General features: G+C 43.3%; 1 protein-coding gene and 1 non-coding gene across 3 annotated transcripts; one reads left to right on the forward strand and one right to left on the reverse strand.

The window, feature by feature from the left end:
• Window positions 1-115,314: 115,314 nt before the first annotated feature.
• On the reverse strand, window positions 115,315-115,386 carry TRNAA-UGC (transfer RNA alanine (anticodon UGC)). The gene has a single exon. It is a non-coding gene; the product is annotated as a tRNA-Ala (tRNA).
• Window positions 115,387-115,739: 353 nt separating this feature from the next.
• Window positions 115,740-243,370, forward strand: SEC24B (SEC24 homolog B, COPII component). 2 transcript variants are annotated; one of them, XM_077476704.1, is made up of 24 exons: window positions 115,740-115,904; window positions 129,987-130,679; window positions 141,837-142,001; window positions 147,564-147,668; window positions 156,302-156,385; window positions 157,124-157,302; window positions 162,765-162,949; window positions 168,821-168,923; window positions 169,032-169,158; window positions 176,649-176,758; window positions 178,437-178,549; window positions 180,034-180,152; window positions 195,351-195,406; window positions 196,429-196,635; window positions 199,723-199,846; window positions 203,737-203,895; window positions 205,295-205,468; window positions 205,984-206,094; window positions 209,241-209,416; window positions 219,137-219,274; window positions 220,693-220,797; window positions 229,322-229,414; window positions 236,944-237,047; window positions 242,623-243,370. In XM_077476704.1, the coding sequence occupies exons 1-24, from the start codon at window positions 115,868-115,870 to the stop codon at window positions 242,735-242,737; spliced, it is 3,582 nt and encodes a 1,193-aa protein (XP_077332830.1). In that variant the 5' UTR covers window positions 115,740-115,867; the 3' UTR covers window positions 242,738-243,370. The 2 variants fall into 2 exon arrangements, with proteins under 2 accessions (XP_077332830.1, XP_077332831.1); XM_077476705.1 differs by lacking the exon at window positions 147,564-147,668.
• The last annotated feature ends 14,789 nt before the right edge of the window (window positions 243,371-258,159 follow it).

The following is a 258,159-nucleotide window of genomic DNA, read 5'->3' on the forward strand; positions in this document are numbered from 1 at the left end:
TGAGAGGGCTGGCCACATACCGGCGGAGGTGAGTCCATATCTCTAGGGGTTTCCATAAATGCTGCAAAGACATATAAGTAAGGCTGAGGGCATAAAACACACACACGCCCACCCCCTTCTCCCAGAAGGCCACCTACCTCCACAGCAGAAAACCTGGACAAGGGGAAGTCACGAAATAACCTGCAAGCATTCCCAAAGCCTGCAGGCTATTTTCTAAGTTTAAATAAAGCGCCTTAATGACGTCATCACCGCGTCCTGTGTACCGCTACAGCGCATGCGCGAATAGCGTCATCCCGCCGCCACCGCGCCCGCGCGAACCAAGCCTCGGTCCTGTGCCGTACGCGCGCATGCGCAGAACGAACGTACCGACGAAGACCCGGAAGTGAGCGCCGGTCTGGAACGCAGGCTAATCCGACCGTCATGCCTATACCCACATACACAGACATAGAAAACGAACGGAAAATGAAGGAGAAACGGCAAAAAACAAACACAAACTGCTGCCATGGAAAAGAGGAACAATCTTACCGCTCCCACACGATCGTCTCCAGGCCGAAGGTAAGCACCATACATACCGGACTTCTCAGGGCAAAATAGGTCACCTGCTATTTAGCTGGGCTATCCGACCAAATGCGCAGCCTGCCTGCCAGTGGCTAGGTTTCTGGCTTCCTCCAGCGCTTATATCCAATGCCCACTCCATACCCCGCTAGTAGCTAGGGCTTAGCGGAGTCATGCGACAATTCCATCCAGTCGCAATTCGGCCAAACCAACAATGGAACCGTGTGGGAGCAATCTTCAGGTAGAAAGACCATAACGTCTGGTCCTACGGAGGAGGACAAAAAAAGAACACGGCCATGGGCAGGGAGCAAAGATTTATGGGAGTGGTGTCCTATAGGGTAGTGGAGGCGGGACTTAACCCACACGTTGCTGCCATGGAGTCTGTCAGGAAATGTGGGTTTTAACTGTTAGAAATTTACTTGTGCGAGAAATTTTTTTTATCCTGCTCCTTCTAATTTTCTCATCACTGTGGTCACAAATAAATGTGAATCTTGTGTATAGCCAGTTTTAGATGCCCAAAGGTGCCCTGGGTCTTGAATTATATTCACTCGAAAATACCTAAAGGCGAATTTGTTTTAACTTATTTGTTTATTTTTTGCTTCTGCATTACGTTAAAAAGGGGTTTTAGCTTTGGAGAAACTTTAAAGTGCACCTGTTCCCAAAACTATGGGCATTAATTATTTACATATTTTTACTAAGCAGTAAGTGTATGAGCATTAAAACAAGCCAACTGTTACTATCTCTACTTTTTTTTGTTATGTAAGTTATTTATTCTCAAAGATCCTTAGCAAATTACAACAAAGACTCTAAAGCCGCGTACACACGTAGCCGTCTGTCCGACGTACTTAGAGCCGTCTATCCGACGTACTTAGTCTGGCGGACTTCCCGCCAGACTGTCCATCGGACTTTCTGAACGGGCTACTTGCCCACACACGGCACTTTTTCAGCGGACTAATACGGCGTACTAAGTCCGCCGTACTATCCGCCCTACTGAACGGACTCGCCCACGCACGCGGAGGAAAGTCAGCTAATTTCGAGCGCGTCTCCAGGTAGGCGGGGCCCGCGAAGGAGACGTCGCTGGCCCCGCCACCTGGTATGGACTTAAAGGGGAACCCCAATGCCGAAAAAAATCGGCGTGGGGGTCCCCCCAAAGTCCACAACAGACCCTTGTCCGAGCACGCTACCCGGCCGGCCAGGAAAGGAGGGGCGAGCGAGCGCCCCCCCCCTCCTGAGCCGTACCAGGCCGTGTGCCCTCAACATGGGGGGTGCCTTGGGGAAGGGGGGGCCACGCGGCCCCCCCACCCCAAAGCACCTTGTCCCCATGTTGATGAGGACAAGGGCCTCTTCCCGACAACCCTGGCCGTTGGTTGTCGGGGTCTGCGGGCGAGGGGCTTATCGGAATCCGGGAGCCCCCTTTAATAAGGGGGCACCCGGTTGATGAGGACAAGGGCCTCTTCCCGACAACCCTGGCCGTTGGTTGTCGGGGTCTGCGGGCGGGGGGCTTATTGGAATCCGGGAGCCCCCTTCAATAAGGGGGCCCCCGGATACCGGCCCCCCACCCTATGTGAATGAGTATGGGGCACAATGTACCCCTACCCATTCACCTGTAAAATAAAAGTACAAAAAAAAACACAACACACGAGATAAAATACTTTATTGCACAGCTCCGGGGGTCTTCCGTCTTCGGGGGTCTTCTCGCCGGATTCCTCCGCTATCTTCTTGTAGCTCTTTTGCTAGCGGAGGAGTCCGGCTGCCGCCGCCGCCTTCCGTTCTTCTTCTTCTTCTTCTTCTCCTTCTTCTCCAGGAGATGTTGACTCGACGATCTCTCCGGCCACAATGCCAGGGCCACTTATATAGGGACAAGGGGCGGTGTCACATGGCTTTATGTCACACGGGTTGGTGTCACATGGTGACCCCGCCCCATTACGATGTCATAGTCCCCATGTGACATCAACCCATGTGACCAACCCATGTGACATAAAGCCATGTGACACCGCACCTTGTCCCTATATAAGTGGCCGCGCAGCGCGGCCCTGGTATTGTGGCCGGAGAGAGCGTCGAGTCAACATCTCCTGGAGAAGAAGGAGAAGAAGAAGAACAACGGAAGGCGGCGGCGGCGGCAGCGACAGAAGACCGGGCCACCGCCTGTAAAAGAGCTATAAGAAGGCGCGGTGGCCCGGCAGAAGAACCGAAGAGGGGGACAAGACCCCCGAAGTCAGGAGAAGAGGCCGGCGGCAAGGAAGAAAGCCGGACTCCTCCGCTAGCAAAAGAGCTACAAGAAGATAGCGGAGGAGTCCGGCGAGAAGACCCCCGAAGACGGAAGACCCCCGGAGCTGTGCAATAAAGTATTTTATCTCGTGTGTTGTGGTTTTTTTTGTACTTTTATTTTACAGGTGAATGGGTAGGGGTACATTGTACCCCATACTCATTCACATAGGGTGGGGGGCCGGTATCCGGGGGCCCCCTTATTAAAGGGAGCTCCCGGATTCCGATAAGCCCCCCGCCCGCAGACCCCGACAACCAACGGCCAGGGTTGTCGGGAAGAGGTCCTTGTCCTCATCAACATGGGGACAAGGTGCTTTGGGGTGGGGGGGGCCGCGCGGCCCCCCCTTTCCCAAGGCACCCCCCCATGTTGAGGGCACGCGGCCTGGTACGGCTCAGGAGGCTTTCCTGGCCGGCCGGGTAGCGTGCTCGGACAAGGGTCTGTTGTGGACTTGGGGGGACCCCCACGCCGATTTTTTTCAGTGTTGGGGTTCCCCTTTAAGCCCATACCAGGCGGCGGGGCCAGCGACGTCTCCTTCGCGGGCCCCGCCTACCTGGATACCCGCTCGAAATGAGCGGACTTTTCTCCGGGCGGGAAAAGTCCGCTCATTTCAAAAGTATGGCGGACTGGCATACACACGGCCGGATTGTCCGCCGAAATGCGAGTACGACGGACAGAATTTCGAAAAAACAGAAATTCTTAGTACGCCGGACTGCACACTGAAAAAGTCCGCTGAAGCCCACACACGAGCGGACTGTCCGCTGAAATGTGTTTCGGCGGACTAAGTAGGCCATACAGTCCGCTCGTGTGTACGCGGCATTAGAAACACTTGCTGGTTGTTTACATTAGTAGGCTGATAATGCGCATCCCACTGCTCAGCAGCTGATCTTTCCGCTGATCCCCACTGAGCAGGTGGATGACAGGTCCGTGTCTACTCCACTATACACAGCCTCGCTGTTTTCTGTGGGGCGATGAAAACGGATGGCCTATCTATTTCCATCCAACTGTCATCCTATCCGCCAGATGGATGGGGAATGGATTCCCCATCTGTCTGTTTTTGGCAGACGGGATCGGATACTGGCGGGTGTCAAGTGACAGGTCCCAGAAGATCGCCTGTCCACTCTGGGAGCGCAGCGCGACTCGCTCATGCGCCGTGCGTGCCCGGCCGTGAAGCCAAAAGCTGTCACGGCCGGGTGCCCAGAGTGGCAATGGAGGTGCTGGCAGAGAGACGGGGGAGGGGAGCGACGCTCCGTTCGGTCGCATCTCTGGACCGTGGAACAGGTAAATGTCTGTTTACTAAAAGTCAGCAACTTCACTTTTTGTAGCTGCTGACTTTTAATAAACATCAAAAGCCTGTAACTCCGCTTTCAGCCAAAACTTTTTTTCAATTTATTTTGGATAGAGTAGGGAATACAGGCCTCTTCTCATTGTTGGTGCCATTGGGAAGATTCTTCTTTACTTCCAGTCATGTACTCGCAATAGTGACAAGAAATCTCTCCAAAGTAGAGGAAATCCTCTGATGTCACTATTTGTTTTCTGGTGGCACCTCAAGATTTTGGATTTTCCTTCATTTTTAGTTTCAGTGACAGCAGTTAGCAAGACAATTGGAGAAAGTGAAAATACCTATTGGGTACACAGACAGCAATAAATGTCTGACAGAGGTTCTGACCTCTTGCAAAAAAAAGCATTTTGGGCTTAGATGCACTTCAACTAATACATTTGTGGGTTGGTTTAAGTTTTATGAAAGTGGTAGTAAAGGCCCTCTCTTTACTTCTTCCTACAGGTAAGCTTACAACCAAGCTTAACTGTAGGTACAATGATTATCTCCTAAACATGCATCGTTTAGGATATATTCACGTCGGCAGTAGTCGATGATGTCACCCGCATATGCACAGTGATTCTCTGCATTCCAGAGCATACAGTATGCTGTGAAATACAGAACGCTATGCCGCAGCTGAACCTTCCGCACATATGCGCGGGAGTGGCGTCATTGCAGCTCCGGCCATTCAAACCGCCAGAGCCCATAAATTCAGATCGAAGACCGGGTGAAGATGGAAACGCCGGGGGAGCAGGCCGTGACAGCGCTGTGCTGGAGGGCTCCTTTTGCAGGCAAGTTTGCGCTGCATACTAGCACATTATGGCATAACGCTGCAAAGGGACAAAATGTTCCTTTTTTTTGATGGCGGTTTACTACTGCTTTAAGTGTTATGAATTAATTTTTAGGGTTTAGTTGAGTTTTACCATTTGGTTAACCACTTCAGCCCCGGAAGATCCCCCCCCCCATTATGACCAGGCCATTTTTTGCGCTACAGCACTGTGTCGCTTTAACTGACAATTGCATGGTTGTGCGACGTTGAACCCAAACAAAATTGATGTATTTTTTTCCCACAAATAAACAATAAATATTCCAAAAAAAAAAGTTTTCATCAGTTTAGGCCGATATGTATTTTTTTACATATTTTTGGTAAAAAAAAAATCGCAATAAGCGTATATTGATTGGTTTGCATAAAAGGGTCTACAAAATAGGGGATAGATATATGGAATTTTTATTTATTAATTTTTTTTTTTAAGAGTAATGATGGCGATTGGTTATTTTTTAGAAGGACTGCGACATTATGGTGGATTGGACACCTAACTGACATTTTTGAGACTTTTTTGGGAACCAGGGACATTATTACAGTAATCAGTACTAAAAATATGCACCGTTATTGTACTAATGACACTGGCAGGGAAGGGGTTAACATCAGGCACAGTGTTCCCTCACTGTGTGTTCTATCTGTATGGGGGACAGTGTGACTGGGGAAACACACACATCCATCTTCCTGCATAGCAGAAAGACAGGATCTGTGTAACCTCCCTGTCAGAATGGGGATTTGCCTTGTTTACACAGGCAGATTCTCATTCTGCCACTGTGGGGAAAAGATCAATGGTGGCCAGCGAACATCAAGTTCACCCCACCTGCTGATTGGCTCCCCCAAACGAGCCTAAAAAATCATTGCGGGATTGAGACACGTTACCACAGTATAACTTCGGCAGCTGGTCCTTAAGCGGTTAATGAGGAGCGGTTAATAAATATAGTCAGCCACAGATAGGCCAGCCAGTCAGAAGGTTTTATTTAGTTATGTGTTAGGATATAAAATGTGCTAAACACTTCTATCTCCAGAATATTGGCACTAAAGGATTCATTTGCAGTGGACACCATAAATACAAAAATAAATATCAATATAAATAAAAATAAATGTATTTTTCATGATTTTCAGATATTGAAAATGGTAAATCTTCCATTACTGTGCAATTTCCTCTCAAGCAAGATCTGTGGCTGGTCTAATACTTCTTACTGGTCATCCAGGAAAGAAAATAGAGCTTAACCACTTAAGGACTGCCGCATGTAAATATACGTCGGCAGAATGGCACGGACAGGCACAATCACGTACCTGTACGTGAATTCCGATCGGACCCCCTCCCGCTGGCTGCGGCGGTCCGTTTCTCTTCAGGAGTGATTCGGGATGAGGGGATGGCCGTTGGTTTCTGGCCATCCCCTCTCGATCGCTCCTGGCGAATGAGAAGCTTCCCCTGCCTGTGTAGTGTAAACACAGGCCGGAGGAAGTGATGTCACTCTCCTCGGGGCGGTCTTTTTGACCGGACGGCGAGGAGAGAAGACATAGTAAGTGCACCAATACTACACTGACATGTAGTTACACATAGGCACACTGTCACCCCCTGATCACCCCCCGCCCCCCCCCCCCCCCCAGTCACAGTGTCACTGATCGCAGTGATCATTTATTTACTGATCACTGCATTTAGTGTCAGTTGTGACTGTAAAAAGTGTCAGGGCAGTTAGTGTTAGGTCCAGGGTAGCCCCCTACCCCCCCAATAAAGGTTTTAACCCCCTGATTGCCCCTAGAGTTAACCCTTTCACCCCCTTTTGCCAGTGTCACTAAGCAATAGTTTTTCTGATCGCTGCATTAGTGTCACTGGTGCCACTAGGTAGCTAGTTATTTTTTAGGTTCACCACCAGGTTTTTATAGCATTAGGTACCCCCATATACTACCTAATTAAGGTTTTAACCCCCTGATTGCCCCAAGAGTTAACCCTTTCACCAGTGATCACCGTATAAGTGTCACTGGTGACGCTGGTTAGCCAGTTAGTTATTTAGTTATTTAGGTTCCCCGTCAGGTTTTTATATAGCGTCAGGGACCCCCATATACTACCTAATAAAGGTTTTAACCCCATGATTGCCCCTAGAGTTAACCCTTTCACCCCTTTTTCACAGTGTCACTAAGCGATCGTTTTTCTGATCGCTGCATTAGTGTAACTGGTGCTGCTAAGTAGCTAGTTTTTTTTAGGTTCACCGCCAGGTTTTTATAGCATTAGGTACCCCCATATACTACCCAATAAAGGTTTTAACCCCCTGATTGCCTCTAGAGTTAACCCTTTCACCAGCGATCACTGTATAAGTGTCACTGGTGACGCTGGTTAGTTATTTAGTTATTTAGGTTCCCCGTCAGGTTTTTATATAGCGTCAGGGACCCCCATATACTACCTGATAAAGGTTTTAAACCCCTGATTGCCCCCAGGTAACCCTTTCACCCCTTTTGCCAGTGTCACTAAGCGATCATTTTTCTGATCGCTGCATTAGTGTCACTGGTGCCGCTAGGTAGCTAGTTATTTTTTAGGTTCACCGCCAGGTTTTTATAGTGTTAGGTACCCCCATATACTACCTAATAAAGGTTTTAACCCCCTGATTGCCCCTAGTTAACCCTTTCACCAGTGATCATCATATAAGTGTTATGGGTGACTTTGGTTAGTTAGTTTGCTTTTTATAGCATCAGGGCACCCACCATTTATTATCCAATAAAGGTTTAACCCCCTGATTGCCCCTAGTTAACCCTTTCACTAGTGATCATCGTATAAGTGTTATGGATGACTCTGGTTAGTTAGTTTGCTTTTTATAGCATCAGGGTACCCACCATTTATTACCCAATAAAGGTTTAACCCCCTGATCACCCGGCGGGTGATATCAATTAGGTTTTAGGGTCAGATAGGGTCTGCGTCACCCCAGGCAGCGCTAGATTAGTGCCAGCACTGCTAACACCCACACGCAAAGCATACACCTCCCGTAGTGGCCCTTATCCTCATCAACATGGGGACAAGGTACTTTGGGGTGGGGGGGCGCACGGCCCCCCCTTCCCCAAGCCACCCCCCATGTTGAGGGCACACGGCCTGATACGGCTCAGGAGGGGAGGGCGCTCGCTCGTCCCCACCCCCTTTCCTGGCCGGCTGGGTAGTGTGCTCGGATAAGGGTCTGATATGGACCTGGGGGGGACCCCCATGCCGATTTTTCGGCGTAAGGATTCCCCTTTAAGTCCATACCAGGTGACAGGTCCAGCGACGCCTCCTTCGCTGGTCCCAGCTACCTGGAGATGCGCTCAAAATGAGCAAACTTTCCGCCGCGTGTGTGGGCGAGTCCGTTAATTGCAAAAGTACGGCGGATAGTCCGGTGGACTTAGTATGCCGCATTAGTCTGCCGCAAAAGTACCGCGTGTGGGCAGGTAGCTCGTTCGGAAAGTCTGGCGGAAAGTCTGCCAGACTAAGTCCGCCGGATAGTCTGCTACGTGTGTACGCGGCATTAGAAATCCTGAAGGCAGTGATTGGTTTTCGGGGTGCTGTACGTGGCTAAGCTCCCAAAAAGTCCCACACATGTGGTATCCCCGTACTCAGGAGAAGCAGCAGAATATATTTTGGGGTGCAATTCCACATATAACTATGGCATGTGTGAGCAATATATCATTTAGTGACAACTTTTTGTAAACTTTTTTTTTTTTTGTCATTATTCAATCACTTGGGACAAAAAAAAAAAATATTCAATGGGCTCAACATGCCCCTCAGCAATTTCCTTGGGGTGTCTACTTTCCAAAATGGGGTAATTTCGGGGGGTTTTGTACTGCCCTGCCATTTTAGCACTTCAAGAAATTAGATCAGTATAAAGCAGTCATAAATTAAAAGCTGTGTAAATTCCAGAAAATGTACTCTAGTTTGTAGACGCTATAACTTTTGCGCAAACCAATAAATATACACTTATTGATATTTTGACATTGACAAGACATGTGGCTGAATGCATTTTGGCCTAAATGTATGACTAAAATTGAGTTTATTCGATTTTTCTTATAACAAAAAGTAGAAAATATCTTTTTTTTTCAAAATTCTCAGTCTTTTTCCTTTTATATCGTAAAAAATAAAAATCGCAGAGGCAATCAAATACCATCAAAAGAAAGGAATTTGATCTGAGCATGCGTGGCACTTTGTCCGATCAGAATCCTCTACAAATGATCTGAAAAAGTCAGATCTGATCATGTTGTCGAAAAAATTTATAGCCCAGCTCTAAAACTTTGTTGGTCGGATATTCCGACTGAAACAGTCCGATGGAGCCCACACACGGTCGGATTATCTGACAACACGGTCCGATCTGACATTTTCCGTCGGAATGTCCGACCATGTGTACAAGGGCTAAGTTTGGTTTCTCTCTGGGGCTTCATTCCTCTGTTATCAGCATGAGTGTCAGAAACCATGAATCAGACCAAGACAGAAGTGCAGTTAAAACCACACTTGTTTAACTGCTTGCCGATTGCCGGCTGTCAAATGATGGCCAGGTGGCGTGGCTCTTGTGGTGGGAGGCCTCCCATCTAAACAGGGAATGCGCGTGATCGTGTATACGCATCCCTGTTCCTTCAGTGGCGGCGTGTCACGGAGACACCGCTCGCCACTTAGGGGGGTGAACAGCCATTGGGTATGGCTGTTTACCACGTGATCGGCCGTGATGAAGGGCGTGATGAAGTCACGGCCGATCACAGATGGTTACATCCCCACTGTGCACGGCGCTTGCGTGCGATCGTGAGCGCTGCGCGTGCACGTCGTGGCGACGTGTTTCCGGGAACACTGCTCGTCACTGACGCTGGTAAACAGCCATTGGCCGGCTGTTTACCCATGTGATCAACTGTGATCATTTCACGGCCCATCACTAAATGTCAACAAACCACGGTAACGAGATGTTACTGGGTTCTCCTCCTCACACACTGATCGTTACCACTTACAGTGTACACCAGTCACACTGATTGCCCCCCCAATAAAGAAGACCTGTCACCACCCATCATAGTACCTGTCACTCACAGTCCATCAGAGTACCTGTCACAGTCCATCCGAGTACCCGAGTACCTGTCACAGCCCATCAGAGTACGGAGTACCTGTCAGCCCATCAGAGAACCTGTCACAGCCCATCAGAGTCCCAGAGTACCTGTAATTCCACTGTCCTGGTGCTCTTGGACCTTCAAAAGTGTGATGGATAGGAATGAAATGAGATGTGTCATTTATGCTCCTAGAACACCTGAAGGTACTACTTCAATGTTCGGCCTCTCTATGTGACCAGGCTGTGTAAAAGTCCTACACATGTGGTATCGCCATACTCAGGAGTAGCAGAATGTGTTTTGGGGTGTAATTTTTGCTATATACATGCTGTGTTAGAAATATCTTATAAATTTACAACTTTGTGTAAAAAAAAATGGGTTTTCATTTTTTTCCACATTTTCCAAAAACTTCTGGAAAAAAATGAACTGTTCAAAAGACTCATTATGCCTCATAGATTATACATTGGGTTGTTTGCTTTCCAAAATGGGGTCATTTTGTGGGCAATTCCATTGTCCTGGTACTCCAGGGCATTCAAAAGTGTAATAGGTGGTTGTGAAATGAGATGTGTCATTTTTGCTCCTATAACGCCTGAAGGTGCCACTTCAATGTTGGTACTCTGTATGTGGCCAGGCTGTGTAAAAGTCTCACACATGTGGTATAGCCATACTCGGGAAGAGTAGCAGAATGTATTTTGGGGTGTAATTTGTTGTATGTATATGCTGTGTGTGAGAAATAACCTGATAATATGACAATTTTGTAAAAAATAAAATAAAAAAATAAAAGAAATCTTCATTTTGAAAAGAATTGTGGGAAAAAATGACAACTTAAAAAAACTCACCATGCTACTTACTTAATACCTTGGAATGTCTACTTTCTAAAAAGGGCTCATTCAGGGGGTATTTGTATTTTTCTGACTTGTTAGTGTCTCAAGAAATGAGATACACCTGATGTACTGAAGGCCTGATCAGATGTGATCAATTTTCAGTGATTGGCACCTTAGTTTGTAGACTCTATAACTTTCACAAAGACCAAATAATATACACTAATTTGGGTTATTTTTACCAAAGATATGTAGCAGTATAAATTTTGGGCAAAATTTATGAAGAAAAATTACTAATTAGCAAAATTTTATGACAGAAACAAAGAAAAGGGAATTTTTTTCACAAAATTTAAGATTTTTTTATTTATAGCACAAAAAATAAAAAACCCACTAGTGATTAAATACCACTAAAAGAAAGCTCCATTTGTGTGGAAAAAAGGACACAAGTTTCATATGGGCACAGTGTTGCATGACTGAGTAATTGTCATTCAAACTGTGAGAGCGCTGAAAGCTGAAAATTGGTCTGGTCAGGAAGAGGGTGTAAGTGCACTGTATTGAGGTGGTTAATAATAATAATAATGATAAAACGTAAACAGAGCAACGTAGTCAAATCATAGCCAGAGTTCGGTAACTGGAATGGATAGTCAGACAAGCCAGGATGTCAAGGAGCCAGAGATCAGCGTACTTCAGGACAGGCCAGGGAATCAGGAAACCAGATAATCGGCATAGTGGAACAGCAAGTAGGATCAGGAACCAGAATAGACGTCAGCCAAGTAAGTCTACAACAGGTACACAGGAGAGAGTCTCTGGATGTGTTAACCAAGGCAAAGGCAGAGAGGAACTGAACTGAACAGCTTAACAAACCAGCCCAGCCCTAAAAATAAATCACTTCTGATAAGTTTTCCCAACACATGAGATACATTTGTGATGGGGAGGGAGATAAGCACAGAGCTTGTCAATTCAGAATACAGCTCTGCATGTTCCTTCCTTCCTCTGCCTATGTGGAGGGGGTGTGTCCCTTTCTTCCAATCAGCTCTCACACGGTGTATAAGAGCTATAACTGCAGCTCTCCACCCCCTCCTCTATGCAAATCACAGATGTATAAGGATTTTATCACAATTGTGCTCTTTTGAAGGGGTGTAGAGAAGAGAAGACTGCACATAAACAAGTAAAACTTGTGTAGAAGGATTTGTGTAATCTCTGTGTATCACCTGAGGCTATTCACTTCACTAGGTATATCAGAGGGTTTACAACCATTTTAAAGTAAGTATAAAATTAAGGAAAAACCGCGCTCAACAACGGTGGGAAGTAGGAAAGGATAGCAATAGCAGTGGCTACGGCCAAATACTAATTATATCATTAGGTTGCTGCCACCCACAAAGAAAGAAACTCCAATAGGTGTTTCCTCCAAAAAATAGAACAATATGGTAACCGGGGTAATTGGCGCTACCTACAAATAAAACTCCTTATATGTATGTATATCAATATATGATCCCGAATATATCATGCATTCATCTTAAAGAATATATATATAATAAAAGGAGGTATAACCCCAAAAAACTGCTATTCTGCGATTTTTAATTTACAAGCTACTCAGATGTCCCAAAAAACAACAAAATTCCTACTGTAGATTAATTTCTGAGATTGACAGATAGTTCCAATAAACAAAGGAAAAGGAAAGAACCAAAAACCAAACGACAACAAACAAGAAAACAAAAGATTTGTATCTATATCGCTAAAAGGCAATATTCTCTAAAATCGCATTATCGCCAAAATAAGGTTAAGTGAGCAAATTCCCAGTAGGAGGCGTGTGTGAATGTGCTAGTGGAATTATAATCCCAAATATGCAAACTGTAAGTGCAAAACGCTAATATAGGTATATATAAAAGAATTTGTTGCCTAAAATCGCATTATCGCCAAGATATGCAAAAAAAAACAGTAGGAGGTGTATATAAATGTGCTTAATGAAATTAAAATTCAAAATAATACAACCTATAAATGCAAAATGCTAATATAAGCATATATATGAAAGACCAAAATGTTAATGGTACATAAAAATTGTATCAAAAAAGTGCAAGTGAAAAAACAAAAAACAAAAAACAAAAAAAAAAAATATAAAAACAAAAAAGCAAAAAAATATATACCGTATTTGCCGGCGTATAAGACGACCCGGCATATAAGACGACCCCCTAAAAACCTGCACAGTTAAAATGTTTTGCCCGTACTCACCGTTTAAGACGACCCCCGATTCCGAGGCTTCCGACGCTTCATATCCCTCTTCTTCTTCGTTCTTGCTGGAGCCATTTCCTTCTTCCTTCTGGTGCTGGAGCCAATCACGGCGAGCAATGTGCTTAATGAAATTAAAATTCAAAATAATACAACCTATAAATGCAAAATGCTAATATAAGCATATATATGAAAGACCAAAATGTTAATGGTACATAAAAATTGTATCAAAAAAGTGCAAGTGAAAAAACAAAAAACAAAAAAAAAAAACAAAAAACAAAAAATATAAAAACAAAAAAGCAAAAAAATATATATATAAAAAAGCAAAGAGTCAATTAACCCCCAAATTGGAAAAAACAATCCATAATAACCAAAAGTGCAAAAATAGTGTCCAAATTTCCAAAAAAATCTTCAATGGTGCAATTACAGAAAGTTCAAATGTGACTATAGTGCTTCTTGTGCAATCTCCAACGTGACTTCTGTGTTCCCCCTTGCACCATTGAAGTTTTTTTTGGAAATTTGGACACTATTTTTGCACTTTTGGTTATTATGGATTGTTTTTTCCAATTTGGGGGTTAATTGACTCTTTGCTTTTTTATATACCGTATTTGCCGGCGTATAAGACGACCTTTTACACTTAAAAAAACTGAGCAAAAAGGAGGGGTCATCTTATACGCCGGGTCCGCTGCTGGGATGCCTTCTGGCTGTCCGGTAATACTGTATGTAGCTTCGGCTACATACAGTATATACCACTGAACCAATCCCAGTGAGCGATGTATTCAAATGAATACAGAGCCTGCTCGGATTGGAGCAGCAATCTCTGCCAATCCGAGCAGGCTACACACAGTAGCCTGCTCCGATTGGCTTTGAGAGTGAGGCGCGGGCTGATGATGTAACAGCCTCCGCCAATCCCAGCAGGCTTTGTATTCATTAATAGAATACATTGCTCGCCGTGATTGGCTCCAGCACCAGAAGGAAGAAGGAAATGGCTCCAGCAAGAACGAAGAAGAAGAGGGATATGAAGCGTCGGAAGCCTCGGAATCGGGGGTCGTCTTAAACGGTGAGTACGGGCAAAACATTTTAACTGTGCAGGTTTTTAGGGGGTCGTCTTATATGCCGGGTCGTCTTATACGCCGGCAAATACGGTATATATTTTTTTGCTTTTTTGTTTTTATATTTTTTTTTTTTGTTTTTTGTTTTTTGTTTTTTCACTTGCACTTTTTTGATACAATTTTTATGTACCATTAACATTTTGGTCTTTCATATATATGCTTATATTAGCATTTTGCATTTATAGGTTGTATTATTTTGAATTTTAATTTCATTAAGCACATTTATATACACCTCCTACTGTTTTTTTTGCATATCTTGGCGATAATGCGATTTTAGGCAACAAATTCTTTTATATATACCTATATTAGCGTTTTGCACTTACAGTTTGCATATTTGGGATTATAATTCCACTAGCACATTCACACACGCCTCCTACTGGGAATTTGCTCACTTAACCTTATTTTGGCGATAATGCGATTTTAGAGAATATTGCCTTTTAGCGATATAGATACAAATCTTTTGTTTTCTTGTTTGTTGTCGTTTGGTTTTTGGTTCTTTCCTTTTCCTTTGTTTATTGGAACTATCTGTCAATCTCAGAAATTAATCTACAGTAGGAATTTTGTTGTTTTTTGGGACATCTGAGTAGCTTGTAAATTAAAAATCGCAGAATAGCAGTTTTTTGGGGTTATACCTCCTTTTATTATATATATATTCTTTAAGATGAATGCATGATATATTCGGGATCATATATTGATATACATACATATAAGGAGTTTTATTTGTAGGTAGCGCCAATTACCCCGGTTACCAACCATTTTAAAGTGTTTGAAAAAATGTGAAGGTGAAAACAGGACCCCCCCCCCACACACACACACACACACACACACACCACCCCTTGATGGCATTGATCAGAATTTTCATTATCAATTCACATTCATGTTAGCTGTTGATTCTGCTCTGATGGAAAGTGGAAACAAAATTGTATTTTTCTATGTACAGAAAACTACACTTTTGATTCATACTTGCTGAATATCAGTTGGTTCAGGGTGTATAAAACTAAAAAAACGTTCCTTTGTCAATATTGCCAGTTGCTTTATATGTTGCCTCATTTAAAGTGTATCTAAGCCAGAAAGCTTGTCAACTCCGATACACCTGTCTCCCTTGTCAGTCTCCTGTGGCAAAGCCCTGCCTGCACTTGGAAACTGGAGATGTTAAAATGGATTTAACTGATCTTATTGTAGAATGCAGCATCTAATGGACTTGATGCAAATGTTTTGTGGTTGGAATTTAAACCACAACACAGCGACGACAGCTGTGAAACTATATTGTTAATTGACGACAGAGGTGACTCATGTTACACAAAGGTTTTAGTGCCTTACTCGGTGCTTGCTTGACTTCATTATAATAAATATGGTATATCTGGGCATTTCATATGTCTGTACAGTCACAGATCTTTTGTTGGATATAATCAAAGAGAGAAAAAAAAATAGCTGGATAGCCGCACTCCAAAAAATTCACCTTTATTATATGAAAATAGATATCAAGGCACCACCTCCACCTATGATGCCTTGATATCTATTTTTTAGATAATAAAGGTGAATTTTTTTGAAGTGCAGCTATGCAGCTATTTATTTTCTCTATTACCTCTGTTGCAAACAGCCAACACCCTGCTTGTTTGTGGAGACAGCTGATTCTAGGAGAGGTAATTACCTTGGAGCAGTGACAATCAAAACAAGCAAAAAGGCTGTCAACACTTGGTTAGATCAATTTTTCTGCTTAATGCTACTTAATCGTACACAGGATGAATTAATTCGGGTGTAGCAAGGTCTTTTACCTCTTTTGGTCTAATGAGGACCTCCAAGGCCTAAGGTAACTGACATCCTTCAATATGTGATGGGTTGTGAGGCATAGTGGGTGCAAAGATGGTGAAAGTCATTGGGCACCAGGCACTTCTTGGATGTAAAAGAGGTTTTATTTCTTTTGACAATCCTTTTTATATATTTTTGGGGAGAAAGAGGGTTAGGGCTAGGACACCTGTAGATAGTTGCAAACTCAATTGGCAGAAGTGCAGGGAAAGGCCCCAGCAAGAAGCTACATCTGTACTTGCAGGGATGCTGTCTCCTATGGTAACAGTCCTTTAACAGTTCCTAACTCAAACGTAACAGTTTTTTCAGCTTAACTACATCTGTCCCTTGTATCTCAATACTGAGCTCCTGGTCTCTCACTAGACCCTCTGATTCACTGACTATGAACCCCTTGAGCTTCTCTGAGGTTTTGCGGTGGTCTCTCCTCAAGTGTCACCCCCGCTTCTCTGCTGGGTCTCTAGCTTAGCACTCCAGATACTTCTCTGGCTTCATCTCTGCTAACCAGCTCAGTCCCTGGCTTGACACACAAGGCTGCTCTGCAAGTGTCTCCCCGCTGTTTGGGCCCCTGACTTGATCACTGCCTGAAGTTTCCCGATTCTCCACCGTGCCCTTAAGGTGAGAATATGGTTCAGGTACTTGCTTCAGTTACACACTGTGGTCCCTGGTAAAGGTGATTGGTTCCTTTGTGGCGACAGCTTCCCTTCTACCTTCGACCACTGACAAGTCCTCTGGCCAGCAGAACCATCACTTCTGATTGGACTGCAAGCCGCAATCCCAACCCTGAGCTGCTCTCCTACTTCTGGATAGGCCCTCACACAGCCTAGCAGCCAGATACCCTGGGATAGGCCCAATCTCTGCCCTAGCAGCCTGGGGCAGACGACACACACGTCCACTCAGATGGCCATCCAGGTGGCACAGAGCATAGATCACCTGACCTCACCCGAATATATAGGATCTCCCAGCAGGCCATGGGATTCAAGAAAACCCCTGCCCATTGCCTGAGATACCCTTATACCCATAACCTGACCTTGGGTTGCCCTTCTCGTATCTAGTACCACCAAGTGCCTGGCCACCTAGTGGTAGAAGAGAAAATTACAACTGAGGGAGAAATCAATAGATCCCTATCAATCGACCAAGATAACTACTCTTGGCAAGCAAATTTGTGAAGAGCTCCCAGACTAAACTCCAGGGTGCTACACAAGTACATTGCGTTATGCTGCTGCCTTTAAAAGATTGGAAGCTGGGAAACAAAGCTGTAGGGACACCTCATATAAATCCTTCCACTCCTATCATACCTCCATTTTTTGCTAGTGTCCTATGAGAAGGGACAGCTCCTCTCCTCAGATAGAAGCAAAACCTTTTCTTTACGTCTTGTTAAGAATTTTTTTCTTCAAGCGTATATTTTCAGTTGCAGCAGGGGTTTATTTTACTGGATCGACTGATCTTCTGTATTGCCACAGAAGCCATACCCAGACCTCAGGGGAAGGAAGAAGGAGGGCCTGGCCTGAAATGTGTCCTTGAGCACTGAGCTCTGCTGAAGGTGCTCATCTAGACACCTGTGTGATATGTTGGTGAGCTGCTAAGAATTTTTCAAGTCCGCAGTGCACCCATCTGGTGGAACCCTGTCCCAAAAGACTCCTTAGGGAGTGATCCCACTGGGAGGCAAAGACTAGTGGATGTGGCATATTCCCTGAATAGCTATTCCTTTTGTGGCTCCGTGGGATACACAGGGTCACCAGAACCTCAGCTGCTGTGGGTTTGGTCTTTGGAAGCCTGATGGTTCTTTCCTGCTGATGTATGCATGGCTGACAGTAGGAAGGGGAAAGGTGCTATATTTAAATTTGATGCTCTAGCGGCTCTTTACTGCAATGTTTGGCCCTACTGCTCCTGTGCAAATCTTCTACTGAGCTTCCCACTCTCTGCGTTTGCCATTTTTGGTGCATGCATGAACCTCATTGCTTGTTCTCTGCCTGTGCCTAAACGATCCTCTGGGCATTCACCTGGGCTCCCTGCTGCCTTACAGTAACCTAATCACAGATGGTATTAGCTTTTCCTGCTCAAGCATCAGTTTGTGAGTACCCCATGTATTCAATTCCTCTCTTATATACCTAGAACGGTGGATCATAAGTGTAAAGGCAGCAGTCCTTGAGTCCTTGCCAGCTTATGATCCTCAAACAGTGCCAGGACCACTGTCCCCTTCAACACTCCTAAGAATGTTCCCTAACCCCTTCAGGGGTATCTCCCCCTCTATGTTCTCTAGGGAGGAATTCTCTGCTACTAAATGTCTAAGTTAATGGATAAATTTACAGTCATGTTAGCTAATTTAGAATGCAGGGGCTACAAGTGCACTTTCATGCCTTCACCTCCAGAGTCCATCTCTGATTTCCCCGTGGCTGCAGCTGCCTCTGCACAGTCAGCTGAAGGTGGAGAGTATTGTACCCTATCCTTATTTGATGTGTTTGTACAGGAGAGGTCTCAATCCACAGAAATAACTTCAAAATGTAATGATATATATGTTCTTATTAACATGTTCTGCACATGTCTAAACTTGGAGCTACCTGCATGACCTATATCACAAGTTACCACCTTGGATTCTCCAAAAAGTTCTCAGCCTGGTAAAGACTTTTCCAGTACATTGACTTTTGCAACCTGTTTTGTATAGAGATAATCCTGATATAGTCTTTGCACAACAACACCCTTTAAAGAGGGATTTTTTAAAAAGCGTGCTGTCTCTGTAGTAGATCTGGTCACTTCCTTTCCTAACAAGACTCTGATTGCTGTGTAGAGGATATCTTGGTGTTTAAAAACCCTGTGGATAAAGGACTAGAATCCCTTTCCTAGACCTTATTCTTTTCTCGCAGGCCCTGCCCTAAAACCATTCCCAACACTGCAATGTCTGTCTGATAGACCTTAGCTGTCTGGTCTAAGGATACTGTAAATCTCGGGATCCTGGATCTATCCTTCTGTTCTACAACAACTGGAATTTATGCCTTGGGCCCTACTCTACTATCTTGATGAACTATCGATATTTTACTCCAAATATTCAAAATAGGTCACCTTTCAGTTCAGACCCCCAAGACCAAGGCAAAGTCTGGGACTCAGTTCTGCGATATGTTCTGGACCCTCAAATCCTCCAAATATGCAAAAAAGTGTTCCTCACAATGAGGGGGTGACCCCAATTGTAAGAGATGGGAGACCCCTGATGATCTTGGTCCTGGTTCTAGGACATTTCAGATGTTTGAGTCCGAGACAAATTTTTTTACTTTCTGCTATAAAATATTTCATCCCAAAAAATGTAAAAAAACTAATTTATTTATCCGTTTAGGCCAAAAGTTATCACATCTACAAAATAGGGGATAGATTTATGGCAGCGATCAGTGATTGTTAGCAGGACTGTGACATTGCGTTCAACAGATCGGACACCTAACTGACATTTTTTACACTTTTTTGGGAACCAGTGACATTATTATAGTAATCAGTGCTAAAAATATGCACTGTGTTTTTACTCATGACACTAATCACAATGACAGGGAAGGGGTTAACATCAGGGGTGATCAAGGGGTTAAATGTGTTCCCTCACTGTGTGTTCTAACTGTATGGATGGAGGACTGTGTGACTGGGCAAACACACAGATCTGTCTTCCTGTTTATTAGAAAGACAGGATCTGAGTGATCTCCCCTGTCAGAATGGAGATCTGCCTTGATTACACAGGCAAATCCCCATTTTGTCACTGTGGGGAACGATCATGAGTGTCTGGCAGACATCGATCTGCCGGACTCACTCGTTGGCTCCCCTCCTGGCCAACCAGTGGGTGCCTTGTTTACATGGGCAGATCCTCATTTTGTCACTGTGGGGAATGATCATGAGTGTCCGGCAGACATCGATCCGCTGGACCCACTGGTTGGCTCCCCTGCTGGCCGATGGTAATGCACGCACCCACAAAATTGAGTTCACGTGCCGACGTACACCGACGCCGATTTGCAGGTACAAGCTAACCTGCTGCAGTATAATGACGACGGCTGGTTGGCAAGCGGTTAAGCTACAGACATGTATCTAATGCGATTAGCTAAGTGTTTAGGGTATAACAAATTGCAAAAAACATATTTCTTCTTTTACATATAGGTCAAGTTAATATATATATGCATTGCATGAATCTATCCATGGCCGCCTCTGACACCCCCCATTCAGGCACCTTCCCCCTTTTCGGGGGTGGGCACCTGAATTACAGAGGCTGGGGGTGTTTTTAAAGAACCTGATTAGAGCCATCACCTGATTGGCTGAAAAGACAGGTGTTGTGATTGGACGCCTATCAGGATGGGAGAAGACATCAAGGACATGGAGAAGAATGGAGGACACCACCCACCACCCATACCGGCTGCCCCACTGAGACAGGGTAAGTGCCAGGCAGACGGAGAGTGGGGGGGCCAGTGGCAGCATTTGATGGGCAGAGAGGGAGCATTTGATGGGCACAGTGGCAGCATTTGATGGGCACAGTGGGAGCATTTGATGGCACAGTGGGAGCATTTGATGGTCCAGTGGCAGCATTTGATGGCATAGTGGGAGTTCCCCTTTACATCACAAACCTGCACAGTTCTCCCCTACATCTAGGATGGAAAAGGACATGGGGGTCCTACTAGATGATAGGCTCAGCAATGGCGTGCAATGCCAAGCTGCTGCTAACAAAGCAAGCAGAATATTGACATTCATTAAAAATGGGATTAAATTAGATAAAACGATAATTCTACTGCTCTACAAGACTCTGATAAGGTGTTCTGCCGAGAAAGTTCCCCCCGGCGAATAAGGACCCCCCTGTACTGCGCAGGCCTCCAATTTTCCTATCCACAAACTCAATGTCTGCGTCGGGGAACTGCGTTTTCACAAATTCCAGCAGTTTCATCAGCGATGCCTTCCTAGCTGGTTTATTGCGATATAAGGGGTTTTTAACCTCCCACAAATTTTGCATATCCCTGTATTTGTCTATGAACTGGCCCAGGGTCTTTGAATTGTTTCATATTTGCTGCAAGACAAAACACAAGACAAAAACACTAATATCAGGCTAAACTTATCCCAATATAGGCCTCAATCTAAAAGCAGTATAGGCCACTGATGTACCAAAGTTAAGATGTTACCTTCGTTATAACGTTCGTCCTCCTTCCTCAGCACTACGAACGTACGTTCGACACACGCATGTTAACTTGATATACACTGCACATGCGTGAAACTCTGCCTGGGTCGTCCGCCCCTGACGTTCGTTATATAATATTCCCGCCCTGTCTCTTTCGTCGCAGTGGGAGAGGAAAATGGCGGAAACACAGCAGGTGGTTACTGCTAGTAGTAACGAGGAGGAGAAAAGCCAGGAGGCCGAAACGTCCCCATCCAGGAGGTTTAATGCCGCGTACACACGGTCGGAGAATCCGTCGGAATGCGTCTTATCGGACCGTGTCATCAGATAATCCAACTGTGTGTGGTATGCATCGGACTGATTCCGTCCGAATCTCCGTCGGACCCAATTTTCCAACATGTTGGAAATATTTCCCGACCAACTGGGCCGGTTGGACGTAATCCGATCATGTGTAGAGAATTTTGATTGGACCAAGTGCCACGCATGCTCAGATCAAATTCCTACATCAAAGCTATTGGCTACTAGCCTGAATCTAGTCCCATCGTAACGAAATTACGTCATCACGTTCTGAAAGATCGGATTTTTCGACAACTTAGTCCGACCGTGTGTATGCAACAGTTTCGGACACAATCCGTCAGACTAAATCTGACGGACAAAATCCGACGGATTTGGTTGTGGAAATCTCCGACCGTGTGTACAGGGGCTAAGGCCTCCAATATGTCCTTTGATGAGATGGTGGAGATGGTCGACATATTGAAGAGGGACGACTATGATGGGAAGTATGAACCGTACCTAAACTCCAATCTGAGAAAGGCCGAAATCATGACAAAAGTTGTGAAGAGTCTGCGACGGAATTTTGGGATACGACGATCCAAGGGGCAATTGAGGAAACGCTGGTGAGACCTCAAATTAAGGGAGCAGGATCAGTACAGAAGGATCAAGAAAGTTCTTCTGAAAAGTAAGTATTGTTGTGTGTCCCTATTATTATTATTAACTAGCATGCTTCTCCATGTGCTTTTCTTTACTGTTGTATAGTTTAAAATGGCTACTTTCATGTTCGTGGGCACAGTAATCGTTTGTAGGAAACATTGTTCGTTTGCCAACTAAATACAATGTTTTTGACAAACGAACAATGGGGTTAACTACATTTGGTCATGCTAATTTGTATTAAAAGAAGTTTAGGACATTGTCTGGATGTCTTTGAAACTAGAATGAATTGCAAACTTGATTAAGTGTAATGAAAGGAGAGGACACTCAGCAGCTGTTTACACATCTGGACTCAGGAGCACTAGTGTGGGACACCAGAGCACATTTTTTAGGGTGACCCACACAGGTGCTCCAGTCGATACTTGGGGTGTCCAAAAAAGTTAAGTATTTCAGCTTGGTTAAGGGAATTAATCAAGTCTTCAACTTGGAACTGTGCCCAAACAAACAATTGTACCCCACTTCCAAGCAATGTTTCACATTCATATATCTGTCCACAAATATCTCTGTGCTAAGTATACCTTTTGTTTCATTCTCATAGGGGAGAAAAGACTCAGTCCGTCTGAGGACACCAGCAACACCATACCTCAGGAAGAAGGGGAGCAGAGGATTATGGTACCTCAGGATGCAGAGGAAGGAGAGGTGGAAGAAGTGGTAGAAATTGCCACCACAACAGGTCAGTGTCTGACACCACACCACCACCACAGATGTATGCCTGCATATTTATAATACATGGTGTGTATTTTTATTTTAGGTGATGTGCAGGTTGTGGAAGAAAAATCGAATAATTTCACCAGTGACAGTGCACAATGGCTTATCCGGGACATAATCATATGTAGCCGTGACTTAGATTGATGTACTAGCGTGAATCTAAATCCCCCAAAAATTACACCTTTAGATAATTTTTTTTTGAAAAAATAAAAAAAGTTTTAATACAGTAAACAAAAGCCAAATTTGGAAGATGCACACAGTGTGTCAACATGTGCTATCTGCCATCAGGGGATTTCAATGTACGTGTTTTGTGGGTGCAACCCCAACTCTAATAGCTGAGAGGAAGTGGTTGCACCCCCAAAAGACGTCCATTGATCCCCCATGATGGAAGATAGCACATGTTGGCATTAGGTATGGGATCAGAAAGGAAATCCCCATTTTGACTCACAATTTGTGTGCATCTTCTAAATTTGGCTTTTACAGGGATGACTTCACCCCATCTGATGAAGGCAAGATCAAGACCTTTTTCACACTATAATGTCTGATATTTCCTTCATTTTTACAATGTTGAACTTTGTAAGTTTCAGAGTTGTGTATGTTATGTTTGGAAACATGCCTGTTTTTGTACTTTTTCAAAAATTTCAAGGTAAAACTTTTACAAAAAAAATCATTTTTTTTTTACCACCAAATGTTTTATAACGAACATATGAATGTGCACGGAGTAAAAGGCTTTCTACTCAACAATGTGCGGCTTCTTCTTTTAATGCTCAATAACACTTTTTGTATTAAGTTGGTGTTTACAGTGACAATGGGTGTTATTTAAATGTTAAAACCACTTCAAGTGCATTAGCAGAACCTAGGAGACCGATGAAAGAAACACAAGCAGTAAATCCAAATCAAGATTTTATTGTATACATTTTTTTTTTAGTTTGAAAATCCTTAAAAATTAGCTGGCATAGCAATGACCCCCCTACCTGTAAAATATTCCATATATTTTGCACGCACTTCACAGGCGCTTTGCAGGGGGGCAAGCCAGGATGGACAGCTTCCAGGGCCATCAGTGTTGGTTCACAAAGTCTGGCCTCAGGCTCAACTGAGGCTATATGATTTGGAGCATTTCTTTTTAAAAAGTTGTGCAGGATGCAGCAGCATAAAATAATGTGGTTCAGTTTGTACTCCGCCAGGTAGATTGCTGTTAGAAATAGGCGGAACCAGCTGGCTATTAAGGAATTCGACTCTTTGGGCTCTGGGGAGAGGGTCCTCTGGGGGAATGGGGGAATGGCCTCATCATGTGACCCAGACCAAATGCTTCATCAGCAATAAAAACAAACTGAAGTCCTTTGACGTTCTTTTCCGCAGGTGGCAAGCCCAAGCCACCAATCTGGAGATGTCTGTAGAACTCGGTCTAGGCCAAGACTCCACCATCCAACATCCAGCCATTCCTCCACATAGAGAAACTCGTATGTCGCCGACACCACTGCTATCAACACGATACTATGAAACCCCTTATAGTTAAAATAGTATGACCCCGAATGGGGTGGTGGGACAATGTGGACATGCTTCCCATCTATTGCCCCTCCGCAGTTGGGAAAGTTCCAATGATGGGAAAAGTGGGATGCCACAGTCTGCCATTCCTGTGACGTTGAAGGAAACTGTGGAGTCAAAACAAAAAAAAATTGTAATTTTGCACATAAACATTGCAAGCAGATTAGACACAAACATTCTTGGCCAACATCAGTATAACATTTATTTTAATAATATATTTTATTTTAATAATTTATTTAAAGACAAAAAAAAATAAGATCCACTTATCAGATTCCTCACCCCCTCTGATGGCTCATTGACAACATTTTAGGGGGGGGGGTTCTAAATGAGTTTGGGAGACAAAAAAAAGCCTGACACTCTTCCTGAATTTAAGGACAACAATAACATTTGTACACATTATAGGGGGTGTTTAGGGTAAAGCACTACAATGGAGCTGACAAAATACATTGTTAAGTGACTAGGCTATGTGTGTATGGGCCCAGGATAGCATGCTGGGGAGGTTAGTGAAGGAAAATATGCATGTAGGCCACAAAAGGAGCATTAAACGATTCCAGCATGCATGAGGACAAAGGGGACATTCACAGGATATTACAATCAGGGTAATTATGGAATGATGAAATAAATACAAAACATTAGCAAACATTAAATATATAGAATGTAATGTTAAAAGATAAAACTTACCCTAATATAGTCCTTCTGCAGGACCTGAATAATAGCAGAAGAGGTCTCTGGAATAATGATCCCCAGAGCTTGGGGGGAGATGCCTGTAGAGAACTTGAGGTCCTGTAGACTTCTCCCATCACCAAGCACTGCAAGGTGGCGACTAGCCTCTGCTTGGGAGTGATGGCTTGTGGCATGCAGTGATGGCTTGCTGCATGCAGCCTCTGCTTGGAAGTGATGGCTTGCCGCATACAACTAGCCTCTGCTTGGGAGTGATGGCTTGCCTCTGCTTGGGAGTGATGGCTTTCCACACAAACAGTGAAAAATGGGGTCCATCATCCGGAGAAAATTCCTGAAATCATCAGGGTTATTCTCCTGGATCTCCCGCAGCAAAGGCATATGAGAGAATTTGTCATGCTGGAGTAACCAATTCTTGGTCCGTGAACTCCTCCCCATCCTGTTCATGGACTGGGCTTGGGTCAAAGTAAGAACCCTAACACCAAGCCCCCCGCACAGCACAAACTCTACGACGAGTACATAACCACAACATGGCTTCAAAACTGTCGGCTGGTCAGAACAAACTAACCGAACACACTGAAGAACAGTAAGGCCTGTGAAGAGGGAGCTGAAAATCAGTAACGAGCAGACGAACTAACTACACACACTGAAAACCAGGTACAAACCCACAAGCACAAACTGAACAGCAGTAAAACTATCGGAATAAGCACGTGTCTGATAAGTGCGACTCGTCTCTCACCAAACTTCTACTAACATGAGATGAACACGAGATTAGCAGAAGTAGCCCAAAGGGTGGCACACTGTCTACTGAACTTCCGTTTTCTAGTCCTGTCATACGCGTTGTTTGTCACCACGTTCGGGACGGTCGGAATTTGGTGTGACCATGTGTATGCAAGACAGCTTGAGCGGAATCTTGTCGGAAAAAACCATCATGGCTTTTTCCGACCAAAATTCCCATTGTGTATACTCGGCATTAGTCGAAGTTTGATGAGTATTGATTTGTGCTTTTCCGTTCATTTCTGAATGGCCGTTCATCAACCAGACATGTTGCTCCATCGGAGGAGATAACATGTTATGTATTATTGGCCTTGGAGTTATTGCTTTGACATTCTTTTTTGGTTGAATAATAATGATTTGATTTGGTATATTTTCTATATTTTTGGATGCATTAAGTTCTATTGGCAGATAACATGTCTAATTTATTTTTATTTATTTTTTTAATGCACAAAAAAAAAATTGTGTAGTTGAACTAGGCTATGTGTTTTACTTCAAATTACAGTTTGGGAGTAGGCAGTTACATTTAAAAAAATACAATGTAAAATTGACAAGGGACCCCAACATAGTTGTATCTTTGTTCTTAAAAACTACAGGATAATGGTGTTGTGGTAACTTGCACAAATAAAAAAAAAAAAACATAATAATATTATTCTTGAAATCACTAGAAAAAAAAAGCCTTTGAAAATTTGTTTGCAAAAACTCCATCAGTATCACCAGCAAAGCAGCTTCATTATTATCGCATTAAAGAAGAAAAGAATTGGGCACTGCACTTGGAGATTTCATAATTTGCCATGTCACAGATGTTAATTCTCCATTACAAATGCTAGTTTACAAGATCAACCGCTCCTGCTTCCGAGCATGCGTGTTTGTACTTTGGACTTTTGTCCGACGGACTTGTGTACACATGAGCAGAAAGTCCGACAACACACATTTGTTAGCGGAAAATTTGAGAACATGCTAGCCAACATTTGTTGGTGGGAAGTCCAACAACAATTGTCCGATGGAGCATACACATGGTCGGATTTTCTGCCAACAACCTCACATCCAACATTTCCCATCAGAAAATCCGATCATGCATACGAGGCTTTAGATAATGTTGCCATAGGAGACAGCAAACCTGCACATGCAGAAGTGGGACCTTTCCCTGTACGGCTGTCTTCCTATTGAAGTTTCAGAGTCTGTCTATTGAAATTGCAACTACTAAAGGGGGTCCTGACCCTAATCCCCTTTCCCTTGCAAAATATAAAAAGGACTGTTAAAAGAAATAAAACCACAATGACTTTCACCATCTTTGTTCCCCCTATGCCTCATAACCCACTCCATATTGAAGGATGTCAGCGTTCTGTGGCCTCAAAGGCTCTCATTAGACTGGAAGAGGTTAGAGATTCTGCTACACTGGGAAATACTGAGACACACAGGAGCTGGGTACAGGGTGGAGGGACACTGGGAATACTGGATGTCATGGAGGCAATACTGGGAGACACTAGATTACACATGATAATATAAACGGGAATACAGGGGTTCCAGCTGCTAGCTTGTGAACGCACTGCTTGAACACTGAGCAGCCTACATGCTAGAAGGCTGCATTCCCTCTGCAATTGTCTGAAAGCTGGTGGTTGCACACAGGGGAAATGACCTGCGGCTGGAGTGTGGAACAGGCAAGTGTGACAATCCTTTTCTTGTAGTACGGTAAAGGACACTGGCTTGCTTGCTACAAAACTGACGCATGATGGGAGTGGGAAGGGTTATACTATGCTGTCCTTACAGCTTTGTCTACCCGTGTCCAGTCTTCTGAAAGCAGTAGCATAATCTAAATTTGCCAAAAGTAAAAAACCCTTTTTTTAGGTACAGAATATTTCCTGAATCATGGAAAACTACAATGGACCAGTGGCAGCTGGTGCGCAACATTTTTTGGGGGGCGCAAACAAGTTCTGAAAAAAAACCTCATCAATCGCAGCCACTGTGCCCATCAAACACAGTGACTATGGCCATCAAACACAGCCACTGTGCCCATAAAACGCCGCCATTGTTCCATATCAAATGCTCCCACTGTGCCATCAAATTCAACCACTGTGCCCATCTTATGCAGCCACTGTGCCCATCAAATGCAGCCTCACTGGGCCCATCAAATGCAGCCTAACTGTGCCCCATCAAATGCAGCCTCACTGTCCCATCAAATGCAGCCTCACTGTGTCCCATCAAATGCAGCCTCACTGTCCCATCAAATGCAGCCTGTGTCCCATCAAATGCAGCCTCGCTGTGTCCCATCAAATGCAGCCTCGCTGTGTCCCATCAAATGCAGCCTCGCTGTGTCCCATCAAATGCAGCCTCACTGTCGCATCAAATGCAGCCTCACTGTGCCATCAAATGCAGTCTGTGTTCCATGAAATGCAGCATGTGTCCCATCAAATGCTACCTCACTGTCCTATCAAATGCAGCCTCATTGTCCCATCAAATGCAGCCTCACTGTGTCCCATCAAATGCAGCTTCACTGTCCAATCAAGTGCAGCCTCACTGTCCCATCAAATGCAGCCTCTGTCCTATCAAATGCAGCCTGTGTCCCATCAAATGCAGCCTGTGTTCCATGAAATGCAGCATGTGTCCCATCCAATGCTACCTCACTGTCCTATCAAATGCAGCCTCATTGTCCCATCAAATGCAGCCTCACTGTGTCCCATCAAATGCAGCTTCACTGTCCAATCAAGTGCAGCCTCACTGTCCAATCAAGTGCAGCCTCTGTCCTAACAAATGCAGCCTGTGTCCCATCAAATGCAGCCTGTGTCCCATTAAATGCAACCTCACTTTCCTATCAAATGCAGCCTCACTGTCCTATCAAATGCAGCCTCATTGTCCCATCAAATGCAGCCTCATTGTCCCATCAAATGCAGCCTCACTGTCCCATCAAATGCAGCCTCACTGTTCCATCAAATGCAGCCTCACTGTGTCCATCAAACGCAGCCTCACTGTGTCCCATCAAATTCAGCCTCACTGTGTCCCATCAAATGCAGCCTCACTGTCCCATCAAGTGCAGCCTCACTGTCCTATGAAATGCAGCATGTGTCCCATCAAATGCAGCCTCACTGTCCCATCAAATGCAGCCTCACTGTCCCATCAAATGCAGCCTGCGTTCCATCAAATGCAGCCTCACTGTCCCATCAAATACAGCCTCACTGTCCCATCAAATGCAACCTTGCTGTCCCATCAAATGCAGCATATGTCCCATCAAAGGCAGCATGTGTCCCATCAAATGCAGCCTCAATGTCCTATCAAATGCATCCTGTGTCCCATCAAATGCAGCCTCACTGCCCTAATAAATGCAGCCTGTGTCCCATAAAATGCAGCCCCACTGTCCCATCAAATGCAACCTCACTGTCCCATCAAATGCAGCCACAATGTCCTATCAAATGCATCCTGTGTCCCATCAAATGCAGCCTCACTGCCCTAATAAATGCAGCCTGTGTCCCATAAAATTCAGCCTCACTGCCCTAATAAATGCAGCCTCACTGTCCCATCAAATACAGCCTCATTGTCCTATCATTGCAGCCTCACTGTGTCCCATAAAATGCAGCCTCACTGTCCAATCAAGTGCAGCCTCACTCTCCTATCAAATGCAGCCTCAGTCCTATCAAATGCAGCCTGTGTCGCATCAAATGCAGCCTGTGTCCCATCAAATGCAACTTCACCATCCTATCAAATCAGCCTATGTCCCATCAAATGCAGCATGTGTCCCATCAAATGCAGCTTCACTGTCCTATCAAATGCAGCCTGTGCACACTCGTAAGAGGGGCCTGGCCAAAGCTCAGTCCTCTAATCAGGAGACAGTTGTGTGCTAGGAGACAGGTATACTCCCTTTAGGAGAGGTGATCAACAGCACTCCATGTTGGAGGGTTTCCTTACACAGGACTGGGAGCGTTGGGACAGCTGAGCAAGTCTGGAGGACTAAGGCGACTAGGCGAGTCCAGAGGACTGCGGAAATCTGTACTTCTCAGAGGAGTGAGAGAGCGTGGGATGCCAGGAGATCCCATATTGAGAGGCCAGGGAGTGCAGCTGGTTGCTGTAACTAAAAGCCAGAAGAGCTGGGAGAGTTGTGTCTGAAGCAGTGGTGGCTTGTCCATATGGAACGCAGGGGCGTTGCCCCCCTAATCCATGCGCCCATCCCCTAATTTACATGCAAGGTGCCGGATGCATGGATGCAAATGGGATTTTATTTTTTATTTAGAAGCACATGTTTAGAGCCAGAGGCTCTAATTAGCTTAAAAAAAAGGGTGGGCTTGGGGAGCAAAGCACTACGCCGGAGCCCACCCAGTTTTGTGAAAATATAAAATTAATATTCGCTATTGTCTTTCTGATTCTCCTCCCAGCCAATCCGGCTCAGGATGAGACCCAATTGTTCGAGAGGAGAAGCGATCCTATTGGCCGCCAAGGAGGAGGAGGGAGGAGACGCAGGGGAAGCCGCACTGCCGTGAAGCAGAGTCCCGCCCCCCAGAGGAAGCCCATGACCTAGATGATGGGGGTAAGTGCAGGGGGGGTTGGTGGCAGCTCATGGATTGCTGCCCCCCCCCCCCCAATTTTTCTTTTGCCACCAGCTGCCACTGGTCTGAAGAATCCTGCTGCTGAAGAGAAACTCGGGTGGCTTGGCATTTTAATTGCCTGTTTGGATAGTGAAAACCCCCTGCATAGCCAACTATTTTTGTGTACTTTACTTTGGTTTTGTTTATTAAAAGTAGTCTGGAAAGCACTTTAAATACAATTCGGCGTGGACTCACTAAAACTCTTCTACCACTGAGCTGAACAACCCCCCAATATCACATTATAGATTGATTACATTTTACAGGCAATTATGGCAAGCGTTTTCAGTATAGTATATAACCAGCAAAGAGACAGTCATGCCATTACCTAATATTCAAAGTGGCGTAGTATTGCCCTGCAGTTTTTTCTAGGTGGTAACATACTGTATTTCCACGGTTATTAACTTTATAGTCCATTGTTGATGAAGAAAACCAAGAAACCTGTAAAATATGAATTCCCTAAAATGACTGTAAAAGCTGAAATTGTCTGCCGAGTCTGTTTCTAAATTAAGCCACAGTGTGATTAAGACGAAAGAGATTTATCAATGTGTTTAATTTGCACCTGTTCTGTAATTTCTTCATACAGAAAAAAGTGAGTAATGAGCTGCCGGCAAGTACAGAAGGGATAATGAAACTGCGATGCGAAAGAGTTTACAAAGATGTATGTGTGATCAGAGTCTCCAGCCACAGCACCAGAATAGCATGGCAGTGCTGAGGGATGGGAGTGAAGCCCCTACTATTCTGCCTGCAGACTTCAGGTACTGTATCCAACATCCACACAGACTCTGGATGGGCGCCAAGCAGCAAACCACAGAGAGCGCCATAAAAGATAAACTAACAAATGGCAAGCAAACACTCAACTGTGGTATTTCAGTCTAAACCAGATCGGCCGGGGCCAGACACCTTAAAAATATACATGCTTTTCTTCACACCTGTTTAAACATGAGCGTGTACATAATATACACCATTACTGGCTCTTCTATGTTTAATCCTTAGTTGCAGACATCGAAATTTATATTTTATTAAACTTATTATAGTAGAGTTTTGGGGCTGTCATCCAACCCTTACACTTCTACTGGGAAAGCTTGCATGGAAAGCTTCATAATGGCAGTCTTTGTGAAGATGGCCATGGATCCTAATATGAAACTTCAGAACGGTCTGACCTTTTTGTGGACCATGCCTTCAATCATATAGAGCAGGGGTCTCCAAACTCTCTAAACAAAGGGTCAGTTTAATGTCCTTCAGACTTTGTGGGTGCCGGACTGTGGCTAATGTGAGTAGAAAATGCCCTGGCATCAATGGGAGTAAAAATGCTTCATCATTGGCATTAGTGGGAGGAATAGTGCCCCGTTCTTGGTATCAGGGGAATAAATAGTGCCCCATCATTGGTGTCAGTGCAAGCAATAGTACCCTATTATTGATGTTAGTGGGAGCAATAGTGCCCCGTCATTGGTGTCAGCAGGAGGAATAGCGCCTTGTATTAGCGGGAGAAATAGCGGCTTGTATCAGTGGGAGGAATAATGCCAAATCATTGGCGTCAGCGGGAGGAATAGCGCCTTGTATCATTGGGAGGAATAGCGCCTTGTATCATTGGAAGGAATAGTGCCCCATCATTGGTGTCAGCGGGAGGAATAATGCCCCATCATTGGTGTCAGCAGGAGGAATAGTGCCCCATCATTGGTGCCAGCAGGAGGAATAGTGCCCCATCATTGGTGTCAACGGGAGCAATAATGCCCCATCATTGGTGTCAGCAGGAGGAATAGTGCCCCATCATTGGTGTCAGCGGAAGGAATAATGCCCCATCATTGGTGTCAGTGGGAGGAATAGTGCCCTGTCATTGATGTCAGCGGGAGGAATAATGCCCCATCATTGGTGTCAGTGGGAGGAATAGTGCCCAATCATTGGTGTCAGCAGGAGGAATAGCAGCTTGTATCAGTGGGAGGAATAGTGCCCCAAGGGCCAGAAAAAAGGCAAGCAAAGGGCTGCATCTGGCCCCCGGCCCATAGTTTGGGGACCACTGATATAGAGCAATGCAACAGGTTTAAAATAAAAATGGAAGGGATGGTATATCTTATTTAAAGTGACCCTGAACAATATCCTTAAGCCCCGTACACACGAGCGGACTTTTCAACATCCAAAGTCCGTCAGACCGAGTCCGTCAGACTATCCGATCGTGTGTGGGCTGCAACGGACTTTTGATTCGCCAAAGTCTGACGGACTTTAGAAATGAAGCATGCTTCAAATTTTCCCGAAGGAACTCCGCCGGACCCGGTCCCCTTCGAAAACTCCGCTCGTGTGTATGCTACTCCGACGGACTAAAACCGACGCTAGGGCAGCTATTGGCTACTGGCTATGAACTTCCTTATTCGAGTCAGGTCATACGTCATCACGTTCGAATCCGTCGGAGTTTAGTGTGATCGTGTGTGGCCAAGTCCGTTCGGCCGAAAAGTCTGTCAGAACTCCGTCGGAACTCCGGCGGAACTCCGGCGGAACTCCTTTGGAAGTCTGTCGGACATAAGTCCTCTCGTGTGTACGGGGCATTAGTCTTTAAAAATAATCCATATGCATGAACTACTAAATGGCCCTGTAATCTTTTTCATGAAATAGTTTCTTACTGTGTTTATTTGTCTCCTTGTAACTCGTCCATGAGGTCCCAAACCTCTCCTTTTCGCCTTCATGTCTGTTTGTTTGGAATGAGCAATCCATGTTAGTTTTGGTAATGTGTACTGCTCTATGCACACTGCATGTGTTGTCACACATGGAGGGGCCAAAATAATGAAAAAATGTACTTTGCATAAATATTGGGAAACCTACTTTGAATTTTGACTTATATCATGTTTGGGTGGAAGACTTTTCATTAACGCAAAGATTTATTTCATTCCTGCTGGTTTAGACTTGTTCTGTCAGGCATACAGACTACTATAGAGAGAAGTAAAAACACTGATGAGAATAAAGCGCTTTGAAACAAAAAAAACTGCTTCACAGCTGCTTGTAATCCTATTTTCTGTAATACCGAATCAGTATAGTCAAAGCCTCTGAAAACATGTCTTGAGATGTTCCATTGAATGGCTTGGTTACTTTAAATCTGGAGAAAAACAGAACGTCTGATTAATTATTTTTCTATTTTTTTCAGAGATAGATCATTCCATAATAATAATAATAATAATTTATTATTATATAAATTAGAATAAATTAAGCTCCGAATACAGGGTATGCTCTTGTTCCCTTATCCTTTGTCTGATCTAGTTAATAAGGTAAAGATTATTGTGCTTTCAGAATCATCACTTTTACTGATATAAACTGAAATAAGAATGGTTGTGAACAAATACTGCATTTTTACCATACATTGATCTTTATACTGGTTTTATGGATCTTTATACTGGTAAACCTGTCATTAGAAAACATAGAGGCTGCCATTGCTGACCAGCTAGTCTAATGGCTTTAATGCTGATCCCGTTTCTTCAATACTGTGTCAATGATCTGAAGCATACCTATCAGGACGTCTGAGATTCCTCCAACTGAGCGGCATTCTTCCAGGTCAGTGACTCTGAGCCCTTGTACACACGGTCAGAGATTCCGACGGAATGTGTCCTATCGGACCGTTTTGTCGGATAATCCAACTGTGTGTGGTCTCCATCGGACTGTTTCCTTCAGAGTATCTGACGGACCAAGTTTTCCAACTTATCCGTAAAATTTTCCGACAAAATGCTCCGATCGGACATACTCCAATCATGTGTAGCCTACTCCGACGGACAAAGTGCCACGCAGGCTCAGATCAAATTCCTAGACCAAAGCTATTGGCTACTAGCCTGAACGTTGTCCCGTCGTAACGAAATAACGTCATCACGTTATGTACAATTGGATTTTCCGACAACTTTGGTTGTCAGAATGTCCGACCGTGTGTACAAGGGCTAAAGCATACCAGTCAGGCAATATAATGACAACTCCTGTAGTTCTCCGATGACAGGCTTATGTTAATCTCGTTGCATCTTTTAAAAACAAAAAAAAATTGTCACTGTTTAATGTGCCCTTATTGTTGGGAAGAGCGTCTTCACTACTGTTTGTTGTCAAATGGACTAGAAACTTTTCGAGGAGAAGGAATCGTGAATGGACTGGCTGGAAAAGCATATCCAACCTTAGCTGCAACATAGTATCAGATACACAATTGATCGCACACAATCTTTGTTGCAAGTGTGCACATTCATTTAAACAATTACAATTAACTTTTCTTTGTCCAGACCTTTTTAGGTTAGTATTTTCCTACAGACCAGGACTGTTTGTAGGCAATTGCAGTATATACCAAAAATTAAGCTGCGCTAAAACTTATAAAGTGCCAAAAAAATATTGTGACATATTAAATTCTAGTATCAAATACTAAACAGTGTATATGACCATAAAAAACGCAAAGAAATAAATTCAGTCCATTGAAGTGACTCTTTAAAACACCCTTCAGATGTATAGCAGGTGCCCCCAGAGAGAGAGGTTCATCCATCACCAAATTCAGTAAGGCTTACCAGCTGACAAGATCTCTTTTTAGGGAGATCATACAAGCTTGAAAACAAAACAATCGCTCCTGGTCTCTCCAATAGGTTCTGGCGTCTCCAACTCCTATATCACCTTCTTAGAGCGTCTCACATTTCACCATAATTATTCGGTAAGAAAAAAGAGAAAGGCTCCCATAGCATAATTCCGTATAAAGTTTTAATCCGAACGTAATAAAAAAGTAACAAACTCACAAATTTCCAGCTGAGTATAAGCGTGTGTATAATCACGAGCCGGCCGGCTCTCTCCTGTTTACACTGCCCGCCCTTCCTGGTCAACGGGGAATGGCGGTGACATCAGCACGCCACTCACCCTACGTCGTTTCGTCAAAAATGACTTCTTCCTGGGGTTGCAGTATATAGGTGGCGCTCGACCACAACGGCATTACAGTTGGAGGGGAAGTCAAGAGAAACATGGTTCCTCTATGTTTTCCTGGGTCACTGGGGAAGCGATCTAATTGGATGTTACTGCCCCATGTGACTCTGGCAGCCATCTTTGGTCAGGCAGATCATAATTAAGGCCCTGGCTCCTAGGCTTGGCGCGCATTTCGCGTGTGGGTAGTGTAGGGACAGGTTACTCATCTGACAGGGACAGCGATTAGTGGTAGGGAGAGGTTCCAGAGTAGTAGGGAAAGGATATGCCGTCCTTCCTGGACACCTCCCCATTTGGGTACAGACCGGCTCTACTACCCATCGCTGTTGCATTCTGTGAGTGTTCCCGGTCAGGCACCTTCCCATCGGGCTTGTTGTTGACTGCTGAACTTTTATATTAATACAAGTTCTGTTATCTACAACTGGACTGCACCACGCTGGACCTCCCCACATGTTAGTATTGTATTGTCTTTGACAATACACAGTTTTGAATATCAAGGACGATAACATGAAGACACATTTACACAAACATTTTCTAATTTTTGATGGGCAGGACTAAGGGCCAATTCACACCAAAACACAGTGCGGGAAAGGTGTGTTCAATGTGCATTTCTTGGACTATGGGTGAGTGCGATGCCCTTGCAAAAGAATGCAGGTGCCAATAAATTCCTAATGGTACCCCAAGCGTATCTCTCAAACTCAGCGTGTTTGCAGACACAAAATTACAAGGTATTGCAGTAGCATGCAGTTTGTTGCAGTGCGTTCTGAAAATGTTATGCATGCACTATTTTTTCCACTTTCCAGTGCGTTTTGTGGCCCATTCAAATGAATAGGCTCCAAAACAAGACCACATGGGAATGTGTGGAAAAAGCACAGGAACCGGTCCTGAAAATCCTACACAGGTGGTGGAATCACCCATGGTTGATTGGTATGACTAAGGTATTAAGATTTAATGAGATATGCAATATAATAACACATAGGGGTCTGCTTATAAAAAAAAATTCAAATTAATGTTACACATTGGCTGTAATTTCTATAATAGATTATTTGAAGATATATTAGAAAATTATAGAGGCCAAAATGCAGTAAATTATTTCATAAAACTATACCTAGTTTTTCTACTAGATGAAACTGGCATTTGTAAGAGTTAAACTAAAATGCTGCATACACACGGTCGGAATTCCGGCCAGAAAAAGACCAATGAGAGCTTTTCATAGGAAAATGCGACCGTGTGTATGCTCCATCGGAATTTAGCTGTCCGAATTTCCGCCAGCCAAAAATTGATAGCATGTTCTCAATTTTCCCGACGGAAAAACTTTCTATCGGTAATTCCGATCGTGTGTATGCAATTCCGAGATGCCGAAAATCACGCATGCTCAGATTCAACTACGAGACAGAAGCGATTGGCTACTGACTATTGAACTTCCTTTTTGTAGTCACGTCGTACGTGTTGTACGTCACCGCGTTATAAATGACCGTGTGTAGGCAAGACAGCTTGAGCCAAATTCCGTCAGAATTCCGTCGGGAAAACCATCAGAGCTTTTTCCAACGAGAATTCCAATCGTGTGTACGCGGCATTATAGAAATTATGGCCAGAAGTTTTGCAGCCTGCTCAAGTGTGTGACATTTGTTTAAGGAATATTTTATAAATATATCTCAAGTATGTGTCTTTTCAAGTATCTATTTTTTTTAAATTATTGTATGCAATAAAATCATTAGCTAACTTTTACAAGCCGCATGCACAATCAACTGTGTTTAATTACTAATATTTAGTATATATCGATAAAGCCCATTTCTGAAGTCATAGTACTTACTAATCACATCTGGCATACTAGTCACCTGATGGCACACTCAACACAAAATCATTCAAAGAACCCTGTCTTTATTGACCCTGTGTATATTTCAATATTTACTTTGGAATCCATTCTATAGTTAATATTAGACGCAGCATGCTGCACAGTATGCTGTTAAAATAAAGCTCCATGATACTAGATCGATGTGTAAAATTGCTATAAAGCCTATTTTTACATTAAATCTTCAGTGAAATTAAGCAAAATATTTTTTCCTTAAAATGTTAACCACTTGAGTCCCAAGCTTTTTTTCTCTTTAAATCCCACTGAGTCTCAAAGCATTTTTTATTACCTTTTAGCATTTGTAGTCTACCCTAATGTATTATACCTGCTTTTTTTATAGGGATAGGGCTTTACGTTGGTAGAAAATATGGGTATATTTGTTTTTATTTCCTTGTTTTTTTAGGGAATTTAATAGTAAAATGTTAAAAAAAATTGTCTTTTTCCTTTAATTTTTTTCAATGCAATACTTACTGTAATATTACTTGTGTAATGTGCGCACCCCCAGATATTTACCTCAAAATAAAATCATAAAGCTGGCTTATTCAAATGATATCACACTGGTTCGGCTTTCATGACATTTGGGAGTATGGTGAAGCTCAATGTGAACGTATGCATTGTACTTTGGGAGAGCTTTATTTGTCCTTCAACACTACATTTGGAAGCACGTAGGAGGAAAAATACAGTTTGCATAACATTAACATAAGTCAGATTGATGGGGACACAAATTAGCACAACTGCCACTTTTTTACATGCTTGCTAAAAACTCGAATGACACTGCGTTCACAAATATGAGAATTTCTTGTAAGTGTTTTAGGAGAGAATATTTCAAGTTATTTTTAGGATATAATAAGATTTTTCACATACCAGAAAATCTTTTCTTGGAATACATCGCACAACACAGTTCAAGTATTCAGGTACATTGAATTATGGCCCTGCCTTCAGGAAATGGGCAAAATCTCCTTAAGGCAGCACCATAATTCTATGGAAAAACAAAGCTATAAGGACAGCCCATTATAACCTGTCCCACTCCCAGCATGCCTAGGTTTAATTTGAAAGCAATATTAGGAGTGCCTCATAAGAACAGATGGGAGTAACCTATGCCCCATAATGTACTCCAAAAAAGGATTTTACAGTCAAAAATCCTATTTTCTTATTTGTCCAAAACAGATAACATAATTCAGGCACATTGGGGTATCCAAAAGCAGTCCAAATGAGGGGTCCACAACACAGAAAATAAAGAGGGTTCTCAAAAGAGCCTACAGAGCCACCTTAAGAACCTTACAGTGGAAGCCAGCATCAGCTTAGGTCTAAATATCCTCCCGGTAAAATTTAACAAAGGTGTGACCAGCTGGCAACCTTGTAAATATGAGAAACAAATGCCTGATGCTGAAAAGCCAATGAAGTACTAACTGACCTAGCAAAGTGCACTTTGACCTTGAATGGGAGAACATAGCCCTTGAGTTCATAAACTTGAATGAGGAACTGTCCAATCCAGCTAGTGATAGTGGAATAAGAAGCAGGCTGTCCCCTACAGGGACCTTTAGAAATCACAAACAGAGAGCCGGACTGTTGAAAAGGAGAAAAATCTCCTTAAAGCTGGCAATATATGTTTGTTTGTTTTTTTGTTTTTTTTGATTAGCCAGTGGGCTGGTTAAAAAAAAAAAAAAACAAGAACAAAGAACAAACAGATTCCCACAGCCATACAAGCAATGTGAATGGAGGAATCCTCCTCAATGTGCTGACATGGGAAACTCCTCTGCTGTCAGAATAAACTGATTAGCATGGCAGCCGATTGTCTGCAAGCACTGATCAAACAAAATTACATCAACAGTTACATTGGAGAAGATCATTAGATCAACTCCTGTTGAGCAGGAACGGCCACATATGGATCAAAATTCAGTCAGTTCCTGCTGAACTGGCTCAATTTTGACCCATTTATAGCCAGCTTAAGATGATTATGAACAGGACAGAGAGATGGCAGGGTGGAAAAATGTCCTGGCTAAGATGAAAGGAAGAAACCCCCTTGGGAAGAAAAGAGACCTGGATCTCAAAACAAGCTTGTCAAGGTGTAGCACAAATAAGGGTTTCAGTACAGGTTAAGGCTGACAACTTTTCTAGTAAGGATAGACAGAGGGAAATTCCTAATAGATTTAAATGGTTGTCTTTGATTTGCTGACAGAACCAGGTGGAGTTCTCACAGAGTCACTGGGGAATGTACAGGAATTTGACAGTAGACTTCAATCCCAGAAGAACTTCCTGGGATGGAATTCCTTTGTCTTTTACAAAAGAAATACATTTTCCAAGTGCAGTCCAGTTCTCAGCTTTCAAGAGCATGGGGATGACCGAATCCAATGGGCCCCAATACTTCAGGACCTGGGGTTCAATAGCCAGGCTGTAAACGTCAGAAATGGAAAAACAGGATAGTAAACTGGAAGATCTGGGAAGGCCAAGGAATCTCTCAAGGCCCAAATACCATGTCCACCTGGATTAGTTAGTGCCATGAGAAACGCCAGAAAGCCCTTCAACTCAATCCTGCAGGAGTCATTTTGGAAGAATAGCATGGTAAAAGAATAGCATAGGACTAAACAGATCTGGTTGAGAACTAGCCACGGATCTTCTGTGGATGTAGGCTGCCTCAGACAGTCTAGTTAATGTTGAGATCAGAGCTCTGTAGGAGCCAAACCATGACTTCCAGGACACCTTGTTCTTTTTTATGCTGAAGATAGTTCTTCTGTTCAATAATTTTTATTAATATAAAGAAATGCAAAGTAATACAAAGTATGCAATTAGTACATCGGTATTTTCAAATACAACAGTAAAAAAAAAAAAAAAAAAAAAAGAAATACAAAGTTATAAGGGGAAAAGAACAGTATATAGATTGCAGTAGCAGTAATAATCCAAGACATAATGAATAAGTGGGGTAGCACCCTGCTCCAGGTACCCCAAATGGGAACACACTGTACACAGGATCAAGGTGCTAACCCTGACAGTAGGGAGGGAGTGGAAACCAAGGAGAATAAGATTAATACCATATTCTCTCCCTGTGTTAGCAGAATGAACTAGAGATTGATATCCTAACTCTAGAAAATGGCAATAACAAAGCCAGTATAAGGTTGGTAACATGAAACACCAACTAATAAAATAGAACCACTAAGGGCGAATAAATGGTATTAGTCAATAGTGAGCAAACCGTTAGGAGGTAGGCACAGAGATAAAAAAAAAAAAAAAGGGGGGGGGGGAGGGGGGAGAGGTAGGGGGGCAGGGGCAAAATGAGTCCCTCTTGGATTAATGAAAGTGATCAATGGAACAAGAGTTTAGCCGATTCGTACCAGTTTAGCCAAGCTTCCCATTTGTGTGTCAGTTGAAGGAGAGAACTTTCTGCTAAGGCATACATGCGTTCATACATGCCATGTATATGTGTTTCTCTGATGACATCTGAGTGTGAAAGTTGGTCAGTTGATTTCCAGTTACGTACAATGGTCAACCTAGCAGCTAGGCAGATATGTGTAACTATGCATTGAGAATTGTGGGGGTAGTTTTCGATCCCAATATTAAGTAGTGCCAGTTCTGGAGATGGAGGGGAGGCAATATGTGTAATTTCTGAGATAAGACGAAAGGTATCAATCCAAAATTGTTTCAGTTTAGGGCAGTCCCAGAGTACGTGATATAGAGTACCTGGGAGGCCACATAATCTCCAACAGTTAGGATCTGTGGATGGGTTAAATTTATGTATTTGCGATGGGGTGATGTACCACCGATTTAATATTTTATGAGAGAGATCCCACAAGTTAGCCGATTTAGTTGCCTTGAAGGTGGCGCTGATAGCATTGTGCCATTGTTGAGGAGAATACGTGGAATCTAAGTCTCTTTCCCAAAGTAGCATGGGAGGCAATTTTTCAAAAGTTAGTTTGCCATCTAAAAGGGCGTAAAAAAGGGAGATACCTTTGGTCGGTGAGGAGGTGTTAGATAGGTAACGCCAAGCCGCGATAGGTATGTTACGACGAAGGGATGGATTCCGTATGAGACAGTGTGATATTTGGACATATTTGAAGTAATCAGTATGAGGTAAGGAAAACTTGGTCTGTAAGGAGGTAAATGAATGTAGGTATTCATTGTCATATAGGTCTGAGACGTGGGAGATACCCTTGTGTTTCCAAGAGGAGATCTGTATGTCTTTAATCAGTATCCGTACCGTTTCTATTGGGAGAGGAATTTCGCAGGTGTGAGCAGTGGAGTGCACATGTTGAAAGAGGTATGTAAAGGCCGCCACGGATGCTTTGATCGTTGGGGATAGAGATTGGTCAGAGCGTTTAGGTTTGGGCGCAGATAATAGCCAATTGCGTAGATTTACGCCTGGTACTTGAGAGGCTTCCATAGTGCTCCATTGATTATTTGGATCAGGGGTGAACCAAGCTTTCAGTTGGGTTAAGAGTGCCGCATTATAATAGTGTCTCAAATCAACATATCCCAAGCCCCCTATGCGCCTATGTTTTATAAGAATACGTCTTGCCACTCTGGATTTTTTGTCTTGCCATACAAACTTACGAAGTATGGAGTGAATTTGTGTAAAGAATGAGGATGGAATGGGTATGGGCAATGCTCTAAATAGGTAGAGCAACTGCGGGAGTTTGAGCATTTTAAATGCAGCAAGTCTGCCTGAGGGTGATAATGTAACTTTAGAGATATTGGCTAAGTCTGCAGGAAGCTCGGCTAAGAAAGGAGCGAAGTTCGCTTTGTATAGAGCAGTGGTTGTCTTAGTGAGTGAAGTGCCCAGGTATGTGATGGAGTCTGAGGACCAAGCATATTGGTAGTGATTGCGCAGGTGTTGTTGTTGTAAAGGAGACATTGCAAGGGGTAATATATAAGATTTAGTTACATTGATCTTGTAGTAGGATACCCAGCTAAATGCATCAAGTAAGTTTTGTACCGAAGCCAGGGAAGAGGAAGGATTGGTCAATGTGAATATCACATCGTCAGCAAAGAGGCTAATCTTGTGTTCCCTGCTGCCCATAAACACACCCGAAATAGATGCGTGTGATCTTACTTTAGCCGCGAGGGGTTCAATTAACAAATCAAAGATTAGGGGTGAAAGGGGACAACCTTGACGTGTACCATTGGTAATATTAAAGTTAGTGGACAGCATGGAAGAGCAATAGACTTGCGCTGACGGGTTGGAATACAAGGCCATGATTGCCATCAAGATATGGCCCTGGAATCCAAATTTTTCCAAAGTCTGTTTCAAATATTGCCAGTGAACCCTGTCGAATGCCTTCTCCGCGTCCAAAGATAGGAGCAGAGAAGGCATTCGACGGGTCACCGTGTGATGAATAATATTGATCATTCGTCGGGTCGCATCAGACGTCTGGCGGCCTTTTAGGAATCCTGCTTGGTCGGGGTGTATCAATTGTGGCAGTAAATCCGATAATCTATAAGCTATTACTTTAGCATAGAGTTTTACATCGTGGTTAAGTAGGGAGATGGGGCGGAAGTTTTGTGTGGATGTGGGCTCCTTCCCTGGCTTCGGTATCGTTATAATTAGAGCTTTCAACATTTCTTGCGGGAGAGAGGCTGAGGAGGCAGCAGAATTAAACCATGGAGTAAGGTGTTTAGTAAGGATCGGATGAAATAGTTTGAAGTATTCCGCTACAAAGCCGTCAGGACCAGGTGCTTTATTATTGGGCAAGGATTGAATGGCTCGTGTAATTTCTGTCGTCGTGAATGGTGCGTTGAGATCCTCTAATTGAAGGCGAGTTAATCTGGGTAGGCTAGTTGAGTCCAGAAACGATTGAATTTGTTGGGGAGTAGGTTGGGGTTGGTGTGGGTCGTCTTTCAAATTATAAAGAGTACTGTAATAGGTGCTGAAGGCATCAGCAATGGCTTGAGGGTCAGTCAGTTTGGCCTTAGTAATCGGATGGTATATAAAAGGGATATGAGATTTAGAAGAGTACCCTTTGATCTGGCGGGCAAGTAGTTTACCCGGTTTATTGCTTTCAGCATAAAATCTCATTTTTAGTCGTTTTTGGTACTTGTCGTGAGTTTCTAACAGTAGGGCTCTGAGATCTAATCTTAGGGCAATCAGTTTTGATTTGAGCGTTTGTGTAGGATTTTGCCTAGTAAGGAGATCAGTGGATTGAATGTCTGCTAATAATGAGTTCATTCGCTGCCCCCTCTGTCTCTTATCCTTAGCTCCCAGCTGGATAAAGATTCCGCGCATATATGCTTTATGAGCTGACCATAAAACCTGTGGATCAGAAACTGAGTTAGCATTTTGTTCGAAGAAGGATATCAAGTTGTCCTGTAGCAGTTGCGCATGCAGTGGAGATTGCAGTAGTCTGGTATTTAGTCTCCATAAGTAGGTCGGAGCACGTTTAATGGAGTCTTCAATGGTTAGGCTGACAGGGGAATGATCGGACCAAGAGGTCATATGAATAGTAGAGTCAGAGACTTTCTGCAGCGTCCATGGGTCTGTGAGGAAGAGGTCGATACGCGAATACGAATTATGACAGGGAGAGAAAAATGTAAAGTCTTTTTCATCTGCATGAGTGCATCTCCAGACATCATAAAGCCTTAATTCATGCAGGAGGGAGTTTAGTTCCGGGCGGCGTCTCGCAGTGCGTGAAGATGAATCTAGTGCTGGGTCAGGGGTACAGTTGAAGTCTCCACACCATATGGTTGCTCCATGTTGTACTGCTGCAACTTTTTTGTGTAGCTTTCGAAGAAAGCGGAGTTGGTGGGTATTGGGGACATACACATTGACAATAGTGTAAGGGGCGTTGTTAATATGACATTTTAGAATGATATAACGACCTCCGGGGTCCAAAAGGCACTGGTCCTGGTGATATGTCAAAGCATTGTGAACAGCTATTAATACTCCTTTTTTTTTCTGGTCTGCGTTGGCTGTTATTATCGTATTAAAGTTTCTATTGGTACAGGAAGGAGGATTGGTGGCCAAGAAGTGCGTCTCCTGTGCACAGAGGATGTCGCATTTGGTTTGCTTAGCCAAAGCCCAGAGGGAGGCTCGTTTAGCCGGGTGATTGAGACCTTTAGCATTAATGGTAACTATGGTTATAGTCATGTTGCTTATGTGAGGGACAGCTGTAATGAATTGAGGTACCTTTGGTTATGTTGAGGAGTGGAGATAGAACAGTAGTCCACGCAATCTGAGATGATCTGGGTAGGAAGGTGTTTCCGGGGAGAGGGCGTCTTCGAATTGTTGTTCAGTGGACTATCAAGCGTGCAAAGACGGACCTCGGACGGATCTTTCAGTAGGAAATCCCGGACACCTGTAATAAAAAAAAGGGGGGGTAGGGAAAGAGATTTGAAGTAGGTCTGTGCCTGCAAGCGATAACTTGTCAAGTGCGGAGTGGTTCAAGTGAACAGTCAGGTGAGGATACCGAGGTGTCCCCAGGTATTGGTTATTGTGCCAAGCGATAAAAATAAAAAAAAAATAAAAAAAAGAAAAAAAAAACTGTAAAATATGGCGAAACTGGAGCCAAAAGAGACACACAAAAAAAAAAAAAAAAAAAAAAGAACCAAAACAATTCTCAGGGTGTAAGAACGACACAGCAGTGTCTAAAAAGACAACCCTGAATGGGGGTGTAAGTCTTAACACGACCGAGTGTGAGCAGGAGTCACATCTGCACGGCCAAAGAGAAAATTGTACCCCAGCCTTTCAAATAGGTAGGACATGCCTGTGACCTCTCGGGGGGAGAGGTTGGGTCAGCACGGTGCCAGTGTTGCTCTGGTCCATAGGCAGTATGTCATTGTTAGAAGGTACTATAGCCCAATCTTGTAGTAAGCGCAGACCTTGTGAAACTGAGGAGATCACATGTTTGGAGCCAGCATGGCTGATAGAGAGTTTGGCAGGAGCAATCCATTGATATTGTATCTGGTTATTGCGTAAGGTTTTGGTAATGTTATTCAGTTGCCTACGTCTGCTCAGGGTGTGCTGAGAAAGGTCTGCGAAAAATTGGAGGTGCTGATAGGGTTCAGGTAACGTTTGTAGAGCTCTGGCTTTTTGCATGAACTGCTCTTTAATATGAAAGAAGTGCACCCTGAGGATGACGTCTCTGGGAATGGAATCCGGTAGAAACGCAGGTTTTGGTAGTCTATGGATACGGTCTATGAGTAATTCCATATTTTTTGCTTCTGGGAGCACAGATTTAAGTAAGCCCTTTGCAAACGCAGGAAGATCAGCATTTTGCACTGATTCTGGCACTCCACGAATTTTAAAATTATTACGTCTGGCTCTGTCTTCTAAATTTGCCAATTTATCAGTCAGCCATATAGTTTCTTGGGCCTGGGCTTCTTGCGTATCAATTATGTCATTTATGGTGGCAGTCATAGCGTCCACATTAGTTTCCAAATGAGTGACCCTGTTATCCAGTACTGTCATTTTATTGCCAAAGCCATGCATGACAGAGAGCAGGTCAGATTGTAGGGAGCTGCGGAGAGACATTAACATGTCTTTGAGGGTTGTGTCCATGACAGCCTGTCCTACAGTGGGGAAGGAGGCTATGGCGTCAGGTTGAGGGCACTGTGAGGGGACTCCAGACAATGCTTCCCCTGTGATGTCTCCCTCCCGGATTCCCTCTGAGGCATCCAGCCTCATTTTGCTTTTTGCAGGGCTGTGAGTAGTTGGAGTCCCGGGAGGGGAGCGAGAGGAATCCCCCGCTGTAGAGGCACTTACCAGAGCAGCCTCCGTTGTTGCGTGACATTCGTTTCTGCGGGGAGGGCCTGCAGACATTGCCTGTGTATTCCTGTCAGCCGTCTCGGCGCCATCTTGGCCGCGCGGACGGCTGGTACATGAAGGCTGTGAGTTTACGGGGCAACCGGGTCTCCTTCCGCTTAAGCGACATGTCCCTGTGGTAGTCCGGGAGCCGAGGGCTCACTATAGGCGTCTGTTACCGGCTGGGGTACGCGGTGAGTAGCTGTTCGTCGCCGTGGATGAGGAGAGCTCAGAGCTCAAGCGGCCATCTTAGTCACGCGCCGGCCACGCCCCCCCTGAAGATAGTTCTTGATGGCATTGGCTGTATGTTTGGGGTCGTTGTGTTGATGCAGAATAAATTTGGGGTCAATCACACACCTCCCTTATGGTATGGTATGATAGATAAGAATCTACCTACAGAAATGCAGCCCCAAACTTGCAAAGAACCTCCACCAAAGAACCTCCACCATGCTTCACTGTTGCCTGCAGACACTCATTATTGTACCGGTCTCTATCCCTCCACAAAAAAAACTGCCTTTTGCTGCAGCCAAATAATTCAAATTTAAAAGGGGAAAACACTGCGCTATAGTTTGTGAAAAGATGGCCACAACAGCCAAAACAGCAGCTAACACTAAAAACAAACAAAGTTCAACAGATAAAATGATAAAAACAGTGTAGCGCTTCAATAATAATAAGTATAATCAACACAAATTATAAAAATAATAATAGCAAAACAAAAATCGCACAAAACCAAATGCCTGGAAATAAAAGTCCAACATAAGGCACTCATTCCACTATGTTGATGGCATAGGAGTGGCCAAACCGTCACATGGAAGGAAAATGGTGTACTGGACGAATATGTTCATGCAGGTAGACTTGATTGTAAACATCAGTGAATAGTAGATAAATACTTCTTACCGGAACAGTTGGACTCACACAGTCATATGACGGCTGAGTCTGGAAGGCTTGGGGTCACAGTCAAGGACCAAGGAGTGTGAGGAGAGAGGTCAGTTGAGCTGGTGGAGGAGCTCCAGGCGGTTGTAGGCTCAAAGATGGACCCTTTCAGATGGAACATCAAAGGTCGAAGTAATCAAGCTCAAACGCAGCCCGTTGGACCAATACATTCACCAAATAATTCAAATTGACTCATCAGTCCAGAGCATTTGCTCCCATTCTTCTGCACCCCAGTTCATATGTTTTTGTGCATAGTTGAGTCACTTAACCTAGATTTCATGTCCTACGCCTATTTCTGAAAGTATTCTTTTAGCTTAGAGTACTAAAAAACCATCAGGTGACTGATACATACCATCTGCTTTTTGCCTAGAATTCAGAAAGAGTGATTGCAACATAACCAATAACCTAAGCAAACAACTGCAATTTGAGAATTGAAGATGAATACAATATTTAAACCTTATGTGAAACATGTAACAGCACTTTGGGGGATTTTTGTAATTGCCGGACTTCCTATGAAACTAAATCAATGTTGGGGCCACAAGACAAATATTGTCCATTGAAATCAGGGAAATGACACCGCAGAGATCTCCAGCCATTAAAACAACAGTTAAACTCGTGTCATCCAGTCGAGAGGATTTGGATGGCGGCCACTGGCTAAATTTCTCCAGTGCAGGATCCTGTGTTTTCCACAAAGGAATGGTTTGATTTAATGGGTGACTGGTTGTAGAAAGGCTACTGTATAAAATGCCCTTCAACCACTTGTAAAAAAATGTCTTTCAGTGGATAAAGTATTTGGATCCAAAGTCCTTATTCGAAGCTCAGCTGACCTAAGGAGTCAGTTAAACAGAAGTCATATTAGTCAGAATTACATGATGGATGAAATCCGTTTTACTCAATTACAGAGTATTAGTTTACTTCCGCTGCAGACAAGAAGGAATTGCATTAATACAATCAGAATGTTAAAAGACAAGCCCCCAATAGATTCATAGACACACACACATTTTTACAGGAATGTATTTTATTTCTACTGGAGGAGAAAAACTCAGATTCTAAAATCCATACAAAATTTCTCAGAGTTCATCACGGAAATATTAATATTTAACCACCTCCTGCCCATTATATAGACAAATGACGGCAGGCGGGATCTTCTCTCGTTCTGGGACAAGGTCAAATGACCCCAATCTTGTTAAAGAGCCAAACAACGTAGTGGCCGATAATTGGCTCTCCTCGCCTCACACTGACAGCGTGCCATCAGCGGTATCTCCTCACAGGGGAGACTCTACAGATAATCAGGACACTAATCATTAGTGCCCTGATTATCACTTCAGCCCCAACAGTGCCCAGAAGTGATGCACATCTGTGCCCAGAAGTGATGCCAGTTTTTGCCTATTAGTGATGCCAATATGTGGCCAATAGTGATGCAAGTCAGTGCTGCCTTTGAGTGCCCATCGGTGCCTGCTCATCAGTGCTGCCCATTAGTGCCCATCAGTGCCATCTATTCATGCTGCCTATCTTTGCCCATAAGTGATGCTTATCAGTGCCCAACAGTGTCATCTATCAGTGCCCATCAGTGTCGCCTATCAGTGCTCATCAGTGGCACCTATCAGTGCCCATCAGTGTGGCATATTAGTTCCTCCTTATCAGTGCCATTTCATCAGTGCCCTTCAGTGCCATCTCATCAGTGCCCATCAGTGACGCCTCATCAGTGCCCATCAGTGCAGCCTACTCAGTGTACATCAGTGAAGGATAAAAATTACTTATTTACAACATTTTATTACATAAACTAAGAAAAAACTTTTGTTTCAAAATTTTCTGAATTTTTTGCTCTATTTGTGTGAAAAAAATTATAAAAAATTTAATTTGGGTACAGTGTTGCATGATCGCGTAACTGTGATTCAAAGTATGACAGCGCTGAAAGCTGAAAATTGGCCTGGGCAGAAAGGGGGTAAAACTGCCCAGTGAAGCAGTTAAAGATGAATTCCAGAAATGGTATATTTTTACATAATTACATTGGTCCAGCTTGGTCCACCAATGTAATTATGCATATACTATACCTGGCAAAGCGTTCTCTGATTGGACGAGGCAAAGAGTGTGACATCACCTCCCTGCTTCTCCACCTCATCCAATCAGAGAATGGTTTGCTTTTTTTTTTTTTTTAGCACATCCAAAGCATTCTCTAAATGGTGCCTGTGCCAAGCGGCCAACCTTCTGTGTTACCAGTGCATCCGGACAGCTGCTCGGCACGGGACCTGGGACAAATTAGAGACCACTGAAGTAACGGTGTCTACAGTGATTTTAAGCTTCCAGGGGCATCTGCCAAGTATAGTATATGCATAGTTACATTGGTCCAAGCTGGACCAATGTAACTATATATAAAGGTATACCATGTTTGGCATTCTTCTTTAAAAAAAAAATAAAAGTAGACTTTGGAGTTCTAACTTTATTCAGAGGCAGGCAACTAACATTTTACAAACTAGGGCAGTAATAGCAACTCCCATGTTTCTTTCACAAAAGGTTTACTGCAGTAGAGAATTTTAGGTTACTGACCTAGCTATGCAGCCTAGCAGCAGTATCTACAGTGGATATAAAAAGCCTACACACCCCTGTTAAAATGTCAGGTTTCTGTGATGTAAAAAAATGAGACAAAGATAAATAATTTCAGAACTTTTTCCACCTTTAATGTGACCTATAAACTGTACAACTCAATTGAAAAACAAACTGAAATATTTTAGGGGGGGTTGTGGTTGCATAATGTGGTTGCATAAGTGTACACACCCTCTTATAACTGGGGATGTCCAGTAGAATTAAGCAATCACATTCAAACTCATGTTAAATAGGAGTCGGTACACACCTACCATCGTTTAAAGTGCCTCTGATTAACCCCAAATAAAGTTCAGCTGTTCTAGTAGGTCTTTCCTGACATTTTCTTAGTCACATCCTACAGCAAAAGCCATGGTCCATAGAGAACTTCCAATGCATGAGAGGGATCTCATTGTTAAAAGTATCAATCAGGACAAAATAATTTCCAAGGCATTAGATATACCATGGAACACAGTGAAGACAGTGGAGAAAATATGGCACAACAATGACATTACCAAGAACTGGACGCCCCTGCAAAATTGATGAAAAGACAAGAAGAAAACTGATCATGGAGGCTGCCAAGAGGCCTATAGCAACATTAAAGGTGCTGCAGGAATATCTGGCAAGTAATGGCTGTGTGGTACACATGACAACAATCTCCCGTGTTAGTCATATGTCTAGGCTATGGGGTAGAGTGGAAAGATGGAAGCCTTTTCTTATGAAGAAAACCATCCAAGCTCCGCTAAATTTTGAAAAAACACATCTGAAGTCTAACAAGAGCATGTGGGAGAATCTGTTTGGCACAAAAATAACACTGCACGTCACCAAAAAAAATACCATACCCACAGTGAAGCATGGCGGTGGCAGCATCATGTGTTGGGGCTGTTTTTCTTATGCTGGACTAGGGGCATTAGTCAAGGTAGAGAGAATTATGAACAGTTAAAAATACCAGTCAATATTGGCAGAAAATCTTCAGGCTTCTGCTAGAAAGCTGAACATGAATAGGAACTTAATCTTTCAGCATGACAACAACCCAAAGCATACATTCAAATCAACAAAGGAATGGCTTCACCAGAAGAAGAATGAGAGTAGGGGGAGCATACTAGCGCCCCCTACATATGGGAATAGGGACAAGGGAATTTCAGTTAGATTTTTAACAGTAATTAATTGGTTACTTACCTGGTCACCTGATCAATCCTCCAGAATATTCTACAGTTACATCAGGTGACCCAACGAACCTATGAAAATAAACAGAAGGTTATAAAAGGAAAACGACCAACGAATTTCTTCAGAACGACGGTTGCAGCAGAAGAAAAAGGCACCCCTGCGCTGTTCTCTTACCTGCAATGGATTCTCTGCTGCGTCAGCTGATTGAGAGGGCCTCTGCTCCGGACGGCGATGCTTGGATGCGATTCTGCTTATCCTCAGGCCAGTCTCCAGCTTCTTCTCCAGCTTTGCCTCCTCCCTTTCGTGCCATAATTCAGGGCCTTTCTCCTGCTTCCTCCGCTCTCCCCTCCGTCGTTCCGCCGCCATCTGTTTCAATTGCGGAAGATACAGTGGCTCAGCTGTCCTCTCTTCCTTCACAGCCCCTTCCTCCTATGGCTCCTCCTCCTGTGCATCAGATAATTCTCCCCTCCGGAAACTCAGATGTTGGCTTGGTTCCTCTGCAAATGAGTGCCTCCTCCACGGCAGCGTCATCTGTTGCTAGGCAGACTTCGGAAGGCGATGCTGGAGCATGCGCAGTTGCCACTGGACGTCCACAGAGGAATAGACAGAGGCCGGTTCGCTGGATCGAATCCAGGTGCCAGCCTGTGAAGAAAAAAGCAAAGCTTAAGGGTAATAGTAATAGCTCTCAATTTCATTGTAATTCATCTATTAATAATGACTTTTCTATGCATTCTTTGAGAGTAAATGAGCAGGTTGCTGAAGGGATGGAAAATGTTATTTCGTCAGCTGTTCAGCTTACTAATAATTCATTCGCTGATAAGGGTGATTTATTGCCATCTGCTAATTTGATTGGTACTACACCTTTGCCGAATATTTCTGTGCATGATGTTCCATCTCCTTCATTTTGCAATGTATTGCATTCTGTTTCTTTACCCTTACCTGATACTTTATCTGCTGTTTCTCATTCCACTCCTTCTGTTACAGAATCGCATAACTTATTAGCAAATTCTGCATCGCTTGCTGATGTACAGCCAGGAAGTTCTGCACAAGTTTCGTCTTTGACGACTGCATCTTCTCAGACTGGTGTACAGCCTGGGGATAGAGGTGAGTCTGAACAATTACGTTCGTTGTTATCTTCGTTTAATTCCTTTACGGATTATTTCAAGCGTTGCATTAACAATTTATCGGTTAATTCTGACTCTCCATTGTCGCAAGCTTGGAAGGATGTTGCTCCACCTATTTCAAATGTTATGCGTTCTGAAGTTTTGCCTTCAGCGTTTTCTGCGCCGGCTGTTACTCAGTTATCGGTTCCTTCAATCCCTGAGAGTTGCTTTAAAGAAGCATTGGTTTGCGAGTTGTCACCTCTTGGTTTTCATTTGTCAGCAACTGTTAAAGAGAAAATCTGGAAAGGTGATTATGTTGATATTCTTTCCCTTCTCCCTTCTTTTAAAGAGAACCGTTTAGAAAAGAAAGAATCCGAAGATGACAGACGCAAATCGGCTCCTCGTTCTTTTAATAACTGGCTTCAAGCCTTTTGCATTTTTGCGAGCGTTATGGGTGAAAAACACCCTGAATTGTGTTGTGGAATGTTTCAACATGTTGAGATTATTCTTGAAGCTTTTAAAAATTTTTCTGGTCTTGCATGGTTCTATTATGATGAATCGTTCCGTCAAAAGTTGGCAATCCATAAAAATTTGAAATGGGGTTCCAAGGATGTTGGTTTGTGGCTCAATCTTTTGATTCCTAAGAAACAATTGCTTCCTTCTCCATCTTTGCAACCGGCTCCTTTCAGGAAAGGTCTCTGTTTCGGATTTAATGAAGGACAATGTAAATGGCCTAATTCTTGCCGTTACAAACACGAATGTGCCATATGTTCTGGTAATCACCCGTCTTTTCGTTGTTTTAAAAAATCGGCTAGTAATGTCCCATCTAATGTACGGGATAATTTTCGTACTGGCGGCAACTCCAGTGAAGCTAGTCGAAATGTTGCCATTTCTGCAAATTTGGCCAGATCGTCTGACAGCGGATCTCATAATTAATGGTTTTTCTCACGGTTTTCGATTGCCAATTTTTGACGGCTCAGGTTGCATCTGTCATGAAAATCTTCCTTCTGTCAAGCGTTTTCATGGGGTAGTTGCGGAAAAAATAAGTAAAGAAGTCCGCGAAGGCCGTGTGGCAGGGCCGTTTTCTTCCCCACCTTTTACGAATTTTAGAGTGTCCCCTCTTGGTTTAATACATAAAAAAGATAAGGGTAGTTTTCGTTTGATACATCATCTTTCGTACCCTCTGGGCGCTTCGTTGAATGATAGTATCGATCCTCTTGATAGTTCTGTTACGTATTCTTCATTTGACGATGCGGTTTCTAGGATTCGTCTGTTTGGTCAATCCGCTTTGCTAGCAAAGGCGGACATCAAGTCAGCTTTTCGTTTACTGCCTATTCATCGCTCTGCATACAGCTCCTTGGGTTTTTGCTTTGAGGGTGCGTTTTATTTCGATAAAAGTCTTCCAATGGGTTGTTCATTGTCTTGTAAATATTTTGAAGCTTTTGCTTCTTTCCTTGAATGGGCGGTTTCGTTTCAAGCTAATTCCACTAATATTATTCATTACTTGGACGATTTTTTATTTTTTGGTCCCGCTGATTCTTTGCATTGTTTTTATTTGTTTAGTGAATTCCGTGTTTTATGTGCACGTTTTGGTATTCCCCTGGCAATGGAAAAGACTGTCTGGCACACTACCTGTCTGGAATTTTTGGGGATTACTATTGATACTTCTTTGATGGAATGTCGCCTCCCTTCTGAAAAACTTGTTAAGTTGCGTCAGTTAGTTTCCTTGGTTGTATCTAAACGAAAGGTCACAGTGAAAACGTTGCAATCTCTGTTGGGAATGCTTGCCTTCGCCACTCGCATAATTCCTATGGGTCGTGTTTTTTCTAAAAGGCTCTACAAAGTCTTAGCGGATTATAAGTCGCCATTTCATTTTGTTCGTCTCTCCTCTGAGCTGATCTCGGATCTATTGGTCTGGGATCAATTTTTATCTACCTATAATGGTTGTTCAATTTGGCAAGCCCCGTTTTGTGACTCTTCAGCTATTTCGCTATATACTGATGCGGCTGGGTTGATTGGTTACGGCGCATTTTGGCAGGGTCACTGGTCTATGGCTTTTTGGCCTACTTCTTGGGTCGAGCAGGGTCTTACCAACAATATAGTTTTGCTTGAAATTTTTCCTATTTTGGTGGCCCTTGATCTTTGGGGCGATCGACTTAGGAATTGTCGCATTCTCTTTCACTCTGATAACAAGGGCGTTGAATATGCAGTAAATTGTTTGACATCTAAATCATTACCAGTGTTGGCAGTTTTGAGGAAGTTAGTTTTTTATTGTTTGAATTATAATTTATGGGTTAAGGTCAAGTATATTCCAGGTAATATTAATTTAATTGCTGATTCTTTGTCACGTTTTCAGCTCGATCGATTTCGCAGTTTGGTACCCGAAGCGGATCCAATTGGTTGTCCTTGCCCGGAAGCGTTGTGGTCAGTGGTTTGCCCTCCGTAGTTTCGTCCATTTCCAATTCTTTGGCACCTTCCACGCGGGCGCAATACAACGCCGCGTGGTCACTTTGGTGTTCCTTTTTAAATTCTAAAGTCATCGATGTGAATCAATTTTCTGAAGCCTTGGTTTTAGCCTTTGTTGAATTTATGATGCTTCATTCTTATTCATATTCTCATATCGTTAAAATATTGGCAGGCGTTTCCTTTTTTAATAAGATGAGAGGGTGGCCTCCTTGCACTCATTATTTTTCAGTCGTTCAGGCTCTTAAAGGATATCGCAAGTTGCACTTCCGTGTTGATGATAGAGTTCCTATTACTTCGCTCATTTTGAAACGTCTCTTGGTTGCGTCCTCTGTCATTTGTTTTTCGGATTATGAATCCATTCTTCTGCAAGTTTCCTTTTGCCTTTGTTTTTTCGGTGCATTTCGCATTTCCGAATTGTTGCCTAAATCTTCTTCTGCTTCAGGAGGTTTGTTGTTGTCCGATGTTTTTATGAAGGAGGATCACGTGAAAATTTTATTACGCTTCAGCAAAACTGACCAGTTGGGGAAGGGTCGCTGGATTGTAATTCATAAAATGAGCGATTCCCCTCTTTGCGTCTTTTCATTGTTGTCGAAATTTTTATTGTTACGTCCACTACACGGTAGCCTTCTTTTGGTACATGCTTCTGGCATCCCACTTACACAATACCAGTTCAGGGTTATTTTGAAAAAATGCCTGATATTTTTGGGATTGCAGCATTTGAAAATCACCACCCATTCCTTTCGCATCGGAGCGGCAACTGAAGCAGCTGCGCTGGGTTTTTCTTCCACTGCAATTAAAAGTTTGGGTGGTTGGCAGTCTAACTGTTTCAAATCTTATGTGAGACCTAATTTATGTTTTTCTGCTTTGTAGGGGCTCCTTGTGTGGTGTGGATAATCGGACACTCGTTCGTTTTCTGGGCTGAAACCAGGGCGTCATTGCGCTACTACGGCCTCAACCTAGGTCTTGATGATTCCTCCTATAAAGTACTTTGGTTTGGATGCAGAGGAATGTCGTGGTTTGAACTTCAGTCATCAATTCGTGCTCGGCTTTCTTCTCACCCTCACCCTTCTATTATTATTTTACATGTAGCTGGTAATGATTTAGGTTTTGTTAAAACTTTAGATCTGGTTGCGCAAATGAAAACAGATCTTACTCTTCTTCACGATATTCTGCCATCGACTGTTTTAGTTTTTTCTGAAATTATCCCTCGGTTAAAATGGTTGGTTGATCCAATGCATTTCTTTTTAGAAAAAATTCGTAGACGTGTAAATGTATTTCTTGAAAAATTTATGCCTTTGATAAATGGACTATCCTTCCGTCATGTCGATTTGGAGGGTGGTTTGCCTGGTTTATATCGCTCAGATCAGGTGCATTTATCTGATATTGGCAATGATATTTTAAATTTGGATTTTATTACTTGTATTGAATTGGCCGTGGCCCGGGTGGGGTGCCAGGCTCCCTGAGTTTAAGGAGCCTGGCGTGTGGTATAGTGTTTTGTTATTACTTTATGGGTTCGAGCTTTCAAAGCTGAACCTTTTTTGGTATTTTATAATCCAAAGATGATTATAAAGGTTATATCGTCAATGTGTGCATATTTTCAATGTTAAGTTGGCTAATATGTATATCGTCATGCCAATAAAATAAAGGGCCGCGGCCATTCATACCACAGATGTGAGTTATTAGCTTTATTTTATTTAAAGTCATTAAGAAATTAAATTTGTCCTCTAGTCCCATGAGAGTAGGGGGAGCATACTAGCGCCCCCTACATATGGGAATAGGGACAAGGGAATTTCAGTTAGATTTTTAACAGTAATTAATTGGTTACTTACCTGGTCACCTGATCAATCCTCCAGAATATTCTACAGTTACATCAGGTGACCCAACGAACCTATGAAAATAAACAGAAGGTTATAAAAGGAAAACGACCAACGAATTTCTTCAGAACGACGGTTGCAGCAGAAGAAAAAGGCGCCCGCCCTCCCCTCCCAATGTCGCGGTCCTCCCCTTCCCTCCCCCGTTTTTACTTGGTAGCCATCTTTTATTTTTCATTGTTGGTATAGTGTTTTGTTATTACTTTATGGGTTCGAGCTTTCAAAGCTGAACCTTTTTTGGTATTTTATAATCCAAAGATGATTATAAAGGTTATATCGTCAATGTGTGCATATTTTCAATGTTAAGTTGGCTAATATGTATATCGTCATGCCAATAAAATAAAGGGCCGCGGCCATTCATACCACAGATGTGAGTTATTAGCTTTATTTTATTTAAAGTCATTAAGAAATTAAATTTGTCCTCTAGTCCCATAACATTTTGGAATGGCCCAGCCAGAGCCCAGACCTGAATTAGATTGAAAATCTGTGGAGTGATCTGAAGAGGTCTGCGCACAGGAGATACCCTCGCAATCTGACAGATTTGCAGTGTTTTTGCAAAGAAGATTGGGCAAATATTGCCAAGTCAAGGTGTGCCATACCGGCAGACCATACCAAAAAAGACTGTAATAAAATCAAAAGGTGCTTCAATGAAGTATTAGTTTAAGGGTGTGCACACTTATGCAACCATATTATTTTATTTTTTTATTTTTACTTCCCTCCACCTAAAAGATTTCAGTTTGCTGTTCAACTGAGTTGTAAAGTTTATAGGTCACATTAAAGGTGGAACAAGTTCTGAAATGATTTATCCTTGTCTAATTTTTTTACATAACATAAACCTGACATTTTAACAGGGGTGTGTAGATGTTTTATATCCACCTAGATCATAAGAGTGGCTGAACAGATTAGGGCCTCATGCACACGTAAAAAAACGTAATTGCTTTAACCACTTCAAGACCGCCCACCACATAGATACTGTGGGCACCCGTGCACTGCCAGAGGGGCACGGGCACTATGTCTACCAACCAACGGGCAATTGCTCCGCAGAGAGTCAAAATGGGGATCTGCCTATGTAAACAAGACAGATCTTTGTTCTGACAGGGAGGTACACAGAGATCTTCTGTTCCTAGTAATCAGGAACAGTAATCTGTGTTCTTCCTGTCAGTCCATCCCCCACACAGTTAGAAAACACTTGCAGGGAACACATTTAACCCTTTGATCGCTCCCGATGTTAACCCCTTTCCATATCAGTGTCAATTATACAGTGATCAGTGTACCCGTGTTTCTTCCGGGTTTGCAGCCCCGGCGCTGTGAGTGGCCGGAGCTCCAACGCCGTCACTCCCACACAAGCACGTGGGAGCCCTCCGTTCCAGTGTTCTGTCGATATGTGCCCTCTGTTGAAAAGTGCCCGCGCATGTGCAGGACGAAGCCACACTTTCCCAATCAGCTGGAGTGACATGATCATGGCGCATGCGCACATCACAGGAGGCATTTTTCCATGGAAGAGGCAATTACACGGACACAATTAAAACCTATTCACAGAGCGGAGGGGGACACCGTAGTTGTTACATTATGCCTCGCTGTTGCAGGGCAGCTTGTGGCTGTGTTAAAGGGCAGGTTTTGTTTATGTTGCAGCCCGCCTTTAGACACAAGCAACAGGTGCTGATCAAAACATTGCAACACTGACAAAAGGCGACCTTGAGCAGACTGAAACCCCGCCCCGCACAATATGAGAACTACGGTGTCCCTCCACTCTGTAAATAGCTTTTAATAGTGTCCGTGACATTCTCTCTCTCTCGTCGAAAAATGACTCCTCTGATGTGTGCATGTGCCATGGTCACGTCACTCTAGCTGAATGCCAAATCAGCTGGAGTGCGGCTCCATCCTGCGATTGCAAGGACACTTTTTGACGGCGGGCACATATCAATAGAACACCGGCAAGTTCCAGCATGATACTCTCTACCTTTGCTGCGCATGTGCCGCTGACATCAGCGGCTGCATGCAAGGTGACTATCTCCTAAACCGTACAGGTTTAGGAGATATTCATTTTACCTACAGGTAAGTGTTTGTATAGGCTTACCTGTAGGTAAAAATGGCCAAGCGGACAATACAATCGCTTGAGGGTTGTCATAGTTTATGAAAATAAGTTTACAATTACTTGATGATAAAGAACCTTGCTGAGCTGCAGTCCAGGACCTCCCACCTAATTGGCAACAACAGCATACATCTATCCATTTGTTTGGAATAATGCTAATGATTTAAAGCATAATGGACACATACTGAAACAAATAATCCTCTCTACATTTTATATGCTGTCAGCTCATAGCAGACCAGCTATGGTTTATGGAACATAAGTTATTTTTTATAATATTCAGCTAGAGCACGACTTTATCAAAGCCAAAGGGAAGGATATTAACAATAACACAGGAAACGAGAGATTACAATTATTTATGGTTTAGTGAGCTTCCTCTGATTAGCACAACATCATGTTCTAGGAGAAATCGTTTTCCTGGCTTTTTGATTTTTTTTCTGTTTCCACTGTGTAGTAACAGAACAGCAATCCTTTGTTGAGAGGGACTTTCATAGCGATTATGAGTACGGTTGATAAATTCACTGGTACTGTGGGCTGACCCAAAACATTAGCCGTTCCCAAAATGTCTCCTTTAACCTCCTCGGCATCATCTCTTCAGTGCAGAGCAGAGCAGCAATCAGGAAACTATCAGCAACCTCAGCTTATCCATAATCTGTCAACTTTTTCAGTCCTTATTTTTTTTTTTTTCTAAGAACATTCCATGAGAAAGATAAGTTGACTGTTATTTAGCTGCTTACCGACCAGCGCACGACAATGTACATCGGCACAATGTCACGGCTGGGCAATTGAGCCACCTGTACATCCCCTTTAAGACGCGGCTTATTAGGCACGCTCCGGCGCGTGCTCCGTGAGGGTGCCCGCGGTTCCCGCGGACTCGATGAGTGCCGGGGGGCCTAGATCGTGACACGGAGCAGCAGAACGGGGGGATGCCTATGTAAATGAAGCATTTCCCTGTCCTGCCAAGCAACATCATGTTGCAGTGAGCCCATCCCCCCCACAGTTAAAATCACTAGGACACACTTAACCCCTTGATCATCCCCTAGAGTTTAATCCCTTCCCTGCCAGAGTCATTTACACAGTAATCAATGCATTTTTATAACACTGATCACTGTATAAATGTCACTGGTCCCAAAATAGTGTTAAAAGTGTCTGATGTATCCGCCACAATGTTGCAGTCATGATAAAAATTGCAGATCGCTGCTATTAGTAATAAAAAACAATTATTAATAAAAATGCCATAAATCTAGCCCCTATTTTGTAACTTTTGCTCAGACCAATCAATATACGCTTATTGCATTTTTTTTTTTGTTTTACCAAAAAGAATACAAATCGGCTTAAACTGAGAAAGGCATTTGTTTTTTTATATTTTTTTGGGGGACATTTATTATAGCAAAAAGTAAAAAATATTGCTTTTTTTTTCAAAATTGTTGCTCTTTTTTTTTTGTTTATAGCACAAAAAATAAAAACCGCAGAGGTGATCGAATACCACCAAAAGAAAGCTCTATTTGTGAGAAAAAAATGACATCAACTTTGTTTGGGTACCACGTCACACGACCGCGTAATTGTGACACAGTGCCGTATTGCAAAAAGTGCTCTGGTCAGGAAGGGGGTAAGTTCTTCCAGGGCTGAAGTGGTTAAAGAGACTGTAAGGGAAAAAAATTATAAGAAAAAAGTAAAAATAACAACCATGTTGTTGGGGGGTTGTTGAATCTTCCTTTAAATTTAGCAGCCAATCCAATTGAAGTCTATAAGGGGCAAAACCTGAAATGAAATTCTAGACATTTTGAAGGCTAATATGCAAGCTATTGTAAAAGAAAAAAAAAGCATAGGGAGCTGGGAACTCCCATACAAAACATTTAGCAAAGGAAACATAAATGTTTAAAAATTTTAGCACAGAAGGGATAAGGGTATCCTTAAGTTGACTTCAAGTGTGACTTCCTTTGAATTACATGCTTGAGAGATGCCTTTAATGCAGTACTGAAACCCAAAACCAAAATGGTATATTTTGTAACGTATAACCTTTTTATCATTGGGGATCCTCCAGAAATGTGAATTAGTATACCAATGTATTTGTTTCTGGGGGTGTGAGCGCATATGAGACTGTGGGTGTCTCCTGCTATTCACCTCTGGGTATATATATTTTGTGTTTTAGTCTGGAGCGCATTGCGATCACGTGATGCGTTCCAGCCGACAATTTCCGGTTGACGTGGTTTTCCGGGATTTACCTAAGCAGGCATGCTTGTGTAGGATGGTCACGTCTCTGACGATATCCTATTGAACGAAACGCGTCAGTCGGTCATAGGAGACACAAGCAGGCTAAGAGCTGTGGCAGTTCATTAACCTATATTCTAAAACGTTTGTTTTTATTCTCTTGATGTAAGTACAACCTGAATAAACAGTTTTAATATCCCATACGTACTTCACTATGTGCTGCAGCATTATTGTTTTATTGATGACATCATCCTCTTGAGAGCGAGTACACAAGTAAGCCTGGTTACTTGAATTCCTAGCTGATTTTTCCTATCCAGAGAGGTGATTGACGCAAGCCTTTCCAAAAACCTGCTAAAGCATTGAGCTTTTCATGAAGTGATTGGAGTGGGAGCTGTTGATCAGATCTTGGTTACATGCTTTTTAACATTCCCCTTCTGGGAGATTTGACTGTCACTGTGGTGTGGAGTGCTACTATTACACACTGAAGCTGGTGCTGGGATTTCATCCTTCCCTTTCCATTTAAAGGACTGTTTCATTTATTTAGCACTGCATGTGGACTTTTTATATATCGCAGCTTACCAATCATTAGATGTGGTGGCTACATTCCTTTTCTTTTTTAGGCTTTTTTCCTTCTATTTTCACATGGGGATCTGGATAGTAACAATCCTGTATTATTCAGACACCGCTCTGGATGAATAAGCACAGGGGGCAGATTTGGACAGCAGCATTGTCACTCTGGTGGAGGGTAGTGTTAGATGTACTAGCAGACTTATTGAAGCTGAAAGTGGTTCTAAAGGTTCAATTTTTTTAAACAAGCATGTTATACTTACCTGTTCTATGCAATGCTTTTGTACAGAACAGCCCCAATCCTCTTCTTTTTGGGTCCCCAGCCGGTGGTCCTGGCTCCTCCCCCCTGCCAGTGCCCCCATAGCAAGCCACTTGGGCACCTGAAAATGGACATTGTCCATTCACATATGGAGAGAAGTTTGGCCGCGCCCTCCTGCTCTCTTCTCATTGGTTCACTGGCTGTGATTGACAGCGGCAGGATCCAATGGCTGTGTGAGCCAATGAGCAGAAGGACCCAGGAGAGCCATCGCTCTCATGCACATCGCTGGATTAAGATGAGGCTCGAGTAAGTAAAAGGAGCGGCTGGGGAGTGGAACTGTACCCAAAAAGTTTTTTTTTTACCTTAATGCATAGAAGCATTAGGCAGAATACCGATTTAGGCTAAATGAAACATCGTTTTTAACTTTTACATTTAGCATGGCCTAAATACAGCAGCAGCAAACCAATGTGATTAATTTCAATTTGAAAAAGGCTTTCAGGTAGTTTTGACTATAACACCTGACTTTTTTTTAATCAAAGCTTTAAGTGACCAGTGGAAGTAGTAGAACAGCACAACTAAAATCTAAAAACAAATAAAAAAAAAAGCTAAAAAACCTAAAGCCCTTCAACTTTGTACAAATTGGCCAATGGCAAAATAGTGTAGTTGATCAGTACCACGATGTGTTGTCTTAAATGTTTATTAAAAATGTCAAAAACACCTCAAAACCACAGCCACACATTCACCAAAAATCCCTCCTATCAACACATCCCCAAATAATACTGTGAATCAAGCTGAGAGCCTTTCTTCCTTTTTATAGTACAAGTGGGCTGGCTGGGACCAAAAAAGCCCAGGAACTGAGCATACACATGAAGTGATATGAAAGCTTCTGATTACATTAAAATAATAAGCATGTTATACTTACCTGCTCTGTAAATTGGTTTTGCACAGAGTAGCCACAATCCTCCCCTTCTCCCCCTCCCCCGCCAGTGCTCCTGGCCCCTCCCTCCTGCTGGGTGCCTTCAGAGCAAGCAGCTTGCTATGAGCGCACTCAGGCAGGATCTCTCCTGAGCTGCTGCTCTTCATGTACATTCACACACAGAACTGTAGCTCGGCCCTGTCCTTTTCTCTTCTCATTGGCTGACTGGCTGTGATTGACAGCAGTGGGAGCCAATGGCTTCCATTACAGTCTCAGCCAATGTGGAGGGAGATTCCCTTTAGAGCTGAGGTTCTTGTGCACAGCACTGGAGGAAGATCGGGCTCACGTAAGTACTAGGGGGGCTATAGGGGCTGCTGCACACAGAAGTTTTTTTACCTTCATGCATAGAATGCATGAAGGTAAATAACTTGATAACTTGGAGCCTTTAGAACGACTTTAACTCTCCCCCCCCCCCCCCAGCCTGAGTCAGCCTCTAACTACCTGAGGCTCAGATTAAGCAGAGGCATAATTGGTAATCAAGCCAAAGGTCGGTAGCAAGTGGTTTCAGGCTCAGATCAAGCAGAAGCACAGTCAAGGCACAAGCCAAAGGTCGGTAACTAATGGTTGCAAGCTGAGATCAAGTGGAAGTGTAGTCTAGGAGCAAGCCAAAGTTCAGTAACGAATAGTAATAAAGATTCGGACGGCAGCAGGAGCATAAGGAGCATGATATTGGCTGGAGAAGAGCACAATAATCTGGCAAACAAGAAGGCATGGCTTAAATAGGAGGAGTTCATGAGAGGAACATGGAGTTTGTAGTTCACCAGAGACAGGATAGAAAGTAAGTTTGTACAAGAGATCAGGCAGTGAGCTTTCCAGCATGTGGCTCAGCAAGAAGAGCTACTGCAAGACACAGCAGAGGCCCTGGGTTACTACTCAGGTCCTGACAGAACAAAACAAATTAGGATGATGAAATGTTGTTTTTCTCCTTTAAGTTCGATTTTTGTGTAGTAAACATATACCTCCAAATACTCTTAAAGAAACCCTGTCACCATTTCTAAAAACTAAAACCAGCATTTTCTTGCAAAGCAAACAGCAAGTCAAGGCTCACATTTGTGCGGCTGCGCTTGATTTGTTTTTCAGGCACGTTTTGCAATGCATTTTGCATTTTTAAACCCTCGTTTTCTAAGTGTTTTTGCATGTAGTTTTCATGAATTTTGCATTTTATGGTTTTTGTTTCTCTCCTTAAACAGACTGTAAACATACTGTATAAAGCTGGTTGCTAAGTAGGGGGCTGGTAATCTGGGGTTCCCTGCTGAAAGCCGATAAAAAATAAAAATAAAAAAAGAATGTTGGTAAAAAAAAAAAATTAGGAAAAAAACAGTGTGGGGGTCCATACCAGGCCCTTTAGGTCTAGTATACATTCAGAGGGGACAACTACGCCCCCCCCCGCGCCTCAACCCAGCGGGCTGAGCAAAAAAACTGAAGCGCTCGGGTGGAGATTTTTATCAATTTAGGCCAATATGTATTCTATTCCATGATTTTGGTAAAAAAAAAATCCCAATAAGCATATATTGAATGTTTTTTTGCACAAAAGTTATAGTGGCTAAAAACTATGGGATATATTTCTGCAATTTTTTTTTTCACTTGTAATGGCAGCGATCAGCGACTTATAGTAGGACTGCGATATTGCGGCGGCCAAATTGGACACTCACTGACACTTCTGAATTTTTTTTGGGGGACCAGTGACACTCATACAGTGATCAGTGCTCAAAATTTACACTGTCACTTTACTGACACTGTCTGAGAAGGGATTAACATCAGCGGCAATCAAAGGGTTAACTGTGTACCTAGCTGGTGTTTTACTGTGGTGGGGGAGTTGTTTGTACTGGGGAAGGCATAGATCCATGTCCCTGCTTTGCAGGAAAACAGGATTCATGTCTCTCCTCCTGACAGAAAGGCAATTTGCCTTGTTTACATAGGCAGACCGCCGTTCTGCCTGTGTCCCGAGTAATCAGCCGGTGAACATCGGCTCTGTGGGACCCGCTGATCAGCTCCCGCTGTGCACAATCACAGCGACAGCCAGCCTCCGGTGGAACGTGCTCTCTCCTGATGCTCAGAAATGCAGAATTACATATATATATGTGATCCTGCACAGCAACTGGTAAACTGAGTGATCATGAGATCTGTGCATTTATTTTGTGAAGATCCCCACACATTTATGTCCTTCGATTCTGTGACATGTACAATATTTATGTTGTACCGTGCCTTGTAATTAGGTACTGCTGTGTCACACATTTCACAGAGCCTGCATTCTGCACTACAGAGGTGTTGAGAGGAGGTGTTTCAGAAGGCAGAGTCAGTACAGGAATCCATGCTTCAGGCAGCAACATGGGGTATGTAGTCTTTAGAAATTTACAGTAAACAGCAAAGAAGAAGCTGCAAAGCATGCTGGGAAGCCAGGAAGTTGTGGAAAGAGATGGACAGGACACAGGCAGCACTCACAACATGAAAGATTTCTTAAAGGGATTGTAAACCCTCATCGTTTTTCACCTTAATGTATTCTATGCATTAAGTTGAAGAACCTCATTTGCTGCCGCAGCGCCTCCAAGCCCCCCTTATCAGTGGCGGCCCGCCCATAGGGGGCGCCCGGGCGCCGCCCCCCCCCCCCCCCCTCCAGGCAGTCACAAAAAAAAATTGAAAAAAAAATTATTTTTTTTCAAATGGCCCTTTAAAAAAAAAAAATTGAAAAAAAGTCCTTAAGTGCACTGTGTACGAGCGCCAGACACAGTGCAGCGCTGGACACAGTGCACTATGTGAAGCGCCACGTCAACGCAATCACAAGATTGCAGACGCGGCGCTTCATTTGCGGGGTTTTAACCCGCCTTGTGGCGCAATGAAAAGTGCCGATCTGCATCCCCCCGGCGCCCATAGGTTTACTATGCTATGTGCTTTGAGTGACAGACTAGTTAGTCTGTCACTTCCGGTTTTCCCTGTGTCAGACCAGTGCGCCGAGCGGAGGAGCAGAGGAGCGGAGGAGTGAACTCCTGTACTTGCCGCTATGAAACTCAACAACAAGGTAGATGCTGGAAATCCACAGGAGGGGGGCAGAGCTCAATGATTCCACTGACAGCCAAACGAGGCACAGCAACACCAGTGGAGATATTAGAATCACTGACGATCACACAAGGCTGGTCTCCTTATTTCTACAGGATGGATGGAGGGGGAGGTTTCACACGGGCTGTGTGTTTACGAAGTGCTGATCGTCAGTGCTTCTATTATCTCCACTGGTGTTGCTGTGTCTCGTTTGGCTGTCAGTGGAATCATTGAGCTCTGCCCCCCTCCTGTGGATTTCCAGCATCTACCTTGTTGTTGAGTTTCATAGCGGCAAGTACAGGAGTTCACTCCTCCGCACACAGCCCATATGAAGCCTCCCCCCCCACCCATCCATCCCTCTGTCCCTGATTCATCTCACCCACCATCTCTCTGTCCCTGATCCCTGATCCATCCCACCCACCCACCATCCCTCTGTCCCTGATTCATCCCAACCACCATCTCTCTGTCCTTGATCCCTGATCCACCCCACCCACCCACCATCCCTCTGTCCCTGATTCCTCCCACCCACCAGCTCTCTGTCCCTGATGCCTGATCCATCCCACCCACCCACCATCCCTCTGTCCCTGATTCATCCCACCCACCAGCTCTCTGTCCCTGATCCCTGATCCATCCCACCCACCCACCATCCTTCTGTCCCTTATCCATCCCACCCACCATCTCTCTGTCCCTGATCCATCCCACCCACCCACCATCCTTCTGCCCCTGATCCATCCCACCTACCATCTCTCTGTCCCTGATCCATCCCACCTACCATCTCTCTGTCCCTGGTCCATCCCACCCACCATCTCTCTGTCCCTGATCCATCCCACCAACCATATCTCTGTCCCTGATCCATCCCACCATCCTTCTGTCCCTGATCCATCCCACCCATCCATCCCTCTGTCCCCGATCCATCCCACCCATCCATCCCTCTGTCCCTGATCCATCCCACCATCCTTCTGTCCCTGATCCATCCCACCTACCATCTCTCTGTCCCTGGTCCATCCCACCCACCATCTCTCTGTCCCTGATCCATCCCACCAACCATATCTCTGTCTCTGATCCATCCCACCCAACATCTCTCTGTCCCTGATCCATCCCACCATCCTTCTGTCCCTGATCCATCCCACCCATCCATCCCTCTGTCCCCGATCCATTCCACCCATCCATCCCTCTGTCCCTGATCCATCCCACCCACCCATCCCTCTGTCCCTGATCCATCCCACCATCCTTCTGTCCCTGATCCATCCACCCATCCCTCTGTCCCTGATCCATCCCATCCACCCATACCTCTGTCCATGATCCATCCCACCCACCATCCCCCTGTCCCTGATCCATCCCACCACCCCTCTGTCCCCGATCCATCCCTCTGTCCCTGATCCCATCCCACCCACCACTGATCCAACTCCCCACCCCACCTCCATCCCTCTGTCTCTGATCATCACCATCCCTCTGATCCCACCACCAAAGGCAAACATGTAAGATATTGCATTATTGCAGTAACTACATGTGATGACTGTATTTGTTTTATTTTATTAGGCTTTCTTGTACTTCATTGTCTGCGGTGACCTCTGCCTATTGCTGTTTCCCGAGCACCTTTTTTGTGTTTCCTGTTTTTTTTTCTCTGGTGAACGTGGAGTGTGGCTGGGCTGTCAGACATATTGATGTGTCATTAGAACCTGGTGTATAATGTAGAGCCTGGTATATGATGTACAGAGCCCTGTCTATAATGTAGAGCCTGGTATATGAAGTATAGAGCCCTGTGTATAATGTAGAGCCTTGTATATGATGTACTACAGGGGATGGAGTTGGTGGATTCTATAATGGGTGGGGCTTATGAGAAGTGGGATGGGTCAAAAGGGTGGGCGTGGTCTAGCGCCCCCCCATCTTAAAACTTCACCAGCCGCCACTGCCCCTTATACTTACCTGAGCCCACGTATTCCCACGTCGGGAAGGAGCACACCAGCTCCAGCCAGTGTCTCATGTTCTGATTGGATAGATTGATAGCAGCACAGTCACTGGCTCCCGCTGCTGTCAGTCAAATCCAATGACGCAGGGGCACAGGTATCCACGAAGGAGATTGCTTCTCTGACGGGGCACTCAAGTAGAAGAGGAGCCAGGAGGGCTGCGGAGGGACCCCCGGAAGAGGAGGATCAGGGCCACTCTGTGCAAAACCAACTGCACAGCGGAGGTAAGGATGACATGTTTGTTATTTTTTTTAAACCGGACCATTACAACCACTTTAAGTAAGCTTGTATTGGATCATCAAAAATATTTAGACAAGTATTGTTTTCCCCCTTTATTATAGATCTTTGGGTGTAGTAAACATACCCTTAAAGATTACCTCCCAACGTCCTGAGATAGAAAAGAGGGACACCCTTTGGCACAAATTGTAGAGGAAAAGGACATGTCCCCTGCCATGCTCCCAGTTACATAATCCATTAAGAATTAAAAAGCAAAAAATTATTGGCTAAACCCCAGAGGGTTTGCACAAGTCTGTACATCATAAGTAGAATCACGCCAGAGAATGGAAATGAAAGGATCTGTATTATTCCATTAATAAGAATCATAAAAAGACCAACTGACAATGTTGAATGTTGCCTGTTTTCAAAAGATATTACAAACTCCTTGTTATATGAAAATGTCGGACATTATATGACTGACATTTTGGGTGAAAGCCCAGTTAGTGGAATAACTAAAGACTAGAAGTTGATAGACACAAAGCTGATTCTCTATGGAATGGTGGGGCTCTAAAGTATATTCTTTAGTGGATCTTTTAAGCATTTGAATGCAAATAAAGTTACCTGTTTTTTTTTTATTAGAGGTATTGTTCATGGTAGGAGGTAGATGGGTCTTATTAGAAAATATGGAAAGCATTGCTTGAGCCAACAGGAGGTACTTTTTTTTTTTTTTGCTGATACCTTAAACTTTTTCTAAAGTGCAAGTATCGTAACTCATACAACCCGCTGGTGCCCATCTGTTACACATTTATAGCTTTATACTTATAAAATTAGCAATATAAATTAATAACTTAAATAATCAAAAAACAACTGGCAGAATTGTGTAGCCAACATGTACATGTAGTACATAAATCAATTAGATAAACGTTTTTCATGCCCCTTACACAAAATCCACATGACATGTCTCTCTCCTTTTTATGCAGTTCCAAGTGTAGCAGTACCCCTGTATGGGCTGCTGGTGATTGTGGTCCATCTCCCATCCTGCACAGCCAGGCACATGAATTTCCCGACACACAGAGTCGAGAATGTTTTGTTTCATTAAGGGAATAGAACTTGGATGGGGAAGGGGTGCATATGGGATGCCCACTTGATTGAAGATAGGAAATTTATGGACTGAATTATATACACCTCTGGTATGTACAACCTCTTCTCTTCACCTCCAGAACATACACTTGCTTGCAGACTACCACTCCCAGGACCAGCTAGCATGGTGGCTCAGCCAGGTCCAAAGAAAACGTCCTTTGCAGACAAAGAACCGCGGGCCCCTATGACATAGCAAAATGGTAGTAGTTCTTAGTGCTAGCTCTCCCACATGTGACTACTGCTCCCAGTACTACCCCTTCAGGCCCTGCCAGTCCTCCTGGCTGCAGCTTCCTCTTTCCACTGTCTATGCTACCACAGTCCTCCTGATTGGCTCTGCACCCATCCCAGACTAATCCATCATAGTCCTCTCAGGCATGCCTCCCAGTCCTCCTGACTGTGTGTCACTCACCAGCCCTCTTGGCTGTTCCTTGTCCTCCTGGTAACTTTCCCAGTAGTGTTCTCTTTGCTCCCAGTACCTCCTGGCCAGGACACCTTCGTAGTTTTAGGTAGGCCCGGCCCAAGGTCATTCCCGTCCCCAGACTGGGGAGCTCTCTCAAAGGCCATGACAGCCTAACATTCCACCTCCAGCTTCCATCTGAGCACAACTCCTCCCCAGCTGGGCTGACCCTGAGTATATGAGGAGGCATGCCCCTGCCAAACCAAGTTGGAGATTGGTCAGGGCTCTCAGAATATTTCAGACAACTTCACCTCTGCTCCCCTCCCATTCTTCTAAATGGTACCAGAACATTCAATAAATAGGGAGGAAGTCTCATTGATGCTGCCTGTGAGTCACCCAGCTCTCCCTGGATTTCTGCCCAACCCAGGACAAAAACAGACAGGCAAATTTACCTGTACTAGAAAAATAAAAACTATTTACACTTCTAGCACTAGAGGGTGCTACACAAAAATGAAATGGGGGGGGGGGGGAGAGTAATTTCTCTGCATCACACTAGACAGCCTTAAAGAGGTGTTCTGCCTGAGGGAAAAAATACTGTAGCTGCTGACTTTTAATATATGGAAAAAAGGTAATATTCTGGTGCAAGATCAGTAGCTGAGTAAGCATACAAGAAGTTCCATAATAATGACAGTTAATGTAGTATATACATAAAGTATATGCATAGACAGTCCAATAATTACTGTATTTATTGGCGTATAACACTCACTTTTTCACCATGAAAATCGGGTGCAAAAATCGTGTGCGTGTTATACACCAATACTTACATTTTAGTTGTCTCAGAGGGGACAGGGAGGGGGGAGGGACGAGCGCCATCAGATTACATACTTACTTGGTGTCCTCTGTAATAGGAAGTCCCATCTCCTGGGCCACCATTGGACCACTGTTCTGTCAATCATTAGAGATTCTCACTGTATGTAATCTGTTGACATTCGTCCCCCTCCCCTCTAGGCTGCAGATGGGCATCGATCAGGCTGCACTGAAGGCAATGGTGAGGCTGCTGCATTGATGACAATGGTGAGGCTGCTGCATTGATGTGGACTAATGAGGCTGCATTGATGGCACTTGTAAGGCTGCAGATGGGCATTGAGCAGGCTGCATCAATGGCAATGGAGAGGCTGCAGAAGGGGACACTGACACTTATTTTGCTTCAAAAGTTCCTTGTATAAAAAAAAAAAAATTCCTGAAACTTCCCTCTTAAAATGAATGTGCGTGTTATACTCCTGTGCGTGTTATATGCCGATAAATACGGTAATTTTCATGTAGAGAAGTTGATGAGGGTGGATAAAAAACAGCAGGTATCATGAGATTAAGCCAGCTCTGTGTGAGAAACAAGAAGGTGGGAGAGAAGGAAGTGCCAGCTCAAAGCAGAGGTTTAACCACTAGAGATCCGCGCTATAGCTGAATGACGGCTACAGCGCGGACATGCTTTGCTGGGACTACGTCTATTGACGTTGTCCCGTGCACGAGCGGCCTGCGTGCCCCCTGAGGGGCGCGCGCGGCGAGCTCTGTGATCAGTGAGTCTATGAGGCTCCTTACCACGTGATCAGCTGTCAGCCAATGACAGCTGATCATGTGACACAACAGAGCTGGTAATCGGCTATTTTTCCTCCTCGCGCTGACAGCGTGAGGAGAAAAAGAAAAAGCCGATCACCAGCGGCCGTGAGAGGGACTTCAGTCCCGATCACGGCCAGCTCATCAGTGCCCACCTGCCCCCTGCAAGTGCCACCTAAGTATTAAAAAAGTGCCCCCCATCAGTGCCACCCATCAGTGCCCAAAGTGCCACCCATCAGTGCTCACAGTGCCACCCATCAGTACCCACAGTGCCACCTATCAGTGCCCACAGTGCCATCTATCAGTGCCCACAATCTGCCTCAACAACAATGCTGCACCCCAGTGCCACATATCCGTGCCCATCAGTGTCATCTACCAGTGCCCATCAGTGCCCATCAGTGCCGCCCAGCAGTGCCACCTATCAGAGCCACCTATCAGTGCCCATCAGTCCCATCTATCAGTGGTACCTATCAGTGCCCCTTAGTGCCACCCATCCGTGCCACCCATCAATGCCACCCATCAGTGCCATCTTATCTGTGCCCATCTTTGCCCATCAGTGCCGCCTTATCTGTGACCATCAGTACTGCCTTATCTGTGCCTATCGGTGCCACCTTATCTGTGCCTATTAGTGCCGCCTTAACTGTGCCTATCAGTGCCCACCAGTGCAGCCTATCAGTGCCCACCAGTGCCGCCTCATCAGCGCATTTCAATGAAGAAGAAAAATGACCTGTTTGCAAAATTTTATAACAAACTATGAAACATGATTTTTTTTTTTTTTGCATAAAATAAAACTCCCAGCTGTAATTAAATACCACCAAAAGAAAGCTCTATTTGTGGGAAAAAAATGATAAAAATTTCATTTGGGTACAGTGTTGTATGGCCGCACAATTGTCATTCAAAGTGCATCAGCGCTGAAAGCTGAAAATTGGTCTGGGCAGGAGGGGGGTTTAAGTGCCCAGTAAGCAAGTGGTTAACAATCCATTTATTAGTAGGTTAAAATGCACTTACACAATGCAAGTGAGTTTCCAGCTCAGTAGGTGGAAGGAGGGGAATCTGTGCTAGTCAGTCCATCGGCATAGCACCATCCGTGGAGATTTATCATCCGATTGCAGGCTTTATAGGCATCCTGTGACCACCAGGACATAAAACCAGCGTGGAAGACAGGCGGAAATTACATCACCGGATGAACGGGAACAGAGAGACAATAAAGGCTGTATTTTCGGCTTCACGGCCGGTTCCCTACTATGCATGCTCAAAGCATGCTCAAAGCATGCTGCGCTTTATAATTGGCCCGGCAGTGGAGGAAGGCTGAGCTTCCAAGGGAAGGTGTCGCAGCACCATATCCCAGAAGTGGGGAGCGGGGACTTGTCAAAAACAGGTCCCTGTTCCCTCCTCCTCCCTGAAAGGTGCCAAATGTGCCACCAGAGGAGGGGAGGAAGCAAATAAGCAGAGGTTCCACTTTTGGGTGGAAATCTGCTTTAAGCCTACTACGCACTATAAGGCCTCATGCACACGGGTCGTTAGAAAAACAAGTTGCAAAGCTACTTCTGAGGCCAAGAAACAGCATAGTTAAAAATGTGATTCTAGCAGCATTTTGCATTGGTGTCAATGCGCTTTTTTTTTTTTCTTAAAAGACATCCCTCTGCTATTGTCCACTCCCAAATTACCCCCAATGCCAAATAAAATAAATAGAATATGTTAGATAGCATGTGTTGTTGCCATTTTGGTTGGAGAGACAGAGAGGAGAGAGCATTTGAGAGTAGCTGTGAGTTTGTTGGATTTTTGTAGTATTCGATTATGGATCCCATCATTCAGAAGATAGATGAGGCAATCCTGCTAATTGTCTTGCGGAGGCTGCATTAGGGGTTAGGATTAGAGGTTAGATTTAGGGGTTAGATGTTAGGGGTTACATTTAGAGGTTAGGTTTTGGGGTTGGGGTTAGAGGTGGGGTTAAGGGTTAGGGTTTATGGTTAGGGTTAAGGGTTAGGGGTAGGACTTGTTATTTGTATGCTGTTTTTTATATTCAAATTGTAAAATGTTTATGTTATTATAGGTTCCTTGCCACAGGACAAAGCTTTGTGTCCTTGCATTATTACTTCCATCTCAACGATGCCCAAGGTAACAAGTGAAACATGTATGGCAATATGGGAGGAGTTAAAGGAAGTGGTAATGCCGGAGCCTACAGAAGTGTCAGGGCTGGGCTCAGCCTTCCTTCTCAGAGCAGGCCGCTCAGCTGTCGTTTAATTGCCAGCTCTAATCTTTCCACGGTGACTCACTTGGTGATGATATCCTGCTCGTCAGTCCTGCTGGCTACTTAAGCTGTTCAGTCCAGATCCTCACTGCCTTCTCCTGGTTTAACATATCAGAGACTCTATACTGTGTACCTGTGAAAGACTTGCTTGGCTGATATCATGTCTGGTTCCAGATCCTGCTTGCTGTTCCACTACCCTGATTCTCCGGTTTCCTGATTTCCTGGCTTGTCTGACTATCCATTCAGGTTACCAAACTCTGGCTAGGTTTTGACTACGTTTGGTCTGCTTACCTTTTACTATAATTAAACTAGTGTGATTTTTACTGCACGTCTGACGCAATCTGACTCATGGTTTCTGACAAGATATCTGGGAAGCAGTTGTCGATGAGTTTTGGGAGAAAACTCAGTTCCCCAATTGTATAGGTCTCCCTGATGGCAAACACATCAGGGTAAAGAAGCCTCCACACTCAGGATCTTCGTATTACAATTATAAAAAAATATTTCCCGGTGGTCCTCCTGGAATTGGCTGATGCCCATTTGAGATTCCTTGTTTGGATGTTGGAGCATATGGCAGCCAAGGTGACACCCACATATTTCGTGAGTTGGCATTCGGACGTCTTCTACATGAAGAAGGGCTCAACATTCCCCCCAGCAGGCCTCTGCCTTGCACTGATTAACCCAGCTTGCCATTGGTTTTGGTAGCAGATGAGGCCTTTGGGCTGGCCGAAAATCTCTTGAGGCCATACAATAGTCTCAGCCATCAACAAAAAATTTACAATTATCAGCTCAGCCATGTACGCCGTGTTGTGGAATGTGCTTTTGGTGTGCACATGGCTAAATGGAGAGTTTTGCTGTCCTGAATGCAGCTTGATGTGGAGAATGCCATCAAAGTGGTCCTGGCATACTGCGTTCTTCACAACTTTCTGCGGGACAATGAGAGAAGCAATGCAAAACCGGAGCCCAGTAACCAAAGTCAGCGAGTAAAATTTATGGACTTGTGGTCGTCACGTGTCATGACCATCCGGAATCATTTTTCAGAATTTTTGGTATCACCTGATGGAGAGGTGTCATGGCAAAATAAATGTGTGCAAAAAAAATTTGACATTTCATTAATGAGCTCTGCTTTCTGTCTTGTAAAATATGTATTTTTCTTTGAATAAAGCACTTCAAATTCATGTTACTTCTTTGATGTCTATTTCTATGTTATTGTTCCATGAGTCTTTTTCACTCTGCGTGAGGCAAGCGTATGCTAGCCCTGTTTGGGCTTTGCATACGTTCTCCCCAGGCAGAGTGCAAATGAGTGCTGTTGGGCATTATATAAAACCAAATAAAAATACATTTTTTTTTTTAACACATTTATTTAGTATTGTCAAAAAAATTAATAGGGTAAATTATAACTGGTGATAGCATCCTGCTTGGTCACCATGGGGATGTGGGAATTGGGGACGGGGGAAAGATGATTCAGGGTGTGAGTGTGTAGCTTGGGGCTGGCGTTCATGCTCAAAGTCATGGTGGTAAGAGGGTGCAAGGAATGAGGGAGGTGTGGGATCCGGGTGAAAATGCCATTGAGCATGATGCTGAGAAGGTGGTAATTCAACGTATGGGGGGGTGGGCTGGCATTGAGGAGGTGGAGTGGGTGCTAGAGCTGCTGAGGTCCTGGGGCCATAGGGTTATCCTGAGAAGCATTATATGGATCAATTGGTGGGGGCCCACAACTTAATTTAGCATGTCGGTATTGCATTGCAATACCATACATTCAATCCATACAATGGTTCTCTTGGTCTCCCCAGTGTCCTCCAGCATGTGATATACTGTAAGGTACAGCAAAACCAGGCCCGTGGGTTGCTGGAATCCAAGAATGCATCCACACTGTGCCTCTCCTGCAGCACTTCCTGCAGCAACACCAGCACCCTATCCTCTGTGTCAATACTGAAGCCGCCCCAGCCACGTACACCGCCACGACCGCACACCTCGCCATGTTCTTGGCTGCCCATAGCAAAGTGATATACAGACAGACAGACATAATGGACTGACACTTAACTGATATATGGACTCATCCATCACACTTTCCACACTAATTTCATGGAGGAATATGAGGCCAATGCTGTCCGTGGCACTGGTGGATCTGTCCTCGAGTGGCTCCTCCACAGCCTCCTCCCTGTGCACCCTTGGTTCTGCAACGTTAGATGTTGTCCTGCAGAGAACAAAATTTGTATACAGCATTAAGCTGCATTAAGGTGCATTTAGAGGTGTCAGGCCTTTTTACAGCTCTAACTCCGGTAATCAGAATGTGCTGGTCGTGGGTTTTTTTTGGAGCCTAAAAATGCCTATGCACGGAGAGCCGTTTTAAGCTGTAAAATAAGCCTAACGCTCCTAAAAGGGGCTGTAAAAACGCCCCGTGTGCATAAGGCCTGTGTTAGGGCTAAACAAAAAAAACTGAAGTGCTCGAGAGGAGATCCTATACTAACAATCCGATGTTAGTACAGCGATCTCCCCCAAACTGAGCTGTTGTGTTCTGACAGGGGAACATCATGTCGCAGTCATGATAAAAATCGCAGATCGCCGTCATTACTAAAAAAAAAAAAAAAAATTTATAATAAACATGCCATAAATCTATCCCCTATTTTGTAGATGCTGCAAACCAAACAATATACGCTTGTTGAGATTTTTTTTACCAAAAATATGTAGAAGAATACATATCAGCCTAAACTGAGAGAGCAATTTTTTTTTATATATATATATTTTTGGGGGATATTTATTATAGCAAAAGTAAAAAATATTGCTAATATAAAAAAAAAAAATTTTTTCCAAATTGTCACTCTTTTTTTGTTTATAGTACAAAAAATAAAAACCGCAGAGTTGATCAAATACCACCAAAAGAAAGCTCTCTTTGTGGGAAAAAAAGGACATCAATTTTTTGTTTGGGTGCAACGTTGCATGACTGCGCAATTGTCAGTTAAAGCGATGCAGTGCTGTACCACAAAAAAAGTGTTCTGGTCAGGACGGGGGTAAATCCTTCCGGGGGTGAAGTGGTTAAAGTGTCAATGAGCCACACAGAAAACAATTGCTTTCTATGTTTCCTTGTGGTGTCACGGTAGAATGTGTGAGTTCAGTCTCAATCCAATTTGATGATTTTTTTATTCTAAATTCCTCTACTATGAGATTTAGTAAAATAAATATTGTCCTCCTCCATTGTTCTTATATTCATACTCTATGAATTTTTTTTTCCCTTTTTTTTTCAACATTATTTATTGTTTTCATGGTTTGTCTATCCATCTTACTGATCTCCTCCAACTTTCAGATATTTTCTGTCTACATGTTCTCCCTCCAATGTCAGCTGCAAATCATTGCTCTAGACCAGCCTCTTTCAACCAGAGTGCCCAGGTACTCTGGGGTGGCTTGAGGTGTCTTCAAGTGGTTGTAAACCCTTACAACACACTTTGACCTACAGGTAAGCCTAGATTAAGGCTTACCTGTAGGTCCAAGAAAAATCTCCTAAACTTATACGGTTTAGGAGATATTTGCCCGAAAACAGGCACCGCTGTCTGCGGCGCATGCGTCGTAGACAGCGGCGCGCAGGCGCACTGAGCGCGGCATTTTCAGCGACGGAGCTGCCACGCTTCGCCGAATGACAGCGGCGGAGCTGCGAGACCCCACCAAGAAGATGGATGCACCGGACTACAGGGGACAGCGGTGACTTCGCTGGCTCCTGTGTCAGGTAAGTGACACATAATGGGCTACTATGTGATGCATAGTAGTCCATTACGCTTTGCCTTTGCAGGGAATGAAAGAGGAAGTAAACTCATCAGGGTTTACTTCCTCTTTCAAGGGTGCCTTAGCAAAATGCCTAAAGATTGCCCAAAAATTGTATACAAGCCAGCGTGTGGATGAACGCTTTCTTTTAGTTACACTAAGTCACAGGTTGTCATTGTGCGTCCTAATGACCAATGGCATCATCAGTTGATAAGGAGGATGTCAGTCGCCTGCATAGCATTCTTGTTTGATCCTCTCTTGCCCCTCTCCATCATTATCTGAGTGATGGAGAAACATATTTGCAAAAGTCTATTTGCTTTGGAAGAATAAATCACCTCTAACGTTGGGTGTCCTATTTGGACTTGTGGATGTTGCTGCATTAGGTAAAACTACTAGAATAGTTTTTTACATTTTAGGATGGGGTGCCTCAAGACTGTCCATCATTTTTAAAGGGTGCATTTGATATACAAGGACAGAGGAAGTCTGTTCCAAATCAAGGACAGTCCCTAAAAAATTATGGATAGTTGGGAGCTATGTTAAAAGTTTTGCACAGTACTGTATGTAAAACATAAATTCATTTTGCATATACAGTGGGTATCCATAAATTTTTTTTTTTTATAAAAACAAATGTAAGCTAGTCTGCCAACTTGCAGTATTACACTGCCACCATGTGGTAAAATCAATAAATACACTAGGCACACATTTGCAAAGTCAAAGGGATTGCGCCAGTATTATTATTACTTGTAAGGCTGCATTCACACCTGAGTGTTTTTATTTGTGCAATTTTTGTGTGGCTTCTGTGAGATTTATGCACTTTTTTATATGCGATTTGCTTGTATTTATATGTCTTTTTGGAGCTTTGGCATTTTTTATTAGCCAATTAAGAAAACTATTATCTGTTGCATCATTTGTTGCTAGGTAGCTTTATTTTTTTATACTATTATTATTATTATTATTCATTTATTTATTTATTTATTCGTTAGGGTAAGGGGTTAGAGTTAAGGTTAGGGTTAGAATTAAGAGTTGGGAGTGGGATTATTAATAATAATAATAATAATAATAATAATACATTAATTAATAAATGTAAAATAAATATACAAATAAAAATCATAAATAAATTCAATAAATTAATATTAAGGGATAATGATTAAATAATTAATCCCTAACCCTTAAAGAAAAAGAATAATAAGAATAAATAACTAAACACAAAATGTATAAATTATGATTATTAATAGTATTATTATTATTATTATTATTATTATTATTATTATTATTAATAATAATAATTTTTTGTTTGAGTTTGGTGATTGTTATTATTATTATTCATAATAATAATAATAACGTATTTAATATTTTTTTAAGGTTAGAGGTTAATTATTTTTTATGTAATATTACATATTCTTAATTTATTTTATTTATGATGATTTTCAGTTTGGGTATTTATTTTACATTTATTTATTCATATATTAATACTATTTTATTTTTAATTATTTTTTTTCGTTTAAGCAAAAAATCATGCAAAAACGCGCAACAAAACGCACAAAAACACACAAATGGCATTCTGAATGGCAACCCATGCATGTAAAATTGCAGTGCTTGTGTGCTAATCGCAGGGAGATTGCATGGTCAAAAAAAAACATGTGATTTCCCTGCGGCTGCATTTTTTGCAAAGGTGCACGCACCTTTTTTTGTGGAAACTCAGGAATGGCAGCCTATTTATTTGAATGGGTTGCCATGCCCAGGCAAATGCGGCCCGCAAAAATGCATAGGTGAGAACCTAGAGTATAGTCAAAATTTTAATTTCTTTAACCACTTGGGATCCGCGCTATTGCAAAATGACGGCAATAGCGCGGACCCACATTTTCGGGACTACGTCTATTGACGTAGTCCCGGTTACGAGCGGCCTGCGCGCCCCCTGAGGGGCGCGCGCGGCGCGCTCTGTGATCGGCGAGTCCGTGAGACTCGCCTGATCACCGATCCGTGTAAGGGGTCGATCCCGACCCCTTATCACGTGATCAGCTGTCAGCCAATGACAGCTGATCATGTGATAAAACGGAGCCGGTAATCGGCTAGTATTCCTCCTCGCGCTGACAGCGCGAGGAGAAAAAAAAAAGCCGATCGCCGGCGGCCGTGTTCGGGACATCAGTCCCGATCACGGCCAGCAATTTAAAAGGACACCTGCCCCCTGCCAGTGCCCACCTGCCACCCGCAGTGCCATCCTGAAATAAAGTAAGTGCCCCCCTGTCAGTGCCACCCAGCAGTGCCCATAGTGCCCACAGTGCCACCCAGCAGTGCCCACAGTGCCACCCAGCAGTGCCCACAGTGCCACCCACAGTGCCACCCAGCAGTGCCACCCACAGTGCCACCCAAAATCTGCCTCAGGTGCTGCACCCCAGTGCCGCCCATCAGTGCCCAGCAGTGCCGCCCATCAGTGCCCAGCAGTGCCGCCCATCAGTGCCCAGCAGTGCCACCTATCAGAGCCACCTATCAGTGCCACCTATCAGTGCCCATCAGTCCCATCTATCTGTGGTACCTATCAGTGCCCATCCGTGCCACCCATCCGTGCCACTTATCCGTGCCACCCATCCGTGCCATCTTATCTGTGCCCATCTTTGCCCATCAGTGCCGCCTTATCTGTGCCCATCGGTGCCGCCTTATCTGTGCCTATTAGTGCCGCCTTAACTATGCCTATCAGTGCCCACCAGTGCAGCCTATCAGTGCCCACCAATGCAGCCCATCAGTGCCCACCAATGCAGCCCATCAGTGCCCACCAATGCAGCCTATCAGTGCCGCCTAATCAGCGCACTTCAATGAAGGAGAAAAATGACCCGTTTGCAAAATTTTATAACAAACTATTAAAACATGATTTTTTTTTTTTTTTTTTTTTGCATCTTTTTTTGTTTGTTTAGCAAAAAATAAAACTCCGAGCTGTAACTAAATACCACCAAAAGAAAGCTCTATTTGTGGGAAAAAAATGATAAAAAATTCATTTGGGTACAGTGTTGTATGGCCGCGCAATTGTCACTCAAAGTGCATCAGCGCTGAAAGCTGAAAATTGGTCTGGGACTGAGGGGGGTTTAAGTGCCCAGTAAGCAAGTGGCTAAATAACATGCCTGGGGATGCTATTAACCACCTGTCTCCCAAGGTATGTTTAAATCAAGCTTGCAACTGCTGCTGCAGCTGGGAGATTGATACCAAATTTAAGAGCTGGCAAAGGGCTTTCCAAAAAAAGAAAATGGCTCACTTTTATCTGGCTCTCCAAGGGGCGTCCCCAACCCCCCCCCCCCCCCCCCCCCCGGTGGCACTTGTGGCTCCAGCAGTGGTTCCTGGGTTCTCCCATTCCACTTGTAGGCAGGTTGTAATGCATGTAGCTAGTTCCTGTAGCCGGGGTGACAATTAAGAGGAGCACAGTTGTTATGGATAACCAAGTGATGGTACAAGCTACAACAACCAGCTGTTAGGCATGGTACCTGGAAAGGTGACAGGTCCTGCGGTAGCGATGGGTCGGTGTTCTGGCTCCCTCCCTAGTAGTCCATCTCCCATGGCAACCAGGCTAGGATTACAGGAATTTATGACCTGGTCACAAGGTACGGGAAGGAAAGAATTAAGTAAGAGCACACATGTGCTTGGTGGGACCCCATTCTGTTACTGGGAGTGAGGTAGCAGAGGTATGTTGGACTGGTGGAGTGGGCACAGGCTGAGCATCCCTCCTAATATGGGACAAGTTGCTTTTCAGAGGAAATCTGCACTTTATTACTGCACACAGTGAGGGCTTATATCTAAGTCCCCACCCACACACTGCTTCCCTGCTAAATGCAGGAGGAGCTCAGTGAACATCCATTATTCTCTGATCCTGGAAGCAACAGGTATTATGTCACTTTTGGGGTCACAGCTGTCATTGCCCGGCTAGTGTAGCTGAGGATGTAACTATTCAAACATGATCTGTGTTTGCATAGTTGCATTGGAGGGCAGGGGAGGACCTTCCACCTGCCTGTGCTATCATCACATACAGGGCTTGTTGGCCCCTTGTGATAGCAAAAAAAAAATAATAATTTAAGAATTGTATGTAGCGATGACACTTTGGACAAAGTGTCTGTCATGTGTAAATTTCGTTTTTGCCTCAGAACAGCAATGGGGTTCTGAGGGTTAATTGTGTAGGTTAACTTTGACATCAGTTTGGCTGGGCTGTGTTAGAGTTCTGCCTGGTCATGTGTACAGTTAAGTGCACATGACAGGCTCAGAACCAGGCCTGGTTGGACGTTTTGGGTATCAGCTTTCCCAGAACCAATCAGTGGGTGTGCCGGGCCCCGCTGAGGAGTCTGGGGAAGGGTACTTAAGATGTTGAAGTCACGTGTTCCAAGTTCGTTTCGTAAAGCCTTAGCGGTCTGTTCCTGATTCTGGACTAGGGTAGCCCCGTGAGGGGTCCCGCGAGGGGTCCCGGTTATGGGAGCGTTCGGCGCTCCGCAACATGCTTCAGTTGGCTAGCCCCAATAGACCTGCCTGGTCTGGGGTGGGGATCCGTCTGTTCCCGAGTCTCGGAACTGGCTGGTCCGAGGCGCAGTAACTGAGGGAGAATTCAAGGCGTCCGGGTGTGCTCTTGGCTTGGAGGGGCACTGCAGCTTGTGTAAGTGGCCGGGGGAGGACTCGTTGGAGGAGGGCCAACAAGCTGGCATCCTGAGAAGTGCCTGGTTGCTGAGTTGTGAAGGACACTGACGAATTCACGTTTTTTCCAGTACTGTCAAGGAGACAGAAAACGTTCCAGGTACTGAGGAAAAAGGTTCCTGTTCACTTCTGTTACCAGTTACTCAAGGTCAGAGATTTCACAAGTTCTGGATCAAAGTGCTGACTTCCATAATCTCTGGCTAGAGGTTTGTTCAGCCTTGAAATGCCCAGCTGCAAGTGGCTACTCTCTGGGTGATATTAGAGACTTTCTGATATTAGCAGTTCAAGGTGCCTAAGTTTCTTCACCCTTGCCCTCTGTTCCCTTACGAAACTGTGTTGTTGGATGTTACCCCTGCAAATAAAAAACCTTTTCTAAAGGACTTTCATGGTGTCAGCATCCAAAGTTGTTGAGTACTAACTCTGGGAACCCCTAGATGTGGAAGAACCAGCCAAGCGGATGTAACCGCTAAGCCCAAAAGTTAAGGCCGCCCTGCCAAGAGTTATGGCCGCTACATGTATAAAATAAATAAAATAAAATAAATTAAAATAAATTTTAAAAAATGAAATCACCCCTATGTGAGCGCAATAATTTTAGGGCTGTAGTACATGGTTAACGCTAAACTGATGACCTGTAAAGGCACTTAAAGAATCGCCTATGGAGAATTTGGGGTACCTTTTATAGTTTACCAAACAATTGGGTATTATATTGTGATTGTAGTATCTCTGTACAATGAAAATGACTCACTTCAGCAAAGATGGCATTTAAAACGAAAAAAATGCTGTTTAAATTGTCGACAAATTACAGTTTTGACTCCTTTTGGTCCTGTCCACACCTGGGCATACTGGAATCACAAGCAGAATTCCATGATTCCAGAATTGTGGCAAAACACAGGACACATTTGGGATCCCATTATTTCTTAATGGCACCCCAAAAGCAGTGCCACAATTGTCGAGCAACAAAATGCATGAAAATCGCAGCAAACATCACAATGTCAATCTCCTGGCTCTGTGCCAAGATTTGGTACATGAGCTTCTTTAGAGCATTTTTGGAGCAGTGGGAGGCCCATTCAAATGAATGGTGCCATTTCAAAAACGTGCCACAAAAAAAGTGCGTTGCAGCTGCTGTCGTTACGCTATGCTAAGGTGTGAGTGGAGCTTTACTTCTGTTTGTAAGCAAACAGCCAGGGATTCCCTTTGCGTATACCAGACCCTTATACTACACAAGGGTTTGATATAGATGTTAATGGGGGACCCCACAAAAAAAACAAAAATGTGGGGTCCTCCCAAATCCCTTCAGGTCTGGTATTAGTTTTAAGGAGTAACCTCACATAAAAATATTTGAAAAAGTGTGGGGATGCCCCCAAAAAATCCATACAACACCTTTCTGAATGTCTTGCTCTCCTAAACCACACTAGGATGTACATCCATCATCAATCAAATTGTCTAGTGAAGCAGATCCCCCAGGTCCTCCTGCTAACAGTTAACAAAGGGGCAGGATCTCTCAGGTGACTTCATTGACCAGTATTGGCCATGCCCATATTTGGTCAATGTCATTCCATGAAGAAAGTGATGAAGACTGATGCATAGATGTGGAAATCCTTCATTGATGTTCAGAAAGTTGTGGTCGGTTTGGCCTCAAAAAAGAAAGCATCAGGGGAGGTTGAATTGAATTTACCACCCCCTGATGAAACAAAAAGTTACAGCTGTGGGGAGCCTGGACATTTTAGAGCACAATGCCCAAGAAACAGATCTCTACCAGATTATGTAGCAGAAATCCTAGAGGTGTTATGGAAGATGCTGTCTGCTAAACTGGAAGGAAAATCTCTAGCTCCATTCCTGGAGCAAAGAGAAAACGACAGAGGCCTAGAACACCACCCAATTTTCCACCTAATATCTCTGAGATACAGTCCCACTCATTTCTTATAAGCTTGGGAAGAAAGTTGTGCACATTTACCTTCTAAAACTCAGTCAAGACTCTGACAAAGGTGTCATTGGAATGAGAGGGGAGTTTGAATACAGACCGCTGGCTTTGGAGACCTAGCCTCTTTGAAAAAGATCAATGATAGACTAGTAGGGTCTTTTCCCATTGGGGTTGATTTATTAAAGGCAAATAGACTGTGCACCTTACAAAGTACAGTTGCTCCAGTGGTTAGTAAATGAGCGGAAGCTCTGCTGACTTTCAACATCCAATCATGTGCAAGCAAAAATGCTGTTTTTTTTGTTTACCTTCCACCTGAATGGGTATTCTTTGCAAAGTGAAGCTTTACCTCATTTACTAAGCTCTGGAGCAACTGATCTTGCTGAGTGCAATTGCATTTTGCAAGGTGCACAGTCTGCTTGCCTTTAGTAAATCAACCCCATTGTGTCAGTCTAAGCGGAAGGCATCTACATGAAGGCCCTTCTTGATTCAGGGGCACAAGTGACTCTGTATTGTATCAAGACTTTTATGATAAATATTTAAAGCACCTACCCCTGCAGAAGTTAGAAAATCTGGAAATATGGGGCACTGGAGCTGAGAAGTTCCCATATGACGGGTATCTGTCTGTCAAGTTGACATTTGACCCTTCTGAATTCCTGTGGGTGTTTGCATTACTACTGGTTCTCCAGTGAAGTTGAAGGCAAGTATGCCATCTCGCCAACTGGTTTGGTGGGGGGATTGAAAGTGTTTGTTACCCCAACACTTCATATTTCTGATATGTGGCTGCTGTACCATATACTTGTATGAGAAAGTCTCCTGTTCTCATTGTATTGCTTCCTTTATGTGAAATCACAGGTGTTCCTGCTAGTCCCCCTGCTTTCCTTATAAAAACTGACCACACTAAGCAGCAGAGCACACTGTGGTCAGTTCTCTACCTATGCTGGGAACTCAGTGTACTCTCCTCTAATGATCAGACTTGTCCTGACATGCCTCCACTACACAGACATTCACCAGGAAGCTCATTGTGCTGTTGCTTCTCCCCCCAGCTCTTATGCAGCTGAGAACAGAGAGAATGTAATCACTTATAAAAAAAAGGGAAAAGGGTATTTAGAATTTTTTTATACATATATCTTTACAAAAATGTTTTGCCTTTCATTTCTATTTTAAACTGAATGGGTTGTTTTACAAGGTGATCGTTTACAATCACTTTAAAGATAAGAGAAATTTTACCTGAAGAGCATTCTGATTATGAACTAATGGTAGGAGGATGCTCAAGCTGAACTCCTGAGATGGCATGAAATGTCTCCAATAATAATTTTAATGTGGGGTGCACAAAGAGTGCCCAGTATTGTATTCTCCTTGAAGACAAGCTGCTTAGGGAAAAATATGGATGGATTCCACTGGGTGATTTGAAAGACCTTCAAGAGCAGTTGGTAGAGCTGAAGAGGACAGACTCGAGAAGAGATCAAGTAGTCTATGTAGTCTGACCCTGAAAGCTCTGGAGAGTGGTTGCCTGGAACCTTTGTTACTAAACTCTCTTTAAAAAGCATGTCTGGTTCACAAGGAGTGGGATCATCTACAATTAGGTAACAGAGTGGTCTACCAATGGGGCCCCTCAAATGATCCTGAAGACAAGTGGCAAGTGTTTTTACCAGAGAAGTAAAGAAAGATTGTGTTAGCCACCTTGCATGATGACCATGGTCACTTAGGGCTGGAGAGGACTTTAAAGTTAGTGAGAAACAAGTTCCATTGGCCAAAGTTTAAAGTTACTGTCACTTTTTGGAACCCACCTAAAGTGAACAGGGAAATAACATTGTGGTAACAGGCCATTTCACTCTTTACACCCAAGTGTTTCTAACAAAAGACCAAAAAACATTCACAGTGGTCAAGGTCTTGGTGGACAACTTCTTTGTTCACTATTGGTTACCCCGACAAATCCACTCCAATTAGGGAAGAGACAATGAGAGCCCACTCATCAAGCAGTTGCTAATATTGACGGGCATTCAGAAATCCACAATGACCCCCTATCACCCACAAGGAGATCTGCAGCCTGAGATGTTTGGGAGAGAAGCCTGACTGTCTGTTGACTTAGCTTTCAGTACCTCTCTGGATCAGACAGCTGTTATTAGCCAACAGAGGGTATGTGGATTGCCTCTGACAGAAGATAGCTTATGAGAATGCCCAAGCTGCATCAGGCATTTGAGGTCAACGAAATAAGAGGAACTATGACCTGAAAGTAATGCCGCGTACACAAGATCGGAATTCCGGACAGAAAAAGACAGATGAGAGCTTTTCATCGGAAAATGCTACCGTGTGTATGCTCCATCGGAATTTAGCTGTCCGAATTTCCGCCAGCCAAAAATTGATAGCATGTTCTTAATTTTCCCGACAGGAAAAACTTTCTCTCGGCAATTCCGATCGTGTGTATGCAATTCCGACACGCCAAAAATCAGGCATGCTCAGATTCACCTACGAGACAGAAGCTATTGGCTACTGGCAATTGAACTTCCTTTTTCTAGTTACGTCGTACGTGTTGTATGTCACTGCGTTATAAATGATCGGAATTTGATGTGACCGTGTGTAGGCAAGACAGCTTGAGCCGACTTCCATCGGAATTCCGTCGGGAAAACCATCAGAGCTTTTTACAACGAGAATTCTGATCATGTGTACGCGGCATTAGAGTGCAGGATTTACAGCTCTGTGATCGGGTGCTTCTAAGAAGTTTGGGTGTGCCTGGAAAGCACAAGCTAGCTGGCTGACCGGTGGAAATCCCAACCCAATTGTGCTACCTGTGAGAGAAGCTGTTTGGATACCTCAGCAGACTGACCCATCTTTTATTGAGTATCTTCTTCAAGGCAGAGACCAGTAACCAGATCACAGCCTTTTCCACCAGACAAAAGAGGAGGAGGAAGAAAGTGAAGAGAAAGATGTCTGCACAGACTGGTTGTGACCATCTGAGCCAATGGATGACACTCCATATACATCTACTGTTGAGACTTATTAAGGGACCCTCAGGCCTGAAGCCCCTGAATTTGTACCTCAGATTCAAGAGGTAGAAAATCTTCCATTCTACCAGTCAATGAGGAAGTAGAGACCCCTTGACCAGCCCTTGAATCCAAAAAAAGAGTTTCCTGAAGAAGGTCAGTTGGACCTCAAGGAGCAGAGAACCCAGCAAGTGGTAAGCTCTTGAAAGAGTCTGACATATGACTACCTAGGACAAAGTTCAGAAGAGACTGTGTTCGTAGCCCAAAGGTCCCTATAGATGCTTGTACATTTCACTATGGCTTTGGTGGATAATGACCCTTGCCAACCTCCTGACAAACCTTGATGGGAACTTCACTTAGCTGAAATGTTTGATAGAAAATTAATTATAAGATACTGATGTATATTTTCAAATAGGCCTGTTTAGTGGGATTTTAGGGCACTGTATAGTTGTATAACAAGCTCATGTCATGTATATTTGTTGCGTCTTATGTTGCATCTTTGGGCGCTAAAGACTGTTGGTGGGGGGAGTGTGTAGCCCTAATCCAAGGCACTCCCTGGACTACCACTGCATGAATCAGCTGTCGCTGACAGTCAGTGCCACACATCCTGCTGAAGCTCACATATAGCCAGTACTGATGCTGGTTTTTCTCTCCTGGACTACCAATGAGGGGATAGAGAAAACACAGGACACTTGTGAGGCTGTGCTGCTAGGCTCTGAGCAGCCAGAGGAAATCTCCATCCACCACCTGGGAAAACAAAGGAAGCAGTAATGTTGTTGCTGTGCAGCCTGGAAAAGGACAGAGTCTGCTGGGAGGAGCCAAGACTTGAGGGGACATGGGGAGACTAAGTATTTTCTGCACATTGGCTCTGGGACTATAGATCCCAGATTTACCAGAGCTCCACAGAAGAATAAAAGGAAGGCTTTCCTAGGCTCGAAGCAGTCATTAGGGGGACATTAGAGACACACACAGTGCAGCAGACTGCTGATGGAATAATTTTGCCACAGTGTCAGAGACACAGGAAGGCTGAGCCCCCAACATATCCTTGTCTGTGGTGGGATGCCAATGATAAACCTGGTATCACCCTCTGATCGCAGAAAGGAGGTCACTGCATCTGGGGTCCCTGAGCTCCGAACAGAGAGCAGGATGAGAACTCATTATCCAAGAGGTGAGTAAGAGGCCACTGGCCATATGTTGCACTCTTTTTAAAGTAAAAGTATTCCTCACTGGGGGCTAATTTCAGGCACATGGTCCAGAGATCAAAGGGGATTAAATCTGAGCGCTTCAATTACAGATTTTAGCCCCAATACACTGGCCAGTAGGGGAGAGTTTGTCAAAGATTGTCAGACCAATGCCCTTGCCTTGCATCACCCATTAAACAGGACCTACCATAGTATAGGGATAAGGAGTCAATCACTGGTCCACATTTTTATTACAAAGTGTATATGCTATTTTGTAACTGTTTCACATACTTGTTCAACTGTTTATGTCCATTATTCATTCTTTGGTGTCTGAATTATTGTGCATTGTTGTAATAAATATCCACCCTTCAATCGGAGAGTGTGGTGCTGCTTGGAGACTCATGGGAACAGAAGATTCAAGAAAGCAGTTACTCCTTTGGGGGTAAGCACAGCATATATGTGATGTTTGGCTCAGACTGAATGAGCTAAAAATTTGGCATTTGAACCACACCTTAGGCTAATCACTAATAGTCAGCTTGATTGATATTCTAGGTGGGGACTTATCCTGTAATTGCAGGTGAATACTCATGATTTATTTACTTATTAAAGGTATTTATATAGTGACATCAATTTACGCAGTACTTTACATATATTATACATATACATCAGTCCTTGCCCTCAAGGAGCTTGCAATCTATAAATACACATACTAGGGCCAATTTAGACAGGAGCCAATTAAAGAGGGATTCCACCAAAAAAAAAAAATATTAAAAGCCAGCAGCTATAAATACTACAGCTGCTGACTTTTAATAAATGGACACTCACCTGTCCCGGGTTCCAGCGATGCCGGCAGCCGAGGCCGAGCGATCCCTCGGCCCTCGGCTGCTGCCGCCACCATTCTAGGTGAGGGAATCAGGAAGTGAAGCGAATCGGCTTCACTTCCCGGTTCCCTACTGCGCATGCGCGAGTTGTGCCGCGCAATAGGAAATCTCCGCGCTGTCACTGGGACCCGTGTGTGTCCCAGCAGACAGCGCGGCAGGGCAGGAAATGGCGTAGACTCCCACGGGAGTCTATGCCCGGAAGTGGGTGTAAATACCTGTCTTTGACAGGTATCTCCACCCCCCCTCCCCCCTGAAAGGTGTCAATTGTGACACCGGAGGGGGAGAGGGATCCGATCAGCGGAGGTTCCACTTTAGGGTGGAATCCCGCTTTAACCTACCAAACTTACCAACAGTGTGAGAGGCAGGGGCGGATCCAGAGTCTAGTCTCGGTAGGGGCACTGCTATAAAATATGTTTTTTTGGGGTCAAATTTATATGGGAAATAGCTAGTATTGGCTCTTCAATCAGCACCATGGCTGTTATGGTGTCAGGATGATTGAAGCGCATAATTTCTATTATTACATTGTAATATAAAATTAAATGGTTCAACTCACCATAATGCAGAATCAGTGGGAGCTCTAAGGGTGTCATTTGCCATGTCGCCTGCCACCAAATGCGGATTTTCACTTGCCACGTCACTTGTCACCAAATGCAGATTGTTACTTGCCACATCACCTGCCACCCATTGCAGATTGTCACTTGCCACGTTACCTGCCACACATTGTGGATTGTCACTTGCCACATCATCGGCCACACATTGCAGATTGCCACTTGCCACGTCACCTGCCACACATTGTGGACTGCCACTTGCCACGTAGCCTGCCACACATTGCGGATTGTCACTTGCCACGTCACTTGTCACCAAATGCGGATTGTTACTTGCCACATCACCTGCCACACATTGCGGATTGCCACTTGCCACGTAGCCTGCCACACATTGCGGATTGTCACTTGCCACGTCACCTGCCACACATTGCGGATTGTCACTTGCCACGTCACCTGCCACACATTGCGGATTGCCACTTGCCACATCACCTGCCACACATTGCGGATTGCCACTTGCCATGTAGCCTGCCACACATTGCGGATTGTCGCTTGCCACGTCACCTGCCACACATTGCGGATTGCCACTTGCCAGGTCACCTGCCACACATTGCGGATTGCCACTTGCCACGTCACCTGCCACACATTGCGGATTGCCACTTGCTACGTAGCCTGCCACACATTGCGAATTGTCACTTGCCACGTCACCTGCCACACATTGCGGATTGTTACTTGACATGTCACCTGCCACACATTGCTGATTGTCACTTGCCACGTCACCTGCCACACATTGCGTATTGTCACTTGCCACATTGCCTGCCACATATTGTGGATTGCCGATTGCCACTTGCCACGTCACCTGCCACACATTGCTAATTGTCACTTACCACGTAGCCTGCCACACATTGCGGATTGTTACTTGCCACATCACTGCCACACATTGTGGATTGTGACTTGCCATGTCACCTGCCACACATTGCGGATTGCCACTTGTCACGTAGCCTGCCACACATTGCGGATTGCTACTTGCCACGTAGTCTGCCACACATTGCGGATTGCCACTTGCCACGTAGCCTGCCACACACTGCGGATTGTCACCTACTGTGTCACTTTTCTGCTAAGTTGGTCTTTTGTTGTGTCCCAGAGTGAAGATAAGCAGCAGAGAGATGATGTAATCTCTCTGCTGCACACAGCTTCCCGCACAGAGGGCGGAACTGGAGGGGTGCAGGGCAGTGACAGATGATGTCATCTCCCTTCTCCCCTGCCCGCTGACTTCCTGATTGGCCAGCAGCCCTCCTAAGCCGCCCAGCTGCCCCCCCTCACCCGTCCACTCACCAGCACTCAGCGCAGTCACCCGTGGAACCAGCCACACTGGCACCCGCGGAAGCGGGCGAGGAACCAGCCGCGCTGGCAGTGGCACCCGCGGAACCGGCCGCTGAACCGGCCATGCTGGCACCCGTCGAACCCGGCCGCGCTGGCACCCGCGGAACCGGCTGCACTGTCATCCGCTGGCCGTATTCTCGGAGGGGGCAATTGCCCTGTTGCCCCCCCCCCCCTGGATCCGCCCCTGGTGAGAGGAGTGTGGGAGGAAACCGAAGTACCTGGATGAATCCCATGCATGCACAAGGAGAACATGCAAACTCCATGCAGGTAGTGCCGTGGTTGAGATTCTAACGATGACACAAGTTTTCGTGATGCCTATACCTCCTAGTTCTGAAACAAAGAAAGCTGTATCAAGGAAGAGATGACCATGTGCCAATAGCAGATATGCATTATTGCTGATCTGTGACACAGATTAGGTCTTATTAATAGGAGGGAAAGGCCAATAGTATTTTAACCACTTAAGCCCCGGACCAATTTGCAGCGAAAGGACCAGGCCTCTTTTTGCGATTCGGCACTGCGTCGCTTTAACTGACAATTGTGTGGTCGTGCAAAGTGGCTCCCAAACAAAACTGGCGTCAAATAGAGCTTTCTTTTAGTGGTATTTGATCACCTCTGCGTTTTTTATTTTTTGCGCTATAAACAAAAATAGAGCGACAATTTTGAAAAAAAATGCAATATTTTTTACTTTTTGCTATAATAAATATCCCCCAAAAATATATAAAAAAACATTTTTTTTCCTCAGTTTAGGCCGATAGGTATTCTTCTACAGTACATATTTTTGGTAAGAAAAATCACAAAATAGGGGATAGTTTTATAGCATTTTTATTAATATATATATTTTTTTTACTAGTAATGGCGGCGACAGCGAATTTTATTGTGACTGCAACATTATGGCGGACACATCGGACATTTTTGACACATTTTTGGGACCATTGTCATTTATACAGCAATCAGTGCTATTTAAATGCACTGATTCCTGTGTAAATGACACTGGCAGTGAAGAAGTTAATTGCTAGGGGGCAGTGTAGGTGTTATGTATGACGTTATGTTTTTTTTTTTATTGTACGGGGTGTGGCCTGGCATGTGACATCACTGATTGTCCTTCCCTATAAAAGGGAACAGACGATCGGTGACAGGCACACTAGGAAGCACGGGGAGAGGATTGTTTACACAGACGTCTCCTCGTTCTTCAGCTCTGTGACCCGATCGCGGGACACCAGCGGCGATCGGGTCCGCTGCTTCCGCGGCCACGGTCATGGAGATCAGGACCGGGTCGGGAGCGCACCACCAGCGGCACGCTCCTGACCCACGGCTGGGCACTTAAAGAATCACGTACCGGTATGTGATTGTGCCCAGCCGTGCCATTCTGCGGACGTATATCGGCGTGAGGCGGTCCTTAAGCAGTTAAAGAAGATTTTTAAAAAGGGCAAAAACCTGAGCTTTGATAGTGCTAAGGGCCAAATGCATTTGCTGATCCAGCCATTTTCCCATCAACCTCTATTTTTTTCCTTATCCATTGTAATTGTTGGGGCAGGGCGCGTTCACCCGCTGTGTATCGGCGTCACACATTATGCTACCGGATGTGTGGCATCCCTTTGTGGGCCCTGTACCATTCATCACGTCACCTGGGGGTGCTGGTGGGGATGCCGGCACTGGGCGGTGATTCCTCCTGACGCCGGCAATTCCCCTCCCCCTCATGGTGCTCGTGCGTGTGACATTGGAGGTGTCCTGATGGCGGCGTATGGGTATTTGTGGGTGGCGGCAGCAGGTGGAGCTGGAACAATCTGGGCTTATACACACACACTGACACTGTAATCCTTGAATCTCGGGTTTTTTCTAAACAGGTATTTCCACACTAGCCGTTTTTTCTTTCTTATGTAATTTTGTCACTTGGGAGTTTGTTCGGGGGTCTGTTACACTGGCCATCCTTCCTCCGCCCCCCCCCCCCCCCCCCGCCAATTTATTCACTCCCACCTTCACATAAATTTTCTTTTTGCTGTATTTTCTCCTCCTTTACGTATTTTTTCACATTACGTTTTTCACATTACACTATATACCTTCCTACCCCCAGCTTTCACTATTGGTTTTGTTTCATTCATTAGACATACACTCTTTGTTGGCTGTTCATGTCCTCACTTGAGAAGCGCCATTTTTGTCCCAGTGTCCGCCTGTGTATGCACCCCTTGTGCCCTGCAGCTGCTGGATGGGCCTCCTCAGCTCCCGTACCACCCTTTGGGGGGGCTGGTGGCCTCCGACGCCACGCCTATGGCTGTATGTAAGTAATTATTAGGTGGCCTTTTCATCCCCCTTTTACTTTATTTGTTATAAACATTAATTGAATATCACCCTGTATTTTCAGACCAATCACGAGCTTGCTCCCGATGAGTGATATTAAGCTGTGAAATGCGTAGAGCTACCAGTTGCCGTGCATTTTGGTATCCCAACCTTTAACAGCATTCATTTCTTCAACAGTGTACTCTATATGCATTTGTTTTATTCATTGTAAGAATCATGAAGTCATAGATTCATGTAGCTGTAATTTATTAAATGTCTATTCCATCACCACCATCGGTGGCCTTTTATATATACTATTGAGGTATGCATTTACAATCCTTTGATTATCAGTTACCATGAGTGTAAAGAAATATTGATGCTAATAATATGTATGTCTGCGTACCGCATTCAATGTATGTAATCATGTTTTGATAGATAAATAACATTTTCCCATTAGCTATTTTTGCCTTGTTTTCTTAACCCCGTGCTTCATATAAAGTCCTGTTCTTGTTTTTAATTTATGCTCTATTTTTTTAAGTTTGATTACACTTTTTACATATTTATTTGTTATCTTTTCATTTATGTGTTTTTCCTCATAAGGTTATCCCTGCCCTGTTTAATCTTAAGGCTGTAAATCATATGCTTACAAGTGATCTTATTCCCCTGAATTAAAGGCAGGACAGCCTTTTTCTGCTGCCACAGATGAGTATACCAATGGACTTATATTGCTATGACTTTGAATCAGTAAAGACAGTTCACAGAGGATACAGCAGTGTCAAATTTTCCAGCAGCAGAAAAGTTTAATTAGAGATAATATGCAGGTGTCTGCCTATCTTCTTTATTCTATGGGGATAGGGGAGAGATTAATGTGAGTGCTGTCATGTGAGGTGGTTTAGGTGCACACTGTTCTTGCATTTCATTTTCAAAAAAAAGAAAAGGGTCTTAGACGGACTGTCAGCAATAACTGCCTGATGAGCTCTAATAAACCCAAGCTTAAAGTTATGAGCAAGAAAAAAAAAGAGAAACAATCCACTTAATGTTAACCCTGTATGTCATGTGCTGACAATTGAGGAGTGAGAGTAGCTATCAATCAAGATTTGAGGGTATACACATACAGTAAGAAAGATGAGATAGAGAAAATAGATATGGCGCTATACCTTTTTGAACTCACTGAATATAAGTGTCATAGAAATGTACAGATTTTCAAGCTCCAGATGACGTCTGAATGACGAAACGCGTAGGGCGTGGCCAGATGCGTACACCTCCAGTGCAAACGGCGTGCTAGCCGAGCGGAAGTTCCGAACGCTTTTTATAATATGTGTTTTATCGTACTAAATGTGAGTACTTTTAGGTTGTTACAAATAAACTGAGTTGCAAACATACTATACCATGGAAAGTCCTCTTTTTTACCATATGTAATACGAGGTACAACATCCCCACGGAGGAACGAGGGATCTCCCCAGCATTTCAGCAAAGACAGCCCAAGAAGCGACACAGTGGCTTATACTGTGGAGGCTGATCCACCCCGGACGGGGTCGTATTTCTGGTGAGAGCAAAATTCATAAATACGAACGGATAAGCGAAGTTACTCCCTCCACTCCTCTTCTATACATAGAAAACCTTTTTTCACTATCTAATTTTCATTTTTTTCAATTTTTACCCCATTAGACTTTCATATCTGATTTGTCGCTGCAAGATTTTTTTCATATTATAGATTTTTTTCATATTATATATTTTTTTCAAATTTTTTTCACATTATGGACTAAATCTCTATTATTACCTGTATTTTGTCCCAATTTTCTGATCTCTACTTGGGAATTTTTTGAAACCTAACACAGTGTGTATATATTTGTTGCACTTTTCATTTTTCACTTGTGTTCACAATTGTACAATTTGATTTTTGGTTTTTGTTTTATGGTCACATTTTTTTTGAATTTTTTGAATTTGTAAACCAAAGCACTTGGTTACGCCATCACCACAGTCACAGGCACTTTGAGTATTTTTTAGAATTTCACTGTTGATTATAGATTGAGTTTAGCACACATAGCATCAATCATTCATCCATTTATTTTCAGTCATCTAATTGATTTATTATATTGTGTAATTCACATTTATATTTATATATTTTTTATTCCTATTCTTATTCTCACCTTATTTTTATATTAATTTATCAACCAGCACGCTGGAAAATTTATATTCACTTTTGTATTCACAATTTAATATTGACTGATTCTTAGCACTATACTATTTATATTATTTATTGGGTTTATTATTTTAGTATATCTTGGTTCATTCAGGATTTTAAGAGTTTAAAATTATTAGCCAGCAAGCTGGAAAATCTGTACATTTCTATGACACTTATATTCAGTGAGTTCAAAAAGGTATAGCGCCATATCTATTTTCTCTATCTCATCTTTCTTACTGTTCCATCCACTAGGACGGAAACAAAATAGAGGCTGCTCTTACCTACATTACATTATATTATATATACTCTCTGTTTAACAAATCCCATAGCGCGCCCTATCCTTTTATTTTTATACACATACAGTATCTCAAAAAATTGAATACACCCCTCACATTTTTGTAAATATTTTATTATATCTTTTAATGTGGCAACACTAAAGGAATGCCATTTTGCTACACTATAAAGTAGTGAGTGCACAGCTTGTATAACAGTGTAAATTTGCTGTCCCCTCAAAATAACTCAACACACAGCCATTAATGTCTAAACCGCTGGCAACAAAAGTGAGTACACCCCTAAGTGAAAATGTCCAAATTTGGGCCCAAGGTGTCAATGTTTTGTGTGGCCACCGTTATTTTCCAGCACTGACTTAACCCTCTTGGGCATACAGTTCACCAGAGCTTCACAGGTTGCCACTGGAGTTAGAGTTCAGATGGTATCAAGCATGTGTGGTGGCAACCAGGTGAGAAGTACAAAGACAAGTGTGTCTTGACTACAGTCAAGCATGGTGGTGGGAGTGTCATGGTCTGGAGCTACATGAGTGCCGCCAGCACTGGGGAGCTACAGTTAATTGAGGGAACCATGAATGGCAACATGTACTGTGACATTCTAAAACAGAGCATGATCCCCTCTCTTCAGAGACTGGGCCGAAGGGCAGAATTCCAACATGATAACAACCCCAACACACACCTCCAAGAGGATCACTGCCTTGCTAAAGAAACTGAGGGTAAAGGTGATGGACTGGCCAAGCATGTCTCTAGACCTAAACCCTATTGAGCATATGTGGGGCATTCTCAAATGGAAAGTGCAGGAGAGCAAGGTCTCTAACATCCACCAGCTCAGTGATGTCGTCATGGAGGAGTGGAAGAGGACTCCAGTGGCAACCTCTGAAGCTCTGATGAACTCCATGCCCAAAAGGGTTAAGGCAGTGCTGTAAAATATGTCATGTAACAGGAAAAGGCTTGGCACAATCCATAGCAGCTGAACTCTATAACTCATAACTGTAAGGCAACATAACAAAGATACATTGTCTACCACATGAAATGCTCCTGCACCTGTACGTTAGATCATAATACAGAACATCCTCCTTTTTGTAGTGAAAATGCTGATTTATGGGTGTCTTCTTGAAGCTCTGGTGACCAAAGCTAGTAAAACACTCAAACAGTGGCCTGGCAATCAGACTAGGACACATCCACTATTGGAATATCAGCAAATGCATTCTGGCATACATGGGTAATATGGCTTGTTCATGGAGCATCCCACACCAAAAAGTACTGTGTATTTTTGCTTTGGACTAGGCAGAGAAGGTTCCAATATCTAAATCATATATTTCCAGGCTATGCAGTCACAACAAACCCTAGGTAGCACTTGGAACAACAAACCCCAGTTTAAAGTGTTTTGATTTCACATCCTTAGGTCTCTTTCTAGAATTCTTCCTAGGGAAGAAGCCTTTGTACAGGCTTCCTGGCTGTGGCTCTTTGCACATACCTGTGATTCCTGCTGCATGTACCCACTGTTCATTCATAAATGCTCATCATGTGAATGTAGTATGGACCTTAGCAGGGCTGCTGATAGAAACCATGGGGCCCCGTACAGCCTACCTGATGGGGCCCCCTTCTGCCCCAACCTCAACCCCACCTATCCATCCAGCGAAAGGGCTAATATAGGTGGGAAGGGGTTAATGATGCCAAGAGGTGCTCATGTCTTACTTTGTAAACTTACAATCTTTTTTTATTTATGTGCATTATATTAAAATATGCAGCAAAGTCAGTATAACTGGCAGAAGATGCGGGGGGTAGGTCAGTAGAACAACGGACAGAGTCCCCCATTTCACATCAGAGCCCCCTCCATCACAGCAGAGTCCCCTCCATCACAGCAGAGCCCCCTCCATCACAGCCCCCTCCATCACAGCAGAGTCCTCTCCATCACAGCAGAGTCCTCTCCAGCAGAGCCCCCTCCATCACATCAGAGTCCACTCCATCACAGCCCCCTCCATCACATCAGAGCCCCCTCCATCACAGCAGAGCCCCCTCCATCACAGCAGAGCCTCCTCCATCACAGCAGAGCCCCCTCCATCACAGCAGAGCCCCCTCCATCACAGCAGAGTCTCCTCCAGCAGAGCCCCCTCCAGCAGAGTCCCCTCCAGCAGAGTCCCCTCCATCACAGCAGAGCCCCCTCCATCACAGCAGAGTCCCCCCCATCACAGCAGAGTCCCCTCCAGCAGAGCCCCCTCCATCACATCAGAGTCCACTCCATCACAGCCCCCTCCATCACATCAGAGCCCCCTCCATCACCGCAGAGCCCCCTCCATCACAGCAGAGTCTCCTCCAGCAGAGCCCCCTCCAGCAGAGTCCCCTCCATCACAGCAGAGTCCCCTCCATCACAGCAGAGTCCCTTATATCACATCAGAGCCCCCTCCATCACAGCAGAGCCCCCTCCATCACAGCAGAGTCTCCTCCAGCAGAGCCCCCTCCAGCAGAGTCCCCTCCATCACAGCAGAGTCCCTTATATCACATCAGAGCCCCCTCCATCACAGCAGAGCCCCCTCCATCACAGCAGAGCACCTCTCAACATCAGTCCCCATTTCAGGTTGGTGGGGGAGGGGGCCTCTCAGGAGGTGTTAGGATCGTTTACATTACAAAACATTTCTGACTGTTCGTGTTGTGTCTGTGCTGGCAGGTCAGATGCAGTGTCAGTGGGCCTGTTTTAATCTGTGCCCACATGAGAGAACTCTCCTGCATAGCAGTGTGTCTCTTACCTAAGAAGCTCCTGTCCCGGGCTGCTAATCCTTAGACTTCTCTCCTCCAACCAATGAGAGCAGCGGAGGGGTGTGGTCTTGGGTCTGTGGAGAAGGCAATCTAGAAGCTCTGGACTGGATTACAGAGCTCAGCTGAGGTCCTGGGAGACACAGATTCCTGGATTCTGTGTCCAGGATTTTGTAATGGAAAGATCCAGTGTGTAGTGTACAATGAGTGCAGGGAGCCACTTGTAAATTAGAAAGCGTTTTTTGTGTTTTCTCCACTGAACTGTCTTTGAAGCTGCACAGGCCCCCCCTGCTGGCCGGGCCTGGTACAACAGGGCTGGCTGTACTGGCTTATCAGCGGCCCTGGACCTTAGATTTATATAAAGAGCACATTTTAGCAGTTCAGGATTATCTTTATTCTCCCTGGCAATGCTCTACTGTGCGTGCTTCGCCATCACCTCCTATCTGTAATCAGATAACACAAGAACCCCTGTTATATGTCACATACAGAAAGCCTGATGTAAAAAACGCTGGAACATTCTCATTTCATCAACTAGATAAAACAAAGTTGAAGGGTTAGATCACCTTTACTAAAAATCTGCCTATGCTGATATGAGTATTCTGTAGGTCAAAACAAACAGCTTTTTCTAAAGTTGAAAAATGCCCTTGTTAGAGATGTAGGGCATTTAGGTACCTCATAAAGCCTGACTGGAAAACTCCCAGGATGTTGCTAAGTGAGGCCCAGCTCTTATGCCCTGTACACACGGACAGACATTCTGACCACAAAACCAATCAAATTTTTTGCAACGGATTTTGGCCGAAACTTGTCTTGCATACACATGATCGCACAAAGTTGTCAGAAAATCCGATCGTTCTGAACGAGGTGACGTCAAACACTTATGTCGGGACTATAAAGGGGCTAGTAGCTAATATCTTTCATCTCTTTGTTTATTCTGAACATACGTGGCACTTTGTCTGTCAGAATTGTCTACACACAATCAGAATTTATGCGATCGGATTTTGTTGTCGAAAAATTTTAGATTCTGCTCTCAAACTTTGTGCGTCGGAAAATCCAACAGGAAAAAGTCAGATGGAGCCCCCACACACGGTCAGATTTTCTGACAACATGATCCGATCGCAGATTTCCCGTCAGAAAATCCGACCGTGTGTATAGGGCATTTCTGTTCACCTTCTCTATTAAATGAGGGAGCTCACAAACGCTATGCTGAGAGCTGCTCCAAAAGTGGAGAAAAAACACATGTGAGGGGGTTTGAATCAGAGAAAGAACTCACTCCTGTGATGGTGAAGGTAAACAGTAACAGCTGGGCCTCTCAGTAACAGCCTTAGCAACGTCAGGCTTCATAAGGTATGTAATTAGTCTACACCAGGGGTATTGAATTAAAATTCATGGAGGTCCGATTAGTAAAATTTTCTTCCAGCCGAGGTCCGAATCACAGTTTTGTGTGATGACTCAGATTCTTTACATCACAGCCCAGGTGTGCAGACACGACAGTACATTCATTTGAATAGGCTGCTGTGCCTGCATTTTCTGCTGGGAAAAAGTCCTGGCACCTTTGTAAAAATGCAGCCGCATGGAAACTGCATGGTGCGTTTGTACCATGCAATTTCCATGTTTGGGAAATTGCGCCTTGTATTTCAGTGCATTTAAGATGCTTAATGGTACCCCTACAGGTTTTCTGTGCAGCACCTCATTTTGTGCAGCTGCTTGTCCCCCTTCACATCTTCCCCACACAGCCCTTCCCCCTTCACATATCACCCCCAGACAGTATTGCCCCCTTCACATTAAACCCCCAGACAGTATTGCCCCCTTCGCATATCACCCCACACAGCATTGCCCCCTTCACAATTCACCCCCTACAGTATTGCCCCCCTTCACATATTCCCTAACACAGCACTGCCCCTTCACATATCACCCCACATAGCATTGCCCCCTTCACATATCACCCCACACAGTATTGCTCCCCTTCATATATCACCCCACACATTATTGCCCCCCTTCACATATCATCCCACACAGTATTGCCCCTTCACATATCATCCCACACAGCATTGCCCCCTTCATATATCACCCCACACAGTATTGCCCCCTTCACATATCACCCCACACAGTATTGCCCCATCACATATCACCCCACACAGTATTGCCCCTCTTCCTCGGCTCCCCATCCTTCACAGTTCCATGTATTTTCCTCCCTTGACTCTTTTACCTTTCACAGAGCGGAGAGCAGGAGGCAGGACCATCCTAAACTGAAGGCACAGCAGCACTGGGCCCTGATTAGGGATGAACTCAGGCGTGTTCGCATCGATCACGTGCTGAGCCTGCCAGGAATTCGGCACAGCGCTGCGCTAATCACAGGCAGTAAGACATTGACTGATCTCTGCAGCCGCACATCGGGGCAATGTCTCACTGCCTGTGATTAGCACAGCGCTGCGCCGACTTCCTGGCGGGCTCAGCACATGGTCCATGCGAACACGCCTGAGCTCATCCTTAGCAATGATGATCAGTGAAGCCTATCAGTGCCACCTATCAGTGCCGCATATCAATGCCCATCAGGGCCGCCTCATCAGTGCCAATCAGTGCAGCCTATCAGTGCCCATCAGTACTGCCTTATCAGTACACATCAGTGAAGGAGAAAAAAAAAATTTTTACAAAATTGTATAACAGAAACAAAGAAAAGCATTTTTTTTTATTCAAAACATTTGGCTTTTTTCTTTTGTTTAGCAAAAAATATTTTTTTGCAAGGTCCCAGGCCTCCTCTAGTCTAATGAGAACCATTACAGCCAAGAACTTCTGACATCCTTCCATACAGAGTGGATTGTGAGGCATAGTGGGTATAATGCAAGTTAGATTCATGGGCGCAAGACACTTCTTGAATGCAAAGAGATTTTATTTCTCTTAAACAGAACTTTGGAAGAGAGGATTAGGGCCAGGACACCCTTAGGTAGTTACAATGTTAATTGGCAGACTCAAAGACTTCTACAGGTAGACAGCCATGCAGAGGCATCCAGCCAGACACCACATCTGCATGTGTAGGAATGCTGTCTCCTATGGCAACAGTCTTTAATAGTTTCTAACACAAGGTGTAACAGTTCCTTCACTTTCACTACAATCACTTCTTGTAGTTCTTCAACCCACTGAGCTCTCAATCTCTCTCACTAGACTAGATAATTCACTGCCACTGAATCCCTTGAGCTTTTCCAATCTTCACTGTAGTATCTTCCTCAAGTGTCACCCCCGCTTCTCTGCTGGGTCCCTAACTTGGCACTCCAGATACTCATCAAGCTTCACCCCACTGGCCTGCTCAGTCCCTGGTTTGACACACCAACCTGCTCTTCAAGCATCACCTCCACTCGCTGGCTGGGTCCCTGGCTTGACACCTGCTGAAGTTTCCCAATTCTTCACCGTCCCTGGTTGGTGAGAATTCTGCTCCGGTACTTGCATCAGCTACTGTGGTCCCTGGTAATAAGGTGGATGGTCCCTTACTGGCGACAGCTTCCCCCCCTATCTCCGACCACAACAGGTTCTCCAGCCGGCAGAACCATCACTTCTGGTTGGACCGAAAGCTATAATCTCAATCCTGTGCTGCTCCCTTGCTTCTGGATAGGCCCTTAGACAGCCTAGCAGCCAGATGTACCCGGGATAGGCCCAAACTCTGGCCTAGCAGCCTGGGCAGTACAACACACACAGATCACTGATCACCTGACTCCTCTCAAATATATAGGCTCTCCCAGCAGGCCAAGGGATTTAGGAAAACCCCTGCTCATTGGCTGAGATACCCCATATACTCATAATCTAACCTTGCATTCCCCTTGTCCTATCTAATGCCACCTAGTGGCAAAATAAAGAAGTGCAGCAATTACAGACTTAGAGCAAAATCAATTGATCCCTAACACTGGGCCAAGGTAGCTATACCTGGCAGGTAAATTTTGGAGCAACCCTGCCAAAACACCAGGGTGCTACATAAAAAACAAGGGGTGAATTAAAAACCACCAAAAGAAAGCTCTATTTGTCTAAAAAAAAACGATACATTTCCATATGGATACAGTGTTGCATGACCACGCAATTGTCATTCAAAATGCAACAGCATTGAAAGCTGAAACTTGGACTGGGCAGGAAGGGGGTGCCTGGTTTTGAAAGTTAAAGTGGAACTAAGGCTACTTTAACACTGGGGCAGGGCGGCATTAGCGGTAAAGCACCGCTAGTTTTAGCGGCCCTATTGGACCACTAACGGGGTGCTTTTAATCCCTGCTAGCGGCCGAATAAAGGGTTAAAAGTGCCGCTGCCGAAGGGCTTTGCAGGCGCTTCGGCAGCGCTGCCCATTGATTTCAATAGCAGGGGCGGTTTAGGATCGCTGTATACACCGCTCCTGCACTGCTCCAAAGATGCTGCTTGCAGGGCTTTTTTTCCTGTCCTGCAAGCGCACCGCCCCAGTGTTTATGCACTCGGGCTTTTGCAATGGGTGGCTTGAGAGGCGCTTTTCAGGAGCTTTACAGGCGATATTTTTAGTGCAAAAACGCCTGAAAAGCATCCCAGTGTGAAAGGGGTCTAAACCCTCCTATACAGATGCATCTTATAAACTCACCTCTAGCTGAACTCTGAACTTGCACTTAGTGATGGACGAACTTCCGACGGGACGTTTCGCGAAAGCGAAATGCGAACGGACCCAAACGTTCGCGAAACCGAACGTTCGCCGCGGGCCCCATTGACTTCAATGGGAGGCGAACTTTGCAAACCTTCATGTCGAATTTGCGGCCACGTGGTAATTATTAGGGGGTAAAACGTAGTCCCACCATCTGGACAATGACATAATACATGTATGAGGTGAATTTGGGATCGATAACTACAAGCATTTTTATTTTATTTGGGAAATTGTTCTAACAATTCAGGACTATGGAGCTAATGAAGGCAATGGAGGAGAGGGAAGGTCAGGGACCAGGGTAGGCAAAGAAGAGGGTGCAGGAGATGATCACCAGCAGCGTGACATACCGGAATGACACATGCACCGTGATAGAGGCATCTGACAGCAGCACCGTAATACAGAGCACTGACAGCAGCACCGTGACATACAGCGCTGACAGCAGCACCGTGACATACAGCGCTGACAGCAGCACCGTGACATACAGCGCTGACAGCAGCACCGTGACATACAGCGCTGACAGCAGCACCGTGACATACAGCGCTGACAGCAGCACCGTGACATACAGCGCTGACAGCAGCACCGTGACATACAGCACTGACAGCAGCACCGTAAGCAGCCCCAGGAGGAAGTCAGCACAGCACAGGGATGGTGTGATCCCCTCATAATAAGAACCCCCAGGAGGAAGTCAGCACAGCACAGGGATAGTGTGATCCCTTCATAATAAGAACCCCCAGGAGGAAGTCAGCACAGCACAGGGATATCATAAGCAGCCCCAGTAGAAATATGACACCGCTCAACCTCTTCAAAGAGGAGGGTAGGGGCATATAGTACGGTGTGCTTTTTTGGGTCAAGGAAGTGAGCAGACTGTACGTCAGTCCCTATACCGCTGAAGGACTGCTGCAGTATAGGGCAGCGGTCAGCAGTGGTGCACGTCAACCCTATCTATTGTGGACCTATAGCGGTCCTTACAGAACAGCAGACTGTACCGCACTCAAGCCTATGTACCGTAGCACCCTATACCAAGTTACCAGTCCTTATAAGAACTTTTGTGGACCAAGCAGGTTGTGTATTAGTGTTTAGCAGACTGTACGTCAGTCCCTATACCGCTGAAGGACTGCTGCAGTATAGGGCAGCGGTCAGCAGTGGTGCACGTCAACCCTATCTATTGTGGACCGATAGCGGTCCTTACAGAACAGCAGACTGTACCGCACTCAAGCCTATGTACCGTAGCACCCTATACCAAGTTACCAGTCCTTATAAGAACTTTTGTGGACCAAGCAGGTTGTGTATTAGTGTTTAGCAGACTGTACGTCAGTCCCTATACCGCTGAAGGACTGCTGCAGTATAGGGCAGCGGTCAGCAGTGGTGCACGTCAACCCTATCTATTGTGGACCTATAGCGGTCCTTACAGAACAGCAGACTGTACCGCACTCAAGCCTATGTACCGTAGCACCCTATACCAAGTTACCAGTCCTTATAAGAACTTTTGTGGACCAAGCAGGTTGTGTATTAGTGTTTAGCAGACTGTACGTCAGTCCCTATACCGCTGAAGGACTGCTGCAGTATAGGGCAGCGGTCAGCAGTGGTGCACGTCAACCCTATCTATTGTGGACCTATAGCGGTCCTTACAGAACAGCAGACTGTACCGCACTCAAGCCTATGTACCGTAGCACCCTATACCAAGTTACCAGTCCTTATAAGAACTTTTGTGGACCAAGCAGGTTGTGTATTAGTGTTTAGCAGACTGTACGTCAGTCCCTATACCGCTGAAGGACTGCTGCAGTATAGGGCAGCGGTCAGCAGTGGTGCACGTCAACCCTATCTATTGTGGACCGATAGCGGTCCTTACAGAACAGCAGACTGTACCGCACTCAAGCCTATGTACCGTAGCACCCTATACCAAGTTACCAGTCCTTATAAGAACTTTTGTGGAACAAGCAGGTTGTGTGTTAGTGATTAGCAGACTGTACGTCAGTCCCTATACCGCTGAAGGACTGCTGCAGTATAGGGCAGCGGTCAGCAGTGGTGCACGTCAACCCTATCTATTGTGGACCGATAGCGGTCCTTACAGAACAGCAGACTGTACCGCACTCAAGCCTATGTACCGTAGCACCCTATACCAAGTTACCAGTCCTTATAAGAACTTTTGTGGAACAAGTGAGTTGTGAATGTTTAGCAGACTGCAGCAGAAGGGCAGCAGTCAAGTATAATATCCTTTCTATATTTGGAAGAAAGAATATTATACATGTACAAGCCTATTACTGTACCACTGATACCAGTCCTGAAAAGAACCTTTGTGGAACTAATAATAACAGCAAGTCTTTAAAATTACCCTCACTGCCTGACAACACTGCTTCCTTCCTGTCCCTATACAAATTGGCAAAAAAAGAGAACGATTAGTGGTTACTGGAACAGCTCTTTTGTGGACCTTGATAGTAACAGCTAATGATGATGATGATGATGATGATGATGAAAGACTAATCTGGCTGTCCCTGTAGCATACACCGTCCTTTCCCTTTCTCTAAACTAACAAAAGACACTCAGGCTGCTGCAAGAATCAGCAGCACAGCAAACCTATCAACACCTAACACCTATACCAGTCCTGAAAAGAACTTTTGTGTACCAAATAGCTAGTGGTTTATCTCTCCCTACTCCACACAGGAACCTGTCCCTATCGTAACAGAAGAAAGAATGTAAAATGGCCACCGGATCGGGTGTATTTATAGGTTAGGGGGAATGTCCAAGTGTCCATGTGCTGTCATGTCTCAATTGGCTGTCCTGTATCACATGATAAACGTGTCACCAAAGGTTAAAGTTCTTGTATACATTAAACACGTAAGTCCGCCGCGGCGAACGACGGAAAAAGGCGTTCGAACGTGCGGACCGCGAATGTCGGAAATTCGCCGCGAAACGACCGCCGGGCGAAACGTTCGTCCATCACTACTTGCACTCTTTTTTTACTCCAATGTGCTGGGGGCCTAGGTTATTCCCACCCTACAAGCTGCCTTTTTGTTAATACAAGCTGTGGTGCAGGAATGACTTGGCCCACAGCTCATTATAGTAAAAAAAACAATGTGAGTCTGGAGCAAGGTCAAACTTATCTCTACTCCTATTCTATACAGCCAAGGAAGCTGCCATCTTAGCTTCTGTTTGATCTGTGGTGGGCATGGTGCTGTATGTATGATCAGTTATGACACCAGCCATTTGATGGCTTGACAGTTCAGTTGAGAAACTGTTGACAGTTATAACTCCCAGCATGTCTATAATGTGACAGTTTGGGGAAATAGGTAAATGGATGGGTTTAGTTCTATTTTAATATTCAAACTACTTTGCTTCAAATTTCAGCAGTTAAAAAAAATGATTGTACTTCAGTCATTCACAAAAATACAATTGATATCTCCAAACTCTGCTGAAAAAAAATCACTATGGGCTTCAGTTATATTGATAAAAAATAGTAAAGACCAGGGGCTGGCCCATCCATTAAAGGCGCAGGGGCACCACCTCCCCTATCCATCGCCGCCACCCCCCAGCCAGGGCTCGAGTGCTGCGGGAACGCATGGGAACGGCGTTCCCGTACTATTTCCACAGCGGGAACGCCGTTCCCATTAGCTGTCTGAGGGCTGAGGCTATGCAGCGCGTAGTCCGCACCGCTCCTCAGCCGCCGAGTGACTGGTTGCTAGGCAGGAGCCGCTCCGCATCTAGCAACCGGTCACATGACTTCGGCCGTGCACGTGGGCACGCACTGGTATGAGTCAGTGTGACACACGCTGCGCGCCTGCTTGGTTCCGGAGTTCCGGACTGTCCCCCCCGCTCCCCTCTACCCAATGCCTCCTGGGGCCACAGCCGCTGCACGTTTCCAGTTTACTTCTCCGGCTCCCCCGAGAACAGAAGGGAAGAGAATACCAGGAGGTCAGTCACTAGTGTGTAAGTTGCATTCTGCAATACCCTGCCAATACTCATCAATACTCTGCAATACCCTGCCAATACTCATCAATACTCTGCAATACCCTATCAGTATCAATACTCTGCAATACCCTGCCAATACTCTGCAATACCCTATTAATACTCTGCAATACCCTGCCAATACTCTGCAATACCCTATCAATACTCTGCAATACCCTATCAGTATCAATACTCTGCAATACCCTGCCAATACTCTGCACTACCCTATCAATACTCTGCACTACCCTATCAATACTCTGCAATACCCCGCCAATACTCTGCAATACCCCGCCAATACTCTGCAATACATACCCTGCCAATACTCTGCAATACCCTGCCAATACTCTGCAGTACCCTATCAATACTCTGCAATACTCTGTCAATACTCTTCAATACCCTGCCAATACTCTGCAATACCCTGCCAATACATACCCTGCCAATACTCTGCAATACCCTGCCAATACTCTTCAATACTCTGCCAATACTCTTCAATACTCTGCCAATACTCTGCAATACCCTGCCAATGCTCTGCAATATCCTGCCAATACTCTACAATACTCTGCCAATACTCTGCCAATACTCTGCAATACTCTGCAATACATACCCTGCCAATACTCTACAATACTCTGCCAATACTCTGCAATACATACCCTGCCAATACTCTGCAATACCCTGCCAATACTCTGCAATACCCTATCAATACTCTGCAATACTGTGCCAATACTCTGCAATACCCTGCCAATACTCTGCAATACCCTATCAATACTCTGCAATACCCTGCCAATATTCTGCAATACCCTATCAATACTCTGCAATACCCTATCAATACTCTGAAATACCCTGCCAATACTCTGCAATACATACCCTGCCATACCCTGCCAATACTCTGCAATACCCTGCCAATACTCTGCAATACCCTATCAATACTCTGCAATACTGTGCCAATACTCTGCAATACTCTGCCAATACTCTGCAATACCCTGCCAATACTCTGCAATACCCTGCCAATACTCTGCAATACTCTGCAATACTCTGCCAATACTCTGCCAATACATACTCTGCAATACCCTGCCAATACTCTACAATACTCTGCCAATACTCTGCCAATACTCTGCAATGCTCTGCAATACATACCCTGCCAATACTCTGCAATACCCTGCCAATACTCTGCAATATCCTATCAATACTCTGCAATACTGTGCCAATACTCTGCAATACCCTGCCAATACTCTGCAATACCCTATCAATACTCTGCAATACCCTATCAATACTCTGCAATACCCTGCCAATACTCTGCAATACATACCCTGCCAATACTCTGCAATACATACCCTGCCATACCCTGCCAATACTCTGCCATACCCTGCCAATACTCTGCAATACCCTGCCAATACTCTGCAATACCCTATCAATACTCTGCAATACCCTGCCAATACTCTGCAATACATACCCTGCCATACCCTGCCAATACTCTGCAATACCCTGCCAATACTCTGCAATACCCTATCAATACTCTGCAATACTGTGCCAATACTGTGCAATACTCTGCCAATACTCTGCAATACCCTGCCAATACCCTGCCAATACTCTGCCAATACTCTGCAATACCCTGCCATACTCTGCCAATACTCTGCCAATACTCTGCCAATATATACTCTGCAATACTCTACAATACTCTGCCAATACTCTGCCAATACTCTGCAATACTCTGCAATACATACCCTGCCAATACTCTGCAATACCCTATCAATACTCTGCAATACTCTGCCAATACTCTGCAATACCCTACCAATACTCTGCAATACCCTGCCAATACCCTGCCAATATTCTGCAATACCCTGCCAATACTCTGCAATACCCTGCCAATACTCTGCAAAACATACCCTGCCAATACTCTGCAATACATACCCCGCCAATACTCTGCAATACCCCACCAATACTCTGCAATACATACCCTGCCAATACTCTGCAATACCCTGCCAATACTCTGCAATATATACCCTGCCAATACTCTGCAATACTTACTCTGCCAATACTCTGCAATACCCTGCCAATACTCTGCAATACATACCCTGCCAATACTCTGCAATACATACCCTGCCGATACTTACTCTGCAATACTTACCCTGCCAATACTCTGCAATACCCTGCCATGGGTAATGGTGGGTAGCTAATGCTGTATAGGCCCCCACCATAATATTACGGTCATTTCTCTTCCTTTGGATGGTAACCTACACGTATGTATTATATATATATTTTTTTTTTTGAACCAAGCCACCCATTTTTGGGACATACATGCAGTCAGACAGCCATCATCAATGCATGTGGCCATTTGTCAAACAAAGGGGGGGATTTATCACAGGATTTAATGTTTTTAATGTTTGTATTTTTTATTAGTTATTTTTACATATGAGTTTCACCATTATGTTATGATGGAACTCCAATTTTATTCTAACAAACTGGTCGTTGACCGTCTTTGTCCTTCTTCATCCTTTCTATTATGTGGTAACCAATCCGAAGGGACTGGTCATTTGTGGGTTAAACCGATTATGTACGGACGTTTTGGTCTGCACCTATGGCAGGGCTCCCTACCTCACCCATAGGCTATTTAAAGCTTTAGCACGAGGGTGTGGGCGTACCCCTGATGACGTCAATTTGTGACGAAACGATCGTCGGGTAGATACGTCTACACCTCGTGCTATTTTTATCTGCTCGATTTTATTTATTTTTATATTTTTGCTAGCATTTTTCTTCGTTCAATTTTATGCGACTCGATCGAGTCATTTGTAGCTTCCAACGTCTATCTGGTTGAAAAATAAAGTTCACGTGTTTTAGACTTTATCACACGATTGGGCGTTTTTTTTCCTTTTTCATCCATTCGGTGACACGCCAACTTGAAATTTTCGAACTGACCGGAACGGACGACGTTCAAGGAACATCCGAAGGTGTGGGTCAGTTTTCACCTTCCCGCCCCCAAAGGTGATTCGAATCATCCATTTATACGAGGAGTGTCGGAGGAACGATCTTGTCCGATCCTAATCGTTTGGGAGTTCGTATCTGCGCACACTAATGGTTGCTCTGGTAAGCCTTTACTACTTACTTAAGTTGTACAGCGAAAGAATTTACGTGGTCAAGCACCTACACCAGTGATACCTGGGACCAACTTTAACGTTTTATTCACTTACGTTTCACTTAATGAACTTTTATCTTCACATATATGGGGCCTTGTAAATCACTTCACTCATCCAAGGCATGGGACTTGTTTTGATTTGTTTTTCATTCTTGTTGTTTATTTTTTCACTTAATTATAAGTTTGTGCCTCATAGCAATAAGCTGTAGTTTAAACAACTATTTGCTTTTTTAAAAAAAAATTTGATCTTTTTGGTTTAATAACCAATTTTAATTTATTGCTTCTTTGTTCATTGCACAGTATGCACATTTATATTTTTTACCATTGATGTTTTATTTTTTGGAAACACTATCTTTGAAGTTTTTTCCTGATCTATTGCTTCATTGTATTCAGTCACGTGTTACATCTATACACATCAAGCGCTGCACTGTTTTTCACAATACCCTGCCAATACTCTGCAATACATACCCTGCCGATACTTACTCTGCAATACTTACCCTGCCAATACTTACTCTGACAAGACTCTGCAATACTTACCCTGCAATACCCAGCAATGCCCTGCCAATAATCTGCAATACCCAGCAATAATCTGCCATACCCTGCCAATACTCTGCAATACCCTGCCAATACTCTGCAATACATACCCTGCCAATAGTCTGCAATACTTACTCTGACAATACTCTGCAATACCCTGCCAATACTCTGCAATACCCCACAAATACTCTGCAATACATACCCTGCCAATACTCTGCAATACCCTGCCAATACTCTGCAATACATACCCTGCCGATACTTACTCTGCAATACTTACCCTGCCAATACTCTGCAATACCCTGCCAATACTCTGCAATACATACCCTGCCGATACTTACTCTGCAATACTTACCCTGCCAATACTTACCCTGACAAGACTCTGCAATACTTACCCTGCAATACCCAGCAATGCCCTGCCAATAATCTGCAATACCCAGCAATAATCTGCCATACCCTGCCATTACTCTGCAATACCCTGCCAATACTTATCCTGCCAATATTCTGCAATACCCTGCCAATACTTACCCTGCCAATACATATTCTGCAAATACCCAGCCATACCCATCCATGCTCAGCCAAAATATTATTGGGGGAGATGACGTGGATATTACAGTGGCGGAGATGTATATTACAGTGGGGGAGATGTATATTGCAGTGGGGACTATATGGTGGTGACATTTTCACAGGTTTTTGCAAATTCAGTTATTATTTGCTGATCCGAAAAATTATCCAATCTGTGACTCTGATCCAAGGAATGATCCGATCCGTGAGTTTTTTGATCCATTGCCGATAATCTTGCACGGCAAGGGCAATGTTATTCCAGTTTGTGGGATATTTTCTAATTTGCTGTATTTGAATTTGGAACAGGGTGTATTTGTGTTAGAAATTCCCTGCGAGGGAAAGATCATCACCCATTGTGTTGATTATTCTGTTTGACAAGTTAACTTATTTTGTTTTTGTAAACTGGCACTTTACAATAAATGTTGTACTGTATTTTCTGTGAAATATATATGCATATGAGCGTCCCTTTTTTTTTTTTTTTTTTTTTGGTGGGGGAGTGGATCTTGGGTGGGAGTTCCCACACTTTTTTCCCCAGGACTTGACCCCTGCCCCCAGCCATGCGTCCGGCCTCTTGGAGGATGCCGGACGGTGTTTTTTTGAAACACTAATAAGGGCCAGAGGTTCTAATAGGCTTCAAAATAGGGTGGGCTCAGGATGCTGAGAATGCGCTCACAGCCCACCGAGGTGTGTGAGAAAAGGGAATGAATGTTCCCTATTCTGACACTGAATCGCCTCTCCGCCAATCAGGAAGAGCAGGTCTGAGACCCATTTCCCAACTGGTCGAAACAGAAGCGTTCTGATTGGCCTCTGAGGAGGAAGGAGCAGACAGAAGCCGCTGAGCAGGTGAAGGAGAAGCTGCTTGTGATGCCTGCTATGAAATAAGGTGAGGACCGCAGAGGAGAGCCAGGAAAGCCGGCCGTGATTGCCCGCCATGGATGGGGTAAGTGCACTAACCGGCTGACTGACCAACCCAACCCGACGGGAAGGGAGGTGGTGCTAGCGGGTGCAATGTTTGCTGCCCCCCCCCCAAAAAATGTACCACCAGCCACCACTGGTAAAGACAGTGGGGTTGATTTACTAAAACTGGAGAGTGCAAAATCTAGTGCAGATCCACATAGAAACCAATCAGCTTCCAGGTTTTTTTGTCAAAGCTTAATTGAACAAACTGAAGTTAGAAGCTGATTGGCTACCATGCACAGCTGCTGTAGATTTTGCACTCTTCCGCAGTGTTAATTTTGTTGACTAAAACATTTTATTTGACACTGCTGAGAAACACAACGCTGTCTGGGATCCTTGGACCAGATACATATCTCGGCCACCTACTGCTTCCCTATCACCCGGGCCCCTGTAGATGAGCGAGCACCGCACCGTCTTACGATGTTTCCTTCTCTATCCTCACTTTCTTTATTCTTCTCTTTCCTTTCCTCTTCTATACTTTTCATTATCACCCTACAAGTTCTACTACTTGGCAACCACCTGGAGACGCTACTTCAGCCCTTTCCCGAATTACAAGAGAGGAGTTTTTCTGCTTGTTACTAAAGCTAATTAGGTGATGTTACTATAGCTTTAATCTCTGATAGTTCATAACTGTCTAGGCACAATTTTCATACTAGATACTTCTAATTTGGTTCGCTCTCTTCCCTCTCTCCTCTTTCAATGTTTTGCACCATTTTTGTTACACTATCTACCTAGGTAATCGATTTTCAGCTTCGCCCAGGGGGGTGGGCCTTCCCTTTCCAGCCCAGCCAAATCCCATGAGGGGTGCTGGGGAGGCGGGGTAATCCCCCCCCCCCCCCACTGGAGTTGGCTTTGTTAGAATTGACCCAATGCGAGCACAATGGATGTCTCTATCTTTGATATATTTTATGATATTTTCGGTACTACTTCAGTAAATGTTCCATGACAATATTACCTGTATTTTTGTTGATTTCGTAAGTTGGTATCTCAATAAAAAACTATTGAAAGTAAAACATTTTAGTCGACTAAATTATTACTATTTTACTTGACTACAATACGACTAAAAGGAAAACAATTGAGATGACTAAAATACGACTAAAACAAAAATGCCATTTTAATCAAAGGAGTATGACTAACTAAATTGAAATTTGATGTCAAAATTAACACTGGTCTGTAGTGCATGTTAAAACCTAAATGATAATATGTTAGATTTTTTACTCCAGGAGCACATAATGAGTTTAGAAACTGTAGAGAAATGCTTACCCGCTTGCTGTCCGCCGGCCATAAAATGATGGCTGGGCATCACGGCTCTTGTTCTGGGCAGGCGTCATATGACGTCCATCCATTTAAACAGGGCATGCGTGCAATCGTGTGTGTGCAGCCCTGCACCTTTGGTGGCTGCATGTCACGGAGACACCGCTCACCACCGAGGTTGGTGAACAGCCATTGGGCATGGCTGTTTACCACGTGATCGGCCGTGATTAAGTCATGGCCGATCACAGATGGTACTGCCCCACTTTGCATGGCGCATTCGCACAAGCACGACTGCGGTGGCTTGTTCCCGGGAACACTGTTCGTCACCGACACTGGTAAACAGCCATTGGCTGGCTGCTGTTTACCACATGATCGGCTGTGATCTTTTCACAGCTGATCACTAAATGTAAACATAGAGCAGTAACGAGATGTTACCTGGTTCTCTTCCTCACACACCGGTCGTGTGTGAGAAGGAGATTGCTGTAACATCTCGTTACCGCTTACAGTGTACACCAACACACACTGATTGCACCCCCCCCCCCCAATAAAGAGGACCTATCACCACCCATCAAAGTACCTGTCACAGTTCATCTGAGTACCCGAGTACCTGTCACAATCCATCTAAGTACCCGAGTACCTGTCACAGTTCATCTGAGTACCTGTAACAGTTTATCTGAGTACCCGGGTACCTGTCGCAATCCATCTTAGTACCCGAGTATGTGTCACAGTTCATCTGAGTACCTGTCACAGTTCATCTGAGTACCCGAGTACCCGAATAACTGTCACAGTCCATATGAGTACCTGAGTACCTGTCACAGTCCATATGAGTACCAGAGTACCTGTTATAGTTCATCTGAGTACCCAAGCACCTGTCACTGTCCATCTGAGTACCCGGGTATCTGTCACAGTTCATCTGAGTACCTGTCACAGTCCATCTGAGTACTTGAGTGCCTGTCACAGTTCATATGAGAATCGAGTACCTGTCACCGCTCCCTTCAGAGTACCTGAATACCAGTCACCAGGCCATCAGAGTACCCAAGTACCCGTCACCAGCCCATCAGAGTACCCGAGTACCTGTCACCAGCCCATCAGAGTACCCAAGTACCTGTCAGCAGCCCATCAGAGTACCCAAGTACCTGTCAGCAGCCCATCAGAGTACCCAAGTACCTGTCAACATCCCATCAGAGTACCCAAGTACCTGTCACTAACCCATCAGAGTACCCGAGTACCTGTCTGCAGCTTATCAAGTTACCCGAGTACCTGTCTCCAGCCCATCAGAGTACCTGGGTACCTATCTGCAGCCCATCAGAGTACGCGAGTACCTATCTGCAGCCCACGCTTCATAGAATATACGTTGGGATGTTTGCTTTCCAAAATGGGGTCATTTTGTGGGTAATTCCACTGTCCTGGTGCTCAAGGACCTTCAAAAGTGTGATAGGTAGGAATGAAATGAGATGTGTAATTTTTGCTCGTAGAACGCCTGAAGGTACTACTTCAGTGTTGGGCCTTTGTATGTGGCCAGGCTGTGTAAAAGTCTCACACATGTCATACTCGGGAAGACTCGAGAAGAGTAGCAGAATGTATTTTGGGGTGTAATTTGTTGTATGCATATGCTGTGTGTGAGAAATAACCTGATAATATGACAATTTTGTAAAAAAAATCTTTATTTTGCAAAGAATTGGGGGAGAAAATTGCAACTTAAAAAACTCACCATGCTACTTACTTAACACCTTGGAATGTCTACTTTCTAAAAAGGGGTTATTTGGGGGTATTTGTACTTTCCTGACTTATCGTGTCTCAAGAAATGAGATACACCTGATGTATGGAAGGCCTGATCAGATGTGATCAATTTTCAGTGATTGGCACCATAGTTTGTAGACTCTATAACTTTCACAAAGACCAAATAATATACACTAATTTGTCTTTGTTTTTACCAAAGATATGTAGTAGTATAAATTGTGGTTAAAATTTATGAAGAAAAATTGCTAATTTGCTAAATTTTATGACAGAAACAAAGAAAAAGGCATTTTTTTTGCCCAAAATTTATGGTCATTCAAACTGTGAGAGCACTAAAAGCAAAAAATTGGTCTTGGCAGGAAGGGGGTGCCCTGTATTGAGGTGGTTAAATAATGCATTATGCCACGTACACGCGACCAGACTTTTTGACAGCAAAGGTCCAACGGAACTAGTCCGTCAGACAATACGATCGTGTGTGGGCTCCATCGGACCTTTGCTTGCCAAAAATCCAGCGGACTTTAGAAATAGAACATGTTTTATATTTTCCCACCAGAACACCGCCGGACTGAGAAATCCATTTGTGTGTATGCTAGTCCGATGGACAAAAAATGAAGCTAGGGCAGCTATTGGCTACTGGCTATGAACTTCATTATTCTAGTCTGGTCGTACGTCATCATGTTCGGAACAGTCGGACTTTGGTCTGATTGTGTATGGCCAAGTCCGTTCATTCGGAAAGTCCATCGGAACTCCGTTGAAAGTCCGTCGCAAAGACCATCGCAAAGACCGTCGGACCTAGTCCCTCGAAAAGTCTGGTCTTGTGTAAACGGCATTACATTTTAAGTACATCCATTCGATTTTAGATGACTAAAATGTACTGCAGATTTAGTCGACTAAATAAATACGGCTAAAACATTTGCAGAAGACAAAAATGGAACTAAAACAAAAATGCCATTTTAGTCAAAAGCCTAAAACTAGATTGAAATTTGCTGCCAAAATAAGCACCGGTCTCCCGTTTTAGTACAGCAACCCAATATTCAGGTTACAAAGAACATCATGGGGACGAAAAAAAAAGATTGTGGAGATGCCGGGGATTGAACCCGGGGCCTCATACATGCAAAGCATGCGCTCTACCACTGAGCTACATCCCCTACATAGAATATACAATTGCTTCTTTTAGAACAGTTGCTTCTTTTAGAACAGTTGCTTCTTTTAGAACAGCTGCTTCTTTTACAAATAATCATGAAGACGTCTCCTCGCTATCATATATTATCTTTAATATAATTGTATCACGTTTATTATAAATACAAATAAACATGACTTCTGGCATTATCGTTCTGTAAACCCAATTAGCTGGCCCCGTCTGAGGCAATCATTAAGCGCTCTCTAGCTGTTTCTGGTTAAGACATGCTTCCTCCGTCCTCTAGGTGTCGCACCGTCATGTCAGCGCACGTCTTTTTCCGCAAGTGGCAGGCTGCGAGTAGGTCACATGACGTTCCGGATCTCCGAGAGGTGGCCATTGGCTCCTCCCACAAGCCGGTGCTTGCGGTGGTGACGTGAGGGTCTGTGGGCCCCGGGACGTCACGTATCGGTGACGCAACGTCCGTGTGAATTCCTCGCAGAACTGGCAACATGTCCGCCACGGGTCCCCCCGCCGCCAAGCAAAACGGTGAGAGAGGCTGGGGCTGTGTACTATAATTCCGTCCTAGGGGAGACTGGCATACAGGGATACGTCTTCCTATAGAGCCGAGCCTTCCCCTATTGTCTGCTCTTACCTATATAGAGTCCTCTTCGCCTGTATGTGGGGGAGGGGACACAAGGAGATCATCATTCTATTATATACTGCAATACTAGGCTCAGCTTACTGATATAAACATGACATGGTGACACAATCCTACTGTGCCACCATTCAAGTAAATGTAGTGCCTGTTAATGTGGGCTTTTTTTAACCTAACAGAGGTGGTGTCAAAAATGAGGGGGGGGGGGGGGGCACACTACATGGACCAGGGGGGCATTTTTCTGCCATTGCACTTCTATGTTTCTGTCTCCCATCTGCCTGTCACCTGCCCTCTGAAGAGTGATCGCTTTTCCGAGGGCCAGCATGAGCATAGCTGGGTTTTTCAGAGGCCTTTCCACATGTTTGTACCTATGACTTGTAGTACAGGAGTAAAATCCCACTTTTTGTCCCTATAGCCTTGTTCACAGTGCATACTGACAGTGGAAGATTAGCCTATTCCTAACTAAGCTTAAAGTGATTGTAAGGGTTTGTCTTTTTTTTTCTCTTTTAAAATAACAAACATGTCTTGCTTACCTCCACTGTGCAGCTCATTTTGCACAGAGGTGGTCCCCAAACATCCTCTTCTGGGGTCCCCCCCCCAGCGGCTCCTCCCCACATCAGATAACCCCCTAGGAGAAGCGCTCTCCTGAGGTGGTTACCATGCGGGGGCTCTCCCGAGTCCAGTATTCGGCATCCATAGCCACCGAATGTATGAGTTGGCCCCGATGTTCGCGTCATTGGATTTGATTGACAGCAGCTCTTGGGAGCTTACAATCTAATAGGGAGGGGCTGGTGGAACAAAAGGTATAAGGATGAGCTACTGTGTGTTCGCACACACCACGTGTAGAGCCCGTCAGTAAGGCGGTGCTGCGCTAATCGCAGGCAGTGAGACATTTCCCAATGTGCGGCTGCAGAGATCGGGAAATGTCTTGCTGCTTGTGATTAGCGCCGTGCTGACTTCCTGGCGGGCTCTGCACGCGGAGTGTGCGAAAATGCCGTAGCTCATCCCTAAAAATTTATTAACTGTGAGGGATGAACTTATGGGAGAAATAGAAGATTCGATTATTATCTGAAGGCAAGATAGGCCTCTGAAGAGATGAGTTTTCAGAGATCGCTTAAAGAAGACAGAGTAGGTTGCAGCTGGACAGATTGGGGTAAAGAGTTTCAGAGGATGGGGGAGGCTATGGAGAGGAGCATGGGAGCAGGAGACAAGGGAGCTAGAGAGAAGGGGAGGTCTTGGGAGGAGCTGAGAGGACGGTTTGGGTGATAATTTGATGTTGGTGATGTCGCTTGGGGCTAGAGCTGCACAATTAATCGTTAAAAAATCGTGACCTCGATTCAACCGCTCTGATGATCTCTGTTGCAGAGTTTGCCAATTCTTTGGTATAACAAGTGGAGAGACTTTTATCTGCTCTCTCAACTGTCAAAAGAACACATTTGGGCAGTCTGCCAAGTTTTTAAAATGAAACATTGTAACCAACTTCCTTCCTAGATCAAAAGGAAACTTCTGCGTGCAAAGAAGAAAATCCAGGCAGTCTGCCAAGTTTTTATACAATGTGTAAATGCAGGAAGTTTAACCACTTAAAGTCTAAATCTTTTTCTGACACGTCTGTCTCCCTGCAAAGGTAAAGCATAATGGGCTACTATGCATCGCATAGTAGCCCATTATGTGTCACTTACCTGACACAGGAGCCAGCAATGTCACTGCTGTCCTCTGCAGCACGGAGCATCCATGTTCTTCCGGGTATCGCTGCTCCGGCCACTCACAGCACCAGAGCAGTGATGACGTCACTCCCACGCATGCGCATGGGAGCCGCCATTAACGGCATATCTCCGTTAGCAACCCCAGTGCGCCTGCGCCGTAGACAATGGTGCCTGTCTTTTTGTAAATATCTCCTAAACCAGGGCTTGACAAATTTGCTTAGAATCTAGAAGCCAGCTTAAAAAGTTAGGAGCCAGTTATTTAAATCCTCTGGCCAAAGCCCAGAACTGCATATCTGGGGCATCGGACAATAAGAATTGCTCATGCCTGATGCCAAGAGAAAAAGACAGTATTAAAAAATTAAAAAAAAATCTATTTTTGTTTTGTTATAAGATTTTGCAAATAAGTTTTTTTTTTTTTTTTCTCCTTCACTGATGTGCTTTGATAGGGTGCACTAATGGGCACTGATGGGGCGGCATTGAGGTTGGAACTGATGGGCACTGACAGGTGGCACTGATGGGCACCAATAGGCAGCACTGAGGTGCCACTAATGGGTATGGGCAGGTGGCACTGATGGGCAGCATTGGCAGGTGGCACTGGATTGCACTGGCAAGTTGCACTGGCAGGTGGCACTGCTTGGCACTGGATTGCACTGGCAGGTGGCACTGATTGGCACTGGCAGGAGGCCCTAACTGGCAGATGGCATTGGCAGGTGGCACTAACTGGCATTGGCAGGTGGTAATGGGTGGCACTGGCAGGTGGCACTAACTGGCAGATGGCACTGGCTGGCACTGACAGATGGCACTGGCAGGTGGCACCGATTGGCACTGGCAGGTGGCACTGGCAGATGGCAATGGTTGGCACGTGGCACAGCTTGTACTGATTGGCAAGTGGCACTGGCAGGTGGCACTAACTGGCACTGGCAGATGGCATTGGCAGGTGGCACTGACATTGGCAGGTGGCACTAACTGGCACTGGCAGATGGCATTGGCAGGTGGCACTGGATGGCACTGACATTGGCAGGTGGCACTAACTGGCATTGGCAGGTGGCACTGGCTGGTTTCACAGCCGATAGTGTAACTGTGAAACTGAATGCTTCCTGCAGTGTGAAACTGTATGGAGAGAGGAGCTGACAAATTCAGCGTGATGTCAGAGGTGGGCGGGACCCATCAGCTATCCAGCCAATGATTGGGCTGCTTAAGAAAGGGGAGGGGCCACACACGTATCGGCCTGCCCAGATCCCACCCCATTGGCTGGTGTTGGAAAGCTAGGTCCCGCCCACCCTGACATTCAGCCTCAATTTTGACAGCTCCTCTCTACACACAGTTTCACACACTGGTGCTGCTCTGCCAACAGTGTGTGGAGAAGGGAGGAGGATGTCAGCGGCTGCTGAGCTGCTCTCTTCCTGCTCCATCCCGACTACCAGACAGTGCTCTGTGTCTGGAGGCACCAGACACACAGCACAGAGGCACCTGTCAGTGACAAAAACCCAGGCGCCAGGGAACAATTTCTAGTCGCAACGGCGACCTGGCGCCTGGGATTTGTCGAGCTCTGTCCTAAACCATGTAGGTTTAGGAGATCTTTCTTGGACCTACAGGTAAGCCTTTACAACCACTTTAAAGCTGAGGTCCACCCTAAAGTGGACCTTCCGATCATTGGAACCCTCCCCCCCTCTGGCGCTACAATTGGCACCTTTCAGGGGGGAGGGGGTGCAGATACCTGTACTGTACACTTCCGGCATAGATATCTGCAGAAGGTACGCCCCTTTCCGCAGAATCTACGCCCCTTTCCGACGGTCCCCCGCTGTCTGCTGGGAAACACACGGATCCCAGAGACAGCGGGACCATCCTTATTGAGCAGCGCGACTCGCACATGCGCAGTAGGGGAACGGGAAATGAAGCCGAAAGGCTCCACTTCCTGATTCCCATACCCAAGATGGCGGCAGCAGCACCCGAGAGACGATCGAGAGATCGGCTTTGGGTGCCGACATCGTGGGCGCGCTGGGCGGGTAAGTGTCATTATTTTAAAAGTCAGCAGCTGTCGTATTTGTAGCTGCTGGCTTTAAAAAAAAAAACGGCAGACTCCCGGCGGACTCCCGCTTTAACGTAAAATCAAACATTATATATATTTTAGCAGAGACCCTAGGGAATAAAATGTCAATTGCTGAAATATTTTTTGTCGCCCTGTATTTGCCCAGCGGTCTTTCAAATGCAATTTTTTAGAGTAAAAATACACTTCAATGAATAAAAAAATAAACAAACAGTAAAGTTAGCCCATTTTATTATTATTTTTTTTTTTGTTTTTATGTGAAAGATGTTATGCCGCGAGAATCGTGATCTATCTTCTAAGCAAAAAAAATAGTGGTTCTCATTTTAGCCAGAATCGTACAGCTCTACTCTGGGCAGAGTTGTAGGGCTTTGTATCTTATTGTTAATGTTTTGAGGAGCCAGTAGAGGGAATGGCAGAGAGGAGTGACGGACACTAAATAGTAGGAGTGCAACGGATCAAAAAACTCACGGATCAGGTCGTTCCTCGGATCAGAGTCACGGATCGGATCGTTCCTCGGATCAGCAAATAATTTAATTTGCAAAAACCTGCGAAAATTCCACCACCATATAGTCCCCACTGTAATATCCACAATCTCCCCCACTGTAATATTGGCTAAGTATGGCTGGGTATTGCAGAGTATGGCTTGATATCAGATTAGTACAGAGAGGTGAGGGGAGGGGAGAGAGGAACCGGCGTCATGACATGACGCCGGTTTGTTTACAAGTGATCGCTCTGTCAGAGCGATCACATTGTAAATGGCTTGGGTGTAGAAAGATGGCCACCGCCTCGGAGCTAGGTCGAAGGCCGAGACCGCGGAACCCTCTGCGGATCGCGGCATGTGCCGATCTGAGTGGGGTGACCCGTTCTGATCATGGATTGGTGACAATCCGTTGCACCCGTTCTGAATAGTAAGTTGGATGAATCTGGCAGCAGCAGTCATGATAGACTGAAGAGGGCATAGCTTGCAGAGAGGGAGGCCAATGAGGAGGGTGTTGCAATAGACAAGGCGAGAGATAACAAGGGAGTAGATAAGATGCTTAGTGGTTTCAATGGACAAAAAGGTGGGAAATTTGGAGATGTTTCTGAGGTGAAGTCTGGATGATTTGAACAGTGATTGGATTTGGGGCTAAAAGGACAGGTCAGAGTCCAGGAATACACCTAGCACCCTGGCATGAGGGGAGGGACTGATGGTTGTATTATTGATCTTGATGGAGAAGTCTTGATAAAAATCATGTTCTTTAGCAAGGAACATACATTCCACATTAACAATTATGCTACCAAAATTACTGTAAATTTCCTCCAGCCCCAGGTGACCTCCTCACATGGGTGTATGCTTAAGTATGCCCATGTACAGAAGACTTTAGTGATTGTAAAGTCTCGTTTAAAAAAACAAAACAAAACCAAATATGTTATACTTGCCTCCTCTGTGCAGGTGGTTTTGTACAGTGTGGCCCAGATCCTCTTCTTCCCGGGTCCCTCTTTGCTGCTCCTGGCCCCTCCCTCCTGTCGAGTGCCTCCACAGCAGGCCGCATGCTGTGGGGGCACCTGAGCTGAGCCACAGCTACGTGTGTCCATTCAGACATGGAGTTGCCTTTTGACCCCCGCCCCCTCTCTCTCTCCCAATTGGCTAACTGACTTTGATAGCCGTGGGAGCCAATGGCACTGCTGCTGTGTCTCAGCCAATCGGGAGGGACAGTTGGGGAAGGCCAAGGAACTCACTGGATAGAGATGGGGCTCAGGTAAGTATTCGGGGGGACTGAGGGAGGCTGCTGCACACAGAAGGCTTTTTATCCTAATGCATAGAATCCATTAAGACGACAAAAAAAACCTTCTGACTTTAAATCGGACTCCCTGATAAAGCATACGCCAGTACTTTTTTTTTTTTTTTTTTTTTTTTTTTTGTGTGCAGTGACTTCAAGGGAATTTTCATAAACAATACTAGGGTGATGTGGAGTGTGTAAAATGCAAATATATACTTTGTAATGAAGTAAACCGTGTGATGGGCTGGAATGCCCGACCTCACACTGACAGCTGCCGCACAGTACAATGCTGCTTTTTATCATGCCAGCTAGTGTGAACAAGCCCAAAGGGTTTTTTCAGGCACCACAGTTAGTCTATGGCACCAAAATGTCAACTTTTTGCCTCAAAGAAGTGCAACATGACACTCAGGGCCAGTTCACACCATAGAAATGCAGTCCAGATGTGTTCCAGGTGCTATTCTGCATGCGCGTTTTTGATGCAGCAGTCCAGTGCTTAGCCCCCCAGTTTTTTTTTTTTGTAAATCCTTAACCTTAAGGATGTGTTCCAGTGTGTTTTCGACGCGTTTTACAGTGTTCCAGTGCAGGGAAACTGCAGCATGTTCTACCTTCCTTTTTTTTTTTTTTTTCTGGAACTGCAAGCACTGATGTGAACTATGCAATTGAAAACCATACAACCTACTTTCCATGCATTTTTGATGCAGAAAAAAAGCAATGGACTGCATATATAGTGGACAGGCCAATTGAGGGATACTTCACTTTGTGAATGTGCCTGAGGGATAAAACATTCGTTCAGACTGCAGGAATATCGTTTTTTTTATTCTCCAAAAATGATACATACACATCCACTATCATTTGTCCTCTAATGTATTGTTCATGAAATTGTTAATTACTGTGTTTTTCTGCCTCCTTTCTGACTTTGCGGCGCCACACCGATTCCCAAAAGTAGTTTCTGTACTACTTTGGGTGACTTCGTGTGTGCTTTCAATACACATCTGTGCGGAACCCACACAGATGTCTCTAAAATCGCCCCCGAAGTCAGGACTGACATGCGGGAATGAAACTGCGAGTTCAGCTGAACTCACAATTTCAAACTCGCAGCAGTGGGAACCAAGGCCAAGTGTCACTTTAACCACTTCAGCTCCTGCACATATACACTGCCTTTGGACCAAAGCAATGTTTACATTTCTGCTATGGGTCTTTAAAATGACACTAGAATTATTCATTAGTTTACAAAAATATTTATAAATGTAATATGGCTTTTTTTTAATGGGGACAAAAAGGTTAAAGCGGAGGTCCACCCTAAAGTGGACCTTCCGCTCATTGGAATCCTCCCCCCTTCCCGCGCCACAATTGGCACCTTTCAGGGGGGAGAGGGGTGCAGGTACCTGTACAGTACAGGTATCTGCACCCACTTCCTGGATAGCTCAATGCGGAAAGGGGCATAGATTACGCCCCTTTCCGAAAGTCCCCCGCTGCCTGCTGGGAAACACACAGATCCCAGAGGCAGCGGGTCCGTCCTCATTGCGCAGCGTGACTCGCGCATGCGCAGTAGGGAACCGGGAAATGAAGCCGAAAGGCTCCATTTCCTGATTCCCATACCCAAGATGGCGGCGGCAGCACCCGAGAGACGATCGAGAGATCGGCTTCGGGTGCCGACATCGCGGGCGTGCTGGACAGGTAAGTGTCACTATTTTAAAAGTCAGCAGCTGCAGTATTTTGTAGCTGCTGGCTTTAAAAAAAAAAAAAAAAAAAAACGCGGAGTCCCGGCGGACTCCCGCTTTAAGGCCAGCCACACACACAGCAAATTTGTTTCCTACAACCACAGGTTGGGCACAGACATTTTTTTACCTTAATGGAGAAAATGAATTAAGGTTAAAAAAAAAAACCTTTTGCCTTTAGAACCACTATTGTTTATTTAAAAAAATTGTTGGTCTTTTAATTTTTTTGTTTATAGCGCAAAAAATGCAGAGGTAATCAAATACCCCCAAAAGAAACCACTGAATTTTCAGTTAAAATAACGTGGTGCCGTATTGCAAAAAATGGCTTGGTAATGAAGGGGGGTAAATCTTCCGGAGTTCAAGTGGTTAAAGTGGTTCTGCGCCTTTAAAAAAAATATTACAAGCCAGCAGCTACAAATATTGCAGCTGCTGACTTTTAATAAATTGACACTTACCTGTCCCAGGGTCCAGCGATGTCGGCGGCAGATGACGAGCGATCGCTCGTCTCTCTGCTGCCCCCGCTGCCATCCTCTGTCAGGGAATCGGGAAGTAAAGCATTTGGGCTTCACTGCCCGGTTCCCTACTGTGCATGCGCGAGTCGCGCTGCGCGTCTCTGCTGGTCCCGCTGTGTCCTGGGAACTGTATGTTTCCCAGAACACAATGGGGGGGGGGGCGTCTGCGGGGGTCTTGTCCCGAAAGTGGGTGCAGATACCTGGATTATCCAGGTAACTGCACCCCCCTCCCCCCTGAAAGGTGCAGATTGTGGCACCGGAAGGGGTGAGGGATCAGATGAGCGGAACTTCCACTTCAGGGTGGAGGACCACTTTAACTGTGTGCAGCGACCCTTTTCATTCCTATGGGGAGTCACATTCACAGTGGTTTTAGCAGTCCTGCAGAGTACAAACTCTGCCCATAGATATAAACTGGGCATGCACACAATGAAGAGGACCTGGCAGAGACATTTTTGGAAGAAAGGATGTGTGGCTACAGGCAGATCCACCCAGTGAAGACCAGTGGTAAGGGGTAGAGAGGTATGTGTTGGCCCAGATGGGCTGCACTCAGGGTGTTACCCACCCAGGACTTAAAATATGTGATGCATTTTGCATACACAGGTTCACAGAGCCGTATAGGCTCCCTTCTTGCACACTTCTATGTGCCCCCACCATTCGCACAACCACCAATGTTCCACACAAGGCTCCACCCCATTTCCAAAGACTTAAGCCTAATACACACGATCAGACTATCGTACAAACAATACCTCTTTCTAATTGATCCTACGACAATCTGATCTTTGGTACACAGCTTTTGTCCGAAATTATCCGAAGGGATGAGCGCAAAAATGTTTGATGTTCGATACAAGATCGTACGATTTTCATTTATTCAGTACAGTTTTCATCCGAAAATACATCTCTTTGAATTTTTATTCTGTTGTATGAGAATTTTCGTGCTTTAGTAAACTTTTTATTTTTGATATGGACACTAGCATGCAAAAAATGGATGATCATTCGTCCGATCTCATTGTGTGCTTTTATGTAGAAGGAGGTGAAGCTGAGCAGTAGATTTTGTGTGGAAGGTTCAGTGGGGGAGATTTACTAAAACTGGAGAACTCAAAATCTGTGAAGCTGTGCATGGTAGCCAGTCAGCTTCTAGCAGCTTGTTCGATTAACCTTTGACAATAAACCCTGGAAGCTGATTTGGTTTCTGTGCAGAACTGCACCAAATTTTGCAATCTCCAGTTTTAGTAAATAACCCCCAAAGTGTCCTAAATTTCAGTGTATTGAGGTGCACTACAGCCCATTCTTTTTGAAAGGGCTGGCTAACTCAATGAGCAAGCACACAAAAATGCATGTATTCTGGAAATTAATTGAAATTTACAAAGGCTGGAGCAGACCGAATCGGAAGCTTTTTATTTTCAAAGCTTCAACCTGAACTTCAGTATAAACAAATATTGTCTAAATACAAGAGGCACACGTATTGTTACTTGAATCTTGCTGTCCTTTGTGTATATCTTTCATATCTGTGGAACTTTACCTCTGTGCAGGCACTTCCTTTTGTAAAGACTAGACACTGCTACTCTCTCTGCTTGTGCAGGGTGATTGGTCTGGTCTCCTCCTCCTCTAGTTTTATGCGGACGACCTGTATTAAAGTTATCGTAAAGGCAGAAGATTTTTTTTATCTTAATGCTTTCTATGTATTAAGATAAAAATAAAAAATAAACGGTGTAGCAGCTGTCCCAGCACCCCCTAAGTCCCATCTTTCTCCAGCGATGTTGCACGAGTGTCTCGTCTGGCCTGGACACCCCTCCTCATTGGCTGAAACAGCAGCACGGTGCTATTGCACCCTGCTGCTGTCAATCGGGGGAGAGAATGGACGCAGCCGGATCGGGGGGCTCAGTTTCTGAATGGACACGGGGAGCTGTGACTTGGCTCGGGTACCTCCATAGCAAGCTGCTTGCTGTGGGGGCACTCGGTAGGGGGGAGGGGCCAGGAGCTCCAGCAAGGGACCCGAGAAGAGGAGGATCTGGGCTTCTCTGTGCAAATCCAATACACAGAGGTGGCAAATATAACATAACATGTTTGTTATTTTAAAGCAAAAAAAAAAATAGCCTTTAGGCCGGGTTCACACCGCTGCGATGCGGGAACGCCGCGAATCCGCGGCGTTTTCCTGCATCGCATTACTCCCGCCGGCAGTTCACACTGCCCTATGCGGACGGCTGGGAGTGTCAATGATATGTTAATGACACCCCCAGATCCGTCCGCATATCGCAGTGCGATCTGCCGACTCGCACAGGAATCGGATCGCATGGTGTGAACCCCCATGCGATCCAATTCTGTTGCGGACCAAAAAAAGGGTCCCGTGCGAGTTTGCTGCGGGAGCGATGCGAATTCAGCCATACTATCTGTATGGCTGAACTCGCATCGCTATGGAGAGCGGATGTGATTTGCGGTGCGAATCACATCCGGATCTCCCCCCGCAGCAGTGTGAACCCAGCCTTACAGTCACTTTAATTGAAGACTGCAGCCATAGCCCTGTTCAACCCAGTGAAGATGTCTCTGCTACTTTTATAAGGTAATAGCTGGGCTTTCAAATCCATTATGTGCACACAAAGTGGATTAATACAATGTGTTGCTTTTGAGGAATTTATATATGAATGAACATCTTTGTGCCTGAAGTTCAGCTTTAACTGAACAAGCTAAAGTAAGAAGCAGATTGGTTCCTATTATGCACAACTGCTCCAGATTGTGTCTGCTCCAGTTTTAGTGAATTTTCCCTGATGTGTTGTCACGTAAATGGGCCCTCAAAATTTGGCCCACATATAAAGGTGTTACTGACTGCCTTTTTTGGTTTGCACTTGGATTTAAAGGAGAAGTACAGCCAATGCTTCTTTGGCTGTACTTCTCTGGATCCTAGGAGTGAAGTTTGTTCTGCACTCCTCCTGTGACCTTTCAGCACAGTGGGCTGAAGCCCACTGTCAGCTGATGTCACAGCTGGTCGAGGCTTGGGCAAGATCATGACAATGCAGTCACGATCTGCCCACATGCTTGGACTGGCATCCAGCTCAGCCTCTGAGAGCCTGAGTTGGCCGCCCTCGCTCACTCCACAGTCTCCAGTACTACAGTGAGAGTGGGAGCAGAGAGTTCTGAGAACCGAGTGATTGGTAGTGTTCAATCTCTCAATTCCCAGTGTTAAAGGTGCTGGGGGACAGATGCAGCATCGGACAGAAAATAAATACATACATCTCTTTTAAATTGGTGGGTTTGGTTTGACATGACTGGTCTAATGCAGCTTTCATAGTTGGTATTTATCAACGATCACCTTCTCTTGAAATTTTAGCTTTTTTTCTTTTTATTATTATTATTATTATTATTATTTTTTGGGGAAAACAATTTCCAAACGTGGGAACGGGTACAATGCAACTGCTTCTGTGATATGCTGTAATGACCAAAATAAATAAAGTCCATTTTCCTCACCGCCAATCCAGCACAAGTTTGCAAGCTAGCAGATTGACACTGATACTTTTTGCCTGGTCTTTTGGGTTGGGCATCTTTAGTCACCCTAATTGAATAGCCAGGGATGACACAACCCCCGTGCATGTGCTTGGGAGTAAATTCAAATTGTCGCCAAAGAATGCCTAAATTGTGCAATGAGCTGCGCCTGCATGGCTCAGTTTACAATCTTCAGAAACTTGCTATCGGGCAGGTAGGATGCTTTTATGACATACAGAGTCATTAAGACACGAGACATACAGAGCCAGTATAAGCCATCCTGCAAGGATTTTGTAAGCAAATGTTCTACTTAAATTGTGCAATCCAATAAATGTGAAATCAGGCTAAATAAAACAGGATTTCATAGGAACCTCTTTTTCAACAGTTTTCAATAAAAAAAAAAAAATCCTAGCTGTAAATGTATATAGCAGGCAAATGAAAAATAACAAAGGTAGATATGGCCTGTTCTAGGGTGAAATATCTGTGTAACATAAGGATATCTCAGCGCAAGTCTGTGTGACCCTATATAATATCTCAAGTGTAAACATAACTCTCAAATCAATTGATTGAAGGCAAAAATAGAAATGATAAATGTGTGCATAAAGTGCTTCACTGGTGTAATCTAGTGCTAGAAATGCAGATGTAAAAATGAATAACATGCTTGTATACAATTCATGTGAAAATTTAAATAATCTGTGATCATATATATTGTCCATTAATCAATCTAAAAGGTCAAATATAAAGTGACATGTGCTCTTCAGATCTAAGCCTTCGTGATCCTTATGGTGCCCCCTATAGGTATTGCACTCGCCTGAACCACTCACCCCGCACAGGGGTATCTCGCTTTCACAGTATCTCCCACTGCAGCAATCTAAGTCCATGCTCGCGGTGTCAGCTAAACCTTTCTCCTTTAATTCTGACTCCGCAGCACCTACTAGATAAAAGTAGATCAAGGCTTGTCATAGACCTCCATAGGAACACCATGAGGCTGCCGAGTTCAGCAGGCACATGGCTGGTTGAAGCAGATTTCTTGAATCCAGTGTAGCTGTCAGGCTTCAGGCTGGAACATAAACATTAGCAGCTTCCAGAAGTGGCAAGATGGCTGCAGCTCCAAAACAGCACCTCTCTTGGTTGGGTGAAGACAGGAAGTGGAGGGGATATGGCTACATGTTTCAGGGCAAAAAAGAGGGTCTCTTTATCAAACCATAGGAGACTTGGAGATTGCTGCACAGTGGCATATACTGTGAAAGCAAGATACCCCTGTGAGGGTTCAGTGCAATACCTATAGGGGGCACCATAAGGATCACGAAGGCACGGATTTGAAGAGCACCTGTCACTTTTTATATTTGACCCTTTGGATTGATTAATGGGCAATATATATGATCACTGATTTATTTAATTTTTACATGAATTGGATATAAGCACGTTATTCATTTTTACATGTGCATTTCTAGCACTAGATTACACCAGTGAAGCACTTGGCACTTTATGCACACTTATATTTATTCTATTTTTGGCTTCAATTGATTCATCAATTGACTGTTGCACTGAGATATTGCATCCTAGATCAGCGCCATACCTTTTGTTATTTTTAATTTGTGTTTACATTCCACTTAGGTGGTTCTACCGGTAGGGGCAGCAGTTAATGTCCAATATTAATTATAGCCATAAGCGTGGAACCACCTATACATTTTATATAGCAGGCAGTGTCCTAATTATGACTGTAAGTTTGTGTTCCTGGAATTTTGCCTTGTAAACAATGGACTGGATTTGCCAGGACATTTTAGAACATAATGCGACTAGTGGATTCCCTGTACTGTTTGCAAGTAAAAATATTTACAAACTTGTAGCCTGTTATCAGAGTTTATAGATTGCCTAAGGGCCGGTTCACACTGGGGGCGATGCGAGGCGACACGACTTGCCTCGCCGCGACCTCACCGGCGACTTGCAAATGACTTCTGTATAGAAGTCAATGCAAGTCGCCCCGAGGTCGCCCAAAAGTAGTACAGGAACCTTTTTTCTGAGTCGGAGCGACTCGAGTCGCTCCTCTTAGAATGGTTCCATTGTACAGAACGGGGGCGACTTGTCAGGTCGCGGCACGGCAAGTCGTGTCGCCCCCTGTGTGAACCGGCCCTAAGGCAGTAGCTATACAATATGCATCCTGTGTTCTAAATGGGTATTGTATTAGTGGGATACCGTCAGATAGAAACATTTATGCAGATTTACTGCAGTTCATCTTGTAAAATGCATGCTTCACTAGTCACCAAAGGATGAGAATGCATGTACCGCGGTTCACAGCATTTTGACATAAATGTCCCATCAGGCAGCCTTTTTTCCATTGTTCACCTATGTCCCATTTTCTGCTATTGTTTTGTAATGGGCTCTGCATACAGGCCACAAGGCACATGGGAATTAAAATACAGACTCCGGGTGTGTTAGGAGTCCATTTCTTAACCCATCTGAAAGCCTGTAAATAATTTTGCCATGGCTGACAGTACACTTAGCCTCAGCAATATCCAGCTGGGTTTACACAATGGTCCCATGGCCCGGGACCGTTTAGCCCCGTATTACTCAAGTAAACGCAACTAGTCCCAGGAACATGTAAACTCAGAACAAAATGTGTGGAAAGCACAAAAGTTATTTTCTACTTATCGGATAAATTCTCCTGTGTTTTAATGCAGGTGGCCTGTTTGTATGGGGCCTTGCTGTGTGAGAGGTCTGTAAAATGACTGATTTGACAGATATCTGTTTGCTTTTAGGTCCTTCTCAGCCTCAGCCGGCCTATGAATACAGAAATTATCCATCAACTAACAATGCCTCTCCAGCGTTCTACACACAAGTGCCGAGTAAAGTTACTCCTTCGTATACAAGCAGCCAATATGCGCCAGATTATTACTATTCCAACTATGCAGCACTGCCCCCACACAATACAGTCTCTCCACCTGTACATACCAATCATTTACATGCAAATCAAGGCTTGCATTTATCAGGTCATGGACTTTCTTCAGGCAATTATGTTTCTTCATCACTTGGACCAGGTCAGGGTGCAGTTCCTCCTAAAGTTCCTGTCCATTCATATCCTGAATTTGGGGGTAATGTCAATTATGCATACTCTGCCACTTCTTGTCCTCCTCAGGGATTACCAGCTCATTCCAGTCACTACTCTGCTCCTGTTGTATCTAATCCATTATATCAAGGTGCACAATACTCCTCAATGCCTGCCAGCAGTCAGTATGGACAAGTTGTAGTTGCCCATAGCCTTCAATCAGCCAATCAGGGGACTGGCAATGCACAGAGACTACAGACGACTACTGCTTCCACACTACACCCTAATGATTTCCCCAGGCAAGGTGCACCTCTTGCTCCTTCTGCAGAACCTAGAAAGGCTCAGGCTGGTCAGGTTCAGAATCACAGCTTGTCTTTTGCACCTACCAATCAACAATCTACTTCAGGTAAGATGAATTTGAATAAAATTATTTGTTTCTTGTGTGTGTTTAAAAATTTTACTTCCTCCTTTCAGTGGGGATTCTGCCACTTCTGTAAGTGCTTGGTGCATTAAGTAAAGCCCTGAACAGTAGCTAATGCACTTTATAATTCTCAGGCCAACCAGCTGCTCACAGGATGTAGTGGAAAAGCAAATGGACCTTCTCTCAGATCCTACTTTGTCAGGAATTTTATACTACAACACTGACAGGTTCCCAGGATATAAATTGCTCAGTATTGCCCAAAGCTCAACAGTGTTATACCATTATTGTCCACTTCTCCGCCATACATTGTTCCCTCCGCAGCAATCCACAACACTAAACACTCTCCATACCCCTGTTTGGTGTGTACCCAAGCTTCTGTCGCATCTTCCCGCACACTGTTAGCAGGAACGTCTGTAGAGGCTCGCCTTCACGATGTTGTTTGACATTCCCTTTCCACACGGGCGATAATTTACAAAAAAAGTAGAGACTGTATCCACTTCCTTTTGTGATAGGTGTGTCATGACTGGTACAAACTGTTGCTCCACAGTATCACAGTAAACTGCTCTTCCTTCCCCAGTAAGGCGTTTAGACATGTCTCCTGCCTACAGGCCACAGTTGTATCTAAAGTGGGTATACAGTGCATCCGGAAAGTATTCACAGCGCTTCACTTTTTCCACATTTTGTTATGTTGCAGCCTTATTCCAAAATGGATTAAATTCTGTATTTTCCTCAAAATTCTACCAACAATACCCCATAATGACAACATGAAAGAGAAGTTTGGTTGGAATCCTTGCAAATTTGTAAAAAATAAAAGACGAAAAAAATGCCATGTACATAAGTATTCACAGCCTTTGCCATGACACTCGAAATTGAGCTCAGGTGCATCCTGTTTCAACTGATCATCCTTGAGATGTTTCTACAACTTGATTGGAGTCCACCTGTGGTAAATTCAGTTGATTGGTGTGTGCCATTCCAAACCATGTCCAATCTATATAAGGTCCCACAGTTAACACTGCATGTCAGAGCACAAACCAAGCCATGAACTCCAGGGAATTGACTATAGGCCTCCGAGACAGGATTGTATGGAGGCACAGATCTGGGGAAGGGTACTGAAAAATGTCTGCAGCATCGAAGCTCCCAATGAGCACAGTGGCCTTCATTCGTAAATGGAATACGTTTGGAACCACCAGAACTCTTCCTAGAGCGGGCCATCTGGCCAAACTGAGCGATTGGGGGAGAAGGGCCTTAGTCAGGGAGGTATGATTTAAGAAAAAGAAAATTGGTCACACACCATGGAAGCAATTACTTCTGTAGAATAGTTACTTTGTTATCAAGGTGCCAAAGGACATAGGATGTTTCAGGGACATTGGTAGACCAGTTTCACATGGATAACTCGTGCTTGTTAACACACGAGTTATCGGCGGTGGTGAGCTGGGGCCCATACCCATGAGGAAATCTTTATCCACAGTCTGAGTGGTGTTACACTCCTTATGGACTTAGTCAGGGAGTGACCAAGAACCCGATGGTCACTCTGACAGAGCTCCAGCGTTTCTCTCTGTGGAGAGAGGAGTACATTCCAGAAGAATAACCATCTCTATAGTACTCCACCAATCACGCATGTATAGTAGAGTGGTCAGACGGAAGCTACTCCTCAGTAAAAAGCACATGACAGCTCGTCTGGAGTTTTGCCAAAAGGCACCTGAAGGACTCTTAGACCATGAAAAACAAAATTCTCTGACCTGATGAAACAAAGATTAAACTCTCTGGCCTGAACGGCAAGCATCATGTCTGGAGGAAACTGGGCACCGCTCATCACCTGGCCAATACCATCCCTACAATGAAACATGGTGGTGGCAGCATCATGCTAGAGGGGTTGTTTTTAGTGTCAGGAACTGGGAGACTAGTCAGGATCGAAGGAAAGATGAATGCAGCAATGTACAGAGACATCCTTGATAAAAACTTGCTCCAGAGTGCTCTGGACCTCAGACTGAGGTGAAGTTTAATCTTCTAACAGGACAACGACCCTAAGCACACAGCTAAGATAACAAAGGTGTGGCTACGGGACAACTCTGTGAATGTCCTTGAGTGGCCAAGCCTTGAACCCGATTGAACATCTCTGGAGAGATCTGAAAATGGCTGTGCACCAGTACTCCACATTTTAACCGGATGGAGCTTGAGAGGTCCTGCAAAGAAGATTGGAAGAAACTGCCCAAAAATAGGCATGCCAAGCTTGTAGGATCATACTAAAAATAAAACTTAAGCCTGTAATTGGTGCCAAAGGTGCTTCAACAAAGTATTGAGCAAAGTTGGGAATACTTCGTTTTTTATCTTAATAAATTTGCAAAGATTTCAAACAAATATTCGAGTTGTCATTTTGGGGTATTGTTTGTAGAAATTTGAGGAAAATAATGAATTTAATCCCTTTTTTGAGTAAGGCTGTAACATGACAAAATGTGGAAATAGTGAAGCTCTGAATACTTTCCGGATGCACTGTAAACCTGAATTTTAAAATGTATTTACTTTTATCCATTCACTACAGTCACTAGTTCTGTTCTTGCCTTCTTTTTCATTTCTTGCCCTTATTTTGTCTTTAAGTGGAACTCCACCTTGGTATTATAAAAAAAAATTAAATGTAAAATCCCTATAAATTGTCTCTACATGAAAATAAAAACAAAAACTAGTCCATGATGTCCAGTGCTCCTGTGCTTGCAGGCAAAGCCACCCTTGCTTTTGCTTTACGCCAAGCGCTGCTATTTTGAAGGCAGATCCAGTGCATGTGCAGACACGTTGCAAATCTCTGCTAGGTCCTGTATATGTAGACCTCTCAGGAGGCATATATGGCTTCTTCACCAAGGTGAGGATGTAGAAAGAAAAATGGTATGTGGGGGTTAATAGTTTAGTCATCTATGAAGCTGCAGTGAACAAGTTGACGTGTGGCAAATTCAGGTAATTCTTACAACTGCCACTTTAAAGTGATATTAAAAGCATGCATGTTATTCTAACCTGCTCTGGGCAGTGGTTTTAAACAGAGCAGCCCCATTTACCCTCCTCTTGGGTCCTCTGTTGGTGCTCCTGAGCCTTTACACTCGCTTTAAGAATCTATCACTATAGCGGTGACAGAATTATCGCCAGCTCTCTGCTTAGAAAACTGGTGGTAATTAGGACCAACTCTGATCTCGTGTACAGATGTATGCCAGTATTCAGAGTAGGCTGTTTTGTGCTGGGAAGTTGTCATGTCCACGAGTGTCCCACGCAGGGCTCTAACTCCTACCCCATTAGGCTGTTGGCCAAGAGATTCCTTGGTCAAAAGCTAAATGTAAGCAAAAGGGTTTAGGATAAAGCTGATGTCAGTATGGCGGTACCCATATTTGGGAAATGACTTGTCACGGGGTTGGTGGAGCCTGATATAGAACTGCAAGACTAATTCCCCATCAAGACAGCTTCACATTTGATTGATGGTGCACAGCATTGGGTCGTTTTGAAAGCCACTGTAGTGGCTATAGATCCACTTGCTTCCTTACGCTGTCAATCAAAAAAGTGTCAGGCTTTATGGGACCTAGTCTCTCAGTTGCCCATCAGGCTCCTCCCAGCCCTAGTATGAAACTCTTGAGGTCAAACGTCTGTCAGTGTGACAGTCACAGTGGCTGGGGAGGTAGGGAAGGCATGTCTAGTGTGGACACCCCTTTTCCAGTGCAGACAAATTCACGTACCTGTCTGTGAGCGTTCCATGAAGCACTGACGCTTTGGATGCTGAGCCCCAACAGAATCCATAAAGGGTTTCTATTACCCCCTTTATTAACCACTTGCCGCCCGCCCTATAGGGAATTGACGGCGGCAAAGTGGTTTCATAATCCTAACCGGACGTCATATGACGTGATTAGGATTATGAGCCGCTGCGCGCCCCCCGGGGGCGCGCATCGCGGCGATCGTTGTTGCGGCGTGTCAGTCTGACACCCGGCAACTACGATCTCGGTAAAGAGTCTCCGACGGAGACTCTTTACCATGTGATCAGCCGTGTCCAATCACGGCTGATCACAGTGTAAATGGGAAGAGCCGGTGATCGGCTTTCCCTCACTCGCGTCTGTCAGACGCGAGTAGAGGAGAGTCGATCGGCTGCTCTTCTGACAGGGGGGGTCTGTGCTGATCGATTATCAGCACAGCCCCCCGAGGATGCCCACACTGGACCACCAGGGACACCACTAGACCACCAGGGAAAAGGTAATAAAATCCATAATCCTCCCTAGACCACCAGGGATGCCAGTCAGCACAATGGGTGCCAATCAGTGCCCATAATGGATGCCAATCAGTGCCCACAATGGGCATCACTGATTGGCATGCATTATTGTTTGGCACTGATTGGCATCCATTACTATAACACCGATGCCACCTATGAGTGCCCACCTGTGCCGCCTATGAGTGCCCACCTGTGCCGCCTATGAGTGCCCACCTGTGCCGCCTATGAGTGCCCACCTGTGCCGCCTATGAGTGCCCACCTGTGCCGCCTATGAGTGCCCACCTGTGCCGCCTATGAGTGCCCACCTGTGCCGCCTATGAGTGCCCACCTGTGCCGCCTATCCATGCCCATCCGTGCCGCCCATCCGTGCCACCTATCAGTGTCCGTCCGTGTTGCCCATCCGTGTTGCCCATCCGTGTTGCCCATCCGTGTTGCCCATCCGTGTCGCCCATCCGTGTCGCCCATCCGTGCCGCCTATCAGTGCCACTTCATTGGTGCCCATCAGTGCCACCTTATCAGTGCCCATCAGTGTAGCCCCATCAGTGCCCATCAGTGAAGGAGAAAACGTACTTATTTACAAAGTTTTGAAACTGAAACAAAAAAAAACATTTTTTTTTTCAAAATTTTCGGTATTTTTTTATTTGTAGCGCAAAAAATAAAAACCGTAGAGGTGATCAAATACCACCAAAAGAAAGCTCTATTTGTGGGAAACAAATGATAAAAATTTCATTTGGGTACAGTGTAGCATGACCGCGCAATTGTCATTCAAAGTGCGACAGCACTGAAAGCTGAAAATTGGTCTGGGCAGGAAGGTGTTTAAGTGCCCTGTATTGAAGTGGTTAATTCCCCTGATAGTGTTCAAGGCTCCCATGTGGTTTTCTGTGCATGGAGTGTGCTACTAGAAAGAGAGTTATTTTATTTTAAAGCTTCCACGTAAATCCATCTTTCTTATCGTACATCACGGGACACAGAGCCATAGTAGTTACTATGTGGGTTATAGGCCACCTTCAGGTGATGGACACTGGCACGCCCTAAGACAACCTTGTTGAATTGATAAAACAATAGTGGTAGCTGTGGCACTACCTAAACACAAAATTATGGGTGGTGTGAAGCGCCACAGCTACCACTATTGTTTTATCGTTTTATTCCAACCTATTAGGCTGGTAATATTTGGTAACCCCTTTGTCTATTATCAGTTGATTATTACTCTAGTTTCTCCATAGTGCAACCCTACCCCTTTTATTACTTGTTGAATTGATGCCACAAAGAATTAAGGCAGTTCTGAAGGCAAAAAGGGGTCCAACTCCGTACTAGCAAGGTGTACCTAAGAAAGTGGCCGGTGAGTGTATTATGAAACTGAAAACAGTGTGCTTTCATTTGCATCCCTCTGGTTAAATGTTAAAATTTTATATTCATTCCTGGGCTCAGGGCAGGACATTTTCACATGGATACATTGTATATATTTACCTTACTGACCAGTGCAGATTTCCCCTCATTGCTATTTTGTACATTGCTAAAATACCAACTCCCTACTGCCAGGTGATAAATAATGAATGTGTATGTTCATTAGTAAAGTGACTATAATGTATCATGTTTTTTTTGCAGTATTTACTTCACATTTGATTTATTTTAACAAATTTACTATGATCTCATGCAATATTTCCGAAAGATGAGTCACGTTACCTTCATATCGCACGTGGAATCCCTTAGTGAATTGACCCAAATTTCTTCTGGTGCAGTGTTGCCATGTAAAAAAAAAAAAAAGCGAACAAACGCCAAAAATAATGCTAAATTTACGTGATAAATCTCACAAAAAATAAATATTTAACGCTTTTTTTTTTTTTTTTTAGTAAATTGACTACTTTTGAGATAAATATTGCATGAGTTCTTTTACCTTATTTTACGTATGCAGTTATCAGTGAATTGACCCCTTTGTAACAAGTGGAATGCAATCTGACACAGGGACCGGACCCTACGGTAGTCATGAACAGATGGGGAAACATATAATTTCCTAAATATTGGAGGTCCCCAAACCTGTGCAGAACATTCATTGCAATGTGCTGGTTTTATTTTATTTTTTTTTTTTTTTTTTTTTGGCTGTAGAAGTAGGACTATTAGGTGCCCTCTGTGCAGAAACACTTCTAAAACTGACATCATTTTATTTTAGTGAAAGTTCAGCAATTCCCAACCACCTACTATATTGCACTGTGCAGCTTTACAGATTTCTGTGTGAAAAAATACAGCTTTGTATAAATGGGTGGTTATCACTGTAGCCTTATGTAACTGAGCGTCCCATAGGAGTTGTTTCAGAACAAACTATCTACAGTGATGCAACAGCAGCTGGTGAGTTTGTGTCTTCATACACTATGGAACGGGGTGTGTCAGCACTCAGCACTCAGCAATCATGGAAATGTTAATGGTGTGATTCAGGGCAGTTACTAAACAATGGCTCATGAACAGAATGTTTAAATATACAGTATGTAGACCTCAAGGACATGCTCAAGTTTTCTTGGTAAAGCCTCACACATACTGGACACTTTAACCATTTCTCCAAACGCCTTTCCTCCTGGCAGTTGCGTTTTGGCAGAAAAAAAAAAAAAAATAACCCTTGACACTTGTAAATGCATGTAATGTGTTTAGGTGCATCAAGTGCTTGGGTGTTGGTTTCATTGGCCGGATTAATAATTTATTATGCCCATTAAAATACATAAATGCTCAGCCTCTGAATGTGTCTAGCGTTAACACGTGTTTACATGCATTTGCACGAGTCAAGCGTTTTTTTTTTTTTCTGCCTGTGTTCTGCCAAAAACTGTCCGGCCATCTGATAGTGTCCACTTCGTACTGCACAGGCGCAGCGCTTGCACAGTACGGAGGAGAAGGAGACTCCGAAAGTCTCTGAAGAACGAGGCCTCCGCACGAGTCCAGATGCAAGCCCCACCATCCAAGTGGACATACGGTAGCACATAGTAACGGGGCCCCTCGGGGGGCTCGCTTCGCTCGCCACGCTTCGGGCACGGCATCACTTCGCTTGGCTATTTTTTTTTTTTTTATTCTAACTCTATGTTCACTTGGATGGTGGGGCTTGAACCTGGACTCACAGCGCATGACCTGCGGCGTTTCCTTGTCCTCCGTACTGTGCAAGCGCAGTACAGGGTGGACACTATCCGATGGGGGACAGTATTTGACACATCACCGGCAGAGGTTTTTTTTTCTCTGCCTCCAAATGCCTCTGCGTCTAAACTCCTTTAAACGCATACGTATGCATGAACACACAGGCTTGCATACAGGGGAGTCGAGAAGCAGAAACAAAAAACGATAAAAGGTCAGACCCACCCCCATAGAAGCAGCATTAAAAATGTCCCATGTGCATAGGTTTTTCGTTAAGATATGCATGCTGACCAATCACTAGGTAGCATATGTTTGCTTGTGTTATCTGTGCTAGTCACAGGCTTAGCTAATATTAAAGGAGCAGTTTCTGCCTGTACTTTTCTATGTCTAAGCCACGGTGGATTAAATTCATGACATCCTCCTTTAAGTGTACCGAAGTGGATCAATGCCTGTAAGCATTAGAAAGAGTAATGAATTGGCAGTGTGACATGACCTGTTAGTAGTGAAGTACAATAGGTAGTGCAGTACTTAAAGAGGAACTGCAGTCTGCTCACATAATTTGTAATAAAAACATCTTTGCCATTCTGAAGCTCCCCTCCAACCACTTTGCATACTATTTTATATATACTGTGATTCTGTACTTGCCAAATATGCTGCAGAAATCTCCCTCCACTGAGTCTGGCTGCATCCATTTTAACTGTGGGCAGCTGAAGCTTGCTGCCTGTTCACTTCCTGGATTTGCAGAGGCACACCTCCAGCTCTGCAGCTCACATTGGCCCTCTTATGACCCCCCCCCCCCTCCCCTCCTGGCAAATTCTCACAGGAGTGAGAGAGAGAGCTGTGCTTGATGTCATAAGTCTAGACTTTTTTCCAGACAAACAGGAATAGGACTGTATAAGATATTTACTGGAATAAAAAAAGTTTTACTGTCCAAAATTAAAACGAGGGCAGAAGATTTAATAGATGGAAAGTTGGGGGGGAAGGCTGAAGGTCAGTAAGGATGAGCTCAGCCATTGTTCGCAACTCACACATGCGGAGCCCACCGGGAAGTCGGCACTGCACAGCACTAATCACAGGCAGTGACACCTTTCTTGATCTCTGCAGCCTGATGGGCTCTGTACATGCGGGTTGCGAACACCCCTGAGCTCATCCTTAAAGAAGTTGTAAAGGTAAGTGTTTTTCCACCTTAATGTACCCTATGCATTGAGGTGAAAAAACACCTGGCAGTGACTGGCCCCCCATCCCCCGTTTTTACTTGCCTGAACCCTCAAGCTTGTCCCATGGGGATGCGCCTTCTCTCTGCTAGGGGGTTGTGATGGAACCGATCCCACACTACGATTGAGTGCTTCCGTCTATATACCGCTTCCTAAGTCCTGGAACACAAGTCCAATGGATCTGGCTATAGGAACCCCCCAAGAGACTAGATGACACCAGTCTTAGAGGACATCAGGAATTACCTTTTATTTGAGATCTCACACAAAATATATACAGTGGGCTGACTAAAACCTAACCTAATTAGCATGAGCTAATTATCTAATCAACACTCAGACTAGTTGACTGAGGATAAGACTTTCCAGCTCCTAGCTCACTAACAATTCAATAAACATTACCATAAACATCAACACAGGGTTAATTAGCCCAAACAAAAATGTGCCAGACCAGACTCATTTACATTATACAAGCCAACATACAGGTGGCTGGAGTTCATGACATTAGCATCTGACAGTGTGTGTCCCAACAGCATGAGGCAACACACATTATATATACATATATACAGCATTGAATCGGACTAGCACAGATTATAGTGGGGTTCTCATTCACCCTGTGCCCCTTAAAATCTGGGGCCCATAATCGGTCGGCAAGAGGCTCGCATTCAGTCCTCTCAAAAAGCCTGTGTCCCGGCTAGGTTTGTCACAGGGGTTCTTGGCTGTTGATTGGATAGATTGATAGCAGCGCAGCCATGGGCCGAGTCCTGCATTCGGCATCCATGGAAGCTGAATGCTGGACTCGAGAGAGCACTTCTCCCAGGGGGTTATCTGATGCGGGGAGGAGCCACGAGAGCCACCGGGGGACCCCAGAAGAGCAGGTTCAGGGCCACTGTGCAAAACGAGCTGCACAATGGAGGTAAGTATGACATGTTGGTTATTAAAAAAAAAAAAAAAACTTTTAGTGTCACTTTAAAGGTCCACTTTAAAGAATGCACCCGAAAGCCATTTTAAGAGCTTGTAATATTTGCATGAAATTACATGTGGAGTTCTGTGCAAAACTGGCCATACACATTTTCATTTGGTTGTCATGAAATGATGAGTTGAAGATTGACATTTCATTCAGTGGGTTCAGTTTTTTGCAGCTATTCATTTGCTGCACTTGTTCCTCTTTTTTGTTCTTTTTCAGAAATGAATCTATTCTTATCCATGGTCTTCAGAACAGCCCATCTGTTCTCAGGTGGTCTTGGTGACTTGTTTTCCTACTTTTTGTTATCTGGAAAACCTAGAACTTTTCTAATGGAATTTGAAAAGAAATGAAATATTGTTGTGCTGCCATCTCCAACACTTACACTTAATTAGAATACAGATCAGAACAGATGTGCACTTGCTTAAGCTTCTAGCAGCTCACTGGCTTTGATTACATTGGCTTTGGCTGTAAGCAGCGCTGTCCCTGTGCTGAATTACTTCATAGACTTCTCTGGGTTGCCTATATTTTAGCCCAATGAATCAATAGCCCATTTTTACTTTTTAACATAAGTCCTGCCTAAAAACGGGAATTTAAGGGGGGGGGGGTATGCGTAAAAGTTGCATAGCAAAACACCCAGCGAAAGTGTAAGTACATTAATTTTGTGATAATTGGCCAAGCAAATGTTTGTCTATCTCCTGTGCTGGACACATGTTTTTCATGGATATAAAATTCAAGATACCAGATTTGGCAGCTTAGATGGTGCTAAGTTTTATTGGAATTTCCTATAGTACTTATTGCATTCTAGTGGCCAAATGCAGCGTTATCGGTTTGAAATCCATGAAATATGTTCATCCAGCACAGGAAATAGCCTAGTAGTAATCTTCATTTCTTCTCTATTCACACAGGATGAATGTCCATTCTTTTACACTGAGAGTATTGCTATGCATATTTTTTTTATTTTTTTTATTTTTATTTTTTTTTAAATAAATACACCCTAAAGTGTCTGATTTTATTAGACCTTCTGCTGCCCAGGGACATTTTGACCGTTTTTTTTTTTTTTATATATATATATATATATATATATATATATATATATAAATGGTAGAAGCAACATATTTTGCTAGAAATGTACTTGGAACCCCCAACTATCGTATATATTTTTTTGAAAATAAAACCATTGTTGCTTCCAGTCTCTTACATCAGAGGAGATCAGGGAATGGATATTACTCAGTTTTCTCTGTGGAAAACCATCCTGTCGGCACACAATAGTACAGCAGGTAGCTAGCTGTACTAACATTGCATAGTTAGTACAGAGACCTCCTTGTGAGTTGCTTCGTTTTTTACTTTTTTACACCCTTCCCTTGTGTACAAGGCTTAAAGGATAGGTTCACCTTTTGGTACATGTTACATGTTCCACCCATTATTAGGGTGGAACATGTTACTGTAAATGTTCCAGCAGCTGCAGTCTCGCCCCCCCCCCCCTCTCGCCTCCCCCTCTCGCCCAAGATGGATATTGCTTTAGTGTTCAGATTGGATTTTTATTCTGAGGTTTTTATTATTCAAGGTCTCCCAATCTGCAAATGAATGTTTTATTTTTGTTTGTTTTTTGTTGCCTATGTCCACAGTGTCTTCTGCGTTCTATGAGACCCAACAAAAGCCCAGTCTTACAGCATCTGCTCCTATGTCTTTGGCGACATATGCTACTACTACAAATACTACTACCAAACAGTCATCAGAACCTGCTTCTTTGATATCTTCTCTTCATCCCCCTTCACCAGCAATACAGCAAGGTAAACAGAACTTTTATTTCAGACTTAACAGAGTTAATAAAAAATGTAGCCCTTGCCAAAGTACAGTGTATGTATTTGTGGTACCAAGTGGAGTTCTAGCGTTATAGGCTCAATTTACAAAGCTAAAACATTAAGATAGGTATCCTTATTTTTTTAAATATCACTATACAATTTCTTGGTAAGTTTTGTGTGATTTGATGTGTTACATGTCTGCAAAGCAAGATCCCTATCATTCTATAAAGCTTTGTGCAGCAAGCTTATATATGACTGCTAGGATAAATGGAGTCTATTTATAAGGTTGTATAGTATCTGTGTTTTCTTTTTTGCCACACCTTCAATTAGTGCTTTATTTAGTAGTTTGAATAGTAATTTGTTTTTTAATCAAATGGAAACTAACTATTTTGAGAAATGGTGGAAAAATATTTGTAGTTGAGGTATACTGTGCAATATGCTTACGGCTATGAGAGAGGACAGATAAATGGTTCCAGCAGCAGCTTATCTGTGGGAAAGACAGCAGTTGGCCACACAAGCAGGTAGATCTGTGGTGTGGTGGGTTCTGGTCAAATCCAGACGTGGGGAAATTCAGTTTTGCCAAGGGTAGGTAATGAGCATTAACTATCTAGTGACCATAAGCTATGGCTTTACCATTATAGTTTATGGAGATGGGGCTTTCCCAATATAGCCATTAGACCTAGGCTGTAAATACACAAACTACTAGCTCAGTTTCTTAAAGATGCCCCCTTATGTCCTAATGACCCCATATGTCTGGGAACTGACACATTTTTTTTTATTTTATTTTTTTTAGCTTTCCATATTTTTGAGGAGGAGGGGGTCAAATTGTAACATGGCTTAGACAAGACAAACCAGTTGCTTAATTTTTTTAGTTTGTGGTACTAAACCCAGGGCCCTGCATTTTCTATATCTAGTCTCCCACACAACATGGAAATGCACTTATTTTAATAAATATAAACTTTTCTCATGAAGCACTGGACTGGTTAAAGGTTGTAGGAGGAGTTTTCATTTTCCTCTTATATTCCTTTGAGGCTGCATGACTCCTGACCCTCTGAAGAGTGCTGATTGGCCCTGTGCTGATCACATACACCCTCCCTAAATGCACACCGAACTGAGCATGCGCAGAGTATACTCAAGGCTCTATACTATCAGTAGATGGATTGGGGACAGTAAAAGTAGGGGAGAATCAGGGAAGACGGGATCAAACGGGCTTTTTACACAATGTGCAGGATTAACCACTAAGGTTTCACAGTGAGTATAACAAGCATGCTTTTCTGCGTATATGGACTGATTTTACTGTTGTGGGTTTAGTAACACTTTAACATGTTTTTGTTATATCAGCACTGCCTTTCATTTTTGCGCTAAAGGTTCAAAGTAAGTGCCAAGCTACATGGGTGATTTTAATCTCTTGCTACTGATTTAACCACTTGCTGGCAATCGCCTCAATAGATTAGAGGAGCTACACAGGAATTAATCTTTTTTTTTTAATTTTTTTTTAATTTTTTTTTTTCTCAAGTGGTTGTAAACCCTTACAGACCACTTTGACCTACAGGGGAGCCTTGGTTAAGGCTTACCTGTAGGTCCAAGAAATATGTCCTAAACCTACACAGTTTAGGAGATATTTGCAAAAAGACAGTCACCGCTGTCTATGGCAGGAGACCCATCGGGGTTTACTTCCTCTTTCGGACATGAAAATTTTAGTACAGGCATAGTTTGGGTCCTTTTGTCTATTAAGTACAACGTATCCAATGTAGTAACAATATTCAGTAATACAAAACAGGCTTAATAACTAAGAGCACCTTAACAGATGTCAGAGACATAGCTTGGGACGTTCAAGCTCTTAACCCTTTTGTGAAAATGTAAGTGATCAGGTTAAACTGGTTGTTGGTACAGGCTTCTGTTTTTTTGTTAAGCAGAGCCTTATATGGGGCTTTGCGGAAACTGTATATAACCGCCGATAGACTCCGAGTGGTGAGTAGGTTGGAACTGCATAAGTGAGCCTTGTAGGCACCAGATACCATTGCAAAAGTGGTTTGTAATGGGTCTCTACTGTGTCAACACATGGGCCTAGATTTTGGCAGTGGTCCAAATCTGTTTTCTAGTTTCCAGCGGGACACCCATAAGAGGTCAGAGTCCCAATTTGCCACATAAGAATAAAGGTTGTTCTGTGATGACGCTAGAAGTAAGGAGTATACAAATGAGCTAAGACCAGGGCCCCGGGGATTGTCCAACACTGTCTTTTTTTTTTTTTTTTTTAATGCCATGACTGATGAGAGGTCCATTTTTGGTTTCTTATAAATTAGAGAAAATGTTGAATTTGGATATATTGAAATACTTTACCTGGTTTGAGTTTATAAGTGTCCTCGAAAGGGTCTGATACCAAAATTTGTAAACAAAAAGTGTTGCAGTACAGGCGATTATTATACCAGGTTTTAGGAGGACAAAGGAGCCTTGGGGGGGAGGAAAGGATTACCCAATGTCGACATAAGGGAAAGATGTAGTGTAATCAGTTGATGCAATCCCATTAGTTCAGTGTGTGTTTAGGAATTGGTCAAGTGATCTTACCCTGACTCTTGGGAGGCAGCCCCAAGGTAGGTTAGCTATAGATGTCAGGCAATTCAGGTAGGCCTCTAAGGATACTCAGAAGGGGGTATTGTTTGCCATTTAGGCTACTTATGTCACGTGGTAATATCTTTGAAAATTTGGCAAGTCCAAGCTACCTAGTGTTTTAGTTCTATACAAAACCAACTCTGGGACCCCAGGAAGAGAGCCTTTCCATATAAACTGGAGGATGCAACGTTTTATCGTCTTCATTCGAAGTGATATGTAGTAGCCATTTGTTCTATCTTTTTAGCTTTCATTTTTCATTACCAGCAAGTCAAATCAATTCCGAATGTTAGAAGCAGGACAATTTTTTTTTTCTCTTCCGCTACAATAAAGGATTCCTACTGGAAACATTTTTTACTGTACACTGAGCTGCACATGCACAGCCCTGTGTACACTACAGACATCCTTTTTAGGTGCTGGAATGAATTAAGCCCATGCAGGCGTGGGAATAGTGTTATTCAAGCCTGGCCAAATAAGTTGGCCGAAGGGGCTCGGGATGTTGCATCTCTCTGGAGCAGAGAAGAGTATAATCTCCAGCCATTTTAGCAGCAGGATTAAAGCTGGCCATACATGGTAAAACACCTTGGATGCACTACAGTGCTGGCTATTGTAATCGGACAGAATACAGGAACAGTGTCTGCATCTGTTTGGCTGAGAATTTTATGCTCAGCTCCTTCAATAAGTCCATTTTTGTTGAGCAAGCTGGTGCCAGCAGGGCCACCCACAGAACATAGTTTACCCGATTCGGCAGGAGTTTGCTAAAATTTGATCTCTGCATGGTCAACAAAAGGACACAAAAAATCTCCTATGTAACTGAGGCCTTATGTGATGAATGCAAGCTTGTGGATCTTTTAGTAGCTAAAGATTAAAATCACTTATGAAGCTGTAGCCTAAGTTGTATTATATTGATGCAAATAATTCATTTACAAAAATAGTAAAAGTTAAGTGGCATCACAACTTTTCATGCATGGAATGATACATGAATAAAGGAGTTTTATTAGTCTTTGCTATAATATACTCCTAACATCTTGGTACATTGAGGTTCATTGTATCCAACAGTGACTGCAAACAAACTTTTGTGCGAAAAGAAATAGTGTTTTGTAAAGGAAGAGGTGGCATTTGTGTACATGGGTATCGGTTTCAGAAGCACGTAAAACATAAACAAGTAATTTTTCCCTAAAAAAGCATGGTATATCATTAAGACTGCATTCACACTACAGCGTTTTGAATCACGGGAAGATTTGCCCGCGATTTGAAAGCGCCGAGGTGAGGCTGACAAAACGCCTGACATTCGAGATGCCATTCATTTGAATGACCCCTCATATCGCAGTGTGGGATTGTCGCACTGCAATCGTGGCAACCCGCATCGTGGGATGCATGTCAATCAAAAATAGTTCAGGAGCTTCTTTTGGGTGTCGTGTCTTACGATTTGAGTTGCCGCGATTGCAGCACGTTTTATCGCGCGACAGTGACGGCTGACCCGCACCGCGATTTGAGGTGTTATTAAAATGAATGGCATCTCGAATATGAGTCCTGCATTTTTTTCATTCACACCTCGGCCCTGTCAAACCACGGGCATATCTGTGGCAAATCTGCCCGCGATTCAAAACACTGTAGTGTGAATGCAGCCTTGGAGCCATTCACAAACCATGCAGTCACACTGAGCTTCCATTTCTATAACAAAGAGCAGTGCAACGCATGGCAAATGTGAAAGTAAATAGATGTGAATGCTAGTCTATAAGAGTCAATATTAAAGCGGTATTAAACCTGAAACAAAAATATAATATGTCACCGCTTGCCAATCATTAGATGTGATGGCTGTTTTACTGTCGTTTTTTTTCTTTTCTTTTCTTCTTCTTCTTTTTTTTTTTTTTTCTCTGCTTTCACTTGGTGATCCGGCCAGTAACACACCTCCTGTATTAGAGTACACCCACTCTGAATGAATGAGCACAGGGGGCACAGCAGACAGCAGCATTTTCAGTCTTGGGGGGGGGGGGGGCGGGCGGGCAGGGACGTGTTACATGTACAAGCAGATTTAGATGCACTAACAAATTGAAACTGAACTCCAGCTCACACTTTCTAAACTTTCATCAAAGCGTTTTTCCTTTTTGAGATAAAGGTTTTACATGAATAAATTTAAGCAACCCTGCAAGTGGTAAATTGTCTGTCTCATTACTCTAAACTGATCTACCTGGAAGAGAGCTTGGTCTTTTGAAAAACAGACTTAATAGCTGGATCACCAGTTGAAAATAGAAAGCTAAAAAAAGTTAACTAATGCAGCCATCGCATCTAAGAATTGTTAAGCTGCAATATAATGTTTTCTTTTAGGTTTAATACTGATTTAAATTAAAGCATTGCATTTAGATCCTGCTAAAGTGCTAAACAAACACTTTTTGTAGGCAAAGCTGGACGACCCATGTACATAAACCTTTATGCTGTGAAAATGCACTGAGTGCCACTGTTGGTTGGAGGCGGATTACGCTTGCTGCCCAAAGCAACCAATTAGACTCGCTTTTCATTGTTAAGATGCAGTTTTGAAGGAAAAGGGGTAATTTTGTTTTCCATGGTTGACAAGATTCTCTTTCAGGAAAGTGAAATCTAGTTGGCAAAAACTTTTAGTTACCGAATAAGTCCAGTGGTATTGTTATAGTATTTACATATAGTTCTCATAATCTGCATTGCATGGCTTATATATATATATTTTTTTTTATCTGTATTTTTTTTAAACTGTTAGAACCCAGAAGGAAATGTTGAGACATATTTATATGGCAGGAGATGTTTGAAATCTATTGCATGTGTAGATATGGTAGTGTTGCGTGTGTTTCTTTGTAGAATGCAGTAACAGAAAATCTGCATGACATCTGGATGACCTGAAAGGATGCATATGTCTGCTGTGTGAAATCTTGTCTGTCTGACCTGTCTTGTGCTTTCTATAATTTACAGGCATGCAGTATGCTGGATATGTCAATAATCAAGCTAACTTTGCACCAACTCCCTTGTCATCCAGCTCAGATGATGAGGAAGACGAGGAGGATGATGAGGAAGCAGGTCTGCTTTAGCTTTTTTACTGTTTCGTGCACGACTTTGTGTAAATGCCTAACCCTTAATGTAATCGTAATGATAATGAAGCTCTGTCCAACATACTGCAATAACTATGGCTACTGAGTATCTCTTTATTGTCATAATAGTTTGCCAAATTTATATTTGCCAAGTGTTGCTTGGAATAGCGGTCTCACCATATGTATACTGTATATATTTTATAATCCTGCAATATTTTTATGTGGTTTACAAACGCTGTGCTGTACATAGGAACACAGGGTCTGTGTGTTACTGGCTTCCCCGCTATATTCAGAAAGTTCTGCACACCTACATTTATCAGTAAAACAGGACCTCTCCCTTCTGTTTTTAGGCCACAGCTCAGTAGATGTCCAAGTGTTGATTTTAAGTGATTGAAGGGCTTAGTCTGTTCATGCTGATGCAATTGCAAGCACAAGCATACCGTCAAGTCAGCTTAACCTGGCTCAGATAGCAAAGTGATTTCAAAGTAACACAACGGTTGAAATGTGATCTAGGTTTGAGATTGTTCCTGAAGGGATAGATGGGATAGGTCTAATACGGGGTGTTTTAATAAGGCATTTACACTTTTAAAGCGAAACTTTACCCATCACATCTTGATAAAAAAAAATATTTTCTTTAGCAAGGAACATTCCACATAATTTGCTACCAAGATTAGTATGTGCTGTAAATTTCCTTCAGCATTGCTCCAATTTCTTCTTTCTGGAGGATGCCATTTTGCTGAAGTCCAGAGCACTTGATCAGCAGATCGGCCTCTACATTTTCAGCACAGTGTTTAACCGCTTCCGGACCAGCCACCGCAGTTATACTGCGGCAGGTTGGCTCCCCTGTGTGAGCCGTCGTAGCTGTACGTCGGCTCTTTAAGATGCGCACGCGCACCTGAAGCGTTTCCTCTCGTCTCTCAGGGGAGATGAGACAGATCGTGTGTTCGTACTAACTATGAACACCGATCAGTCTCTTCCCCTAGTCATTCCCCTCACCCCTACAGTTAGAACACACCTAAGGAACACAGTTAACTCCTTGATCACCCCCTAGTGTTAACCCCTTCCCTGCCAGTTTCATTTATACAATAATCGGTGCATTTTTTATGGCACTGGTCCTAAAAATGTGTCAGTTGTCCAATTTGTCAGCCGCAATATCGCAGTCCTGCTAAAAAAACAGATCATTACTAGTAAAAATAAATAAATAAAAATGCCATAATCTATTCCCTATTTTGTAGACGCTATAACTTTTGCGCAAACCAATCAATATACGCTTATTGCGATTTTTATTTATTTTACCAAAAATATGTAAGTACATATCGGCCTAAACTGAGGTAAAAAAATTTTTTTTTTTTTAAATTGGGATATTTATTACAGCAAAAAGTAAAATATATTACGGGTTATTTTTTTTTATGTGCAGCATCGCACGACCACGCCATTGTCAGTTAAAGCGACCTAGTGCCGTATCGCAAAACCTGGCCTAGTCATTAAGCAGCCAAATCTTCCAGGGCTGAAGTGTTAATGTGCAGAGCAGGGTGAGACAGTGTATTGCTAGATTTTTAATGATAGGCACTTATTTTTAATGTTTTACATAGCTATATCTGCAAAAGGGGCCAGCTTAAAGTGATCCAGCTGGACTGGATTTTCTGACTAAAGTTCCACTTTAACTAAAGGCCAGATTTTCTTTTTAATTTGGAATAGATTATAAATTATCTGGTCAGGTTTTTTTCCTGTCTGTGATCCCATTGGGGAGATTTGTCCTCACTTCCTGGCCCAATAACATGCGAAGAACAAATGATGGGGACAGGAAAAAATGATTGCACTGTCGGCAGGTTTAACCCTTTAGTATATATATTTAAAAAGAAAATGATCTAGTTCTTGTGTGTCCCTGTTGGAAGGATTTCCTATTACTTCCCGACATAATGGACATAAAATCTATTACTACAGGAATGGAAAAATAATCATATTTGCTGAATTGGAGTAAATGTATAGCATTTTAACTACTTTATAGTGGAAAGAAAATAAGCTGACTGGTTCTTGTAGTGATCGAAGATACAGTATACATGTGCTCCATGTGAGGTCATCAGGCTTGGGGTGGGGGGAGGGGGAGAAAATCTCACTTTGTCTGACTGACTAACGTTTACTGATATAGATAATGTACCTATCTCAGGAATAAAACTTTTTTGTAAAAGAGGGCAACCAAACTAGTGGGAAATTTTACGCCATTTAAAAAAAACTAACACATCAATATCTGGTTGGATGGGGTAGCAATTCTCAATGCTTACCAGATATTTGGGTTCTAATTTTGCCCTTTGTGTGCTTAATCCTTAAAGTGGTTCTAAAGCATTACATATACCCAGTGAAGTCGTCTATTTTCACATTATATTAACAAGCAGGTGATTACCCACTTGTTTAATATGAAAAGACTCCCTTTCTCTGTGCAGATCTCCAGATCCTGCAGGAGGAGGAGACACGGGCATGGCTGCATATCGGGAGGTGAGCAGCGACCGCGGTTAGTGTTAGGCCTGTCAGGACCGTGGTCGTCACTTGCCTCCCTTTGTGCTGCCCAGTCATTAACAGGCCACAGACTGGTACCGGTCCATGGCCCGGGAGTTGGGAACTCCTGCAGCTAGCTCATTAGGACATGCAGCCCGTCAGCCCCGGCCCAATGGGCAAATGCCCGATGAGTCTCAAGGCCAGTCCGAGCCTGACTGTGACAGTTCTTCCCTCAGACAGCTGTGTAAGTAAGGCCTGTTATATACTACAGCCCTTTCTGTGAAAGCAACTTCCTTTTTATGGTATATTTTTCACTATTTGGAAATATTTGATCTTTTGTTTATGTGCATGGCGTGAACCAGTGTTTCTCAACTCCAGCCCTCAAGGTGCCCCCACAGGTCATGTTTTCAGGATTTCCCTCAATTGAACCAGCTGTGGTAATTACTAAGGCAATGAAACTGATCAAATCACCTGTGAAAAATAATGGAAAGCCTGAAAACCTGACCTATTGTGATGCCTTGAGGACTGGAGTTGAGAAACACTGGCATGAACAATGGGCAGCACAGTGGTGTAGTGGTTAGCACTCTCAACTAGCAGTAAGAAGGGTCGTTGGTTCAAATCCCAACCACGACACTACCTGCCTGGAGTTTGCATGTTCTCCCTTTGCCTGCGCGGGTTTCCTCCGGGTACTCCGGTTTCTTCCCACAATCCAAAGACATGCAGGTAGGTTAATTGGCTTCTGTCCAAAATTGGCCCTAGTATATGAATGGGGACCTTGGATTGTGGGCTCCTTGAGGGTAGAGACTGATGTGAGTGTGCAATGTACAGGGATAGGGACAATTGTAGACACTCACTCAGGTTGAACTGGATGGACTGGTGTCTTTATTCAACCTTACTAACTATGAAACAATGGACAAAGCTTCGCTGCCATCATTCAAAAAATATGGACTGACACAATTTTTTTTTTTTTTTTTTTTTAGAGGCGCTTGGTGTAGGACTGCAGATTTATTTCTCAGTTGTTATAAAAGTTAAACGTACTGCTTCTTTTCTGCCTTTTAAATAGGCCAGCATCCAGATTGCTGAGATCTGCTGGTTGCAGGTGTCACCTCATTCTTTGTTCATGTGAGAATGTGCTAGTAATGGCAGCTGCAGAGGGAATTTTGTAGGATCTACAGCCAGCAAACACAGAAAACCACAGCACAATTCTGCACACCTCTATCTTAACCTTTTGATCTGAGTGTGGTTTCAGAGGCACACCTGTTAATGGGAGAAATGTGGTACAAAGGTGAGTACACCCCTAACATTTTGTAAATATTTTATTGTATCTTTTCATGTGACAACACTGAAGAAATTTCACTTTTCTACAATGTAAAGTAGTGAGTGTACAGCTTGTATAACAGTGTAAATTTGCTGTAACCTCTAAATAACTCAATACACAGCCATTAATGTCTAAAAAGCTGGTGGCAAAAGTGAGTACACCCCTAAGTGAAAATGTCCAGATTGGGCCCAAAGTGTTAATATTTTGTGTGGCCACCATTATTTTCCAACACTGCCTTAACCCTAAGCCACTGGAGTCCTCTTCCACCCCTCCATGACGACATCACGGAACTGGTGGATGTTGGAGACCTTGCACTCCCCCACCTTCTGTTTGAGGATGTCCCGCAGATGCTCAATAGGGTTTAGATCTGGAGACATGCTTGGCCAGTCTATCACCTTTACCCTCAGCTTTTTTGGCAAGGCAGTGGTTGTCTTGGGGTCATTATCGTGTTGGAATACTGCCCTGAGGCCCAGTCTCCCAAGGGAAGGGATCATGCTCTGCTTCAGTATGTGACAGTACATGTTGGTGTTCATGGTGCAATGAATGTAGCTCCCCAATGCTGGCAGCACTCGTGCAGCCCCAGACCATGACACTCCCACCACTATGCTTAAAGTGGTTGTAAACTCTCCCCCACAATTTTGTCCCATGTAAATCGGCATAAAAAACCCTAATGTACACTGCTTGTAGATATCTCGTTACTTGCTTAGATTTGTAATCCTTTTTGTTTTTTAGAATGACGTCACTGAGCATGCCCAGATCTCCCCTGATTTATGGCACACTTTCTATGTGCTTATCTATCTGTTATCAGGACTTCCTACAGCACACAACGCTGAACTCCCAGGAGGCTGCATAATCACTCGGAGCTTCCTCCTACACACCATGTGACATCACATGCAGTGTAAAGCAGGGCATGGGACAGCATTACTGCAGTCTTATCAGCTGAAGCTGATAGGACTCATACAGACAAACACTAGATAATCAGCACGAGTAAATACTGTCAAATAAAACAAGTCAGCTATGAACAGGGAAGCAGGGTTGCCATAGAAACGTTGGATTGAGAAGGAGGCTTGGTTAACAGTACAGGAAGTGCTCAATGTAAGGGCGGAAATGCACTCCACTGTGGACTCAGAAAACAATACTTAAGATGGCGCTGCCTAACCCCTGGAAACAAGTTTTTTTAAACAGTAAGTAACATGCAACTTGGGCTGGATTACAGTGGCTATAGTTTGATAATTACTTATTATAATGGACTAAATAAAAAGAGTGGGAGAGTTTACTTCCTCTTTAACATGCTTGTTTTTGTACTCCTCACCTTATTGCTGAACCAAATAAGTTTATCTTGGTCTCATCAGTAAGGATGAGCTCCGGCGTGTTCGCACAGTCCACGTGCAGAGCCCGGCAGGAAGTCGGTGATGCACTAATCGCAGGCAGTGAGACATTTCCCGATCTCTGCAGCCATGCATCACTGCCTGTGATCAGCACAGTGCTGACTTCCTGGAGGGCTCTGCATGTGGGCTGTCCCCCCTGGAGCTCATCCTTACTCATCAGACCACAGGACATGGTTCCAGTAATTCATGTCCTTGCTTGTCTTCAGCAAACTGTTGGCAGGCTTTCTTGTGCATCATCTTTAGAAGAGGCTTCCTTCTGGGATGATAGTCATTCAGACCAATTTGATGCAGTGTGTGGCGTATGGTCAGAGCACGGACAGGCTGACCACCCCCTCACATCTTCAATCTCTGCAGAAATGCTGGCAGCACTCATACATCTATTTCCCAAAGACAACCTCTGGATATGACGCTGAGCACGTGCACTCAACTTCTTTGGTCATCCATGGCGAGACCTGTTCTGAGTGGAACCTGTCCTATTAAACCGCTGTATGGTCTTGGCCACAGTGCTGCAGCTCAGTTTCAGAGTCTTGGCAATCTTCTTATAGCCTAGGCCATCTTTATGTAGAGCAACAATAATTTTTTTCAGATCCTCAGAGTTCTTTGCCACGAGGGGCCATGTTGAACTTCCAGTGACCAGTATGATAGAGTGAGAGCGATAACACCAAATTTAACAAACCTGAGACCTTGTAACACAAACGAGTCACATGACACTAGGAAGGGGAAATGGCTAATTGGGCCCAATTTGGACTTTTTCAGTTAGGGGTGTACTCACTTTTGCTGCCAGCAGTTTAGACTTTTATTCAAGCGGTGCACTTATTACTTACGTTGTAGCAAAGTGTAATTTCTTCAGTGTTGTCACATGAAAAGATATAATAAAATATTTACAAAAATGTGAGGGGGGTACTCACTTTTGTAAAATATACTGTATGTATATGTCTTTTAGTACGAGAGTCATCACATTTATAGCAGCCCATGGGTCTGATTCATATACAGTAGGTGCTATAGCATGTGTGGGATGCTGAAATAGAAGTGATGCTGTCACATATGGTAATGTTTCCTCAAAAACAGGAAGAAGGTTATTTAATGCTGGAGGGATTTCACTTGCAAATTTAGAAGCTAGTGGTACAGCTAATTTGAGTTAGATCACGTTAGCTTTAGGAAGGACAAAAAGGTAGTTATAGCACCGTTGAGCAGAGCATACATGAGCACTGCTGGGCTTAACTTATTATTTTTTTTATTTAATTTTGCATGGAAAGAAAAAAAAAAGGGACTTGGCAATTTTTTTTTTCTTGGCCAGCACCTCCTCCAGAATTCTCCGTGCCCAAAGTGTGGACTCTGCATAAAAAAAGGTCTGCTCTTTAGGCAACCCCAAAGTTTAAAAAAAAACTGAAAGCAAATTGAGATTGCAAATTGGGAGGAAAACAAAAAAACCCTACACCCAACTTTTGGAAGGCAAGGGTGATATCAATGGACGTTCTCCCAGGCTGCGGAGAAAGCTGAGATTCCAAAATCCTCTGTAAGAATATGCACCTGTGCAGTGCTGGAACATCGTCTTGGGAGATTTGGGATCCCTGGCCTTTTCAGAATCACAGGAGAGGGCCCAGTGGTATCACTAGCACCTACCGGAAAGGCTTGGAAGCTGGGGTTGAATATTTTTTTTTTTTTTTCGTTTTATGAGGGTGGGAGGGGACAACACTAGTACTGCCTCGTCAAATACCTCAGCTGGAGATCATCACATAACATTTTCAGTTTTTTAAATAAGTGAATCACACGTGGGTCTTAAAGGAGTTGTAAAAGCAGGTTTTTATATCTTAATGCATTCTATACCTTAAGATACATTTCTGTGTGTAGCAGCCTCCCCAGCACCCCCTAATACTTACCTGAGCCCCATCTCTCTCCAGCGATGTCTCAGCCGTCTGGGACCCTCCTCCTGATTGGCTGAGACAAAGCAGCAGGGCCATTGGCTCCCACAGCTGTCAATTAACCACTTACAGGCCGGACCATTTTGCTGGCTTAAGACCAGACCACTTTTTGCGATTCGGCACTGCGTCGTTTTAACTGACAATTGCACGGTCGTGCGACATGGCTCCCAAGCAAAATTGATGTCCATTTTTTCCCCACAAATAGAGCTTTCTTTTGGTGGTATTTGATCACCCCTGCGGTTTTTATTTTTTGCGCTATAAACAAAAATAGACAGTTTTGAAAAAAACGCATTATTTTTTTACTTTTTGTTATAAATATCCCTCAAAAATATATAAAAAAACATTTTTCCCTCAATTTAGGCCGATACATATTCTTCTACATATTTTTGGTAAAAAAAATCACAATAAGCGATTGATTGGTTTGCGCAAAAGTTATAGCGTTTATAAAATAGGGGATAGTTTTATGGCATTTTTATTAATAATTCTTTTTATTTACTAGTCAGCGATTTTTATTGTGACTGCGACATTAGGGCGGACACATCGGACATTTTTGACACATTTTTGGGACCATTGTCATTTATACAGCAATCCCTGCTATACAAATGCAGTGATTCCTGTGTAAATGACACTGGCAGTGAAGGGTTTAACCAGGGGGTGGCAGTGTAGGGGTTAAGTGTTCCTAGGGGCGTGTTACTAACTGTGGGGGGCTGGGCTTTGTTTTAGTGAACACTGATCTCCGCTCCAATCACATGGAGCAGAGATCAGCATCACTTGTTGCTAGGCAGAACGGGGAGATGCTGTTTACAACGGCATCTCCTCGTTCAGCCGCCCCGTGAGACGATCGCGGGTATGCCTGCGGTGATTGAGTCCGCGGGACCCGTGACTGGACTCATGGGGGTCCCGACCAGCACGCGATGACAGGGAGGCATTTAAAATTGGACGTACCTGTACACCAATATGCCTGCCCATGCCATTCTGCTGATGTACATCGGCGTGCGCTGGTCGGGAAGTGGTTAAAGTCAATCAGAAGAAGGGGCGGGGCTGGGTCGGGGCTTCATTTCTGAATGGACACACGAAGCTGTGACTCTGCTCAGGCCCCCCCAGCAAGCTGCTTGCTGTGGGAGCACTCAACAGGAGGGAGGGGCCAGGAGCAGCGAAGAGGAGGATCCAGGCTGCTCTGTGCAAAACCAACTGCACAGAGGAGGTATGTATAACATAACATGTTTGTTATTTTTATTTATTTTTTTAATAGACTTTACAATCACTTTTATTCTTTGTCCTTATAACAACCAGTTTTCAACTTTTTACAATGTACAGGTTTAAAAATAAAAATGCTGATTAGTTTGGTTTGTATTGTACCCTTTGATACACTTTGATGCATCTGGCCCCATGTGCAGGGTACATTTTAGAATTACCAATCAATCGGCACATTCTTGTATTAAAATATGAATGACTTCCATGGTAGATTTTGCATGTTGCAATATGAATGTTTGTGTTTCAGGTATTGATGAAAGCTCTTCCACCACTAGCAGTGCATCATCTGAGCCAAAAAATTACGATGTCCTAGAAGGAGGAGGATGCACAGGTAATTTTTATATTTACCGTATATTCTCGAGTATAGGCCGACCCATATATAAGCCGAGGCACCTACTTTTAACAAAAAACTAGGAAAACTTATTGACTCGAGTATAAGCCTAGGGTGAGAATGCAGCAGCTACTGTAAGTGGAAAAGAGGGTCAACTGTGACCATTTGCAGCCTCACTGTGTCCATCTGCATGCCTCGGCCTCCCTCACGGTGTCCATCTGCATGCCTTGGCCTCCCTCACGGTGTCCATCTGCATGCCTCGGCCTCACCTTCAAGTACCTTATTGGCGTCTGGCGTTGTACCCATCTGCAGCCTTATTATCTCCCGGCGCTGGGATATATTCAGTCTACTCGGCGGCCATGCAGTGTACCAAAGCCCCACCACCATCTTCTTGTCCGTGACGGAACACTGACTCGATTGCCCAACAGTGAGTCAGTGTTCAGCCTATCACGGACGAGGAAGAGGCGGGGCTTTGGTACACTGCATGGCCGCCGAGTAGACTGAATATATCACAGCGCCAGGAGATAAGGCTGCAGATGGGGACAGCGCCGAGAGGACTTGAGTATAAGCCGAGGGGGGCATTTTCAGCACAATAAAAGTCCTGAAAAACTTGGCTTATACACGAGTATATACAGTATTTACCTTTTATGTAATTTATTACAAATTTAGCATAGCAGTAAAGTACATTTTTGCTTATTGTCTCCATTTTTTTTACAAGTGCTATGTTTGTATTTGCAGAGATGCCTGCAGCAACAAATGCCACTCATGTTAATGCCATTCAACATACATCAAGACCCTCAAAACCATTTGGCCATGGATACCCAGCTCTCCAACCTGGATATCAAAATTCAGCAAGCCCACATGGCTCCCAGTCAAATACCCCTATTCACAAGCCAGTTTACCCACAATATCCTTCTGTAAGTGTTTTATTTCTGCATGTAAGGTTTTTATGTTGTGCATTTATATGCCTTTATAGTACCCTTTCCATGTATTGGGCATCAAGACTCTGAATTTTTATTGCCTTCTGTGTGCCCAGGGGAGATAAAAAAAAGGAAAAAAAAAACCCCTGATAACCTCTGTCCTTAAACCTTTTGTGGCCAGAGGTCATTGATGCCATGATTAAGACCTGATAGCCGAAACTTGTTGGCTTATTTTTTGACTGCTGTTCACATGCAATAATAAAAACAATGTTTTAGCTGACTTTCCTAGCACCAGCCCGTTCTCCTTTTCTTTTTCTTTTTTTTTTTTTTTTTTGCACTGATGCCTGGATGCCTAGGAATCATATTGCAGTATGAGCATGTGTCTGTTAATTTGGAACTCTTTGGCAAATGTTCAACTCTTCCGCTGTGTATTACAGATTTGCACCCAAATAAATTGTGTGTATGTATAATATATAATTTTCAAAGAACATATAAGAATTGTATTTAATAAAACCTGCCCTGTATTTCTAATGTGCTGGCGAATTTACAAATACTTAGTTAAAGTGACGGAACGTGAATGTTTTACTTGCCTGCTCTATGCAATGATTTTGCACTGAGCAGCCCCGATCCGCCTCTTCTCGGGTCCCCTTGCCGGAGCTCTTGGCACCCTCTGATTGTCCCCAAAGCAAGCTGTTTGCTATGGGGGCACTTGTGCATACTATACTCAATCCCAAGCCAGATGTGTGTGTTCATAAGACCTTTATTAACCACTTTGACGCTAAATACTGTTGTTATGGCAGCAGTTGGCTGCCCTGGTATTTTTTTAAATGGCCGGAGGTCCTCTTTTAGATAAAATTGATCTCAGCGACGGGAGAGGGGGCCCCCCATGCTCCCGTCGCGGTCCAGTGGTCTCCGCCGCTTACCGAAGCCATCGATATCGACAGAGACGATTGCCCCTGCTCTCCTCACAGGCTGGGTGCCCAGCAAGGTAAAGACGGCCCCATTCGGCTCCATAGCATTGGAGGGCAATGCTCTTAACGGGAACTTTTTTTTATTTAGATTTTTTTCTTTATTTCTTTCTTTTATATTGCCATTTAGTGTAAATATGAGATCTGAGGTCTTTGACCCCAGATCTCACATTTAAGAGGTCCTGTCATGCTTTTTTTCTATTACAAAGGATGTTTAAATTCCTTGTAATAGGAATAAAAGTGACCCAAACTTTTTTTTTTTTTTTAAAGGACGGTGTAAAAACAAAAAATAAAATAAGGAAAAAAAAATGTAAAGCGCCCCCAAGCTCGCATGCAGAAGCAAATGCATATGTAAGTCGCGCCCACATATGAAAATTGTGTTCAAACCACACATGTGAGATATTGAGATATTTTAAATTGTAAACCGCAAATCTCAAAAAGAGGCTGGGTCCTTAAGTGGTTAATATAAAAATTTTGGCACAGCGCTGAGCAAGGTTGATTTACAGATTGTTGGTGAGGAGGAGCTAAAAATTGGGAACAAAGAGCAATAAAAAAAAAACTGATGGCTGTTCTAACTTCACATTCTCATTGTCTCATTACCATTGCCTGATGTCATTCTCCTCAGAACACATTAAAACCTGGGAGAGTTTTTGAAATGGGTGGGGTGTGATTTGAACACTTTTGATAAATTGTTGCATTATATTTGACTTTTAGGAAATTTTCTTGCTCAATTTTCTTACTCAATTTTCACACTAAGGATGCACTAACACTGGGCATGGTTGAACTAAACAGTGCCAGGATTCGATTGTCCCCACTCCCCTGCTGGTCTGCACAAATCATGCTGTGGCAGCACAAGGAGAGGAGAATAGAGACAATCTTCCATCTTCTTTAAAAAGGACATGTAAGCTGATAATCAGGGCAGTGATTATCAGTGCAGTTCCAACACTGACCACCAGTGCTGACAGTAGGTGCCCATCGCTGTCACCTATCGGTGAAACCACATCAGCGCACATCAGTGAAGGAGAAAAATGACCTGTTTGCAACATTGTATAACAAACTATGAAAGTTTTTTTTTTTTTTTTCTTCAAATTTTTTGGTCCTTATTTATTTTGGTGATTAAATACCACCAACAGAAATCTATATTTGTGTGAAAAAAATTTATAAAAATGTCATATGGGTACAGTGTTGCATGACCATACAATTGTCATTCCAAATGTGACAGCACTGAAAGCAAAAAATTGGCCTGGCCAGGAAGTGGTTAAAAGTGCCCAGTAGGCAAGTGGTTAACAGAAGTTGTCCTACAGATGTGACAATTGGAGGGTTGAGACAAATCATTTACCACTGAAAGTTGTGCTTCCAGCTATAGGCTTTTTTTTTTCTATTCATATAAAACCTTTATGCCAAAAGGAACAGAAATGTTGCTGTAACTGAGTTTGCCTTAAATCTGTTAGTGTATCTAAATCTACTATTGCAGCTAACACTACACTCCCAACCACCCACCCCCCCCACCCACCACCCCTCATAAAACCAGGTAAATACAGAGGGTAAAACCAAAATATATGCAGCCACCACATCTGATTGGTAGGCTGCAATATATTACATTTTTGGTTTTGGGTTTAATACTGCTTTAAGTTGTTAGTGTCTACATTACTATCAATCCCTGTGTACTGGTTTGTTGATGTGTCTTGGTAGATGGCTTTGAGAAACAATTATGAACAGTGTTTGCAGATTAGAAAAATGCAGCCAATTCCAAAAAAAATGTGATATATTGCTTGTTTTTGTTGTGATAAATTAATTGTTGTACAAATGATTTGATGTTTTTAAAGTGTAATTATTGGGGACTTCGAAGTCCTATAGCATCACACGCGCCCAGTGAACATACATGTAGTGCACATTATTGTGAATTGGGTCACTAAACTGTGGGCCTGTCACATTGTCTGAGAGGCATATCAGGTGTTTTTCTGTTATGGCTAATGAGGGTAATCCAGGCTCAGCTATGAATCTTCTTAGATGGAAGATAGTTATCAATGTGTACCTTGTGGATGCTACAGAATGCCCTACAGTTTACTTAGGAATTCTTAAGAACTCCAAGGTAAAAAAAAGGTTTGATAAATGCTTTAAATTGCTGAAGTAGAGACGGAGCTATAATAAATCTCATCTTGATCTTAACCACTTCAGCCCCGAATGATTTGGCTGCTCAATGACCAGAGGACTTTTTGCGATACAACACTGTTTTGCTTTAACTGACAATTGTGCCATTGTGCGACATTGTACCCAAACAAAATTGATGCTCTTTTTTTTTTTTTTTCCCCCCACAAACGGAACTTTCTTTTTGTGATATTTGCTCATCTCTGCGCTTTTTACTTTTTGCGCTATAAACAAAAAAGGCAATTTTGAAAAATATTTTGTACTTTTTGCTAGAATAAATATTCCCATTTTTTTTTTTTTTTTTTTTTTTTTTTAATATTTTTTTCCCAGTTTAGGCAGATATGTATTCTTCTACATCTTTTTGGTAATAAAAATTGCAATAAGTGTATATTGATTGGTTTGCGCAAAAGTTATAGCGTCTACAAAATAGGGGATAGATTTTTTTTTTTTTTTTTTTTTTAGGGATGCATTTTTTTATAATTATTTTTTTTTTAATAGTAATGTGGCGATCTGCAATTTTTATTTTGACTGCGACATAATGGCAGACACATCGGACACTTTTGACACATTTTTGGGACGATTGACAATTATACAGCGATCAGCGCTATAAAAATGCACTGATTACTGTATAAATGTCACTGGTAGGGAAGGGGTTAACACTAGGGGGCGATCAAGGGGTTTACTGTGTTTCCTGATTGTGTGTTCTAACTGTAGGGGGAGGGCACTGACTATGGGAGATGACAGATCGTGGTTCCTAGCTATTAGGAACTCACGAGCTGCATCTCCTCTCAGAACAGAACAGGGATTTGTGTGTTTACACATACACATCCCTGTTCTTCCTCTCGTGCCCGTGACCGCCGGTCTTGTGCAGTTCTTCCTCTCGTGCGCGCAATTGCTATCCCGCTTAAAGGAGCCAACGTACAACTACGACGGCTCGCAGGATCGCGCCGACCTGCGGCTGGTCGGCAAGTGGTTAAAGTGGAAGTAAAGGCAAACCCTAATGCTAAACCTTCTCCCACCCCATTCTAAGCCAAACCTTTGTAGCCCAGTAAAGAAAAGATCACTATACTTGCCTATTCTGAAGCCGGTCTGCTCTCCAGCAGCACCTTTTGTGTGCAGGAGAAAGTCTACAATGATGTCACCCATAGACTTACTATGGGACTTATGTTTGCTGCCTCTCCTGCGCACTGAAGCCGCTGTTGACAGCCCAGCCTGGGACTGGACCAGAGCGACTTCAGAATAGCTAAGTATAGTGCTCATGTAGGCAGGGGGGCTGTTTTTGATTTTCACCACTGTCCTAGAGGTTGTGTGTTCCCTTGCATGGGTTTACAAAAACATACACCGTACGTTGTCTAGCTTCTGAGCAAATTAGCCCTTCAGCGTAGAAAGTTGCAGTGCAATTTGCTTTAATAAGGACTGATGAACATTTTAGTGTCCTCTGTAAGGAAAGTAAATGGCTAAATGAGCTCAACTTTTTTAAGTTAATTCATTTTTGTTGATGACTTAGCAGATTTCTATATTTTCTTTATAAAAGGTTCTGTGTAAAGGAAAATTTTACTTAGTAGGTGTTACACAGTCCATCTAGAAAAAGCAGGTGGGAACTGGACCTTAGGATGGAAAGACTGCTACTTAAAATGGTTGTAAACCTCAGATATGAACAAAGAATCCCTCTGAAGCAGGGGTCTAAAACTGGCGCCCGACCAGCTGTTGCAAAATTACAAGTCCCATCATGCATTTGCCTGTGGGAGTCATGCTTGTAACTGTCAGCCTTGCAATGCCTCCTGGGACTTGTAGTTTAGCAACAGCTGGAGGGCTGCCAGTTTGAGTCCCCTGCTCTATAGTGTCTACTTGTCTCGCATAAGAGCACTAAGTGTCACTGTTGTCTGCTTCTTCATTCCTCTGCTATCAACATGAATCACTTCTGTCATGTTTTTCTGACACCAAGAGAAAAATGGTTACAGGGGAGGGAGCTCCAGCTGATTGACAGCCTCAGCTCTGTTCCTGTGTTAATTGGGGTGTGTCCGTTCCCTCCAATCAGCTCTCAGAGCTCTCCTCACTGAGCTTGCAGAGTGTAACTTCAGCTCTCTACTCCCCTTTTTTGCAGTCTTAGACGAGCTTTAAAATTCTACACTTTGGCTGTAGAGAAGATTGCAAGTAAATGGGTACTTATTGTTCATTTGACATGAATACCTGACTGAGGTTTTAATCCTTCTATCAAAAACATCTGTGTTGACTGGTTTTTGGCTTTTACCTTTTGTAATTGTTTGTTGGGATTGTTTCTGTTTTTGAAGCCATCCAGTTTTAGGTAATAACATCTGTTTTCCTTTCTTTTTTTTCTTATAGCACTATGGAGAGATTAATCAATTGCCAGCTTCCCTGTCAGGGTTAAGTCTACAACAGGCTCCACAACCAGAAGGCCTGAGACCTATGAATCTTATACAAGATAGAAATGTTTTACCTTTGTCGTCTTTGCCAGCTCCAGCACCAAACCTGAACACAGATCTGAAAAAATTAAACTGCAACCCAGAGTAAGTATTACAAGTGAAATAAAAGCACCACAGTCATGTAAATACGCTGTGCTACTGGCCTGAGGTCTCTAAGGTGTATCCCTGGGGACTGGCAAACATGCACAATTAATTTGCAGGTATAATTAGAAGTTATGGTCTCGTGTAATAACCTAGTACGTATAAACACGAAATTGTGCTGTAAAGCATGAAAGCAGCTGGGACACCAATAGATCGAAATTGTGCATAAATAGTAAACCCTAAAGTTCCAAAAAAGTTACATATAGAAGGTATAAACATACAATGTATGTTAATTAAATCCAGTTTTAATACACATCCAGTATAAATACACAATATATATAATATAGTTCCACAGAGGAAGATCGGTGATCCGAGTACTCCCAAAGTCAATCCTTTAAAGGCATCTTGATCCACACAGTCGATGTTCCAGACACGACAACACCCTTGAGTGCACCACCACCTCAGTGTACAATAATATGATTTTTCCAACAGCTTACCTGTAAAATCCCTTTCTTGGAGTACGTCATGGGACACAGAGCAGCCGTTACCATCTGTGAAGTAACTGATAAATACAAACTACTATTATTATCAGCTGTGTATTAATTTGTCTAGTCCTTATAGATTAGTTAGTCTATTAAATCTCTGAGCGCATGCTACTGTTAATATCGCAATAATGCAAAGTTAGCTATGAAACCAAACACACGGTCTAAGATCAATCAAATCTAATTTATTTCCCAAGGAAATAAGAAAGCTTATATAAGGTATTATTAGAAATTATAAGAGTACATAGCATACAATAAGAATACAATACAAGCAGTATACTTAGCACGTCCTCTGGCTGTCCTCATGATGGAGAAAGAGGAAGCTCTCCTTCAATCATTCCCTTTTTGACAAACACACCTCACCCACACCACGTCCCATTGCCCACCCCCCTTTGCTTGTGGACAAATCAGTGTCTCTGGGGTGTCTCCTCCCCCAGGCTAAATATCTCTGACCGTCCTGCCATAATTGGCTTCTGGGGACAGTGTTTGTCCATGAATTGCAACTGCTCCAACTGGGGTCACATCTCAGGATTCGATCCTCCCGCTCATTAGGCCCGTCTTTGATCCTCACAGACAGATTGGAGTCAGCATTATCATGCAGAGTAGCTCTCATAGATAGATGGGCACCTCTAATCTGAAGTCACAATAGAGGTTTAACTGGTTGCATTCCAACCGGGGGATGGTGTCCTGTTCTCCATGATATTGCACCATTGGGACTGATAATCCATGAGTTTATACTGAATCCAACAATCTGGTTTATACACCACCTACTGGTGACTGGACACTGGCAGATCAGTAAAACAAGAAGTCCTTCCCTATATTACCCATCCTACACAGGAAGTACCTCAGTTTGGGGGGGGGGGGGGGGATCTCTGTGTCCTAAGATGTACTCCAAGAAAAGGATTTTACAGGTAAGCTGTAGGAAAAATCCTATTTTCTTAATCGTACCATCGTACCATTACTATCTGGGACGTCCCAAAGCAATGCCCTTGAAGGGAGGGAGACAAAGTCCCAGAAACTACCACTATTACTGTTTGTAATACACTAAGGCCAAAGGCAGTATCCTCCGTGTTTTTGACATCCACCTGTTAAAAACCCTGTGGATGTATTAACTTAAAGACCAAACAGTGGTATTGCCCACCTGGGCCACTGACACCTGATGGCGGATGGCCCAAGATACTCCCCCACACCTGGTAGAGAATCTCTCCCCAGAAAAAAAGGGATTTTGCCCTTTAAACCATACGCATCATTGATAAACTGGCAGATCCACTGATAAATATTTGACCTGGATGTCGCCTGCCCTTCCTGGGCTCTTCTGGCAGCACAAACAAGGATTCACGACCTGGGCTGACAATGCAAGTAGATCCTGAGCACCTGAACTACCTCTAGAGTATGTAGTGATCTCTCTCCTGCCGACTGTGGAAAAAATAAAAGGCGACACACTGTCCTGATTCAAGTGAAAACTTGAAACCACTCTAGGCAATAAAGCTGAATGAGGACACAACCTCACCCTATCCTGATGCGAGACCAAAAATGGCTCCTTGGATGAAAGAGCTGCCAGCTCTGACACTCTACTTGGTGAAGTGATAGCAACCAAGAAAGCCATCTTCCTAGATAAGGAACTAACAGTCTCCCAATTGGTTAAAAAAAAAAATGGCCTCTGCTAAGACAGTCGAGCAAATTACAGTCTCAAGGACACAAGGGTGGTCTGGCATGCGGGGGCTATCTATGTTACAAACTGTATAAAGTGTGAACCTGAGAGTGAGAAACAATAACCTCTGGAAAAATGGATAGGGACAAACTCTAACCCTTAATGGTACTTAAGATCAATCTCCTTTCCCCTACTGATTGGAGAAAGAAAAGAAAACTTCCCACCCACATATTTCTGTGGGCGCCACTTCCTGGCTTCTCCCAGGAAAATTTTTTTTTTCAAGTTCTGTAATTGAAGTTCCCTGAAGCTTGCTTCCGGGGATCAACAGTGCAGAGATACAGGACTCTGGGCCATTAGGTCCGGCTGGACTTGAAGTGACCAAAGAGGGACCCCCACGAAACTTGCTATGTCAATGTACCAAACCCTCCTGGGCTAAGTCGGCTTACACTATTATCAGTGTTACCACCCCCCGGATCCTTTGCAAAAGATGTGGGTGAAGTTGAAATAGAGGGAAAGCGTCAAATAAGGGAGAATTGGTCCCTAAAGTGTTACAGTGCATCTGCCCCTATTGCCGGTGGGAATTTCGTATTTCCCGGACACAACCTGTTCCCACTCATAGAACTTGGAATCTATTAGATCCACCTGCAGAGTTCCCCCTGCCATTATTCTATACCTGGAATATGTACTAGTGATAGAGACAGCACTACTTGTTCTGTCTCAGACAGAATGTGTTTCACCTTCCTGAGCCGCATGACTCCTGGTGCCACCCTGGTGGTAGATATATATGCCCCTGCAGAGGCATTTCCTGATTAAACCTACAACTGATCTGTCCCCACATCCAGAGCAAGGCATACTGGCCCAAAGTTCCAAAATATTGATGTGCGGTATTTTTTCCTGTGGAGACCAAGTCCACTGAGCTATAGTCCCCTTCAACCCAACTGGGGAAGATGGCATCAGTGGTTCTCTTCTCAATCCCTTCTCCAGATATCGAACCATCAACCACCAATTTTAGCTTTGCAATAACTCAGCAACAGAACCCGCTGGCAATCTAATACCTGGATTTTCATGCTCTAGACCAGGGGTCATTAAATGATGGCTCTCCAGTTGTTCAGGAACTACAGTTCCCATCCTGCCTAGTCATAACTGTGAATGTCAGAGTAGTGTATTTCAACAGCTGGAGGGCTGTAGTTTGGAGATCCCTGCTCTAGACAGAGAGAACGATCCTCTACAAAAGACCTGGAGTAGGACTATATGCAAGGAACGTGCCTTGACCTACAACTTCCTCCTGCAGAAATGTATCAAAGGAAAATCTGGAACAGACTGCTTCCTGAACAAAGATTATTGAGGTATACAGAGATTGACACCCCCGGCATTTTCAGCTAGTTCAGCACTGGGGATGGGAGCTTTGTGACCCCTCGGAGCTGTGGCCAGCCCGAAGTGCAGAGTCACAAAAAATAAAGACGACTTTGCACTGCAATTGTAAAAACCCTTGATGAGCCTGGAAAAAAGCAGCACATGAAGAATATGCGTCTGATGACTATGTACCCCGAAATCTACATTAAATGGACAGAGCCTATCTTCTGAAACAGAAGAATGTCCAGCGGCTTAAAATGGAGTTCCGCCTAGGAAAAAAAAAAAGAATTATAAGTCAGCAGCTACAAATACTGCAACTGCAGACTTTTAAAATAAGGACACTTGCCTGTCCAGGGCGCCCATGATGTCCTCACCCAAAGCCAAACCGTCCTCATTGCTAGTATGGGAATCAGGAAGGTACAGCCTGGTTCCCTACTGCGCATGCACGAGTCACGCTGTGCATTCTGAGTGGTCCCTGCTGTCTTCTGGGACCTGTGTGTCTCCCAGAAGACAGAGGAGGGGCCGGACATGGCGTAAATCGCCACGGACAGTGCAGCGATCTTTTGCCGGAAGTGGGAGCAAATACCTGTGTTAGACTGGTATATGCCCCCCCCTCTGAAAGGTGCCAAATGTGACACCGGAGGGGGGGAGAATCCAGACAGTGGAAGTACAATTTTTGGGTGAAACTCCGCTTTAAGATCTAAGCTAGACCTTTATGTCCCCATTTTGTTTTTGGAGCTTTTTTTTTTTTTTTTTTTTTTTTTTTTTTTTAAATGAGCCCATACCTCTCCTCCAAGAGTCAAATGCAAGGTAAAAGACTGACAACTCTGTGGCGGACCCTGAACCTACCAAGGTCCTGCCAGCTAAAGATCGGTCAAAAGCGCTTCAGAGACTGCCCCAAGATCTTCTGGCCTGAGATGCACTCAAAACACAGCAGCCTCAGATGCCTTCTTCACACAGACACACATAAGGGGAAAAGCTCACTGCACCTGGTATTCCCAGGCATGCTTCCATCCATATACTAACCAGGCTTGATCCTCCTTTAGGCCCCTTTCACACTGGGGCGGGTTTCAGCCGCTACAGCGCTACAAATAGCGCCTGAAAAAAACCGGCCCCTTTAACTCCAGTGTGAAAGCCCGAGGGGCTTTCACACTGGAGCGGTGCGCTAGCAGGATGGTTAAAAAAGTCCTGCTAGCCGCATCTCTGGAGCGGTGAAAGGAGCGGTGTATTCACCACTCCTAAACTGCTCCTACCCATTGAAATCAATGGGACAGCGTGGCTATACCGCTGGCAAAGCGGCGCATTTGCGGGTGGGTTTAACCCTTTTTCGGCCGCTAGCGGGGGTTAAAACCACCCCGCTAGCGGCCGCAGACCCCCGCTAAAACGGCGGTATAGCGCCACTAAAAATAGCGGCGCTTTACTGTCGACGCCCGCCCCAGTGTGGAAGGGGCATTAGGCTTTGATCAACAGACCAGGCATGATGAAGGTGATGCGGCCGCAGTCTATCTGACAAATGTATGCGTCAGGAAAAACACTGCAATGACAAACACAACAGTGGGCTCAGATGCACCTGACACTACTGTCCATCGGGAGATGTGGACACCACCAGATCACTGAACCTGAGAGCAGTGCACCTGCCTTCCCCAGCTGCCTCTCTTTTCTTGAACCATGTGGCGTTCGCGGAGCGGGCAGGCTGGGGCCCTCTGTAAACATTTGCCTATGCAAGCAGGTGTCTATGCAAATATGTGCCTATTCAAGTATTATGAAACATATATACTATGCTGCACCTGGGCCCATTCTAGTTTTAGTCAGGATTAGCCAAGTACATAGGCATCCAATGCAGCCTCTGTGCTGCTTCAACAGCCTAAATAAACATCTATGCCAAACGTGTTTATTCAAACATGCGTTTAAGCAACAAGTTTGCAAGCATGTATACGATACTGCACCTGCCCAACTGCATTTTGCCCCATGCTAGTTTTTTTTCACACAGGAGAAACTATACACTTAAGTCTTCCTTTATATTTACTTTTCTGGTCAAATACTCTTACCCTTTCAGTTTTAGGTTCTGACCACATGTTCCTAACGCTAATTTCTTTTAGGAACAAATGCTAGGGAATGTTATGTTCACCTGTGAAAGGCAACAAATTTAAACTGACATTTCACCCATATTACAAACATTACAGGGATTATTTGTGACTTTCGCTTGAATTTGAAAACATTTCCACAGTGATCTTTTCAAATAAATAGGCACCTTTGCATAGTTTTGTGCTTGCCTCTATTTATAGTGTTTGTATTGGTTGACATTTTAAGATTCATTGTACATTTCAGATTCTTCAGGTGCACTCTTACAAGTGTTCCACAGACACAAGCTCTTTTGAATAAAGCAAAGCTTCCCTTAGGATTACTACTTCATCCTTTTAAAAGTAAACCTGTAAGTATGTGTTGAGTATCTTGAGGAATCCTGTAATGTCGTTTTTATTTTTTTATTAATACACTCTATGGCAGCCCAGGAAAAAAGCTTGTTTCCTTATTTCCATAGCGTATCCCGACAATAACATCAAGTTCCATTGTAAGATGTCGATCGTGCAGAACATATATCAATCCATTTGTGTCTTTTATTGACCAGAGGAGGTGGAAGTGTAATCTTTGTTACCGAGTAAATGATGGTATGTATCAACACATGCAAATATGCTTTATTATTATGAGCCAGCATGGAATTGGCTTTCCTAAGTTAAATTGTATGTAAACTCCAACAATGAACTTTTTTATTTGCTCCCTTTTTAGTCTGTTAAATGTAACAGTGAAAGCATTTTGCTATATCCTTTTGATAAGTGCAAAAAAGACCTTTTGATCCTGCCCAAAATCATGTGCGCTAATAATTTGCTGTGCTCCTTACCTGTGCTGTTAGTATTTAGCATTGTTCCCAGCTCGCTCTTGACTACAGAACACTTCCCCCTCCTATATACACAGAAGGGAGAGTTATTCTATAGTCCTCTTTTAGGATGACAGTGCTGCTCCCCAAAGCTACAGTGAGTGTTGTCACTCTAAGACAGGAAGTGGAGATGTTTACAGAATAATCAGCTGAAAATAAAGGAAAAGCTTCCTTAAAACAAAAAAGAAACGAAAAAAATTTACTTTTGTGCACCAAAACGCACAAAAAAAGTGTCATGTTTATTTAATACAATTATAAACCATGCTATTAAAATGTACGAACAATCCAATAAACTTGCCTATAGGTTTATGTGACGGATGCAATCCCACACTCCGACTGAGTGCTTCTGTCAGTATACTGCTTCCTAAGTCTGAATATAGATATCAGATATTCCAACCGCTCACAAGTACAAAACAAGACGACACTTGCTTAGCTGCTCAACATGGACTCATTTATTAGAACCAAAATGACAAGTATTCATAATACAGTAGAAGACTACCGTATATACTCGAGTATAAGCCGAGATTTTCAGCCTCTTTTTTGAGGCTGAAAGTGCCCCCCTCGGCTTATACTCGAGTCATCGCTGTCTGCCCGCTCGATCAGCGTGTCGAGCAGACAGACAGCGGCCATTCTGATTCAAAAGCCGCGCCTCCGGCTCCGCCTTCGCCTGTGATAGGCGGAACACTGAATTTCCCAGCAGCCTGTGTTCCGCCTATCACGGGCATCTTCTCATCCTCGTACTACGGACGAGGATGATACGACGTCCGTGATAGGCGGAACACAGGCTGCTGGGAAATTCAGTGTTCCGCCTATCACAGGCGAAGGAGGAGGCGCGGCTTTTGAATTTTACAATGGCCGCCGACGAAGAGGGCACGGGACGGAGGCAAGGCAAGGCACGGCACGGGACGGGACGGGACGGGACGGGACGAAGGCAAGGCACGACACGGGACGGAGGCTCGGGACAAAGGCTCGGGACACAGGTAGGCTGGACACACACACACACACACACACACACACACACACACACACACGGATGGAGACACACACACACACACACACACACACACGGATGGAGACACACACGGATGGATGGATGGATGGATGGAGACACACACACAGGGATGGATGGATACACACACACACAGGGATGGATGGATGGATGGATGGATGGAGACACACACACACAGGGATGGATGGATGGATGGATGGAGACACACACACACAGGGATGGATGGATGGATGGACACACACACACACAGGGATGGATGGACGGACACACAGGGATGGACGGACACACAGGGATGGACGGACACACACACAGGGATGGACAGGCATGTCTCACCCTCGGCTTATACACGAGTCAATAAGTTTGCCAGTTTTTTTGGGGGTAAATTGGGGGCCTCGGCTTATATTCGGGTCGGCCTATACTCGAGTATATACGGTAAAACCTAACCTAATTAGCATGAGCTAATTATTTAATCATTGACCCAGACTAGTTGTCTGAGAGAGAGGGCTTTTCGGGGTAAGACCTTGTCTCCTAGCTCACTGATTGACTATTCAATAGACATTACCATAAACATAAACACAGGGTTAATTAGCACAATGTGTGGAATATTCTTACAAGCCAGACTAGACTCATTTACACAACAGACAGGGGGCTGGAGTTGATGACATTAGCATCTAACAGTTTGTGTCCCAACAGTGTGATTCAGTCTATTACTAATATGGCAAATGCATATCCAGAGTCTGTGTGTCTTTGGGGGGGGGGGGACATGAATCTGAATCCAAGTAAAACCACCTCGGGGGTCCCCAGGCATACAGCTCATAAAGAGCACCGTTCCCCCAAATGCCAGGGCCCATGATCGCAAGTCAATAGGCTCGCATTCTGTCCCCTCCAACAGCCTCTGTCCCGGCTAGGTCTGTCACAGTTTAAAACTGTTGATAGAAGAGGCCTCAAAATTTTTACTTTTTCACTGTCCATATTTTGTAAATTGCTTTATATATTGCATTACATGTCCCAATGTTTTAGTTTGTGATTTTTTTTTTTTAATTCTTTTAAAGGGGTTGTAAAGTGAATATTTTTTTTTTTTTTTTTTTTTTTTTTAAATAACAAACATGTTATACTTACCTCCACTGTGCAGCTCGTTTTGCACAGAGTGGCCCCGAACCTGCTCTTCTGGGGTCCCTCGGTAGCTGTCTCGGCTTCCTCCCGCAGGTGCTTCTCACATTCATGCGAGCTCCCTCGCATGCTGAGAAGCATCTGTGGGCGTGCTCCTATGATACAGCCGGTGGCTATAGCTGCTCGCTGTGTCACATGGCCCAGCGCTCTGTGTCAGTGGATGTGATTGACAGCAGCGTGAGCCAATGGCTGCGCTGCTTTTCATCCATACGCTCCAGCCAATCAGCGGCCAGGCTGAACGGTGAAAAGGACATCGGGGGACGAGCGCGGGACTTTCGAGGGGTCAGGTAAGTAAAACGGGGGGGGGGGGGCTGGGGGCGCAGGCACTGTCAGATGTTTTTTCACCTTAATGCATAGAATGCATTAAGGTGAAAAAAACATTTACCTTTGCAACCCCTTTATGGTCACTTTGCAGTAAAAGCAAGGAAAGATAAAAACCAATGTGGTGCATTAATGTGCGTTACTAAACAAAAATACTGTACATAAAAACGATTTACATTTATAGGAAAACAATACATGATATACAAAGTATTACAGATTTACATGCACACACTACCTAATCTTCCTAGCAAATGAGCATGAACAGTGATCTGAGTACAATAAAATACATTAAAAGTCACTTAGTTTAAGTTATAGTGGCTTCACAATCTCCATAATTAGCCAGGGCTCCAGGCTTGCTTTACAAGCGATTGCAAGAAATTGGGTGCTAGCTTCAATCCCATGTGAATTTTCTTCTAGTACAGACCTTCTTTGTTGTGGAGCCCCTGTCAGCTTCTGATTCTGGCCTTTTATTTGTAAAGTTTAGGTGGACAGTCCCTCATGGGCATATCCTTTTCTGCATCCGGTAGTATGAGCAAACATTTCTTAATTTAAACTCTAGATGGCACTATTGTATCATGCATGCCTTAGGTCAACTATGTCAAAAGGTCAAGCTTTTGTGGACCTTGGTTGCCTGGATGCATCGTTGGACCATAATTCCTGTAAAACAATGGGAGCAATTAACAGCCAAATAACATTTGCCCACCATACAATAGTATCTATTTTCCCATTTTTTTATTTTATTAGAGGACAACTTGTGCAAACGTTTCCAACCACATTTATTTGAGAAATGTTCATTAAAAAAAACCTGATGTATACTTCTAAAACTGTTTTTGTGTTTATATCAGTAAGTCTGAGAAAATCACAAAACATATTTGTAGACATACATTCACTGTGTATATTTATCGCAAATACATCACATCAAATTATTATAATTGAATGTCAGTGAAGTGGGGATATCTCCCAGGTGACAAATACCCTGCTTTGCCAGGACATCAAGAGGTTCAAGGTATATCAATAAGCAAGCAAGACCAGGAAATCACAAGTAGGGATGAGCTCTTGCAGGTTCATACACAAGTCTGACCCACCTGAGCTATCCCACCAGCAAACTGTCAAAGCCAATAGCCAATCATAGGCAGTGGAGGCATTCCCTGCCCCCCAGCTGCACATGTTCACTTCCCTTGCATATGTACGGCTGAAGGGTGGGGAATGCTTCAACTGCCTATGATTGGTTGTCTGCTTTGACGGTTTCCTGGTGGGATAGCTCAACTGACTTCCAACCTGTGCCTGAACACACCTGAGCTCATCACAGATCGTTAGTAATCCTACATATTACTTGAATAGATTGCATGCATAACACTGAAGCTGGTGTAGTGAATATTTATATATTTTTGTTAGCATATTTCAAACTCCATTTATATTGGTTTGTGTAGATCCCCGCCCCCCATATATAGGTATATGTTGAAACCAGTCCATCCAAACCAGTATAGTCCCAGAGATAACTACAACAAATTTATATTGAGCTCATAACTTTTTAATATCTATACTTTGGAGCATCAGCATATAAATACAAAGGGAGGAAATATGTTTAGGTTTACCTTGTGGTATAACAGGCAGTGGTTATTAATCTCTGTATTTCATGTCCATCATTATCCGGGTCAAATGAGTTTAGTTTGTTTGGGTATAGTTACGTTTTAAAGTGTCAGAAAACAATTACCCCAGAGCCAATGCTCATATGAGATTTTAGGGTCAGCTGCAATATAATCATATACATTTTTGTTCTTCGCTTTGGATATGCTTTAAAATGAGCACACCAGTTCATACGTTTTCTGTTTAGAAGTTTTCACCTCTGCTTTAAAGTGTAAGTAAACCCCCCTATCGTTTTCAGCCAAGGAAGCTGCCATCTTTGCCTCTGTTTAATCTACAACTGCCATGATGTTGCACATGTGATCGGTTATGACACCAGCCATTGGATGGTTTGACAGTTTGGTTAAGAGCACAACCAGTGGGAGTGTTACATTTCTGGCACGTGCCGGAAATGAAACTGTTTTTTAACCACATGCCAACCGGGCCATAGCCGAAAGACAACTGCAGCACGATTGGCTTATTCTGGGAGGGCATCCATGGACATCCTCCCAGAATCTTGCTTCTGTGTAGCCCCTGGGGCGCGCACCTTGGAATAGCCATGATCACGGATCGCTAAATGACCTCGGACATCGGAGTGATCACTTGTAAACCGGCGTCACGTCCAGTTCCTCTCTCCCGTCCCCCTACCTATTAATACAGTGCAAGGGGAGAGATCAAGTGCTGCAGCGCTGTGGGCTGGATGTGTAGTGCCCACAGCGCTGCTCTCTGCCCATTCCAGCCATTCAGCCAGCCATCCATCCATGCTCAGAAATACTCATCCATCCATGCATCCCTCCCTTTCATGCTCAGAAGTGTACTCATCCATCCATCCCATCCATGCTGAGAAATACTCATCCATCCGTGCATACCTCCCATCCATGCTCAGAAATACTCATCCATCCATCCATACTCAGCAATATGCATCCATCCATCCATGCTCATTAATACTCATCCATCCATACTCAGCAATACTCATCCATTTATGCTCAGCAATACCAATACTCATCCATCCATGCTCAGCCACCTATACTCAGCAATACTCATCCATACATCCATCCATACCTAGCCATACCCAGCCAATCACATTCATGGCTCAACCATGCTTAGCCATCCCCATCCACGGCTTTTTCATGCCACATCCGTTCACATCCATGCCACTACAGTACCTCAAAGTGTAATAGGTAGTCAAATTAGATTTGACATTTATGCCCCTAGAACACCTGACGGTGCTCTCTGCATGTTGGGCCTCTCTATGTGGCCAGGCTTTGTAAAAGTCTCACACGTGGTATCGCCGTACTCAGAAGGAGTAGGAGAATCTATTTTTTTGGTGTAATTTTTGGTATGTATAGTCTATGTGTTAGAAATATTGTATAAATGGACAACTTTGTGTAAAAGAAAAAAAAAGCATCTTCATTTTCTTTACACGTTTTCCAAAAACTTGTAGAAAAAAAATGACATGTTCAAAAGACTCGATATGTCTCATAGATTATACGTTGGGTTGTTTTCTTTCCAAAATGATGGGTTTTTTTTGGCATTTCCATTGTCCTGGTGCTCCAGGACCTTCAAAAGTTTGAGGTAGTCAAGAAATTAGATATGTAATGTTTGCTCCTAGAACACCTGAAGGTGCTCCCTGCATGTTGGGCCTCTGTATGTGGCCACGCTGTGTGAAAGTCTCACACGTGTGGTATTGCCATACTCAGGAGTAGGGATGAGCTCAGGCATGTTCACATGCTCCACGTGCAGAGCCCGCCAGGAAGGCAGCGCTGCGCTAATCACAGCCAGTGAGACATTGCCCGATCTCTGCAGCCGTGCATCGGGGCAATGTCTTACCGCCTGTGATTAGTGCAGCACCGACTTCCTGGACGGGCTCTGCACATGGAGCATGCGAACGCGCCGGAGCTCATCCTTAGGAGGAGTAGTAGTATTTTGGGGTGTAACCTGTGGTTTGCATATGCTGTGTGTGAGAAATAACCTGATAATATGACACTTTTGTAAAAAAAAAATAAAGAAAAAAAAATCTTAATTTTGCAAAGTATTGTGGGAAAAAAATTACAACTTCAAAAAACTCCCCATGCCTCTTTCTAAATACCTTGGAATGTCTACTTTCCAAAAAGGGGTCATATGGGGGGGGAGGGGGGGTATTTGTACTGTCCTGGCTGGTTAGTTAGGGTCTCGAGAAATGGGCTAGGCCGTCGTCACTTCAGGTGTGATCAATTTTCAGTGATTGGCACCATTGCTTGTGGACTCTATAACTTTCACACAGACCATATATACACTAATTTGGATTATTTTTACCAAAGATATGTAGCAGTATAAAATTTGGCCGAAATCTACGAAGAAAAATGCTTTGCAATATTTTATTCCAGAATTTTTGGTCTCTTTTTTTACATTTATAGCGCAAAAAATAAAAAGCCCAGCGGTGATTAAATGCCACCAAAAGAAAGCTCTATTTGTGTGAAAAAAAAGGACAAACATTTCATATGGGTACAGTGTTGCATGACTGAGTAATTGTCATTCAAAGTGTGAGAGCGCTGAAATCTGAAAATTGGTCTGGTTAGGAAGGGGGTTTAAGTGCCCAGTTGTCACGTGATTGTTTTGCATTAAGGTAAAAAACATTTTCTGTTTCTCTGTGCCCCCCTTTCCCCTGTGTGAAGGGGAGGAGAGGGGAGAAGAGATCAGAGCTGTGCACGGCTGCATCTATTCTCCCGTCTTTTCCTCTTTACACAGCATTTGAGCAGCAGCAGGAGCCATTGGCTCTTGCTGCTGTCAATCAGATGCAGTGAAGAGGAAGTGGGGGGCGGGCCTAAGTCTCGCTGTGTAACTCTATGGAGCGCGGCTCCATAGACACACAGGTCGGAAGCATGCTGTCTATTCTCCCCTTAGCCAGCGGCTGGCTGTGGTAGTCCTAAAAAGGTGAGAAGCCAAGATCGCCGCCAGGGACCCCAGAAGAGGTCCCACTGATTAGGGCCACTCTGTGCAGTACCACTGCACAGAGCAGGTAAGTAGAACATGTTTGTTATTTTAATTAGAAAAAAATATATTTGACTTTAGTAACACTTTAATGGTACAGCTAAACATGATTTTCATTGTTTTCTCTTTAGTGCCAGAAGAATTCATGTACAACCCAGTGACTCGTAGTTATGGAGAGCCACACAAACAAACCGAAGTTTTAAGTTCTTCTGTGGAGTTCGTTGCTTCTTCTGATTATATGGTAAAGCAAAATCTCTGTTAAGCACTGTCAAACTCTGTACACATTAACTAAAAGAACATTGGTATACATTTGAAATGAACTTCAGTTTGGGTTAGAGCTATTGGGCTTCTGTTACACATGACCTTGTCTTGGTTAGGGATGTTCTATTGTATTACCACTACCCATTCCTATGCTTTTAATAGCGTAAGGCAATCGGCAACATGTTACAACTACATTTATTAATGTTCACCTGTATGGTCCTGATCTGCAGACTAAAATCCCAGTTAGGTCTACTTAATGGAGCTGGTGGGTCTCTCCAGTGTTCTGTGTCAGCACCATATACATGTGAGGAGTTCTCATATATACTGTAGAAACACAAATGCTGAATGCAGCACACAGGCACATCATTAGGACTTGGATTTGATAGATGTGTCACAATCAGACTGACAATAGTAGCTTTACGATTTCTTTCCTCCACACCACATTTCTTTTGTTTCCGTTAAGGAAGAAGCTTGTCCATTGGGAAAATGGTAAACACAGAATTTTTTGACTCGGCCCAACAGTGATGGGGAATAAACAGTTTAGGGGGAAGCAAAAATAACCAGGCTGTGTGAAAATACAATATTCGAGATTGAAATTTGTGTTATTCTCTACTTTCTTCCACTGAGCAGAAATGTGGGGTGCTAACGCAAAACATTTTGTGCCCTACTACTTAAAAGTCGTTGTATATAGTACCCATTGCATGCCAGGTAGGAAATGGCCATGTTGGCATGAGAGCATTTTTTTAAAAACTGTAAAAGCTTTGTGTATGTCAAGCCTAGAACTTTTTTTCTAGCTGAACAGATTAGGGAAGGATTACTACCTCTGTTAGATTTTTACTTTTATCTGGGCCTGCATTTTATAGAGATTTCCTTTCACTTCCAGTCTAGTGAAACTGCTGTCAGCAGGCCAAGAAGTGAGGGGAAATCTCTATAATGGTGGCAGTAATCCTCCCACACTCTATTCAAAACTAGAGAAAAAAAGTTTCAGGCTTGACATGCACTTTTTTAAACTTTTTGCAGTTTTCAATAAATGCTCTTATGCCAACAAGACCATTCCCTACCTGGTATGCAATGGGTACTAATCACAACCACTTTTCAGGAAAATATGTAATGGAGACACTGATGGAAATAAGAACAAAGCATATAAATATAAGAAAATAAGTGGTCTTCTCCCACTACTAAAGAAAATCATTTTATTTCTGTCCATGTTTCTGTTTGCAGAGTTCCCCCTTACTACCTTTCCAATCGGCAGGGCAGGAGAATGATGGAAATTAGGACCATGGGGTCTAATGGGACCCCAGATAGCATGGCAGGGGTTATAATCCTTCCCCACTCTATCCAAAACTAAGAAAAAAAAAGTTTTGGCTGGACATGCACTTTAAGGTATGCTAGGCTGTGACAGGATGGGAAAAAGCCATCAGTAACATCAGTGGGGGACTCGAAGAGGAGGATCAGGGCTGCTTTGTGCAAAACCCCTGCACAGAGTAGGTAAGTATGACATGTTTGTTATTTAAAAAAAAAAAAAAATCGCTTTAAAATCGCTTTAAATCTTGTAACTGTGCTTTTATTCGCCTAAAGATTATAACTTCTTTAGATTATGGCTTCTTAGATATGCTTGTAATTTTGTACATTTTTTTTTTTTCTCAATTTCACTTAAGCTTCGGCCACCTCCCCCAGCGGTTTATCTGTTTGTTCTGGATGTATCGTACAATGCTATAGAGTCGGGGTATCTACAATATTTTGCTCAGTCACTTTTGGAAAATCTAGACAAGTATGTATTTTTTCCAGAAATGTTTTGTTTATTGAATAGCCTCCATCATATAACCCATCTTATCCCCTTTGAAATCAATATAATGGAGTGTATATTAGTAACCAAGGGGTTAGCAAAACAATACAATGCATTTTATATTTCAAATCGCACAAATCAGAAGTAATTAAAATGTTGACATGTTTTGAGCATAAATCTAACTCCCATTGTGTTTTAACATAAACCTCTTGGAATATAAGGGGGGAGGAAGGGAACAACAGATAGGAAAACGTTTAATTAGAAGGAGAAAGAGGAGGAAAAAATTGGAACGGGGGGATGAATAAAAATGAAAAAAACCTATGACGAATAGATAAATAATGCTATCAAGAGGTTAACAATAGTTAGTAATTACTAATATGTCATATTCTGACTCCTTTTACCCAATTTAGGAGTCTGTAATTATTTCATAATATAATGTAGTAGTCTCAAATTTAAGCCAATTTGCCCATGTCTTAAAATCTAGATATACACTGTTTTACAGAGCTGCTCACTAAGAAATAGATAAGCTTATCAATGGTTTCCTTTTTTGGCAAGGTACATATTTAAGCAGTGCAATGTAATTATTGATTTTCTGTATGTGTATGACTTTTATCTGAAAGACTCATATTAAACCATTAATAGCTGTTATTTAAATCCAGCAAGAGAAAACCACTTGTAGACTGCTTTAGAAGTCTGAGTATTTTTGTACAGCATTTTGTTCACGTACCAAAACTGCAAGTATCGAAAGCACTACTAATTACACACTTTCAGTTATGACTAGAGGTGTCATATAGTCTTTTGGCATGCAAAGTTCTCTGTAATTCCAAGTCCTTTTGTGCTTTTAGTACTGAGCCCATATACTGCCAGTAGTAAATATACCACACTTTAGGAAACCTTGGGTTCACTGAGGTAAGCATTTTTAGTTTTAAATAGTAACTCTAACTATACTTAGTTAGTATTAGTAATTAGTTAGTAATAATGAGTCCGTTTTTAAAAATAAAAAATAAAACTTTCAAAGGCATTTAAAAAAAATTATTCCATAAGCCTTATAAGGGATTTTTTGTAATACCAAGAGTTGAGGTAGGTGAGTATGACATTACCAATTGTAAGTTCTTGTCCCTGTATCCAGTAGCTGTAAGTGGTGGTGTTGTACACTTTTCGTACCTGTGGCCCAGTTCTGCATCTCTTGGTGTTTAAGAATCTCCTGTAGACTTCTATGGCAACAATATATTATATTAGAGAGTTTCAAACCCTGACAATAGGTTCTGAAAGATGAGTAGCTTTGTTTAAATCCACTTTATCCATTCCATCCTTCCTGATCCTCCATTTTCACTGGAATTGAAGGGCTTTTAATATAGCACTCGCAGACAAACTTGGGTGATCTGTAACAACATGAAACTGAAATCTAAGCATGGTTATGATTCTTGTTGTCCATCATGACACTCATGTCAATTTATCTCTATTTTAAGATTGCGTGGGGATTCCAGAACAAAAATTGGCTTCATAACATTTGATAGCACTGTGCACTTCTACAATTTACAAGAAGGTCTTTCACAGCCCCAGATGCTAATTGTTTCAGATGTAGATGGTAAGTACTTGGAACGTTAAGTGCACCACTGACATTAAAATTAATAATTAAAGGATAACTAAAGGTTATTTAAAAAAAAAAAAAAAAAAAAAAAATAACATTTTTTTAAAACCAGTCTGTCATACTTGCCTCCTCTGTGCAATTGGTTTTGTACATAGGTTTTGTACCCCATCCTCTTCACCGGCGCTCCTGGTTCCTCCTCTTCTCGATTGCCCTGTTGGAGAAGCACTCTCCCTCGGGGCACCCGTGCAGGGGCTCTCCCGTGTCCTAATGCTGCGTCCATTGACACAGACAGCAGGACTCTGCTCCGGCTCCCACGTCATTGGATTTGATTGACAGCAGGAGCTAATTGCTGCTATCAATCTATCCAATCAGGACCTGAGACAAGGGCTGGAGCGCGTGTGCTTGTCCCCGGCGCAGGAACGATTGCACTACACTACAAGAGGTTTTTCACCTCGATGCATAGAATTCTTTGAGGTGAAAAAACGCCAGGGTTTACAGCCCCTTCAAGACTGATATACTTAAATCCCTTGTCGGGCATCCAGCCAGCCCACATAAAACCTTATAGATAGCTGTGCTTGATACCATCTTGTTCAACTATGTAGGGCAAGGGACTGTCTGATTTGTTATGAACTGAATGAAATAATTTGGTGGGCCCTCAAGTTACATAGTTCTAGTAAATCAAAAGGAAACTGTACACAGATTATGTATAGCTGACTTATTGCAGGCTTCTAAAATTTTTAAATGTATTTTGTCATAAGATTAACTTTATTTCCCTGTTTTTTGTTTTTGCTTAAAGTTTAAACTGCATGCTGGTTTGTATATTGAATTACCCTTGATTTAACGTGTAAGTGAAGGATGGGCTACATAATTTAGTCTATCCTTGGTTTAAAATAAACACAAGAACATAAATGAATATATATTGCAGATTTCTAGAGTATGCTGGCTTAAATTTTTTCAGACTTTTCTTTATTTGTATCTACTGTATTTATCGGCGTATAACACGCACCCCAAGTTTAGGAGGGAAGTTTAAGGGAAAAAAAAACTTGCATTTAAATGCCCATTAATGCAGCCTTATCAGTGTCCATCTGCAGCCTTGTCCGTCATTGCACCCTTGCCAGTGTCACTTGCAGCCTTGTCCATCATTTGCAGCCTTGCCATGCAGCCTTGTCTATCATTTGCAGCCTTGCCATGCAGCCTTGTCTATCTTTTGCAGCCTTGCCATGCAGCCCTGTCCATCGTTGCACCCTTGTCAGTGTCATTTGCAGCCTTGTCAGTTTTTTTTCTTCAGCTTTTCCTTTTAAAGCCGTAGAGAATAGCCGAAGGCCACCCAGAGGCTCACAACGGCGCGGGGTCGGTGTATAACATGCACGCCAATAAATACAGTAGTTAGCCTTCCTGTCCTAGGGTGACTAGGCTTACTCGCTCTACTGTATCTACAGAAGTGTTGTCACCCTAGGACTAGAAGTGTAAATACTACAGGACACCTCTACCTCTTTCTGCCTCCATAACGTGGGCGTAGAAGTGCTTTGTTATTAACAGAAGTGAACTGGGCAGGGTGCAAAACATTTGATGGTTTAGGTAACAGATCATAAGGGAGAAAAAAATTGGATAAGTTCTTTTTTGGGTTTATAATACACATTTAAAACAGAGCTCCACCCAAAAGGGGAAGCTCTGCTTGTCTACCTCCCCCTTCTGCTGCCACATCACAGGTCCCAGAAGACTCTGGCCCATTCACAAAGCGCAACACGCAGTAGGAGACTGGCTGTGCAAGGCTGCAATGCTGGTTTCCCATAGTCAAAATGGCGGCGCTAGCACCCAGTAGCAGTACAGTATTTTTTTGGGGGGGAGGGGGGACCTGGAGCTCTTTAACTACTACTGTGCAAGCTACCCATGCTATAAGCACAATGAGGGGAAGAGAGAGATTCAGTAAAGTTTCTGCAATTTCAAGCATACATGTAACGGCATGGGGTACAATAAGTGAGGCACTTCATTACACTGCACATAATCATAAATGTAGTAAGGGCCCTTGGACCCAAAGAATACAAACATAAGCTAGTTGGAAATGCAGCGTGTCCCACCTACTAACTAGGCCAAAGCAATCCTCCATTTTTTTTCTTATTTTATGGGGGAGAAAACCGCGAATCCCAAATCATTGGATGAAAAGGGGGGGTGCAGCATAGGGAAGGATAGAAAAGAGGGGGATCAGAGGAACCCTCCCATCCTCTACTCCCATACTAATCACTAATTGGGACCAACTCTCTTTTGGTGTATAGAGAGAGAACTGGCTCAGACAGATTTTGCGAAAGTGTCTAAAATGTATTTTAAAAAGTGGTGTAGCATGCACCAAATTTGGGTACATGAATTGGGCGCATGCTGCTTCACTTTAAAAATGCATAAGAAACACTTTTGCAAAATCTGTCTGCTCAAGTGTTTATGAATTCCAGGGAGTGTGTTCTCTGCATAGCTGTGTATCTGTATTCAGCTGGTTCTTTACAGAGCCAAGCTAAATCGTAATCTGTGCATATGGCAACTCCTGTCATCTTGAGAACAGATGCCAGATTACTTGATTTTTAAAGTATGCATAAAAAGTGCTCCGAATGAGCAAAGCACAGGAGAAAAATGACAAAATCCTTTCTTGCTGGTATAGATGCCCATCTGTCCTTGATGATAATTACCCTCTGTCTGTGACCGCTATTGGGGATGGCATGTGCGGTTAGTAAAATAACCCATGAATTAGCTCCTATCAAGCAATTTTAGCCCGCATCCTTTACATCTATGCTAGGACAACAGAAATTATGATACCAAATACTATCACGAGTAGCTGCAGTATGTAAATTATTGAAAAGACATACATTTGTTTGGACCGCATGGATGATCTTCCAACGTTCTCAAGAGATTTCCGATGTGTTGGCTGATTAATGTAGCTATTGTTACTGCCTGGTCACGGCTGGGTTGCTTAACACCCCCCCCATATTTCCATTTTTCCACAATTTTATTTATCTCCTCTCTGCCTCTTGCTCTTCGCCAGCCCACTCATTCTCTCCTGTTTTCTTTCTTTTTTAATTTCCTGTCTATCTAATATAATAATCTATTATATGTCCATGCCAGAAATATTTCATTAAAATGCTACCGCATTGCTGCAAATTCTTGATGGAGTTAATTCAGTAGTAATGTTGGTAAAAGTGTCTTCTCATTCCTGTTTATAATAAAAAATACTGTAGGTACATTCCCACAACGATACACTTGTTTGATATCTTTTTTATGTATATATGTGTGTGTGTGTGTGTATATATGTATGTGTGTGTATGTGTGTGTATGTATATGTATATATATATATATATATATATATATATATATATATATATATATATATATATTACACACAGTCATGTCCAAAATTGTTGGCACCCCAGACATTTTTCCTGAAAATAAAGTATTTCTCACAGACAAGTATTGCAGTAACACATGTGTTGCTATACACATGCTTATTCCCTTTGTGTGTATTGTAACGAAACAAAAAAAAGGGAGGAAAAAAAGCAAATTGGACATAATGTCACACAAAATTCCAAAAATGGGCTCGTCAAAATTCTTGGCACCCTTTCAAAATTGTGGATAAATAAGATTGTTTCAAGCATGTGATGCTCCTTTAAACTCACCTGGGGCAAGTAACAGGTGTGGCCAATATAAAAATCACACCTGAAAGCAGATAAAAAGGAGAGGAGTTCACTTAAGCTGGCCATACACCATACAATTTTCTTATTCAATTTCCTTTAGATTTACCTTCAACTGTGTAGTACAAGGGCCTGCCTGATTGCACACAAACTGAAAGTGTTCAGATTTGACCTCCTATTATATAGTTTTGGTAAATCTAAAGGAAATCTATAGAAGAAAGTTGTATAATGTATGGCCAGCTTTAGTCTTTGCATTGTGTGTCTGTGTGTGCCACACTAAGCACGGACAACAGAAAGAGAAGAAGAGAACTGCTTTTGAGGACTTGAGAACCAAAATTGTGGAAAAATATCAACAATCTCAAGCTTACAAGTCCATCTCCAGAGATCTAGATTTGCCTTTGTTCACAGTGCGCAACATTTATCAAGTTTGCAACCAATGGCACTGTAGCTAATCTCTCTGGGTGTGGACTGAAGAGAAAAATTTATGAAAGGTTGCAATGCAGGATAGTCCGGATGGTGGATAAGCAGCCCCAAACAAGTTCCAAAGAAATCCAAGCTGTCCTGCAGGCTCAGGGGGCATCAGTGTCAGCGCAAACTATCCATCGACATTTAAATGAAACGCTATGGCAGGAAACCCAGGAGGACCCCACTGCTGACAGAGACATAAAAAAGAAAGACTACAGTTTGCCAAAATGTACTTGAGTAAGCCAAAATCCTTCTGGGAAAACATCTTGTAGACGGATGAGACCAAGATGGAGTTTTTTTGGTAAAGCACATCATTCTTCTGTTTACCAAAAACGGAATGAGGCCTACAAAGAAAAGAACGCAGTACCTACAGTGAAATATGGTAGAGGTTCAATGATGTTTTGGGGTTGTTTTGCTGCCTCTGGCACTGGGTGCTTTGAATGTGTGCAAGGCATCATGAAATCGGAGGATTACCAAAGGATTTTGGGTTGCACTGTAGAGCCCAGGGTCAGAAAGCTGGGTTTGCGTTTGAAATCTTGGGCCTTCCAGCAGGAAAATGACCCCAAGAATACATCAAAAAGCACCCAGAAATGGATGACAACAAAGTGCTGGAGAGTTCTAAAGTGGCCAGCAATGAGCCCAGATCTAAATCCCATTGAACACCCGTGGAGAGATCTTAAAATTGCTGTTGGGAAAAGGCGCCCTTCCAATAAGAGAGACCTGGAGCAGTTTGCAAAGGAAGAGTGGTCCAAAATTCCAGGTGAGAGGTGTAAGAAGCTCATTGATGGTTATAGGAAGCGACTGATTTCAGTTATTTTTTCCAAAGGGTGTGCAACCAAATATTAAGATAAGGGTGCCAAGAATTTTGACCAGCCCATTTTGGAGTTCTGCGTGACATTATGTCCAATTTGCTTTTTTTCCTCCCTTTTTTGTTTTGTTCCAATACACACAAAGGGAATAAACGTGTATAGCAAAACATGTGTTACTGCAATACTTTTCTGTGTGAAATACTTGATTTTCTGGATATATATAATCACACATTAAAGAGGGAGTCCACTGGAAATAAAATTATTAAAAGCCAGCAGCTATAAATACTACAGCTGCTGACTTTTAATAAATGGACACTCACCTGTCCCAGGGTCCAGCTGCCGCCTCCATTCTCGGTGAGGGAATCAAGAAATGAAGCGTTGCGGCTTCATGTCCCAGTTCTCTACTGCGCATGCGCGAGTCACGCAGTTCAATGAGAATGGTCCGCGCTGTCCCTGGGATCCATGTGTGTCCCAGCAGACAGCGCGCCGGGACAGGAAGAAGCATAGACTCTATTGTCTTTATTGCACTTGTTCTCTGTCCCTTTACTTTTTCCTTTGATATGGATATCATTTGTCCCTATCCTCTCTCCAACACTTCTTATCCTTCTCCCTCTGTACAAGTGGTTCCTGGCTAATATCTTCCATCTCATTCTGGGGGGGATACCCCTTTGCCTTCCACCAGGATTTCCAGATCTCTCTATATCTCTTTATGCAACTTTGTCTGATATATACAGATTTTCCCTTCCAAATTGTAGGAAAGACCAATTGCCACCTTTTTGTGCTATCAATTTCCTTGCCTGGAATAGGCACCTCCGGATTGCAATCTGGATGTACCTGGGGTTTCCCTCCCCCTCTAAGCCCCAATACACAGAGCCTAACATCCAGGTTTGGGGGTCCTCCAAATACCTGACTTATAACTTCCAGCTACCTCCCTCCAATACCAAAATAACTTCGGACAACTTCAAAACATATGGATTAAATCGCATTCCATTTCCCCGCACCTTGGACAACTTGCGTCCAATCTCCGGCCAAACATAACCCTTTTGGGGGTATAATAAGCGCTATATACCAAAAACGGATGTGAAATCCTTTGGGAGGGGGAAGCGAGACCAAGGGGCTCAGTTCGAGGTCTCTACTCCACTGTTCTTCCGTTTTATAGTTCCTACGTCTTGTTTCCACCTCCTCCTACCATTTGGGGCCCCCTATCTCTTCCAAGCTCCCCTTATATATATGCGGATATAGGCCTGAGATGAGGACTTTTAGGGTTTTTGTATTGATTACCTTCTGGAGCAAAGGAATTTTGCTCCATTCTAGCACCCCCTCTCTAAACTGCTCTCCCTGAGCATGCCTGACCTGTAGGTACCTACAAAAGGATTCATTTGGTATTGTGTACTGTTCCCTCAGTTCCTGAAAAGGTTTCAGAATGTCACCTTTGTATAGCTGGCTAATATACTTTATTCCACACTTTATTCCGATTCCTTGATTGTCCCCATCTTCTGGATTTCTCCCAGATTTCTATTCTCCCATGGGGGAGTTACTCTGTGAATCCCCTGTACCCCAGCAATGTCTTGACTGTATCCCATACTCTTACCATTAAACTTGGTGTGGGGAGCCTAGGAAGGAAAGAACCTACCTCCATGGTTTCCACCAATCACCCATGCGGAGTGTTTTATAGCAACATTTCCCTCCCCACATATCCCCCTTCCTACCCCATTGCACCCTCGCATATGCTGTAATTGTGCCGCAAGGAAGTAACTCTGAGGGTGTGGAAGTGCAACCCCTCCTTCCTGTCTTTGTAGTTGTAGGGTAGGCAGACGGATTCTTGCCATACCACCTTTCCAGATTCGTTCTCTAAAGATGACCTCTAACTTTTGGAACCACTTTTGGTATACCCACACTGGAGAATTATGTAATACATACAGAAGCTGTGGCATCCATAGCATTTTAATCAAGTTACATCGTCCTGCTACTAATAATGGGAGACGTTTCCATATTTGAATTTTTTTCCCCTAAATTTTTCCAGAAGTGGGGACTATGTTATTTATGGTATACTGTTTGTATACTCTTGTAATATTCCCAAATATTTAATTTTGTCCACTATTTGAATCTGAGCAGCCTCCTCGGGCAAAGGACCTTCCAGGGGGTCTACTAGTAACAATGCAGATTTTTCCCAGTTTATGGTAAGTCTAGAGAATTGGCCAAAACTTGTAATTATTTCCATTGCCCTCAACAGGGAAGTCTGAGTGTTCCCTAGTAATTGTAGAAGGTCATCGGCATATAATGCCACTTTTTTTTCTTCCCTTGCTAAATCCTCTTACCCCCCAGGGAGGACCTGAAAGCCACTGCCGGAGGTTTGATTGCAAGGGCGAAGAGCAGGGGGAACATAGGGCACCCCTGTCTTGTCCCCCTCAGCAATCGAAATTTGTCTTGAGTAGTCACTCTCACTTTTGCTTCTGGCATTTTGTATAGCAATTTTAACCAGTTAATAAAGCCCGGGCCGAACTGAAACTCGGCCAGGACCCTCCACAAATATCGTATTCAAGGATGTCTAAGGCCTTGGTAGCATCGAAAGAAAAAATAGCCCCTGATCCATCCCCCATCAGCTGGGACCTGTAAATTCAAATACACGCATCTTATATTTATGCTAGTAGATCTTCCAGGGATAAATCCCGACTGATCGGGATGGGCAAGTTTTTCTGCATGATCTTGTTTAACCTAGCCGCCAAGACCTTCGTCAGGATTTTTAGATCTGTATTCATAGTTAGTTAGGTTTAAAAAAGGCACAAGTCTATCCAGTCCAACCATATAAATAAATAAAAAATATCACAGTCCCATATACCCAATCCTATACCCACAGTTGATCCAGAGGAAGGCAAAAAAAACAGCAAATCATGATCCAATTTGCTACAGAAGGGGAAAAAATTCCTTCCTGACCCCCAAGAGGCAATCGGATTTTCCCTGGATCAACTTTACCTATAAATGTTAGTACCCAGTTTTATTTTGTGTGCATTTAGGAAAGAATCCAGGCCTTTCTTAAAGCAATCTACTGAGCTGGCCAGAACCACCTCTAGGGGGGAGTCTATTCCACATTTTCACAGCTCATACATATTCCATATTTGAAATCCTCTAGGTGTAAAGCGTGCCCTCTTGTCCTCTGTGTTGACCGTAAAGTGAATAACTCAAGAGCAAGTTCACTATAGGGACCCCTTATATATTTGTACATGTTGGTCACATCCCCCTTATTCTCCTCTTCTCAAGAGAGGATCAATTCAGTTCCCCTAATCTTTCCTCATAGCTGAGCTCATCCATGCCTCTTATCAGTTTGGTTGCCCTTCTCTGCACTTTCTGCAGTTCCCTGATATCCTTTTTTGGGAACTGGTGCCCAAAACTGAACTGCGTATTCCAGATGAGGCCTTACTAATGATTTGTACAGGGGCAAAATATCTTTCTCTGGAGTCCATACCTCTCAATACAAGAAAGGACTTTGCTTGCTTTGGAAAACGCAGCTTGGCATCGCATGATAATATTGAGCTTATAATCTGCTGAAACTCCCAGATCCTTCTCTACGGATTATATGTATGATGCATGCATATTATTAGCCCCCAAGTGCATAGCTTTACATTTATCAACACTGAACCTCATCTGCCACATAGTCGCCCAATTAGACAGTGCATTGAGGTCGCCTTGTAAATTGGAGACATTCTGTAAGGACTTTATTCCACTGCATAGTTTGGTGTCATCTGCAAAGACTGAAATGGTACTTTTTATCCTGGACCCTATTTCGTTTATAAAGGTATTAAAAAGTAAGGGTCCCAACACTGAATCTTGGGGTACACCACTGATGACCTTAGACCATTCAGAGTAAGAATCATTAACCACTACTCTCTAAATTCTGTCTTTTAGCCAGTTTTCTATCCATTTACAAACTGATATTTCCGAGCTTGTAAACTTTACCTTGCACTTTAGCTCTGTGTGGGGGAACTGTGTCAAACACTTTTGCAAAATCCAAGTATACCACGTCCACAGTCACCCCTCTGTCCAAGGTTTTACTTGCCTCTTCATAAAAATAAATCAGATTTGTTTGACTTCTGTCTTTTGTGAACCCATGCTTTATTTATTTTTTTCCAGCAAGAACTCATCTATGTGGTCTTTTATTAAACTCTCCAGTGATCTTCCTGGCTGGTAAAGACTTTGTTCCCTTTTTAAATATGGGCACAACATTGGCCCTACGCCAATCCAGTGATACCATTTCCATCATTAACCACTACAGATCCGCGCTATTGCCAAATGACGGCATTAGCGCGGACCTACATTTCCGGGACTACGTCTATTGACGTGGTCCCGGTTACGAGCGGCCTGCGCGCCCCCTGAGGGGCGCGCGCGGCGCGCTCTGTGATCGGCGAGTCCGTGAGACTCGCCTGATCACCGATCCATGTAAGGGGTCGATCCCGACCCCTTATCACGTGATCAGCTGTCAGCCAATGACAGCTGATCATGTGATAGAACGGAGCCGGTAATCGGCTATTATTCCTCCTCGCGCTGACAGCGCGAGGAGAGAAAAAAAAAAGCCGATCGCCGGCGGCCGTGATCGGGACATCAGTCCCGATCACGGCCATCAATACAAGGGACCACCTGCCACCTGCCTGTGCCCACCTGCCTCCCGCAGTGCCATCCTGAAATAAAATAAAAGCAAAAGTGCCCCCCGTCAGTGCCCACAGTGCCACCCACAGTGCCACCCCACAGTGCCACCCACAGTGCCACCCAATCTGCCTCAAAGGTGCTGCACCCCAGTGCCGCCCATCTGTGCCCAGCAGTGCCGCCCATCTGTGCCCAGCAGTGCCACCTATCAGAGCCACCTATCAGTGCCACCTATCAGTGCCCATCAGTCCCATCTATCTGTGGTACCTATCAGTGCCCATCCGTGCCACTTATCCGTGCCACCCATCCGTGCCATCTTATCTGTGCCCATCTTTGCCCATCAGTGCCGCCTTATCTGTGCCCATCGGTGCCGCCTTATCTGTGCCTTTTAGTGCCGCCTTAACTATGCCTATCAGTGCCCACCGGTGCAGCCTATCAGTGCCCACCAATGCAGCCCATCAGTGCCCACCAATGCAGCCCATCAGTGCCCACCAATGCAGCCCATCAGTGCCCACCAATGCAGCCTATCAGTGCCGCCTAATCAGCGCACTTCAATGAAGGAGAAAAATGACCCGTTTGCAAAATTTTATAACAAACTATTAAAACATGATTTTTTATTTTTTTTGCATCTTTTTTTGTTTGTTTAGCAAAAAATAAAACTCCGAGCTGTAACTAAATACCACCAAAAGAAAGCTCTATTTGTGGGAAAAAATGATAAAAATTTCATTTGGGTACAGTGTTGTATGCCCGCGCAATTGTCATTCAAAGTGTATCAGCGCTGAAAGCTGAAAATTGGTCTGGGACTGAGGGGGGTTTAAGTGCCCAGTAAGCAAGTGGTTAAGGAGTCCCTAAAAATTAGAAACAATGGCTTTGAAATGACATAGCATCCACCCACTGATACTAAAATAATTGAGCTATCTAGTCCAGGTGCTTTATTGACCTTTAGTCTAAATATTTCTGGACCATATCACTTTTGAGCCATTGTGGATCATTTAGGGCTGTATCAATACCACCCCCAATATGGACTTGAGCTCCCCCATGGTCCTTAGTATACACAGAACTGAAGAATGTATTTAATAAATTTGCTTTTTGTTTGTCCCCAGTCACCCACTCTAGATTTTGTAAAGGGCCTACATGCTCAGACCTGACCTTTTTACTATTAATATATTTGAAGAATTGTTTAGGGGTTTGTCCTATATTTTGCAATCTGTCATTCATTTAGATTTTTTTTCTGTCTTTTGATTTTCTTTTTACATATTCTGTTATATTCTTTGTAACATTTAAACGACAGTGGAATGCCTTCATTTTTATATTTTTGCTCTTTTCTTATTGTTTATAGCTTTTTTTTACTTTGACTGTGTGCCACATGGGTTTTATTTTTAGCCTTTTAAACTTATTGCTCATGCGAATATACTTTGCAGTGAGTTCACAAATAGTCTTTTTGAAGGATTCCCATTACTGTTCTTTGCCCATTGATGCCAATATTCCCTCCCAGTCTTAAGTCCTGGAGCGCAGCCCTCATCCTTGGTAAATGTGCTCTCTTAAAATGAAATGTTTATCTTTCCCAAATGAAATTATGTTATGGCCACTACTACCCAGATGTTCCTTTTTATATGAACGTTTGTAATAAGCTCTGCATGGTTTGTGATTAACAGGTCCAACAGAGCATCATTCCTAGTTGGGGCCTCAATAAACTGGACCATAAAATTGTCCTGTAATAGTTTTATAAATGTTTGCCCTTTAACTGACCCAGCAGTGCCATTACTCCAGTCAATTCCCAGGTAGTTAAAATCCCCCGTTATCACCGTCCCAGCCCCTGCAGCCCTTTTCTGTGCAAAGAGCTGAGTCTCCACCTCCTCATTAACATTGGGTGGTCTATAACAAACTTCAATGATTAACTTTGAACTATGCACATCTTTATGCAGTGCCACCCATATTGCTTCAGCCACATCACACTCTCCAATTGAGTCCTCATTTAATAAGAAAATGGGTCTATATGAGGTTGTATTAAGTAGATCCTTGCCCTCGTTATGTATCACCATTATGGTAGATTCCATCATAGCTGTAGGAAGCTCCCCCTCCATCGTCGACCAGTTTAAGACCCCCAGCAGCTCGGATATTAACACTTTCCTGTGTCGTCAATAGGTCTCCACTGGGAGGTCGTCGGTTCCTGGAGATTTCTGACTTGCCATCTCCCTTGTGGGAGTACTGACTCCCCACCTTAGGACAGGGTGATGCTTAGGGCAGGCAGGATAATGATAAAAGTGATGCTGAATTTTTTTTTTTTACATTTTTCCCACCCCTCAGCTGCAGAAAACTGGGTATCCCAAGTACAGGGTGCAGATTGCTAAATATCCACCAGGTGTCACTAAAGTCAAAGGCTAGTCTCCTCTGATAGCTGTATTGCAAATGCTGGACTCATGTTTCAGCTTTGTGGCTTCTCCCCTCTATGGTCGGTATCCCAGCTGTGTGGTCTCTCCCGTTGTTGCCCAGAGGTGGACTGACCATTCGGGCACTGTCCGGGGGCCCCATCAGAGTTGCCAGCCTCAGTAAAACCAGGGACAGTATCTAAAAATCAGTTTTTTTTTTGTTTTGTTTTTACATCTGCATCTGAAAATGTCCCTTACCGACATCCTTTTGGTCTGCCCCACCTCTCCAGTACCTTCTCTGCCAATAGAAACCTGTCTGTGTATACTGTGTAATTGTATACTGTGTGGCCCCATAATCTCTGATTGCCTGGGGGCCCCATAATCTCCTTTTGTCCGGGTGCCCCATGAGTTGTCAGTCCGCCCCTGTGAGCGCCGGACCATTCATACAGCACAAAGGTATCCAAAGGACAGTGGCAGAGGGTACTGCAGGTATGCCAGCAGCTCTCCTCTCTCTCCAGCCCCTCAATTCCTCTTTAGAAACTGGGTTCCCCTAATGGAGCAGTGGGGCGGCACAACGCGGCGAGGCAGCAGAGTGGCTAAATTCAAGGTGGGCCATCCCCATGCTACTGCATTGGCTCGAACTTGCTGGATTTCTTCCAGAGCTGCGGTGGAGCTAGATCACACGCGTCCACACTCTAGAGCATCCAGTCATGCCTCAGCAATTATTTTTAATGTTTTACATAACTATACCAGCAAAAGTGGCCAGCCTGAAATGATCTGGCAGGACTTGATTTTCTCACTAAAGTTCCCCTTAAAATATTTACCATTTGACTTGTATAGTATCTCACAAAAGTGAGTACGCCCCTCATGTTTTTGTAAATATTTTATTATATCTTTTCATGTGACAACACAAAGAAATCACACTTTCCTACAATGTAAAGTAGTGAGTGCACAGCTTGCATAACAGTGTAAATTTGCTGGGCCCAATTTGGACATTTTTCACTTAGGGGTGTACTCACTTTTGTTGCCAGCGGTTTAGACATTAATGGCTGTGTGTTGAGTTATTTTGATGGGACAGCAAATTTACACTGTTGTACAAGCTGTACACTCACTACTTTACATTATAGTAAAGTGTGATTTTTATTTTTAATTATTATTATTATTTAATTTATTTTTATTATTTGTGTTCACATGAAAAGTTATAATAAAATATTTACAAAAATGTGAGGGGTGTACTCCCTTTTGTGAGATGCTGTACCATGTATCATCTTGTAATACGGTAGGTATGTTCTGAAACTGACACTACTTGGCCACCACATATCTTTTGTAGATGCCTTTTTTTTTTGTTTATTATAGAACTTAATAATTTGAAATTTAACTAACCATCATTCTCAATGTATGAAAACATTTAGAATATCCTGTAATAGAATTGTATAGACCTCAGGTCCCATTCAAACCAGGTACAATGGGACTGCATCGGGCAGCCTTGTTGTCCTATCAGATCAGTTTGTGCCACTATATTGCCGTGATGCCATACTTTTTTAGTACATTACAACGCAGTCTACCACTTTGCCCCATGCTGTGGCCAGGAGAACTTGATGAAATGTTATATTTCTATAAAGTCTGCTTAAAAAAAGAAAAAAAGTTGAAGAGTGCAATGTGCTTGCACTACCGCACACCAGCAGCCCTCAGTTATTTAAGCTTTAGAATGTATTTTTTCCTGACATGACAATGAAACTAACCAAAAATAGGTGACTGTTTAAGTTCTGTACCTGAAGTCTAAGCAACTGTTTCTCTATATTTAGGAATAATTCAAAGAACTTTCTGCTTTTTGTGACCCTGTCTTTTTTTCGTTTGCCTGCTGCTTCGTTTTTCCACTTTCTGCCAAGACAGTCCGTGCCAAATTTAAGGCCCCGTTCACACTGCTGTGACATGTTAAATCCCATGTTTGTCAATAAGAGCGGTCTTATTTGGCACTGCTGAAGTCGCCCCGACTTTAGAAAATGGTCCTGTACTACTTCAAGTGACTTCTGTCCAACTTGTGCTCATAGACGTTAATGGAAATCGGATCCTCATCTAAATTTATGTGATTTGGATCCAACATTACAGGAACATTACACAGGCATTCCTGAAGTTGCTTCAAGTTGCCTGGTGAAGTCGCCTTGTGTAAATTGTTCGACTTTCAGGTCGTGGTAGTGTGAACCGTGCCTAAAGGGAGTAACCACTGGCAAACATATAAACGGAGAACTTTTCTTCTTTTCCCCCACCAATATATATTAAAGTGGTTGTAAACCCTTACATATACACAGATTAAACAAATCCTCTTCCATAAGGTGTACCTGTCTATCTGCAGTCTTCTCTACATCTGTTAAAAGTGCAGAGATAATATTGTCTGGGAGTTAAGAAAATGGGGGACAGAGAGCGGTAATCGCACTCTGCTGAGCTCAGTGAAGAGACCTCCAGAGCTGATTGGAGGTAAAGGACAGCACACTGGAACAGAGCTGAGGCTGTCAATCAGCTGGAGTTCCTCTTTCTGTCACCATTTTTTTTTCTTGGTGTCAGAAAAACTTATTAGAAGTGATTCATGCTGATAGCAGAGGAACAAAGCAGCAGACAAAAGTGACACTTGGTGCTTTTTGTTGAAACAAGTACACACTAGAGGGATATGTGTTTTTTTTTTTTTCTTCCCTCTTTCTTTCTCCTCCATGTAAGGTTTACAACCACTTTAACCTGAAATGTGTGTAATAGTAAAGCTTCTGTTTGTATATAATCTAGTTTTGCCTTGCTGTTAATCCTGCTCTTTTCGATTCAGATTCTATGTGGCTTAGACCTTGCACATTTTGTACTATTTTATGATATATCTAAAGTAAAAACTAGGGTTTGAGTTCAATTTGGAGAAATAATTCCTGTCCTATGGAGTCAACCGGAAGTATAATCAAATATTTCCAAAATAAAGCTTCAATATATTTACTTGTGTATAGTCAGCTAGCCCATACAAGGACTGAAATCCATCTGGTCCCCGCTGAACCCAGCTGAATTTCGATCCATGTATGGCTTGCTTTAGTTCTGCTGTAAAACTCAAAATATTTGTAGCATTCTTATCTTCTATTGATTATTCTAGTGATGCCACTACCAATTTCCCAAACTATTTGTTTTTTCAGTCTGCACAATTTTTTTTATTTTTATATATCGCATTTGATTTCCTCACAAGTAGTTTCTAATACCAGGTCTTGTTTCTTTCAGAAATTTTCTTACCAACCCCTGATGGTTTACTTGTAAATTTACATGAAAGCAAGGAGGTAGGAAGCTGTGTGTATGTTTTGGGTCCTGTTTAATTTCTAGCCTCTGCCCCTCCTGTCAGAGAAAAAATTAAAAAAAACTTGTCTTACTGCTGGTTGGTGGGCAAACCTGAGGCCCCTTTCACACTGGGGTGGGGACGGCATCGGTAGTAAAGCGCCACTATTTTTAGCAGCGCTTTACTGTCGTATTTGCGGAGGTATTCTGCCGCTAGCAGACGCTTTTAACCCCCCCCCCCGAGCAGCCAATAAAGGCTTTAAACCACCCGCAAAGCGCTGCTGTGTAGCCGCACTGCCCCATTGATTTCACCGCTCCAAAGTTTCTGCTAGCTTTACCGTCCTGCCACCTCACCTCGGGCTTTCACACTGGATTGAATGGAGCGGCTCTTTCAGGGCGCTTTGCAGGTGCTATTTTTAGTGCCTGCAAAGCACCCCAGTGTGAAAGGGGTCTAAGTGACCATGACATCATTTGTTTTTTTTGTGGGATCCAAGATCCAGTGAGAATGCACTCTTGCACAGCGGATGAGAGTCTTATCATGAGACTAGGCATCCTTAGCAGAATGATGTTACCGTGAGCTCTGTGAGCATGCCTAAAGCTAAGATTAAGGCAAGTTTTTGTTTTTCTGTTATCTTATTCATTTGGGGTAGAAAGTGGGTTCAGGCATTAAGTGGACCTGGCATGAAATGGTTTAGTTTAACCTTTAACATCACTTTAATCTGTCTGATCATGCTTTTTTGCATGTACATGGTCTTTTGGGGAATTAAGTAAAAGTTTAAGCTTTTTTGTGATGACTTTTATTAGCTTCTGTTTATTCTTTAAATCATTATTAGGCTGTTATTATGCAAATGTGCTTCTAATACTTTTTGCTTGCCTTGAGTACAAGAAACTGTTTCTGCTGTGATGTCAGTCTGAATATGCCTAAGTAATTAATGCCATGAATTTTTTTCTTTTTTAGAGAAAAGCTTTTTATAACTTTGGTGTTCATACTAAAATGTATTTATTTTTTATTTTTTTTACTCCATAGCTTATCAAAGATCTATTGACAGCTCTTCCCAGCATGTTTTTAAGCACAAGAGAAACACACAGTGCTTTAGGCCCTGCTCTTCAGGGAGCATTTAAACTGATGTCTCCTACGGGTGGACGTATATCAGTGTTTCAGACGCAACTGCCATCTTTGGGTGCTGGTCTATTGCAATCTAGAGAAGATCCCAACCAAAGGTCCAGCACTAAGGTACAGTGTTGCTCATTTTCTGCATTTTCTCTCATGGGTATATTGACATGTACAGTATGAGAATAGTCAGTGCTATGCTGGATAGTCTGGAATCTAATTACATTGGAGTAAATTAGAACATGCAGCATCTGCTTGAGCCAGACTCTAACTCAAGGGAAATCGCATTTGCTCTGGACTTTTAAGATGGTTGCTCCACAGAGAACTAGCTGCCTTACAGTCAATATTGGTGTTATGTGGTAGTATTAAAGAGCCACATTTTACCTTTTTAAAGTGGTTTTAAATACTTCCATATACTCAGTAAAGTGACTGGCCTCAAATGATATACAGAGATGAAACAACTCCTCCCACATAAGTTGTACCGGTCTATCTGCAGTCTTTTCTACATCAATTCAAAGTGCAGAATGTATACAGCAGCTTGTCTGAACTGCTAGAAATCAAGGGGTGTGGGGGGGGAGGCTAATGTTACACTCTGAGTAAGAGCCGATTTTAGGGAAGGGACACACCCTCTTTCACTCAGGAACAGAGCTGAGACTGTCAATTACAGGCTGTGTGCAGGAGATCCCTCCCCCGTCACCTTTTTTCTCTTGGCATCAGCAAAACTTGTCAGAATTGACTTATGCTGATAGCAGAGGAGCGAGGCAGCAGACCAAAATGATACTTTATGCCCTGATTTGAGACAATGCAATCCTATACACACACTATAGAGGAATATTCATTGTTCATACTTCAGGTATGAGGTTTACAACAACTTTAATGTGAATGTAAAATTAGGTGCAACATGTAGCCCTCTCTATAAAGTAAGCCTCCTTCTTCTTTTGCCCACCACCTTTTCGGAAACCACTAATTAAAAAGGTAAAGCCAAATGCATACTAATTTAATTTGTTTGCCTCACATGTTACTGTGTTTCTTTATACTACTGCCCTGCCCCTTCTCCTCCTCATGTAAAGCCTTGGCACCATTTGAACAGTTGATGCGATAGCTGGCTTCTTCTGTATTTTCTGTTCCGGCCAACTGATGACATTAGCACCATGTTCTCATTGTGTTTTCATTGTTATCTGTGTAGAAAAAAAGCCTTTTCCACGGAGATCTAGGGAGAATTCTCAGTTTACAAATAAGATCTCCCTGGAAGGCGCTGGTGACCGGCTTCCCAGGGGCAGATATGAGGCATTAGCTTATGTCACCTGTCAGAACACTGCAAAGTAAAAAGTGCACTCACAAAATAGAAACCCAATTCCACTGCTGCTGCAAATAAAAACTCCAAAAAGCTATAACGCAATCCTAAAGTAGATTAGAATTGAGTGTAGCGCTGTGCAATAAATTAATGCTCCAAAGCATCAAAACTCATAATTCAAACAATCACAAAGTGCCAAATTATTCATTTAAATGAAAAATGAAGTTCATATCAATATAATATATAGCCTCAAATCTCCTACATGTTCTTATGCAATATAATTTTTCAAACATGTAAATTAAATCAATAATTCAAGGTTCATAAAACCCACTTTTAATCCCAATGTGTTCAAATGTAAAATCTTCATGTGCAGTCTTTACATTAATATTACTGATTTCATTTACATTTTTGCACAATTATATTGAACATAAACATGCAGGAGATTGGAGGCTATATATTATATTGATCTGAACTTTATTTTTTATTTTTCATGTAAATGAATAAGTTGGCACTTTATGATTGGTTTATTGATTATGAGTTTTGATGTTTTAGAGCACTAATTATTTATGGCACAGTGCTGTAATCAATTCTAATCTATTTTTGGATTGTGTTAAAATAATTTGGAAGATGGTTTTCAGAAGATGCTTAAATATGTAGTTTGTGCATGGTTTGAAAAATGTATTTTTCTCCCCTCTCAAATTAAAGTTTCCTTTTTAGATGAAGCTTAATTCCAGGAATTCAGCTTCTTTGTAAAAATGTAAGGCATGCTGAGTTAAGTTTAAGGATATGATTGACATCTCCTGGACTTTATTATTTATATCTCAGGTTTATAGTACTCCCAGAAGACAGCTAGAGCTGTATTTCCAAAAGCTTGATGCTGATCCTTCTGATTGCATTTTCATCAGTAGAGTTGCTGCAGCTGCTATCTTCCTTCTAATAAATGTTTACTCACCCGCTACACTTAGCGCACTTTTGCTCTTTTTGTTTACCACTTCGAGATCTCTTCAGTCTTCTATAGGTGCTCTGTTAAGTGTGCTGGCTTGGATTCTTTAGTGGCAACTGCTAGGTTTGCCCCTCCCCTCCTCCTTTCCAATCACAGAAGCCTTTGTGTTATGTGAACACATTCACAAAATACAAAAAGGCTTCTGTGAATAGGCAGCAGAGGGGAAGGGCCGGGCATAGCTGCTTTTGTGTGCTTCTCTCCCCTCAGATCCCAGTGTTTCTTCAGCAGAGCAATAAACCTGACAAATATAAACAATACAGATAAGACCAGGAGACATCATGCACCTAGTTGATCTTAACTCATAGCGGTTGATTTCCCAAAGCCAAATAGGATGTAGACTTTGCAAAGTGCAGTTGCTCCAGAGCTTAGTAAATGAGCAGAAGCTCTGATGCCTTCCATCATCCAATCATGCCCAAGCAAACATGCAGTTTTTTTTTTACACTTTTCTTGCTTGTGATGGGGTATTCTTTGCGAAGTGAAGCTTTACCTCATTTAATAAGCTCTGGCACAACTGCACTTGTAGAGTGCAACTGCACTTTACAAAGTGCATAGCCTATTTGCCTTTAGTATAAATGAACCCCATAGTGTGCCTTACAAAGTTACTAAATTCCTGCAATTCAGCTTCAAAGAAGTATAAAATGTATTTCTGAGGCTTCATTCACATACACTCGTACTGCTGTGCAGAGATTTGTGTTTGTGTCCGGGAAATGACAGCCTGTCAAAGTCAAGGACACACAGAGACAAAGCAGCTGTAGGTATTTTAATGCACATTCCAGTGTTTACACTTACATGTGGACAGAAGCACAGCTCTGGAACAGATAATTGGTGTCCAAACCATGCATATGGTCAGTGTAAAATCAGTATTGTTTACATTGTAGCTTTGTTTTAACTTGTTTATGCATTTTATTTGAAGGGTATACAGCATCTGGGTCCTGCCACTGATTTCTATAAGAAGTTGGCCTTGGATTGCTCCGGACAGCAAACAGCGGTGGACTTGTTCCTTCTAAGTTCTCAATATTCTGACTTGGCTTCTCTAGGTCTGTAAAATTCACAAAGCTTTTCTCCCATTAAGGCCTGTCAACATGCTTTGGGCTTGTTTCAGTGGGAAAATTTTGCATGTTTTCATGTGTAATCCGTTTTCATTTGACATCAGTTTGAGACGCTTCGGAGATCCGTTAGCATCTTCTAATAGGTGAATTAGCTCTGTTGAACTAAACCATATCAACCTGCTTCAATATAATTTTGCATTTACATAAAAAATGTATTGGGAAGAGAAGCAGTTTTGACACAAAGAAAAGTCAGTTGACACTGACCCTGAACCCCTAGGCATCTGCTGTCTGCATATAAGTGGTCCTGTGTTTACAACTTACCGTGCTGAGAGCACGCTCCCAGCACAGTAGCTGGCGGGAATTGGTAAGCTCCTGATGCATACTTGCGATCGGAGCTTTCCAATCATGTGACAGCCAATCACTTTGGTCACATGACCCGGATGCCTGCCTCCACCTCCCAGGTTTTAGAACTCTTAAAGGGCCAGGCGGCAGTTGGCAGGAAGAGTTTAAAGTGGAACGTTAGATGGACAATTAAGTCCTGCTAGATCACTTCAGGCTGGCCAGTTTTGCAGGTATAGCTATGTAAAACTTAAAAAATTAGTAGCTATACGGTTTAAAATCCAGTAATACACTGTCTCAACCTGCCCTGCACATGCTCAGTTTCTCTCCATTTCTGGCATTGTGACAAAAAACAGAACCACTAGAGAGTGATCTGATGACAGCCTAAAGATTTGCATCTGTTTGGGGAGTCTGAGCTTAAGAAAAAGGGTACCCTCTAGCAAGAAGAAACAGGAGCAATGCTGGAGGCAATTTACAGCACACACTTATTTTGGTAGCATAATTATTAACCACTTGACCTTCGGAAGGTTTTACCCCCTTCATGACCAGGGCATTTTTTATTATTCAGCACTGTGCTACATTATCTTGCAATTGCCTGTTCATGCAACACTGTACCCAAATTAAATTTTATATAATTTTTTCCACACAAATATAGCTTACTTTTCATGGTATCTAGTCACCACTGGGTTTGTTTTTTTTTTTTTTTATGTAAACGGAAAAATACAGAAAATTTTGAAAACAAGTTTTTCTTATAACATTTTGCAAACGTAATCTTTCTTTAGAAATTTAGGCCAAAATGCAGTATGCTACTTTCCTTTGGTAAAAATAACCCAAATCCTTGTATATTATTTAGTCTGTGTGAAAGTTAGGCTGCAAACTATGATGTATATATTTAACCACTTCAGCCCCAGAAGAATTTACACCCTTCCTGACCATAGCACTTTTTGCGATTCGGCACTGCGTCGCTTTAACTGACAATTGCGTGGTCACGTGACGTACCCAAACAAAATTTACGTCCTCCTTTTTTTCCCCACAAATAGAGCTTTCTTTTGGTGATATTTGATTGCCTCTGCATTTTTTTTTTTTTTTTTTTTTTTTTTTTTTGTGCTATAAACAAAAGCAGAGCAACAATTCTGAAAAAAAAACGCATTTTTTACCTTTTTTGCTATAAATATCCCCCAAAAATATTTATATATAAAAAATATATATATATTCCTCAGTTTAGGCCGATATGTATTCTACATATTTTAGATGAAAAAAAAAAAATCAAGCGTATATTGATTGGTTTGTGCAAAAACTATAGCGTCTACAAAATGGGGGTAGATTTATAGCATTTTTTTTTTCTTAACTAGTAATGACGGTGATCTGCGTTTTTTTTTTTTTTTTTTTTTTTATCGTGACTGCAACATGGCGGACACATCAGACAATTTTGACACATTTTTGGGACCATTGGCATTAATACAGTGACCAATGCTATAAAATTGCATTGATTATTGTAAAAATGTCACTGGCAGTGAAGGGATTAGCACTAGGGGGCACTCGAGGGGTTAACTGTGTTCCCTGGGAGGTGATTCTAACTGAAGAGGGAGGAGACTGACTGTAGGAAGTGACGGATTGTGGTTCCTAGCTAAAGGGAACACACGATCGGTCACTCCTGTCAGAACAGGGAAGTGTGTGTTTACACACACTCGTCCATGTTCTCTCTCCTGCTCACGATTGCTCGTGGCCTGAGGTCATTGTGACCGTCGGTTACGAGCACTGGCACCCCCGCTGTGCCGGTGCCTCTGGCGGTGCGCCCGCTATCCCGGCCCGTGGAGCCAACGTTGGGGAGCCAGCCTGCCGCAGTATAACAGTGGTTGGTCAGGAAGTGGTTAAAAACTGGTCAATCCTGATGTACTGACTGCCGATCTGATGCCCTAAAATTACAGGACAGTACATTACACCCCCCAACCGCCTTTTTTGGAAACTAGACAGTTCAGTGTATTTAGCAAGAGGCAGTACAGCCTAATCATATGAACTTAGTGTGGCAGTGATAAGGGATATGGACTGGGGAAATATTATTATATAGGAGAAAAAATATAAAATTTTATTTATTTTTTACATAGTATCATGGGAGTAGTTCAGTGTTACCATAGAGGGTCTGGGAGTCATATTTTTATTTTTTTTAACTGTAGTGAATAGCTTTCATTTGTGAGTCATTGTTATGATGCTGTAATTGGCAACAGCTATCGCATGGTACAAGGTGCTGGCTATTGGCCCAGGTACCATGTGATTACTAGTGACCAATCACAGATCACACACAGTAGTAAACAATGATGTCATGAATGGATTTTATTCATGACTGTTGTTTACTAGGTGACATGTGATCGCACAGCAATCACTTGGTATCTGGGCCAATCACAGCCCCGATGCCGAGCACCGCAGACCATGCTGCTGCGCACCCCAGGGGGCTCCAGTATACATGTGCGGGGCGATGTACTGGTACTTCGCAGTGTCTGCTCAAGCCTCCGGCCAGCAGTAAAGTTACTGTTGGCTGCTCAGCAAGTAGTTAATGTGGAATGTATGCTAAAGAACATAATTTTTTATCAAGTTGTTAAATTTATAAAGCTTTATATAAGGACCTTTAGTTACAACCATTTGACTGTAATATTCAAATCTTATTGGACTTGGCTTAAAGAAGCTCTTGCTTTTTTTTTTTTTTTTTTTTTTTAAATAAGGATTCTTATCCTGGTGTGTTAGCCTTATGAATTGAGCCTATAGGTTCGCAAACACAAAATCAAGCACTATTTAATGCATTTTGCAAATGTTCTGCCTTAGACATGTCATCACAATGAGGTGGCAATATTTTTTATACAGGACATTGTGTCTTCTATTGCAGATGTGCTAGACATTTTGTATGTGTGATTCAAAGTATCTGCGTACAGATTTCTTGAAATGTTCAATGTCTCCAAGCTATTGAGCCTTTGGCCCTTCATAAATGAACTATGTTTTGTCTTTAAAGGCTAAGTTTACCTTAAAAAAAAAAAATGGCCATATTATAAAAGGTAAACGGTAAATTTTTTTTCTTCAGGAGCCTGCAGAGCATTGCACCCATGCTCATTGGATTGTGAATGGAATGTCGAGCTCCTGCATTCTCATCCTACAACTCTGAGCCCATACCTCTGTACTGGCTGTCAGTTTCAGAGATGCAGGAAGAGTGAATGGGCTAAGAGGGCGCTGAGCTGTGCAAGGGTAGGGGACTGGCTGAGGGATGTCAGCAGACAGTGGACTTTAACCCGCTGTCGGCTGAAAGCAGATTACAGCAGTGCAGATGAAACTGCATAACTGTTCAAAGTAGAGCCAAAAAAGCTTTGACCTTGCTGCTTCTCCTTTAATAAATGCAAAGTTATCAGGTTGAAGAGAAGGGGGGGGTGGGTCTCTCGGTCCACCTTTAGCTGGCCACAAATTGCCCAGACGTCAAAGTATCTGAAGTTTACAATGTTTACATTTTGCTGTTTTTGATGTGAAATTAACGTTTTTTTTCTTTTTTTTTTTTTTAGCTTGCATGTCAAAGTATTCTGCTGGTTGCATCTATTATTATCCATCATTCCACCACAAGCACAATACAGCCCAGGCCAATAAACTAAAACAAGATCTTGATCATTATCTCACTAGGAAGGTTGGATTTGAAGCAGTTATGAGAATACGTTGTACAAAAGGTAATATACATAACTTTGTAATATTGCAATGCTAATTTGACTGAATATCACTAAAAAATGGCCAGTGGCACTTTTTTTTCTTCCTTACGGCATTTAGAAGTCATGTTCTATATACTGTAGGTCTAAGTGCTATAAATTTTAGCACCTCTCATGATTTTGTTAAACTTGCTGCATTACAACGCCATTGTACACTGGCACAAAGCACTGTGTGAAATATTGTTTAGGTTGGCTTTGTGAACTCTTTGCAGAATGAGCTCCAATTTGAGGGGTCCACTTGGTGACTTATTAGTCTCTGAACTCACTGTCCCAAAACTGTACTGAGAGAAGTATGTAGGCCACTATCTATTACTGAGCTCTCCTTGTAAAAATATTTTCATTGGTATTTTAGATTCAGTGGCTGCAATTCTTTCGGAATCACAAATTGTGCCGATTGCTTGTTTCTAGTAAGTTATTTAAAATATTAAAGACCAAAATAGCCAGCTAGCTAGCATTTCCAGGAATTTCTTACAGGAACTCCACCCTAAAGTGGAATTTCCACTCATTGGAACCCTCTTCCCCCTCCGGTGCCACAATTGGCACCTTTCAGGGGGGAAGGGGGTGCAGATAACTGTATAGTACAGGTATTTGCACCCACTTCCGGCATAGATATCTGCAGAATCTTTATATTTTGCTGGGAGACACACGGATCCCAGAGACAGCGGGGACCATCCTTATTGTGCAGCGCGACTCGAGTATGCGCAGTAGGGAACCTTGCGGCTTCACTTCCCGATTCCCATACCGAAGATGGCGGCGGCAGCACCCAAGAGCCGATCGAGAGATCGGCTCCGGGTGCCGACATCGCGGGCTCTCTGGGCGGGTAAGTGTCCTTATTTTAAAAGTCAGCAGCTGCAGTATTTGTAGCTTCTGACTTATAAAAACAAAAAACGGCGGTACTCCCGCTTTAATGGAATCTTACTATGTTCTGTTATGACATGTGGCAGCACCTCATGGTTAGGAGATCAGTACATTTAAAAAGTTACTTTGAAAACGTACCCAAAAGGGCAAGTTCCCTGCACCCTCCTCTCCCATAATAGAAATGTACTTTCTTTGGAGGGGCGAGCGGGTAACTGATTTTGACAGGTAACTGCTCCCACTTCTGGTCAGATCGCCACCCCCCCTTTCCCTTGCAGTCTCTCTTGACATGTGACAGGTCCCATGAGACTGTGGGACCATGCATTATGATGACATTGCTGGATCCTGGGACAGGAAAATGAGTTTTTTTTTTTTAAAGACAGCAGCTATAGTATTTGTAGCTGCTGACGTTTACATTGTTGTTTACAGGTTGAGGCTCTTCTTTAAGTGATCTGAAATGCTTGATCCAAAATTCACATTTTGATATATTTTTTTTCTTCATCCTCAGGCCTTTCAATACACACATTTCATGGGAATTTCTTTGTGCGTTCTACGGATCTATTGTCTCTTGCGAACATTAATGAAGATGCAGGGTTTGCGGTGCAAATGTCCATAGATGAAAGTCTGACAGATACATCGCTGGCATGCTTCCAAGTTGCCCTTCTTTATACATCTAGCAAAGGTAATTCTTCACAAAGGGGAGCTATGAAAATTCAGTTTGCATAAATTGCATTGTTAAAAGGCTGTAAAAATAGACTGTATTTTTTAAAGTGGCCTTTTTTTTCTTTTCAGTCCAATCAGTTCTGAATGTTTTTGCATTTAAAACTCAGGAAACGCTGACTATTTGTGGAATAGTCCTGATTTGTATTCTGATATGCATTTTGTGCTGTTGCCAGGCGGTTTATTAAATGCCTGTTTGCTAGTATCCTTATTTTCTTAATGACTCATAATGTGAGTTTCTGATGGGAGTTTATAACACTTTAGAGCCCAGGTTTATAAAGTTACTGAAGTGAGGCACTGTTCAATCAATATCCACTTAGACTCATAATCCTGAGATGCCTATGTGGCATAGTCTTGTCTGCTTTTTCTGAATTTTCGTATAATATTTAGGACTGTCCATAGATGGCAAATATAAACTTATGGTTTGAAAAAATCTATTAATATTTAACATGAGTGAAACTTGTTTTTGGTAAACAGGTCAGAGAAGGATACGTGTGCATACGTTATGCTTGCCGGTGGTAAATTCACTGCCAGATGTGTTTGCTGGAGCAGATGTACAGGCTGTCACCAGCCTTTTGGCAAACATGGGTAAGTTTCAATTTATGTTAAATTGTACATGGTGTGTAATCTTTTTATTTTTAAGCATCACCACTGAAGTTCACATTCTTGGGATAGGCATGTCAAAAACAGATTTTAGTTAAGAGTATGTTAGCCCAAAATTTCATATTCCTGATATGTGCCTGCTGTGCCATGTACTTGTATGAAAATGCATACTGTTCTCTTTTCTTTTTTTTTTTTTATTGATTCCTTTGTGTGCTAAGCCTGGTGTCCCTGCCAGTCTCTCTGCTTTCCTATTAAAAACTGATCACAGCAGAAGAAAACAGCGTGATCAGTTCTCTTGCTGTGCTAGTCTTTTTTTATTTTTTTTCTCTTTTATTATATAAACCTACTTGAGGCGATTGTAGCCATATTAGTGCAGTTGTGACAGAGAACATTGAGTACTGTCCGTGATACTTTTTTTATTTGGACTGACATAGAATTTTTAATGGACGAGCTTTCAGGGTGTGTCCCCTTCTGCTTGGACCTTGAAAAAGGGGACACACCCTGAAAGCTCGTCCATGAAAAATTATATGTTGGTGCAAATAAAGTATCACGGACAATACTCAATTTGCCATGATATAAACAAAGATACACAAATACATATAGTAAAAATTGCATTCCTATGTCAGAATTCCTTATTACATTGATTACTTACAATATACAGTTATTCTCCCTATTCCCCCAACCCCCCCCTCACTAAAAAGGGAATCCCTTCTTCCCCTCCCCCTGAACCCTTAAACCTCCATCAAACTCCTGCAGCCCTCAGATTTTTTAAACTCCACCCATTTTCCCCATATGTTCCAATATATCTCTGAGTCCTCTACTGTATGGATTGTTTCCTCTATGGCTCTCAACATTTCCACTTTTGCTACCCACTCCTACATATTCGGCGCTTCTTGGGTTCTCCATAAGCTCGGGATCAAACCTTTAGCTGCATTTAGAAGGTATGGGACTGAAGTATTCTTGGGACACACCGTCTTCCTCATATCATGAAACAGACATTCCCAGGGATCGTTCTGAATCCGTTCTCCCATTATTTGGTGGATCACTGCTATAATTCTGCCCCAGTAAGGTTGTACATTCCCACCACAAGTGCGCAAAGGTCCCCGGGGTATCACATCCCCCTCCAACTAGTTGGGGGGCCTTCTGCGGCTGTGCTAGTCTTCAGTGTGCTCTCCTCCAATGATCAGACTTGTCCTGACATCCAGTGTGCTGCTGTTTCTGTTCCACACCTTTCTGAGCTCCTTATGCATCTGAGAACAGAGGGTATGTGATTGCTTCTAAAATAGGGGGGGGGGGGGAATTTTTAATGGTTTTGTATGTATACACAAATGTTTTGCCGTTCATTTTTATTTTAAACTGAATGGATTGAAGGTGAGGCTTTACAATCACTTTAAATCGTTTACACTTTATTCACACAGGGCATGTGTTTAGCCCCTCTGAATATCTTTTCTCCTAGTAGCAGAAAAAAATCCACTTAAAAAAAAAAAAGATGTAAAAGCTGCGGTATTGTACATGATTATTAGGAGCTAAGTGTTTGAACATTAATGGATTCCAGAATGAATTAATATTCTGGCCATTGGAATGTAATAATGCCCAAACGCTAGACGCATTTAGTGTTTAGGCATGTCTGGCATTCTTTTTTTTTTTTTTTTCTGCTCTTCAGTTCCTTTCCTAAACAAGCCTTTGGTAGGGGTTTAATCCAGCCTGTAAAAGCTCCTCTTCTAATATGCCTGTAAACTCCTATGTGTACATGGACAAACAGGCTTACAGTACTTAGAGGTGCTTTTACTGGCAGAAAAAATGTCAAATGCCTGTAAAAGTGGCATGTTTTTTTTTTTTTTTTTTTTTTTTTTTTTTAAGCCCAGTGGGCATGAGGCCTTATTCAAATGTTGCAGAAGGGTTAGAGTATTGGGTCTATTGCTGGCTGTAATTATCCCATAGAAATAAATATTTAGTGGCTGAAATTTTTGTTGTGGAGCAACATTGGCACATTTGGCATGCCCTGGTGATCCAGGTTGTTTTTGAATCAAGTGTGTGGGGATAAGAATTAAGCACTGAACACTTCAAAGAAATGCTGCCACTGCACAAGGATGACTGTACTTCTCACAGTTTTACAGTGACACCTGCATAGTGGTTTCCTCTACTCTGAGGTTTAGACTCACGCGCAACCCAACCCCAAATGACTGGAAGTGTTCAGGTGCTTCCTTTTATGTAGAGTAGATGGGGGTGAGGGGGGAGGGTTGGGACTGTAAAGCTAAGGGTGGCATGATCAGAGTTTTTTTTTTTGGTGACCTCCAGCATAGTGGTAATGATATGTTAATCCACCTATTTTAAAGCAAACCTGTAATTAAAGCAGTATTATAAAAAAAAAAAAAAAACACTATATAGTACAAGTGCATATATTAAGTTTTCAGTATATGGTGTTGGAGTTCTCTTACAGTATTTTTAAACTATGTAATACAGAAATGTAAAAGAAGCTGCTTACACTAGAAGTTGGGGAGACTGGATAAAAAAATTAAAACAATGGCAACCACCCTAATTTATAACTGGCCTTTACAGAAAGGAGCACATGGAAGGGCGACGGTTAAAAAAACTAATTGCCAGCTAACTTTCAGCCAGCCTGCAACAGACTGAATTATCCTAACAGTTCGCATTGTCTCCCTACTTAAAAAATATCAGCTAATCTTTGGTTGCTATACTTTCTCTTTGGATGCTAGAAATTTTTACCTAATGGGCATAAAGCTTGGTACACGCTAACATTTTTTTTTTTGTGGAGCTACAGCTTTGGTCAGAGACACTGTATTAACCATGGCGGCCCTCGCGGCCAGAACATGCCGATCAGCACTGTCTGCCATTGGCTAAGAGCGATGATCGGGAATCGGTCAGATGCTGGTTTTCCAGCATGTATGGCCGACAGAAGCCAACAGACCAAACGGCTGGCTTCTTTTGGACAGACAGGCATACACATGGGCAGAATGTCAGCTGTTTTTTTGTTTAACTGGCAAATGTCTCCCAACATTCTGCTTGTGTGTACATGGCTTAAGGGATATCCAGGCTGCCGGTTTTAAAGTAAATGTGTGTGTGTATATATATATATTGTGTGTTTATATATAAATCTTTTTTTAATATAGCTGTAGACCGATCCATATCATCCAGCATTTCTGATGCAAGAGATGCCTTGGTGAATGCAGTTGTGGATTCTTTGTTGTCATACAATTCCTCGCTTTCAAATCTACAGCCAACTGCACTGATAGCACCCAATTCCCTTAAGATGTTTCCACTCTATATATTGGCTCTTCTAAAGCAAGTAAGTGAATTCATATCAATACCATTTGTCTTGTAACATAAAACATTCAGTTGTGCCAAACGAGAGAAAACAATGGAGTGGTCAGCGAAGGACAACTGATCTAGGTGCTCATCCTGAACAATTTTTATTTTTTTTAACCGATTCGCGCCCGCCCTATAGCCGAAAGATGGCTACAGAGCGGACGCTATCTACCGGGAGGCCGTCCCTGGACGTCCTCCTGTTTACTTCCGCAATGCGCGCTCCCGGGAAGTTCTGGGCTGGCCGTGTCCCTCGGACACAGCCAGTCACAGATCGCTGTAAACGGCCAATCACAGCGGCCGTTTACAGCGCGATCGGCCTATCCAATGAGAGATGATCTCATATGTAAACATATGAGATCATCTCTCAGCGCCGCTCTCCCTCCTCACACAGACAGCGTGTGAGAAGGGAGAGATGAACGGCTGCAGCGGCTGTAAGTGAAAAAAAAACATCTGTCATCAGTGCCACATAGTGCCATCTGTCATCAGTGCCACATAGTGCCATCTGTCATCAGTGCCACATAGTGCCATCTGTCATCAGTGCCACATAGTGCCATCTGTCATCAGTGCCACATAGTGCCATCTGTCATCAGTGCCACGTATTGGTGCCATCTGTCATCAGTGCCACGTATTGGTGCCATCTGTCATCAGTGCCACGTATTGGTGCCATCTGTCATCAGTGCCACGTATTGGTGCCATCTGTCATCAGTGCCACGTATTGGTGCCATCTGTCATCAGTGCCACGTATTGGTGCCATCTGTCATCAGTGCCACGTATTGGTGCCATCTGTCATCAGTGCCACGCATTGGTGCCATCTGTCATCAGTGCCACGCATTGGTGCCATCTGTCATCAGTGCCACGCATTGGTGCCATCTGTCATCAGTGCCACGCATTGGTGCCATCTGTCATCAGTGCCACGCATTGGTGCCATCTGTCATCAGTGCCACGCATTGGTGCCATCTGTCATCAGTGCCACGCATTGGTGCCATCTGTCATCAGTGCCACGCATTGGTGCCATCTGTCATCAGTGCCACGCATTGGTGCCATCTGTCATCAGTGCCACGCATTAGTGCCACGTATTGGTGCCATCTGTCATCAGTGCCACGCATTAGTGCCACGTATTGGTGCCATCTGTCATCAGTGCCACGCATTAGTGCCACGTATTGGTGCCATCTGTCATCAGTGCCACGCATTAGTGCCACGTATTGGTGCCATCTGTCATCAGTGCCACGCATTAGTGCCACGTATTGGTGCCATCTGTCATCAGTGCCACGCATTAGTGCCACGTATTGGTGCCATCTGTCATCAGTGCCACGCATTAGTGCCACGTATTGGTGCCATCTGTCATCAGTGCCACGTATTAGTGCCACGTATTGGTGCCATCATTGCCACGTATCAGTGCCATCTGTCAGTGTCACGTGTCATTGTCCTGGTGCTCCAGGGCCTTCAAAAGTGTATTAGGTAGTCAACAAGTTAGATGTGTAATTTATGCTCCTAGAACACGGGATGGCGCTCCCTGCATGTTGGGCTTCTCTATGTGGCCAGGCTGTGAAAAAGTCCCACACATGTGGTATTGTAATACTCAGGAGGAGTAGCAGAATTTTTTGGGGGGTGTCATTTGTGGTATACACATGCCATGTGAGAGAAATAACCTATTACAATGACAATTTTGTGGAAAAAAAATTAAAATCTTAATTTTGCAAAGAATTGTGGGAAAAAATGACAACATCAAAAAGCTCACCATGCATCTTACTGAATACCTTGGAATGTCTACTTTCCAAAAAGGGTCATTTGGGAGGTATTTGTACTTTCCTGACTTGTTCGGGTCACAAGAAATGAGATAGGCCACCAGTACATCAGATGTGATCAATTTTGTATGATTCGCACCACAGCTTGTAGACTCTCTAACTTTCACAAAGACCAAATAATATCCACTAATTTGGGTTATTTTTACCAAAGATATGTAGCAGTATAAATTGTGGCCAAAATTTATGAAGAAAAATTAATAATTTGCATAATTTTGTCACAGAAACAAAGAAATATGCGTTTTTTTCCAAAATGTTCGGTCTTTTTTCATTTATAGCGCAAAAAATAAAAACCCCAGAGGTGATCAAATACAAATACCACCAAAAGAAAGCTCTATTTGTGGGGAAAAAAAGGACAAAAAATTAATTTGGGTACAGTGTTGCATGACTGAGTAATTGTCATTCAAAGTGTGAGAGCACCGAAAGCTGAAAATTGGTCTGGGCAGGAAGGGTGTTTAAAGAGGAAGTAAACCCTTCCAAACAACTTGGACCTACAGGTAAGCCTAGATTAAGGCTTACCTGTAGGTCCAAGCAATATCTCCTAAACCTATATGGTTTAGGAGATATTTGCCCGAAAATGGGCACCGCTGTCTACGGCGCATGCGCCGTAGACAGCGGCGCGCAGGCGCACTAAATGCGGCAAATCCATGAATGGATTTGCCAAATTTGTCGACTCCCGCGCGCATGCGCGGGAGTGACGTCACGCGGCTTCGCCGAGTGGCAGCGGCGGAGCTGCGAGACGCGACTCCCGTGCGCATGCGCGGGAGTGACGTCATCGCAGCTTCGCCGCTGTGATTCGTCGGAGCTGCGAGACGCCACCAGCAACATGGATGCGGCGGACTACAGGGATCAGCGGCGACTTCGCTGGCTCCTGTGTCAGGTAAGTGACACATAATGAGCTACTATGCGATGCATAGTAGTCCATTATGCTTTACCTTTGCAGGGAAAAAAAAGAGGAAGTAAACCCATTAGGGTTTACTTCCTCTTTAAGTGCCCAGTAAGCAAGTGGTTAAACCTACCAGTATTGTATGTTTTTGTTTTGCATTTACATTTGGCTAGCTCCAGCAAGTATCTGCTGAAGTAAAACAAAAACAAAAAATCACAGTTGTTAAACATTTAAATATTTTAAGTAAATTGATTTAAAAAAAAAGCAGTCAGGTGTGCTCTGGATAGGCACATAGTTGACTACTCTTTCCTGTATAACTGTTGGCTCATTTTTAAAGGATAAGTTCACCTTCTATAACATGTTACACCTGTATCACAGTCTGTGAATAGGGGCAACTACAACTACCATCAGACATTGCGGCTTGTAGTTCTTAGTAAAGGGTGCTGCTGAGGTAGTTCATTGATGTTTCCTGTCGTCCTGTAACTGCCTGTACCAGGTATGGGCAGACCGCTACAGTGACAGTCTGCAGGAGCCTGAGATTACCACCCGTGATCAGCTTATCATGGGTGCAATGCTCTGCAGGCGCCTAATAAAATAAAATGCATTTTTTTCTTTACCTTTCTAAAAAAAAAAAAAAAAAAGTTATCCTTTAACAAGCCTGACATTTTTATAAAAAAAAAGATGCTTTTTCTTACCACTAGAGGGAGACATGTACAAGACAAACTCCAGTAAAGCTTTACGAGTTTACAAGTTCAACATTGCCAGTGTGAAAAAAGATCTAACGTGTCCCTTCACTGAGCAGTTGGTCTCTGGATCAGTATTTTATTTATTTATTTACTCAACTATACTTTGCTAATTTTTGACCATGACAGCTTTTATTCAGTCTAAGGGCCCTTTCACATGGACGTGTCCGTGTACGGGCTCTGCTTTGCTCAGCAGGGATCTCTCCGTCAATCCCAAATGAGCAGGCAGAAGACAGGTCTGTTCTGCATACTGTGCAGGGACCGACCTGTCAGAGTGCCGCTCTCCTTTATGGGGGATCGGATGAAGATGGGCCGTAGAGTCCGGTTTCATCCGATTCGGCAGATGGATGGAAAAATAGGGTTTCCATCCGTCACATTTTAGCAGGTCGGATGTCAGTGGACATATTGCTGCTGACATCTGTCGATCCATAGACCTGTATGGAGCGTCCGTTCAGGTCTGCCTAAAAAACTGACAGGCATACGTGAAAATGGCCTAAATCTTTTTTATTTATTTATTTTTTTCCTTTTAACACCTAATTTTCTGTGATGCACAAAAGTCCTCATTACCATAAAATCTGACATCTGAATGACGACAAGCAGTTGACGCCAGATTTGTGTATCAAGGTCCTGTGATATAGGTGTGTAGCACAAAAGATTGTTACTTTTGTATGGTTGCACTGCAGGTAAATCTAGGGCTCCTGGTACTAGTAATTCAAAGAATCCATTGGAGGCCAAATTTTACCACTAAACTTACTAGGTAACACTTATAACTTCTTTTGAGAATTAACACTTGGATGGTTATTTATCAAGTGGAATATCAAAATGCATAATAAATATATACGCTGATCAGCCATAACATTTTGCCCACTGACTGGATAAGCAAAATTGTAGTGGCTAGATGACTGGGTCAAAGCAACTCCAAAGCTGCAGCTCTTGTGAGCTGGATGTTCCCTGTCTGCAGTCAGGACCTGCCAAAAGTGGTCCAAGGGCGACAACCGGCAACAAGGTCATGGGCAGCCCAGGCTCATTGATGCACATAAGAAGTGAAGGCTGGAATGTGAAGTTTAATCCAATAGAAGAGCTACTGTAGCTCAAATTGATGAAAAAATTAATGCTGGTTCTGATAGATGTCAGAACATACAGCGCTTAGCAGTTGTTTGTGCATGGGGCTGACCCGTCTCCACAGACTGGTCAGGGTGCCCATGCTGACTTGTGTCCACAGCCAAATGCTCCTACAATGGGCCACATGAGCATCAGAAATGGAAGAAGGTGGGCCTGGTCTGATGAATTTAAGAATAGTTTGAGGTGTTGATTTATCCTCCAGATCTCAATCTAATCGAGCATATGTGCTGGAAAAGTCTCATCCATGGAGGCCCTCAACTGAAAGGACTAAAGGATTTTATACTGATTGCTTAGTGCCAGAGACCCCAGCAGTCTAGTAGAGTCCATGCTCAACTGTTTATAGTGGATGGTCATGTTTTGGCTCATCGGTATGTGTGTGTGTGTGTGTGTGTGTATATATATATATATATATATATATATATATATATATATATATATATATAATATTTTTATATTGCCGTTTCACATCCATTGGTTTCTGGGGTCCCCATTTAGAGATTTTTTTTTTTTCTCCCCTCACTTTGACCACTATTTCCAGGACAAGAGAAACCCAGATGAGCTTTTAGCTTTCCCTTTCAAAACAAAATCGTAAAGTTTTATAACTAAAAACAAAACTTTTTTTCTTTCAGTTGTCAATGAGGGTTTTTCCTCACATTGGAAAGATATCCTCTGACATTCTGTTGAGTCTACAGGAGAGGAAGTGATGGGAAAACTCACCAATGAGACACAGATGGCAAAAACTGACATCAGTTTTAATCCTTCCATAATCTAATTTAAATACATTTGGCTCTAGATATAAAGTAATGTGCAATTGTAGGCAAGTGTGGGAAAAAATGCTGTAAAATAAGAATGCTTTCATAAATGTATATTTTTATTTATTTTTATCAATTTGCAAAAATCTATATAAACAGTGCCATCAACATTATTTAATTTCTTCCTTAAAGTGTGTAGTGAACTAATTAATCCACTTATGAAAAATCAAAACCTAAAAAAACATAAATTTCAGTGACACATTCCTTAAACCTCTATTTCAATGTGTGATTTTATCTATGTAGTTTTGGATCAAAGTCCAATATATCTTCTGTGCAGAATGATACTGTGGTTATCTTCCTTTAATCTTCTCATGCATAAAATAAAACTTGCTCCCTAATGTCCCCCCCTCAGGTTTTGGGCTCACCTTTAATTGATGCGACCTCACAACTAAGTTTGGGCAGAAAAAGCGTTTTCTTATCGTACATCACGGGACACAGAGCCATAGTAGTTACTATGTGGGTTATAGGCCACCTTCAGGTGATGGACAGTGTATTCCCTATATAACCCCTCCCACTACTGGGAGTAGCTCAGTTTTTACGCCAGTGTCTAAGGTGTTGGTCACTAGTAAAGATGTGCTGTGCTGTGCTGAGCTCCCACTGGAGCAATCCTTGCTGGGGCTATCCATGCTGACCAGATCCATGCAAAGTGTCTCTTTTGGACAAATTGAATGGTACCCGGGCCTTGTATCCGAATAAACGAGGTTTTGCCTGTAAATGCTTCTCTTTTTAGAGAGCTGGACCCCGGGATCCAGTACTTTTTGGTAGTAAGGCCATAAAGTTTTACTGGTGGAGGTGCTGTTACAGGTCCAGGATAGTGGGTTTCATCGAGGATCCCCAGCTCCTGAAGGTTTAACGGAGCCCACTGTGAAGGGTGAAGATTGGGTCTGGTTGTTTACCACAGAAAACCATGCGGCAGAAAAGGTAAGATCGGTAAATGTTGTCTGCCTATGTGTCACCACGGGGGGCTGTGTTTAGCACTCACGCCTCACGCTGAGAGAACAGTGTTAGGGAGCTGAGATGCTTCTTCCTCCAGGCAGACAGCAGGACCTCCGGTAAGCTTGAGAGGGGGTTTTTCTCCCCACCTATCGCCCCCCTGTGCTGACAGTCTCCCCTTCTTCATGGGGGAAGAAGCGCTTTACATCTTTCTTTTGGAAAAAGAAAAAAAAAAAGAAAACTAGCACGATCAGTGTGGCGCTCGGCAGCTTACAGACACCCCCGCACCCCGCTGCTCCTTCCCGTAGGTCCCAGAGGACCTGTAGCCCGCCTCTCGTGCGGGAAAAGGCTTTCCTTTTAAAAGGAAAGGGGGAAGAACTGTAGGCAATGCAGGGGGAGGGGCTTAGCGGAAATGGCGTCCTCCGATGCCCAACACGAGGAGGCCTGCAGCACATTTTGTGTTGCTGCAGGCTGTGGAGAGACGCAAGACAAACTGGTTTCATCAGGATACAAGAGTTGTTTTTTTTTGTTTTTGTTTTCTTGTCCGCCAAACAGATTTTTTCCCTCCAACCTTCATCTTCCTTCATCTTTCTGATTGGGAGGTAAATGAAAACCCCGCTGCTGCGCGGGGTGATAGTGCCTGTACCAACGCAGAAAAGGTTTCAGGGATTCTACTCCAATCTGTTTGTAGTCCCAAAGAAGGAAGGGATCCGTCCGGTCCTGGATCTCAAGGCCCTCAACAGCTTTGTGAAAGTACAAAGGTTCAGGGTGGAATCAGTTTGCTCAGTGGTCGCTGCACTCCATCGGGAGGATTTTCTGGCATCCCTGGACATCAAGGAGGCATACTTGCATGTCCCCATATGCATCTAGCATCAGAGGCTTCTGTGATTTGCGGTTGGGGACGAGCACTACCAATTTGTAGCTCTCCCTTTTGGCCTAGCATCGGCACTGAGGGTCTTTACCATGGTGCTAGCCCCAATTCTAGCTTTGCTAAGGCAGCGAGGGATTGCAATCATGGGCTACCTGGACAACCTCTTTCTGAGTGCAGCTTCCGCTCAGAATTAAGGGAGGATGTGGCAGCCACCGTGCAAACTCTTAGGGAGTTTGGTTGGGTATTGAACCTCCAGAAGTCGGTTTGTGCCGACTCAACGCCTGGAGTACCTGGGCTTGCTTCTGGACTCCACAGAGGCGAGAGTCTTTCTTCCTTCAGACAAGCTGCAGACTCTTAAAGCTGCAGTGAAGTTGTTGGTGTCCCGCAGGTTGTCGTCACTGTGTTTTTGCATGCAAGTCCTGGGTCTCATGGTAGCCACTTTCGAGGCGGTACCATATGCTCAGTTCCACACTCGAGTCTTGCAAAAGGAGATCCAAATGGGACAAGTCTCCGTTGTCCATGGATTGTCAAATTTGGGTGAGCCATTTAATCAGGGATTCCCTGCTCTGGTGGCTGAGGTCGCCGGCTTTTCATTTAAAACAGGATATTGTTCTTTTTTCCCAGAACCTCGGTCTGTGGAAGAGAGGTCACTACATTCTCTTGAAGTAGTGAGAGCGGTCAAAGTCTATTTAAAGGTGACTGCTCAGATTTGCAAAACAGATGTTTTGCTTTGTATTGCCAGATGGTCCTAAAAGACGAGCAGCGTCAAAATATACTATTTCCAAATGGATTTGTCAAGTGATTGTTCAGGCTTATGGTCTAAAGAGGAAAATTCCTCCTTTTCATATTAAAGCGCACTCCACCAGGACTGTTAGTGGTTCTTGGGCAGTGCATCACCAGGCCTCCATGGCTCAGATCTGCAAGGCCGCAACTTGGTCTTCAGTCCATACATTTACCAGATTCTATCAAATGATAGAATTTTGATGTAAAAGGTCATGAGGATATCACCTTTGGGCGCAGTGTACTGCAGGCTGCAGTATGACTCCTCTTGTCTCTTAATGCCATACTTTTTGTTGTCTCCGTCCCTTCAGTTGCCATTGCTGTGGGGCATCCCAAATGGTAAATACTATGGCTCTATGTCCTGTGATGTATGATAAGAAAATAGGATTTTTATAACCACTTACCTGTAAAATCCTTTTCTTTGAAGTACATCACGGGACACAAAGGTCCATCCCTTCTTTGGTATACACGTGTATTGCTTGGCTACAAAACTGAGGTACTGCCAGTAGTGGGAGGGGTTGTATAGGGAGGGCACTTTTTGTCTTGGGGCGTGCCGGTGTCCATCACCTGAAGGTGGCCTATAACCCACATAGTAACTACTATGGCTTTGTGTCCCGGGATGTACTTCAAAGAAAAGGATTTTACAGGTAAGCTGTTATAAAAATCCTATTTTTCATCTCCCAGGACTAATTTAATGTTTTTTTCTTCTTCCAGTTTTTGTATGTGTCTCCAAATGGCAGTGATTAACCAGTGCATGCAAAAGATAAGAGGCTCCACATAGTGCTTAAACTGTTTAAAACTTTGAACTTTTTTCAAAGTTCAACGCATCCACCGGGCAATTGCATCGGCCTTGGGCACACACTGCAGGCACGTGCTCCCCTAGTGTCCAAAAGGTGAAGCGACGTAGGATAACATCATTTCGCCCAGCTGTGGCATTCTGCCACAGAACCACTTGCCGACCATCCGCCGCAGTTTTAAAGGAAGAAATTAAATAATGTTGATGACACTGTTTATATATTTTTGGTTTTGAATATTGATTGCAACAATTAGTGCAACGTTATTCAATCATGCTTGCTTCCCTTCAACATCCGAAGGTGTCAAGCAGTGTCAGCTCTGAACTGGTCTACCGATCTACTGTCCATAGAAGTCTGGCCAGAAGTGGTCTTCATGGAAGAATTGCAGCCAAAAAGCCATACCTTCAAAGTGGAAACAAGGCTAAGCAACGCATATATGCATGAAAACATAGGAAATGGCAGCAGGTACTCTGGACTTATGAGGAAAATTTTTAAATATTTGGCTGTAGCAGCTGAGGCAGTTTGTTCGTGAAGCCTACATCCACAGAAGATCTGTGGTTATTTCTCCAAGATGTTTGGAACAGCCTACTGTAAAAACTGTCCGCACGTATACCTAGAAGAATTGATGATTGAAGGCAAAGGGTGGTCACACCAAATATTGATTTGGATTTCTCTCCTGTTCATTTACTTTCTATTTTGGTAAAAAATAAACTATTAACAATTCTATCTCTGAAAGCATTCTTCATTTATGCCATTTTGTGTACTTTAAATATTTTTCCACGTTAAATACACAATACAAAGCTGTATAGCTATGAAAATTTGATACTTGGCAAATGCCTTTAGTCAGACATGGCTAGGATATTCTGTAAATTATACAAATGGAGAGTCAGAGATTGAGCTGTCCTTAGACTATTTTCATTATGATTGAGAGTAATTGTATTTGTACTTTCGTTGTAGAAAGCTTTTAGGACTGGCACCAGCACGCGTCTGGATGATCGAGTCTTTGCAATGTGTCAGATAAAATACCAGCCGCTAGTTCATCTGATGAAAATGATCCACCCCAGCCTCTACAGAATAGACAGGCTCACTGATGAGGTATGAAAATCTCTGCATGAAATATTAGCCATTTGCAGGAAGGTTTTGTGTGCTATGCTGTATTTCATTGCAATAAAGCTGCTGCTATAGGATTTGCAAATACTGTATGTAGGCTGTTTTTTTACCTTTTAATCACAACCAAAACCTTTTGTTCACAATGTGACATTGAGTTGCACTACCTTTTGTTAGTGTTCCCCTACCATCAGCAAATTTTCACTTGATCTGTCTGTGTACTGACGACGACTTGTTATGCTTGTAACCCTGGCATGGACTTTTAAAAATGCTTGTCCATTTAACTACTCTTTATTCTCATGCATAGCTTAGGTGCTTGGTCATATTTTTGTTATGTTAACCCTTCGAACATTTTGGCCTTGCTTCGTTTATTTGATGCATGATTTAATGTATTATTTTTTTACCAGTGCAGGATTTCCACCACTGGAGCCTGCAGACACAAACAACCTTTGGCACCTAAATAACTCCCTTTGGCAAGGTTCAGCAGTGTTACAAAGTGCTTTTTCTTGTTTTACTGGTTCTAACCTGGCTTAAGTTATCGTGACCATTTGTATATAAGCCCATACGAGTGATGACTGTATTTCTGCTGATAATGTGATAACTCGATGGAAAGCTACCTTTTTCTTGTTGCCACATACAAGCCTACAGTGCCTAATGGTGATTCCTGCCCTGTTAATTGAGACTGGAATGGAAATGCAGCATCTGCTTCCAGCATTTTAGTATGCCAACATTGAGGGGTACCCCTACATAGCAACCTGGTTAAACTCAAGTCTTCACTAAGTTTTGTTTGCTATATTGACTTTGAAAACACACAGCTTGAACCCTACGCTCTGTGTCCTACAGAGAAAGCATGTGAGCTCCCCCCCCCCCGTATTCTTTTTTGGTTTCATAGACTTTAATAGGAGTGCCCATAAATGTGTGATAAAAGCATTTTTTGGGTGAAATGGACTCCTCTCCACGTGTAGAACTGCACTCCTCCCCTTGCCTAGCCCAGGAAACAGGCTCATGAAGCTTGATTCACGTGCAAATATGCTTATGATGTGCCTATAAAATGCCTGAAGAGAAAAATAAGGGCCAGTCCACACCACACAATGTTTCTAGTAGTTTTTTTTCTTTGTAATGCCTTCCGGTGCATTTTTCATGTGTTTTTCCACATTCCAGTGCAGTTCCTTGCAAAAGAAATGCAGCATGTTCTACTTTTGTTGACTGTAATGAATGGTGTGAACTTTGCCTTTGAAATCCATGTGACCTACTGTCTGCGTTTTTGATGCAGAAGAAAAATGCACTGGACTACATGTGATATGAACTTGCCCTGACAAGGAATATGCTCTGTTTAGGTGTGAATGCAGACTGAAGGTGGTGTTTGTGTGCTATGTTTTTTTCTATAATGTTTTCTTTTCTCTTAGGGTGCTATATTAGTTAATGACCTAGCTGTACCACAGCCACCTCTACAGCACTTGTCAGCAGAGAAGCTTGAAAGAGAAGGGGCCTTTCTCATGGATGCTGGTTCAGTATGTTTTTTTTTTTTTTTTATTATCTATAGTAAAGTATGCTGTAAAAGGATATTCTGTTCAAAACACACAGATTATTATTTTTTTTTTTTTCAACCATACTGGTTACCTTCCCCTTTTTATCCAATTGTTTTCTTGCTCTTTTTCTTTTTTCATTACTCATTTGTGTTTTTCTCTAATTCTTTTCTGTTTAAATTTTTCTTTCCCTGCCCTTTTATCCTCTTTACACCCTAATTTGAATCTCTCAGGATTTTTTTCTTTCACTTTTTATCTTCTTGTCTTATTTTCTTCACACTGTTAAAACTTTTTCCTTTGTGTCACACATGCAAGCTTTCATACTTGATATTGCCTTAAAGAGGAAGTAAACCCTGATGGGTTTACTTCCTCTTTTTTTTCCCTGCAAAGGTAAAGCATAATGGACTACTATGCATCGCATAGTAGCTCATTATATGTCACTTACCTGACACAGGAGCCAGCGAAGTCGCCGCTGTCCCCTGTAGTCCGCCGCATCCATGTTGCTTGTGGCGTCTCGCAGCTCCGACGAATCACAGCGGCGCAACCGCGATGACGTCACTCCCGCGCATGCGCACGGGAGTCGACAAATTTGGCAAATCCATTCTTGGATTTGCCGCATTTAGTGCGCCTGCGCGCCGCTGTCTACGGCGCATGCGCCGTAGACAGCGGTGCCCATTTTCGGGCAAATATCTCCTAAACCATATAGGTTTAGGAGATATTGCTTGGACCTACAGGTAAGCCTTAATCTAGGCTTACCTATAGGTCCAAGTTGTTTGGAAGGGTTTACTTCCTCTTTAACTAGCCAATATCTTATTGAATCTTCCTCCCCAATGCACTGAATTCTACCTACTTTCAACTATTTATTATAACATAGACCCACATGTTCTTTATCTGTGACACTGCTTTTGTCTATTGAAGGGTCACTTCTTTGTACCTGGACTATTATTGCGGGGCCTTCCTGCCCATGCTGTACCCTAATATTTTTACTCAGCAGTAAACACTGATTTATTTATTTTTTTAAGTTGGAGTTTTCCTTTTCTGGTGTCTGTAAATTTGTAAAACTTGAGTAAAAATAATTGTTTTGTCTATCCTACTAATTATTAGCAATGTGCAGAGGGCAGGGGAGGGGTGGGCTTAAGGGTTAGTTTACCATTACCAAAAAGGCTGGTTTTAAAAGCTTAAGGTTTTTTACTATTGTGCATATAAAAAAAACCTTCTGCTTGCAGGAGCCCCACCAATACCCACCTGAGCTCCCTCTCAAGCGATGTGCATGAAAATATAGAAGCAATGTATCTGGATCAGTGCACCCTCGGTAAAACTTTGGGAGCTGTACCTGGACCCCACACAGTGGGGACAGCTTGTAATGTTTTGCTTTGCACAGGTTCCTGCATAGTCGCTCACCTTGGCACATGGTGCAGCCTATTGAGTCAGTCGCAGGGTGCTACACAGGTCCAAGTCCATGGTCCATTGCTATTAAATCCAGTTTCTGAGGACCCTTTTTGATGTATGCCCACTGAGACAGGTGAAGCCTGGACTTTATTTACAGTCCAGTGTCGTGGACAGGTAAGACAGGGTCGCACTGTATCTGTCTGTTACTGTAAAAATAGGGGTATGTTTCCAAAGCAATCACCAGTGTAAAATTATCAAACTTGGCACTATAATTTAACCACTCAGAGCTTTCTCCCATGGGCCAAAAAGGCCAAATCTCTTCTATTCCGGTGTTTTAACCGGAGTCAGATCCCAATATGTTGGTCTTAGAAGACGCAGACACAGAAAGTTAAGAATATCAAGGCAGTATTGGAGGAAGCTGTGGAATAGTTTTCTTCCTCAGATTATTACTATATTGAAAAGGGAGCTTGACACAACATGTTTGCTAACATTGAAATCTCATTGCCTCTGTCTGCAAAAGCCTTGATATGGTGCAACCCGACTCTACTCTGTCTTCATGCCCCTTTGGGTACAAAGAGTCCTGCAAAACACTCCCTGTTCATGCAGTAAGTTTTGACAAAATAATCAATTGGGTCAATTCTGAAAGGATTTTCACTCTCTCCAAAATCTTTGCTAAACTCTATCCAGTGACAAGAGTTAGCAAAGAAGTAGATATGCTGTTATTGAGATGCCACCAGAGGATAGTAAACTACACAGGCTATCTAGACGACCTTCTGAAGGATTCATCCTCCCTTGCAGCTCTCAGATAATGTCCACAAGACAATTCAGCTGCTTCAAGCCATTGGCTGGGTGATCAATTTCAACAAATTTTGCTTTCTATCCTTCCCTTTGCCTGGAATACATGGATTTGGTCGTGAACACATTGCAAGCAAAAGTCTTTCTCTACGGTCACATGCTTAAGCTTGAATTTTGGGCCCCTCTATGTGGCTAGGTTATGAAAGTCTTAAAAATGTAATATCGCCATACTTGGGAGGAGTAGCAGAATGTGTTTTCTCTTTCATTCGTTGACAGACACAACGCCAGTAATCTTGATCGTAGGGTTATTACACCACCTTCAGGAGAGGACTAGGCAGAACGTGTAATACATGTGAAAACAACAGAACTTTACAGTTCCGCCCAGGGGGTGGTCCCTCTAGTAATAACCCCTCAGCCTGCTTCCTGCAGCCCAGTTTTTTCCTGCCTAGTGAAGAAGGACCTAGGCTCCCTGCTGGGACTATTGGTCCTGGGGATGACACAGGCACCTGTAACGGCACGGCGCAGCACTCGGGGTGGTGAGTCCTGCTGTGGGGGCCCCTCAGTCTGCAGCAGCTAGGAGGGTGGGATTGAGCACCTTGTCCTAAGTCCCCAAGGATGGCAGACATGGTGGGTCAGCATGGCAACAGAAACTGGTTTCTTCCCCAGATCTCCCTGCAGTTGCAACCGGCTTGTCTGCAAACAGTGCAGTGCCTTTGGGCGCTTTGTCGGCAGTCCTTGAAACGTTTGTTGCCAGGGTGGAGGCAGTGTGCAGGTGCAAAGGTGGTAAAAAAACGGCCCCTGCGCCCCCCATCCTCCGGGGAGAGTTGTGACTGGTGGCCCTTGCTCTGATGTATCAGAGGATGCTGACCAGGACCGATCGGACAGTGAGGATGATTCCCCGTTTGGATCCGCGCAAGACAAAGCGCTAGTTGGAGCACTCACAGCTGTGTGTGATACACTGAAAATTCAGGATACAGCAGGATCCTCTGCTGAAGTAGCAGTCCCTTTTGGGTCCCGTAAGCCAGCCCGTACACCTAAGGTATTTCCGTATCTGACTTATTTTGATAAGTTCATATACAAGGAATGGGGAAGCCCCGTTTCGGCCCCAAATAGAATGGTGGGGCGTTACCCCTTTGAGGAGAGCCTCCTTAAGAAATGGTCGGCCCCCCGGTCGTGGACCCTCCAGTATCCAGATTAAACAAAGTAACCACTGTAGAAGGGACTCCTGCATTTAAGGACCCTACCGACAGGAAGAGGCAGTGGCCCATTCCCTGTTTACATTGGCGGGTCAGCGATACGACCAGTACTGCCAACAGCACTAGTGTCGCAGGCACTTACTGAGTCGGCAAAACTATTGTACCATGATTTGGTGAACTAGCAGACCAGTTAGTGCATGGCCTTAAGTACGCCTGTGACGCGGCCCTGGATACGCTTCCCTTGCTCTCCAGAACGTCAGTTTCAGCAGTGGTGCTGCGGAGCCTGATTTGGATGAAATGCTGGTCTGCGGACCAGGCATCTAAAAAAGCCTTGACGGATTTACCCTTCCTTGGTGAGCGGCTATTTGGAGCCTCGCCAGAAGACCTTATTAAGAATGTCACAGGTGCTCCCACAGTCCAGGAAGAGTAAGGGGCCACGCCGCAGACAAAGGCCCTCATTTTCCGATCAAAAGCGGCTTTTTCGCCCGCCCGGGACTTCAGCAAAACGCTCCCAGTCCGACAGGGTGATTACTGAGGGACAGAAGCATCCCTGGACTCGCAATCCTAACACACCTGCAAGCAAAAGTGCTACCGTATGAAGGTTTGCTCCCGCCCGTCACTCGGGCGCGGGGTCGCCTTCGGGAGTTTGCAGCCCGGTGGGCCTCTCGGCTGTGCGACCAATGGGTCTGCAATCTGATTTCATCGGGCTACAAGATAGCGTTAGCGTTGCCACCAAACAGATTTTTCCCCTCCAACATACCCTTGCTCCTGGCTCACCGGGAGGCCCTGTTTGGGGCAGCAAGGGATCTGCTAAGCCGCAGGGTGATAGTGCCTGTTCCAGAAACGGAAAGGTTTCAGGGGTTCTATTCCAATCTGTAGTCCCCAAAAAAGAAGGGGTACGTCCAATCTTGGCCCTAAAAGCCCTCAATTGCTCTGTGAAAGTACAGAGGTTCAGAATGGAATCATTTCACTCCATAGTCGCTGCACTCCGTCAAGGGGTCTCCCTGGCGTCTTTGGACATCCAAGACGCATACTTGCACATACCCATATGCCTCAGGCATCAGAGGTTTCTGAGATTTGCAGTAGGGGGAAGACCACTACCAGTTTGTGGCTCTACCCTTTGGCTTGGCTTCAGCACCCCGAGTCTTTACCAAGGTATTCGCTCCAATTTTGCCGTTGTTGCGACAACGCAGAATCGCAATCGTGTGTTACCTAGACTATCTCCTGCTGAGAGCATCTTCCGCCTCAGAATTAGAGAATGTGGCGATCACCATGCAAACCCTGCAGGAATTTGGGTGGGTGTTGAACCTCAAAAAGTCGGTTCTTGTGCCGACTCAGCGCCTGGAGTACCTAGGCTTACTCCTGGACTCCATGGAAGCGAGAGTGTTTCTCCCTTCAGACAAACTGCAGACCTTCAGAGCCACAGTGAAGCTGTTGATGAACCGCAGGTGGTCGTCACTGCACTTCTGCATGCGAGTCCTGGGCCTCATGGTGGCCTCCAAGGCGGTACCGTTCGCCCAATTTCACACCAGAGTCTTGCAGAAGGAGATATTGACAAAATGGGACAAATCTCCATTATCCCTGGATCGACAGATTCAGGTGAGCCAGTTAGTCAGGGATTCCCTTCTTTGGTGGCTGAGATCTCCGGCCCTTCGGTCTGGTAAGTCGTTCCTACCTCTACATTGGGCAGTGATCACAATGGACGCCAGCCTGACCGACTGGGGTGGAGTACTGAGAGTACAGTCGACCCAGGGCCTCTGGTCGAGGGAGGAATCCAAGTTGCCAATCAATGTGCTCGAACTTTGAGCGATCAGGCTATGCCTCTCCACATGGTTGATGAGACTTCAACAGCGTCCGATCAGGATCCAGTCAGACAACGCCACGGCGGTGGCATATGTCAACCATCAAGAAGGAACAAAGCAGCTTGGCTGCAGCATGGGAGGTCACTCACATCTTTCGGTGGGCAGAACGGCATGTACCGGCCCTGTCGGCCATATACATCCCAGAAGTAGAAAACTGGCAGGCTGACTATCTAAGTCTCCAGATGCTGGCCCCAGGAGAGTGGTCGTTGCATCCGGAGGTGTTCAGGCTTCTTAGCCTTCAGTGGGGCACACCAGATGTGGATCTCCTGGCCTCTCGGCTCAATCGAAAGGTGCAGAGGTTCGTATCCAGGACACCTCAGACGCGTTGGTGACTCTGTGGGAACAGATCTACGCCTTTCCTCCGCTAAAACTTTTACCACGTCTGCTCCGCAGAGTGGAGGCAGAGAGGATTCCAGCGATACTGGTTGCCCCAGATTGGCCTCGGTGTCCTTGGTACGCCGACCTAGTATGCCTGGTGGCGGGCCATCCCTGGCGGTTACCGATGCGAGAAGACCTTCTGTCTCAAGGTCCGTTTCTCCATCCTGCTTTACCGTCGCTGGCTTTAATGCTACGGAACCGAGGCCTGTTTGACTCAGTGATTTCAACTATGTTGAGGGCACAAATCATCTTCTTGGAAGATATACCATCATGCATGGAAGACTTATATCTCCATGTGTGAGGAAATGGGGTGGAGTTGGCGCACTTATTCCGTTTCCAGGATCCTGCTGTTCCTACAACAAGGAGTAGACTAGAAACTGGTCTTAAGCACCATCAAGGGACAGATATCAGCCTTGGCTGTCTTGTTCCAACGACCCCTGGCGTCTCGCTCTCTAGTGAGCACCTTTGTACAAGGGGTCCGGCATGTAGTCCCTCCAGTGCGTACACCCTTGCCTCCGTGGGATCTACACCTGGTGCTATCGGCGCTTCAGAAAACCGCCATTTGAGAACCTCAGGGAAATTCTTGTTGACTCTCTCAGAAAATGGTCTTCCTAGTGGCCATTACATCGGCCAGGAGGGTCTCGGAGCTGGCGGCCTTGTCTTGCAAGTCGCCCAATCTTGTTATCCACAGGGATAAGATGGTGTTGTGTCCGCAACCTTCTTTTCTACCGAAGGTGGTTTTGGCTTTTCACCTCCAATTAAGATTTTGTTTTACCGTGTCTGTGTCCTAAACCGACACACCCTAAGGAGGTGGCCCTCCATTCCCTGGACTTGATCCAGGCTCTAAGGGTATATCTGTCTGCCACGGCTCCTTTCCGGAAGTCAGACTCTCTGTTCATTAGCTGGTCCGAAAAAAGGATTGGCGGTCTCGTCGTCCACCATTTGCAGGTGGATCAGACAGATCGTGGTCCAGGCTTGCGCCTTAAAGGGACAGGTGCCCCCATTTCCCATCACGCCCCACCAGGGCAATTGGGACCTCTTGGGCTTTCCGACATCAAGCGTTCTACAAAGTGGATGCAAGCGCATCTTCTGATGCTTGCTTTGGCCACAAAGTTTTGCAGGTGGCTGTGTAATGTTGCAAATTTTACACTTTTTCTTCTGTTAAGAGAAAAGTTACCTTTTTGACTGTTGATGCACTCTGATGCATACGTTGACCGAAGTCCTGATGCGGTTGGTTCAGATGGTGACTCCCCTGTTAGGGAGCACCTCTGGTTGTGGGTGAAGTTATGATGCTGTTCCCACCCCTCATAATTGCACTGCTTGGGGGTGTCCCTATGGAAAAGATTACTGGAGCTGTGTCAGTCAATGAACGAAAGAGAAAATAGGATTTTTTTACTCGCTCTAAAATCCTTTTCCCTGAAGTTTGACAGACACAGCACCCTCCCCTCCTATTGGTTTACATTATACTACTTGTTGATGTACTGAGCTGCAGGAAGCAGGCTGAGGGGTTATTACCAGAGGGACCGCCCCCTGGGCGGAACTGTAAAGTTCTGTTTTTTTTTTGTTTGTTTTTTTTACATGAATTACATGTTCTGCCTAGTCCTCTCCTGAGGGTGGCGTAATAACCCTACGGTCAAGATTACTGGAGCTGTGTCCGTCAATGAACTTCAGAGAAAAGGATTTTACAGTGAGTGCAAAAATCCTATTTTTCTAAGTATGGTGTAAGTTCTAAGGTGTAATTCTAAGTATGCCTATGCTGTTTGTTAGAAATATATTTTTAATTGATAACGATTTGTAAAAAACAAAAAATTGCCTCCATTTTCCAAAAACTTACATTTTAGCAACTTACAATTACATTTTTAAAGATTCGCTATGCTTTTCCAAAAATACCTTGGAATGTTTGCTTTCTAAAATGTCATTGCGTGGGTGTTTCTGGTGCTCCAGGACCACCAAAATATAATAGGTAGTCTGGAAATTAGATGTGTAATTTATGCTTCTTGGAAGCCTAATGGTACTCCTAGGTTTTTGGGCCCTTCTATGCATCTAGGTTATGTAAAAAGTCTCATGTGTTATCCCCATACTTGGGAGGCATAGCAGAATGTGTTTTTGTGTGTAATTCTATGTATGCTTCTGCAGTGTGTGAGAAATAACTTGTTAAAATGGTTGTTGTATACACTTTTTTTATATTTTTACCAACAGGTAAACCTATAATAAGGCATAATACATTGTTTGCCCACTCAGTACCACCGACTACATGAACTGTAAAGATTAATATGGATGTGCTGCCGGGCATTGCTGGTGGTTTGGCTGGTCTACCTAGCAGGGGCTTTTGCTTACTTTGGCCACAGACAATGCCCTGATCTGCATGGGCTGTCACTAGGGAATTCGACATGATTCCCAATACACAACCTTACAATTTACAGGCAATATTAACACTTTTTCTGGGTTGTTTTAAGGCTAGATTCACACCTGAGCATTTTCCGCTCATAAAACACCTGAAAAATGCCCAACAAGCAAAATCCCATTAATTTCAATGGCACCTACACACATCTAAGCGCTTTGTCACCTGAAGAGAAATGCCTGAAGCTCAAAAAAAGAAAATGAGCTTCTTTTTGGGCAGATTACAGGTGTTTTCTGCTTTTTACATTGGTGACCTTTTAAACTGTGCAAAAACGCACGGCTTTCTGCCTGAAAACAAAACACACAGGTGTGAATGCAGCCTAAAGATCAGATTTTGGGCTTGGCTTTCTTCCAATACATATTATACAGGAGTTATGGTTATGTAACACCAGCAGGTTGCAAGGTTTAGAAGCTTTGTAGTATTTATGGCATGTTGTGTGTATGTTTGCACCTCTTGTTTGTTTATTATTTTTTTTATTTTTTTTAAAGACTCTGTACCTATGGATTGGAAGGAGCTGTGATGCTGCCTTTTTGAAGGATGTTCTAGGCTACGCAAACTATGCATCCGTGCCACCAAAAATGGTAAGTGTCACATGCACTACTTGTACCACCAGCTTCCCAGTGAAAAACTTGTAGGTGGTTTTGCTTTCATAATCTGATTGGAGAGGCACAGACTTTGGATTCACATGCAGAGACCACAGGGGTTGATAAACTAAATTTGTAAAGCGCAAAATATGGTGCAGCTTTGCATAGAAAACAATCGGCTTCCAGTTTGTTTTTATTTATTTTTTGTTTTGTTTTTTTGTTTTTTGGCCCAAAGCTTAATTGAACAAGCTTAAGTTAGAAGCTTATTGACTACCATGCACAGCTGCACCAGATTTGGCACTCTCCAGGTTGTAGTAAATCAACCTCATAGTTAGAGCGGAATTGAGAAGTCGATTTTGTTTAAATATGTGTCATTAAAAATTTCTACTCTATTCGATAAACATTCCCTCATGATTAAAACTGTCTTAAAGCGAACTCTGGGGTGCTTCAAGGGTCATTGTTTAAAAAAAGTCCCAGGATTCAGCTTTAAATTAAACATGAACTAAGCCGCGGCAGTGACACTTTCCTGTCCCTTGTCATCCACTGTTAACTATTCTTTTTGTTTCTCTTGTACATTTAAAAATGTACAAGTTGACAAAGAACAAGTGATGTAGCATTAGTGGGAACAGAGATCACTTTAAAGTGGTTGTAAAGGCAGAAGGTATTTTATCTTAATGCATTTTTTGCATTAGGATAAAAAAAAACACTCTATGTGCAGCAGCCCCCCTAATACTTACCTGAGCCTCATCTTGTTCCAACGATGTCCACCAGTGCCTCAGCCGTTCGGGACTCTCCCTCTTGATTTGCTGAGAGACAGCATTGGCACCATTGGCTCCTGCTGCTGTCAAAGTCAGCTAGCCAATAAGGAGAGAGGGGAGGCGGGCCACACCACAGCTCCATGTCTGAATGGACAAACGTCTGTGGCTTGGTTCAGTGCCCCCATAGCAAGCTACTTGCTGTGGGGGCTCTCAACAGGAGGGAGGGGCCAGGAGTGCCAAGGAACCCGAGAAGAGGAGGATCTAGGCTGCTCTGTGCAAAACTGCTGCACAGGAACATGTTTATTTTTAAAGGAAAAGACTACCATCACTTTAAATGGTGGCATCTTGCCAGTACATGTTGTCTTGTGTGACAGTTTTTGTCATTATAATAATTCAGAACTTTGAGTGTAGATCTTTTAGGCTGGCCGTGCAGTCTGATATTTGCAAGCGAAACAACACTTTTAGGTCATGTGCCATTCATTTTCTTCCTTTCTAGTTACAATATACATCAGACAGATGCCCACACTTAAACAGCCACACATTAATGTAGTTGCCTAGAGATTTAAATCAACCATTAAATCTGTTAATAAATTATAGTACCTTAAGGAGGAACTGTAGTCTTCTCACATAATTTGTAATAAAAACATCTTTGCCATTCTGAAGCTTCCCTACAACCACATTGCTTATTATTTTATTTATACCGTGATTCTGTACTTGTCAAATATGCTGCAGAAATCTCCCTCCACTGTGTCTGGCTGCAACCATTTTAACTGTGGGCAGCTGAAGCTGCTGCCTGTTCACTTTGGCTATCATTGGCCCTCTTATGACTCATCCCATCTCCCTTCCTGGCAAAATCTCACAAGAGGGAGAGCTGCGCATGTCATACGCCTAGGCTGTGTGGATTGTATAAGGTATTTACTGGCAGAAAAAAAAATGATTTACTATCCAAAGTTAAAACAACAAAGGCAGAAGATTTAATAGATGGGAAGATGAAAAAATTACTGAAGTTCTGCTTTAATTTCACTTAGTATCAGCCTTTTGTAATACCCACCCTAGACTGGCAGGGGAAGGAACCTTCTCACTTTCCGGCATGGAAAATGTACTGAGAGGTGGAGAGAGCAGGCAAACAAATGAGCTTATTAGGCTGTTGCTATTCCTCATTAATTTTCTTATCACAAACTGAGCCCAGAGATGTGACCAAGCTGTATTGCTTAAAGCAGGAGTGACCAACCAGTGGGCCACAGAGCCCTCTGATGTGGCCCCTGACCTGCTCTGGAATGGCGGGTTAGCAAGCCCAGATTGCAGGTTGCCGACCCGTCATACCACAGCATCAGTGTTGTGAATGAAGCTGGTGGTAGAGGAAAAAAGCGGCTGCAGAGCAGAGCCCCATAAGCCAATGCTTCCTGTACAGCGCCGGCTTTTGCCACAGGCAGAGTCTATGGCAAAGTTCAGTTAACCCGCAGAATAGACACAGGTGCACTATGCTGCACACGCGGTGTGGGTAAACCACAGAAAATCAGTATGAAAGTTTTAAGCCCTTTTCACCCTTAATTCACTTCTACAGAGCGGCAGATGTAAACAGACTTTTGTCCGTTTTCTCCCGCCTGCCTCCGATCCTGGGTGGATCGGATTGGAGGGGCTATAGTGGCCCGTGACTGGTCACCAAGTTGCTTAAGTGGCCCTCTCTCTTAATATTGGGCACCCCTGGCTTACAGTATAACTAAAGGCAACATTTTCTTTTTAGTTTTGGATAGAGTGGAGATGGATTAAAACACCTGTTAGGTTTGTCCCCAGGTTAGTTTTGCCCAAGTAATAGAGGGGAAATCTTCCAATGGGGACACTAGTTCTGGTGACCTGGGGGTCCCCAAGGAATTCCCCTAATTAACAGATTTCACCTCACTTCCTGTTTGGCGATGGGAGAGGAAGTGAAGGGAAATCTCCAAAATTGGACACAGCTTCAGTCAGTAACACTCCACAGGAGATGGAGAGTGAAGACTCTGAGGCTGAAGCCAGATCTACCTGTTCTTCTCCGTAAGATTCAGGGTCAGATATAGGGCCCAGGGATAGAGAATCCACAAGGGGCTCAAGGTTTAAGTTATCTTTAGAAGATTTTGATGACTTATTAAAGGCTATCTATACACCACTTGAGTTGGAAGAGGAGGAGGTACAATTATGCAAACATGATCTTATGTACACAGGTTTGCATAAGAAAAAATCTAGCGTTTTTCCAGTGCATAGTTCCCTTCTTGATACGATCAAATTGGATTGGGAAAATCCAGGGAGAAAACCTTTATTTTCTGGTTACCTAAAAAGGTTTTCATTTGATGAGGACACAGCGCAGCCGTGGAACAAAATCCTAAGTTGGACGCACCTCTTTCGAAGGTTTCAAAAAACTCGGACCTAGCGTTTGACGATATGGGCACGCTTAAGGACCCGATGGACAAAAGAGGGGATATCCTTCACCACAGAGCCTGGGATTCAGCTGTTGGGAATCTTAAACCAGCTCTGGCCTTCATATGTGTAGCCAGAAATTTGGAAGTATGGTTGACACAAATACAAACACATTTGTGGGCAGGTACCTCTAGAGAGCAGATTTTGAAGTCTTTTCCTGTCCTTTTTAGTGCAGCTGGGTTTTTAGCTGATTCTTCCACAGAGGTCGGTAAGAATGTTAGCCAGGACTTCTGCCTTAGTGAATTTGGCCAGAAGAAGCCTATGGCTTAAAACCTGGTCAGGTGATACCGCCTCAAAGTTGTGCCTATGTGGGCTTCCCTTAACAGGTGATCATCTTTTTGGCCCAGGACTGCAGGAGGCACTGGAACGCACAGCCGATAGGAAAAAAGGCTTTTCCAGAGAAAAGGGAAAAACCCAACAGCCAGAAAGATTTTTTCATGGCCAAAGTAGGCAGCAAGGTCCTAGAGAAAAGGACAATAGGCCCAAAAAACATTGGACAGGGCACAAAGGCAGAGGTAGAGGGGGCATCTTGTTTAATCCTCAAAAACCCGCCAAGCCACAGTGACTCGTGTTCCCCAGTGGGAGGAAGATTGAGGGCCTTTCTCTCACAATGGGCAGCAGTCATCTCAAGCCCTTTCATAGGGGGCCTAGTGACCAATGGGTACAGTCTGGAATTTTCTCACCAACCACCAGAGCAGTTATTAGTCTCCTTCCCCAAGATTGGAAAAAATCGAAGGCTCTGGGTCTCCAAATTGGAGACTTACTGGATCAAAAAGTCCTGATCCCTGTTCCATGGTCAGATCAGGGCAAGGGGTTTTATTCACATATATTTGTCATCAGGAAAATATTGGCTTATCCTGAATCATTAAACCGTTCAATCAGATACAAGCACTTTCGTATGGAGACGGTATTCACAATCAAAAACCTGCTTTACCCAAACTGCTTCATGGCCACTTTGGATTTGAGGGATGCTTACCTGCATATCCCTATCCATCCAGCCTTTCAAAGATTCTTGAGACTAGCAGTCAAGATGGGAACCCCTTCGGTCTGTGCTCGGCCCCACACATTTTTACAAAAGTGTTGGGGGAGGCACTGGCTCCTCTAAGGTTAAAGGCGATAACCATTATGCCTTACCTGGACTACCTACTTGTGGTGGCAGAGTCATACCAAAAGTTATTAGCGAATCTCCAGACTGTACAAAACATCCTGCAGTCCCTAGGCTGGTTAATAAACTAAGAGAAATCTTCCTTAGTTCCAGCCCAAAGGTGACATATCTGGGGTTACGACTTTTGCTCAGTAGACTAAAAAGTTTTTCTCCCACAGGAAAAGATTGCAAAGATGATGTGAACAATGTCAGCCTTAAAGACCAATCAATCGGTCTCGCTGAGACAGGTTTTGAGAGCAGTGGGCCTGATGACCTTGTTCTTTCCCACAATACCATGGGCAAGATTTCATCAACGTCCATTACAGCTGTTTCTATTTAGAAACTGGGACGGATAAGTAAAGGTCCCTGTAATCAAGGGTCTTGTTTCCCGCCAGAGTAAAAAGAAGCTTGTGGTGGAGGATAAACCTGAACCTAACGAGGTCTCCCATGGTCCTTTCTTTTATCCCAAAGGATCACTATGGATGCAAGTTCCTGGGAATGGGGAGCCCACCTCAGCAACGCAGTGGCACAAGAATGGTCCTCGAGGGAAGCAAGAGCTTCTAGCTGTTCAGAGAGCCTTGCAGTCATTTCAGACGGAAATCAAGGGTCAGAATCTCAATTCTATCTGACAGTATTGCGACAGTTGCGTACCTCAACAAACAGGGAGGCATGAGGAGCCGGATACTTCATTCTATTGCCCAGGAGATTTTATCATGGGCAGAAGCGAATCTAGCTTCAATTACAGCCGTGCACCTGAAGGGGACACAAAATTGTCTGGCAGATTATATGAGCCGCTACCAGGTAGATCGAGACAATTGTTCCCTTCATCCCGAAGTCTTTGCGGATCTCACCAACAGATAGGGATGTCCCGAAGCGTACCTGTTTGCCTGGCCAACTAAGTCCGTCAGACAATCCGACAGACAGTCCGTCCTACTTTTGAATGAACGGACTTGACCACACACAATGAACAGACAGTCCGTTGAAAGCTTGCGCGATGACGTGTACAGCACGTACGACGGGACTAGAAATACGACGTCCAATACACTGCAATGCAACCTTCGGCCGTGTAAATCCTTTCTGAGCATGCGCCATACTTAGTCCGTCCAACTTGCCTACTCACGAGCGGACTGTCCACTGAAACCAAAGTTGGACGGACCATATTACGGAAATTCCGAAAGACTTAGTCCGCCAGACTGTCCGCTGAAGCGGACTAAGTTGGACAGACAGTCCGCCCGTGTGTACGCGGCCTTACTATCGCAGGGTCCAGTGTCACACCCACAGGTGGTTTCCTTAAGCTTGACAGCTTGGCATCTGAAGAAAAGATACTGAGCGCCTAGGGGTTCTTTGACAAAGTAGTCAAGACTCTAGTAAATTGCAGAAAACCAGTCACTAGAGCCATATATTCCAAGGTTTGGAAAAGCTTTAACTCATGGTTATCTGAAAATCAAAGATTGACTCATGATATTCCTTCAATTTTATAAAAAATTTTAAGAAGGTGTCGATAAAGGTCTTTCTGTTACTACCTTAAAGGTATAGGCAGCAGCTATCTGTTTTTCCTCCAGTTTTCTCTCCTGGAAAATCCCACTATAGCCAGATTTTTCAAATCAATTTTCTAGGGCCAGGCCAGTAGTGGTGAGAAGTTGTCCAACTTGGGACCTGTCCCTGGTACTTCAAATTCTGGTTGATCTTCCTTTTGAGCCCCTAGAGGATATTTCAGTTAAGTTACTTACATTAAAAACTATTTTTCTTGTAGCCATTCTCTCAACTCGTAGGGTAAGTGGGTTGCAGTCCCTAACAGTAAGGGAACCTTTCCTCAAGATTTTTGAGTTATTTTAAGAACTAGTCCAGGTTTATTGCCTAAGGTAGCCAGTACATTCCACAGATCTCAGGACATTGTACTGCCAACCTTTTGTAGGTCGCCACAGGGCGACCAAGAAAGGAAAGTTTAGTTGTTTTTTTTTAGACGTGAGAAGGAATCTCCTTATCTGTCTGGAGGTCACCAAGACCTTTAGAAAAATTGTTGCCTTGTTTGTCCTCTTTTCAGGAAAACACAAGAGAAATGGTGCATTTAAAGCCACATAGATAAAGCAAGCTATCTCTGAAACTTACAAAATTAGGCAAGTTCCTCCGCCTTTTGTTACTGCGCACTCAACAAGAGCCTTGTCTACGTCTTGGGCTGAGAGGGCTGGCGCCTCACCGGTACAAATTTGCAGGGCTGCCACATGGTCCAGTTATTTGACCTGCATTAAACATTATTGCCTGGATCTCCTATCTGCTCAGGAGCAGACGTTTGGTCGTAAGGTCCTTCAGGCAGTTGTCCCTCCCTAGACTGTTAAGTTCTGGCTCGTCGTCTCATGGGCTGTCCTGGAAGACACTTGGAGAAAAGCTGAGTTGGACTTACTGGTAACTCCTTTTCTGAGAGTCTTCCAGAACAGCCGGATTCCCACCCGGTTTTGTCTGAAGTTATGTGTATTATGCATATGTTTTGCAGGGACGTCCTATGGTTCTTGAGAAGACTGACATGGGTCTGAAGGACCGCCTTTTTATCTGGTGGGGGTAACGTGTTTCCTGTCCTGGTAGGAGGAGCCCTAGGTCTCATGGGCTGTCCTGGAAGACTCTCAGAAAAGGAGTTAGCGGTAAGTCTAACTTGGCTTCTTTTCTTTTTTTTTCTTCCACATCATGTATAGAGTGGTGGTCGTATTAGAACGCTTGCCAGGTTATATTGCGGTTGGAACCTCTGTTGGAGAAATCCCTTTATTTCCTGTCTGGTAAAACGGTTGTCCCAAGGACAGGAAGTGATAGGAAATCTCTTCAACAGCAACACAGACGGAAGTAAAAAAAAATAAATAAATTACATTTTAGTGGGGAAATGCTAGAACCCCCTAGAGCCTTTTTATTGTCTATTTCCTTGCTGCAGATTTTCCGTCACTATTTCTCTGGTAAACAATTGTACTTAGAAAGTGAGGGGAAATCTCCCTGACAATGCCATGAATAGTAACTTTCTTGTGACCCTTCCCCATTCTTTCTTATACTAAAAATAACGTGGTTATAGATACAGTTTCATTATCATTAAGGTTTGTAATTTAGAGGTTCACATGCCACTTCACAAATTCGTTTTGTAGGTATATATGGACATACATATTTGATTTTATTTCTCATTTCCCTTCATGTAGAGCCAGCTTCCAGAGTTGGATACATTAGCGTCAGAGAGAACAAGGAATTTTATTTCATGGCTCCAACGGGATAGTCCCTTAAATCCTGTTTTGCATGTTCTAAAGTAAGTATATGATGATTTTCTTTCGTTATTCCATATATTTTGTTACTATACTAAGATGATGATGCCCTTGATACGCAATACACATCAGATAGCTCAGGGCCTCCCTGGAAATAGTCTAGTACCTGAACAGTTAGGAGACCCTGTCTCCATACCGTTCAGCAAAAATCTTCCCATAACATATGTGCATTTAACATATTTTATACGTAGTATTTACCGTTTGTGTAAACATCCAAGCCCTAAAACTGCTGTTGGGCACCAACATTTTGGATGTGATAGCAGACTCAGAGCTGTCCCTTAAGTAACACTCAGTAGTAGTCTCCTTTGCTCTTCTTCTGGCAGCTAAATAAAAGGTTTTGCAGAGAGGTGGGAGAGCTGGAACAGCACGGAGTATTTAATGTAAGGACACACATATGGGAGTCAACAATGCTGCACACCCCAAAAATTGCAAAAAATTGAAGAGTTTCCCCAAGGGGTTTTTTAGCAGCAGGATATTTATATAGACATAATTAAAGATCTTTTATTTATTCAAGTCAAAAAATTTATTCAAATGTACAATGAGTTTAAAATATAGGCTCTGGTTAGCGACACATAAACAACATCATGGCAAATGGTGCACCAAGGAGACCATGGTTTGCAAATTGCGTTACAACGCTGCTATTCACATGAATACCCCAATGTATTTCGACCCTTTCATTCGTGGTCTTCAGGGGGATTTAGTCTATGGAAATATATTAAGAAACATTTCTTATTTAGACAACGTTATTGACATTTTGCAGTATACAAAGCATTATTGTACATTTAATATTGTGTAAAAATACATCTCCATATGTGTGGTGATATATTTACTATTCTGATGATGGAAAGGTGAGAAAGTATCGCACATCCAGAATTGCTAAAAACTGTTGTGTTCAGTGATCCCAACATCTCTTCATGTCCCCTCCGCACCCTCCAGGCGAGTCCAGAGTCCACAGGGCTTACATGAAGCCATGCTCTTGGACCTTGACGGAAAAGGGGAGACGGGGCACCTGTAATTTTTGTATTCAAAAATCTCAATAAGTAAACGGAACATATTCTGTGACGGTTCAGTACTGCTTTGCGACACCTGACTAGTAGATACTCAGTCAAGTACTAAAATTATATAGATTGATATTATTAATTTTATTTTATAGTTTTATGCTGGTTTATTCATAAAATAAATTGTATTGCCATTAGTGTGATGAGATGAAAAATAAGTGTGCTGTGACCTAATTAGTGAAATGAGTATGGTGAATATGCTATGAAATGAGGTGGTGTGTGTGAGAATGAAAAAAAAGTAATAAAATCTGGAAAATATGGGACTGTAATCTGAAGTGATAAGTGACACTGAGGAACTGGTGTGTGAAAATACTGAAGGTGCAAAAACGTGTACAAAAACGTGTACAAAAACGTAATAGTGAACGCTTGTTACCTTTTGCTGATGAAAAGAACCCCATATTGGGTGATCAAAAGTGAGATATAAAGTGCCAGACAAACAAGGATGTATGACACTAAAATGGATGTTCAAAGTGTTGTAGATGAAGCCATATCTATATTAAATTAAAATATTAATATATTGATTTATAAAAAATGTAAGTGAATAAGATATTCAGTATCCCCTTCCTGCCGAGCATATGCAAATATGCATACTCTGCTTTCCGGGGGTTATACCGGGACGATGCCCGCAGCTGCAGGCATCATCCCGGTACCGTTTTTTAAAGCGGGCGATCGGCTTTCCAGGGATAACAACCGATGCGGCTAAAAGCTGCTCGGCTGTTATCCTGGAGAAGTGGGAGGGGACGCCCCCCCCCCCCCACTGCTCTTCCCGGGCCTCACGCCCCACTGGGAGGCCCAATCGACGATCCACCACTCCTGACGGCTAGTGACAGACTGTAATCCAGTCTCCTGGATGTAAACACGGAAGCGACGTCACAATGTCACTTCCTGTTTACTCGGCTGCCAATGGCGCTGGATTTTTAAAAATATACAGTATTCAGATACACCGTTTTCGGTGATCTGAATACTTTGAAGTGCACAGGAGGGGTTTAGGGTCTTTTAAACTGCCGATCCCTCCATAAAGAGTACCTGTCACCACCTATTACTGTCACAAGGGATGTTTACATTCCTTGTGACAGCAATAAAAGTGATCAATTTAATAATATAAAAATATGGTATGGTATCTATTTACTCGGCATAACATCCTCTTTCACATTATACAAAAAAATGGTATAACTATACTTTTTTTTTTGTTTTGTTTTTTAATTCATGAAAGTGTCCCTTTTCCCAAAAAGTTGCGTTTAAAACACCACTGCACAAATACCGTGTGACATAAAATATTGCAACAATCGCCATTTTATTCTCTAGATTCGCTGCTAAAATAAATAATGTTTGGGGGTTCTAAGTAATTTTCTAGCAAAAAATAGGGATTTTAACTTTTAAGCACCAAATGTCAGAAATAGGCTTAGTCATGAAAGGGGTATAGTACAAATATCTGCCAGTCTGGTATGTCCAACAGCCGCACTTACTTGGTACTCCAATCCTTCCTGTATATGTTTGCAGCATTCCAGTGATCACCTCAAGATCCACTGGAAGCTGCAAGTTGAAATTGTAGCCAAATTTTGTGCGGATAAGTTGCAGGTGTTCACCTCCTCCCCACCCCTCTCCCTGCCGCCATGATTGCAGCATTCGCGATCATGGCGGCGGCGACTGCAGAGATCCACACAGAGTATTTAAACACTCCTAGAAGAGGAGAGAGGCCTATGCTGTACAAGGTGGTGGGTAGTCATTTTCTAGTATGTTTAACAGCACATTGCTAGTAGTTAAAAAAAAAATAAAAAATGTGGAAAGAAAAAAAAAAAAAAAAACACTGCAAGTAAGCATTCATAATACTTGATTTTTCTGTCTCTTTGCTTGTGTTTTTTTTTTGTTTTCTGGTGACATGGTCTCTTTTAAGACCAGGAAATATCTGGAGGTGAGGACAGACAGGCTGCAGCGTTTTCTGTCATATGAAAACATAACATTAGCTGTCCCTTGCTTGTCCAGCTTTAATAAATTAGAGCATAGCTACCAACTGTTCATAAATTACTAGGACTTAAAGGTTTCATCCTGGAAATGTCCATATTGAGCTCAACAATAGAGCTTAATTTAGACTTAGTTAGTAAGCGGTAAAAATGTGATTGAGCTGCTTTTTTGTCGCCCACCAACTGCCCCCCTTAAACTGCAATAGGCAGGAGATGGGGTGTTTTCATGCCATGGTCACAATGCATAATTTCACACCTGTGGCAAAGTTTAACTGACGTGTAGCAATTGGGGGCAGCAAGCGCCCAAATACCACAAACTCAAGCAAAGAAATGCCGCAGACACTCCACAACCATGTGCAATGCAGTTGTGGTGCGTTTGTTGGCAAAAATGGGGTTAAAACAGGAGGTGAGGAGGCTTAAAGGGGTCGTAAACCCTCCTTTAAAAAAAACAAAACAAATGTCATACTTGCCGCCACTGTGCAGTTCGTTTTGCACAGAGTTGCCCCATCCTTGAATTCTGGGGTTCCCCGCCGGTGCTGGTAGCTCCTCCTTGCATCGAGTTTCCACATTGGAGAAAGCTCTCCTAGGAGCGCCCCAGCGCCCGCGTCATTGTATTTGATAAACAGCAGCAGGAGCCAATGGCTGAGCTTGCTACCAATCTATCCAATCAAAAGCCCAGACAACTGGCAGAGAGGAAGAGTGCATCTCCACTGAGGGAACGAACGGGCACAGGTGAGTAAAACGTGGGGGCTGGGGGCCGGTAAGTGTCAGAAGTTTTTTTTTTTTTCACCTTAATGCATAGGACCCCAGAAGAGGGGTATCAGGCAGAGTAAGTATGACATTTTTGTTATTTAAAACAAAAAAAAAACCCCACTAACCTTTAAAACCCCTTTAATGTGTCAAAAGAGGTAGCACGGGCATTTTAATGTAGAATAATGGTATACCATGCATGAGACAGATTCTGTACTAGGAGCATGTATGCCTGAAGGAAACAAAGTGAAGCGGAGAAAGGTGATAATTGCAAATGTGCTTTGCACATGTGCATGAAAAAGGAAATTGCCTTTATTATATCAAAACACTTGAAATGCATACACATTAAAACACTTGGCATATAATATGTAGGTACAGATTGTGTTTCCAGGTTCCTTACTGCAGTTACTTTGGACACCAGTAAATATAGAGCTTTTATATACTGTATGCCTTAAAATTCTGTTTGTTTTAGATTTTGATTAATAAATACAAAGGGGTTTATTTACTAAAGCTGGAGAGTGCAAAGGGAGTCTCACTTCTGCAGAGAAACAATCAACTTCTAAACTCAGCTTGTTCAATTAAGGTTTGGCAATAAAACCTGAAAGCTGATTGGTTTCTATGCAGAAGTGAGACTGAATTTGCACTTTCCAGCTTTAGTAAATAAACCCCAAAGTCTGATAAGTACTATTTTGCATCCAAACTAGCCACAGCTAAAAAAAAGTGACAGGTTTACTTTAGGGTAGCAGTATGGGCATTGATAAACAGCAGTGATGGGCAGCACTGATAGGCGGCACTGACTGCCATGGCTAATGGGCACTATCAGTGCTGCCCATCACTGCTATTTATCAATGCCCATCAGTGCCACCCATCAATGCCCATCTGTACCACCTTTTAGTGCCCATAAGTACGGCATATTAGTGCTGCCTCATCAGTGCCCATAAATGCCACCTCATCCATGCCTATCGGTGCCCATCCGTGCCGCCTCATCAGTGCACATCAGTGTAGGTGGAAAATTACTTGGTTACAAAATGTACTGAAAAAAAAAGTAAACTTTAAAAAAAAAAAAAAAAAAAACAGCACTGATTAACTACTACCAAGAGAAAGCTCTGTGTGAAGAAAATGAAAAAACATTTGGGTACAGTGTAGCATGGCTGCGCAATTGTCGTTCAAAGTGCGACAGTGCTGAAAGCTGAAAATGGCATGGGCAGGAAGGGGTTGTTAGTGCCTGGTAGGCAAGTTGTTAAAGTCGGAATCCCTCCAGTGTCTGGACTGGCTGAATGACTTGACGGAGTGGTTACATTTTACCACAGCCACGACATTTAAGGATTGGTAAACTACAATATTTGACTTTTTTTTTGGGCTTCTTTCTGATTTAATGTATAAGTAAATCCAAAGGCCTTTTGTTTTAGATGGCGTAGGGAAAGTTTAGAACCCTTGACAGTTCTCCTATGCTGTCTGTGTCCCCTCTTGGGGAGATTTATTCTCTGTTAGTCCTAGTGAACATTGTCATGGAGACTGAAAGTTAGGGAAAAGACAGAATTTTGAATGGTCTACAGAACAAGAATAGAGGAGGAACATTCCAATGGGACAAGGGATTTCCTCCCATCTCATGTTCTGTTTGCAGGATGGAACGTGAAATCTCCCCACTGAAGAAATGGATGGCAAAAAAACTGATAGGGGATGTAACCTGGAGAAATACTTTGTTACATTGCTGTTCATCAGCCTGTGAGACGCTTTATTTTTCTTGTAGCAGAATAATGTTTAATTTATTTCTTTTTTTGTCCTTCTAGGGATGACAGTGTTGGAAAGACTGAATTTTTCCAGCATCTAATTGAAGACCGATCAGAGGCAGCTTTCTCCTATTATGAGTTTTTACTTCACGTTCAACAGCAAATATGCAAGTAAGACTGGTACACTTGAAGCCTTTATCTAAAGACACTGTACCAGTTCATACAGAGATTTTCTCTGCTATTTGGCACGATAGAGAAGGAACAAGATATGAAGGACACCGAAGTACTTTCTGTTCAGTCTCCAATCCTATCAACAGGAGAGACACTCCAGACTCTATTTTAGTCAGGTTTATGTGCGCTCATTTTCTGGTGCTGTGCTTATTTTATGTGATGGATGTTTTATTTCTTTTTTTTTTCCCCTGATGTTGGCAACTTTATTTTTCTTAAATCTCTATCTTCCGGACATGAATAGATGCCAAAGAAAAGTGTTAGCTCTTGTTTATACTTTTATTTTACCAGACCCTTTTGACATTTGGCATTCTTGATCTGGAAGGTTAGATCTAGTGTGTATCTATAGATATGAAATTTATTGTACATAGAAATGCATTTGTAAAGTAAGTGTAAAAATGTAACTAAGAAATCTGATTTACTGAAGTGTGATGCTGTTACGAATGTAGAGCCATTATACGAATGAATGAGGCCTGCTTACTACAAATGTTTAATAATTATCCCTTTTTTTTTCCTTTCTTAAACTATTTTTGTGGATTTATTTATGACTCGTTTACATAATTAAACATATTTTGCTTGATCGTGTGTTTTTTTATACTTATGCAAGTAATATCTATTTTAGAAATGGACACCTAAAGTTATTTACCCTTGGCTTACTGGTAATGTAAATTCTTATTTATCTGGATTCTAAAAGTAAAATTTTCAAACTTCTAAATGACTTTGTGGTTTACCGGTAGGTCCAGTGTCTTTTATTGTTTATATTGTACAGCTGGCTTATATGTATAAATATATCACAATCTACAGTACATAATATCATCAAGACTCTGAGAATCTGGAGAAATCTCTAAACGCAAGGGACACAGCTGAAACGCAGTAGGGGATGTATTAAAAACTGGCATGATTCTGTGATGGACATCACTGCATGGGCTCAAGAATACTCCACTTTTAAGTACACAGTGGGACCAGAGCATGTATGTAAAATGAAAATATACGTAAAGCGAAGCAATACCTTTTTTCATGTATCAATGCATGTACTGCATTGGAATAGTCATTTACAGGCATAACTGATTAGCTAGGCAAGCTGGCTGACCCCAAAATCAGATATGTAGCATGAAAGTGCTTTGTCAAGCTGACCAAGATTTCCCACTGACACCAATGTTAAAAACTGGTAGCAGTGCCACACCAAGCTGACCAAGATTTTCCATAGACACCAATGTTGAAAAGTGAGTGTATGTAAAACGGGGTATGCCTGTACTTCCAAAAATCACTGTCTGTGAATAGTTTTCTGTTTCATCCAAAAGTCCTAGTTAAAGCTCTATCATGCAAAGAAGCCATATCTGAATGTGATCCAGAAACACTGCTGTCTTCTGTGGGCCAAAGCGCATTTAAAATGGTCTGTTGCAAAGTGGAAAACTGTTCTGTGGTCAGATTAATTGAAATTTGACACACTTTTTTTTTTTTTTTTTTGCAACCATGGGCATGGCATCCTCCTCCAGACTAAAGAGGAGAGGGCTTTCAGCTTGTTAGCCCTCAGTTCCAAAGCCTGTGTCTCTGATGGTATGGAGATACATTAATGCATATGGAAGTTTGTACATCTGTAAAGTCACCATCAGTGCTGAAAGATATATCCAGGTTTTAGAGCAGCATATGCTCCCATGTCTTTTTCAGGGAAAGCCTTGTATATTTCAGAAGGACAATGCTAAACCGCATATAGCATCTATGACAACAGCTTGGATTTGTAGTAAAAAGAGTGTGGGTGCTTAACCACTTGGACCGCCTACCGCAGATATACAGTGGCAGAATGATTTATGGCCAGCACCCACTGATCGGCTGATGAATGACAGAAGGGAGCCCTGAGTTGGTGAACAACACAGGACTCTCTTCTGACAGCAGCAATGTGCTGTTTTTTTTTTCCTCCCTGCAAAACGGGACGTAAAAACTGGCTCATCATTGGTGAAAACAGTACACCGTAAACATTGTTAGGCATGCAGTTAACCCTTTGATTGCCCTTAAAATGGAACTTCAGTCATTTTTTTCCTCTTTCCATCTAATAAATCCTCTGTCTTTTTTAACTTTGATAGTAAAACTTTTTTTTCTGCCAGTAAATACCTTATACGGCCCACTTGCTGTTTCTTGTTTGGTATAAAGCTTAGGCTTGTGACATCATGCACAGCTCTCTTTCTTGTGAGAGTTTGCCAGGAAGAGAGGGGAGGTGAGTCATAAAAGGGCCAATGAGAGCTGCAGAGCTTTAGGTATTCCTCTGTGTAAATCCAGGAAGTGAACAGGCAGCAGCTTCAGCTGCACACGGTTAAAATGGATGCAGCCAGACTAGGTGGAGGGAGATTTCTGCAGCATATTTGGCAAGTACAGTATATATAATATATGCAAAGTGGTTGGAGGGAAGCTTCAGAATGGCAAAGATGTTTTTATTACAAATTATGTGAGCAGACCTCTTTAAATGTAGACTCCTTCCCAGCCAGTGTCATTAGTACAGTGACAGTGTAGATTATTAGTGTCACTGGTGATGTCAGTGGCAGTTGGCCAGTTCACCAATTAACACCTTAGCACCGACCGTATGCACATATGCAGCCTCGGCTTTCAGGGGTTATACCGGGATGATGCATGCAGCTAAATTTTAAAGCGCCCCTCATCGCTGCGAGCTCGCGCAGCAAAGAAAACAGACAGGTAGCTTCCGCATATGTAAACGGTGTTCAAATTACACATGTGATGTATCGCCGTGATCGTCGGAGCAGGAGCAAAAATTCTAACACTAGACCTTCTCTGTAACTCTAACCTGGTAATCATTGATTTATTTTTTTTTTTTTTAAAGCGCCGCCTATGGAGATTTCTAGGTACCATAGTTTGTCATCATTCCATGAGTGTGCACAATTTCTAAGCATGACATGTTGAGTATCTATTTACTCGGCGTAACATCTTTCACATTATACAAAATTGGGCTAACGTTACTGTTTCGCTTTTTTTTTTTTTTTTTTTTTTTTTTAAAGTGTCTTTTTTTTCCCCCAAAAAAATGCGTTTGAAAGACCGCTGCGCAAATATCGTGTGACATAAAATATTGCAACAATTGCCATTTTATTCTGTAGAGTCTTTGCTAAAAAAAAGTATGTTTGAGGGTTCTAAGTAATTTTCAAGCAAAAAATATACATTTTAACTTGTAAGCAACAAATGTCAGAAATAGGCTTAGGCATGAAAGGGATTATTATTATACACTTAGATGTTTTGTGGTTAATTGGCCTGCCTGCAGTCCAGACCTTTCACCAATTGAAAATAGTTGGCACATCTTGAAACAAAAAATAGAATACAGAAGACCCAAGACTGTTGAGCAGTTAGAATCTTATATCAGGTAAGAATGGGACAACATTCCTCTCTCAACTCCACCAACTGGTGGTCTCCGTTCCCAAATGTTGGCAGTGTTATAAGAGGGGGAGCTACACCATGATAAACGTGGTCCTGTCCCAACTTTTTTGATATGTGTTGCCTCCATTTTAAAAATGACCTCATTTTTTTCTTAAAATGGTACATTTTCTCATTGTAGACATTTGATATTTTTTCTATTTACGATTGTGAATAAAATATGAGTTTATGAAATGTGCAAATCATTGCATTCTGTTTTTATGTAGATTTTGCATGGCGTCCAACTTCTTTGGCATTGGGGTTGTGAACTAATGCTTATGAAGCAACTTTGAGTGAGAGTGGGAAAGGGGAAGATTAATTTATCAGAACAGGGAGCGGGATGTCAACAGCAATAAAGACCTGACAAAATTTCTTTGCCACTCTATTCAAAACTTATAAAATAAAAGCATTTTGTCTAGAGTTCTTTATTTCTTTTATAAAAATGTTATTATTTATGAGAGTTAACAATAAGAATAAACAATCCTTCACATGGTAAGAGCACATTCAAAATAGTCTCTTACTGAAGCACAGTGTAGGCATTAGGGGTGCAATGGATCGGCACCGATACGTGATCCGAATGGGTCACCCCGCTCGGATCGGCACATGCCGTGATCTGCGGAGCGCTCCACAGTCTCAGCCTTAGGAAAGCTTGTGGCTTTGGCCTAGTTCCGGAGCGGCGGCCATCTTGGTGCACCCGTCAGCGTTTACAATGTGATCGCTCCGTCCAATGAGAGAGCGATCACCTGTAAACCAGCATCATGATGACGCTGGTTCCTCTCTCCCCTCTCTGTACAGATCTGTACAGTGGAGAGGAGAAATCAGATGGCAGCAGCGCTGTAGGCTGCATCTGTAGTGCCCATAGCGCTGCTCTGCAGTCACAGCCATCCCTCCATACTCTGCCAATACTGTGCCATTACCCTGCCAATACTCGGCAATACCCATCCATGCTCAGCCAATATTACATTGGGGGAGATGACGTGGATATTACAGTGGGGGAGATTGTGGATATTAGTGGGGACTATATGGTGGTGGAATTTTCACAGGTTTTTGCAAATTCAATTATTTGCTGATCCGAAAAATTATCCGATCCGAGGAACGATCCGATCAGTGAGTTTTTTGATCCGTTGCACCCTTGGTAGGCATATACAAACTAAAGCATTCAAATTAGGCCATTGTACATTGTGTTTACTCCAGAGGATCTAAAGCAAAATGTTTTTAAGGAGTAGGTGAGAGCCCAGTGTTTTCGCTTTATAAATAATGTTAGATCAGTCAGCAATGTTTCTCCAGTACCCACAACAGGTCATGTTTTTAGGATCTCCCTCAGATAAAACGGCTGTGGTAATTACTGAGGCAGTGAAACGGATCAAATCACTTGTGCAAAATAATGTAAAGCCTGAAAACATGACCTGTTGGGGGGGGGGGGGGGGGGAGATACTTGAGAACTGGAGTTGAGAAACATTGGTCTAGAGAGCGATAAGACTAAAGCCCCATACACACTATCAGATTCTATGCTGATTTTTTTCCTTCAGATTTACCAAAACCATATAATATGAGGTCAAACCTTAGGGGTTTCAATGTGTATGCAATCAGGCAGGCCCTTGCACTACATCGTTTTGGTAAATCTGAAGGAAAAAAATCTGCAGAAAATCTGATGGTATGTATGGGGCTTAAGGCTGCCAATAGATGGATCAGAATTCAGTGGTTGTGTAGACTTGATCTACTGATTGTTGTTTATACAACCACCCTGCTCCTGCTGAAAAATTTCCACTTGCTCAATCAACGCTGTCAGAATACAGTGACACAGTGAAAGGCTTCCTGCAACCACCTTGAATGTGTGGATGGGGGAATGGGAGTCGGTTTTCTTGATTCAACCTGCTGGTTGAACAAAGAAAAACAGAAATTTTTCTTGGAGGGGGGGTTAAAGACAAAGGAATGGAGATGGAAGGTAAAGAAAATATGGCGCGGAAGTGGTCTTCCACTTATCCTCAACCCCTCAGTAGTGTCTCAGCCCAGGTTCACACTGCTGAGACATGAAAGTCATGCAACTTCCGATCCGACTTTGCCCTGCAACTTCAGTCTGACTTTGATCCGATTTATTGTAACTTTTTACATTCTATGGCATTGAGGTGTGACAAAAGTAGTGCAGAAACCTTTTCTAAAGTCGGAGGGACTTGTGTCGGATCAGTTAAGGGGGCTTTCATAGGGAAATATTGAATTTGACATGTCATGCTTTCACAACTTGGATCCCATGTCGCATCAGTGTGAACCGGACCTTAACCACAATTGCAGTCTCTACAAGACTGAGTGCAGGTGTTTGCAATACAGTGGAACTAAACCTTCAGAAATCTATAATGTGTATCCAAAAAGCAATATCACAAAATACTGCTTGACATGTATTGCAAAGTATTCAATATGGTTCTTTATTTTGGTAAATAAAAGTACTTAAGTCACTTCAAGAGTAAGGATAAAAAAAATGGTGGTTAGTGGACTTAAAATTAACTAACAAAAAATGTTTTGTGTTAAAATAGAGAATGGTTAGAAAATCTAAGGTTTATGTTACTATTTGTGCTGCTGTTAACATTTCTTCTCAGTTTCTGGATGTAACTGGCACATGAAGGGACCTTTCCACGTAGATTTTGTCCTGGCAACCGAACACAGATTCTAAACCTTTCCCATGCTTTTGAAAATAAAAGTATTTGGCTGGAGCTGGGCTGTAAATATACTTTTGTGGAGTAGATTTATGATTTTCCAAGCACAAATCTTAACATGTAGGGCTACAGGATTGTAAATAAGAAGGGGAGAGTTTTTTTTATTTGAGATATGTATGTAAATTACACTTGCTTGATCTAATTCATCTTATGAATGTGTGTGAATCTTTTGAAAACCACGTTTTAATGTGAAGTTGTACATGGGGTCAGCCAAATTTGCTCATGACCTTAAAAAAAAAAAAAAAAAATGTTCACTTTGTTTATCCAGTCACAGGAAAAGCAGTTCCTGTACACTTTTAATACCAAATTATGTGCAGGTGCCAGTCACAACATGATTGGATAATTTACACACTTGGCTTTATTAATCTAGTAAAGCTACATCCGCTTTCAATATTCAATCATTTTCAAATGAAATAAAAAAAGATCTGCTAGCAAATGATTGGATGAATGAAGTGAAGTTTCCCATATTTGTTTTAGAAAGTGCAAGTCTCCTTTATTTAGAAAATCAACACCAATGAAGCCAGCTAACAAATTGAAAGCAGCGTGTGTGTATTTTTAATGTTCATTAAATTTCAATCCAAACCATGCCACTTGTAGCTAATCTGTTCATTTAATAGAATACCAAAAATATGAAAGCAAAGTCATAAAAGACTTTCAAGCAAACACTGAAAATTAACAGTATATGCCAGGTGTAGGCAACCCTAAAGAAGTGGAGATCTATCTGGACAACATGGGAGAGGTCAAAGATCTCTCGGCACTGTCGCCTCCTCACACCCAATTTAAACCTCTAATTGCCATACTATCGTGGTGCAAGTGCATGGCAAACGTATTTAAATCGGGTGATGAGAAGGCAACATATCGCCTCCTCACCATCTATTCAATACACTCAGATAATTGTTCAGAGGATCCCAATCCCTACCCCCTTTAGCTGCTGAGGCAGCAGCCAAAAGTTTACACATGCCACAGCAGAAATGAAGCCCCTTGTTGCTTTTGGTCGGTGCTGCCAATTATGGCCCATTCAAGTAAATGGGGCTACTCTGAAAGTGCCCCGCAACTGCATGCTTCTGTGGGGTCCAAGGGGTTAAAGCAGGTGGTGAGAAAGCAACATCATGCTGCCTGCTTTAACCCCCTTGCTTGCTGTACTGCACAAGGTTGCAGAGTGGCCTTATTCACTTGAATGGATCATGCTTGGCAGGGCATATAACTCCTGCTGTGGCTGCGACATGTGTACACTGGCTACTGCAGCTAAAGGGGGTGCGGTTGAGTGATATAGGTTTTAACCACCCCCTAAACTGCGAATCAACCCTTACTGTTTTGAGCCCCCTATAAGGCTGTATTCACACTGATGTGCTTCGGTGTACCCACACCACGGATGCAGTGCAACTTTCCTGGTCAACAACTAATGTAATCGAAAAAAGAAAACAAGTACGGTTTTTAAAAATTTGCAATCGTTTGTTACATTTGGTTTAGTAAGGACTACTCACATTTCTGTTGCATTTAAAGCACCTTATTAAATGCAAAGAAAGCTTGGAGAAGAGCTTAAAACATTGGGATCAGTGATAAAGAATTGGCAACGGTCAATCCAAATAAATTCCATAAGGCACAATAGCCCTGGAAAGGCTGCTTTTTCCAAACACGGCTGCCTTGACCAGGTTTCCTAGATTGAAAATCCAAAAAGGGTGGAGTTGCATTAAGATCACCAAACCAAACAAAACTCCAACAAAACTTTAATAAATCACCTGATGATTGAACAAAAGCAGGTGCACTTAGGGGGTCTGAACAACCTCCTTTCTTCATGGCTAAAAACATGCAAAATATTTATACTATATATTTACAATATGAAATTTTGAAATGTCTGAAACAGGATTTCTCAACTAGGGTTCCTTCAGAGGTTGCTTGGGATTCCTTGAGCAATTCCTGCCTCTCGGACATGTTCCCACTGACACCTTTGATCTTTATAGCTATCTGTAAGAGGGTCATTCTGCCTAGTGTACATACGTGTAAGAAGTATTCAAATTTGGGTGGCACAGTGGTGTAGTGGTTAGCACTCTCACCTAGCAGTAAGAAGGGTCGCTGGATCGAATCCCAACCACGACACTACCTGCCTGGAGTTTGCATGTTCTCCCTGTGCCTGTGTGGGTTTCCTCTGGGTACTCCAGTTTCCTCCCACCCTCCAAAGACATGCAGGTAGGTTAATTGACTTCTGTCCCAAATTGGCCCTAGTATATGAATGGGGACCTTGGATTGTGGGCTCCTTGAGGGTAGGGACCGATGTGAGTGTGCAATATAAAGTGATGGGGACAATTGTAGACACTCAGGTTGAACTGGATGGACTGGTGTCTTTATTCAACCTTACTAACTATGTAACTGAGAATTAACGACGATCACACTAATGTATCATAAGTTGTAGATATAGTCATTTTTTAGCAGGGATTCCCTGCCAAACCAAAAAGTTATTTAAAGAATTCCTCTGTGTTGAGAGGCTGGTCTAGAAAATAATTGATATAAAAAAAATAATTGGGTAATTGTACCAAACATAATTAAAACTTTTTATTTTTTTAATTTATGTATTCTTTATTGAGTTTTTTACCCATTTACAAAACATCATATAAAAACATTACAACAACATTCTTCCTGGTGAGTTTTTCTTTGCATATTACAATATCGCTAAACCTTTGCCCCCTCACCACCCCAATTAACATTAATCACCCATAAAACCTTCCACCTAGTTCACCTCACCCATCTATGCTGTTTGAATTTCTATTTATGTATATTCTGTTTACTCTAGATTTCACATCCAATGTATCTAACTCACCCTTAGTACCTCCCTATATGTATTATTACCTCCCCTATAAGAGTATTTCTGACCAATTCTCCAACCTTTCCCCTTCCTCTTTCCTACTTTCTAAAGGGGGTATCCCATCTTTTTTCCAACCATGGTTTCCACATCTTTTCACATTCCTTAAGATTCTCTCTTTTGGTGTATACTGCCTTTTACCTTCATATTATCTTGTTTATAGTTTGGGACCACTCTCTCACTGACGGGGGTCTCGTCGACTGCCATCTCTTGCTTGGAATAAACACCTTAATACTGCTGCTGTAATACTTGCTAATTCACTAGATTTCTCCCTGTATCCCAATACACAGTGTCTGGCTTCCATATTCAACGATGTCCTATACGTTATATTTATGGTGTCGAGAACCTCTGCCCAGTATCGGAATAGCTTTGGGCATCTCCACACCATATGTATAAGGGGCAACTGGCATCTGGTCTCCTACCAAACAAGAATAATCTCTTAGGGGTATATTAGGCTCTGTGTAGCAACATAAAGTGTGATACTTTCTGTGAGGGGGAAACCGATACTCCCATTTCCAATATCCTTCTCCACCGTCCCTCTGTTATTTCCCCTATATCCTCCTCCCATCTCTTCCTACTCTTAGGAGACTCCAGACCTGCAATGGCTCTGCTGTATATCTGTAGGTATAACTCAGAAATAAGCTCCTTAGTCCTTATCTTTTGGAGAAGGGAGCTTTATTCTATTCTAGTGCTCTTATCTTAAATTGGGCATCAAGGGCGTGTCTAATCTGTTAATATCTATGAAATGATTGGTTTGATATATTATAATCTTGTCTCAGATCTGCAAATGTTTTTAGAATACTCCCATCATATAGATGCATCAGCCTATTTGTCCCTTGTATTTCCCATTCTTTGATCTTTCCCATAGCCAGTAGTTCTTGCAAGTACTTATTGTTCCAAAGGGGGGTATATTCTAATACCCCATTAATATCAACTGTTTTCCATATACTTTTCTAACCATCTTTATTGTTGGGTTTCTAAGAAAAAAGGAATCCTCCAACACTTCCACTACTGTATTATGCTCCTACCAGCATTATTCTCCCACTTGCTGCAACTGTGCTGCCAGGAAGTAACTCCGGGAGTGTGGCACTGCCAAGCCCCCCTCTTTAGTTTGTTTCCAAATAGAGGGCTTCGATTTATTTTTTTATTTTTTTTACCATTTCTTACATATCCACACTGGGGAGTTATGTAGTAGGTATAACAATTGTGGCATCCATATCATTTTAATCAAATTGCAACGACCCGCTACTGATAGAGGGAGCCGGCTCCAGATACACTTTTTCGCTTAAATTTAGTCAAAAGTGGAATCGTATTGTTACTGATGATGGTTAGGGTCTCTCGACAAATATATAAGTATTTCATTGTTTCTACTACTTCCAGTTGGGGCATTTTGGACAGTACAGGGTTACTAATAGGGTCCACTGGTAGAAGTACCGACTTCTCTCAGTTTATCGCTAAACCTGAGAATCATTCCAAACACCTCGACTATTCTTATTACTTTCCTGAGGGACTGTTCAGTGTCCCCCAGGAAAAGAAGAACATCATCCGCGTTCAATGCGAATCCTTTCCTCCCCCATTTTCCTTTGAAATCCTTTCATACCTGAGCTTCATTTAATTGCAATCGCCAATAACTCCATCCCAAGAGCAAAGAGTAAAGGCGATATTGGACACCCCTGCCTCATCCCTCTTTCCATTTGACTCCTTCCTGAGTATTCAATATTCATTCTAACTTTAGCACATGGTCATTGTACAACGTTTTTATCCATCCGATTAAAGGAAGGTCCAAACCTAAATTCCTTCAGAACTCGCCAGAGAGAGCCCCACTTAATTACATCTAGGGACAAGACAGCTCTCGATAACATATTTTCTGTTGGGGTCTGCAGGTTCAAGTATGCCCTACTGATATTCATACTAGTGGATCTACTGGCAATAAATCCCGTTTGATATGGGTGTATACGTTTTTGAATCATTTTATTCAGCATAGCTGCCAGTACTCTTGCCAGTATTTTGACATCAGAGCACAACAGGGATATTGGTCTATACCAGGGATATGCAATTAGCGGACCTCCAGCTGTTGCAGAACTACAAATCCCATGAGGCATAGCAAGACTCTGACAACCACAAGCATGACACCCAGAAGCAGAGGCATTATGGGACTTGTAGTTTTGCAATATATTGTTGTCTCTGACATCGAACTAGGCAGTCTCCCCCCACCACTGCCCAGTTCAACACCTTAAGCAACTCCGGGAGAAGTACTTCTCTGTAATTATAGCTCCCTCCAGGAGTCCATCCAGGCCCAGGGGATTTTTGGTTGACCATTCTGGCTACCACCTGTTGTAATTCCCCAAGAGTTATTGGGGCCTCCATACTCTCTCTGTCTCCTTCTGTAAGGGCTGGTATCTCAATGTTCCCAAAAAATATATCCATGTCTCCCTCCTCATCTATTCTCTGTGATTTATACACATTTTTATAATATTCTCTAAATGTGTCTATAATCTATGACATATGAGAGGAAATCCCCTCCTTTTACCATCTTAATTGCCAGTATAGATGAGGGGATGAGTTGGTTTTCACCAGATGAGCCAACATTCATCCCACACTTTCCCCTTCTCCAAAAGAATATTGCTTCTGGAAAAGTTGCGTATTCTCTGCTTTCCTTAGGACTGCTATTCTGTAGTCCTGTTGTTTATTTAACCATAATCTTTGGTTCTCCGGGGTTGGACTCTTCGTGTATTGAAGTTCTGCTTTTATCACCTCTTTCCTGATACTTTCCTCCCATTCCCTAGAATTCTTCTTAATTTTAACAACTTGCTGGATCAGTATGCCCCTGAGGATTGCCTTCAAGGTACCCCACAGCACCCCAGTCGGCACAGTACCTGCGTTAAACTCCACAAACACTTTCAATTTTAACAACACCTCCTCTGGTTTCCCCATTAGTTCTAGCCAAAATGGGCTTATTTTTCATACTACTGGGGTTCTTTTCTCCCCCCAGGATCACTGTTAACACCAGAGGTGAATGATCCGACACCCCTCTTGGTAAGTATACTATATTTTTTATCAGCTGTGATGCTTCCCCACTTCCCAGGGCCATATCAATCCTGGAGAGTGTGGAATAGGAACTTGAAAAGCATGAATATTGCTGGACATTTGGATTCCACACTCTCCACATATCAGACAGCCCTGCTTCCTCTAGGAATTTATACAGCTGGCCCTAAGCAACTTTATCCAGCTGTCCCCCTGGTGGGAACCTGTCTACTCATTTATCAAGGACCTCATTAAAATCCTCCACTACTATAACCGGCGTACCCCACCTTATCCACCATGAATTCCATTCGTTTATACATAACTTCCAGTTTAAAAGGCAGAGGGATATATACATTTGCCAGGACAAACATTCTATTCTCCATTGAACAATAAAGGAAAATATAATGACCCATTTCATCTATGCTGATCTGCCTGCAGGAAAAAGCTATCCCTCCTCTCCCAATTTTAGTCACCCCCCTCGAAAACGACCAAATGGTATTGACATTGATACTTCCTGTTTCATAGTTGTGACTAGGGATAAGCTTCGTGTTCGAGTCGAACATACGTTCGACACGAACATCGGCTGTTCGCCCGTTCGGCGAATTCCGAACGTTATAGGCCGTTCGTGCCGAATTCGTGTGGCGCTCACGGCCCACAATGCACTGCGATGGCGCAGTGCATTGCTGGCTCATGATTGGCCAAGCATGCACTGTGACCCCACATGCTTGGCCAATCACAGCGCCGGCAGCGAGGAGAGCCATGATTGGCCACAGGCAGGATGCCTGTGGCCAATCATAGCTCAGGCTGTGTAGTACACGCCCCACACTATATAAGGCCGCCAGCGCGGTGGCCTTGTGTAGAGTGTTGGTGTCTGTAGCAGTTAGTGGGTGTTCTGTGTACCTTCAACACAGTATACACCGATCGTTATCGGCCGATTTTTCGTTCTTGCTCTTCTGTAGTGGTTGTTGTCTGCGTGCCCTGACCGCAGCATACACCGCTATATTCACCTATATAGCTAGCGATATATCTATCTTTTATAATAGAGCTTTCAGTCAGTGTTAGGAGATTATGCGTTCTGTCTGCGTGCTCTGAATGCAGTATACACCGCTATATCCACCTATATAGCTAACTATGTTGCTCGTTTTAAATAGAGCTTTCAGTCAGTGTTAGGAGATTATGCGTGCTGTCTGCGTGCTGTGAATGCAGTATACACCGCTATATCCACCTATATAGCTAACTATCTTGCTCGTTTTTAAAAGAGCTTTCAGCCAGTGTTAGGAGATTATGCGTGCTGTCTGCGTGCTCTGAACGCAGTATACACCGCTATATCCACCTATATAGCTAACTATCTTGCTTGTTTTAAATAGAGCTTGCAGTCAGTTGTAGGAGATTGAGCTACACTTTAAAAATGTACCAGTTGAAAATTACAAACAGATTCAACTTAACACAACAAATCTAAACAGTCCATGTCTTGTTTGCACCGCCTGTATACTGCTGTTCTGAGTATATAGGGCCTGGGGGCCACACGCATTTCCTTTTTTTAATATGGGTACGGGGTTCCCCTTAATATGCGTACAAGACCCAAAGGGGCTGGTAATGGACAGGGAGGGCTACCCATGCCATTTTTCTCAATGATTTTCAACCATATTGCAGGAACCAGATATAACATTAAAACCGCAAGCAGTTTTAAATGACGTTATTTCCGTTAAATGTAATTTTGTGCAGAAACTGTTCTAAACACGGGAAACATGTGGCACTTCACAGGCATACCACAGACACCCCCCAGGCATGATATTTAAAGGAATATTTCACTTTTATTTTCACTTTAATCGTCATTAAAATCAGTGCTCCCGCCAAAACGGCCATTTTTAAAACTTTTTTTTGCATTGACCCATGTCCCCTGGGGCAGGAGCCAGGTCCCCAAACCCTTTTTAGGACAGTATCTTGCATATTAGCCGTTAAAATTAGCACTTTTAATTTCGAATGTTCGAGTCCCATAGACTTCAATGGGGTTCTAACGTTCGTACGAATTTGGGGTCTGTTCGAAAGTTCTGGTGCGAACCGAACCGGGGGGTGTTCGGCTAATCCCTAGTTGTGACATAGTGAGCTTTGTCAGATGTGTCTCCTGCAGGCAGATCAGCACTACTCCATACATTTCCATCTTGAAAAAAACTGGATCTCTTAACTGGGTTGCCCAGACCCCTGACTTTCCAGGAGGCTAAGTGTTTTGCCCTGAATAGTAAAAAAGGGAAACAAGAAAAAAACCAAAGAAGGAAAAACAAACAAAAACAAATCTTTGTGGTATTTTATTACTCTCTGTGCCTCAATATCCTTATTTCCTTGTGATCTGTGTTGTTCTCCAAGTGTAAATTCAGTTTTTGTGAAACCTTCTGATATTTGTTTCATTATCAAACTTTCAACCATTCTGCATTTCTCCCCAACTAATAATCTCTCCATTTCTCCCTCCAACTTATCAAAAAATATATAAACAACCATTTTTTTAAGCAGTATCAGTGAACTACAAATTCAAACCAATTAAGTATTTCTCTTCCCTCCTCCTCCCTTCACCTTTTTTCCTCCGTTTGTCCGCAGCTTCTCCTTGTTATCTTCCAACCATGCTGCCATTCCGGCAGGAGAGTAAAAAAACTGGGTTCCCCCCAGGGCCACTACACGTAATCGCGCTGGATAGAGAAGTGCATATATAACTTAAAATTTTTGTAAAGTGTGTTTAATCTCTGTAAACTCTGCCCTGCACTTCTGCAGGTCAGGTGAGAAGTCTGGATACAGCAAAATCTTAACTCCATTATAAAAAATATTCCCCATCTATCTATCCTTCCTCAATAAAATCACTTTGTCATTATAATTGAGAAATTTCATCAATATGGCCTGGGGTATCCTCCAGGTGGTGGAGCCCTAAAGGGGACTCTGTGTTCTTTCTATTGCAAACAATGGTGAGAAAGTCTCTTTTCCAAATATTTCTATGAGCCATTTTTCCTAGAATTCTATAGGGTTGAGACCCTAACTTCTTTCAGGGAACCAACCTCACATTATCCCTGCAGAGCCTATTCTCCATTTCATCCATTTTTGACATGTAAATACCCATTTGTTCTCTCATAATTCTAATGGGTACAGGTCATCCTCAACTTGATTCATCCACCCTTCCAAGGCTTGTTGTGCTTTCCACTGTCTTTTGCAAATCATGCCTCACCAGTGTTAATTCTTCCTTAACACCTTTCAGTTGATCCCACAGTTCCCCCAATGAAAGCTTAAATGCATTAACAGCTTGAAACACATCTTTCAATGTCGGTTCTCCCTCAGAAGAGGAACCAGGATCAGGGATTACCTCAAGTTCCTGTTCAGTTGTCCCCA

The sequence above is a fragment of the Lithobates pipiens genome, unplaced genomic scaffold, assembly GCF_037356315.1.
Source record: "Lithobates pipiens isolate NorthernLeopardFrog02 unplaced genomic scaffold, aLitPip1_a1.2 Scaffold_13, whole genome shotgun sequence".
NCBI classification, from domain to species: Eukaryota; Metazoa; Chordata; class Amphibia; order Anura; family Ranidae; genus Lithobates; species Lithobates pipiens.

Coding starts and splice junctions, on each gene's coding strand:
- SEC24B (XM_077476704.1), top strand. CDS start 115,868: ATGTCCGCCACGGGTCCCCCCGCCGCCAAGCAAAACG. Junction 206,095..209,240: donor CAGCCTTTTGGCAAACATGG/GTAAGTTTCAAT, acceptor TTTTTAATATAG/CTGTAGACCGATCCATATCA. Junction 220,798..229,321: donor TTCTCATGGATGCTGGTTCA/GTATGTTTTTTT, acceptor TTTTTTTTAAAG/ACTCTGTACCTATGGATTGG.